The sequence below is a fragment of the Protopterus annectens genome, chromosome 9.part0 (genome assembly GCF_019279795.1).
Source record: "Protopterus annectens isolate FY-2018-M chromosome 9.part0, PAN1.0, whole genome shotgun sequence".
NCBI classification, from domain to species: Eukaryota; Metazoa; Chordata; order Ceratodontiformes; family Protopteridae; genus Protopterus; species Protopterus annectens.
In genome coordinates, this window is record NC_056743.1 from 1,211,019,645 (window position 1) to 1,211,308,002 (window position 288,358).

The window sequence follows — 288,358 nt, forward strand, 5'->3', positions numbered from 1 at the left end:
GTAATGCAGAAATTTGTTGATAGTTAAAGTGCTGTGCATCTTAAGTTTAGAGTTGTAATTCCAATTTGACATTATGTCAGATGTAGCAATGCTGATTGTTAATTTGAATAGTGTCTATAAGGTTGGGTTACTCAAAATTAAAGAGAAAAGGTAAGTACTTTTTAAAATATTTCCCTTTTCTCTGAGTTTGTGTGAACTTGGATGCAGTATATTTAGAGATTAGGGTTGTCTTAGGGTTGTCAGTTTAGAGTGTCAGCAGTGAAGATTACAGATCCCACATTGCTTGCAAAAACAAAGTAAAGCTTTTGGCTTCAATATAGGAAAAGTACCTTAGGCCTCCAAATAAAGGAAAAAAACCCATAATGATGCCCGATACAAAAATAGAAAGATAACCTCTCCAAGCATTGTTGGACGAGTTAAAGAGTTCCCTTAATACAGGATTCTTCAACTATTAGCTTGGAGTCAAATATGTATAATAATTAACTTTTGTCCTTTTATATTTAGCCAAATCTTGTTTAAAATTAATACATATTAGCTATTTTTTAAAGTGGGTCAGGCCTTCCCAAGGAGGTTAGTGTCACCCTTTGAGAACCATTGGTATACACAGTTTATTGGTTAAATGAATTTTAAATATTACTTATTTATTTGATGATGTTTTTGAGTCCTGATAAAAAAGACCTTAATGTTATATTATGAATCCAGTTGCAGTCAGAAGATGAAAACTGACACTCATCCGGAATTTGAGTTTTATGCAGAAGTAAGGCCTCATATCGCCATGTATGTGTAGCTGTGCAATAACACCTGCTGCTGCATAGTACAGCTGCATCATATAATCACCTCCAAGGTCACAATTAATCAGAGAGAAGACAACAGTTCGTTTATGGAGAAAAAAATCAAGTGTGCGCCTTTCTCCTTTCTCTTTTCTTCAATAAATTTGGAGAACCAAAGTACCACAAACATATAAAAATTATAACAATAAATCAAACTGACTGCCACCGTCTGGCAAGTAGTTTGAGATATAAATAGTAAAACGTGACAGTCTGATGTTAAGTAGCATGTAATACAGCAACACAGCTGGAATCCCCATTAAGCATGGTGATATGATATCCTCCAACAAGTTAGCAACAGCAGCTTCAAAAGACCATTATGTTAATTAACTTATCCATATAGGCAGAATAAAGTACACAATTTTAACACATTAATATTTTGACATGTATAGTTAGTTGTTTATACCAAAACTCGTCTGCAGAAAAAATGGTCATGAAACATTCTATTGGAAAAAAATGATAAAATGTACCATCAAAACCAACAACAAAAAATGAAGAAAGCAAGTATTTTTCTAGCCCCCTTGCACCTACATGTAGGGGGCTGCATCCTCCACATTCCTGTAACTTTGTATACACCAACTCTAAGACTGAACAACACTGGAGGAACGGATAAGCCTCTTCTTGAGTTTGTGTGAACTTGGAGGTTGGCTATTTAGAGATTAGTGCTCTGAATACAGAGTTTCCAGAATTGAGTGCAGACTCCTCCCACTACATAAACAGTAAAAAGTGACAGTCAGATATCAAGCAGGCACATTATGTAAACAACACAGCTGAAATGTCCATAAATCATTCATGGTGATATGATGAATGCTGCACTTCCTGACAAAACAGCATTCAATGAAAGAAGATAATTTGCTCCACAAAAGAAAAATAAAACAGTGCACAGCCAACTATTTGGTAACCAGTTAGCTACAGTAGGTTTCCAAAATCAGTATTTAAATAAACAGATCTTATGAAGTAAGGTGACATTTTTATACCAATGGCTGTGCAAAGAGCAGAATCTGTAGATACAGAAATATGGGTCTATATCAGAACATTGTTTATTTATTTATTTATTTATTTAAATTTGTTGACCGGGAGTTTGTTGAGTTTTAAAACTTCAAATGTTCTAATATCAACCCTTTTTGAGCGAACGCTAAAAATAGCGAAGCTGCAGAAGACCGAATTCTTTCCTAGGGAAAGAACTCGGTTGGCTGGTTCTGTGGTTTCGCTATTTTCAGCGCTGTGGTGGAAATTTACGGGTCAGGTTCAGGTAAGTGTGTGACTGTGTGGTTGTTAGGATTAGGGCACGGATTAGGAGAGTTAGGGTTAGGGTGCGGGTTAGGTGAGTTAGGGTTAGGGTGCGGGTTAGGTGAATTAGGGTTGGGGCGGATTAAGTGAGTTAGGGTTAGGGCACGGGTTAAGTGAGTGTGCGATAGTGACCGACCTTAGGGTTAGGGTTTGGGTTAAGGTAAGTGGATAGATAGTAGTGTATGTACAGTTTAGTGTAGGGTTAAAAAATAAATCCAGAAGCACAAACGCAATCAAGCGGACAGTCGGAATAATGGATATTTGGTAAAATCTATTGGTAAGCGCTTTCGGCTGTGAACTCCAGCCTTCATCAGACAATTTTAAAACTCAGATTAGAATCCTTATATACCATTTACATAATGACCAATTACCTAATACATTTCATTCAATAAATGTTAATTGAGAACTTGCTTAAATACATATTATACGTATATTAAATAGGCTAGATATTCTTTAAACACCTATAAAAATAACATAACAACACAAGAGTGCTCAAAAAATATACTTACTACATAATATAATATTGCACATCATCCCATTACATATGATAAATATGTGAAATATATGAAATATATGAAATATGTAAATTAATAAATCAAATTTATATTTTAAAAACAACTATCATCTATTAAAAGCTTTTAATTTTAAAATGCTAGTAATGGAAATGGAATCATTAAGACCTGGAAATTGCGTGGCGTTTAAGTATACCTGCTACCAATATTCTTTTGATTCTAATATAATTTTCCAAGGTCCTCTTCTCGGAGATGGGGCAACTTGATCCAACACTATAAATTGAAATTTATGCAGAGGGTTTTGTTCTACATGTCTATACAAGGCATTATTAAGTGAGTGCCTATTAATATCATAGACATGCTCATAAATATGCTGTTTTAATTTTCGTTCAGTTTTTCCTATATAGTAAGCTGAACATTGTGAACATGTTGCAGCATAGACCACCCCAGAAGTATTACAATTATATCTTCCTTTTATTGTTATCAGGGTGCCATTAATAAATGTTTGTTCAGTTTCCAAAATATAAGAACAATAATTACACATATTACATTTCCTCATTATACCCTTAGTAGTACTCATTGTATTGGAACAAGTATTACACCAATCCTTCAAATTCCTATCTCTTTTGTATATGATGGATGGTTGTGCGCCTAAAAGGCTGACCAGTTTCAAATCTCCCTTAATGAAAATCCAATTTTTCATCACCAGATTTTTGATATACTCAGAATCCTGTGTAAAAGTAGTAATAAATGCTATATTGCCCTTGCTACAATAGCGTGTTCTGACAATATTAGAATTAAAATCATTTTGTTCAACTGATGATGGTTGTTGCCCTAAATCTTGTTGCTCAAATTGCTGTATAACAGAGAATTCGGAACTTCCCAATAATGGTTTATAAAACCCATTTTTCCTTTTGTTGAAAACTTCATGAAATATACCATCAACAAACTGCTTGGGATATTCCCTATTTATAAACATATTCACAATGTGATGACATTCTTCAACAAATTAATCAAATTGAGAAACCATACGTGTTGCCCGAACCAGCTGTCCTTTTAAGACTGCCTTTTTAACATATTGAGGATGATTACTACAGAAATGCAAACATTTATTAGAATAAGTTTTCTTTCGATAAATAATAGCTTTCAGATTGTTATGTATTAAGTCTTTTGATAGAGAAATATCTAAATATGCAATACTATCCATTCCTATCTCGTGGGTGAAAGTCAAAAATTCAGTAGTGGCATTTATGTATTTCATAAATTCATCTATCAGTTCTATAGGGCCATTCCAAATAAAAAACAGATCATCCAAAAATCGACTATACAAATCTATATATTGCATGAATTCTGATTGAAACAAATACCTATACTCCCAAACTGCCATAATTACATTGGCATATAATGTACCTATGGGGGAGCCCATTGCTACCCCCTTGATTTGTTTGAAATAATGTCCATCATGATAGATGTAATTGTTTGTCAAAACTAACTCTAATAAATGTTCCATTGAGTTTAGTTCATCCTGAGGTATAGGTACTAATTCTGAAAAAAAGTCAGTAAACCAAGTTAAACCTAACTGCTGTGGTATGCAAGTGAATAAATCTTTCACATCCACTGTAATGAATATAATTTGATGTTCATTATTTATATGTAAGTTATTAACCTTAGTGAGAAAATCCCAAGAATCACGACAAATATATTGTAAGCTTTTCATTTTTTCTTTTAACCTCATATCAATATATTTGGCTATAAAATACATTTTTGAGCCACCAGCATCTACAATGGGACGCAGTGGGGGATTTTGTAAATCCTTATGCAGTTTTGGTGCACCAAAAATAATAGGAATCTTGGGATTTTTCACTTGCATATATGCAACGGCTTCATTGGTTATTTGCCCCTGCCATAGCATATCCTCCAAAAAATAATCAATTCTGGAATAAGAAATGTTAATTTCATTAATAGAAACTTCAATAATATGCATCATCATATAAAATATGCAATAATTGCTGGTTATAATTAAAAGCATTCATTATGACTAGTCCACCCCCCTTGTCAGGTTGCATGATACGGACATCGCCATTTGATTTTAATTCATTTAATGTCTCATATTGTGCTTTAGTAAAGTTGTTATATTGGCATTATCTATTTTGCTGCTGAAGATGATGTCTGAAATCAAGTTTGCAAATTTCCTCAAACAGCCTGATTTTTGGATGTAAAGGGGGGGTTTGTTAGACTAGGAATGTTTAAAGAATATCTAGCCTATTTAATATACGCATAATATGTATTTAAGCAAGTTCTCAATTAACATTTATTGAATGAAATGCATTAGGTAATTGGTCATTATGTAAATGGTATATAAGGATTCTAATCTGAGTTTTAAAATTGTCTGATGAAGGCTGGAGTTCGCAGCCGAAAACGCTTACCAATAAATTTTACCAAATATCCATTATTCCGGTTGTCCGCTTGATTGCTTTTGTGCTTCTGGATTTATTTTATAAGTTTGTGGTTCGTGATACCAGTTTAGTGTAGGGTTAGTTGTAGGATTATAAGTGTATGTGTGTGGATTGATGTTTTTTAGGTGTGCTTGTGTTGTGTGTATGTGTTTCAGAATAGCAAATTTTTTCCCCAAGGAAAAAATTTGCTGTTCTGAATGTTCGATATTATGTGGTTTAGATATTTTAGGTTCGATTAAATAGCATTCGCTATTTTCATCTTTCGATAGTGTGATATAAACGCCAGAAATACTACTACCTCTCAGGCACTCCATATCCTGGACCTCTAGATCCATCCATTACCCTTTGTTACCAAACAAAAATACCTATGTGTTTTAATGAATCCAACCTTTTCATCTGCTCAACACATTCAAACCTAACCACAATAGATACTATCTCATCTCAAAGTAGCATATAAAAATCTCTAATCTCCTGACAGTGGAAGCTAGGCAAGCCATTGACCTTAATGTTTAACTATTAAATGACAGCTTATGTCCCTGCCCCCAATTAAAATCTTTTATTTCATAGGACTGAGTCTAACTCTCACAGAAACTCAGATATAAACCTCCTTATTAGATCAGCATGCACACTAGCTACCACTGAGGGAGCATTCCCCCAAATTGCTTCAGAATACTGGAACAAAATCCCATAGGTCATTGATGCACTACCTCCCTCAAAGATTGTAGGACAGCACTAAAGTGACCATAGAGTCCTTCCAATGTCATTGTTTTGCTTGTCATGGATCTCTGCCAAGCACTAACCTTTACTATTGTAACGGGTTTATTACTTATTTACCTCTGTGCCCCTCTCCATTCTGTGTACTTTTTGACCCATAAACTTTCCACTGTTCCTACAACTATTCCTTAGCACTTTATTCTATCTCCTCTCAGTTCCACATTAATGCTTATTCTACCCTTATTTTATTTTCTCCATTTCTTGTCATCGTTTACATCCATTGCTCTCATTCAGCTCTGTCTTCACTCTCTCTCCCATTCTTATTCAAACCTGACCTCTATCTATGCACTTCTAAGTGCAATCTCTGCACTTCTAAGTGCAATGCACTTCTAAGTGCAATCTACTCTTACCTTACATAACACATTCTCACCTCATGCCTTATATCTCTTCTCTTTATCCAGCCAATAGCCTACCTTAAAAGCTCAATTAATTTCTCCTGGATGAACATTTTATTTCACCAAAGTAAATTGTAATTCTATTATTATTTTATTACTTATTTGTTAACTTTATATTACAGTGTTGCCTTTTTTGCCAACTGGCACAGGTCATATCTGAAAAGCATCTCTTGACCAGCATACTTACTCTGTTAACAAAGTTATATCTTAATATACATATAAATCATGTGCACATATGGTCAACTCCGCTGGAATAAATAAGACAATAAAACGTATGTTTTAAATAGGCCTATGGTGGTTAATTTAGCAAGCAGCAAAGCTGTATTCTTGAATGAGTTTTACAGAGTTTCTATGTGTGAAAAGGTGATATTTCTTAACAGCATTTCATTTTTATTAGTTTATTTTTCTTTGTTTTTCAAGCACATACAAGGTAGACTACAAAACTTTATATTCTCAGTTGACAAAAAGGGTACATGACTATTGATTATTCTGAACTTCTGTCATACCTATCATCTCTTCTGCATTTTTCAGTTGCTTTTATTGTTCAAATAAATTAAACACCAGGCAGATATAATGACTAACTTTAGGATGAGTGGTCACACGGTCATTTTGTAATAATACACTTCTCAAAAAGATGCGGCACCTAGTTATGCTTTGTATTGAAATGTTGTAAAAAGTAAGCACTATTTATCTTACTATGGTGCTCATTACAAAAATGATTTCAGTTTCATTTTTTCTCATGGAGAAACTTGTAGTGTAATGAAACGGTATGTGTAGGGTTTATATTAGCCCTGCATGTGGCCTGGATTCAACCATTGGATGAGATTAGCTTCACCAAGGGCTTCAAGAGTATGAGGGGTTTATTTGTTCACACATACCATGGGATTCAGATTCATAGGTTCATCAGTTTATACTAGGCTAATGGCCACCAGCGTCTTTATAAACCTAGTCATGCAAACCAAACCAACCCAGTTTTGTCCCCGAATACTTTGGATGCCTATATAGTGGGGTACACTAGTAAGGAGGTAGTTAAGGGTATGTGTGGGGGGCATGTTAGTAATTAATTTATTTACTGTTGCCCTCTTTCCATCAGAGACATGGGGGCCAGACAAGAGGTGAATTTGCAATTTTCCATCCAATGATCAAGGTTTTGTTTGAATAGGGTGAGGGATGAACTTTCCTTCAAGTGGGTAGGGAGCTTATTTCATAGTGTGGGGATCCGTTGAGACACATATTGGTCTCTCCAGCATGTTCTATTTATGTCACAGGCAACGTTCAGGTTCTTGAATCTAGTTTTTCTTGTGCGGTTTGTTTGGCAGATGTACAAGAGATTCATCAGAGCTGGATATGAATATGCCTTATATGCCTGGCATAAATCGCCTAACTTGTTAGAGACTGAGTACAGAGATAGGGCCTTAAGGCAATCTATGTATGACAGTATAGTCATAACCTGGATTTTCCTGATGAGAAACCTTTGAGGGCATTCTAACTCTTGCAAGTGTTTTGTTACGTACATGCCAAAGAGGACATTGTACTCAGTGATGGGTCTATAACCCTTGCTTATGAGTTGACTGACACAAAATGATTTTCTTACTATCGTGGCTACATATTGGTCGAAGGCCAGATTACTGTTTGCATATGCTCCCAGTTCCTTAACTACCTGATCAACTTTTAAGGGTGTTTTATTGATTAAGTAATTAGCTTGGGTGGACAATTTCCCAAAGGACAGGAGTTTTAATTTGTGTCCTTGGCACCAGTCATTTGTTTGTGTTAGACCCTCATGCAGGATGCTGGTGTCATGGGGGAATCTATGTTAGCTCCCAGCTTACAATCATCTGTGAACTTGGTGAGCCAGAGGCCTTTGACATTAGTCTTGACTAGATGTCAGATGGGAGCAGGCCCAACATAAATCCCCGGTTGCTGGTTTCCCAGTGGAGCTGGTCTCACAGATCCTGACTTCTTGAGTTCTGCCTGTGAGCCAGTCAGCAATTCAGTGAGTTATGCAGGGATTTATGCCTAGTTCTGAGAGTTTGTCAATAATACCTGAGTGGGGTAGTGTATCAAATGCCTTAGCCAGGTCAAGGTAGGCAGTATGCACCCTTTTCCTTTCATCCATAGCCTTGGTGACCATCTCAAAGAAGTCTACCAGGCTGAGTAAGCAAGAACGTCCCTTAACAAAGGCAAACCGGGATGGGTCCAGCATCTGTAGGATGCCAATGCCCTTGTTGATAATTTCTATGATAATGTTTCCATGGCTTTGCATATTAGGCTTGTCAAACTGATGGGTCTGTAATTGCCATTGCCAGTTCATGGTTCACCCTTATGAAAAGGAATGACCATTGTGGTCCTCCATTTACCTGGTGTGTAACCTGTTCTGAGGCTGTAGTTAAAAAGTGCCTGAAGTGGGCCTGCTAGGTCATTTTTCAGGCTGTTAGGAGGAAACTATGGATACTGTTGGGGCCCACTGACACAGTATTTTTGGCCTTAGTGAGTACCCACAGGACCTGCTCCCTGTTGATAGCTGGAGGGATATGCTAGAAGGGATTTCACAGGGGGTAGTGGGGGGTGTAGGATGAAGTTAGCGCTAAATTTATCAGCCAGTTGACTCACTATGTCACCCTGGTCAGTGAAGGTTGTGCCATTTACAAACAGTTCTACACACTGCTGAGTGTTACCTTTAAGGTGCCTGATAAAGCTGAAGAAGACCTTGTGATTGTCTTTAGCCTGAGAGGCTATCCTGACCTTGTAATTGGTCTTGTTGGACTTCATTGGACCTCTTAAGTTTCTTGTTTATTTGAATCAGAGAGCTGTTGTCATTGTTAGAGTTGGTCTGATTTTGGCTGTGACCTTTTTTCATGCACATTAGGAGAATGAACAGTACACACACAGTAAAGTACAATTTTCCCTAAGAGCACACAGAGATCACAGTCAGTCTGGGGCTTTTTTCTCTCTCTCTGTCCAGATACTCAATAAGACACCCCACTGGCACAGTTATAGGGTTAAGATCTCAGCCGAGTGGTCAAGCCAAAACCTTCAGCACCCTCTCTGTCCAACCATTGTGTCCCTGCTCAAGTAGCTGACCCAAACACGCTTTGAGAATTGATTTATATACAAACACATAGAGACTCCTGGGGAAGGCTGGCACAGGTTCTCCAAATATGCCCCCTTCTGCCCAGACTATACAGTAGTACCATCTGGCACCAACCACCCTTATCAGCTACTATAAAGGCCATTATCAAAGGGGGTCCAGTTCTACTGTGCAATGTTACTATTATCCAAATGATAAGTGTGTCCAAGGCTAAGGCTATTTAGGAGTGGCCTGTACAGTGTCACCAAACACATGCAAGTACTCTAATAGCTGAAATATCTCTAGACAAAGCAGCCACGATTAAAAGGTTTAAATATATTTAATAAATAATAAAAGCACAAGACAATACTCATTAACTCAACACAGTGACAATAGAGAGTTCACAATCACTGGCAATACTTTAAAACAACATTGTAGGACAGTCTCACATTTATTTTTTATTTTTATTTTACATTTGTTGTCCGGGCTAGTCTAACTGGATATATGTCCATTTTCAGTAGAGGCCCGGGGAGAAAAGCTCCACTACAGCAATTATACAAATATACAGAACTAAAAGAAAGTGACATAAAAGAATAATATTTAAAAACTAGTACATCATAGTTACTACTTTAAGTAGATAACCAATAGGAAACAGAGTGACTTGAAAAAGTAAGTACATATATGTAACGTATGGGAAACTTAGACAACAGTAGAAAGAAGGAAACATTTATACATGTAAAAATTGATCATATTAGAAAAACAAAATTTTAAAAATATAATGAAAAAATAATGAAAAAATTATTATTTTTTTTATCAGAGAATGAATGTTATGGTCATGTGAAGGTGATGAGAAAGAGACGGAAATATCAGTCAGGATTAATACATGGGCATAGCCATTGTGAAGTAAGAAAGTTTCTAAGTTGCTTCTTAAAAAGAGGTGTGGATGTTAGGGATGTTAGTTTAATAGGAAGCTTGTTCCAAGAGTTTCCAATGGTATTAGCAAATAGTCTCCAGATTTGTTATTAGGTTTATGGGTGGCTCCTAGTACCTTATTAGCTGAGCGTAGGGTTGACAGATTTTTGTATGAGTTAATGAGGCTACAGAGGATGGGAGTATTTGTAGGATGATACAGGATTTTCTGAGTTATAGTTAGTTGTTGAAAAAGAAGTTGGTTTTGCAGTTCCAACCATCCTAACTTTTTCAGATTTTGGCAATGGTGGGTCCGGAATGGGGAACCAGTAGCAAATCTGGCAATGTTATAAGCGGTGGCCCCTTATTTAGATTATTTCTGGATAGGTTAGTGTAAATTGGTGATGCATAGATAAGGGTTGAAATTAGGTGTGTTTGGGTGATAGTAATCCTGGCAGAAGGTGTAAGGAAGGTTTTAAGCCTATAAAGGAAACCAAGTTCCCTATTGACTGATTTAATGGTTAAGTTTATATGAGTGTCAAAACTAAGATTGTTATCGACTGTAACGCCTAAAAGTTTAGTTGTTGTTTCAGGTACTATTTCAGTGCCATTATTTGATACTACTGAGAAATTGATGGGGGAGACTTTAGGGTGGGGGTAAATAATAGGAGTTTTGTTTTTTTAGGGTTTAGTAGGAGACTGTGTTTGAAGAACCAGTTTTCCACTATGGTAAATGCTTTTTGGGTGCTAGACTGCAGTTCAGCTTGAGATGTTGCAACACAGATTAATGTAGAGTCATTGGCATATTGTATGCAGGTGGTTTGAGGAAGGGATGTTTTCAGGTCATTGATGAAAATGGAAAAAATGAGGGGTCCCAGAATAGAGCCTTGTGGGACTCCTAGAGAGATAGGGAGCTGGGTCGATAGGTTATTTTCACAGAGGACTGCTTGTTGTCTGTTTTCTAGGTAGGACTTAAACCATTTGATTGTCTGAGTGTCTATTGAAAGTGTTGTAAGTGTCTCTAATATTAGGTGATGATTCACCATGTCAAAAGCTTTGGAGAGGTCTAAAAAGAGAGCTGAGGAGAGTAGGTTGTTATTACGATTTTTATTAATACAGTCTGAAAAGAATAGGAGTGCAGTTGTAGTGCATGAACAAGAGAAAGAAGAGCTCACAGAAACAATCAGAGAACCAGTCAGAATACTGCTAGAATCTTAGTAGTTCCAGGTAAGAGGAGAGTGCTAGTAAAAGTATTCAATAGCAAGGATAAATGACTGCAGTAAGGGAATTAAGGAAAGGAAAGGGGTTCTGATAGTTAACAGTTGCAAACACAAGAAAAAAGGATTACAGAGTGGACAATTATTATTCCAAGAAATAAAGGTAAATAGCCTTTGGAAGCCTATAAAAGCCAAGTTAAGGGAGCCCCCAACTGGACAGCTAGAATAATTACAGTTAGCTATAAGGGAAAGGCAGAAAACTGAGGGCCAGCTAGTAGAACCGAAATTAGGAAGGAGCAAAATTCCTAAAGGCCAAATAGGGGGTATGGCTGCTGGGTACTGGGCTCAGGTGGGAGATTTAGTACAAATATATTAATCTAAACAATATGGTTTAATTATTCTTAATAGAAAATAACAATTTAGCTTCACAGCCTGGATGGGAGGTCAAACATACTTTCTCAGATTCTTTGGCTGGAGGAGAGTTAGTATAGGAAAGCAACTTCCTTTAGGAGATAGCTGAGATGTAAATATAAATATAGAAAACAGCTAGACTAATCTTACTGTATTTCTGTTTATCTCTAAGAGAAATCACTGTACCTAAATAACTTTCTTACACAGCAAGACAAGTGCTGGTGAGTGGAATGTTTTCAGATCCAGGACAAGATACAAAATGTACTCTTTCTCACTGACATAGTGCTTAAGTTAATAATACACATTACTGCTGGGTTAGCTAGATGACATCAATGTAGGACACCTGCATCTAGTTCCCAGGCTAAACAGATGCCAACAAAATTTAACATGTCTCTATGAAAAATACTTATCTCTTAGAAGCTGACAATTCTCTCTTAGTAGCTTGCCAGAAACTGGAAGTCGTAAAACAATTACCTTGGAAACCTGTAATTACCTCTGTTTCAAACAATAGAAAGAATTTCCAGCTGCAGACATTCTGTCTTCTAGTTCTGGTAAATACACTCATAAAATTATTTATTTATCAACTATTTTCTCAGAGTTTGCAAGTTAACTCTGTATGTCCCAATTTCTACCATGAAAACATACATTTGCATTGGCATATAGTTTATACACATTTCTGCTGTTTTCCAGCAGGGTGCACTGTTGTTACAATCTTGAAGCTCAGTACAGAACATATAGTTTAATCATAACATATAGTTCTCTTACATTTGTAAAACAAGTCTACAAATCCTATTAGTATTTACAAATGACATAGGATTATTTACAAATTCTATCTAGCTGGGCTGGCAGCCTTCACAGAAGCCATGAATTTTGACAAACTATTACTTAATAGAATGCAATTTGCTTTAGAATAGTTCTTTACTTTTATGGGTTTAGTTGGGTTTCTTGGTTGATTTTATTTCAAAGAAAACAGCTTTGTGCTCCTACCTCACCAATGAGGATGTGTCATAACGGAGGGTGCAATGCTCTCTCATATTGGCAAGAACTAGATGCAGCATGCTTGATCCTCTGGTTAGAGTGCACACTATCTTGTCCACAGTGTTTGTGCTGATAAAGTCCAGGACACACAATAGCTGTGAGTCAAGGCAGTGTACATTTCCCGGTCAATAGAAGGGTAGTTAACGTGGCATCCACAGTCTCACTGAGTTAGCCATTGTTTACCTGTCAGATAACATGGTAACACAGAGAAAAAGTAGGGCCTAGAGTGTGACCACTTATTTCCCCAGTGACAGCTAAGTAATATGATAATGAAATCTTGGGAACATTATGCGCATGTATGTGTGTCAATGTAGATCAGTGATAATTTGGGAAAGGAAGCAACCAGTCTTAAAGGGGTCACTGCACTTACTTAAATCTATTTTTTGATCAGAATAAAGGGTGGAAATGAGAATATAGGATAGCGTAAAAAGGGGGATAGCAAGCAAGGGGAAGCACATAAGAGAAATTGCTAAGAAATGAATAGAATGGGGAAGAGAAAGGTAGGCTAATTTTTTTTTCAGGACAGGTGCCCATTCTCTGAATAGCAAGAAGGTAATGTGGGGAAAGAAGTAAGAAAAGTTGAAGGAATGGCAAGAGGTTTAGGATAGGTAGCAGGAGGTACACACAAACACAGGAGACAGATGCGACTGAAGGAGGAAGTCATCAGACACTGAGTACTAGTGGGATGTGTAGAATGAGCAGTTTGGAAATATTCATGAGCCCTCATTTGCATAATCATCCCATTCCGAGGCCCAGATCAGCACAATATAACCCTGGAAGCTGCAGAGATTCATCGTACTACAGAAGAAATTGTAGATCTCTCATGGGAAAGGAATTTGACCGGCAGAAGCTAATTAACCCAGAGGAAAACAAAAGTAGTACTTGGTGAAGATATGTGTAACATTTGGCTTACACTTCCATCTCTGTAGTTGTTATCTAATCCTTCTTTGTAGAAATAATTGATGTAGGGGACTGTGCAGTGATTGTTTACTGTTTTAGCAAGAGAGACATCAGACAAACAGAGGGAAGATAATGGTGATGGGAAGAAATTGACAACAAACAACAGAAAGCATGACACAAATGGGAGGGGAACACCAGGGTGGGGAATATGGAGATCATGACCCCCATTACCACCCAGCACATGTCAGACCGAGTTGAAGTCTAGGCACCACCTTATGCACCCTCATCACTAGGTTTTGGCTGTGATGAAGTGGCCAGCAGTGGACAGGGACACAATTCTGCAAAAGGAGTCTTTCCAGGTGGCCAGTGTAAGCATCAGTCCACCAGCTTCTCCACCCCCCCCCCTCCCTAGCAGCTGCCTCTGGGTGACATATTCATTATTTCACAAACAAGAACAACAGTGCTGCCAGCTAGAAAATCCCTACCATGGGCAGGGCTTGATGGCCTGTCAGCCTCTGCTGATGCTGGTACTAGGGAGGTAGCCCTTACAGGCAGAGCTGCAGATGTCTTTGGTGGTACTGGATGGTGGAGGCTAATTATCTCTGGCATTGCCACAGGCACTGCTGTGGATTCTGAGGTAAAAATGAAAAATAAATGGACAAAAACAGCATAACAACTCAAAACGTATTTTAGAGAAAGGACAGCAACAAAGAGAGTGAGGGAGAATAATGCAAACATACTGTGAAATGTTGTACCACATAAATAGGATAATTTATTAGGTCAATTACAACTGCAATAGTCACTTGAGAAAATATCAGTGAAAATAACAAGGGTCTAATAGAAATACAGACATATGTAGTCTGGAAAAAATGCCTCTATGCCCTATACCGGTTGTATGTGCAATTGTATATTAACTGCACTAACTGTGATTGTCCTGGGGAGTTGTGTGCTGTAAGTAGGACTGAATACAGCAATGACTTTGTGCATGAATATTTAGGTATATCTTCGTGCATGCACCTACATAAGTTATTCTGCCCCTTTTTTGCATATATTTATGTATGTATGCATGTATGTATGTACCTGTTGCTGATTGTGCAAGTTCCATTAGGCCAGTGGGGTCCTTTTAAGGGAGACTCATGTAGAATTTGTATGGACTATGAGAAATTTGTCAGGGCACTTGTGTAGTTACCTGACTGATTTTAATGATTTTAATTTTAATTGATTTTAATTAATGATTTTGTCCGATAGGTATGCATCTGCAGTCCTTACATATGGGTTGTCCTGCCTCAGGCAGCCCTTCGGTCGGCCGGATTCCAAAGTCTGGGTCCGGCGCCGGCTGATGTCGCCCCTTCCCCGACGTCAGAGCGCCTGGGGTATAAAAGTGTCAGCCGACGCCATCTTCCTCAGTTTTTCTTGCCGCATGGTGCCCGAAGCAGAAGCAGTTCGCAAGTGCCGGTCGGCCAGCTCCTGTAACTTCAGCTACCGAAGACTTCAAAAAGCTAAGTACCCCGTTGGGGACTCTTTCTTGCCTCAGCTGATGTCAGATCTAACGCTTAAAGTTAATAATTGCTTGACTTGTGGGAAACAAATACCTCATAAGGATTTCCATTCCTACTGCCTCCCCTGCCTAGGCCCAGACCACGACGTCTCGGCCTGTACTGCCTGTGCCTCCTTTAATCGACGCACTCTTAGGCGTCGGTCGGAGTTTGCAGAGGAATTTTTTGGGGCTAGTTTCTCTTATAAAATGCCATTGGAGACTCCGACTTCTCTTTTAACCAAGAAATGGAAGGACAAGGACCGACACACGCGGACCGTGGTTTCGGCTGAAACCACTCCTAGGCCTGCCGCGAGTGTCTCGGTCTCGGCTGAAACCGAGTCCTTGGTACTTCCGTCCGTAGAAACCGCTCAACCGACAGCCTCGGTCCCGGAGGCCTTTTCTGAGTCGGTTATAGAATTACCCTCGGAAACCAGTGTTCAGGAACCTACCGACACCATTCCCCTAGACAAAACTACTCCAGCACGTGGGGCAGCCAGGCCCCCTGCATCCATGTCCATAAAAGCTTTCACTAGGGCTAAAGCTGCTAAGCAACAAAAAACTCTGCCTCCCAAGTCTATTTCTCAGGGATCCACTACAGGTTCTCAGATACTAAGTTTGGCTGAGGACCTTATTTCCTTAATTAGGGGCTTTCAGCCTCATCCGGACAGGGGTTCTCAACCCCCACTAGACAAAAGGCCCAGGGTTGAGTCTGCTGAACCTCAGTCCTCTGATGAGGCCTCTGATGGCCCTGCTCTATCAGACTACCAGGAGGAGGCCTTCACGGCCTACGAGGATTCTGATGCAGAGAGGAATCTATTCCCTCTGCCTCCCCTCCTGAAGAGCTGTCCTTTGGGGAGACCCTTCACTCCATGAGAGAGCATTTCCAATGGCAGGGCCAGGAATTCTCCGATTCCACACTCAGAATTGTTCCCCATCTTTTGTTGAACTGTAGTTTCTTTAATGTTAAAAAAAGTGAGAACAGAATCACTATTCTTCTGAGCATGCAACTTGAAAAGTGAATGAGCTACTTGGTCTGACAACACTACTACTACAGCCAAACACAAGGCTCCCTATTGAAATGTCGTCAGTCGAAATGCCGACAGCCGAAAAGTGAAAATAAATAAATAAATAAAATAAGAACAAAACCCAGAGAACAGCGAATCTTGAAAATCTTCTTTTTGCGGGGGCCACATCCCCTGAACTTATATATACCAATTCCTAGATCGCCATACCTCAGAGAAAAGGGAATATTCTGAGAAATGGTATTCTGGGCTTGGTATATACAAGTTGAATCTTTTGGCCATTCATTCTACTCATTTTGGGACTCACTGTAGCGAGTCCCAACATTTCAAATGGTTACCCATATACACAGCAATGAATAAGCACACATACATTACTGCAGTCATCTAACTGACTTAAACAATTGACAGACTATGCACAGGCTATATAGTGCTCTGATGGGGAAAAGGAATTTTACCTGTGGAAGCTAACAAGGAGAAAAGCAGAAGCAGTACTTGCTGAAGGTATGTACAACAGCTGTCTTACATGTCCATATATGTAGCTGTTATCTAATGTTTCATTGTAGAAATACTTGATGTAGGGAACCATGCAGTTATTGTTGTGTTTTAACAAGGTTAAAGTAGTCAGTGAAACAAAGAGAGGTCATACACAGCTACTGTGAAGGTTAATGGGTGGATCACCCCAAAGCAATTGTGAAATGCAACACTTAAAGGTGTTAGGCCAGCACTGCCTTGTGATATGCTGGGATGCATAAGCTTGTTTATAGCATTACCTTGGGATACACATAGCTGTGTATAAGAACCTGGCACCATAATAGTAACAACAAACTACTACAGCTTCAGCCTACATCCTGTAGTGAGTGTGGGTGGCTGTGTCTCTGTGGAATGGGACCATGGTGGGTATAACCCAAGAGTGTACCTATGGAAGGGGGCATGTTGCAGAATGTATTCCTGAGTGTAATCTGGCATTGGGAGGGGCATTACAAGAGATAGTGGGATTAATTCAGTGGATTAGGGTTGAGTGTGTATGGGTTTGGGGTGGTGGTGGTAGTGTTTTTGTGCCTGTTATTGGGGAAGGTGATACAGCTTATCCCTATGTCCACATATTAGCATTCCCAACTGAGTGTACAGGAAGGATGTTTCACTATAGATAGCTTAGCTGAACAAACAGTCCCTAATGGCATACTCATTTGATGTATTCTTTCTCCACACAGCAATATGCATGACAAGAGGAAGTCAAGGAAGAGCAAGTTCTCCAACATGAAGAATGACTTCTTGCTGTAGGATCTCCATCTCCATAGTTGACAGCTACTTGTGGAGGAGACTGCTGACCAAGCGTATTCTGACCATGCTTGGCAGGATCTTGTCATAGGCATTAATTATGTTTGTGATAAGGATTACACTTACAAGCAAGTCAGATGTAGGTCCACCAACATTATATGTGATGTGGAAAAACATGCTGTCTGTCTTGCATGGCAAGGTAAGGCAACAGGAGGCAGGCAATCAGTTAGGCCACCACTGACAGAGGCAGAGGAGTTTCTGGCATTTCTTCTTGGGGATCAGACTCACCACAGCCACACAGTGGAGAGTTAGACCTTAGAGCCAAGCTGTAGAATACCTGAGGATATCTACTGGTGATGCCCCAGGTATGTCTTCCTATTCCTCTATTAAATGAATATGAGTAATTTTGATTGATGCCTTTGTTAGTGAGCATAACAGTAACATTGTGTGCTTCCTATACTTTAGGGACATCAGGATTGCAAGCTGTAAGGATACCTGCACATAGTAAGTTTTTATTACTTATTATTACCACTATTCATAATCCTATTATGTCTCCAGTGGGAGTAAAGTAGATGCGTTGACTTATATGATACCTATAATGGGACTTCTCCTTTGGTGTCTTCACAGGTGATTTATCCAGCTTCATCACAAAGGGAATCCCACCACCTGCTGTTGGAGAGATGTCTCACTCTGACAGGGATAGCACTGAACAGCTGGCACAGTCAAGGAGTGTAGTGTAAGTGTTGGACATAACAGTGTGCAGGCATATCCTACCCAAACCATCGACACAGTCTCTGTGCCTTTGGACACCATCCAAGACATATACACATCACACATATATGACAGACTGGCGTGGACACATCCAGTCAAGTCAGTGTGTTACCCCCTATGGGTCAGACATCATTGTCTGCCACAAGCTCCATAAGGCAGGGAGGTGATCACATGGGTGTGCATAGTGTGTGGCACAAGATGGCATGGGTACCACTCTTCCACAGAACTAGCTCTGTTCTTGCATGCAACTCAGCAAATGTGCAGGACCATCATGGAGGCACAGGCTAGCAACATTTCAGCCTTTACAGAGATGATACAGGTATTGCATGTTGTGTGAGATGACCTGTGGAAGTGCACATATCCTATGTTTGATATTTTTGAATGAATGCATCTTTTACAGTACAAAACATGTTGTTCCATGCTTGCATGCTGCATGCCAGGAGTGGTTACCAGAACCATTTCATGTCTGTCTCTATGGAAGGTAGTTATCATGGATGAAGAAGGCCAAGGTCATGGTCATGCAGTGCCAAGACTTCAACAGCAGCATCAGGTGTGGAGGTATGCACAGTCTGGACAAGGTATACCTGGGGTAATGGCACAATTACCACTGGTATCTCTGATAAAAAAGTTATGCACTCACTATAACATTCCATCTGTGTTGTCCATTTTATTCATCCTCAACTGATGGGTTTGGATTTGACATTCAGATCTGACTTGGTCGCATCTGCCAAATCATCAGATCCTAGAACTCTTGAGAGCCTCCCTTTACCCATAATGCCCTACCAACTTAATGTACCTCAGATCGAGTTTGCTGTCCCTGCATATAAAGGGACAACCCATCACAGAAATTACCAAAAGCAGAAAAGAAAAAGGAAGCTGGAGCTCAAACAGGGAACAGAGGTTCTGTACAACTCTTAGATCTATCCAGAAGCAAAGGAAGGGGGAAAGTTGGCAGGAAGTTGAAGAAGAATGAAAACTGACAACATGGATAGAACATGGTCAGTACATAACTTTTTTATATTGTGTTGTCCTTTTCATTCATTCCTGAACTGATGGGACAGAGTCCTCAGCTGGTGTGACCTTGGGAGGCCCTCATAAAAGGATATTCCTGAGCACTGCTGAGTCAAAGGCCACTCTGTTCCTGGAAATTAAATCCAACTTGTAATGAGGAATGAAAGTGTGAGGATTAGCCCAAGTTGCAGTTGCACAAATATCATCTAAAGAGGTTCTTGACCAAAAAGCTGAAGAAACAACCATTGACCAAGTGGAATGGGCTCAAGGAGGTTTAGGTAAAGATAATTTTAATTTACCATATACAAAGGTTATACAATCCGTCAACCATTTGGCCAGCGTAACATTAGATGCTGGTTTGCCTAATCTGGTATGAGATAAGAAAACAACTGGTCAGATTTCCCAAAGTTTTTGGTTCTATGAAGGTAACAACAAAGTTGTCTAAGGGCATACAAAAGTGTAACATATACTCCCCTTTGTCTGAAAAGTTGATAAAGAAAACTGGGAAACTAATGACCTAGTTTATATTTGAATCAGAAGCTGCCTTAAGTACAAAGGATGGGTTTATTCACGACAACCTGTTTTTGTGAAAAATCAGGTAAGCAGGCTTTGAGGATAGAGCCTGAAGTTCAGATACTCTTCTAGCTGATGTAATATTTATTTTACACTTGTTTACCAGGAAAGCCCAACTGGGCAGGACCCATTTTCAGCAGAGGCCTGAGGAGCAAAGCTCCAACATAGCAACAATACATAAAACACAGACATAGTGAGAGTTTTTATACAATGGTAAAACACATGATAGGAATGTTGTAAGCTTCACTACTAATAATTGCATAGCACTGGCAGAGTTTTATATGGTTGTACAACAATACATTTGTTTATTATTTAGTAAAAGGCTAATCTACTGCTACTTAATGTTGCACGTGGCTTACACTGGACAGAAGAATGCGAAAAAAGAAAAAAAATGATTATAAAGTTATATTTGCAGTTAAAAATAAGAAATTAGAGAGGCAGAATTGCACTTTGATCACTTTCTGTTTGATTATATTAAAGAAGAGGAGTGTAAAGGTAAAGTGAGGGAGAGGAGATAAAATGTAAAAGTGATGAAGATAAGAGGTCAGGAATAGGGAATTTAAGGGGAGAGAGGAGTTTTGATAGAGATGGTTAGTAGCGAATAAAATGCTTCTGTTTGGTTAAGTGAGATAATGGATAGGTGTCTGTGTAAGAGTGAGATAGGTTATAGTTATCCAAAGAACAGGAAGAAGAAGGTATGTGTGGGATAAGATTAGTATGATGATTTTATGAGTAAGGGCATGGGAGGTTATTGCTGTTCAACGTAAGCCTGGACTATTACATTAGCAGAGCCACGAGTCACATAAATACATTTTGAGTATTTTTTTTAAATTGAGCTATGTTGCTAGTGGTTCTAATAGAGTGAGGACGTATATTCTAGGTTTTTGATACATGGCTTGAATTTAGGGAATCCCCTGCAGTGTTTGTAGATTTGGTAACTTGTAATAATGATTTATTTGTTGAGGGAACCATACATTCAAATAAGTTTGAATTAAATTTAGGAGAGCAGGGATTTTCTCAGGCTGATAGAGTAATTTATGAACCATGGTTAGCTGGTTATAAGCAACGAGTTGTGGAAGTTCTAGCCAGGAGAGTTTTTTAGAGTGAGGGAATGGTATGTCCTATGTGTAGAATCAATGGCAAATTTTGCTATTTTGTTATAGCATGTTTCTAGTTTGTCTATGTCTGTCTTTTTTAGGTTGGTAATAATGGGTGAGGTATAGAGGAGAGTTGACAGAAGGTGGGTTCTGGCAATGGCTACTCTACAACTTGTTGTGTCTTTCGGCTTATCCCGGTTAGGGGTCGCCACAGCGGAACTCTGGTCCGCTAATGATTGGCAGTAGATTTGTACGTGCCGAGTTGCCAGCTCTGATGCACAACCTTCAACGAAGGTACGCCCATTCACACATGTCTCCACACAGAAGACGCTCTAGCTGAGAATCGAACAGGACAACATCTTACTGTGAGGTGACAACGCTACCGCAGCACCACCACCGCAGAATGGCTACTCTACAACTATATGGTAGAAATTGTTTGTTTCTGTATAGGGTTCCCATCTTTTTATGTATTTTTTAATTGTTTGTGTTATGTGTAAGTCAAATTTCAGTTTATTATCAACTAGAATAGCTAGTAGTTTAGTTTGTGGTTCAGGAGTAATTTTTGTATTGTCACTAGCAGTGATACAGAAGGTGGGAGGGGGTCTGGTGGGCTGAAAGATAATGAGTTTGGTTTTGTTGGGATTGAGTACGAGCTGTGAGTTAGACAACCATGATTCAATTTCAGTGAAGGATTTTTGTGTTATGTCTTGAAGTTGTTGGATGGTAGACGCTGCACATATAAGTGTAGACTCATCTACATATTGGATTATAAAAGCTAGTGGACTGGTAGTACTAAAGTTGCTAGTAAAAATACTGAAAAGAAGAAGACCAAGAATAGAACCCTGTGGGACACCAAGTGTGACTGGGAGTAGGGGGAAGAGGTCTTGTAGCCACGTTACTGCCTGCTGTTGGCCTTTTAGATAACTTTGGAACCAGGAGAGGCTGGAGGGACTGAGTTTTAAGCTTGTGAACACAATCAATAACTTGCAATGGGAAACTTTGTTGAAGGCCTTGGGCATATCATGAAAAACTGATGAGACTATTTTCCCTTTGTTTCTGCATTGATTTATGGTATTGGTAAAGCCGAGAAGTGCAGTAGTGATACTATGATAGGGTCTGAAACCATGCTGGGATTTGGCTAGTAGATTACTTGTTGTGAGGTAATGGAGAAGTTGAGACTGTATGCACCTTTCTAAGAGTTCATAGTGGGGATAGGATGGCGATGGGTCTGTGAATTCTGTGGACTGCCCATCTTTGTGGAGAGGGATAATATGCGAAATTTCCCAGATTGATGGGATATGTTGTTCAGTAACAGGCCGATTAATCAGTATTGATAAGGGATATAAAATGGCTTCAGCTGCTATTTTTAGAAATTCAGCTGGCAGGTTATCGGCAGCAATTGTGGTAGGTTTAAGTTTTCTTAGAAGTTTTTTTATGGTTTAATGTAGATGAGTTGAAATCAGAAGGTATTGTTGTTATTGCTGGATGGCTTAGGTATAAACTTTTGAGAGTGGTGATTGTTTTTGGTGGGTTCCTATTACATAATCGAAGACGCAATCCTTTGAATGTGTCTTGATCGAACTTGAAAGCAAGAAACAGCAAAAGAGCGAAATGGGATATAAGCGATTTCTTTCCCTGGGAAAGAAATTGCTTGGCTGCCTCCGTTACTTTGCCATTTTCATCACTGTAGTGTGATCTCGGAGTTGGTATATTTAAGTAGGGGGGTGTGGGGGGTGAAGTCCCCCATTTTATGTAATGTTTTGAAGTTTTTATTTTTATTTTGTGTTCGGGATTGTAAGCTTTCGCTTACATGGGGTCGATAAATCAGTGTTCGCTTTTTTAAGCATTCACTGATTTAATATACCTGTTTTTGGTTAAACATAGAATACTTTCAGTGAAATATTTATTTAATTTTTCAGCAGTGTTCTCTGAACTGTTTGGTATATGGGGGGGGGGGGGTGTAGCTTGTCCTGGATGGAGGATTTTTTGTTGGTGGCCCAACATTTTTGTGGATTTCTTTGGTGTTTCAGTTGTAAATTGGTGCAGTAATTTTTTTTATCTAGTTTAATTTGGTGTTTGACCTTATTCCTGATTTGTTGATATGCTAAGCGATTAGACTGAGTTTTGTTAGAATACCATAAGGCCCAAGTTTTGTCTCTTAGCTTAAAGAGGGTTCTTGTTTCATTAGACAGCCAAGGAGTATAGTTTGCTTTTACTTTGCTTGCCTGCAGAAGTTGATGCTTTGTTGGGGCAGTGAGTAGCCAGTTGTCTAGATATGGAAATACCCAAAATCCCAGCATTCTCAAGTGAGTTGCTAACACTGACATGCATTTGGTTAACACCTTGGGGACTGTGTTTAGACCAAAGGGTAGTGCTCTGAACTGGTAATGACTGGCTCCTAGCTGGAAGTGCAGGAATCTCCTGGAGAGCCTGTTCATTTCCAACCAGTCACCACTTCACTTATCCGTACCTTGATCAAAAAATTAAAACCTACTACACTTTCTGCTGATCAACTCCCTGCCGAGTACCTACAAAAATCAGCTGATGCTATTGCTTACCCCGTCTCAATACTAATCAATCGAACCATAGTAGAAGCTAAAATTCCCATCATCTGGAAAATATCCTATGTAATCCCACTTCACAAAGGAGGCAGCTCTACTGAATTCTCCAATTATAGGCCAATAGCTATACTCTCTCCACTTGCAAAGATTATGGAAAAATGTATTCATAGACAACTCATGCACCACCTAATCCAGAATCGCCTTATGGCAGACACTCAGCATGGCTTCCATCCTCATCACAGCACTACTTCAGCCCTCCTAGCCTTTACCAACACCATAAACCATAATCGCAACAATAATTATATATCCTCAGCCCTCTTTTTGGATCTTTCCAAGGCATTCGATATGGTTGATCACCAACTTTTAATCCACACCCTGCAAACATTCTGTCTAGATACTGGAACCCTCCAATGGTTTCAATCTTACCTGGATGGTCGACAGCAGGCTGTCCTCTGGCAGAACAAACTCTCTAACCTTCTACCTAACACCCTTGGAGTACCACAAGGCTCTATACTAGGGCCCTTGCTGTTCTCCATCTTCATTAATGACCTTTATACTGTCATCCCAAAAGTCAGCTGTATCCAATATGCTGATGACTCTACTCTGATTTGCTCAGCCACATCTCCAGTAGAGATATGGTCAGCTACCCAGACCACCTTTAATACAATAGAAAACTGGCTTTCTAAACATCGTCTGATCCTAAATCCCAAAAAAACTAAAATGCTGTTATTTTCACCAGTGCTTAGATCTACCGCTTTCACCTTTACCATAAAATCAAATGATGGCACAATAATCTCCCCTGACCCATCTACAAAACTATTAGGTGTCATCATAGACAATAATCTAAAATTTGACCTACATGTTAACCAAACTATCAAAACCATCAATAAAAAACTAGGGTCACTTTACAGAATAAAAGCCTTCCTAACCCCTCCAGCTAAAATTGCCATAGCTCGCTCTCACCTTCTTTCAACCCTTCTGTATGCATCCCCTCTACTCTCGAATTTAAACAACTGTCCTTAACAAACTCTCAATTTGCTACCACCACATTGCCAGGTTTGCCACTGGGCTGCCTTTTAGGACACATCATTGCATCAATCTAAATCAGCTTGGGTGGCTTGAACTACCCAGCCTAATCCAGTATAACCAACTGATTATGGCCTATAAAATCCTCTATAATCCGGACAATACTCCTGCACTTAAAAATATTATCACCCCCTATAACAATCCTAGATCGCTTCGATCCTCTAACAAACTACTAATTCAGACTAGCAAAATTAATAACACAGCCGGTGATTCTCTCTTTGCAAACTCTGTAAGTAGATCCTGGAACTCTCTTCCAGCTGATATTACCTTACTTTCCACCTTAGGTCAATTTAAAACTAGACTCAAACAACATTTGTCACTTAACTGGCTATGTCAATGTATCAAGCCTGGCTAACTCTCTCTAGAATGTGTAAAAATATGTTAACCAGTTTACTGTGTAATTTAATTTAATCCTGTCTTGTGCTCAGGATTAACTGTAACCTGTGGAACTTGTTTAACTTGCTTACTTATGTTTGTTTGTTTGTGTCTTTCGGCTTTTCCCGGTTAGGGGTCGCCACAGCGGAACTCCAGTCTGCTAATGATTGGCAGTAGAGTTTTACGTGCTGGCTTGCCAGGCCTAACGCACAACCTTCAATGAAGGAACACCCGTTCATGCATGTCGCCACACAGAAGACGCTCTAACTGAGAATCGAACGGGCAATGTCTAACTGTGAGGCGACAATGCTACCGCAGCACCACTCTGTAAATAGTCTGTTTTTATTTTTATTTATTTTATTTAAATTTGTTGACCGAGAGTGTCCGACTGGACGTGGGTCCATTTTCAGCGGAGGCCCGGGGAGAAAAGCTCCACAGTAAAATAAACAGACAGTAGATACATTGGATTACATAGCGATTAACAATTTAACATAGAAATTACTTACAACATATTTACAGGTGAAGAACATAGTACATCAGTAGACAACTAGAATCTTTATCTGTGAAGTACATAACAGGCATTAACAAATGTAACAATGAGAAGTTCCTGCTGTATAATAAGTACTAGGCTTATGAGCATCTGAGCTTGCTATCATCAAGGTAGTTAGTGGAGGTGAAAGAAAGCTAGTAGTTGGATGGGGTGGATGATATTAGAGTGGAAGTTGCAAGGGCATAGCCAGCATGTTTTTAGGTGCGCTTTTAATAAAGTTTTGAAGTTGGTGCATGATGGTACGGAGGTAATTGTGGGTGGGAGTGAGTTCCATAATTTGGCTATGGCGCAAGAGAATAGTGCTTCACCAGCAGAGTTATTGGCTTTAGTGATCTGCAAGTGATTTTTGTTGCTGGATCTTAGTGGTCTGGTGGTGCAATAGGGTTGGAGTAGATTCTGGAGGGATGGGACATTTAGTGGATGGTTTACTAGTTTGTGGGCGAGTGAGAGTTGATACCACTGAAGGAGGTGAGGGAGTTCAAGCCAGCCCAGTTCAGCAAGTGAGAGACAGTAGTGACTACGGTAGGATGCCCCTGTGGCGAATTTGGCGATTTTGTTGTAGCAGGTCTCTAGCTTGTTTAGATCACATTGCCTTAGGCTGGTATATACTGGAGAGGCATAAAGTAGGGTGGAGATAAGGTGGGAATTTGCTATTGAAATCTTTGCTGCTTTGGTGAGAAATTGTTTATTTCTGTATAATGCTCCTAGTTTTTGTGGACTTTTTATGGTCATGGATAAGTGAATGGCAAATTTTAGTTTATTGTCTATTTACACTCGTAGCAATTTGGTGTGTTCACTTGGGTATATAGTGGTGTTGTCTTTGCTGTGATGTTAAAGTGAGAGTTGTTTTGAGTATGTTTGGTGGGTTGGAAGATGAGTAGTTTAGTTTTGTTTGGGTTGAGTATTAATTGGGCATCGGATAACCATGTTTCAACAGAGGAAAAGGCTTCCTGAGTGACTTTTTGCAGTTTGGGTAGGGACTGGGCTGAGCAGATGATGGTTGAGTCATCTGCATATTGGATGAGTGTGCCATGTTTGGTGGCAGAGGCTAGATTATTGGTGTAAACAGAGAAAAGTAGGGGTTCAAGGATGGATCCTTGGGGAACCCCTATGGAGACAGGTAGTTGGGGAGATATGTCATTCTGCCATACAACGGATTGTTGGCGGTCAGACAGGTAACTCTGAAACCAGTTGGTGACTGATTGTGAGAAGGATAGGTTATTGAGGACAGAGATAAGTTGTTTGTGTGGGACCATGTCAAATGCTTTAGATAGGTCTAGGAAAGTAGCAGAGGAGAGATAGCCATTGGTTTTATGCTGAAGGATAGTGTTAGTAAAGGAGAGTAAGGCAGTGGTGGTGCTATGGTTTGGTCGGAAACCATGCTGAGTACTGGAAAGGAGGTTGTTAGTAAGGAGGTAGTGTGAGACTGAGAGTGTATGCATCTCTCTAGTATTTTGGAGAGTGGAGAGAGAATAGCTATGGGGCGGTAATTAACTTAACGGTAATTATGGGGCTGTTTTTAATATGTAATGCTGGTATTATGTAATGCTGTATCTGCTTACCCTTGGAGCATTTCTCCCCGGGCCACTGCTGAAAATGGACATGCATCCAGTCAGACTATCCCGGTCAACAAATGTAAAATAAAAATAAAATAAATAAATATGATAGTACACATCCGGAAGATATATTGAGAACATCCAATCGTCCTTTTGCAGCAGAGGCGAAATTGACTGAACCATGACCATCTGAAACTTTGTGTACTGAACAAACGGGTTCAACTTGCTGAGATCCAGAATTGGTCTCATGTCACCTGTCTTTTTTGGCACTAAGAAGAATTTTGAATAAGTACTGGACCCTTTCTGTTCTGGGGGTACATCTTGGATGATTTGTTTTTCTAGCAGCTGTTTTATTTTTAGAGATGCTGCTTCCCTTTGACTGGGTGGAATATCAGGGATTTTCTTCGCAACTGTGGGACAGGTTAAGGAAAATGGTATGGTATAATCTCTGGATATGATCCTCTGCACCCACAAATCGTTGGTGATAGATAGCCAGGCTCTCTGGTGTAGAGATAAATGACCCCTGACTGCCTCTAGAGGGGAACATTTGGACCTCCTTTCAGGAGCACTGATAGGGTTTATCTGACAAAGAATCTCTAAAGCCCTGGTTCTGTAGACCACCTCTGCCATGTGGGCAATGTCTTCCATTCGAGGTTCCCCCCTGCCCCTGGGGGAACTATCTCCATGTGAATCCGGGAAAGGATCCTGGGATTTCTTAAACCACATTTTTCTACCACCTTGCTGATTCCTAGAGAAGGGTCTTTGAGGGTTAGAAAAGTGTACACCCACAGCAGACAGGGTATTTTCCTCTTGTTCGCACCTGGAGAGAGTGTCTTTAATCTTGGTGCTAAACAGAGAAGATCCATCAAAAGGCACATTGATGAATGTAGGCTTAAATGGTAATGCAAAATCACATAAGCACATCTAGGCATGTCTTCTGATAGTTATGTCTGAACCTGCTGCCTGTATGGTACCTTATGGAACATGGGAGATCAACCTCATGGATGCATTCAAGAGGGATTGGAGGGTGACCAGTTATGAAGAGGTTCTTTTTTCATCCACGGATGACATGAACCCAGAAAGAGATTTGGTAAGCTCCATGTTCAAATGTGTTAGCAGTCTCATAAAATGTGCCAAGTAATAAGGTAGCTGAAACATACACCCGCTTCCCAAATCTGCCCAATGCCCTAGACTCTCTATTAGGGGGATGGACCAAAAAACTCTGTTCTACCAGTTCATTCTTTGTGGCTGCAGCCACAATCATGGTGTCAACTGATTCTCCCTTGGTCCAGTTTGTGTGGTGTTTAGGGAGGGCTAGAATTTTATCCTGTTGTTTTGGTACTGTCTCAACAGTGTCTGGCTCCTTCCAAGACTGCCAAGACACTTGGTCAATGAGCTTATCGACTGGGGGGGGGGTCACCCTAGAAGTAGATGGGCCAGATCTGAAAGCCTCCAGGAACACTGATTCCTCCTGAGAGGGGGTGTTGGAAGACCAACCACCTTTTTGTTTCAGGAGCTGCAGGATGTCGCCAAAGGAGACATCATTAGATGGTGATCTGGGGGACACCCCCCCATCAAATTCAGTGTCCTCAATGAGAAATTCCTGGGATCTAAGTGCTTCCTCTTACATGTCCTCTTCCGAGGGACTTCCTCAGTGGGGTGTTCTGGGGAAGTGTGGAAAGAGATATCAGTGTCCTGATGGACCAGCTGGAGACTCATTTGGGTTGGCTGTCCGAGTGGAAGGGATGACTGAAGCTCAGAGAAAAGAGCAGCATGAGGCAAGGTTTTCTGATCTGAGGGGGGCAGGGATGTCTCTTCTCTAGCCAAGGAGAAAACCCTTTCCATAACCTCAAAGGCAGAACATCTAGGGGAAACAGAAGTTGACAGCTCAGAAGCTGGAACATCTTGGATCATTGGGTCCTGCAACCTATCAGCACACTGCCTAAGGAGAGAGTCAGACATGAGTGATCCAATGCCAAAGCTCTCAGGGTGAGAGACAGCTTTGAAAGATTTGGAGTCAATTGCAAACTTCCAGATACAGCATTGATGCTACCTACAGCTACGAGAGTCCTCAGGCTCAGAGATACTCAGAGCCAGCTGGATCAGGGGAACCATTGGAGTTAATGAGCAAGTAGTCTTTGAATCTGAATTTGACACCCCCAGGGATCTTGGATCTGAAGGCTCCAAAATAGAAGGCTGGATTGGAGAAGGAGATACTACAGGGGAGGTGGACAGATGTCAGGTCACAGGCCCGGTTGGGGTCAGAGCTAGTAGAATCCCCATCTGCATCCATGCTCTGAAGAACTTGTTCATCATCCTGTCCACATTTTCTTCAGAAACTTCTGAAGGATCTAAGTGAAGATGTAGTGGAAAGAGGCCTAGAATGTCTTTGAAGTGATCCCCCTAGGAAGGGAGAAGGAAGCTTGGATGGAATTGGATCCGACAGAAGCATCTGAGATTGGATCCACAGGGACCTTGTTTTTTGAAAAGTCAGATCCAAAAAACGATGGCTCTGACTTTTTATGAAGTTTAGCAAGACGCTTCTGCTGAAGGAGCCGATGTTGATGCCAAAGATTGGTCTGTAGACCTTCTTTGGGACTCCTTTTCTTTGGACAAAGTATCAGCCTTACTTTTGTCTGACTTTCTTGAGGGGGTTTGAGCCCCAGCAACTGAAGGAATAAAAGAAAAAGGCAATAGACCACACAGAACTAATTTATTCCTGCATTCTGTTAAGGCCCTGGTGTTAAAACTGGAGCAGACCACACAGTCCACTTCAAGGTGTGCAGGACCCAGACAGTAAATGCATACCCTGTTGGCATTTGAGTTGAGAAGCTTGTACCAAGAGGAAACACAGTTTTTGAACCCAGAGTGTTGTTCCAACATTTTAGCAAAAAAAAAAAAAACTCCACACACAGCAAAGCACAGAGAAGCAACAACTAATTTTGCTAGGCTGGTGAAAAGCAAAACTACTCTAAAAGTCTAGAAGGAATTTTTTTACTGAATAAAGAAGAAAGAAATAAGAAAGAAAGAAAAAAGAGAAAAACTACCAACAATGTTAGAGTACTCAAAGGAGTACAGAGAGATACCAACAATAGTACCAAGAGAAGTATCAAAAATGGTAGCTAAAAACAGGAAAGAATAAACTAATTCAGTAGATTATGGGTGGGAGGAAGAAGAAACGTACAAGGAGCTTAAACTAACTCACAACACAGGTGGAAGATGGACAATAGCCAAACAATACTCAAGTGCTAAGGAATCCACATCTGATACTTAATGGCAGCAAACAAGATCTGTGGTATGTTAGGTTGGTGCGGCATTATGGGTAAAAGCAGCTCTAAGATCCAATGATCTGGTAGAAGCAGCCGAGTCAGATCTGAATGTCGGGTCTGAACCCATCAGTTGAGGAATGAATGAAAAGGACAACATCAGATCAGGCACTGATTATTTATTTATTTTGTTTAACATTCCTTATTAAATAAATAAATAAATTGTGGCCACATGGCACAGTTATGTCTGGCCAGAACCATGTTACTACACATGGAACTCCTGACAGAAGCACCTCCCAAGCAAGGGTGTAAATAGGGAATTCTGTTTTGCTTATTGCTACCATCACTCAAGCTGTTTCCTCCAGCACTTAATATGTGTAACATTTCAGCTGCTCATTCAAAAACTAATATTTAGAGATATTATAACAAATGTAAAATAAAATAAAATAAATAAATAAATTATCTTTAGATTTGTAGTCTTCTCAGTAAGCAAATATATTGCTAGAGGCATCAATTTAGACTGTTACATACACAATATAACTTGATAAAACCTCAATGTTTCTAAATGGTGTTCAGTAAAAAATGTACTCTATACACTACAATCTTGCTCCCAAGGGTGGGGGCATGCACTGGATACCAGTACAAATTCCTTGCATGCCCTAGACATGTCTGTTAGATTGAAATGCAGTGCAGTAAGTACTGCTGAATGTGTGTCCCATCATACCCAGATACACAGCACTACAGTCTCCAATAGCTCGCACACACAGACAACAACTGACAGTGTCCTCTTCCAAAGCATTATGTAGTAATCCCCTTCATACTCACCTCAGATACACACACACACACACACACACACACACACACACACACCAAAGTTTTCATTTTGTACAGCACTCACACATGTCCCTCTATCAGTGTTTTCTCATGCTCCCTCCCTTACCTGTGCAAATGATAATAATTGTGCTCTGCCAGTTGCACTTTGCTACTTGAGTAGCCTATGTCTGATGTACAGTGTGGCACTGAATTTGCATGCATCACTTTCTTACTGTATCTTACTGATGCTTTGTTATGGGCTGAAGCCATATGCAAGCATTTGTCTCTTTAACAGTACCACAGCATAGTGCGTCTGCCTCCATCTAGAATAGTTAAATAGTTTCTTGCAAGGCTACTGACCCTGAATTATCTTTAGAAGCCTACCCAAGCATTCCCATTGAGTTTTATTGCCTTTATAATTTAAATATGAATAACCCAGAGCAGGCAGAATATTTCCACGTTACCCCATTTCCATAAAGGACAATGGTGCTACACCAGGGTTGAATTTGTGGTTTCCCATCCATTCCTCTTAACATAAAACAAAGTACTTATCTTACTCTATTCAAATGCAACCTAGATGAGTGTTTGGACAGGTACATGACAAATGGGGCATTATACTCAGTGACTGGTCTAATTAGTGATGAATGCAGTGGAGTGATAACTATGGACTTGATTACTCTGCCCTAACTAATAAGATGTGCAATGAAAAATGACTTTCGTACAATAGTGGATACATTGTGATTGAAGGCCAATTCATTGTGTATATAGGTCCATAACTACTGGATTGATTTTCTGGGGTGAGTTCTCAATGTGATAACTGCAGGGGATGCCTTGCTTGCCAAAGAATGCTATTATACATTGTTTGGCATTTAGTTTTAGTGCATGGTTTTGACATCAGCTATTTGTATGGGAAAGTCGCTCTTGGAGGATCATGGCGTCCTCTAGAGTGATGGCACCTAGTTTACAGTCATCAGCAAACTTGGAGAACTATGACCCCTTAACATTGGCTTTGATCTCCAAGAAATAAATGCCAAAAAGGAATGGCTCAAGGACAAAGGCCTGTTGTACACAACTGGTGACAGGTATTTTGGGGGAGATGGAAGCACCCAAACTAATCACATGGGTTCTATTTGTGAGGCAATTTGTTATCCATCAAGATATATAGGGATTGACAATTTAGCTGGGAGAATTTAATAGCAATACTTGAATGTGGAAAGGTGTCAAATGCTATAGTGTGATCTAGCTACATGGTAAGTAATGATTTTCTCTCATCCACTGCTTCAGAAATCTTTTCAAAAAAGTCAACCAGGTTTATTAGGCAGGATATGCTCTTGAAAAAACAAACTGGCTTGGGCCAAGGGTTTGTAGGTTGCCTGTATCCTTGTTTGTTAATTTCATTATGATCCTTTCCATAGCCTTACAGATGAGGCCTTATGGATCTATAATTACCCGGGTCAGCTGACACACTACCCTTATGCAGGAGGATGACTGCTGCAGTTCTCCATTCATCTGGCATACAGCCTGATTGGAGGCTGATACTGAATAATCTCTCTGGAGGGGGGTTGACATGTCCTATTTCAGGCTAGCCAGTAGGCATCTTAGTCTGTTATCTGGCTCCATAGAAGCAGTGTTCCTTGAAAGATTTTTTTTGAGGGGGGCAGGAAGCATAGTTATAGGGATGTGATCTGGGAATGTTGGTGGGGCAGAGGGAATAAAACCTGAGCTAAATTTGTCTTCTAGTAGATTAGCTTTATCCTCTATGTCTGAGTGGATGAAATAATTTGTTATTAGCTATGTGCAACACTGGGCATTGTTTTTGTGGTTTCTAACACTGCTAGAAAAAAAGCTTTGTGGCTGTCTTTAGTCAGGGTGGCTGTTTTTACCTCATATCTGTTTTTGGTTCCCTGCTAAGTTTAGCAAGAGCATTTTGGCATGCTCCAAGTTATATTTATTTTACATGCAATATTTTTTTCTGTTGTAGAGCCTGCTTATATTTGGGGTCCAGCATAAGGATTTTATTTTTACATTTGGCATTGTATTAATTTAGAGGGGGACAGATGCCCTTATGCAGCTATTTACATGAGCACAGAACCTGACAGTAAAGGATTCAGCATATGCAATGGGGTCATCAGGTTTGGACAGGATATTAAATTTAGTGAGGTTATCACTCCGCTTAATTAGATTAGCCTTAGCGTGATCTCTGAATACTAAGCAAATGGATTCAGTCTTATAGTGAATGTGACTGATTATGATCAGATTTGACTAGGGTGAGAGTTACAACTGCTATGTAACAGAGCTATCCCATATTGGTAAGAACCAAGTCCATGATTTTGTCACCACTAGTTAAGCTATGGGCTAACTGGTCCAGGGAGTTTGTATTTATGAAGTGAAGAAATTTCTGGGCATACATGTTAGGGTATTTATAAGTCTCCTAATTTATAAAGAGGTAGTTTAAGTCCCCTAGAAGAATGGTGTTTGGCATGATGCCTCTAGATTTGGCATGATGCATAGGGAGTCTATCCTTGTCAGGTAGGAGGTAAAGGCCAGAATGGACATAGAGTGTGGTCTTATAGTTGGTTACGCCATCATGCAGGGTTTTACTACTAATAAGTTGGACATTGTGGAGTTCCAGATCAGTATCCTGTCTAATGAGTTGGGAGGTGGTACTTTATTTACTGAATATAGAGATGCCCCTGCCTTTAGTGTTCTTGTCTAGTGCATTGGATTTGAATGCATAGTAAGCACTGACGCTTTGCACTGATGGGTTGCTCCCTATGAAAACTGAACCAGATCTCCATGATGATGCACATATCAATGCATTCCAGGATAAGCAGTACCTGTGGGGATGGAGTTTTCTGTTAAGACTTCTAGCACTGGGTAGCAAAACCTTTATGTTATCAAGATTCTGTTTTGTTATTTTGGATGGTTTTGGAGACTGACATTACTTAAAAAAGGACTGTGGGGGTGGATAAAGTTTTTGGCCAATATACAAAAGCCTTGGTGGCAGAGGTGCAGGTCATCACTGGTCAAGCAGTTTCGATTGTCAGCTAGCGTCTCCCTGGCTGATATATATTGGAACCCCTTTGAAGGATACCAGAAGCTAAGCCAATTGTTGAAATCCATAATCTTTTGTTTGTATTGCGGTCTCCTTCTTGGTGATGGTAAAATGCTGTTCAAGGTTAAGTTCATACCTGACTCTGATGTATATCCCAAGAGCTTCATCATGTCTCTCTTCATACAGTCCAGGGAGGTATGTCTCAAGTCATTTACTCCCACATGTACTATGACTGTGTCATGTGTATACTTGTGGTGTAAAGACTTAAGTGCATGTGTGATGTGGCGAATCCTGGCTTCTGATATGACAATTTCCTTGCACAGCCTAGTGAGTGGTGCAACAGTGTGTCTCACTATGGAGTCACTTATGACTAAGATGTTGGATGCTGTTAAGGTTTGTCTTACGGGCTTTGGAGGTGAGATACTGTGAGTCATAAGTGCATGTTTCATGATAGGTGTTGCCTGAATTGAGTGTTTGCAAGGTTCCTGAGGGTACTTGTTTCTTTGGCTACATTTAAGAGGCCTTTGTAGTTCAGGCAGGTTACTTTTAAGAGCCTTAATATAAGTAGGTCTATGTGTTTGGTCTATACTGGGTGAGACAGGTACAGTGTGGTGTTGTGTGTAACTGATGATCTGTTTTCTAAATGTGGTGGTTTATGGAGGAGCTTTGCCACCACAGTCACTAAACAACTACACCTCTTTCACACTTGTGTTGGTGCAGTTAAGTAGTAGGTGATTGTCAGTAAGCAGTTGTCAGTAAACATGAGACAGCCCATACATTGTCTCATGATGTCCATTTCAATCAAACTGACTAGAGTCGGTTGAAAAGTACACGTCCGTGGTTCAGGTGCTAACTGTCATGGGCTGCAGTGGGAGTAGTCTCAGTGAGATTTAGAGCAGGTTTACTAAAGTGCCATCTGAGTAAAAACAACGTTAGTCTACACACCAAGGAAAATTTAAAATAATCTTAGTCTGCACACCAAGGGCAATTACAAACAACGATGTTAGCCTGTACACCAAGGGCAATTAAAAACAACAATCTTAGTTTTCACATGAAGGGCAATTAAAAACAATAATCTTAGTCTGCACACCAAGGGCAATTAAAAACAATCTTAGTCTGCACATGAAGGGCAATTAAAAACAACAATAATAGTCTGCACATGAAGGGCAATTAAAAACAACAATCATAGTCTGCACATGAAGGGCAATTAACAATATTAGTCTGCACATGAAGGGCAATTTGCCTGTTTGAGCTAACTAATGGCTTGTTGAGCAACTGAGTACTAAGTACTGAAGGAGTTTCGACTTTATAGGGAAAGTGAAGTTTCTATGTTTTTACTTCTATCCAGGGCACAACTAATCACCACTGCACGATAGACAGTACTGAGCAAATGTGGTTAACGTATAGTGCCAGAGAAATTCAAAAACATTCAGAAGGGCCCTCTGGGTAACAGTAGAACAACACACTTTAAGGCACTTTTGTGATTACAAGCCTTGAAATGACTCAGTCTGTCTCTCTCTCACTATAGAGCAAATCAAAGCTTTCTTAAGTACTTTTGTCTAGATGCCAACTGCTTCCAAATTATCATGTTTTGTAACACTGCACACACTGAGGATATCTAAGCAGATGTAAAATAAAAAAAAAAAGAACAAAATCCACTGTATCATTCCTTCAAACCAACACTTTATTACACAGATGAAAACACTCACTCTGTGTGTAATAAATTGTTTGTTTAAAGGAATGACACAGCGGATTTCAAATTTTTTCTTGTTTTTTATTTTGTGTTTAAGGTCCTGTCTTGGGTGTTTGTCCATTCTGTTATTTATCTTAACAGATGTGCCAAGGGCATTCTGTGGAGCTCCACTAGAAACATCCAGGCAGCAAAAGCATGCCTTCAGTGAGCCAAACACATGTTCCACAATGACCTGGGTTTGTGACAGGGCATAGTTGTATCCATGGTCTGTCACACTCTTAGGAATTTGGATAGGTGTCATCAATCAGGGCTCCAGGGCATATCATACATCACCAATAAAATGTCCCTGGAGAAGTTACCCCTCACAACCCAATGATAAAGGTCAGACACATGCTATATATGTGGGAGTCATGGTAACTTCCTGGGTGGCCTGCAGACACATTGTACATGATATCTTGCTTATTACAGACCACTTGACAGTTGATGGAGTGATATCCTTTATGGTTCACATACCTTCTTTCCAGTTTACCAGGTGAAGTCTATATTTCAATGTGGTGAAGTTTATAGCCCTCAGTATGTCAGAGGAAACAGACTATATCATAGAAATCCCACATTGTGTTGGTTCTTTTCTCTGTGGTATGTTGGAAACATACGCTTCCCCACAAGCTGCAGCATGGCATTGAGAAATTGATGAAGTATCTCAAGGCAGATGTCTGACATACCCCCATTGTGTCCTTAGGTGGTCACTGAAAGGTCTATGTAACTATTATACTTAACATTACACATACAGTATCCATTGGGATAGACAATCCACAAGTCTGCAGATAAGGCTGACACATGTTCATCAGCTCCTGTATGGTGTCCCTAGCCACATGGTACTAGTCCACAAAGTGAGGTCAGATGACACTGCTCCTCCAAAGGCGATGATGCACACTAGTGGCAATAATAGCCTGTTGCATATTCACTAGAGCTTCATCAGTCCCTAACATATTTCTGATACTCCTCTGCATGCACACCCAGATTTTACTGCAGTCATTAACACTGGTGTCTTTGCATCACTTTGTGTCTATATATGTTTCTAGATAGCTCCACCACCTTGTTTTGTCTCATTTTTGTTTATTTATTCATTCAATGCATTTGTTAGCTGGGAACATCCAACTCTGCAAAAGCCCCTATTCAGCAGGGTCTGGGGAGAAAAGTTCCAGCAAGTTCCACTGTATACATTAATGAGTACATCTCAGTTATTCTTACAGAAGAATTTCCCAGTATTACACAGGATGTTCAGATGTACTTTGAAAAAATACAAATAATAGTATAAAAACATGCATTCAGTTAGAAAAGCATAGTGTATTCAGAAATAAAATCATAGCATAATATTCAGATTAGAAGACATACTGTGATATTACATAGAATATTTATGAAAAATGTAGATTCCATTACATAGGATATGATGCATAGTCAAGTGCAGCAGATCTTTAGTGTATAATGGTGGTGTAGTAGTTAAGCATTGTCACCTCACAGCAAGAGGTTTTCCGGTTCATTTCTTGGCTGGAGGGCTTACTGTGCAGAGTCTGTATGTCCTCCCTGCATTTGCTTTGGTTTCCTCCTGGTGCTTCGGTTTCCTCTCACATTTCAAAGACATGCATCTGGGGTTCCATTGAAAATGGGCTCTGTCCCAGACAGACTTTCCTGGTAAACAAATGTTAAATAATCTTAGCCAGGGGTTTCAGAAGAGCAAAGTCAAGTATGCATAAGATGATGCATCAGTTCAGTTTTGAATTAATTTAGGTTTTCAATTTGTCTTAATGAGAGTGGAAGAGAGTTTCAGTTCCCAGTGACACATTTTTAGACTTAGACATCATAAGTAGCACTTTGTCCCGAGAGTGAAAATTTCTCCTAGCGGTGTATGAGTGAACGAGTGATTCAAGGCTTAGGCATTGTTCTGGTTTACTGAGCAGTTTATAAATTATTTGTAGTTGTGTGTATATGTATATGTGAGAGCTCTAGCCAGTTTAAGGTATTTGAGTGCAGATCAGTGGCGTGCCAAATGAGGCAGATTAGTGGAACATTTCACAACTTTATTATAGCATTGTTGGAGTTTGTGGGTTATTGTGGAACTTAAGCTGGTCAGAACTGAGCTGGCACATACAATGGTTAGGAGTAGGTAGCTGGAGATGATGCTTTTCCAGGATGTATCTGACAGGAAAGGCTTAGCTCAGTACATATTGCTTAGTTTTTTACTACTTGCACGAAGTGATGGCTGAGTTTCAGTTGATTGTCTATAATATCATCTATTATTTTTTGTTTGTGTTACCTGTTCATTTTTTTTTTTTTTTGTTCCTTAGAGGTTATAGAGAATAGCTCTTTTTGTGTAGTGAACTGTTTTGGGGTGATTTAAATAAGTTTTGTTTTCTTGGCATTGAGAAGGAGTTGGGAGGTTTCCAGCTAGGTTTTGATTGTAGAGAAAAACTGATGTGTATGTTGTTGGAGAGTAAAAAGGTCTTTAGCAGTACTTATGACTGCAGAATGGTCAGCATATTGGACTATTGTGGCAAGCCTGGGTGAAGTCTGTAAGTTGTTTATAAATAGGCAGTAAGGGACCTACAATTGAACCCTGAGGCACACAAAGAGATATATGTAAAAAGGAGGAATAGTCGTTGTTCCATTTAGCATTATGTCACCTGTTTGATAAATAGCTGTGGAATCAGAGGGTGGAGTCAGTGGGGCCTGATGAAAGTTTGAGTAAGAGTTTTCAGTGACTGAAGGTGTTTGATAAGTCTTTGAAGAGGCTGGATTCAAGGTTATCAGAATTTAGATGCTGGTTAACTGTCTTGATGAAGCTGAGTAAGACTGCAGTGGAACTGTGATGGAGTCTGAAGCCATGTTGAGATGGAGAGAGGAGACTGTAAAGTAAAACAAATTAAAGAAGCTGGGAGTGGATACATTTTTCCATGATTTTTGAAAGAGATGTCAGAACAGTAATGGGTCTGTAGTTAGAGAGGTCAGTGGAAGGTCCACCCTTATATAAGGGTATGATGAAGGACTCTTTCCATAGTTATGGGATTTGGTTTTAATTTATTGAGTGGTTTGTTAGGGTGGATAAAATCATACTGGGTATGCTGTTGCAGTTGTGGCAGTCAATGTATTCTGGCAGAGATGCTCAGGGGCTACAGTGCTGGGTTTTAGTTTTTGAAGAAGTTTTTTGATAACAGTGGGGAGGCCTGACTTAAGGGAGAAAGAGGTGACTATGTTAGTTGTTTGGGTTGGTGGAGCTAGGTTGTTGGGTGTAGTAGTTTTGATTAGGGAAGCTATCATTTGAATAAAATGAGAGATGAAATCAATACTTTCATTTTGGTTTAGGGTGGTTGAGTAGGTTGTGTGATTTTGCCTGGTTTGAATAGGTTACTAACTGATGCCCAGAAAGTTTGTGGTTTTATGTTTGTCTTGGGATTTGATATGAATTGATTTTTTTGCCTCGTCTTATGCTATATTTAACCTGAATTGTATTTGCCTGAGTTCTTACAAGTGGAAGGTATTTTAATTTAAAGGTAACATTTCTAAACTGTGTCTCTTTCTTTCATTAACAGGTTTTTTTTTTGAAAACCAAGGAGCAGGGATAGTTTTGATTCTTTTTGTTCAGAATATAGCTGGTCCATTGAGTATGTTTCAGAATATCTTATTTAATTCAGAGCCAGTGTCATCCAAGGGAAGTTTTTTGACTATAGTTTAGTTGTAGTGCTACAGGCTATTGATAAAGGTTTCACTATGAAAGTTAATTACATTTCTAACCTCAATACACTGGTGTTTAAATAGTATATGGATTTGATGTCTAATTATATATGTGGGACGATTATTACTTAAAGAGTTAGGTAATGTCCCATAGGATGAATACTTTTCTGGTTGTGATGTTTGTTATACCTTGTAGGGGAATTAATTAATTGAAGAAAGCTGTGCAGTTGAATACTATCTGCAGGGTTGTCAGAGTTTAAGGTAATCCAATAAATTATAACACTGTCCAGGATTAGAGTTTCCTGATATATGTTGGTAGAGTTCCAGTATAGGATGTCCTACACAGTACATGTATTGTTTCCTGGGGAAATATACAGTGCATCCCTTATTTTAATACTGTTGCAATTAACATATTTCACAGCTCGCTCTCAGTGTATCTGAATGGCAAACATCCTGCACATGGTCACTAGTCACACATAACTGCCAGTCACACTGCAGTGAGTGTTTCTGAATCCCAGACATAGTCTGCCCTAAATAAAAATAAATAAATAAAAAATAAGTATAGCAAATAAATGCAATTAAAAGATAAATAAATTACTAAATGTTTGATATAAAACAATTGAAAGCAAACAAATCACTTCTTTCTAGATGATGTTTTTTAATCTGATTGGAAACGTGTAAACAGATTTGCCTTTACAGTTTGTTTATTGTTATGGTTTGAAAAATTAAACATAATAATGATAAAATTATAAAGTATTAGATGGTGCTAGTGAATTGTGTATATTACCAAAGTTATCACTTGATGCTGTTACAAAATGATGAGTGTCTCTGTTGGTGGCATCCAACACCCATGATTATGTTAAAATCCTTGCAACATAGATCACCCTGAGCTTTGTTTAGTTTTGAGTTTCTGCAACAAAACAGAGATCCTCCTTCAGAAAGCATCCATTCTGCTTGTTCTGCTGTGCTTCAAGCTACAGTCCTTTTTATGTCCCATTCTCTCTCTTACAGTTATGAAAGCCATGAGCTATTAGTGATATCACAAATGGAAGATTATGATAACATATACATAAATTGTCAGGGCAGGTGCAGTCAATGAGGCAACCCCTTGTTTCAGTGTGCATATGTGAACGATGTGCTATCAATACATACAAAACACTTATTTTACTGTTAGGCAGACAGACAAGACACACACACACACATCCACACAAACAGACAGACGCACACACACACACACACACACACACACACACACACACACACACACACACACACACACACACACTGTTGAAAACAGGTACATTGTATACACACAAGTGCACAAATCTGTTACGCATATGTAGTGATGAAATTGCACCATCCGAATACAGAAAGCAAAAACATGCTACATGTGTGTGCACAATGGAAATACACTCATTCTAAATGCATCCATGCAAAATAAAATTCATCATTAATATCACATTCCATATAATCTGTTTACAGATTAATTAAATGAAGCCAGAAGTAATTGCTACTCCAGAGTTCCAGCAGGAGAGGTTGCTATGGCAACTTCACAGCTGGAGGTCTCTCTTAAACTCAGGAAAGAAAGCAGCACAAAAGAAGGAAAGGAAGCTAAGTATCTTCGAGCTGCATATGGATAGGTAGCCACCCAGACAAAAACATAGCTATGATAATAAATAGCTAGAAAGAGGTAAATTCTGTATACAGATTGACAGATACATTGACACTCTCTTTAGTTCTGTGAGTAAAGGCAGTAAGCCGGCTAAATTCATTCTTCATTATCAGACATCTAGCTCATATCACTGGCATAGATTCTGTCAAAATGTCAAAAGGGCTCCATTTATTATATTATCAAGAAGTATGTCCAGATCCACAGACTACCAGTAATAACAAATAACAACGGGCATAATCCACCACTGTTTTCATTTCTTCACATACTGTATTTGTCCATCTCGAAAATGAGAGGGCTTGTCTCTAACTGCTGTCGTTCTTTCAACAGCACTGAGTTCATCACAATATGCAAACGTCTCTTGCTGTCTCACATGGTACATATGTCTGTACATAATCAGTTGAGTGCCCCTTGGCTCAAATCTGAAAATACTACATGTGACGAGCTGATGAATATCATTACTACAATAAACAGCATAAAACAAACAGAGGACTTCAGTCTCCAGTGATGACAGTTTTCTACCTTTCACTTCACTCAGTACCTTTTAGAGAGGTGCTGGAAAGCACTGTCCATTTAGGTAAACAGAGTGTTTCAGATATGCGTCTGGAAATCTCCTTTTAACCAGATCAAACTCTGCAAGTGCAGAGGGGAGCCTGTATTGCTCTTGCACAAGTCTGTACCTAGCCATACCGATGCAGTCTCTTGTAATGGCATGCCTTCAGCTTTTGCCACTATGTAATTCATCTCAGTGTGCAAAAGTCAGCACTGCTCCTACCCTGCTTTGTACCTGTCTCAACAGACATGGAAATAAATAATCTCCGGCACTCACCATTTAGCACCTCAAATCCTTCATAATGTGCAGAAGCCCAAACAGATGTACACCCTACCTGTTCTAGCAGATAAAGATGCAAGTCTGCGGTGCTTTTTGTCTCTCACAGTTCACTAGCACTAAATTTATCTTTCTTGTTTTAAATTTTTCTTTGTTCTGAACCATTTTATTCCTGACATTCATACAGACTACTTTCATTTAGGGCACTCCAACTGTGATATTCCTGACTTAGCATGATGCATGCAGAAAGTGGGGGAGGATGGAGAAAATGAAATAGAAAGCAAAGGATACAATGAAAGCATGAGAAGTGGGATGTAGATTTAAAGTCTGCAATCTAATGGAAATCCCCTTCAGTGTGTGCTGTTTTTTTTTATGGCTTTTTTGGGTTCATAGCGCCGTTTACTCTGGATTCTACTGCTGGTAAGAAGTGGAGGCTGTTGCTAGGAGACACTACAAACGTCAGGCTCTGACCTGAAGGGGAGCTTGAGCAAGTGAACAAGACAGAGACAGCATGAGAAAAGAGACTGACTGAAGCAGAGAAAACAGAGGGAGGGAGGGATTGTTTTTTTTTTTTACTCCTTTGCTACTTGCTGCTTGTACAACCGAAGCCCATTTTCCTGCAGACCAGAGACATAGAAGAATGACTCCTTGTCTAATTCATCAAGGGGCAGACACGGGCAACTACCATACAAAGAAAAAGAATAAAAGCAAATAAATCTTCCTTGAGTGCCTTTTCAAGAGGACAGCTCCTCCCCCATAAAACTTTGTGGTTGTGAGATCTATCTTGAACTATTGAAATATTTGGTCTGGAATGTCGTTAAAGGAAAGGGTGGTCCCATCAGATGTGAGTATATAATTGCAATTATTTAGATGCTTTGTATCTGCTGATGTATTAAATCTTCTTTCTATGTCTTTCTTCATTTGTTTGTTTCTTTGGTTCTCCCTTTGTATGCCTTTTATTTCTTACACATATTCAAATTTCCCTCCTCTGTTTTGCTTTCTTTCTCTCTCTTCTTATCAGTATCTTTCTCTTTTGTTTCTCCTGGCTTTTCCCGTCCTCATTTGCATTCTTTCTTCAGTGTAATTGCTTTGTATTTATTTTTTGTCTGTGTTTTTTACTCTCTCCTTGGTTTCTCATTTGCCCACATTGCACAGTCATTCTTACTTCCTTTAGCCTTTGCTAATCTCTTCCCTTAATCCCATCCCTTATATATATATATATATATATATATATATATATATATATATATATATATATATATTTGTTTTACTTTCATTGTGTCCTTTTCCTCAGTTTTTGATTCATGCATTATCCATTTTATTTCTTGCTGCCTTTCATTTTTTCCTGCCGTCATATTATTTCTCTTTGTTATTTTTTATCTTCATTTCTCCCATCCTGCATTGTACTGTATCAGCCTTGGTGTGTGCACATCTTTTGCTGTTCTTTTCCAGCAGGCTAAATCTGATGGTATTTGCCGTGCCTCTCACAGCCTCACTATTATAAACAAGATTATGTTTTATACAGAACTTGAATATTCTCCTTTTCATTCAAAGACATACTGAAAGTCAATTCATAATTGAAAAACGCACTGGTTGCACTTTTCCCAGGTATCTCACTTGGCTTCCATCTTGTACATGGCATAAGCAGATTTTTTTAAATAAAGTTTTTAGATTTTATGCAGATTGGCATGATAAGATCCTAGAATTCTTATTCCACAGAGACTGCAACAAAAAGAAATGTTAATCACAATTCATGTTGGCCTTTTCTCTAGGAGAATTCTCCCACTACAAAGAAAATAGATTGTTTTAGTTAGATGCTCTGCCTGCATTTAGACATTTCTGATTTTTCAGTAATTAAAATTTGCAGTCCAATGGTATACAAACACAGTCATCTCCTTTGAAAAAACTGTATTTTACGTAGAAAGGCAATGCAATCAGTTTTTGTGTAGTCTAGTTATTAAACAGTCTAGATGATAGATATTGGCATGGTAAGTGGAGTGGGGGTTATTTCTCCCTGATTATGGAGTAATATTAGTTTATGTTTTCTTGGCTAGTGTTTGAAAACTCCCTGGTATATTTGCATTCCTCACTTCTGACTGCAGACTGCCCAAAGTATCTACCACACTTGTAGAAAAACATGACTTCCTCTCATCTATCTGATCCTCTTTCCCTATGTTGATTCACCACGTTCCCACTTATCCTGATGCTTATTTCCTCTAAAATTCAATTACTGCCACTCTTCCCCAATTACTGTACTATGCTAGTATATTTAACAACAAAGCAGGTATTATTTATTTATTTGGTTGGTTGGTTGGTTACTAGGTTGTCCAGATGTATTGTAGTCCTTTATTAGTGGAGACCTGGGAAAAAAAACTCCATCAAACATCATCAGCTGAAGGAAGTTGACAAATTATAGTACATGCACATAACAGATTAACATTTTACAATGTAGGAGAAAATGCAAATAAACTAACGTCTCCAGTAATACATTCCTATATAGATAATGTGCAGCAAGCTATACTCAATATATCCATATGCACATCAGATTATTGCTGAGATTTCCTAAAATTAGCAGTTTTCGGGGCATGTATCAGAGCTGTGGGCCAGATGTTAGTGGTGGGAATTTTATCAGTTATATTTGATTTGGTTTAGGTAATAGGATCACTGCATTTTTTTTAATATAGCAAGGCTACTGAAGCTGGTGATTTCACAGGAAAGATCATTCCATTGCTTTAATATATAGTTGTAAACAGGAACTCTCCATATGAGTTGTGCAATCTGTACTTTTTGCAGTTACCTTTTTGGAAAGGCAGTATTGGGCAAAGCAGGCTGTACAGCATGATGTGCTGGGGTGAGATAAACAACATGTGTTTAAATGAAGAGCCAGGAGAGGCGTTTAAGAAGGGTGCAATGATGAGGTGTTTACACCAACCAAAGAGATTCCTGAGTGGACAACAGTGCTACAATAAAGCTTTGACTCTGAGTGGATGATTGCAGTCATTAAGTTTGCTCTCTTGCTCTGTTACTACTTACATCTGATGTTTTCATTTTATTAATACTATTTTTATCTGCTTGTCATTACTAAATATGTGTGGGCGAATGAATGCCTGTTTATTTTTTTCCAGTACAGATGATACTTGTTTGCTTAAAAAATGCACTGCATGGAAATTCAACAACAAAAAATAAAAATAAAAAATGGTTGTTTAAAAACTGCGCTAAAATTACAGACACTGATCACACCATTTCTTTTTTGCTTTTGCATTGTTAACATTTAAATTAACTATTTGCATGCAACCATTTTCTTCAAGGTTTATAATGTTTACTAGGCTGCAGTTCTTCCCATAGCACTGGGAGTGACAGCACTAAGAAGTAAAAAAGCCAGCCACCTGTTGTCTTATTCATTATATGAGTCATTAATTACCAGTCAGGCATCAGGGTCTGTACAGTAATGGAGTGCGATAACTTGCCGATGATATTAATGGAAGCATTCTATACTGTTAGATAACTATCCAGAAAACACATTAGGAAAAACTAACTGCCTCTGGGGACTGCTTAAAACTGAAATGCTGCGTCAAATACTATTATGCTAATTAATAACTTCCAAAACATGAAAAAATGCATGCTGAAACCACGGCTTTCTGTGCCTCATTATTTATGTTTATATTAGACTGAGTTGTGCAGACAGGCTGCCTAAGAAAAGAAGTTCAGTGTTAAGGAAGGGGCTCTTCATTTAATGAGTACCACCCTAAAAAATAATACATATAACTGGATTTTATAGGCAGAAACAGATTTAGATTATAAGGAACATAATTTGCCTTTTAACTAAAGTGACTCTGTTGAAAGAAGACAATTTTGAAGTATGTGTTTGACTGTCTGTGCCGTGATGGTCAAAAGATAAAACAATAGCTGTTAGTCCAGAAACTATTTCCCTCCTTTAAAAATTACTAGTCAAGAGTGATCGGATTATTTAAATGGAAGATGGTTTTTTGTTTAAAAAAACTTACACAAGTGGACATTTTGAGTGCAATTTTATATACATTCAGCTTCTGCTTCATGTACCTACTACAGATTTTCATTTATTTTGTTGTACCCATAACATGCGTGATCCTCTGCAGTGTTTGAACTACCTGAAATGTTAATACCATCATAGCCTACTGCTGGATATAGCATATGTGATGTCTCAAGCAAGATGTGATATTAGACATGGGGGTCTGCAGCTAAAGTGCCTAAGAAAAAGGATGTTAGAACAGGACAAAACTGTTTTCTTTCCTCAGCTTAAAGCAAATTTCTACAAATAATTATGATGATAAGCTAGTCAGAGAAACACAGAAGTAAGAGGGAGAATGCATATTCCGTGCTAGTATCACACAATGTACTGAAATGATGACAAGGCCACATTTAAATCTGCAATATGTAAGACTGAATCTGCAATATGTAAGACTGAATCAATACCAAAATGATGGGGGCTACAGGAGGATGTTCTGTGCCTGAGAATGTGTATGTGTGTGTGTGTGTATATACACTTATCTGCAGTGTATACATGTATGTGTGTATATGTGTATTTGTGTGTACTAGGCATATCAAATCTGGACAAAGCCAAAATTAATGGGGGGGGGGCAAAGGACAAAAATAGGGGCATATTTTAAATATTGCTCTTATAAATGTAGAAAGTTGCTAGAACAACAGGGTATGTATTAGGATACATTTTCTTAAGAATACAAAGTGTGAAACTCAGATATCTGCCGTTATTTAGTGACTTCAGTCCTCTATGATTTGCAAAAAAACTATAATTTTTTTGAAGAACAGACCGAAAACTATGAGGCAAAAATCTGGACAGTTGAGAGGTATGGTAGTGGGGAAAGCTCATCAAACATTTTAAGAAATGAACAAAGAAGCCACTCTTAAATTTGCTATATACAAAACTTAACAAGACACAATAGAGATTGGGGTTTATGGTAGTAAATGGACTATGATGTTTGCAGATGACATTGTGATCTGTAGTGAGAGTAGGGAACAGGTGGAGGAGACCCTGGAGAGGTGGAGATATGCTCTAGAGAGAAGAGGAATGAAGGTCAGCAGGACTAAGACAGAATATATGTGTGTGAATGAGAGGGAGGATAGAGGAATGGTGAGGATGCAGGGAGTAGAGGTGGTGAAGGTGGATGAGTTTAAGTACTTGGGATCAATAGTTCAGAGTAATGGTGAGTGTGGAAGAGAGGTGAAGAAGAGAGTACAGGCAGGGTGGAGTGGGTGGAGAAGTGTGTCAGGAGTGGTTTGTGACAGACGAGTACCAGTAAGAGTGAAAGGGAAGGTCTACAAGAGGGTAGTGAGACCAGCTATGTTATATGGGTTGGAGACAGTAGCATTGACAAAAAGGCAGGAGTCAGAGCTTGACGTGGCAGAGTTGAAGATGTTAAGATTTGCACTGGGTGTGACGAGGATGGACAGGATTAGGAATAAGTATATTAGAGGGTCAGCCCAGGTTGGAAGGTTTGGAGACAAAACCAGAGAGGCAAGATTACATTGGTTTGGACATGTGCTGAGGAGGGATGCAGAGTATATTGGGAAAAAGATGCTAAGGATGAAGCTGCCAGGTAACAGGAAAAGAGGGAGGCCTAAGATAAGGTTTATGGATGTGGTGAGAGAGGACATGCAGGTGGTTGGTGTGACAGAGCAAGATGCAGAGGACAGGAAGAAATGGAAACAGTTGATCTGCTGTGGTGACCCCTAATGGGAGCAGCTGAAAGAAGAAGAAGTTTATGGTAGTAAATGGCCCTCTATATCGTCAGGGCTGAGAGACCGATGGAGATATTAGCAGAAGGAGTGCATTTTGGACCCATCTGGACTGCAAGAAGGAATGCATGAAGTAAGTTAAAGAGGTGTACAAGCCTGTAATGTCACATTTAACTTCAGATCAGGGGCTTCAGAATGAAAACTACTTCAAGCAGTGAGAAGCTGCACTTATACAACCTGTAACTTAAAAACTGTGGACTGTGCACAAAACTCCGCTGAGCAGTGTGGTAAAGAACTGAGGAGAGTCTTTTACAGACATTAATATAATCAGATAACCTGGACTATACAACTGCATGCATTGCTAGAAGACTCCAGTCTGACATTTACTCAACAGAGAAACCAGAATGAGACAGCTTATACCCCTGTGGTGAGTGGAGAGTTTTAGTTTTGTGAAATTAAGTCCTCTTTTTAAACAAACTGTTCTTTAAAATTCAAGAATGCAAATATTTCTGTTTTGCATTTAAAACTGAAAAATATCAATATTTCATCTGAAGTTTTTCTTATCCTGTTTTGGGACATTAAAGCAATAGGTAGCAGCTTTTTGCTGTGTAGAGCCTCTTTTATCCTAGAAGACAGAGGGGTAACAGCAGTTTTGTGACATCTACCTCGAATAGACTGAAATATAAGCTGTACAGTAGGGTTTCACCCATTCAAGGAAACTCATCTCATCATAACTGTCCCCCTGCACGCCAGCATGTGTTATGAAACAGGTCATATGCATTTTACATAAAACAGTTTCTGCTTAGTTATACTATGTCAGGAAAAATATCCATTTGAAATCTGCATTTTACACATATAAACTCAGCACCATAATAATGACTTCCATATGAACAAAGTGAAAAGACTGAACAATGGAAAATGAACAAACTAAAGAATGATATTTATCAGGAGGACAAGTCCCTGTAGCCCCCATGCTGAAGATTGTGACTCCATAAACCTGCAGCCTAATTATTTTAACTCTTAAGACTTCACACACTTTGGTGGCAAAGGGCATTTCCTATTCCTTATGCAGTCTGTTGTGCTCTAATCCACTGTTGAACAGTCAAGTTCCAGAATTCTTACTTTTACTTTTACAATGTTTTGGGATCACTTTGCCCTAAATTAAAAACTATCATTTCCAGTTTATATTATACCCAACCAAGTACAAATCCATAAGAATTGGTGAGCCCATAAGATATCAGTTAATCAAGTTTATTGACATGATCAAAAACCTAGCATGGTTAAAGACAAACCGGCATAGATAAAGAAAGAAAAAAACATCTACTGTGGTCATATTTATAACCTCACATATAAATAGCAGTAAGGAAATTTCAAAACCTTAGCAAGGCATGCAGCCTTGCACTCATTTTTATGTCAGTCCATACTTTATTGTTTTTGACATGAGACATCTGATGTTTATATTTATTGGCAGCCCTACCCCACGTAGGTCCATAGGTTGGAATATACCTTCTTTGACATTCGGTTCTCCCTTTTTCGCTGTAAATGAAGAATCTTTATCTTGGTTTAGTCCTTACCAGTATTATGGCACCTGTTGCCTCTGCCTGAATCCTCCTTATATGGTGGAAGCTGAGTTTCCTGATAAGTTATTATACTCTGTTACTTATAACTGTTAAATGAAGCAGTGTCTAATTATTTAAAAAAAAGCATGTTGGTGAAGTCTGATACTTCAGGTGTCTTCCTCGTTACTTCTATTACTTATCTATTCCTGCACAAGGTCCCCTCTCATCCTTTCAGATGATTGCTTGAAGAAACCTGACATTTTTCATCTTCTTCCAGTTTCTGTCTGTTCACGAAAAGAGCCCTTTCCATTTATGCAAAGTACATGCTTCTGGTATACACACCTTCTTTCCCTCAATTTCCTTCTTGCATGACCCTGCAGAGTCCTCCTGTCTTACTTGAGATATGCAACTTCCTGTAACCCTCTAATTTTCTCTCTGCAGTATGCCTATCTGTGCATATACCCCTCTTATTTGAGTTGAGAGTAGTTTCATGAACTTTCTCAAATTTAGTCTGTCTCTGCTGAAACCCCCCAATAAATTGTAATGGATGGAGACTTTCTGGAGCTGTTTTGGGCGTGTCCCTTCCTGGGTGAGACCCTGGTATTGTGGAGCATAGTTTCCTGAGACTATGTCTCTTGTCACCTGCTCATAGGTTTGTGCCAGTCAGAATATCTCTGTCCACGTGGGAACTATGAAACCTGCTTCTAACACTTCTGGTTTGTTCCTAATAGAACTATATTAACTCAAAGTAAGAAGTAAACAGAACACAAAGCAGGTGATGGACACAGGACTTCTCTTAGATGATTTTGTATAAAGTCAAATGACTGTTAATATTTTGTTATTTAAAATATATAGCAGCTTAGTAGCAGTGACATAATATTCTATGTAAAGCAGAGAAGGATTTTTTTCTAATAGTTAAGTGGAGAGTCCAGCTGAGGGGACTTTGTCTCACATCTCATATTTTTAAAAAGTAAGAGGGAGTGGGGTGAGAGTCTCAAAGATTAGAAAGTTTAGAAAAATAAATAAGTACATACAAACAGTAAAAATATTCTGGTGATTGTGTATAAAGTTATGAAGTGAGATGACCTCTGTAGGTGTGAGAGGGTACAAAGACCCTACCATATAACTGGTGAATGTGAATGTTTTACTTTCATTCTCTTGGTGTCCTTCCTGGGCATGGAATGAATGTTTTTAAGCAGAAGCACCTGATGGCAGGACAAGATTATGCTACAAAATGATCCTTTTATGACATAACTGTCAACAGGCACTGAAGGTATGTGGCGAGATGATGAAACATTCAAGTGTAGACAGCAGCTGGAAGATGCTAGTGACACCCATTCACATGCCCGAGTCTTAGCATGACACGTGGATGCTTTTAAAGCTTAACAACTCTGCACCAATACTGTACAATTATGCCTTTTGAATATTTGTCATTTGTGGCCAAGGTAAGGAGGTCATGCAAATGACAGACTTGTTTAAGCATGGCACCAAGGTCTGTGTTAGAACAGACAATAAAAAAAAAAAAAAAAAAAAAAAAAAAAAAAAAATTTCTCCTTTCCTAAACTTTAACTTTTTTAGTGTTTCATTGATGATCATTTTTTTAGTCCTAGGCTTTATATTTTAGTTTCTGTGTTCCTCCATTTCTTGTGTGTGGAGGGGTTTCTTTACTTTGGGAGTGAGAGTAGGAGTACTGAGCTGTGTTTGTTTTGTTCAGAGGAGTTGGTTAAACAGTTTGTTGAACTTTGTTGGCCATTTTGGGTCATTTTTATTTTTCCCCCTTTTGCTAAGCACGCTTTTTTGGCGGACTTTTTTCTGAACATTGGTGCATAGCTCCCTCGTGGTCCCCTGCAGAGTGGAGAAGCCAGCAGAGAGCAGAAAAAGAAAAACTTGGTTCTTGCATTTTAAGTATTTTTTTTTTTTTTTTTTTTAGATCTTTTATTTTTTTTACTGTTTTTGTTTTTACTGTTTGTTTTTTACTGTTTTTTTTCCTTATTTTGTTGCTTAATTTTGTTGATTGCTTTGATTGCACTTGTGGGCTAAAAATTGCTTAAAAGTAACTAACGAAGCTTATTTACCAAGTTTTTCCACTGTTTAAAACAAAGCATTTAATTTAAACACTGCATTTTTCCTAAAAAAAAAAAAAAAAACCAAAAAAAAAAAAAAAAATTTCCCTCCTTTCCTAAACTTTACTTGCTGATTGTTCCAGTGATCAGATTTTGCTGTTGGTGTTCTTTACTTTCCATTTCTTGTGGTTTCTGTGTTGCTTTCTTTGTGTCTTTAGTTTCTTTTACTATCTGAGGCAGTGGGGGAGTTTTAAGAGCTGAGTTGTAATTTGAAGCAACTGGTTAATTTGTATATTTTTTGGATTGTTGCTTTTTTTTTGCCCCCTGCTATAATTTCAGCTTTTTCTGGCTTTTTTCTGGCTGGCGAGCTTTTTGGCATTAGAGAAAGGTCCACTTAGCTCGTGGTGCAGCTGCAGAGTTCCTAAGCCAGCGAACGAAAAAAGCAACTTTCTTGATCATAAGTATTTTAAAACTTTTTTTTTTTTTGTTACTGTTTTTACCTTATTTACTGTTTATTTGTTTGTTTTATGTGTTTGTGATTTTATATTGGTGATTGCACTTGTACTTTGAAGCTTTGATTGTTGTAAACTAAGCTTAAAAGTGTGAGTAAACAGCCTAAATTATTTAAAAGTTACCAGCCTTTGATAGCAATGCATTTTTAAAAAAAAGCAAAAAAAAAAATTTTTCCTGTCTTAAAAAAAAAAACAAAAAAAAAAAAAAAAAAAATCAGTTTTGCTTTTCTTGAAATTTGTACTTGTTCTTGTGTGATCAGATTTTGCTGATCCCTCCACTTTGGTTTCGAGTAGTTCCACCAGTCTTTAGTTGTCAGGAGTAGTGGTTTCTTTCCTCACAGAGGTTTGTCCCAGGGTATGAAAGTATGTGATGAACAGTGAATGGTGAAATACCACAACAGTGTTGTTAATTGTCATTTGAGCTGTGTGCACATTTTGTGTTTTACAACATTTACTAGTGAAGTATTTTTTATCCATCAGAAATGGTATCAAAAGAACTACGGTGAATGACAGGCTAGCCATTCTTCTGCTATTTACAAAGTAAAATCCTTACCAGTTCTGTGAGCAGGACTATGACCCCCTCCCTCCATGGTGCTTATTTGCTTTTTGAATATGTTTCTACATTACTAAACAATGGATCCTCTTACTATGTAACAGGAACCACCCTGTATTACTCTGCAGAAGAAGCCATCCTCTTCATGGAGAGGGAAAACTCCACATTGCTCTCACTGGGTAACTGTCTCTATGATACAACAGAAGCACTCTCTTACTCAACACGTCACCATGTTCTTTAAAAACAACATCACAAACAACCCAGTTTTGTCTGGAGAACTTCTTACCAACATAGAAAACACCCTTTTCCTAGTTTTGGGAACATTTGGAACTAGGACATCTGTCCCACTTTACACAGTGAAGTTCACATCCTCCATAGCCTAGATGACGGCAGTGAAAGTACAGTTCTGTAAGTAAATATACCATAGCAGTAGATGTTTGAATGATCACTGCTGCAGGAGCCTTATCTACATAGGTCAGCCAGCTTCCATAGCTTTATGCTGCCACACAGCCAAATCATCAGTCAGCTGAAGCTGAGCTGACTAAAAAGATAGATTTGGGCACCAAGCCCTTCAGAGCTTTCATGCCAACAGAGAGAGGGAGGCTGAACCCTAAAAGAACAATGTTAAGAAGAACAAAAAATAAGTGCCCACACCCTCGCATAAGCAACACACACAAAAAAAAGAGATGGAGAGAGGGGTGGCTACTGCAGCGGTGATCATTCAAACATCTACTGTTATGGTACAATTATTTACACAGCTGTTCTATTTTCATCATATTGTTTGCAGGAGCATTAGCTATATGAGTAGATTACCCTAGCTTACTACATTTTGGAGGTGGAAGAAGAAAGGGAAGGATCCAGCAGTCTGTGGAGAATGGTTCTAGCCTGATCTAGACCTCGAAAAAGAATCAAACTTGTAACACATTGTAAATGTATGTAGAGAGGACCAAGATGCTGCTTCTAGTATACATTTAGAATCAAATCCTTTCCAAAAAAACATAGTTAAAGCCAAGGCCCATGTAGATTGAGCTTGACCCTGCCTGGAATGGTTTTGTTGGTGAGTGTAATAAAAGATAAAAAGTATGTAGCAAAAGATAAAAAAAATAGACATTTGGAAATAGTCTGTCTTGACACAGGTTGTTCCTTCTTCTTACCTTTAAAAGAAGTTAACAATTGATCTAAAGAGCTGAAAGATTTATGTCTGTCAGGATAGTACCCAAGTTATATGTGACCATCCAAGGTATGGGGTATCCTTTCTCCCGTATTTTTCAGTTTAAGAAAGAAAATGGGGAGATGGATAGTTTGGCTTAAAGTAAACCACTTTAGGCATAAAAGAAGGATTAGTTCTCAATGAAACCCTGTCTCTGTGGAAAATAAGATAGGGTTTACTCACCATAAGAGCTTGCAACTCAGATACGCTTCTTGCAGAGGTCAGAGTAATCAGTAAAACAGTTTTCTCATGTTAAGAACCTCAAGTCAGCCAGATTAGTTGGTTCAAATGGAGCAAATGTTACCTTCCCTAATGCAAAATTAAGATCCCAAGGAGGGGCCACCAGTTTTCTTGGAGGCCTCTTCTGCAAAACCTCTTTCAAAAACATGCTAACATGAGAATGCATTGAAAGAGGAGAATCCATGGGCAGACATGCTAAAATGGCTGATAAATGCACCCCTGGCAGAGCAGTAAGAAAGGCCTTAGGATAGTAACTCATTGAAACACAAACTCCTAGATTAAAAACAACTTTCTTAAACAGAAAAATGCAATAAAACAGTTTTTATTGTGAAGGTTCTTCCCCAAAGGGAACTTATCTGCCCAGAAGAAGAACAGTACAGGCCAACTGTCAGTCCCCAAAAGCCTGCAAAGCAGCACTATCTTCAGTGCCAGGAAAGTTCTGAAGGGTTTGGCAACCAAACTTGTCTTTTTAGTTGGCTCAGCTTGTGCTGCCTGACAGTTTGTGCATGTGGAAGGTGCCCTGAAACTTTGGAAACGGGTTGGCTGTTACATACTTTGCAGGATATAACCCATATAGCTAAGGCAACACTGCAACAGTGATTAATGTAATTCACATCTAGCATTACTAATCAAGAAACTGCTCCACTGTCGTCATGGCTGAACTCAGCTTTCAGCCTAGTAAGTAGAACTTTGCTTTACTCTGCAATGGGAACTGCTTCTAGTTCCAAGCAGACTAAACCCACTAGTATAAGAACACCTCTTCCTTCTCCTGAGCAAAAAGACCTCTTCCCGTCCCAATTAATAAGGCAAGATACCTTATTCAACAACAGGGATTACTGTCCTTAAATGACCAGCATGGTAACCTGCCTCCCCCATTACAGAAAACTCCTGTGTCACCAAGCAGTGGGAAGTATTTTGATCAGATGTAGTCCTCTTTTCCAAAAAGGAACTGCCTCTGTACCCTGCATTGAATAATCCACTTTTCTGTAAACAGAATTCTTGCTTTAAGTAGTGCAGGAATGCCTTTTCTGTTACCAGTTAATGTCCAATGTTGTTCCAAACAGTAGGGAAACTTCTTCCAGCTAATAAATGTCAGTCAAAGCTCTGATCAACAGTGAATATACTTACTTGTTAAAACCGAATTTTAACTTTACCAGCCAGCAAAACTTAATTCTACCAAGAAGAAAGAATCACCCTTTCTCTGGTAGCATCAAGTGGTAACCACCGCTACACCCAAACAAAGGCTATCATATTCAGGAGGGGCATTTTAATTTTTGTCACAGTACAGAAGGCATTCTTTGCCCAGAAGTTGTAACTTCTCCATTCGGGCAATAAAGTAATAATTCCCTGACTGTCTCATACTGATAAAATCAGCCATACTGCCATGCTCAGAAGGAAGCCCAGAAAGGAAGACCCTCCCTCACAGTGGGGCAGTTAGCTTTACATTTAATTGCCCCACAATGTGAGGCACACAGCTATTACTATTACGCTCCTAATAATACTCTATAGTACCAGTACAGTAGTATGTATTATTGGTCTAGATGATATATGCAGTGGCATGTAGGAGTTGTAAAAAAATATTTTCTGTAAATGTGTGACCATTGTAACAATCCCTCTCACTATAAAAAAGCTTCACTTGTTTATAGTAACATGCCATCCTCTGCTCATTCTATGGTATCTTGCACTTGTTTCAAGGGTATAAATCTGTCATTACTCACCTGGGTTGTAGACTATATTATCATTTTTGGAGGTCTGTACAAAAATTCTTATAGAGAGAGAGGAAGAGGTAAAAGAACATCAAACATAAACAGCAAATAATTAAAATAAACATTTGTTTCAAGGCTAAATATATAATTGTCTTGTTATCAGCTATACTGTAATGTAGCCAAAGGTCTTGGATTTTAGTAGATGGCATTGGAATATTTTGTGCAGGTTTCATTTGTTTCTTTCCTGTGTATTGATAGGTAGGTAGTGAAGTCATTGCACTGTATGCACATAAGTAAAAGCAAGTCAAACTGGCATGCTCTTGTGGTACCAACAGTTCCACAGAAGTAGGAGTTATGATATGTGTGGCTATGCACCTGGGTATGTGATATGTATGCATATGACAAATTTCAGAATGAGGACCAGTAATTATTTCCATCAGCCAAGATACAACAGAACATACAGAACATTGAGATGAACATTTACAAAACCTTGTCAGCTTCATGTAAGTTGACAGGAATTAGTGGTAACAATACTGGCTGCACAGGTGAAGGAGGCATTATGGACAACTAACTAATGAGCCTTCTGGCCAATAAAATGACTATGCTATGAGCCCTTTTGTGTGTTTCCCAACTTAGGCACATCCTGCCACAAGATGAAAAAACCCAGTCCTCATATTGTAAAAACACAGCACCCACATATGCAATACTACCACAAACCAACTAGCTTGAAATCCTTTGCTGATGGCAATTCAAGACAGTCTTGCAACAGTAACAGTTAGGGGAACAGCAATTTTGTTTTACAAAAATAGGATAGTGACCTGTGTGATGATACTTTTTTGTACTTTTCTGCTTTTTTTCTTTGTTTTAGACAACAGAGTTATCTATTTGCATTTGTAGTTGGTTCTAGGACCTTATTCTTGTAGCTTAATTTGCAGTTGTTGGAGGACTGTGTTCTATATTATACTGCACTTCTATTTCCACAAGTAGAATTACATGTAAAAGCTAGCCATTTGTATTTTAAACACTACTGGGCCTTAGACTTGTAGTTTTATTCACAGTTGTGGCAGAATTGTATACTACTGCCTGATTTGAGCCTTATTCAGTCATTTATTAGTCTGTTTTTTTTCCATAAACAGTGTTACTGGTAATTTTAAGCATACTCTGGTGCCTTAAAATATATCAGAATTTCAATTGTGGGAGTATTGTTTTTTCTGCTCCAAGATTTGTGCTTCAGTGCTTTTACAGCTCCTGCAGTTTTATTCTCTGATTATCATGTACCTTCTTAAAGTGGCATTATACCATGAGCCCCCATTAATACTCCAAAACATGCACGCTGATTGGCCAGCGTGCACGTTGTAAATCGACTTATACTAATGGAAAAAGGTCCAGTCGCCCGGACATTTTCCATTAGTATAAGTCTCTTTTAAAACACTGTCTCGCTATGTTAAAAGAGTTTAACATAGCGACACAGGTTTAAAAAAAGCAACAGAGATCTCCGTTGCTTTTTTTAAAGCTGTCTCGCTATGTTAAACTCCTTTAACATAGTGACACAGTGTGTAAAAAGCAACTGAGATCTTGCTTTCTCCATTGTTTTTTTTTTAAACCTGTCTCGCTATGTTAAATGGGTTTAACATAGCGAGACAGCTTTAAAATAAGCAACGGACATCTCCGTTGCTTATTTTAAAGCTGTCTCACTATGTTAAACCCATTTAACATAGCGAAACAGTAAAAGCAATGGAGATCTTGCTTTCTCCGTTGCTTTTGGCCACAGCTCTGATGTACTGCGTAGGCATGCGCAGTACATCAGAACTGCCATTGATACCAGACATCTGCGAAAGGGCAGCAAAGAGGCATTATACAATGCCATTATTTAAGAAAAGTAATTATTTATTTTCTTAAATAATGTCATAGTATAATAGCAATAACCCACTTCTGGGTGTGGGTAATGCGGGATTTACCCACGGTTGTCTTTGTTTGGTCCCTCAGGCTTCGCCCTCGGGACCAAACCACGCCAACCGTGGGTAAATCCCGCATTACCCACACCCAGGCATGGGTTATTGCTTTATTCTAGTCTTGTTCTTTGTGTCTGCCCCATCCCCACTGAGACATTAAGCTAAAGTTTCTGAAAGACCTGCAATATTGGCGCTATTTGATTGGATCCCTGTCTAGCTAATCTGTTTCTCCCTTTAATTTTTCCAAATCCTCCCACGCTTTTCCTGTGGTGGTTTTATAAGGCTGTGTCTCTGGCCTCCGCCCCTTATTGTAATCTGATCTCCAAAGTCCCTTCCTTCTGCTTCTCTTTCATTGCTGTTGTCTGTTGTATAAGATATTTAAGTACTTCTCCCACCAATTGTTTTCCATAGATCCATGATACTGAGTGCCCACCATGTAAACCAGTATTGCTCCTGAGTAAACCTTCTTTACTACAGATTGTCTCCTGCTCATTTTCCCAGGGCTCAGCAAAGCTTGGCATCCTAGCCTTTGTTCTAGAAATGTTTTACTTGTATCCAGTGCCATGGCATCCTAGCCTTTGTTCTAGAAATGTTTTACTTGTATCCAGTGCCATGGCATCCTAGCCTTTGTTCTAGAAGTGTTTTACTTGTATCCAGTGCCATCCAGGCAAAGCCAAGTAATTCTGATGGTTAGATCATACTTACTTAAGTAATTTTGAGTGATTGCTACTGTTTCCTGCTTTTATTTACACATTTTACTGTATTTTTGTAAAAAAAAAAAATGCTCTTCCTCTCATTGTTACTGCTGTAAGACTGTTTTGAAATCACCTTCAGTGAGGGATTTCCAAGTAGTTGTTTGATTGGTTTGCTGGTAGCACTGCAGTTTTGGGTCTCTTCTGTGTTTTTACATTAGGAGGACTAGGTTGATTTATCTTGTGGCAGGTGTTTGCCTGCTCTGTGAGAGGTGGGAAACACACAAAAGGGCACACAGTGTAGTCATTTTATTGGCCATTGGGTGCATTAGTTAGTTTTTTTTTTTCCTGTGCTGCTATAAATTTAGAACATATGAGTGGAGATGCTCACTGCCCAGCCGCATGTAGCAGTGCCCTGTACAGTAACAAACACCTAGAAAGCAAATTTTCCCTGTAGAATGGTCTATAAAACTGTACACTGTAAAGCAATAAATAAAGAGCAAATGTCTTGCACACCGCCAAGCTAGTTGGAGGTCATCTGTATCTCCTAACATGGTTTTTTTTTCCATCATACCCTGATCTCTAAATTTATTAACTCCATGACTGCATCAAATCAAAGAAAAGAGAATAACTGCATTTTGTTTTTTCTCTGAGTTCATACAACCTTGGATGTAGAACATTTAGAGAAGGCTGTCTGTGTGGGGGTGTATACCCTGCATCAGGGCTGCTAAGGACAAAACTCCCCTTCAGAAACAGATGTAATATGTTCTTTTTTTTGTTTATTGGAGTGATGAAATGGGGCATAGAGACAGTGAGGTAGGAAAGTGGGCTGTGGGAAGTTCATCTCTGGGAAAACAAAGCAGAGCCATGAAAATTTAGACTACAATGCTGTGAAGTGGTTCATAAGACATGGTACAAGAAAAGCAAGAATGAAGTTGAGTGAGTAAAGGCAGAAGAGTTGGTGACATGCCTCTGCAAAATAAAAGAGTTTTATTACAGGTAACATGCATCCAACAGAATGATTTGGAGGTGATGTGATTGGAATCAGGCTACTCATTCCTGAGTAGTTTCTCTGAGTCCTTCCGGTTGCATTTAGTTTGGGTGAATGTTACAATGAATGAGAATTCAATTTGTAAGAAAGCTACATTGAAAGAAATTCCCTTTGGCTGAATGAGGTTGCTGCTGTACTTGTATAAATTAGTGACCTTAAGATAAAGACTGAGGTTTATCTGGCATCTAGGAATGTGGTTTTCCGCGGTGGTGCAGCGGTTAGCGTTGTCGCCTCACATCAAGAGGTTCTCCCGTTCGATTCTCGGCTGAAGCGCCTTCTGTATGGAGTCTGCATGTCCTCCCCATGGTTGAGTGATGCTAAAGACATGCAGGTAGATGCGAGCATGAATAGGCGTGCCTTCTTTGAAGGTTGGGCATTGGGCTGGCAACTTGGCACTGTAAAAATCCACTGCCAGTCATAAGTGACCGGAGTTCCACTGTGGCGACCCCTAATCAGGAAAAGCTGAAAGACTAGTTTTATGTGTTTTGTATTTTGTGCATGCAGTTTTTAGTCTACTTAATAGATACATACACACACACATTAACAAAGTGTATGTATGTATATGTATATATATATATATATATATATATATATATATATATATATATATATATATATGTATGTATGTATGCATATATATCCATCCATTCATCCACAACTGCTTTTTCCCATTTTATGCACTTGGGTACTGGGTGTCATTTCAACAGTAACAATCATCTAGTGCCAAGGTTTACACCACTGGGCATATATATATATATATATATATATATATATATATATATATATATATATATATATATATAAATTATATTTCTATCTAGCTATCTATCTATAGATGTATATGATTGCTATATGAAGTATTGCTGCACGCATTTTATTACATGGTGAAACGGTGGTGTTATCTGTGGCTGGTACAGTTTGTGGATTTATGTAATGGCTGAAGTTCATTATTATTATTATATCGACCATTACATAATTCAAGGGTCTTTGCCCTGTTTTCATGTTCGTGAGACATTGGAGTTAGTATAGTTAATTTCTGTGAGCGTGGAGGCAGATACCCATATCCTGGGGTGTGGGGGAGAAAAGCCCCCCCCCACAAAAAAGCTGTTTTTTGTTTTACTTTTCGTAATCGCAAATATAACATACTGATTTATATTTCTGATTACTTTTTTGTGATGAGTTTAGTGGGAATTAATAGTAATCGCAAGTGAGCAAACTCACCAGCAATTATTCATTATAAACTGATATACTTCATTACACCTTCCTTATTGTATCCTGTTTGCATACACCTTTCATTATTCCTCTCTGTATGAAAGGATTTTGTTCTCTCTATATATATGTATATCTTGCTCTTTCTGCTATAATTCTTAACACTGCTGGCATGTTGCAATGTTATAAAGTTTGTTCGCATTTACCTGTATTCTTTTGTTGTTTACATGTTTTATATTTGCATTGATGTGAGCCTGAAATTGCTCCCCATGGATCATTGTTCTTCACTGGTAAACCAATTAAAATATATACAAAATAAGTTGAAATGCTTTTTGGATTTTATTTTACTTTGTTTTTTCAATTATTTGGACTCACTTAAATTCCCTTTGATAAATTATTTTTGAAACACACATCCTAGATCCAGTTTGGCATGACACATTTCGCTGGCTGCCCCTTAATATTTTACTAATTACTATTAATTAGTCACATTGCTTTCTGTGGCAGATCATACGTACTCATAGTTAGAATTTAGCAGACATTCCAGATTTATGAATGTAGAACATCTGACAAAACATATGCAAAGGCAGGCATGCATTTGGCATTGTCATGAAACATGTACTACACACAAACAGAACTTTACAACACACAAGTTCAAACAATCTCCCGCATGCACACATTCAATCACATGTATATGTATATATATTAGATAGCGACTTGCACACTTAAAATGCTGCCAGAAACAGAAGAGTATTATTTCAAACACAAGCACATAATGCAATCTCTGATAAAAAAGCTTGCTCAAACACTGTTTCTTACGCACCATCTAAAAAGATATACACTTAAATATTGTTTAAATATGCATACATAACAAGGTAATCTTGTATAAACAGGTTTCTATAGACAGATTAATATTTAGATTAATGTAACATACAGACACACCCTGACAGACCAACCTATAGGAACATGTACATATATAGTACACATATATAAAACATATTTGTAAATAAAACAAATTTGTGTACACACATATGCACACAATTCTACATGTGTACATCCATATGTTTAATTATTAGAGATGTTATACAGAAGCTGAAAGATTCCTTCCTCCTCATTTTTTCTGTAATTTCAATTTCAGGTTCATCAAAGAAATCTGCAGCACAGAAACAGACTGATGGCTTGAATATGTCTGGAATTTGAACGGAGACATGTAGCAAACAAGTTACTTTGAAAAAGCAGCCCTTCTGGGTTTTTTATTAGCATCAACCAGAGTTGTCCAGTGGTAGTGCCTTAATCCTTTCTCAATGCCTCTTTTCTCCACCCACAAAAACAATAACAGAGGCTTGCCAGCAGAGATCTATTAAGGGTACCAGTTCTCCTGCTTTGGATTCTCTATTAAATGGCAACTACAAGTTGTCACTTCATTGACTGCAAATTTGGGAGTTCCATATCTTTATTTTACCCAAGATACAATGTCAAGGCAAGATTTAGGAGTAGCATTCCTTTGGATTTTCCAAACACAATGTGAGAAAACTGCATCCCCAGATGTCAGATCTGCATCCATAAAGCAATCTCCACTAAGGCGTAAGCAGTGACATGTTTCATGGATGTGCCATCTTAATTTCCAGGAAGAAATCTACATATTTCATCTAAAGGACACATCTCCAGGAATGTCTCATGTGGCTTGGCCTCTGATATCCCCAGTGGTGGAACAAATCTTTGACTTCCCTGGGCTAAGTCCATCTACTCAAAACACCATGGCAGTCAACAGCTATAGAGCAGTAACTCAACGGCCTCATATTTGTTTGCAGAACTCTTTTCATCAGATTCTACTTGCCTGGGGTATCAAAATGACTTTTGGGGTGCCTTTGTTACCCTTTCTTTTTCTGCTGTTCTCTGCCCCCTTAGCTAAAGGCTGCCCAGTTCTCTGCAGCTGCTGGGATAGAGTAGTAGACTGTAGTGGTAAGCACTTGTTCTCTGTTCCACTGGGCTTGCCATTAGATATCCATAATTTGACACTTGCCCATAACCGGCTGACATCCATACCATCTGGTTACCTCTCCTGTCACATGGAGCTCCGCTTCCTGGACCTGAGGAATAACTCCCTCTCTAGCCTGCCTGACGGACTGTTCCTTAATCTGAAAAAGTTGGTGTTGCTAGACCTCAGCCACAATAATCTCACACAGGTGACTGCTGCTATGATGCAGCCAGCCCACAGCCTAGTTCGCATCAATCTTAGTCACAACTATCACCTGACGAGGATTCACAGTTCCACACTCCGAGGAATGATGCAGCTTCAGGACCTGGACTTACGCTTCAGTGGCTTCTCCTCTCTGAGCTATGAGGTCCTGGAGGGCTTACCATCTCTTATCTCACTGCAACTGTCTGGAAACCCTTGGGTCTGTGGTTGTGCCATGGAACCCCTACTGAAGTGGTTGCGAAACAGCATCAAAGGATGCATCATTGGTAGGTCTGTCTGACATGGACTACTGTATAACTTCTTTTAGGCACATGGTGAGAGATTAATCTCTGTGTAGTAACACAATGTACATGTAATAAAAAAGGTTATATAAAATCTTGTAGTGAAGATTAATAACCCAGCTAACTGGCAGACAAAATGAGGTAGCATAAAATTTCAACAGTTTAATTTAGAATAGCCACCAAAATAAGAGCTATCAATCTGCTGAAATGTCGATAACCAGCATTAATTTATTTGGCCCCTTTATTGCTGCTTTTGTTAAATGGAGTATTTCATCTAGTGTTGAGAGTGCAGGGGTGCTGTCTTCTACAAGTGGAGAGCCCCTGTGGAAACATTTTCAAAAGTGTTGTTCACTTATATTGAGGTTGGTTAGCATTCAGTCATTTAGTACAGAACCTGTATGAATGTACAAAGGAATACTGTATACTGCTGCCTGCAACTGTGAGACTACAAAAGTATGGACACGGCAAGCTGTGCTTGTGCATTATTATATAATAACATCATTTCAAGAGGACTTTGAAGCTTGAAGAAAGATATGTTTGTCAACCTCTCCACCTCATAGTGCCTTACCACTACTGCATAATGATCCATTTCCATTAACAGTATTTGGGCTTCCTGTACCTTACTCCCAACACAATTATGTTATTTCATGGAGTCATCAGTGTGCTGGGGGTGGGGTTCAGTAACAAGTACATGAGCCAGCATCTGTATTTCTGACAGATAGCCAGCGCTGCATCTCTTAATTATGATATACTAAGATTCCAATGCCTTCACTGCCAGAAACACAAAGTGTGTGAACTAAACAATCTAAGTATTGATGTCAGGTTCCGGGATTTGCCAGATCACATAAGCACTCAGGTACTCAGATCACTTACCCCTAAGTACAAGTATGACTTAGTCATACTCCATGTGGGCATGAATGACTTGAGATGTACCTCCTTGGACTCTATGAAGAGAGACATAATTGAGCTCTCAGAATATATGTCACAGGCAGATATGAACCTGGCGGTGAGCAGCATTGTACTGTCTCCAAGAATGATGCCACAATACCAGCAGAAAATGATCAACTTTAACAACAGGCTTAGCTGCTGGTGTCATTCCAAAGGGGTCCAATACTTGTCACCCTGAGAGGACATGGTTGACAGGCCACACTGCTTTGACAGGGATGGTCGTCACCTGTCATCTCTAGGCTTCTGAATATTGGTCAAAACATTATCGGGTTCCTATTACGTTGTCAAATTCTTGAAACTTCAAACCTGCGTACATCAAACTAAGATGATATAAGTTTCAAGAATTCAAACGTAAAAAAAAAAAAATAAATAAAAAACCTAAAACCTACCTAACTGTTGCAAGCAGGGGGGCAAGATTTCCCTTTACCGCACTTTAGTGCGATCTCAGAGTTGGTATATTTAAAGAGCAGGGGTGTGGGTGGTGCATGGGGGCTTGTTCTCCTGCTTACAAGACTTTATTTGGTGTTTTTTGTTTTAATTTTTATTTTTTACCGTTATTGAAGTTCTGACACTTCGAACATAAGGGTTCGACCTTATGATGTTCGAAGTTTCAGAACTTTGATAGCGTAATAGGAACCCAACATTATCCACCCCTAGAGTGTCTTTTTGGGCAGACAAACCTTCCAACATAACAAAAGCTACTCAGGACAAGCTAAAGGTGTTACTGCTCAGTGCTACAAGTCTCAACAAGAAACTGCAGTCCCTGGAAGTGCTCCTCACCCTGGAGAATGCTGATGTCTGTGCAGTTACTGAAACATGGTTCAAAGAGACAGAAAGCACTCTGGCAGTGCATGGCTATAATGCCTTTCATACATTCCAACCACCCACTGAACATGAAAGAGCAAAAGGTGGAGGTGTATCTATATACATAAAGGATAAGCACACCTCAAGGCTGGTCAAACAATATGACATGCTTGAGCTACTCCATGTCCAATTAACCATGGGAAAAATCTATTACTATATTCTTGCTAACTAAAGGTCCCCCATGATGAACCAGGAAACCCATACATCACATCTAAAGTTACTAGAATTACTCATCATCCAGCCCAATCCCATACTCATGGGTGATTTTAACTACCCCTCCATTAACTGGGAGGCATACACTACCACTAACGAAAGATTTCTTTACTTTGTAAATTCAAATGCCCTGGAGCAGCTATTTTGAAATCCCAATAGGGGAACAAATATCCTAAGTCTGGTTGGTACTCACATATATGGGAGAGAGCTGCACCCTCCTACTGTGATATCCTCACTGGTAAGATCAGATCACAAAGTGGTCTCCCTTGAAAGAAAAGTAAAACTGGTCACCCCTACCCCCAAAGTTTAAGAACTTCTGTAAGGTAAACTGCCACCTATTAAGAGACAGTCTAGCTAGTTTCCAAGCTCCCCCAAATCAAGAAAACAGAAACTTTTGCAGACGCATACACAAAAGCCCTATATGGCCATATAAACAACTGTATAGAAATTGCAGTACCAGACCAAAATAAACTCAGGTCAAACTGCAAAAACAAGATACCCTGGCTGACCCCTGGTATTAATAGTTTGTACAATAAAAGAAAGAAATTCCTGTCAAGGAGTAAGAGGGAATATGCACAACAGAGCAAAAAGTCCATAATTAGTCTAAACAAGCAAATCAGGGAACTAGCCAAGTCTCTAAAAGCAGACTTTGAGGTAAAAATAGCTCTCAAAGCTAAGGATAGCCATAAGGCTTTTTTCAGTTATGTCTGCAGTTTTAAGGGCAATGCCCAACAATGTGCAGAATTAGTTGTAGATGGCATTACCTATACTCAACTGGAAGATATAGCAAATCTGCTGGATGACAAATTCATCTGAAATTTCCCCTCCCTATCAGCCGCAGTTCTCCCCCAAGAAAAACCCTCCACCACTTCACCGCCAATTATCACCAAAGAACAGGTTGCCACTGAGCTCTCTAAAGCTAAAATCATGGCTTCAATGGGGCCTGAAGATATACCAGGTTGCCTCTTAAACAGCTTAAATCAGGACATATCAGGCCCATCAGGATCTGTATTTAACTGTAGTCTCAAGACTGGCTTTGTCCAAATATTTATTTATTTTTTTATTTCGCATTTGTTAACCGGGTTGGTCCAGCTGGGTAAGAATTTACCCTTTTTCAATGGAGACCCGAGGGGAAAAGCCCCAAACAGACATACAAATACATATGAATAGAGACAAACTAACAATATTACAGAGCAAAACAATCTTATGGATACAATGAATAAGAAAAACATAATGTACTCAGTGGAATAGTACATAGCTATATATTCAAAAAGTGTAGTAATAGGTTGTAACAGGAGAAACAACAATAATAAATCCAGCAGGTAAGCAGGGGGGAAGTTAAGGTTGTAGGTAATATAATGAAAAGAAACAAGGTATAATTAGTTTAGTGGCTAGAAGAAGAATTGTGTAAGTGCAGGGGCTTCAGATTTGGGGGAAAGTAGAGTGGGAGTAAAAAGTAGAGAGGGGTGACTGCACAAGGGGCCGTAGGTCAGAAAAGGGAATGGTGGAAAAGATAGTAGAGGAGGGATGTAGTGATCTAGAGGGAGGGTACAGAAAGAAGAGCAGTTGGATAAAGTAAGTTATAGAAAGAGGAAAAAGGTTTTATAGAGTAGACTTAATGGTGAAGTGGGTATGTGGAGAGGGAGGGGTTAAGTAGGATGATAACAGGTACATAAAGGGTTGTTATGGAGGTACACTATCAGGTCATGTTTAAAGTTGGGAAGGGAGGTATGACTTCTAATATGGAGTGGAAGATTGTTCCAGGTAAGGGAGATGGAGTGTTTATAGAGTATTTTACCTATGTTCTTGTTGGGTTTATAGACTTGTAGTAAGAGTTTATCAGAGCTGCGCAGGGATCGGGGAGGGGTGTACCAGGAGATCAGGTTGGACAGAGATGGACAGTCAGAGTTTGAATTAAGAATTCTGAAAGCTTGAATCAGCTGACATTTGGTCAAAGGGTGTGGGAATTCGAGCCAGTGTAATTTTATGAGAGCAGAGCAGTGATGGGATTTATAGGGGCTGCTGGTGACAAATCTAGCAATTTTGTTATAGGTTTGGTCTAGTTTTGCCAGCAGGTTATTTTGTAGATTGGAAAATAGAGGGGAGCCATAGAGGAGGGCGGGGAGGAGATAGGATTGGGTTAGCAGTAGTTTTGAGTTGGCGGTCAGGAATTTGCTGTTTCTGTATAGCATGCCCAGTTTTTGGTGTGTTTTCTTTGTAGAATAAAGTATGTGGAGGTCTAGTTTGAGCTGGTCATCTATGATGACACCTATAAGTTTAGTGTGTAAGTCTGGTGTTATGCTGGTGCCATTTAGTGAGGATATGAGAAAGGTGGATTTGTGGTGGGCTAGAGTTTTAGGTAGGAATAGTAAGAGCTTAGTTTTAGAGGGGTTCAGGATAAGTTGATTGTTGGAGAGCCACTTCTCAACAGAGTGAAATGAAGACTGGGTGATATGGTGGAGGTTATTGACAGAGTCAGAAATGGAGATCAGAGTTGAATCATCTGCATACTGTATGATAGAGGAGAGGTTGCTGGTAGTGGGTAGGTCATTGGTGAAGAGGTTGAAAAGGAGGGGGTCGGGAATTGAACATTGAGGAACACCGGTCTGAAACGGCAGAAAGAGTGAGAAGGAATTTTGCCATTTAACTGCTTGCAGGCAACTGGACAGGTAACTTGAGAACCAATTTAGAGTGGGGATGGAAATGTTCAGCTGAGAAAGTTTATGAAGTAGAAGGTTGTGAGAGAAAGCCTTTGAGAGATCTAAGAAAAGGCAGGACACAAGTTTATTATTGTCTCTGGCCTTAGCTACAGTACGGGAGAAGGATAATAGTGCAGTGTTAGTACTGTGTTTGGGCCTGAAACTGTGCTGGGTGTTGGTTAAAAGATTGTTTTGAGTAAGGGGGGAAAGCAGTTGAGAATGGATACACTTTTCTAGAATTTTGGAGAGGGGAGAAAGAATAGCAATGGGACGGAAGTTAGATGGTTCTGTAGAGTTACCTCCTTTATGTAGTGGGATAGTGTAGTACTGCTTCCAAATAGAGGGGACAGTGGATTCTTGGATTGAGCAGTTGATTAGAATGGAGACGGGAAGGGCTACAGAGTTAGCAGCAAGTCTTAGGAATTGGGGAGGTAGGTTATCAGGGGCGGGGGAACAAGGTTTGAGTATACTGAGGAGAGTTTTAATATAACTAACAAATATAGGTTTGAGCAAGAAGGGGTCAGAGAGGTTAGAGTAGTCAGATTGGGGATGTGAAGAAGGTGTGGGTGTGGTAATTAAAGTGACAGAACTGCAAGTGGAATTAGAGGTGAGGTTGGGGTTATTAGAGGTGTTAGGTACTAGTTTAGAAATGGTATCAATGAAGTAGTGATTTAAATGGATGGCGGTATCTGAGGGAGATTGATTGGGAAAAGGGTTGGGGGTTGTGGGTGAGCCAGGGTTAAGAAGAATTTCTATGGTTGACCAGAAGTTCTGGGAGTTAGTAGTTTGCAGAGATTGGTCAGACAGGTAAAACTTTCTTTTGTCCTGGTTGACTCTTTTTTTTTTTTGTAAGGTTTCTAAGTTCCCTATAAGATTGTAGGAGGGCAGGAGATTTGCTTTTCTAATATTGTTTCCAAATGGCATGTCTTTTACGCATAAGGTGGAAGGTTTCTTTGGACAGCCAGGGGACGTGTTTAGCTTTTATTTTCCTGATGGGAGCCAGACAGTTGAGTATGCTTAGGAATGTCCGGTTGAAGTAGCTAACTGCATCATTTAAAGGTAGAGAGTATAGGCAGGACCAGTTAATATTTGAGAGAATTTTGTTGAATGAAGTGGTATTGAATTTTCTTTGGTTGCGGATGTATTTTAAGAGGTGAGTACTAGTGAGGTTGGGTGAGTACCTAGTAATGTGGATAGGTAGGTGGTCACTGATGGAGTCAGATAGTATACCTGGCTGGTGGTACAAATTAGGAGAATTTACGAGAATCCAGTCTAGGATAGAATTGGAGTGTTTTTTGCCAAGGCGGGTGGGGGAGGAGACAAGTTTAGTAAAACCATGTAGGTTGAGACTATGAGAAGGTGTAGTAGAATTAACTGAGTTCCAGTCTATATTTACATCTCCAAGTATGATAGCTTCAAAGGGGATGTGAAGAAAACACCAAGATAAGATGTCTTCAAGGATGGTGATATTATTCCCTGGTGGGATATAGATTGAGGCTATGGCCATTTTTTGGTAGTTATTGAGATGACAGGTTACTATGAGTAGCTCTGCAGGGTGGAAGGTGGGAGTGGTAATTGTAAGTGGTAAGATGTTGAAAGAGTCAGAAAAGAGAATGGAGACACCACCTCCCTTTTTGCCAGGTCTATCCAATCTGTAGATATTGAAACCGGGGGGGGGGGGGGGGAGCAGATCTCTGAGTTGAGGATGTGGAGTTTTAGCCAAGTTTCAGAGAGAGTTAAGATGTGGGGTGTATAGTGTTGTATGAGTGCATGGAGTTCAGGTACTTTGTTGCAGATGCTCTGGATGTTAAGGGAGAAGAAGTTTAGTCTTTTGGTTCTGTGTGTAGAAGTGAGAGTGGATGGGGAGGTACTAGTGAGATTGGGATTGCTAGAGGTGTGGGGGGGAGAAGTAGTAGTGATAGTAGATGGAGTGGAGGAGTTGGAAGATAAGAGTTGGTTATTAGGACCAGGGTTGGGGTGTATATCGCCTGAAAGGAGGAGTGTAGTCAGGATAGAGAGTAAAGAGTTAGGTTGAGGGAGTGGATACAGAAATTTGGATTTTAAGTTTGGGATTTGTTTTGATGAGGGGAGTAATTTAGTTTTAAAGAATAAATAGTGTGGTAGAGTGCAGTGAGTGTGGGCATAAAGGAGTTTGGTAGGACCTGGATAGATTTTGGGAGAGATGCAAGTTCTGAGTGGACAGTAAGGGGAGAATTGCAGGGGTGTGTGATAAGATGTGACATATGTCAGTGTAAATAGCAGAGTGGAGAGGAAAAGAAATGGCAACATCTTTAGTGTTAGGTGTAGGTAATGTTTACAACAATGCGGTATGTAAAGCAGTTTGAAATGTGACAGGTAATTTCTTGAAAAAATAAAGAGATATTAAAATATACCACAAAATATATATTCTTTATAAACCAAATATACTTGAAAGTTTAGCAACCACAAAAGGTCCCAGCGTAAGACTACAAACAAAGTTTGTCTTAATCGTAATACAAAGCACGGTCTCCTTAATTAGCAGACTGCAATCATCTGACCACCGAAAAACAAACTGCGACATATAAGTAAATACAGACAGATTAACAGAATGCAGATAATCTGCTGAACTGAATACAGCAGTGTATAGAGGGCTACTTTATCTTACAGTTTGTGATAACATGCGAGTACGCCCCCTCCAAATCTGAGAGTCTTAACAGCAGAACTGACGCCTCTGACTGCAAAAATGGCAAGAGCACCATCTGAGGATGGAGGCAATAAGAGAAAAAATGCTGACAGGATACATCCCAGGTTATCACCCCTACAAATTACATTTAGAATATACACCTTGTACAGCACTGGACTGCACACTGTTGTAGCCGTTCCAACGGCTTAGAGGGCCCATCCATTGTAAACAGTCATGTAAAAAAAAATAATCACCTCACATAGACTGACAGCAGTACGCAGAAGTATGGATTCCCAAAAAGGACAGTAGATGCAAGTTTGACTATAATAAGCTCTATAGCCACCGGTTTCTATAGCCTCATTTCCTCATCCAGTTGCAAGGACATATTCCGGGTACCACAGCACACACCAAGAGCCAAAAAAGAAGCCCTTGGCCACAGCGAGTCAATCACACCCCGAAAATCCAAACACCTTAAAGATACAGCCCGGCCACGTCCAAGGCAGGCCAAGCTGTGGAGAACAGCAACAATCATCTCCCTGCATAAAGGAGGACCATCTACTAATCCAGGAAATTACAGACCTATAAATTTGACTAGTCTTATATGTAAGGCCATGGAAAGAATAATCATGGACCTGATAAATAATGACACAGAAAACTTCCAAATACCGGACCCATCTCAATTTGTCTTTGTCAAGTGCAGGTAACACCTACTGAGTCTAGTGTAATTCTTTGAGAAAGTTACTAAGACCATGTATGATGGTAAAACAGTACATACCATCTACCTAGACCTGGCAAAGGGATTTGACCCAATTCTCCACTCAGGTATAAAAAACTCACAAAACTAGGCATAAATCCCTGCATCACCAAATGAATAGCCAATTGGCTCACAGACAAGACAAGATGCACTTGGTTAAAGTGGGTGAATCCAGATCCAGCAAGAGGTCAGTTACTACTGCTGTGCCACATGGCTCAGTGCTGGGACCACTCCTGTTCAGAATATAATTCTCTGAAGTCAAGGCAAGTGTGGAAGGCCTCTGGATGACAAAGTCTGGTGACAACTGCAAGCTGGGGTAATCATCAAATCCCCCAGTGATGTAGATATTTTTAGGAGAGTCCAGAACAGACAAATGAATAATGCCAGAACCATGGCCTAAAACTAAATGTGAAAAAAAAAAAACATTATCATACCCTTTGGGAAGTCAAATACCTTTGCAAATTACAACATCAATAACACACCCCTAAGAGTAGACTCAGAGGTGAGAGATCTAGGTACACAGATAGATAGCATCCTGAACTTTGACTACCATGTGTCCACAGTGGTGAGGAGGATCTTTTATGTGGCGCAACTTATAAGTAAAGGTATGGCCTCCAGATCCAAGGAAATTATAGTCCCTCTGTAATCAGCCCTCACTAGACCAATAGTCGAGTACAATGCACCATTTGGCATGTACTTGACTAAGCACTTATAACAGCTGGAGTGTCCTCAGAGGTTCCTCTCAAAGAAAATACTGGGTGTAAACAACATGAACTATGTGGATAGACTAAAAGCTCTATCAGTTTATTCTGTCTCCTACACTGTTAAGGGGTGACCTATGCCTGACCTACAAGGCACTCACAAATCCTGATGGAGCTGCTACACATCTGCAAGTCAAACAGCATGAGGGTCACCTGATCTAGTGATCAAAACATAGTTAGTGACTCAAATAAAACATGCTGGGGAGACAGATATGTGTCTCAGAGATCGCCCCTTCTTTGATATAGGCTTCTTATTCACATTAAGCAGAGCCCTTCACTGGTTGTCTTTAAAAGTAATTTTGATCACTGGATGGGGAATCGCAAATTCATACTTGGGGTAGTGCCTATGTCACTTATGGACAGGTCCAATCTGTAAGATAATGCACAGGCACAAATCCATGCCATCTTCTTGCCCCTAGGGGCCATATATTGGGTAAAATCAGGTTATATTGGGTAGGCTTGTAAGGGCCTTAAGCCGTTAGCCTAGTAATCTCCTATGAATTTCTGAAACTATGTTCCAGACAAAATAATAAATAGTATGAACTACTTTATTTATTTATTTGCCTTTGCTGACAGTGAAAGTCTGACTGGGCCCATTTTCAGTGGAGGCCCGTGGGGAAAAGCTCCACCAGAGTACATTACATTAACAATTAATTTTAGACTGTTCTCAGAAAAACAACAGTTACATTTCTTATGAAACAACAAACATAATTATAAAAGAGGCATATACAGCAAAGAATTTACATCAACAATTAATTATAAGTCTATACAGTTGCTTCATCTGTAAAATCCTGCAGAAGTAAATGGGCTGATACTGCAGAAAGGAAACATTATTGTAAAGAAGTTTAGTGTTCTTACATTTCAGTTAAAAAAGTTTGGAAGGAGTTCAAGATACGTAACAAAGTTAGTTGTAAAATTATGTAGGAAGGGATGGACGATATTAGTCGTGTATAGGAGGATAGTGGTAATGCATATGACAGAGAGTATGGTACAGGATTGTTTATATTTAGGGTGCATGTTCAAAGTTGGGGTATTATGAAGGTTTGTAACTTCGGTATACAGAAGATGCATGACAGGTGTAGAATGGTGGACGGGGCAGTTAGAAAAAGAACAACAGGAGTGTTGTTTAAGGAGGGTGAAAAGGGATGTATTAATTCAAGTGCAGGAGGGAAAGATGTTAGTGTTACTTGTTTTGTCTGATTTAAAACATTGAAAAATTTGATGTCAGGGTGTGAGCTATGCTTTGTGTCTTGTGTCAGGAACCCTGCTAGAGGCCACTACTCAAAACTCTGGTTAACTTTGTTCTATAACATGTTTTCCATTAGTTTTATTGCTATAGCATATACTAGTTAGACATCAGAGCTATTTATTTATGATGCTAGGGGCCCTGGAAAGTTGTACCATTATGGTCATAATGTATATTCAATAAAATCAGAAAAAAACATAATTGTACAAAGTGCCCAAGACTAGAGTTGCTGTTAAGATTTTCAGGGAGGCCTTGTTAGTTTAAATTGTGTTTGTCACATAGTAACACTTTATGCTTATTGTATCTGGCTTCAAGTTAATAAGTGACTTGTTAGCTAAAGAGAAAGTACTATATGCATAGGTGAGCAAATTATTTGTGTAGTTTGTGTTGTGCAGTTAGTGTGCAGCTTTACTTACATATAGCATTTATAGATTTTATTAATGTAGAGTGTGCTAGCCATAGGATTACCCAGTAAGCATTAGAGTATAACCTGAACCTTTTAGCATGTGATATACAGACTCCAAGGTAACGCCATATGTTGATGGTATTAAGAATAGAGTATGTGTTGAAACCAAGGTATTGCACATCATGTAATCCTGTATTGCAGTAGTATGTGGCATCCCTACTGTACTATTTTAAGCAACATTCCTCTGGGTAACCCTTTTGTAATAGTAGGAGGACTGGATGTGCCAATCTTATTGTCTTAAACTTGAGATGTACTTCTGTTAATAACCTGTTATTAACAGGTACAATCACATATTATTCTGTGTATACGGTGGGTTTAAAACAAAACCATATACGTGAGAGAATGAGTTTTAAAGTGAGGTCTGCCTTGCAATGACTAGTATCATAGCATTGTCACATGATACAAATTGACTGTTAGCCTTACTTACGTTCTAAAGTTTGTCATATAGTGAGTGATTTGCTATCTGTAGGGCAATCCTATACATTTATAATAACGAGCGCCTTCTTGTTACAAGATGTGCTCTTCTCATCATAGTCATTTATATTTTCTAGAGTCCTTATATAAAATATACAGGCCGTAGAGTAGTCTCTTAAGTTTATAACAGGGGACTCATTCAAATAACTGGCAGATGTGCCACAAAATAAATAATCCATAGCTTTATATAGGGGGGCTAGTCACTGTTTGGTATTTGTACAGAATGACTCAGTAGAAAACTGGATTACTGGAAAAGGCAAGGATTTCTGAGAATGCTGAACACCAGGCAGCTGGACTGAATTCTTCACCTTGGTATTCATGTTGTAGTTAAATACGGAGGAATGACAAGGCAGAGTGCCACCATGGGAAGGTACAGCAGTATGGATAGGAACAAACAGAATATGGCAAACTGATTATGAAGGAAGACTAGAAGGAACCATTACCAGTTGGTCTGTTACTAGGCCTGGATGAACTCTGTCTAGGAGTTCTAAAAGTGTCGGTAGTAGTATTAGACAGTCTCTTGTTAGAAAAGAGGGTAGTGCTGAAGGACTAGTAGATACCATCACAGGAAAGATTATAGAAAAAGTTCTGAGGAGTAAGCTGGAGGGCTTTCTGAATACTTTTCTTGCTGATGGGTAACAGAATGGTTTCATACTGCATTGGTACTGACATTCAACTTAATCTAATGTTGTGGCTGTGTCACCCTTATGGTAGACAAAAGAAGCCCTGTGAATGAGTTGCATCTGGAGTTTGGCAAAATCTTTGACATCATTGATTGTAACAGGTTGGTGGACAAATTCATGGGCATGAGAGTGGGACCTGAAATGGTGAGATGGCTAGGAAACTGCTTACATACCAGAGGTAAATGGTAACAATTACAAGGGGGCTCTTGGAGAAAAGCTGGCAATCACTGTTGTTCCATGGCTTCTTGCTGGGACCAGATCCATTAAAAAATGTATGCCATTTGCATTACTTGATATGCAAAGTATTTCCCCTACAAATCCTCAATTTCCAACCCCCAAAAGACCAGCTAATCATAACTGGTTAACTAGAAAATTGTTTGATATATACTCAAATCTTCCTGATATATATTTGCACAACAGTAAAGCAATTGCTTCAGCCATGGTGGAGGTGGGCACGCCTTCTTGAATCCCATTCACACCCCTCTCATTTATGCACACTAAATCTGTAGTCACATATTCATGGAGAAAACAGAAGCACCCAGCAAGGATGAAAGCAGTTGCAGCACAAGTCCCAGTCTAACTCTTCCATTCACAGAAAAGGAATAACAATCATGAATTTGTAACATTAATGAGTTGTAACTCAGCCAGTCATTACCTGTCCAGTTATAACTCAGCAACACTTTGGGCTGCTGTTTTAATACAAGATCGGCCTATTTACTGATTACATCCTAACTGATGTGGTGATCATAGTTGGAAGAACCAGTCCTTGATGAGGCTTCGTGCAGCCTGTAGAGCTGGCCAGATGGCAGCTAATGTAAAAATGTGTATCATTATGCACTATGATGGAGGAATCTACAAAACATGCACTTGCTTGGAAGGGTAGCCTTAGGGAGGACAGAGTAAATTGATCCAGTAGCCTTAGGAGGAAAATGATCTAGGGTAATAAGTGTCCCTATCCTTCATCAGGCAGCAGTGCATTATGAAAAAGGAGAATAATAAATGACTGTGTAAAACTGGACAAAGCAAGATTCTCTGAACCCATTTCCCTGAAAGTTTTAGACATTGAAAGAAATGCTAATACTAAATATAACATACTCCAGTGTACTACAGACTTGGATACCTCTCAACCACTTAGCCCAAGAAATATGGACAAAGCCAAAAATATTGGTGGGACAAAGGCACAAAAATAGGGACAGATTTTAACTATTGCTCTTATAAACTTAGAATGTTGCCAGAATAAAAGGTGTTGTGTTAACATACATTTTCTGAAGGATATAAAATCTGAGACTCAAATGTCTGTCATTATTTAATGAGTTGAACCCCCAATGATTTGCTAGAAAACCACACATTTTATGAGGAACAGACTTAAAATATGAGGCAAAAATCTGGGCATTCTGTGAAACTATGGACAGCTGAGAGGTATGCTTGGAGTATGTCAAATTTAGTTGGGATTACATAGAGCACTCTTCCTTCCACTCAGATACCTTTTGCTACTGAATGATTTAGTGAAAAGAATGATCTTATTCCCTTTTGCATTATTATGACTTTAGTAAGCCATACTAGACCAATATGAAACAGCATTTGCGAAAGGTAACTAGATGTTGTAGTTCTTAGGCAATGGAGTGTTTTCAAGAGAAGAAAATGTGATCTTTTCATTTATAAGGCTGCATCCAGGATACTGTGATAAGTGACGGGAACTAAAGAAAATGGAGGTTAAGTTGACAGAAAGCATACAACAGATAATCACCAGCATGAACTTATGGAATATACTGTGGTTAGTATTTGTCTTGAGTCAGGTGAGATGGGTAGAGATTAAGACTAATGGGAGAGAATGGGAAAAGGAGGGCAACTGTAAGGACAGTTCAAGAGTGACACAAGATGATACTGTTTCACAGATAGGGTGGTAGAGCTTTGGAATATATTACCCAGAGGCAGTGAGGGAAAATGTTCACCTCCGTGGCTGGAAGATGCATTGTATTTATGACAGAAAGTGAGTTAGGGCAGGGGAACAGGAGAAGCAGATGCAAACACCTACCTATACCATTTTGGTGGTCTTCGTACTGTGTTCTGTCAGAATCTTCATATGTCTGTAGTATTATATGACCTGCATAATGCTAGCTATAGAACTATACTGAATATTTTTAAAACTAGGGACTTATCTATTATGAGATCAATCATCCAAATAGTGGTTCTGCACATTTGTGACACTGAAACCACCCCCCCCATTAACCAATAGGACTTTTGCCTCAGATTAACATCATGAATTTATTGTATCAGGCATCACTTCAAGTGTATGAAGTGCTTGACATAACCCTAAATAGTAAAGGTGTCAGAGCGAGGGGCATCTACATACCTCTCAACCTCTAAGTGCAAGAAATCTGGACAAAGCCAAAAATAATGAGAAAGAAAAAGGATCAGAAATAGGGACAGATTTTAAGTATTGCTCTTACAAACTTAGAATGTTGCTCGAATAACAGTTTTTTTTCTGTTAGCATGCATTTTCTGAAGGATATTAAGTTTGTAACTCAAATGTATTTCAGTATTTAGCGACTTGAATCCTCAGTGATCTGACTGAAAACAACAAATTTTATGAAGAATACACCAAGAATGTGAGACAAAAATCATTCTGCAAAAATCTGGACAGCTGAGAGGTATGGACACCTATAATGTGTAATGTATTAGGCATAAGGTGATCTACATACTTACAGTATATGAAAGAGAGAGAGAGTAAGTAATTGCCAGCAAGAATATATCATCTGCCAGGACTGGCAAGGTTTGTGCAAAACAAAGAATAGTTATACTGTAACCATGAGAGTAAAAACCTTTTGATCTGGAGGAAATATGGAACTATGACCCACATTTTACAAAACTTTATTCAAGAAAATAAAAACATCATAAGGTATTTGAGCACTTTCATTCATTAGGTAGTGTCACATGGTCGAACTTCTTCAGAAATACAATTGTATTTTTGTTATGCTTCCACTCCTCCCCATTAGCCATCACCGAATTCCAGACACAAATCCTGAGTTTTGTCAGTCATTCAACTCAATATTGTATAAGTTAATGTACACCTATGTACTCCTCCAGAATAGAGCTACCTGCCGCATAAGGATATCAACTCGTAGTGTGCACAGGTATGTCTGCCACGAGTAAAAGTGCATTAAAAGTCTATAGATCAGCTTTGTAACAAATTGCCAACCCACAACATTCTAAAACCATATAAACAAAACTTCATTCCCCTGAAACATTAATTCACCCACAAAAAGCCAAACACTCTATGTATGGGAACTGCATCTCCCCCACCTCTTTAATTAACATACCAACTTCACGGTCACAGCATGTCAGATATGCTATGTTGGTTCAGGAAAATGCAATTTCAGTCTTTTGGATTCAGGATTTTGTAACTAATTATTTGGATTATTCCCAGTTTTGCGCTGGAGACAGTTGGGACTTTGTCTAATGACATTACAGAATCCATCACTTTTCTTGTGTTGATATGATCATCTACTATGGGGAGGTACCTCTCTCCTCCCTTCAAGGAAAAAAAAGGCTGTTTTGAGAGGTTCTGATCTTCTGAGTTCCCCAGCTGGCACTTCTTGATCATGAACTATGGTATCAGGGTTACAGACCTATGTGTTGCATGGTTGAACGGATAGAAACAGACTTGTAATCATGCAATCTACATGCTGCTGCTGTGGTGGAGATCTTGGTGAATGGGTGGAGTGTGTCTCCTTGTATTAGTGGATTTATCTGCTATTATTGTCTGTATTTCAACCTTGTTATTTACCTGCCATGTGTGTTTGTGATATTTAGGCTCATTTTCATAGGTTCATAGGTTCAGAGGTATTTACTAGGCTAACGACCACAAGGGCCTTTTTAAGCCTAGCCATACATCCCAAATCTCTGACTAGTTCTGATACCCTTGATAAGTGTAAGCATGGGCCTGGGAGGTGAGCCATTTACAGGTTACCTGTCTGTATGAGAGACATAGGTGCCAAACCAGGGATGAATTTCCGGTTTCCCATCCAAGTTGCACTTGAATTGGATTAGGGAGGAACTCTGCTTTACATGGATGGGTAGTCTCTGGTATATATACCTATCGCTCCAACAGGTCCTATTTATATCACGGGCAAGGTTTAAGTCTTTAGAATGGGTAATTCTGGTCTGTTTGTTTTGTGGATATGTAGGAGGTCCATCAGAGTGGGGTCCGACAATTCCCTGTATGCCAGGCATAGATCTCCTCTCAAAAGCCTGTAGGAGACAGAATACAGGGATAGGGCCTTGAGGCAGTCTGCATAGGATATATTACTTACACCCTATATTCTTCTAGTGAGGAACCTCTGTGGACGTTCCAGTTGTTGGATATGCCTGGTTAGGTACATACCAAAGGGGGCATTGTACTCAGTGATAGGTTTGATGAATGCCGAATACAGTGGAACAATGACTTCCTTGGACTTAGATGCCATACCTTTTGTTTTATAAGTTGTGCAACATATAATGATTTCCTCACCACTGAAGACACGTTCTTGTATGAAGTGTACTAACTACACAGTAGTCACATGGCATGCAGCATTAAAGAAGCAGTTTTCACATAAAAAAGAACAGATTCTTTTTTATTTATTTTTATTTGTCTTTGTTTACTGGGAAAGTCTGACTGGGTAATACACATTTTTAGCTGAGGCCCATGGACAAAAGCTCCATTTCTTTAGATTGCATTATACTTGACTCCAGTCAAACATGGAGTAGTTACATTTTTATTTACATTTGTACACATACAGTACTTACATTTATACATTCTAAGATTTTACAGAGGAAGAAGTTACTAAAGAGAAAGCCACATGCAACTTAGTGGATTGTACAGTCAGTAGTTGTGTATAAAAATGGTTTTGTCGTTTCAGTAAGAGATTGTGAGTATTCTGTGAGTATTTGGAGAGTTATTGTACAGTGAGTACAGTCTTAACCTGGTGACGAGCAGGTTATTTATTATTTAATATTTGTTTATCAGGATAGCCCAACTGGGTGATAAGCCCATTTTCAGTGGAGTCCCAGGGAAAAAAGCCCCACAGACAAAATGTACAATATTTAGAAAAGGTCAAAACAGAAATTATGAACACCCAAAGAACCATTACATCATAGGAAAACATATTGTAAACATCATGAAAATTATAAACATCACAGGTGGTTTACTAAAGATAGTAAAGAATTAGATATACATATTTAAAGCAATAGAATATGGTAAGAGAAAGTAGAGAGAGAGGAGGAAAAACACTAGAAAGAAATCAAGAAAGGAGGGTGGTAGAGGCTAGAGGAGAAAGAAGAGAGTGGACAGGAAAAGTGGAAAAGAAGGATGAAGATAGGCAGAGAGATTAGGTAAGGGAAATGGCAGGTAGAAAGAAGGGAAGGAGAGTGATATGACAGGGATAAGGAAAACTGTAAGGGAGTGAGAATAAGGAAACATCTGGATGGAGAGGAGGAGAAGAGGAAGAAAATAAGAAAGTGGGTAGATTATAGAGGAAGTAGAGAGCTAAATAGAGGGATGAAGAGATGTGCAGGACCAGGACTGGTTAAGATGTTGTTTAAGCAGTGTTTTAAAACTATTGAGTTTGTCAGAGTTTTATTTGTGTGGGGATACTATTCCAGAGTTTAGCAACGTATTGGGAGTAGAGTCTACTGCAACATTATTTGACTTATTTGTGAGTAGCAAGAATTTGTTACTAGATCGCTTGTCCCTTGCTGGACAGTAGGGCAGTAATACATTTTATAGTTCAGGGCATTTTTCTGGATGATGAATGAGTTTCTGTGCTGTAGTTAGTTGTGAATATGTTAGGTAGTTGTGCAGTTCAAGTCAGTTTAATTGCTTTACACTATATGAGGGAGACTGGTGGCAAATTTAGCTATTTTATTGTAACAGGAGGCAAGTTTCTTGCTTTGAGTATTGTTTAAGTTTGTTAGGATAGGAGCACTGTATAACAGAGTTGGTGGTAAGACGCTGATGCTTAGAGTTTTTCTTGCAGTATGCGTAAGGAATCAATTGATCCTATAAAGGGAGCCTAATTTTAATGGTGTGCAGTATATGCTGGTCATATTTGAGATTGACATCTATCACAGTATTATTTGTTGACTTTATGGTAAGATTACTTTTGATTTTGTCAACTTTTTGAAGTAAAAAGCATTAACTTTGTTTTCTTGTGGTTAAAGACAAGGTTTGATTCTTTGAGCCATGTTTCTACAGAGGAGAACATTTTTGGGTAACATCTTTGAGTTTATTTATTGTTGAGGCTGCACATATTAATGCTGAATCATCTGCATACTGAACTAAGCAAACATGGTGAGTGGAGGTGTGGAAGTTATTTTATATATATATATATATATATATATATATATATATATATATATATATATATATATATATAATAGGAGAGGAACCAGGATAGAGCCCTGATGGAGATGCACAATGCTTATGAATGCCGATGCATCCATAATGTATCTGCCCACTGCAGAGCAGCTGTATGCTGTCATGGTTTTAAAGAATTCAGGAGTATGATATTTATTTATTAGCATTTGGTTACCGGGAAAGTCATACTGAGTAGAAGCCCATTTTCAGCAGAGGCCTGGGGAGAAAAGCTCCACATTATTACAAAACGTTTTAAGAATAACAATTTTACAATTTTCAAAAATAAAAGAAAAACATCTGCAGTTTAAATAATTATAACAATTTAGACATAACATAGAAACATTGGCTAAGAATTGATACAAGTTAAATGACAATCATTTAATATTTAGAGAAATTTTAGACAGTTTGTAGAGCAATTAAAGGTAAGTAAGTCTAATACAAACAGGAACTGCAATATGAAGTGAGGGAAAAACTGGCTTATGGTATATTTAGAGAGAAAGTCAGGGAAGAGTATTTGATAGAAGTAAGGAATTAGGTGGAGAATGGTGAGTAAGGAAGCATAAGGAATGAAAATGTACTATGATATGCGTGTCTCAGGAGTGTGACATAATATGGTTGTTACAGGAGTGTGATGTGATATGCTTGTCTCAGGAGTGTGACATAATATGGTTGTTACAGGAGTGTGACATGATATACTTATCTCAGGAGTGAAATATGATATCCCTGTCCCATGAATTTGATATAATATGCTTGTCCCAGGAGTGTAACACAATATGTTTGTCCTAGCAGTGTAACATAATATGGTTGTTACAGGAGTGTTACAAAAAATGCTTGTCTGTGGAGTGTAATATGATATGCATATCTCAGGAGTGAAACATGATATGCTTGTCCCAAGACTGTGACAAAAAATGCTTGTCTGTGGAGTGTAATATGATATGTATATCTCAGGAGTGAAACACGATATGCTTGTACCAAGAGTGTGATACAATATGTTTTTTCCCAGGGGTGTGACACAGTATCCTTGTCCCAGGAGTGTGACACGAAATGCTTGTCCCAGGAGTGAGATGATATGCTTGTCCCAGGAGTGTGATATGATAATTCTGGTGTCAGCAGTGTAATATGACATGCTTTCCAGGAGGGTGATATGGTTGCTTGTTCCAGGACCATGATATGATATACTTGTGGCAAGACTGTGATATGGTATGTCTGTCTCTGCAGTGTGATTACCACAGTGCAGTCCTCTGATAGAATAAATAACATGTTTTGATAGTTTTGCATATTTTTTGTATGTGGGAATTCCACAGCCACAGTGAATCAAGTGAGGACTTATTTTTATCTTTTAGCTACAGTGATATGCAGGTAAGAAGGTATAAGGATACAGGAAAATCTCCTTAATTGGGAAGTTACGAAATGGCTGTCAACAACTGCCCCAATTTTGATGAAGTAATCACTGATACGTTCTGTTTGGTTAGGGAATTGTAGGGCCTATGGCTGTGCAAGGTAACTCAGCAAGTTTATGATACTGAGACCCAGCATATTATTTGATTTCTTCATATTGACAATAAATCTTAATGATGCTAGAGGCTTTGTGTGTGTTTGACTTTTTAACCATAAAGACAATTTGCACATTTTTGATATTGTGGGCATCCAAATTTTATGTGAGATGTCAGCCACAAGAACATGCTAGGTGATTTTGGTGCTTAAGTCTTTACTAGATTATGAGGTTGGGAAAAATACACAGGTTCTTATTTAATGCAGTAAAGCAAAATGACAAAAAATGAGATGGTAGTGTTTTCTGAAATAAGGTAGAGATCAAAGTAAATTAAAGTTTGATGTTCAGGAAATCTGGACAAACAGAATGCTAAACTCTGAACAGGTAAGGGAGGTCTCTGAAGTGTGAAAAAAGTTACAAACAGAAAAGGGTTTATTCCAATTAGTAATTAAATTATGTAAAATATGTTATCTGCACATAAATAAAAGAAAAAAAAAGGTAATTGTGAGAGTCTGTGAAGCTCAAAGGGGTGGAAAATGGAAGGGTGCAAGGAAAACAATGGATGATGCAGACAGAAATTCTACTGCACATTATTTGGTTTGAGATGGAATATCAAGGACAAAAGAATGATGTTGTTGAGTTGCAAATAAGTATGGATGTGTGTGTGTGTGTGTGTGTGTGTGTGTGTGTGTGTGTGTGTGTGTGTGTGTGTGTGTGTGTGTGTGTGTGCGCATGTGCAGGTATTTGCATCAGTGCATTTTGAAAGTTCTCCCAAAGTTGAAATTGGATAACACCATGTGACCAGGTGATTATTACCCGAGGGTACTATGACTGGAGCTAGCAGGAGTGCCTTTGTTGGGCCTGTTAAGAGTTATTTATTACTAATGTTGTTTCCAAGGACTGTACGAAAGCACATCTGGTCCTACCACATAAAAATGATAATAGAAAAAGTTGGAGTACTACAGATATCCATCCTTCCTTCCTTCCTTATTAGGTTATAGAGACACTGCAGGAAGAAAAGCTAGTGTAACATGTGCTGCTAATCAGAATCAAAGGCAAAGGCAATGAGGCTATTAACTGACATTGCAGAGGAGATAGTAATTGATGAAGATTATTTTTAGGTGGGGGGAATGAACAGGCATGAAGAAGTAATTAAACAGGACCAGTGCTGTGAAATTGTTGAGGGGCATTCTGAAAACTGTTTTTAGATGATAATAAAAGCAATAACAAAAATAGGTAGTGCACGGAGGTTCCTAAAACAAATGTTAACCTGGAGACTCAAGCAATGATCACAATTCTGGCAAATGGAACTGAATTGGAGGAAATCTAAACTAGTGGACATATGATTAGAAAGGCTGCAGGCTGGGGAAATCTATTTCAGTGGAGAAGAAAATACTATATTTGGGTTACCAGTTCCAGTGAGTTTAACACGCAAAAATAATGAACAAAGATGATAGGGGACAGTAATTCACATGCTTGTAGCCTTGGTTGTAACTAGTAGGTGATATTTTACCACTGTATAAAGTGCCTACATGTCCAGTTCTGTATAAGGAAAAAGTAGAAAACTCTTCAAGATGGATGACAGAGGTAGTGCAAAATTTACATTTCAGAACAGATAAGAACATTTTAATGACTCGCAACATAAACTCGCAGAAAGGGAAGAATCAACAATTTGCCATGCGCGGAGGGATGTTGGCTCATTTGGAATGCATGTATGCAAATTCTGAGAGCAGAAAGACGAATAAAACAACCCTTTTTACTGAGCAGCAATGGTAACATATATTGCAATAGATGATTATGCCAGTCTTTATTTATGTTCTTTCACTTTTTATTGTACAACTTTCTGCAGTACTTAGTCATACAGACACTTTAATAAACTTGTCTTGACTTATTTGTTAAAAACTTGATGCTCTTAGGTTAATCTTAACTAGATTTTTTTTTTTGTTTTCTGCATCTATGTCCTTGGTATTAGTCACTGAATTAATCATATTGCATCTGGCATACATTCTTACTCATTCTGAAACACAGGTTAGGTCCTTCTTCATCAATTTTCTAACTCAAATCACTTTTTTGCATCACATTACAGAAAATAATTTTATAAAATGGTCCTTTTTTCCAACATTAAGCATGGAAAAATGCATGTTCTGGGCTAGACAGACCCAAGTCACATGGTCCTTCCATAGTACTACAAAGTGATCATTTTTATATCTGGCAGGAAACCTTTGAATGCTCTATTTTTATTATCCACAGTCTTGTTTTTTTTTCTTATTGGATGTCTGTTGTTTTTATTTTTGGTGTGAACTCAGAAATCTTTTTAATATTTGACTGGAATGGTGGTGCATGTGACAAATTAGCTAGGCATGGTTGGCAGACAGATAGATAATACTGCCTGTAGCTGGAAATGCAGATTGAGGCTTTTCCATTGTTAGGTACATATGTAGCATGGTTCACTGATATACACATTGTGTTAGACAGATAAATGTTTAGACAAAAGGTAGGTATTGATAGGAAGATAGTCAGAGATAGATGGCTAAATCAGTAGACAAATAAGTATGCAAACAGATCAACAGAAATGTAGGTAGATAAAAAACTAATTTATAGATGGTAGAACAGTCAGTAGGTTGTTGGGGGGAGGCGGCAAGGCCAGATAAATGTACAGACTCACACACAATTAATTGTTGTCTGTACACATCTGAATACAAAAGACCAGATATCAGGCATGCCCTCAAATGTCTTATAGGCAGATGCACCATATAGGTCCACTTGTATCCCATTGTTTGAGCTTTACTGTTTGAAGGAGTAAACAGCACTCATGTTAAGTTGTTTGCTCAATATAGGAATGCTATGCTGTTCAAAGTGTGAGAAGGCCGCAGTGGTGCAGCGGTTAGTGTTGTTGCCTCACAGCAAGAGGTTCTCCTGTTTGATTCTCAGCTGGAGTGCCTTCTGTGTGGAGTCTGCATGTCCTCCCCGTGGTCGAGTGATGTTAAAGACATGCAGGTAGGTGCGTGCGTGAATGGGCGTGCCTTCTTTGAAGGTTGGGCATCGGGCCAGCAACTCAGCACCGTAAAAATCCACTGCCAATCATTAGCGGACGGGAGTTCCGCTGTGGTGACCCCTAACCAGGAAAAGACGAAAGACTTTTATGCTGTTCAAAGTGTGTGCTTTGTTTTCTTTTCTGAGCTTGCAGGCTCCCAAGACAAAGTCCAGTTTTTTGTCTATCAGTGATTATTCTTTCTCTGGGGTGCAATAACCATGGAGTGAGAATGGTACATCAAGGGCTTGGGTGCAGTGGGCCTATCCACTACAAAAAGTGGACTCAGTGGTTATTATTTGAGGTAGTGTTTGCCAGTAAACAATATTGTCCTGAATACATGTGTATCAGCATTTCTGTACTTGGGAAATCAATTACTGAAAGAAAATTGTGTGTAAGGTAATAGTCAAGGAGGAATAGTAGATCCTGTTCAGGTAAATATTTCTGCCTACATATTTCAATGAGCTTCCTATTTACAGGGAATTGGCCTTTTCTAATTCTGGGCACGGATCACAAACAACAGAAGATAATATTGTTGTGATTATTACAGCAGTCTTCATGCTGAGGGTGGAAAAGGACTGACATCGGAACAAGTTAAGTAATTTCTGTAAGATAAATACGGAGAGAGAGACAGAGAAGAAGAACAGTATAAAAAGGTAGAAGAAGAAACTGATAAATAATAGAGAGGAAAACAAAGGAAGGAATGAACAAAGATTAAAGTACAATAAAGTAAGCTGAGATATGGCACTTTGTGTTTCACAAAATGTCTTGGCCAGGTCAGTTCACTGCCTCCATTTGCACTAAGTTTCGTCAGTGTGAATGCAATAGTAAATGTAATCGCTTATCCTCCTTTACTCTTCTTGTCATTGTGATTTCATTGTGCCTGTCCAAAGTGCTGTTAGGTACTAGCCAAGAATACGTTCATACTCTAGCCTGTAACCATTCTCTGCATGTTTCCTCAAGTGCCTTTTTTCACGGTATTTAATGATCCATTGAATTTTGCTGAGTTACAGATATTGAGGTTGTTCATTTTCTTCTTCAAGTGTGTTTATGGAGATCTTTTGTTTGCTTTTGTCAGAATGCCTTTATTCTAATATGTCTCTGATTCAGGTGGGGTCTAACTAGCAATCTATTTAAATGTCTCCTTCCTCCTTTGGTTGGTGATACCCCTATATAGTGACGTCTTGATATGCTGCGGTATATTGCTTTTCTTGGTTCTCAGATACGATCTGCCTAGGCTTGTTGTCTGACTCTAAGCAATGGCACCTATATGGACCAGACCTCATGTATCCCCATCCCTGGGTACTGTTACCACCTGAATCTCACTGCTTCAGTCTTGACAGTTCTCGTATTCCTACTTCTTTGGGAGGTGCTTACCATTTTGCAGATGTGTCATCCACAGTGAAGCAGACTTTCCCTGCCCCTTCTCCCGTTATGTGTCTTACAGAGATGTTTAAGAAGGAGTGTCCTATCATCGATAGCTGAGGCATCTACTTATTTATGTTACTCTAAGGAGCATCACTTCCTTAATACCCTCAACTGCTTACTGCCTCCCAGCAGCCAACTTTATTCATACAGTCATGAGTGCTGCCAAGACACTCCATGAACAAGGATGACAAGTAGTTTCCTGTGCGAAATACTACTGAAATTGTTTTTAAATCGTGTTAGAGTATATACTCACCACCTTAACATGATGAAATTTCTTTATCTTTACACCTGCCTCTGTTCCTCCTGATACTTGCATCTGCTGTAACAGATCTTAGTGCCCATTCAAGCTGGCAAATTCTGAAGTTCTTCCTTTGGTGGCATTTCTCTAAATATTTTCACTAGCAGCATTATCATTAAGCTCTCTGACAATTAGTGTGCCCTTCTGTGTAATTAATAGCTCATGTAAAAGGTACTGCAAGTATTGCAACTGCTTGTCTCCAGTCCTTCAAAACCATGCCTAATCCAATGGGCTCATAAGAAGAACAGGGAAAATGAAGTCAGCAACTCCTTGGTGTCTCCATTACTTGTACTTACATTAGGGACCACTGCATTTCCTGCATTTGGAGAGGTATATGCATACCTAAAAGGCAGTAAAAAATAATTATGGCATGGCACAGAGAAATAAAGCCCTGGCTATGATCTAGATGAGGGCAAAATTGTTCACACTGCCTACTCTGACCTGGCCAAGGCATTTGACACAATACTCCACTCAGGCATTGTTGAAAAACTCAGGAAGTTAGGTATAAACCCTTATGTCAATCGGTGAATAGCTAGCTGGCTGACAGACAGGACCAGTGAAGTTAGAATTGGGGGAGTCCACCTCTACAAAAAGTCGTCACAAATGGAGTCCCTCAGGGACCGCTCCTCTTTGGCATTTACTTCTCAGAAGTCAAGGCCAATGTCAATGGTCCTTTGCTGACTAAATTTGCAGATGACTGCAAATTAGGAACAGTCATTGAATCCCCCACTGACACAAATGTTCTCCAAGAAGGGCTGAAACAGACAAATAACTGTTGTCAGAGCCATGGACTATAACTAAATGCCAAGAAATGCATAATAGTATCCTTCGGGAAGTTATTCACCTCTGATAATTATCATATTGACAACACTCCCGTAAGAGTTGTCCCAGTAGTCAGGAACACACATAGACAGTAATCTAGCCTTTACCATCAAGTGTCGTCAATATTGTGAAAAGTATTCTATGTTGCGTAACTTATAAACAAAGGTATGTCATCCAGGTCCAAGGAAGTCATTGTTCCACTGTATTTGGCATTCATCAGGCCTATCATTGAGTGCAATGCCCTCTTTGGTATGTACCTAACCAGACACATCCAACAATTGGAATGTCGACAGAGGGTTCTAGGTTTCTCAATAAAAAGTGTACAGGGAGTAAGTAACATGTCCTATGCAGACCACCACAAGGCCCTATCCCTGTATTCTGTTTCCTACAGGCTGTTGAGGGGAGATCTATTCCTGGCATACAAAGCATTGTCAGACCCTACCCTAATGAACCTCTTGTAAATCCACAAAACAAACAGCACCAGAATTACCCATTCTAAAGAATTAAACCTTGCCTGTGATATAAATAGGACCTGTTGGAGAAAAAGGTATGTAATCCAGAGACTACCCCTTCTATCGAACAGGCTCCCCATCCATATGAAGCAGAGCTCCTCCCTAATCCAATTCAAGTGTAACTTGTTCAATTGGATGGGGAACAGGAAATTCATCCCTGGTTTGGCACCTATGTCTAATGGATACAGACAGCCTGTAAATGGTCCATCTTGGCCCTGCTTATAAATGTTTAATTTCCCAGGCCCATGCTTACACTTTTCATGAGTACCAGACCTTTTCAGAGATTTGGGATGCATGGCTAAGCTTAAAAGGCCCTTGTGGCCATTAGCCAAGTAAACATGTTTGAATCTATGCACTTATGAGCCAAGACTGACTAGTGGCCTCAGCTCTTATAATTGGTTCATAGGTAGGTACTAGGCTATCGGCCCTACAAGCCTAGCCAAAAAATGTACCCTGGCTTTCGCCACCCAAGAAATTTATTTTCCTGTGCCCCTGTTGAGCAGAGCCACAGAAGTGATCCCTGGGGTGAATTTCCCATTTCCTTTCCAATCATCAAGATTTTTCTTGAAGAGTGCTAATGAGGAGCTCTGTTTGACATAGATAGGTAGTCTGTTCCAGAGTATGGGAAGTCTCTGGGACAGGAATCTATCCCTCAAGCATGTTCTGTTTATTGTGGTGACAAGGTTTAGGTCTCTAGAGCGTGTAGCTCGGAGGGATTGGGATTTCTTTAAGTGGAGCATGTCCAACAACTCTGGGTTTGACATAGCTTTGTATGTTAGGCAGAGATTGCCCCTGAGTAGGCGATACACGATGGAGTAAAGCTGTAGTTTTTTGAGACGGTCTGCATAGGGCATCTGTTTGAGGCCAGTAATCCTCTTTGTGAGGTATTTCTGCGGTCTTTCCAGTTGTTGTAGATGTCTTGTGAGGTACATACCAAAAGGGGTGTTGTACTCTATAATGGGTCTAATGAGTGATGAGTAGAGGGGAACAATGACCTCTTTTTTTCTGGATGAAAATCGTTTTGTGATGAGATGAGCCACATAGAAGGATTTCCTGACCACTGTGGCAATGTGATTATCAAAGGAGAGACTACTGTCCACCTGTGTCCCAAGGTATCTTATCACATTTTCGGCATTAAGTAGACTACCAGCTATGTGGTAGTTCATGGGTACAGAGTTTTTACCAAAGGGGATGACAATACACTTTTTGTCATTGAGCTTCAGGCCATAGCTTTGACACCAGGTATCTGTCTCAGTGAGGCCCTTTTGTAGTTTGTCCACATTGTTAGGAGTTTTGATTATGGCTCCTAGTTTGCAGTCATCTGCAAACTTTGTTAGCCAAAGACCTTCTGTGTTGGCCTGCACTTCAGAGAAGTAGATACCAAACAGGAGAGGACCCAGGACTGAACCCTGTGGTACTCCACTTGTCACTGGTCTGATGTCGGATTTGGAATCCACTACTTTTCACAGTGTGGGTTCTGTCCATTAGCCAGTTGGCAACCCATCTTGTGACATAGGGATTTATACCTAGTTTAGTGAGCTTATCTATAATTCCAGACTGGGGAATGGTGTCGAAAGCCTTGGCGAGATCTAGATAAGCTGTGTGAACCATTTTACCCTCATCTATGGCTTTGGTGACTGCTTCAAAGAAGTCAATCAGGTTTAGGAGACATGATCTGCCTTTTACAAATCCAAACTGGGTAGGGTCCAGAGTTTGGAGATTACCAATGTCTTTGTTTATGAGTTCCATTCATCAAGGACACCCACACCTCAAGATTGGTGGCAACGCACGATGCATCGGAAACCATCCAGGTGCAATTAACCATAGGCAAGACTGCTCTGCAATTTGTAGCATGTTACAGGCCACCCTCGCAAACTCAGGAACCTCATATGGCCTTCCTAAAAACACTGGAGGGGATAAATGTATCTCCGAACACCATCATACTAGGTGACTTCAACTACCCTAATATAGACTGGGAACACTACTCAAGCCCAAACACTCTAGCCCAAAAGTTCCTGGAATTCATAAACTCAAATGCCATGGAACAACTAGTCACCATCCCCACAAGAGGAGAAAACATACTTGATCTCATCATCACGAACATGGGAGCACAATGTTCAACACCGGAAGTATACCCCTCACTGGTGAGATCTGATCACAAACTAATCTCGCTGGAGGTCCTCATCCCGCCCCCACCCGAAATGAAAAAGACCACAGTAAAGAACTTCTTGAAAGCCGACTTCACACTTCTAAAGACTAGTGTGGTCTCCTTTAAGGCCCCTGAGCCGGCGGTTAACATTTCTCAAACCGCTGAATCACTTACAAATGCCTTCTACCAGCACCTGCAGGGCTGCATGGATCAGGCAATCCCAAGCAAAACAAAGACTCTTTGTACCAAAGGCAAGCATCCAGTCTGGTGGACCCCAGCCATAAACAAACTCTACAACAAAAGGAGAAAGCTACTACAAGATAGAGCAAAATCCTTAAAAGGTAAGACACCGCTGGTCACTATAAGTAAAAAGCTAAGAGCTCTCATAAAATCATCCAAAGCTAATTTTGAGAAAAAAATAGCTAAGGACTCTAAAGACAACCATAAGGCATTCTTTAGCTATGTCAGAAACCTAGGAGGAAACTCCCAGATATGCTCAGAATTAGTTCAAAATGATGCGAAGATTACTGATCCTACAGACATTGCCAACATACTGGCTGACAGGTTCAGTGCAAACTTCTCCCCCCCTTCCCCCTAAAGGAGAGATATCTATACCAAATGATTGTAGCCCCCCCAAACATCTCTAACGCCCAGGTGAGAACTGCTCTCTCCAAGGCAAAGAACACAGCATCCATGGGACCTGATGGTGTCCCCGGCTGTGTGCTCCACGAACTCAACGAGGAATTAAAACCACAGTTAGGACAGCTGTTTAATCTTAGTCTCAGCGACTGTGGTCCCACTCCACAAAGGAGGTGCCTCCACCGACCCTGGAAATTACCGTCCCATTAGCTTGACAAGCCTTATCTGCAAAGCCACGGAGAGGATCATAATGGATCTCATAAATAAAGACATAGGGAATTTGCAGACTTTGGATCCAACCCAGTTTGGCTTTGTCAAAGGCAGATCATGCCTTTTAAACTTGGTTGACTTTTTCGAAACAGTCACCAAGGCCATTGACGAGGGAAAGGCAGTCCATACAGCCTACCTAGACCTGGTGAAGGCTTTCAATACAATACCCTACTCAGGTATCATTGAAAAACTCATCAACTTAAATGTAAACCCATACATTACAAGATGGGTTGCAAACGGGCTGAGTGACAGAACCCACAGGGTCAGAGTTGCTGGCGCCATGTCAGACTCAAAGCCTGTCACAAGTGGTGTCCCACAGGGCTCAGTCCTGGGCCCACTCTTGTTTGGCATCTACTTTTCTGAAGTACAAGCAAACACAGGAGGTTTATGGCTAAAGTTTGCAGATGACTGCAAACTGGGCGCCGTAGTTGAAAACACATCCGACACAGATATCCTTCAGAAGGGTCTCACAAAAACGGATAACTGGTGCCAGAGCCATGGCCTAAAGTTAAATGCCAAGAAATGCATAGTCATACCCTTCAGGAAAAATAAGGTTACCCCTAGCTACCATATAGGTGGCAATCCCCTGAACACAGAAGAAGTTATCAGGGACCTGGGAACCCAGGTTGACAGTAGCCTTTCATTCGACACTCATATTGCTAAAGTAGTTAGGAAGACCTTCTACATTGCCCACCTTATCATGAAGGGATTCACATCTAGATCAAGGGAAGTCATAGTCTCCCTATACTCATCACTCATCAGACCAATGATCGAGCACAATGCCCCATTCTGAATATATCTGACCCGACACTTGCAGCAGCTGGAGAGGTCACAAAAGTTCCTCACCAAAAGGATAAAGGGTCTCAAAAATCTGTCTTATGCTGCCCGACTGAAAGAACTCCAGTTATATTCAGTTGTTTACCGCTTGCTCAGAGGTGACCTATGCCTGACATACAAGGCCATGTCAAACCCAGATTTGATGAACATGCTTCATCTCAAAAAATCTAGATCCCTCAGAGCCACAAGGGTGGGAGACTTAAACCTCAACACGGTTATTAATAGGACGTGCTGGAGGGATAGATTCATCACCCAAAGACTCCCTATGCTGTGGAACAAAATCCCAGTTTATGTGAGGCAGAGCACCTCGCTGGCCTTGTTCAAGAGGAATCTTGACCAATGGATGGGAGATCGCAGATACACCCCAGGGGTTACCTCAGTGTCACTGCTCGACAGAGGCACAGCAAAATAATGGGCATAGTTTCTCCAAACTAAAGGGGTGGCGTAAGCCACAAAACTATGGGCTAGGCTTATAAATGCCCTCGGGCAGATAGCCTAGTATGAACCTATGAACCTATGAACCTATACATTCCGTGGCCTTGCAGACCAGGCTTATCAGGCTAATGGGGCGGTAGTTCACAGGGTCCATCGTGGCTCCCCCTTTGTGGAGTGGGATAACCATCGCGGTGCGCCATTCAGTGGGTACAAAGCCTGAGGTGAGGCAATGATTGAACATGGTACTTAGGTAGGGTGCCAGTTCATTCTGTAGTTCGTGTAGAACGCAGCCTGGAATATTGTCAGGTCCCATGGATGCTGTGTTCTTGGCTTTGGAGAGTGTGTTTTTTACCTGTGCAGCCGTGATTATAGGAACTTTGCATTCTTCCAGTATAGAGATGGGCCCTCTAGGGGGTGAGAGGGGAGGTAAAGCTAGCACTGAACCTATCTGCTAAGATGTTGGCAATATCAGTTGGTTCTGTATATTTAGTGCCATTGTGCTGTAACTCAGAGCAGATCTGAGTGTTCCCATTTAGATTCTTGACATAGCTATAGAATGCTTTGTGGTTGTCTTTAGAGTCAGTGGCAATTTTGTTTTTGTAACTAGCTTTGGAGGATTTTATGAGGGATCTCAGCTTCTTACTGAGGTTGACCAGGGAGTTCCTCCAGTCATGGGATTTTACTCTTTTTTGCATCAGTTTCTTTCTTCTGTTGTAGAGTTTGTTTATGGCAGAGGACCACCAGATTGGCTTCCTTTTTTGGAGGATAACATCTTGGTTCTATTAGGGATAGCATGATCCATGCACTCGTGTAAGTGCTTATAAAGTGCATTTGTGTAGCCTTCGGCAGTCATACCTCTATTGTCCGTCAGCATGGGTGTTATGAAGTTTGCCACTTCTGTCTTAAGAAGTGTGAAGTTGGCTTTGAAGAAGTCTTTTACGATGGTTTCCCTGATTGGGGCTGGGGGTGGGATGTGGCTGTCTAGGCTAATTAGCTTGTGGTCGGATCTGACCAAAGAGGAATTGACCTCTGGTGTGGAACACCAGTTTCCCATGTTGGTAATGACCAGGTCTAGGATATTGCTGCCCCTGGTGTGGGGTGTGAATAAGTTGATCCAAGGCGTTGGAATTTATGAATTCTAGAAAACGTTGAGCAAAAGAGTTGGTACATGAGTAGTTTTCCCAGTTAATGGTGGGGTAGTTGAAATCGCCCATTATTAGGGTGTTGGGCTGTACCCTAATACTTTCCAGTGTATCAAGAAATGAGAAGTGTGAATCCTGGGGCATGGTGGGGGGTCTGTAGCAAGCTACAATTTGGATTGCGGTCTTGCCCAGAGTTAGTTGCACTTGGATAATCTCGGATGCATTATGCTGTGCAACTAGCCTGGAGGTGTGGATATCCTTAATGAATATGGACACGCCTCCACCTTTAGTGATTCTTTCTGGGTTAGGTGGCCGAAAGGTGTGGTATGAATTGAAGCCTGGTAATGCATTGTCATCTTGAAGACCAGGGAGGGGAGGATGGGACTAAGCAAATGACATTGCCTCATCCCATCTTGGGGGGAGGAAGAAGGTTTTTTTGGTTGGCTGATTGTTCCTGTGTAACAGGAGACTTGCACATTCACAGTAGTTGTAAGACCAGGGTACATGGATGTGGCAATCCCAAGCCAATGACAGTAGCTCTTAGGGAACATGCATATGGGAGCACACACATACACACACGCACACACACACACACACACACACACACACACACGCACACACACACACACACACACACACACACACACACACACACACACACACACACACACACACACACAAAACATAGGACTCCCAAGCAGTGATAAAGCTATTCCCATCAGCCACCGGGGGAGGATACAGCCATTAAAAAGAGAAACACTCCCAATGGCTGCATGCATGATGGTTCTGCTATCAGCTCTTACTGAGATTTTAATATTTACTGTGTAAGAGCAGAATGAACAATAGCAGGGGTGATGGTCAGCAAGCAATGGGGAGAGAAAACTAGTTAACGTGCTGGCCATAAAAGGTTCACAAAGGCCTTCATAAAGAACTATCTCACTGAAACATGTGCATTTGCTTATCTACTGCCAACACAAGCAAACATCTGAAAACCTAATCCGTATCTTTCCTAGATATTACAACTAAAACAACAAACTTTCCTATTGGTATATAGCAAGATTTTCTGTACACTTGTGGTCTCAGAAATGCTTACTTAATGTTTTTAACAAAACTTATCTTCCTTTCTGGTTTAACAGTTTTCTCATCATGATTAACTTGACAAATTTAAACAAGTCCTACTTACATACAAATGTGATTGCACATGGAATCAAAACCAAAATTTGTTGGCAGATAAGGACTATGTGATCAAACTAATCAACTCATTTCCTTGCTTAATGGATAAGGTACAAATCATTGTTAACCAGTATCCTGTTTCTTTCAGCATCCCATGAAAACTACTTTATCTAACTGTTAATGAGAAATCTGCATCATTTTCAGGATGCTTTATCTAGGGTTTATGTCCAGAAGATATATTCTTAAATATTAACCACTGTTTCTAATTACAAACTTCTCAGCAAGGCTAACCCATACATCTGCAATATGTTCTGGAAAAAGAAAAAAAAAACTCTTCACATCACTTCTGAACTGTCAGCCTGTTTTCAATTTGTGTCTCTTGTTCTTGGACATCTCTTCTGAAGGATGCTAGTACCACTGCAGGCCATTAAATGTTTCTGTCGTGCCCTTTTCTTCCAGGATATAAACAGTAAGGTCTTTTTGTCTGTTTTTAGGCCTTGGCGCAGGGGCGTGAATCCTCCCCTTTGTTTTTTCAAGCACCCTTACAGCATGGTATATAAAAAAATGCTTTTTAACTGTCTCAGTTGAAATCAGAAAATATACAGCAAAAGTGGTACACAGTTGAGAACGTACCTCATTTGCTTGTACATTTTCCGATTTCAAACCAGAGAAGCTTTATTTTCCTTCAAGTATTTATTTTTCCATCTTGCTTCACAAGTCATGATGGAACACTCAATTAGAGTATCCAGTCAGGTGACTTGATAACTCTAAGATCCTTAGTGTCTCTTCTAACGCGTCTCCCATCATGACTGCGAATCTACTGGACAGTGAGACAGAGAGAAGCTTGTCTGAGGAACAGTTGAAGAAAAAACAAAGAGCACAAGGTACTTGAAGGACCGCTACAGGCTACACAACATTCTGGACTATTTCTGAGGCATTAACCCTGTCACTTATGATGTCGTGTTAAACTATGTTATGGCACCTTGAAATCCCACTTTCTGTAAGTTTTTCGGTTGCCGTACTTAAAAATGCAGTAGCGCTATTCTCGCAGTTATTTGAAAATTTGGTCGGCGGTTGCACCTATTGTCATAGCTGTTTGTCATGGAAATACTCCCTTCCCAATGACATTTTGTTTATTTGTTCCACATTATGAAGGACATCAGTGTTTCTTATTTTGTAGATGGAAGGTTGAGAGTTATGATTGCTACTTGTATTTGTCTTCCAATTCTTTCTCTTCCTAGTGAGATGAAAAGATGGCCCAGTTTCTTAAGGAAAGTGTTAGCTTTTCCTTGACAATTTAAATGACTTTTCTACATGTTTCAGAGCCTTAATACTGGCAACACATATGAGATTGCTGGTATTCAATGTGGCTTGCAATTCCCATATTCATTCATTTAAACAGCTGCAGCTGTGCTGTGAGTCTGTATCTATGATTCTAACACTGGAGTGAAAGAACTGGGAATAGAAAAACAAGGACAGTTATAGCAAATTGAAAGATCTTTTTCTCTTCAAAGTGTAAGTAATGATGTGTACAGCTTGTGTAAGTTTTAAAGTGAGATATGGGGCAAGTGGAAAGTGAGCAAAAGTGTAATTTAGTTGTAAGGGACAACAGAAAAAATAACTTTGGTGGGAATACAAAAAAGGAGAGCAGAATATTTAATTCAGAAGTTAGAAACTGAGTTGACTGAAGGATTCTAGCATGTTGTGGCTAAATCTGGGGTAGCTGAGAAAATGAAACACAGGAAGTCGTAAGGAAAGTCATTAAAGTTAGCACAGAAGGCAGTAAATGTAACTCATAGGCTGGGAAAATAATTTTAACAGTAGAAGTAACATGTCATTTAACATTTCAGTGTTCTGTACCTCTGTTAGCACAGTATTGACTTTAATTAACTTGAGGTTGGGAGTTGGCATAATGGTTAAGTTATTTACCTCAAAAACACAAGGTTCAGGATTTCATAGGATCATAGGAGGTTACTAGGGTCTTTTACAAACAAACCTAGCCTAGCCATGGTTTACCCTTGTTCCTTCATAAGCCGAGAGAAATAACCTGTATTAGCATGAGAATTTATGGTCAGAACCAACTGCCCCTATTCAAGAGGGACATATATGAAACCCCCCAGGGATGAATTTATGGTTTCCTATCCAACTGTCCAAGTTACAATTAAATAGAGTCATTCAGGAGCTCTGTTTAACTTGCATTGGGAGTTTGTTCCAGAGGAGTGCTAGCCTGTGGGAGATGTATCTGTCTGTCCAGCAAGTCCTGTTTATGTTGCAGGCTAGGTTAAGGTCTCTAGAGTTAGTGACTCTTGTCCCATAAGATTTGCGGATGTGTAGCATTTCCATTAAGGCAGGATCCGAGAACACCCTGTAGGTCAGGCACAAATCGCCTCTAAGCAATCTATGCAATACAGAGTATAGTGACATAGCCTTCAGTCTGCCCATATAGGTCATGTGATGAAGGCCTTGAATTTTCTTGGTGAGAAACCATTGATGTCTCTCCAGCAGCAGCAGGTGTCTGATGAAGTACATATAGAAGGGAGGAACGAGTAGAGAGGAGTTATAAACCTCCTTCTTTTTGGATGCTGTTCCTTTGCTTATGAGATGGACAACATAGAAGGCCTTCCTTACCACTGTGGATACATGATGATCGAAGTTAAGGCTGCTATCAGCCTGCATTCCCAAGTGTCTCACCACTGGGTTTGAACTTAGGGGGGTATTTTTAATGTTGTAATTTGCCAGGACTTCACGGTTACTGAAGGAGATGATAATACATTTTTTGTGTTAAGTTTAACTCCGTGGCTTGGCACCAGTCATTTGTCTGCATAAGCCCTTTTTGTAGTACGGTGACATTGTTTTGGGATTCAATGATTGTACCCAGTTTGCAGTCATTAGCGAAGTTGGTAAGCCGCAGGCCATATATTTTCACCTGAACTTCTGAGAAATAGATTCCAAACAGAAGTGGACCCAGCACAGATCCTTGTGGAACACCACTAGTAACAGCTCTACTGGTAGAGGTGGAATCCCCTACTTTGACTTTATGAGTTTTGTGGGTGAGCTAGTTGGCTACCCCTCTAATGACATATGGGTTTATCCCCAGCTTCTGTCTTTTTTAATTTCTCTAAATCTTATGGGTTTCTAATACCATGATAGGAACGGACTCCATTCCTAAGTCAGTGTACGATTAAAGTTCATGAAATTAGCATAGTTTTAATCTTTGATGTCAGCCAGAAGTGCTCTTCATAGCGCCCGCAATGTGCCCAGTAATGACTCCAGCAATTCATATGGAGTTGCATGTATTGGTAACATATCTAAATACGATTGACGATTCTTTTTTATAAGACACATTGTTCCTATTACTACTGAGACTGTCTGGGTATCTTTCTTCCACATTGCTGTCATTTCCGTCTGCAAATCCTGATATTTTATGACTTTGTGTCTGTGTACAGAAGACACTGTAGTCACTGGGTGTGGTGATTTCAGTGATGAATGTTACTTTTGTCTTCTTATCATGGAGCAGTATATCCGGTTTTATGTGTATTTGGGTAAACAACCTTGAATACAAAATGAGATTACATTACTGCATTCTTGTTTCACAAACACAGTTAATTATTTTTATCCTAGAATGGCTAAACCAGGTATTGTAGATAAGCAGTGGGCATTGAGGCTGTATGTAGATGAAATGACTGATCCAACGTTTATTTTTTGTAATTCTGAATTTGCAAAACTAATGTGTGTTTGGGTGAGGCAAGTTAGAAGTGAAGATGTGACTTTTTCTTTGCAACAAAAATATATTAATGAAACTATTATTTTTAATCCTGTCAGGGTCAAAGTAGATACTTTAGGTAGAATATAGGTGTGGAGTTGGTCTGTGGATGAAATGATTGTCCCTTGTGTTTTGTTGTTTTAATTCCGGCTTTGAATTCTATCTTTTGAAGGAGTAAAGTGTACTTGGATAAAGCAAGCAGGAGTACAATCTGTCACTACTGTTTATGTGAAAATTACATTAATGTAAGCAGACACTGCAGGTAGGCATTGGGTATGGTTCATGGATTAAATGACTGGCCCCTGCTGTTTGGTGTTGTAATTCTAACTTTGAAGAACTGAGATGTATTTGAGTGAAACAACCTGGAAGACAAGTAATGATTACTGTTTCTGTGAAACAAAATTTACATTAATGCATTATTTTTTATACTAGAAGGGTCAAACCAGATACTTGAAGTAGGCAATGGGTATGGGGGCTATTTGTTGATAATAATGACTGGCCTTGAACTGTTAGATGACACTGCTGAGGAAAGCTTTTTGTGTTATCAAGTGATCTACATGTGGCCAAAAATTGAAGTCTTGAGCGTCAATTGCCCGAAGTTTAACACGCTGACAGTCGAATTCTTCCACTGGAAATCACTGTCTGTCAGTTCTAGCAGCAATGACCTTTTTGAGGGAATTTTACCCTTCTTTGAGTTAGAGTGATCATGACATTTAAAAAGTGTTTTCTTTGTTTTTTTTTTTTTTGGCAAATACAGTTTGGGGATTCCAATCCTTGGAGCATTCAATTTTTTCCTGTCATAGTGGAAGTGTTACTTTTTGCAGAAATTACATGGAATCTTTGTTGATTCAGCCCAAAGCATGTGCTTTTGGTTTATATTTGATACTGCATGACATTAAGGTTGATATTATGTTATATTTCTCTGTGATATTTTACAGTGATTTCATTTGTTTTCTTAACAGCATATAACTGAACTGAGGTATTCATAGATTCATAGACTGTTACTAGGCTAACGACTTGGGGGGGGGGGGGGCTTTATAAGCCTAGCCAAGTTTTCCTGAAATAATAATGATGTCCTGCATTCAAATAGGACATTGAGGATCAGACATTTATAAGCTACCTCTGTCTGTAAGGGACATGGATGCCAGGCCCCGTGCAGATTTCCTGTTCCCCCTCTACTTGTCTATGTTGTGCTTAAACTGGGTAATAGACAAACTCAGTTTCACAAGGATGTTCCATAGGAGGATCAGTCTCTGGGACACATATCTGTCTCTCCAACATGTACTGTTTAAATTACAGACAAAATTCAAGTTCCTAGACCTTGTATTTCTGGTACTCTTTGACTTACATGTATGTAGGAGAGTCATAAGTGTGGGGGTTGTGGATGCCTTGTAAGCCAGGCATAGATCATCTCTCAGCAATCTCTAGGAGACTGAGTAAAGTGAAAGGTCTTTAAGGTGCTCTGCCTGCTTTTTCAATTTTTTTCCCATAATATGTAGTTCCTTACATTTCTCTGTGTGTCTGTGTGTGTGTGTGTGTGTGTGTGTGTGTGTGTGTGTGTGTGTGTGTGTGTGTGTGTGTGTGTGTGTTTGCATAGTTATTCACTGGCTTTGCAGAAAGTCTTATTTACTTACTAAGTTGCTTGCATTTCCTATGGTACTTGCTGAGGTGGTATCACCTTTACTGGGACTCTTTGCTAGGCCATCATAATACATATGCAAACTGTGTCATTATGGGAGAGCTCTGTGACCTGCCATGAGGAACCAATAGCTGGTACTGTCTGTAAATTTACTGTATGCTAGGCAGGAGTCACCTACCTCCACTACCACAGCCAGAACACAATGCACAATGATGTGCAAAAGAATATATATATATATATATATATATATATATATATATATATATATATATATATATATATATATAGCTGTCTCTTCTTATGTGCTGTCAGAGCATCTTAAGGATCTTTCCACAGCCCCTCCACAGCCAGTGTTCCACCCACCTCCACCCCACACTGGTGTACTTTCCAGACTGCACCCTCCCTTCTGGAAATTTCTGGATCTGCCAATGGTAGTCAACTGACCGGACTGCGCCACCCCTTTTGCAGATTCCTAGATCCGCCACTGTGTCTTTCTGTTCCCTCTTTGTATACAGCTTTCATTCTGTGGATGTTTTCACAGAAGTGTGGGGCAATGACACGAAAATGGAGTATTGATAAATGTAAGCAGAACTCCAGGTGTGACTTCACCAACTATCTGAACATCGGAAGAATAACTAATCCTATCTACTGCTGGTACCTTTCCCTTTGTGTCCCAGAATCCCCTTTTACTTTTTAAATTAACTACTTACTTTTTATTTCTTTGCTATAACTTTGCAAAGGTCCTGATATTGCTGTTGTTAACTTGGGTCTCACCTCCCTTTCTGAAGTCATTCCTTGTGTTTTTACTTACCCACATGCATTTTGCTATACTCTTATTCTCTGAATCTAAGCAGCTGTGTACTGAATTATTCTGTTAATGTTGGAAACTCTTGTCTGATCTTACGTATTTCACCTTCTGTAACAACCCTTTTGCGTTAGCTGCAAATGGTCCTACTACTTTTCTCTCTTCTCCGCCTGCAGCATCACTTGTATTGGTATTAAAAAGGACTAGAATCAGAACTGAACCCTGTAGCACCCTACTTGTATATCTCTGTTCATCAAAGTAAATTATTTCCTCTTACCTTCTTTGGCCTTTGCTTTAGTCAACTATTAACCCAGCATACCACCCTGAGACTCACCTAAGATTATCTGACTATCAAGCAGTTAAGAGTTCTCTTGTTAAACATCAAGCAAAGTGTTGGAATCTTAAATGGGCAAGTGAAGGGAAGCAGTGTTGAGGGGCAGCACCTCTTCATTTCTCAAGTAAAACCAACACTCAGTTTCACTACACCTTTCATCCCTATTATACACATGCTGTTACTGTACCGGTACAATGCAACTAACAGCACATTCACTCCTACGTCTGTCCTCCTCTTTTAATTTAGAAGTTAGTTCAGAAAAAGTTGGATTGTGCCAGGTGTACGTATGACCTCACAACAGCAATGTAGAGAGGTGTGATGCAGTGAGTATTGTGAAACAGTTGGTGTATCCTGATGATGTGGCGTGCATATTACTCAGAAAGTGACAGCTATATGGCTATTGAAGAGGTGAACATCAAACTGAGCTGCTTTTGATCAAATAAGGTTTTTCTAATTAATAAGCCACTAGGAAGGTAAACCACAACTGTTTTTAAAACATTTTTGTTAAATAATTTCCATTACTTTTGCAGAAGACTTTTGCAAACGTTATACTTCGGTGTGTCAGTTACAGATCATGTGCACTTCCTCAGAAATAGTGCATGGTACAACATTATATGTTTATAATAAAATCACAACACTACTGGACAATAGTGATCCAGTTCACATGAGGTATTTCTGCAGATGAGAAAAATAACAGGAAGCACAATTTTATTACTTTTTTATTATTTTGTTAATCAGGTAAGCCCACTTTTCAGGGGTGAACTAGAAGTACTGTCTGGTCAAGTGATTTGCTCAGAGTCACACAGTAGGCAAATGCAGGTGGAAGGAATCAAACCCGGTACCCTTAACTATAGGAAGTGGTATGTTAACAAGTCATAACTTTAATCCAGAGTGCTACCAGACATTGGCAGATAATATACTTGCATGCCACTGCAAAATTACAATACATAGGTCAAAACTGTAACAGTGCAGACCACAGAAGGCATAAGTAAAAGATAAACTGTGGGGAAGAAATTTAGCACCGCTGTGAGCATTGCTATTTGTCACTGCAAAAAAAAAAAAAAAAAAAAAAGCAGTATTGCATACCTCCTATCCAAATGCTATACACAAATATGTGAACTGGTGCAGTTTCACTGTTAGAACTAATGTGCCACAGGCAAAATACCCTATTACTTTTGTACCTGTCACGTGTTTCCCAGGCATGTAAAATGTTACACCAAAACATAAGTTCAGCTGCACAATCCCCCAACCTCCCCAGAAAAAATGAAAATGGTAGTAGCATCCGAGAATATTGTGAATGTAGTATTATAATACACAGTAAGCTTTCTTCAGCTTGGATAGTGATAGAATGACTAATTCGGCTTATAAAAAAGCATTAAAATGAAAGGCATAGTGGTGATGCAATCTGGATAAGCAGTCTACTATTGCCTTAAGCAATTGTTGTGCTTTGAGACTCCAGATTTTATATCATCTCAGAAATTAATATTTTCTAACCTACACCTTGCATAGTTTTTCAAGAATATTACAATAAAACAAGGGAAAGGTACATCTAAAAAACTGTTAAATGTGCTACATGCAAAGCCACAGACCCCAGTTCAGATTAAAGACATGGCTGCCTGGTTTACATAGCTCTCAATTTTTTTCAAGGTTTTGGCATCGTAATTCACACTGTTTCTGAAATATGTGCATGTTTCTGTGTTTTGATCTCCCCATTACAGTCTGCAGAAGAACTGAAAAGAAACACATTGCATCACAAATGCTTTGTTTCATCTAAATTAAATTATTGTGAACGGCGTGGGATGGATATAGGAATGAAACAATTTGTAAACAATTATGTTATGACATCAATATTACAGTGAAAATAGACATGTGCACTGTATATTTAACAGTTCAAGTCAATGTGAGTCCACAAATCTGATACACAAAGCCAACAGCAATGCAAAGTAAACTTGCACAGCCGAATGCTAGCAGATACTGTTATCCATTCGAGCTAGTCTTGCTGTGAACGTTTCAAGGGAATACATCAAGTAATGTGAATATATAATCTGTTTGAAATCTCAGTGTTTTAGAGTCAAACTGCCAAACACTGGCACATGCTAATTTGGACTTGAAGCACTAATTTAGAATCTCTAGATACAACCGTGAACACAGCAGTTTCATTTTAATGATTGTGCGTTAAACTGAAATCTAAGTCATGCAGGGTGATTACAGGCAAGGTTTTAGTGCAATGAAGAGTCCCTCCTCCACATTTCTGTGTGCTTCTTCAGGTTTGTGTGCTGCATGCTTGACATCTGAAATACTAAAATGTTTAAAAACTGTCATATCATGGCACATCCTGTAACGATAACAGTTGTGACATCCTTTGTATTTCTTTCAGTCGGAGCTAACATACTTCCATAATGAATGGTCTGTTGCTATATAATAAAACAATATATTTTCTGAATCAGTGAATATTTTGATGATATTTCCATGATATTCTAATCTAACTAGACGCTTTTCATTACAAATGCAAGGAAATAATTTTCTCTGATTAAGGAAATTAGAGGAATTCCTTTGACATACTTTTTTCTTAGTTGCATAATTGTCACCAGTTTCAGCTTATTTCTTACTTAAAGTAACAATGCACAAGGTATCAGTTTTATACACATTGATCCATAGGTGCATATGATATTAGAGTTCAGAGGTTTGGCCTTAACACTGATCTCAGTGCTTAACCCTGGTGACAAACAGCTATTTATGTGTGTGTACTGTAGTTCTAAGGCTGAGGGATGTTGTCTGTTGCACTGAACTTGCATAACTGACTCAGCTACTACTGACAACCCCTAACTCATGTTTCCTGTAGTATAATACAATAAAATAGAATGATGTTACTTTTTTCTTTGCAGACATTTTGAGTAGCAACAGACTAAAGAATCTTCTAGCGATGTCCTTGATTATGTAGGTTGAGCTGAGGCAAATGGTTTATACCATATGGTGCATGCTATAGGGTTTATACCATATGGTGCATGCTATAGCCTGTACTGTCTTTCATCTGGTGGTTGCAGCCTTATCATTCCTTCTCACCTCTGTACGATCACAGATTGTATTTATCTAAGCAGGCAGAAAGGTTTAATAAGCCATAAAATCAGAATTATACCATGCCAGCAATTACGCAATCCCATTTATTTATCTATCTATTATTTATTTGTCTTTATCTACTGGAAAAATCCAACTGGGCAAGGCCTATTATCAGTGGAAGCCTGGGGAGAAAAGCTCCAGTAAATGACATTTATATTTACAGTTTCACTTGATATGATAAACAAGGAGTACATTCACAAGAGGAGAACTTGTACAGTATAGAAGTAATAATGCCAGAAGTGCATTGCCATGAAGAAGAGCTATTTTTGACAGCCATTCAGCAGACTGTGCATTTCCATTTACGGTATGCAATGTATACTGCATCACAGACAAATGTATGTAGAGCAGTCAGACAGCTGGACTAACCAATATATAGCCGAAAAAGTATTGCCAAGACCCAGGAGACTAATTGTGCATAACTCATAAGTCAGTCACATCCTTAGATGAAGCAACTCCTAATATATTTCTCATTAAAATAAATAAGATCCTCTCCCCACACAAACATAGATAAACCCTGTACAACTTACAGAACTACTGAAAAAAGTGATGATAACATTCAATCCAAATTAAACTATCCTTTCACAATTTTTTGATGCATGTGAATAAATATTTTTATTACTAGACCATATTGAAACTAATAGCAAACACAGTTTGAAAATTAAAAGTTTTGGCATTGTATAATAGATGTAATACCTGTCAGGCAGTTAGCACAGAGGAGTAGCACTCCAAGCTATTAGTAAACTGCTTCCTATAATTAAGAGGTCAGAGCCTGATTCTGTCCACCTCCATTGGCCTATTATGTGACTCACCCAACCAGACAGTATTCCCTGATTGCCTGAAAGGAAACACTTGGGTCCAGTGAGCTTATCTGGTTAACAAACAGCTAGAATAATAAAACAAAATAAAATAAAAAAGGTAGGTGTCATGCAGGATTTACTCTCTCCTGGCATGAGTGTTTTTATCATTGGGTTTTGCCTTGGGATCAGACCAAACCATTCAGCAGTAAATCCCTGAATTCCTCCTACCCCTGACAGGTGTTAACAGCTGTAACATACACGGCAGTTTGATGGGATTCTTACCATTTCCTCTTGTTCTGATATCACTTATGTATTATGGGAGTAGTGGGAGGGGTAGGAATTTATGCCTAAGCAACACAAAGTCTGATGCAGTTTATGATAAGAAAATAAGTAATGAATAAAACAGCCATTTTGGTGTCTACCAGGCTCATATGTGTATGAGTGAATGTGTGTTGGGGAGGGGAGGGAGGCAGAGTCCAACACAGAGATAGGAAAGTGGAAGCGAATTTTATTTAATTTATTTTATTTTACATTTGTTTACAGGGGAAGTCTGACTGGGTCAGTGGCCCATTTTCAGAAGAGGCCCGGAGAGAAAAGCTCTGAATATAGCTTGTTGCACATTTGTTTATTTGTCTGTTTTTTTTTTTTTATCATAGCCCAGTGAGTGGGCTAGTCAAAGTGACTCTTTTTAACCTTGACTCAGACTATATGGCATTTCTGTATGAAAATTTCTGATAGTAAAATTCTGCAAAAGATAAAGTAGCAGCATTAAGATGTTCCAGGGTAACCTAGGTTACCCTCTATGTTTAAATGTGTTCATAGTTAACACCCAAAAGCCAGCTATTCAGAGCATACAGGGATAAATCCTTGACTACAACCCTGATAACCCAACACTGATTACTGGTTCAGAGTCTGGATGAGCCAAATTGGGGGGGGTGAACATGAACAAAACCCACTGAAACACCTGTCCTGGGTATCAGAGGCTGTCCAGTCCCCTTCAGTGCCAACAAAGCCTAATGGACATTGAAGAAGGGGCATGGCATGCAACACCATGGGGCAGGGATTTGTTTGGGTCTACCAAACTATGTCCAAGTGTCAGCCTTCATGTGACATTGGAGAGAAAATATGACTCTGGAACAAAAGGCATAGCAGGCCTTCACACCATGGGAGGGTTAGGCCAGAAAATTAAATCAAATCAGCCAATGTGATGGTGGCACCATGAGAAACTCTTAACTGCTGCAATGAGAAACAAATGGGTGAGCAGAGGTAGCTAGATTGTCAATAGACACATGGTGGAGAATAGTACATGGAAAAACAAAAAAAGAAAAGGTACTTAACTTGCTGAAACAGAACCAACTTCAATTCATAAGTTTTTGGCATCCTTAGGACTCCATCAGGCATACTGTTGACAGCATTACTCAGTTGTATGCTGCTATAGGGTCCTGCTTGCCTAGACATGGCAGTATAATGCAAGAATAAGGTAGTGGGGCATCAACTCAGGTAAAAGTAGATAGGCTTATACATGAAAACAGCCAATGAGCAGTTTAATACTGAAATAAAGTTAAGCAGCTACCCCTTCTCCACTTTTTACAGTGAATGACACAGGGGAAGAATTTAGAACAGCAAGATAAAATCAAAGGGTACTAAGGGTCCTAGTAAAGGTAACTGTAGACTCACCAAAAGGAGACTGGTTTGTAAGTAGTGGTCGTTCTTATTCAAGACTTGGCTGTAATTTGATAACAAAAACAACATCTAAGGGAAAAAGTTTATATGCAAAGCAGTTCTCACATGCAGCATGCCTGCAGTTACTGGAGATGTCAGTTAAGTGAAAAAAGTGAAAGTCTTCATGCAGTTTCTGTAGTAAACAGAGCGTTCTCACTGTGGAATATTGGTATAATAAGGCAAATAATGCAAGCTTGACAGCAAAATGAGTACATGCTATCAGATATTTTTTTCTCAAATTTTTTTTTTATTTTTTCAAATACATTTGAATGAATTCCATAAAATTTATACATAACATCTTAAGCTATGTACACTATTTACATTAGCCTGACACTATAACAGATCTTAATGTATACAGTTACTTTATAAGTATGTCCAATCCATTATCAAAGTGTCTGATCAATTACTGTATAGTGTCAATCAACAATAAGAATTTTCCCCAAGGGCTGTTGATAAATCTATCAGATAGTTTTAATAGTCAGGCAATCCTGCCCTACACAGTTAGGTTATTGCAGACATGGACTTTCATTCTGGAACACAGCTGTATCATTTATAGGAACAATGCCAGGAAATGATCATCAGGACCATAAGATGCCTAGCCATATATAGCTTTACATAGACACAAAAAGTGTGTGCCCCCATTTTCAAGTACTTAATAATGCTTCCTCCTCAAAGCGAGCAGGGCTGTACATGACAGTCCTAATAAAGATTTCTGTCTGCCCATCCAATTATTAAGACTAGCTTTAAAGGTAGTCAAAGTAGTACTTTCTTTGCCCTGTAGTGGTATGTATCTGTATCGGGCAATATCTGCAAATGGTCAGTTGTTATCAATGTGTCCAGTAAAATATAACATGTTCGGTAGGCTGGGAATACATTGAATTAAGAAATTATCTCCCCAGCGAATCTTGCTTATTTGTTAGTGTAGAGCTAGGTCCCTGTTGTTTATGTTTACAGAGCTGGTGATTTTGCAAATGGAAGGCCAAATAGCATTTGATCTTTCATGGCTCGTAAAGCAAGACACAGGTTACCCTGGAGTATAATGACAGTTGTGCTAATCTCCTGGGATTGTTAAAAGATTTAAGACCTTTGATTTTCTTGGTAAGGTACAGTGGATATAAAAAGTTTACACACTCCTGTTAAAATGCCAGGTTTTTGTGATATAAAAAAATGAGACCACAATAAATCATTTCAAAACTTTTCCCACCTTTAATGTGACCTATAACCTGTGCAATTCAATTGAAAAACAAACAAATCTGTTAGGGGAAAAAACGTACAATAAGCTGGTTGCATAAGTGTGCACACCCTCAAACTAATAATTTGTTAAAACACCTTTTGATTTGATTACAATATTCAGTCTTCCTGGGTAGGAGTCTGTCAGTATGGCACATCTTGACTTGACAATATTTGCCCACTCTTCCTTGCAGAAGCGCTCCAAATCTGTCAGATTGCGAGGGCATCTTCAGGTCACCCCACAGATCTTCTATTGGATTTAGTTTTGGGCTCTGGCTGGGCCATTCCAAAACTTTAATTTTCTTCTGGTAAAGTCATTCTTTTGTTGATTTGGATGTATGCTTGGGGACATTGTCATGTTGGAAGGTGAAATTCCTGTTCATCTTCAGCTTTTGAGCAGATGCCTGAAGGTTTTGGGCCAAAAGTGACTGGTATTTGGAACTGTTCATAATTCCCTCCACCTTGACTAAAGCCCCAGTTCCATCTGAAGAAAAGCAACCCCAAAGCATGATGCTGCCACCACCATGCTTCACCATGGGGTGGTGTTCTTTGGGTGATGCGAAGTGTTGTTTTGTGCCAAATGTACCTTTTGGAATTGTGGCCAATAAGTTCAGCCTTGGTCTCATCAGACCATGACACATTTTCCCACATGTTTTTGGGAGACTTGATGTATTGTTTTGCAAATTTTAGCCGGGTCTGGATGTTTTTCTATGTAAGAAAAGGCTTCCGTCTTGCAACCCTAACCCATAGTCCAAACATATGGAGAAAACAAGAAATTGTTGTCACATGTAGTACACAACCAGTACTTGCCAGAAATTCCTGCAGCTCCTTCTGTGTTGCTGTAGGTCTCTTGGCAGCCTGTCTGACCAGTTTTCATCTTGTCTTTTCCTCAATTTTGGAGGGACGTCCAGTTCTTTGCAATTTCACTGTTGTCCCATATTTATTCCACTTTTTGATAACTGTCTTCCATGGTATATCCACTGCTGTGGAATTTTTTTTGTACCCTTCTCCTGACTGATACCTTTCAACAATGAGATCCCTCTGATGCTTTGTAAGCTCTCTGCGAACCATGGCTTTTGCTGTAGCAGGCAACTAAGTAAATGTCAGGAAAAGCCTACTAGGGCAGCTGAAGTTTTTTGTGGTTAATCAGAATCTCTTTAATTGATGGCAGGTGTGTACCCAAGAAAACTGAATGCTGTAATTAAATCAAAAGGTACTTCAACAAAGTATTAGGTTTAAGGGTGTGCACAATTATGCAACCAGCTTATTGTATGTTTTTATTTTTTATATTTTTCCTCTAACAGATTTGTTTATTTTACAATTGAATTGTACAGGTTATAGGTCACATTAAAGGTGGGAAAAGTTTTGAAATGATTTATTGTGGTCTCATTTTTTATATCACAAAACCTGGCATTTTAACAGGGGTGTGTAAACTTTTTATATCCATTGTATCTTTGAGGTCTTTCTAGTTGTGCAGCATGTTTCAATTTAAATTTACCAAAGGGGTATTGTGTTCAGTGATGGGTCTAATAAGAGAAGAATACAGTGGAAGGATGACTTCTTTGGATCTTGAAGACATTCCCTTGGACATTAACTAAATTACATAAAAGGATTTCCTGACTTTGGAAGAAACACTATGATCAAATGAGAGAAAGAACTATTTACTTAAGTACCCAGGACTCTTAGGGTCATGTCTGTCTGAAAGAGAGTACCATTTAAAACAAGAGGTGGAAATGTACAGTTGTTTAAGTCCTACTTACCTGTATCAGCAGAATTCCGAATTTCACACTGCCTCAGTGGCATATTGGCTGTGTGCATGCAGTAACACCCACAATGACAGTTTTCCAGAGCTCAGAAATCACCTCCTCTGACTCTCTGTGATGCCAGATTGACCAAGTGCCTCCCATCGGGGGAGCCTAACCCCTATCACAGAAAATCAGTTATTCAGGCTTTTGGTGCCAAGTAGTAAGAACTAAGAAGGACAAAATGATTGCCTGAAACCAGCCAACCAATTCATAGCCAAAATAAACAAACATAAATAACCAAAGCCAACCAACAACACAACAAATTTGAATACCATTGAACTGTATACAAAATAAGAGGACTGGTGTGTAGGTGTTGCCACTGTAGCATCATCTGTTACAGGTAAGTAGGACTTTGCAACTGTACAATGTTCCTCATTCACACTGCCTCAACGGCATATGAGTAGATTCCCAAAGCTTTCCTTACCTGGAAGGAAGGCCAGTCATCTAGGAGCCCTTGAAGTGTGGTCCTCAAAAAGCCTGCTCTGGAACTTAAGAAAGAATCCAGTTTTTAGTGCTTTGTAAAGGTATGAGCAGAGAACCAGGCTGCTGCTCTACAATGCTCCTAGATTCTAGTCCTTTTGAATATGCCACTGAGTGCCTCATCTTTGCCTGGAATAGATTTACTATGGTGGGAGTAACAAAAAACAAAAACAAAAAAAAATATCAGAGGACAACCAATGAGCAATCATTTGCTTAGAGACAGGATGACCCTGCCTATCCCCAGAACAGGAAATAAGTAACTGATAAGCTTTCCTGAAAAAATTTGTTCTGTCAAAGTAGTACCTGAGTTGCATGTGCACATCCAAGGTATGCAGAATCTTCTCTCCCTTGTTCTTAGATTCTAGAAAGAAAACTAGGAGATTGATGGCTTGATTCAAGGCAAATTCAGAAACAACCTTTGGCATGAAAGAAAGATTAATGTAGAAAACAACCCTGTCCTCATGGAAAACAAGATAAGGCTGGACCACCATTAGAGCTTGTAGCTCAGAGACTTGCCTTACAGATGTCAGAGCAATAAGCAAAGCAGTTTTCCAAGTGATGAACCTCAAATCAGCCTGAAAGGTGGGTTCAGAAGGAGATAAGGTCAGTTTTTCAAGAGCAAAGTTAAGATCCCAAGGAGAATGAATTTACTTTTGATGGGGTCTCAGATGCAGCACTCATTTCATAACTTGTTTGTCCACAAAAATACATGAATTAGGGGGATCCATGGGCAGGAAAGCAGAAATGGCCACAAGATGCACCCTAATAGATACATAAGATAAGCCATCATTGAGTAGCTCATGCAAATATTTTGAAAAGTGAGGCATAAACTTCATACCAGGCCCTCTGATATGGGGTTAGCTCCACCTAAAAACCCTCTTCTACTTGTAAACATAAGATTTTCTAGTTGCAGGTTTTCTTGCCTTCTTCAGTACCTGCTGCACATCCTCATGGAACAAGTGCCTAAAAGGTATCAAGATAGAATCATCTAGCTGGGATGCAGCAGTAAACCCCTGACACTGTGTGAGCAGGTCCAGAGTGTGAGGAGGCTTGTGGTAATTGCATTGGCCAAATCCATTAAGAGTGAAAACCTGCCTGGGCCAAAATGTAGTTCACCATAATAATCTTTTGTAATTTTTTTTTAAATCTTCAGAAGTACCTTGGGTATCCATGGAAAGAGTAGAAATCCATAAAGGAACATTCCTGTCCAAAGGTACTTCTGTCCTCAAAGCAAGGCTGCAAGAACGTCTCAAAAAAGAATTTTTCAAACCGTCTGTTTTGGAAAGAGGCAAAGAGAATTATTTGTAGTGTTTCTCACATCTGGACCAAATCCAGGCAGACATTTGTCTTCAGTTTCCACTCGTCAGGATCCACATAGGCTCTGCTTTGTCTAAATGCCATTTGGCTTTGCTATGATGGGATGTATGAGGCCTGAAGTATCAGAGAATGCTGTAAGACTAGCTCCCAGGCCATCTCTGTCAACTGGAAAAGCGGGTATGATCTTGCACCCCATTGTTTGTGGGTCTATATTGAAACCACAAAAGTACTAAATAGTGAATGTATGTACATCGACACATAAAGGTTGATGTACATACACAGCAAAACACATAAACGGTGAAAATCGAAACGCCAAACATGTTTCATCATCAGAATGCACCACACAGGTAAGTAAAATTCCAAATAAAAAACTACATTATTTTGCTTTTGCAGGGGGCAAGCCCCCCTGCACCCCCACACCCCCTACTTAAATATACCAACTCCGAGACTGCACTATAGTTGGGGAAAAGGATATATTTCCCTATCCCCACCACTGCACTGCTGGCTAAGAAACATGTTCGGCGTTCCGGTTTTCACCCTTTACATGTTTTGCTCTTTATGTACATCGACCTTTATGTGTTGATGTACATACATTTGCATTTCTGATCTTTCGGTCTAGTAATATAGACCCGTTGTTTGTTCAGGTACAACTGCGGAATTTCTGTGACCAAAAAAAGGGGACCTGGAGATCAAAATAACTTTTATGGTCTGAATCTCTGCTAAAGTTTCTTTGGCATTTATGTGCTTTGGACTGCCCAAAGGACCCCATTCACCTTGCACTAAAACTACCCCAGACATTGTTTCCAATCTAAATCTGACGAGTCTGTCTAGACTGACTGAACTGGGGTCTGGAGGGTGAAGGGCAAGTCTGGATTGAGAGGCATCTGATCCCTCCACTACTGTAACTCTCATTACACAAAATCCAGCACTGGTACCTGGAACTCCAAGGGAATAAGGTGTCCAATTTTTAAGTACTACTGAATCCTTTCTCATGTGCAGTCTGGCCAGTGGTGTCTTGAGAATCATTGATGCCATGGGGCCGAGAATTTTGAGTAGGTAGGTTCTTGAAGAGAGTAATCCCTGAAAATGTTCTGAATAGTCATGACTTTCTCTTCTGGTAGTAAGGCCATACTTTTTTGTGTCCATCACACCCAAGAAAGACAATTCTTGGTGAAAGTGTGAGACAAGAATTTTGTATATTCAACTTGAAGTTGGGAGCAATTAGACTGCAATGATAAGCATCCTTCAGATGTAAAGCCACCATGAAATAGCAGTCCTGAAGAAGGGCTAGGACCATCTGCAGGGTGTGCATTTTGAATTTGAGCACTTTCAGAATGACATTTAGGTACGACAAATCTTAACACTGGTCACCACGATAGGTCCTTTTTGGGTACCAAAACGATTCTGGTGTAAAATCCTTTTCCTTTTCGTAGTACAGGAAATATTTCTCTAACCCCTGCTTGTAACTTGTAAAAGAATACCAGACGGAACAGATGTGTCTGGTCTGGCAGTTGCTGAGGGATTTCCCTGAAGGGAAGAGGATTTTCTGTCAAATGCTAAAAGTATCTTCATTGAATTATTCTCAGCACCCAATTACCTGAGACTATTTATGACCAGGCTGTTGGGTTGAGCGAAAGCCTGAGGGAAGGGGGAAGGAGAGGAGAGCCAGTAGGAAGGGAGAGGATACCCAGCATCTTGGCACTGTCACTCTTTAGCAGGATAATGATCTTGTTTTGGAAAAGGAACCCCTTTTATTGATTTGGAAGCATTATCCCCCTGCCATTTGCTCTTGGTACCCTGACGCTTGTTAGGCTGAGACTGTTTTTTTTTGGCCCTTGAAGTTGGATGCCTTGTTAGGGAAATCCTGGGAATATGAAACATTCTAGATACCCCATGCATCAATTTACCTCTGTCATTCCATTGTTTGAGAATATGGGTAGCAGCAAGACTAAACACAAATTCAGAATTTAAGGGAACATTCAAAATCTCATTTTTTTAAATCCTCAGAAAAATTCTGGTTATGTAAGCAAGCATAAAAATTGACAAAAACGACGGTAGGTAAAACCCAGGTGCAAAAAATAACCAAGTAAAAAAGAAGAAAATAATGCATCAGGATCGCACACAACAGACGTTTATTCACAGAAAGTACAGAGATGGTAAGCGCTTTCGCAACTAGCGTTGCTTCATCAGACAATATTGAAAGACAACCAAATGCTTAAATAAGTAGATAAAAGACCAATCAATTAATTAATTAACATTGGCCAATAGTATGATGATATAAATAAGCATTAATTAAACTTTGAACTCTGACTACTAAGACAATATATAAAATAAGAATAAAACAAAATACATATAAGAAATGCATATAAAAGAAAAAATAAAAGAATAAAAGCATTAATATATAAACATTGTATCTACTTTATGCAAAAGTTACTATGTAACCTGAACAACTAAAACACCATCTTAAATCTAAATAACTAAAAGCCAACTATGGCTTAAATTAATGCTTAAGGTGTCTAGCTTTTAAAAAAAGGGATCAAAGAGGTAGTGGCATTCAGACCAGGATACTTTTCAGCATTAAGCTTCAAAATCCATTTTTGTTCATGTCCCTCTGCGATGTTTTCTATATCCCCACCTCTAAGATTCCTATGAATATGTTGCAAAACAAAAAAACTTAAAAGAATGAGAACGACCATTAGACATAACGTGGTTAGCTAGAGCATTAGATGGTTTACTATTGTTGATATCTCTTACATGCTCCAGGATACGATCTTTAAGCATTCTGTTAGTTTTTCCTACATAAAAAGCAGGACATTGTTGACAAAAACAGAAGTAAACCACATCCGTGGTTCTACAATCTGTATATTGGTTAGAATGTAATGAAAATTGTCTGGTAGGATGTATATATTTATTCTTACTATAAATAAACTGACATGCACTACAATTCCTGCATGGAAAAGTTCCACAACGAGTGGAACTACTAAGAATTTTGCGTGCTTCACCATGACAAAGATGCTGCTTGAGTGATTTATAATTTTTAAAACTAAAAATAGGAAACTGTCTGACCTTATCTGTAAGGCCAGGCACTTCTTGTAACAGATACCAATATTTCTTAACTATATCAATATATTGGTTAATATTACTAGAAAACTGAAACACCACTCTGAAATCATTACTAGTTGTGGCGGTCTGTCTTATATCAGAAATAGCATTCTCAGCATTAAAATAGGGTTTACACCTCGTACCACTTAACTTCCAGGCATCAGATATAGTCTGATCAATATCCAAAGCAATGTACCCCCTATCCAAGAACTCAGTCTTCAAATTCTTTAAGGCAACTACCGCATCCTCATCTCTGCTATGCAATCGTAACATTCTAAAGACCTGACCCTTCAGCACATTCCTAGAAACGTGTCTAGGGTGCATACTAGATTTGTGCAACAATGTATTTTTCCTAGTTGGTTTAAAATAAATATTACTACGAAGACAGTTCAGGTCAGATTTACTAACTTTAACATCAAGAAAACTGATGTATGTGGCAGAGCTGTGATATGTAAACCTCAAAAAATCAGTTGTTGAATGCAAATAATCAAGGAACTGAACTAAATCAAAGCCAGAGCCTCTCCACAACATGAAAATGCCATCTACAAAACGGACATACCAGAGTATTTGTCCAAAAAACGGATTATTAGTAGACAAAAATTTTGCTCTTCCCAGCTAACCAAAGCTAAGTTGGGAGTAGCTATTGGCACAAGAAACCAAGATTACTGACAGCTTTCCTTGTGACATCACTCTTAATAAAACGAGTCAACTACAAGACAATATTGTCGCCTGTGAGAAGAAATTACAAACTGTTAAGTTATCCAAACTTAACAGAGATAAAGCTGATTTTGCTAAAAATAATGTGTTTTCTTGGCCCAAAGAAGTTATAAACAGGTCGAATCAAAGTAATGGTCCCTTTCATGCCACTTCAAGCACTAATGCTTTGCAGGAACGTACTACTGGCTTTTCCGGACTTACTTCCGGTAGTACAGATGATCGGGGAGTTATGGCGCCTGTATCTATGAACGCTGAACAAGCGGATCCAAGTATGCAAGTTTCTTTTTCTGCTTCTAGCAGCAATACAGATGATCGGGGAGTTATGGCGCCCATATCTACGAATGCTGAACAAGCGGATCCAGGTATGCAAGCTTCTTTTTCTGCTTCTAGCAGTCTTTTAGCTCCTACTACCATCGATAAGCCTGTAAATATTATGTACCCCACATATGCATCAACAGTAATGCCATATAACTCTAGTACCTCTACAGGTACTGACACTCGAGGGCAAGAAGTTAAAAAAAAGATGCCAGTGTTTTTTTAGACAAGACAAAGAAGGGCGACTATGCGTTGAAAGCAGCCTTGCCCTACAGAACTCATTCCAAGAGTTTCACACACAACGGCAAGGCATTCAAAAACCAGTATATGGATGGAGTAGTTCATCAATCCAAGAAGAGATGTATGTAGCCTCAGGTTTAGTTATTAATATTTCCTCCTTTGAATTAAATGAGGAACAACTTAGTGTGTTAAATAAAGGGCTGTCTTTTATTCCTGCTAGGACAGCTGATCCTGCAGAGATGTTAAAAGACTTAAGACTACTGGGTAGAAGTCTTTCATTAAAATGTTTATTTCCCATAGACTCTACTAATCCAGGTAATCAGGCTTATATATACAAACAACCTAGTACCTTTATTCCAGCCATACCAACAGGCATTCAATGGTTTATTGATGCCTATGAAATTGCTTTTAGAGATTTGAATGCTTTAACTGATACTAGCTCGTCATTCTATAATTTGACTGTTGACGAACATAGAGCTTTGCAAGAGTTGAAGAATCTACATTCACTAATTATCAAACAAGCTGATAAAGGAGGCGGTATAGTTTTAATGGACAAGGATCTATATGTTACACAAATGGAGAAACTTTTATTAGACACTCAAACATATCAATGTATCTCTAAATCTACTGTCAATGCAATTATAGATAGAGTTTCTTTTTTGATATTTGATTTATTGATTACAAATTTAATTGATGACTCACTGTTCAAGTATTTTAATGTGCACGGTTTACCTAAAATTCATAAGGACTTGTTATCTCCACCCATGCGCCCTATCGTTTCAGGCACTGGGTTCTGTACTGAACCTCTCTCTATTTATGTAGAGGGGAGTTTACATGTTTTTTTGGAAAACTGTCACACAATTCTGAAGGATACAAAGATGTTTTTACAACAGTTACACGATACAATGGAAAGCATTGACATTAATGAGGACTTCGTCCTTGTTACTTTGGACATAGAATCCTTGTTCACTAGTATACCTAACTCTTGGGGTATTGATAGCATTAGGCATTTCCTCTCTGTGAATAAATGTCTGACTAACACAAAGATACAGTTAATTTGTAGTCTATTGGAGATAATTTTAGAGAACAACATTGTCATGTTCCAGGAGCAGTTTTTCAGAAAGTTCTATGGGCACTGCTTGTGCCAATAGCTGGGAAGAGCAAAATGTTTTGTCTACTAATAATCCGTTTTTTGGACAAATACTCTGGTATGTCCGTTTTGTAGATGACGTTTTCATGTTGTGGAGAGGCTCTGGCTTTGATTTAGTTCAGTTCCTTGATTATTTGCATTCAACAACTGATTTTTTGAGGTTTACATATCACAGCTCTGCCACAGACAGTTAGTAAATCTGACCTGAACTGTCTTTGTAGTAATATTTATTTTAAACCAACTAGGAAAAATACATTGTTGCACAAATCTAGTATGCACCCTAGACACGTTCCTAGGAATGTGCTGAAGGGTCAGGTCTTTAGAACGTTACGATTGCATAGCAGAGATGAGGATGCGGTAGTTGCCTTAAAGAATTTGAAGACTGAGTTCTTGTATAGGGGGTACAGTGCTTTGGATATTGATCAGACTATATCTGATGCCTGGAAGTTGAGAGGTACGAGGTGTAAACCCTATTTTAATGCTGAGAATGCTATTTCTGATATAAGGCAGACCGCCACAACTAGTAATGATTTCAGAGTGGTGTTTCAGTTTTCTAGTAATATTAACCAATATATTGATATAGTTAAGAAATATTGGTATCTGTTACAAGAAGTGCCTGGCCTTACAGATAAGGTCAGACAGTTTCCTATTTTTAGTGTTAAAAATAATAAATCACTCAAGCAGCATCTTTGTCATGGTGAAGCACGCAAAATTCTTAGTAGTTCCACTCATTGTGGAACTTTTCCATGCAGGAATTGTAGTGCATGTCAGTTTATTTATAGTAAAAATAAATATATACATTATACCAGACAATTTTCATTACATTCTAACCAATATACAGATTGTAGAACCACGGATGTGGTTTACTTCTGTTTTTGTCAACAATGTCCTGCTTTTTATGTAGGAAAAACTAACAGAATGCTTAAAGATCGTATCCTGGAGCATGTAAGATATATCAACAATAGTAAACCATCTAATGCTCAAGCTAACCACGTTATGTCTAATGGTCGTTCTCATTCTTTTAAGTTTTTTTGTTTTGCAACATATTCATAGGAATCTTAGAGGTGGGGATATAGAAAACATCGCAGAGGGACATGAACAAAAATGGATTTTGAAGCTTAATGCTGAAAAGTATCCTGGTCTGAATGCCACTACCTCTTTGATCCCTTTTTTTAAAAGCTAGACACCTTAAGCATTAATTTAAGCCATAGTTGGCTTTTAGTTATTTAGATTTAAGATGGTGTTTTAGTTGTTCAGGTTACATAGTAACTTTTGCATAAAGTAGATACAATGTTTATATATTAATGCTTTTATTCTTTTATTTTTTTCTTTTATATGTATTTCTTATATGCATTTTGTTTTATTCTTATTTTATATATTGTCTTAGTAGTCAGAGTTCGAAGTTTAATTAATGCTTATTTATATCATCATACTATTAGCCAATGTTAATTAATTAATTGATTGGTCTTTTATCTACTTATTTAAGCATTTGGTTGTCTTTCAATATTGTCTGATGGAAGCAATGCTAGTTGCGAAAGCGCTTACAATCTCTGTACTTTCTGTGAATAAACGTCTGTTGTGTGCTACCCTGATGTAAGCAAGCATACCTTCTCAATACAACAGAAGAGGATGCATTTCTTGAAACAGTGTCCGTACCTTCCAAGGTATTGTTTCAAAACCTGAATCATATTAGAAGCAATCTCATTCATGTAACACTTATGGTCAGCATTCAAAGATACAACAAAGTCATCTAAACTGTAAGCAACATTGCAAAATAAATGTCAACAAGAAGCCCTGATAATTTAAAATTCTGAAGAATAAATTACTAGACTGAGCCAATTATTTTCTCTGAAATTCTAACCACTTGCCAGTTTTATCCAACAGTGTAGGTTTAGAAGAAATCAAGGCTCTCTTTTTATAGTTGGCCTCTACAGAAACCACAATTGGGTCAGCTTACAACAGAGCAAGGACAGCTGCAGGATCAAAGTATACCTTGTATTTCCTCAAAGCCTTTTTAGGAACTGGTTCACTAGCCAAAAGGGGTTTACATGCAGTTTTATAGACATCCTCTAAGGTCAGTACGAGAGCAGGAACAACCAAAACATTTGGAATATCATCCTCAGTAAGATCATAAATTATTCCATTCTCCGGCATGGTTCTAAACTGCTTCCAGTCAAATACATCTCTAGATCTAGCTAGCATCTGTGGAAATGTGAACATTTGGTTAGGTTTTTGAATCTGTTCACCTTCTGAAGAATCAGGCTGGACAGAGTCACAGTGTTCAGTACTGTCTGCATCAGAGTCCCCATCAAAATTTGCAGAGTTAGTCACCTCTAGAGAAAGTAGCCCCATAATAATTCTGAATAAGAACACAGTCTCTCAGCTGACTGCAAAACACTCTTATCTAAGGAACCACATCAGCCCTATACATTGTAATATGCTGATGGTCTATCACATGGTGACGCTTCTGTCTCTGTTTCTTCTTATATGAACCATACTAAAGGACAAAATATCTGAGAATGGACTGTTATGTCTGGCATTGGGTCTCTTACCCAGGATCTCTCCTGTAACAAAGAGTTTGGTTCTTCTGTACTTGAAGCATGTACTGGAACAACCATGGAGGATGTGTCTTACCCCCGTACCATAGAGAGCTGTAGGCTCCCACTAGACGGTGACGGGGAAAAAGGTAAGTGGTCTGTGGGTCAGTTTAAGGCAATAACAGATTTATAAACCTTAGGCTGAAGCATATTTTTGTTGAGTTTTTTTTTTCTTTTTAGGTGCAACTGGATTTGATGAATGGGGGGGGGGCAGCCTTTTCAGGCTCCATCAAGTAAAAAAAGCACTAGCCATAAAGTACATTGACACTACTAAGGACAGTAATAATAGAAAATAGAAACTATGACCCCACACAGCAAATAGGGCTAAAGTGCATAAACTACAGTAGAAACAGTTTAAAGTATGCTAGGCCTTGTTATACAATCTGTCCAATGTAGTAAACAACAGCACACAGTCATAGTATCAAGTAAAATTCACTTGTCCAAACTGTGACAAAAAAAAAATATGCTCTTAAATCAAATAAAACAGCATACATAAGCATTTACTTAAATTTGTCAGAAATGAGAAAAAAAAATCACCCCAGAAAACGCAAATAAAGGAATTTACTGTAAAATTGAGCTTTCACAATTAAAACTGCTATAGCCATGTTAAATCAGTAGTAAACACATAAATGAGTAAAAAAGGAATAAATTGCAGTATTGTCCTGTCAGAACTTCCAAAATGAACCAAATAAACAACAGAAACAAGAGGCCTAGTGTTTAACTGACACCACAGAACGTCACTTTCCCAATACAAGTCATAGAACACTTTAGAAAAGCTCTATAACTGCTTATAAGCTGTATTAAGAATGCAAACAACACAGTAGCAAGTTAGAATTTCCAAAGGAATTAACAAAAGTAGTCAGTAGCAATAATATTAAAATAATATAACATCAAACATATACAATATTTAGAGGAAGGAAGGGATCTTGTCTGTGTGGAAGCTGATATTTATTAATGCAGGCTGATGAAGAGATTCAACTGTCAGAGTCCTGCAGCAGGAAGTAACAGTTAGGCTTTCACTGACAAGAGGGCCTTAGCCAATCCCCTATCATAGAGAATCAGAGGAGGGGATTCTGAGCTCTGGAAAGCTGTCCCTAAACATGTTTTTGCAGGTACAGAACCCATATGCCACTGAGGCAGCGTGAATGAACATCAGCTTTTTTACGGAATGCTAGTTGCATTTTTTGCATTTAATTTCAGACTGTTCTCCATATACAAGGTATGTACATTCTCCAGCTCTTGTTGGAGCAGTTTAGTATCAGCAGATGAGTGGATAACAGTTCCCAGCTTGCAATCATCAGCAAACTTGGTTAATCACACTTCTGGCATATTGGACTGGATGTCTGCAAAATAAATGCCAAACAGGTGAGGTTCCAGCACTGATTCTTGTGATACCCCATTAGTTACAATTTTATGTTCGGGGAAAGTACCAGCAACTTTTACAACCTGTGATTTGTTGGATAGCCAATCTGCAATCCGTGGATAACATAGGCGGGCACATTAAGTTTATCTACTTTTTTAACAATACCAGCATGGGGAATAGTGTTAAAAGACTTGGCCAGATCGTGATGAATGGTGTGCACTGAGTAACAACTGCCCACGGTCTGTGTAACCTTTTCAGAAAAGTTTAATAGGTTTAGGAGACAGGACTGCCTTTCACAAAAACAGACTGAATGGGATCAAGATCTGTCAAGTTGCCTGTGATTGCAAACATGAGTTCTGCTATTATACATATTAAGGCTTTACATATAAGGCTGGTGAGGTTGATGGGATTATAATTTCCTGGATCTGTATAGAGGTCATCCTTGTGTAAGTGTGTCACAGTGGCTGTTCTCCAGACATCAGGCACAAACCCTGTGGGTAGGCTGAGATTGGAAAGTTTAAGTAAAGACTCAGATAGTACATACTTGGCATTGATGAGAATGCAGCCTGGTATGTTGTCTTTGACATGTATTTTAAGACTTGATTTCAGATTAAATACATTTTCAGGGATACTGGGGGCTATAATGTAGGTGGATGGAATAAAGTTAGTACTAACTTTGCTAATATAGTGGTTATATCCTTAGGACTGGAATATGTGATATCCTTACAGATGAGCTCAATGCATTGTTAGACATTATTTCTTATTATACAATGACAGGTTGTTTGCATTCAAAAACATGCAACCTGATTGGCCAGCCCAACCAGCGTGTCCGCTGTAAATTGAGCATATACCAATGAAAAAAGTCAGATTGCCCAGACTTTCTTCTATTAATATATGCTGCGGAACTTTCCAGTTTTCTTGAGTTTTTAAAAATAAATAAATAAACTTTGAAATCCAGATAGTTCAGAAGTATGAGAGACAAGACAGAGAAAATACAAGGAAAATCAGGTACGTTATGCAAAAGTAAAGAAATTCTTTTTTGATTATTTTTACAGATTACTGTTTTTACAATTTAATATATATAAAGCACTTTGTCTATTCAGTACCTTCACAAATCCTTATCTGTTTAAAAACTTTCATTTGTCTCTCTAGTGCTTGCTGTCTGTAGGCTATACTTGGTGGCTTTGCAGTTGCCCGCCCCTACTGTGACACACCTCCCAGTCTAGTGTTATTAGCTCATTCTGCTTAATACAGAGAGAACATTTGATAAGGCCTTCTGTTCCTCCTTTTTCCCTTTCAAAAAGTAAAACAAAACTTTTTTTTTTTCTCTTTCTAAAAAAAATCAATTTTCGAACAACTGTGTAAGATGAAAAAAGGCACCAGCACTGTAGCACGAAGAATTTATTCCAACACCTCTCAGACTGTCTAAGTCTGAGAGGTGTTGGAATAAATTCTTCGTGCTACAGTGCTGGTGCCTTTTTTCATCTTACACAGTTGTTCGAAAATTGATTTTTTTTAGTTTGAATCTGCATTGGTTCATTTGGAGTGCTTTTTTTTCTCTTTCGCCTGAACCTTCTTGTGTTCTGACTGTCCTTCTCAAACATTTTGGAAATATACAGTATATTTCAGAGCATTTGTTATAACTGTATTTGCTATAACTGATTTAAGTATTTTTTTCTGGCTTTTTGATTATTTACTGCTTAGCGACTGCGTTTTAGCCTGTTTATACAGCTCTGCATTCTATTTAAACTGTTTTTGTGTTGATTAACTGTTTTGCACTTTTAAAAAGTTAGTTGTTGATTAATTTTACCTGTAGGCTAACACACTCAAGTGCGCTAGCCGCTTAAAAGCATTTATAGCATTTACTGTCTGTTTTTCCTCTGTTTTCTGCAAAAAAAAAAAAAAAAAAATCTTGTTTTCCCGCCTTACTGAACTAACATAGTCCAGTCTTCAGAGTTTGCTGATCTCTGGGCTTTGTCTTGGTTCCTGTGCTATTCCATATCCTTATTTGGATAAAAGGAAGCATCTTTGTTCACCAGTGGGAGTGGGGAGCACTGAGCGGCCTATTTGTCCCTAGAGGAGTGGTTCCAGCCAGAAACTTGCAGTCTATTGGCCATTTTGGGTCAATTCCTAGCTCTTTTCAGCCCCCTGTAATAAAGCCCGCTTTAGCGCGCTTTTTCACTTGTATTCAACTCAGCACAGCTCCTCGTGGTGTCCTGTAGAGTTCTACAAGCAGCAGAGAGCAAAAGAGTGACTTTTTCTTGATTTAAGTATTTTTTTCTGGCTTTTTGATTATTTACTGCTTAGCGACTGCATTTTTGTCTGTTTATACAGCTCTGCATTCTATTTAAACTGTTTTTGTGTTGATTAACTGTTTTGCACTTTTAAAAAATGTATTTGTTGCTTAATTTTACCTGTAGGCTAACACACTCAAGCCGCTTAAAAGCATTTATAGCATTTACTGTCTGTTTTTCCTCTGTTTTCTGCAAAAAAAAAAAAAAAATCTTGTTTTCCACCTTACTGAACTAGAATAGTCCAGTCTTCAGAGTTTGCTGATCTCTGGGCTTTGGCTTGGTTCCTGTGCTATTCCATATCCTTATTTGGATAAAGGGAAGCTTCTTTGTTCACCAGTGGGAGTGGGGAGCACTGAGCAGCCTATTTGTCCCTAGAGCAGTGGTTCCAGCCAGAAACTTGTAGTCTATTGGCCATTTTGGGTCAATTCCTAGCTCTTTTCAGCCCCCTGTAATAAAGCCCGCTTTAGCATGCTTTTGCATGATTTAGCGCGGAGTTGCCCATAGAGCACCATCGGGCAGCGATGGTTAAACAAGGTTAAACTATTTCTGGCTCCGTAAAGTCTGCTCTTCAATTTTTCCCTTAGAACTTCTCTACTTGCAATCTAAGCAGTCTATTCTCTATCTCAAAAGCTCAGCACTTGCTCCTAAAACATTTTTATATAGGTAAAGTACTTGTATACTAAACAAAGTACTACATTAGCCTAGAATCCCCTTGAGTACCCATTTCCCTATAGGTCCCTTCTGACTCAGTTACACAGCAAATTTTTCACTTTTTCTAGCATGTCGAAGGGTCAGTTGCTAGCGTCCTCTCCTGTTCAGCTGGTGAATCTGGGCATCTTGAGGCAATGTTACAATTGCTTCATGTACACAGACAACCCACTCCTTCTCCCACAAAACACAAATACATGTGAGAGATGCAACTATATAGCCAAACTGGAGGCTGAGCTCTCTCAACTCAGGACTGGCAAGACCAGACAGGAGGAGAAGGAAACCACGCACACCACAAACCCAGTTTCACATAGAACTATCACAACTGCAAAACAAACACATAAACACACAAAGACATACTCGGAGGCACTGATCAAAACTCTACCAAAACTACAGAGGCCTCCAAAGCAGACACCCAAGCAACTGCCACCTCAAGACATAAGACATGCAACACATAGTTCTCAAAGTCAGTGTGCTAAACAATCACAGGCCTTAAGGCCAAACACAATGCCAGATACACTTGTTATAGGTGACTCCATAGTCAGACACACTGACGTCCCACTCACCAGACTGAACAAGGAAAAGATCACAGTAAGCTGCCTGCCAGGCGCTAGAATCCGCCACATAACACAATCACTCAGGTCACTCCACAGCAAGTACAAGTATGACTCAGTCATTGTCCATGCTGGTGTGAACGACCTGAGACGTACCTCCCTGGACTACATGAAAAGAGACATAGAGGAGCTCTCAGATTATGTAGCCCAGGCCGGTATGACCCTGACCCTGAGCAGTATCCTACCCTCACCAAGAATGATGCCACAATACAGAGACAAAATGATCAGCTTTAATAATTGGCTTAATTACTGGTGTCATTCTAAGGGGATCCAATGTCTGTCTGCCTGGGATGACATGCTTGACAAGCCACGCTGCTTCGCAAGGGACGGCTTGCACCTGTCACCCCTGGGCTTCCGGATATTGGCAAAGGCTCTTGCCACCCCCATAGTGCCTTTTTTAGGCAAGGCTCAAATGATAAACCTACTGCCCTAGAAAACAAAAATGGAGAAAATACTGCTCAATGCCAGAAGTCTAAACCTCAAGATGCATGCCCTCGAAGCCCTCCTTAGTATGGAGAACATCAATGTCTGTGCTGCGACTGAAACCTGGTTCAAGGCTCCTGAGAGCACCCCAGCACTATCAGGTTATACCTCATATCATGCGTTCCGGCCCCAAAATCCAGACCAAACCACAAAAGGAGGGGGAGTATCCATATTCATAAAGGATACCCACACCTCCAGGTTAGTGGCAACGCACGAAACATCGGAGACCATCCAGGTGCAATTAACCATAGGTAAAACTGCCCTACAGTTTGTAACATGCTACAGACCACCTTCTCAAACTCAGGAAACCCACACAGCCTTCCTGAAGACACTGGAGAGTATGAATGTCTCTCCAAACACCATCATATTGGGTGACTTCAACTACCCAAACATAGACTGGGAACATTACTCAAGCCCCAACACCCTAGCCCAAAGGCTCCTGGAGTTCATAAACTCAAATGCTATGGAACAACTAGTCACCATTCCCACAAGAGGAGAAAATATACTAGACCTGATCATCACAAACATGGGGACAAAATGCTCCACACCAGAAGTATATCCCTCATTGGTGAGGTCAGACCATAAATTAATCTCACTGGAGATCCACATCCCGCCCCCACCCCCAGCAAAAAAGACCACAGTGAAGAACTTCTCAAAAGCAAACTTCATACTTCTTAAGACTGGAGTGGTATCCTTCAAGGCCCCCGAGCCAGTGGAAACCACAACCCACGCTGCTGAAACCCTTACAAATGCCTTCTACGAGCACCTCCAGGAATGTATGGATCAAGCAATCCCTAATAAAATCAAGACCCTTTCCACCAAAGGCAGGCGCCCGGTCTGGTGGACCCCAGCCATAAACAAACTCTACAACAAGAGGAGAAAGCTACTACATGACAGAGCAAAATCCCTAAAAGGGAAGGCATCTCTGATCAATGCTAGCAAAAAACTACGATCACTCATAAAATCATCCAAGGCCAACTTTGAGAGAAAAATTGCTAATGATACAAAAGACAATCATAAGGCCTTCTTTAGCTATGTTAGAAACCTGGGTGGAAACTCCCAGATATGCTCAGAATTAGTCCAAAATGATAAAAAAATCACTGAACCCACAGACATTGCCAACATACTGGCAGACAGGTTCAGTGCAAATTTCTCCCTCCTCCCCCAAAAGGAGAAATATCTATCCCACCAGAGTCTAGCCTCCCAAACATCTCAGATGCCCAGGTGAGAGCTGCTCTCTCTAAAGCAAAAAACACAGCATCAATGGGACCGGACGGTGTCCCAGGCTGTGTGCTACATGAACTCAATGAGGAACTAAACCCACACATATGGCTGCTGTTTAATCTTAGCCTTACTACAGGATACGTACCCAAAGAATGGCGTACGGCAACTGTGGTCCCACTCCACAAAGGCGGTGCTTCTACGGACCCTGGAAATTACCGCCCCATAAGCTTGATGAGCCTTGTCTGCAAAGCTATGGAGAGGATCATAATGGAACTCATAAATAAAGACATTGGGGACCTACAGACACTGGATCCTACCCAATTTGGCTTTGTCAAGGGCCGATCCTGCCCTTGAACTTGGTCGACATTTTCGAAGCAGTCACTAAGGCCATTGATGAGGGTAAGGCAGTTCACACAGCCTACCTTGACCTAGCAAAAGCATTCGACACAATACCCCACTCGGGCATCATAGAAAAGCTCACCAGCTTAGATGTAAACCCATATGTCACAAGATGGGTTGCAAACTGGCTCAAGGACAGAACACACAGGGCTAGAGTTGCTGGTGCCATGTCAGACTCTAAGCCGGTCACAGTGGTGTCCCACAGGGCTCAGTCCTGGGCCCCTCTTGTTCGGCATTTATTTTTCTGAAGTGCAGGCAAACATAGGGGATTGTGGCTGACAAAATTTGCAGATGACTGCAAACTGGGCACCATAATTGACACTCCATCAGATACAGACATCCTCCAGAGAGGTCTCATAGAAATGGATAACTGGTGCCAGAGCCATGGCCTTAAGCTAAATGCCAAAAAATGTATAGTCATACCCTTTGGGAAAAACAAGGTAACCCCTAATTACCACATAGGTGGTAATCCATTAAACACGGAAGAAGTTATCAGGGACCTGGGGACCCAAGTTGACAGTAACCTCTCTTTTGACACTCACATTGCCAAAGTGGTTAGGAAGACCTTCTACATTGCCCACCTGATCATGAAGGGATTCACATCCAGATCAGGAGAGGTCATTGTACCCCTGTACTCTTCACTTATCAGACCAATGATTGAGTACAACGCCCCATTCACAATGTACCTTACCCGACACCTGCAGCAGTTGGAAAGACCCCAAAAGTTCCTCACCAAAAGGATAAAGGGGCTCAAACATATGTCATACAATGCCCGACTGAAGAAACTCCAGCTCTATTCAGTCGCATACCATCTGCTCAGAGGTGATCTGTGCCTGACATACAAGGCCATGTCCAACCCGGAATTAATGGACATGCTCCACCTCAAAAAATCCAAATCCACCAGAGCCACGAGAGCAAGAGACTTAAACCTCAACACGGATATAAATAGGACATGCTGGAGGGACAGATTCATCACCCAGAGACTCCCTACACTATGGAACAGAATCCCAGTCCATGTGAGGCAGAGCCCCTCACTGACTCTGTTCAAGAGAAATCTTGACGAGTGGATGGCAGTTCGTAGGTTTACCCCGGGAATCATCTCTGTATCACTGCTGGACAGAGGCACAGCAAACTAATGGGTATAGTATTCTCATCCTAAGGGGTGGTGAAAGCCACACACACTCTGGCTAGGCTTATAAATGCCCTAGGGCAGATAGCCTAGTATGAACATATGAACCTATGAACCCATGTAACTGTTTATCCTTGTATTTCTGCCCTGTCTCTCCTGTACCTCTGAACTGTCTGGATTTCAAACGTTATATTTTTTTCATAAAAAAAAAAAAAAAAGCGAAAAAGCAACAGAGATCTCCAAAGCACTGATGTACTGTGTAAGCATGGGAACGTAAGCTCCATACACATTCGGAGTACATGAAGAAAGACCCAGGATACTGGAAAACAAAGTGGAAAAACACCACTGTGTGGTTATGCAGACATTATTTAAGAAAAGTAAGTATTTTTTTTCTTAAATAAAGTCATTGTGTAATAGCAATAACCAACCCTCCTGGGTGTGATATATTGAAGATTTACCCACAGTTGCCTTGGTTTAATTACTCAGGCTTTGCACTTGTGATTAAACCACACCAACTATGGGTAAATCCTCAATATACTCCACCCAGGAGAGATGGTTATTGCTATAATATCCTGACATAACTAAATAAAGAGTTGTAGCTTCCTTCTGATATCTGTAGCAAACAAGTTCATACCCTGCTTTATATTTTCTAATAGTAGTCTTTAAAATTCCTTGGTATGTTTCAGTGTTGTCCTATGATAACGAGATGGGGATTTCTTACAACTTTTCATCATTTTATCATTTTCTATCTTTTGATATACAGTTGATTAATACAGGAGTTCGTAACCCAAGCTCAGTGAGCAAAAGCCAAAGGAGCACTAAACCAAAACAACTTGCTCCGCAAACAATGAAGGTAGTCCTGAACCATATGATGTAAAATAAGCAGCCAAGGATGAACCAATACTGAAAAACTTTAATAAATCCAAGACAACTCCACAGTATACAGAATGTCGACTAAGCGCTTTCGTCTCCATTTGGAGACTTCTTCAGAGTCGATTAAAATAGACAAAAAACATCACTTATATGCAAAACCAAAAGTGGGCTGGCATAAATGCATTAATTGATTATTTAATTTATACGACCATTTCTTAAAAGGGCTACATTCCTTGGTAGCTATGTAAGTACTGACAATACTTACAATCAAATAGTAACAAAAACATATTATCAAACTAGGGCTCAGGATGATACTGGTTAAAAAATGTATACTTACTAACATTCCTTAACCTATTTTAGAAAACAAATATACTTATAAATATCAGTTTGTATATATTAATGAAAATATTAATAGTGTAAAAAAAAAAATATATATATATATATATATATATATATATATATTTATAAAAAATCACCTAATGTATAAATAAATAAAATATTCTTATATATTGAAATATATTAAAAATATATGTATGCACAAAAATGTGCTAAAAAGCATTCATAAATATATGCATAAAAAATACATATAAAAGCATTTCTAAAAATATATGTAAAAGCATTACTAAGAAAATATATTAATAAAACATACATAGAAAGACATGCATAAAAATGAACCATAGGCTTGTTATTTTTTCTTTTTTCTTATTGGTTCACTATTTTTCCTTTTCTATTTTTCTTAGGATCAGCAGCAAAAATTTTTAAAACTGGGGTAATGGATATGTGGTCGTTAAGACCTTTCCCTCCACATGCATCCCATTATACTCAAGTTTTGTTTCCCAATCTCCTCCTCCTCTATCTGGGTGTTTAACTTCCTCTATCACCCAAAATTTAAAATTTGCTTCTTTACAGGTCAATACATGTCTATATAAAGCATTATTTTCATTATGTTTATTGATGTCTCTAATGTGTTCATATATTCTTGCCCTCAGGTGTCTCTCAGTTTTCCCAATATAGTAACTCCAACATGCTTTACAAAAAACCAAATAAACAACTCCCTGGGTGTAACAACTACTATATCCTTTAGCTTTCAAAGTTATTCCTAAACTAGGCAATGCAATTTCCTTTTGTCCTACAATATAAGGACACTGAGCACATCTTCCACATTTAAAGGTTCCATGTTTTTTACTCGTACCATAAGTGTTATTAATTTTCTGTTGTTCAAGAATATTCTTAATATTTTTATTCCTCCTATAACTATATTTTATATTATCCTGGAAGATGTTTGTTTTTGCATACATTTCCCTAAACATACCCCATGTTTCATTTATACATTTCTTTAACCATCCCATTCCTTTATGATAAGTAAGTGTAAGATAGGGTAAGTTGTCAAAGTTATCAGTGCCTTTAGTATCTGGTTTATTTAAATAACCATTGGTTATATTGGAAGAAACTCCACTATTCATTTTCAAAAGAGGGACATAAATATTGTCAATTCTCCCTTTATATACATACTCCTTAACATTCCCAGTTAATTCCACTGGATATCCTCTTTCCTGAAACATCTTTTCTACATAATCAATTTCTTTATTAAAATTATTTTCATTCGGAATCATCCTCGCCATTCTAATCATCTGCCCCTTAACTATATTCTTTTTTAAAAAATATGGGTGGTCACTGTCATAATGGAGGTATGCATTAGAGAAATGTTCTTTCCTATAGATGTTAGATTTATAACATTTATTAATGCAATCCTTGCCCAATTTTACATCTAAAAAATGAATACTATTTTTGTCTATCTGGTAAGTAAATTTCAGAAAGGTAGTAGTGTGATTGATAAAATCCATAAATTGGTCTATTTTCTCTATAGATCTATCCCATACAACAAATATGTCATCCAAAAATCTAAAATATTTCTTGATATAATTGTTGTATACTGAAGTGAATACAAAATTCAATTCCCAATATAACATAATAATATTGGCGTATATCGGGGCACACGCTGACCCCATTGCAACACCCTCTTTTTGATGATAGTATTCACCCTGGAAGTATAGATAATTATATTTTAAGACAAGTTCCATATTCTCCAAAACCAACTTGAAATCATCACTTGTGAGGAAGTCCATTCCAATTATTATCTCTTCAAACCACCTCATCCCTTCCTCCTGGGGTATTACTGAGAACAGGTCCCTAACATCAATAGTTATAAATATATATTCATCATCGTATAGACAATTCCCCATTTTTTGAAGAAAATCCCATGAATCTATCAAGATATGGGTATACTTACTATGAAAATGTTTCAATTTGTGATCAACACATATGGCTAAAGGTTGAGTCTTAGAACCTTGGGATGAGACAATTGGTCTCATGGGGGGGGGGTTTGAATGGACTTATGTACCTTAGGTATACCAAAAATAACCGGTATTACCGGTTTTGGTACTTTAAGAAAATTGTATAGGTCCATATCTATCAACCCCTGTAGAAAATTGTCTTCCAGAATTAGATCAATCTTTTTATATGAAATATTTATCTCATTTCTAGATACAATACCATATTGGTTCTCATTGTCCAATATGTCCATCATTTTCCTGGTATAATCCCATTTGTTCATAAGTACCCCCACGTTTGTCCGGTTTCATCACCCGTATTTTATCATTTTCACTCATTTCTTTTAATGTATTATATTCAATAACTGTTAGATTACTTGTCCATTTTCTATCTTTTTGTCTACAATTTTGATCATATAACCTACGAATATTGCTTGTAACACATTTCTCAAAATTAAGAATCTCATGTTGAAGGGGAGGGTTGTAAACACTTGATCTTTTAAGCATATTCTCATAATTCCGGGTATTTCTATCTTTATAGTTATAAATAAAATTTAATTTTCATGTATAAATTCTAATATCTAATACAATATTTTCAATAGATGGAATATAGAACCTCACTGTAAACTATCTGTGTGACTTCCCCATATATTGAACTTTGTGGTTCTCTGTAATCTATGCATAGGTTGGTTGTTGGTTCCGATTCCTTCTATATTCCAATAATGAGGTTGGGACAATAAACCAGGATGTCAATAATCAAGGGACCATCATTAATTCATTTAACAATTTTAATATTTTTAATTATACGGACATCCAGATCATTCAGAACCATCTACTGAAAATATTTTATTAGATATTAGAATTTATACACGAAAATTAAATTTTATTTATAACTATAAAGATAGAAATATTCCGTAAGCGCTTTCGTAAGGACTAGTATCCAAACTTCCTCAGACCTCAAGTTTCAGAACTTACCACTATATTTAGGGCAGATAGGCATTAACTTTTCTATGTAGTTGTTTAGGTGTTGGTACAAATCAGAGGTAGATATACTAGCTCTATCAGTTGGGTCCACTAGCAGAGGATTGTTGAAAATTTTGCATAGGTCTTCTAAAGCTGAAGTCGGTTTGCCCTTGTGAATTCCCAACAGATGATTTCACTTGGTGTAAGGTTTGAACCATTAGGCCGGACAGAGAAGATGACAGACTTGTGTTCATATTTTACAAGGGATGAGGAAATACAGTGTGGAGTATAGAAAGGGCTAGGTTAGTAAGGCCCAGATCAAGGATATTAGAGTCTCTAATGGGAGGTGGGCATAATTCATACATAAAAGTTATGTATTTACCATAAATATAGTTTTGGATGAGGAGGTGAATCCTCAGTTAAAACAGGACTACTTCTGGTAGATGGTAAGCAGCTCAGTATCTAAAGTTTTGCCAGGCTACTAGTCCCTTCCTTTATACTTATAATATGTTGCATCAGGACATTTCTCTCTGGTTCCTGTAGTGCAGCACAAAATCACACAATGAAAGTAGACTGAGGCAGCAAGAAGAGGGGAAAGATGATAGGTATGTCACTGGAAATAGATCTGCTTATTCAGATCTATCACAACTTTTGTATCTGGTAAAATAAGATCCATCATCAGTAACTGCAGGACAGAGGCTTATACCCGTTGTTCTGGTTGGGTTCCTTCATGAGATCATATCTATTTCCACCATGGCCCCAAAGGCAGATCTGACCCAAGAGATCACAGTCTATCTTATAGTGCTTAGCAAAGGTTTTTGGACCACAAATGCCATCAACAATTGAGTTACAGAAAAAAAAGCCTAAAGAATAGCTACTGCACCATGCATTGTTCAACTCTGTTAGAGTAATCCAGAAGGAATACTGAAAAATGAATAGTCTGGTTGAGATTCAGCTCAGTGGCTACTTTAGTCATGAAAGATGGAATGAGGTGCTAGCTTTGTAGAAAACTAAGTAAAGAAGATGGACCAATAATGCCTGAAGTTCATAAATCTATCTAGCTGAGTTTACTGCAATAGGCTATAGGGTTGTGCAGGACAAGCACTGCGATTCTGGCAAAGAAGCTGACTCAGCCAGAAATGGACTCTGTTTCTTTAACACAAAATAAACATCTCCGGGAGAAACGGGATTTTTAGTCGATGGTCTAATGAGGAAAATACCATGCTAAAACATTTTTCATACTTTAATAAATGCAAAATATTTAGCATTAGATCCCAAGTGAAAATCTAAAGTAGCAACACTATGAACTTTAATAGTAGAGTAAATGAGCTTTGTATCAAATATCTGGGACAGGAAGTACAACACTGCAGGAACAGGTAGTAAAAGGATCAAGTTTGTTGAATAGAAGTACAGATGGCAAACCTTGCCTATTTACTTGTCCAGTTTTTCCTATTATTTTGTTTCGTTGTTGAAGTGAGTATCTGGACCACCAAATCCCTCATTAATAATGGAATTGGAGTAACCAAGCAGTTAGACATAAGCAGGACTGATCCAGAGAGGGACTGCCAGAAGGATGAAACAACCGATTCCTTGTGAGCTAAGGTTGGACTGGCTTTTCCCACAGATGAAACCTGTGCAGGAGGGACCATACTTTGACAAGGCCAAAAGACTTTGGCCTTCTGCTGCTTGGCTTTCTGAATAGGCCATAGAATCAAGCGGAAATGGAAGAAAGGTGTAAAAGTGACCTAGGTTCACTTCTGGACAAATGTTCTTAAGACATTCTAGGGTATTAGGGAAAAGATGTTGCTGCATTTGCTGTAGGTTAACATACCCCTCAACTCGTCATCCCTCAAAATCATAGCAAAAACAATAACAATCTTAGCAGGTGGTCCAAAATCATGCACTTAAAAGTTGGCCTATATCTAAATTTGCACTCCTTAAGGAGGATGATTAATGCATGAATCTGCACTCAGAAAGCATGCATATTTTGTGTGTTTGGGGGAGGGTGGGCAAATGTATACCCTGATGGTGGCGGTTTAGGAATGTTAAAGGATTATTATGTTATAAAATGAAGCTAATGGAGCCAAAAATAAACCTACTTGATGATCCAACAGATGAAATGAAAATTATGTACTTAGCATAACAATAGATCCATGTTGTCCTGCTTTTGTCTGGTCCAACATTTGGGTTATCGGAGCCGATTGGCTCCGACCTTGATACTTCTCAGAAACTGTGGATCAAGGGCTCTGACTCCTCCTAGCTATAATTCCCTCTCTTTCCCCCAAATATTTTTCACTATTCTAATGAAGTAGACTAGTTGTCCAGCTGGACAAAGAATTGAAGCTAAAGGAGGCACAGCCAGCTAAGGCTGTAGAATGACAAGGCCCCTGGTTAGGGGCCTTGTCATTGCACAGCCAGCTAAGGCTGTAGAATGACAAGGCCCCTGGTTAGGTCTATCCATACAAAGAGGAGCGCCAGCTAAGTTTGGAAGGGGGATGGAAGGAGGGTATAATGCGAGTTGAACTATTCATATTTGAACTTTGGGCCTAGGCTTCGTTTGTTTGGTAGAAATTTCTGGATAAAAGTAAATTTTTTGAAGAACTGTATGGTCTGTGCTGTAAAGAGAGATGGAAATATACTAAATTTAGAGTGATATATTAGGTAGCTGAACATCTGAGTAGTGATTTAATGAAACACAAACATGTCAACTGTGGGCCAAGTAGCCGCAGTCCAAATTTTTATCAGTAGGGACAATGCTCATAAAGACAGTAGAACTAGCTACAGACCTTATCAAGTGAGACTTTGATTTCTTGAGTAAATACAGTCCCAACCTTTTGTAGACAAAAATTATACAATCAAAAAGCCACCTAGACTGCATGACCTTAGAAACACTTTGGCCCCATTTTGCTTTAGACAAAGTAACAAACAACTGATCAGATTTCCTACTATCTTTAGTCCTTTGCAAAGAAAATCTGAGTTGGCTGTGAACATCTAGTAAATGTAAAAGTGTACTCTCTTTTATTATAAAATTTTGGAAAGAATACTGATAGGTTGATAGTTTGATTAAGATTAATTTTGGATGCCACCTTTAGGATGAAAGTGGGATTTGTTCTCAAAGAAACCCTGTTCTTATGGAAAATGAAATAAGGGTGGGACAAGAAAGTGCTTGCAGTTTGGAAATCCTTCTCATGGAATTAACTGCCACCAGAAAATTAGTTTTCCAAACAAGGAACTTCAAATCCACTGTAGCTGCAGGCTCAAAGGGAGTTTGAGTTAAGGCTTATAGCATGGTAGTTATATCCCACGGAGGAATTGGATCCACTTTTATGAGGCGTCAATAAAAAGATTCCTTTCAGAAAGACCATTGAAATCTTCAGTGAAGCTATGCCAGTTTGATTATGTCTGACTTGAAAAATGGAAATAACCACTAACATAACCTTGATTTTTGAAAAGACTGGAAATTTTTTGAAAAAGATCTGACTTGTATATGTGGATAAGAATATTTCTCAACCTCTTAGTGCAAGAAATCTGGATCAAGCCAAAAATAATGGGGGAACAAAGGCTCAAAATAGGGAAAGATTTTAAATATTGTTCTTATAAACTTAGAAAGATGCTAGAACAACAGGATTTGATTTAGCTTGCATCTTCTGAAGGAGATGCAGTCTGGAAACTCAAATGTATGTCATTATTTTGTGACTCTAGTCCTCGGTGATTTGCAGAAAATCACAAATTTTATGAGAAACAGACCAAAAATGGGCAAAAGTCTGGATATTCTGCAAAAACCTGGACAGTTGAGAGGGATGCTGTGAAACAGAAAATTTACCTCAGGATTGCCCCCTGTACTTCTATTGGACAGAGGTGGCTCCTAAATGCTTTATCCCATGCATGCGTCCCCTCAAATTATCTATGGTATGATCCCAGTTATTCTCATTAGGGGTGATATATAATTATCAACCACGGGATGGGTGAGGCCAGTCTCATCAAATGGGAATAGGTTGATTCAAGCACAAGAAGGGAAATTGGCTAGGCTTAAAATGGCCCTTGAGGGCAGCTAGCCTAGTACTTACCTATGAACTTATAAAAATCCCAGGATAGAGGGAAGTGGTGCTAAAAAAAGATCTATTCCTTTAGAATCTGCCCAAATAGAAAACGTTTTCCTCTTGAGGTCGTCTTTCCTGGTATTTCATTTCTGAAAAAGGAAAGATGTGCTCAACTTGTAGGATTGGTGATCTGGATTCTTGCCTGCTGCAATCAATAAAACTTTAAAATCCAAACTATGCTTATCAGCTTCTGGCAATATTCTTTTTGAAGCATAAATCTCAGGAAGAATACGTCTCTGGTGTAGTTTGTTTAAATAAAATCCTTTTTATTGCAATTGTATTGTTCTTGTTGCAGGCAGATGAGCTCTGCTTTTAACACACAACATTAACACAAAGCAGCTCTCACAAAAACACCCTCCATGATAAACAATACTGTCCTTGATTCTGTGTATTTAATCAAGCCCATTTGCAAGCAGCACAGTAGTACAGGAATCCCCCTTCCAAATATAGAAGGCAGCTAGTTGTATGGAGGTCTATGATCATGGTTGAGGAAGACAGCTAGTTGTATGGAGGTCTATGATCATGGCTGTGGAAGACAGCTAGTTGTATGGAGGTCTATGATAATTGCTGTGGAAGACAGCTAGTTGTATGGAGGTCTATGATCATAGCTGTGGAAGACAGCTGGCTGTATGGAGGTCTATGATCATGGCTGTAAATCTAGTACCATGGAAGGCACAGAAGGCCTAGTCCTAGTTGGATCAGCTAAGCCTGGTAGTTTCTGTTTTAAGATCCTAGCAGTATAATTACTTTGGCATCAGTTTGAAAGGGTTCCTCTATATTTTGCTAATATGGTATTACTAAAACTTTTGATTTTATGTAATATGTTAGCCAGCATTACATTTAATTGTGAACTATACCTTGCTGTTGTGCTGGTTGATAATTACTGGGAAATATTTCTTCTGTGTGTCAATTGTTGTCTGGTAATATGAGACACCCTGTAATACTTATTTGAAGTGTTAATGTTTGCATTAAAAAATCCTCTTTCCAAATATGCATTTAACCCTTATATATACAAAATTATTCCAAAAGACTAGAGTACAGTAAGGTAACATAAGTCATTGCAAAACTGTATAGCTGGCATCCAGTCCCAGAGTCTTCATCTAAAAATAGTTTCTCAAAACACATCTAATTGCACAGTGGCATAACATCACCACAGTACATGACACCCTTCACTAATCTAATTCCCTTGTAACCATCATGTTGCAACAGTTGTTAGGAAATATTTTTCCTGACACAGCTAATTGAAAAGTTATTTCATCTAGATCCAAGGAAGCTACTCCTCTATATTCTTCTTTTATAAGACCTATTATCAAATACAATACCCCTTTTGAGATGTATCTTACTAGGCATATTAAGCAACTCTAAAGACTCCAGAGGTACCTAACTAAAAGATGTTGGGCTTAAAAGACAAGCGCTACAAGAAAAGCCTGAAAGCACTGCCCCTTTATTCAACGTCATATAGACTTCTTAAGGGTGATCTGTGCCTTGCCTTTCAGGCCATTAGGCATTCACTAGTCCACAAATCACACAGCCCTAACACTCATAGAAAGCATAGTTGTGTAAATATACTCACCATAACAGTAGATCTTGTAATAGATTGCTATTGTAGTAGCATAAGCTATCTGGGTTATATTCTGCCTAGGATGTGACTGCTAACCAGCTGTGGGGCTCAAGGAGAGCCTCATAAAAGCAATGCTCAGGGAGGCAAATGAGTCAGAGTTTTCTTGCCTCAACAAAGGAGGTTACAGCTAGGAAAAGAAAAAAATGCTAGGAAAGTAAAATTCCAATATATAATACATACATACAAACATACATACAAACCTATATAGGTTTACTAACAAAATCTAGAAAGTTGATACAAAATCTGTTCGGAACCTCGAACAAAAAGGCCAAATCACAAATTTCACTTAGGTAAAATGTCAAATCTGCCGAAAGAATTCAGCAGATTCGACAACTTCACTGAATATAAAACATGATGTCCACAAAGGAGCTCAAGTAAATGGAACTCCTACACTTCATATCATGTCTTTGCAGGGTGGCAAGCCCCCCTGTACCCCCCAGACACCCCCTGCTAACTATATATTCCAACTCTGAGATTGCACTACAATGAGGAAAGGGATGAATATCCCAATCCACACTGTACCGCAATCTCTAGCCCATAGATCGAGTTAATATCAGCAAATGCACACACACACACACACACACACACACACACACATATATATATATATATATATATATATATATATATATATATATATATATATATATATATATATAAACAAATGAAAGTATGTACACAAGTGTATATACCGCCTCAGCCTGGCAATTACAACAAAAACAAAATAAGAGGGATGGTCGGAAGGAACAGCTACTAAAATAGTGATCTAAAAGAAGAACATCTACTGTTATGCGAAGTATATTTACAGAACTATACTATGATTCACCTTAGATCGCTGTTGCAGTAGCCTAAGCTGTTTAGGTAGACCACCATACCTTAGAAACAAAAGGGGAGGAGGAAGAAATTAAGAATCCAGGAGCCCCTAGAAAATAATCCTAACAAAGCTTGTTCTGGACCTTGAAATGGAATCCAGTTTATAGTGCTTAGTAAAAGTGCTTAGTAAAAGTATGTACAGTGGACCAAGATGCCCCCATCTAGAATACTTCTAGGGACCATAACTATCCAAAAAGGCAGAGAGGAAGTCAAAGCCATGCAGAGTAACTGCTGACCCTGTCTGTAAGTGACGTGTTATGGTGAGAACAGCAGAAAGCAGTAACATGAGACATGCTTTAAAGCCAAGGAGAGCACCCTGGCAGTGCAGGCCTATAATGTCTTCCACACATTTATACCAGCTACTGCACAGGAAAATGCAAAATGTGGTGGTGTCTCAATTTACATAAAAAACAAACACACTTCAATGCTGGTCAAACAGTACGACTGCTTGAGTTTATGACCAAATTACCATAGGCAAAGTCCAGCACCATATCCTTTGAAAGATGTACATCCCTCTCTATGACCTAGGAACCCCATAACACATATTTAAACATACTAGAGACACTCCCCATTCATCCTAACACCATATTCATTGGCAACTTTTACTACCCTGTTATAAACTGAAAATCATACATGACCCCAAACATGCATGCCCAGAGATTCATGGAATTTGTAAAGACAAACACCCTGGACCCCCTAGCCCATACTCCCATCAGTGGCACTTACATCCTTGATCTGGTCCTCACAAACATGGGATACACATTTCACTCTCCCAGTGTAATGCCCAGCAAGGAGAAAACTCTCTCATCAATCTAAACAAGCAACTCAGGGGGCTACTGAAGTCTACCAAAGCCAAATATGAGGTAAATATGTACTCTCAAGCCAATGACAATCACAAGGCATTCTTCAGCTATGTCTGCAACCTCAAAGGCAATGCAAAACAATGTACCAAACTAATTGTAAAAAGAGCCACATATATTGAACTGACAGATATAGCACATCTACTGGCTTACAAATTTAGCTCCAGTATTTCCCCCTTCATCCCAGATACCCTTCAGGAAATACCTTAACTCTCCCAACTATCACTAGGGGACAGGTCCTCAATGCACTCACCAAGACAACTGCATTAATGGGATACAGTAATTTCCCTGGAAGCTTCCTTAATATTATAAAACATGATTTATCAGGATTACTAAAATCACTATTTAACCATAGCTTCATACCATGCAAATGGAGGACTGCAATTGTCCTCCCTCTTCACAAGGTTTTGCCATTTATGAATACAGGTAATTACAGACCAATAAATGTGACTAGTCTCATGTGCAAACCCATGGAAAGAATTATCATGGAAATGATAAATAATGACTCAGGAAACCTTCAAACACTGGATCCAACCCAGGTGGGTTTTGTCAAAGGCAGATCATGTTTAGTCAACTTGGTGGACATAGGATCATAGTATCATAGGAAGTTACTAGGTTATTGGCCCTGAGGACCTTATAAGCCTATCCAAGAGTTTAGCCCATGTTTAGACAAGTCCGCGCCCAAAGCCCCTGTCCAGCAGGGACACAGGTGGAATCCCAGGGGTGTATTTTCTGTTACCCATCCAGTTATCCAGGTTGCACTTGAAAAGGGATAATGAAGTACTCCCCTTGACATGGAGAGGGAGTCTATTCCACAGATGAGGGAGTCTCTGGGACACAAATCTGTCCTGCCAACAAGTCCTATTGATGTCACAGACCAGGTTGAGGTCGCTCGTGCGGGTTACTCGTGTGGAGCTTGACTTGGATATGCAGCAGTCCTATCAAGGCGGGGTCTGAGATTGCCTTGTATGCCAGACAGAGGTTACCTCTGAGGAGTCTGTATGAAACAGAGTAGAGGGATAGGACGTTTAGCCTATCTGTGTACAGTAGATGTTTGAGGCCCTGGATTTTTCTGGTGAGGAACCTCTGTGGTATCTCCAGCTGCTGCATGTGCTTTGTGAGGTACATTCTGAAGAGGTCATTGTACTTAATAATTAGCCTTATAAGTGAAGAATACAGGGATGTTATGACCTCCTTGTCCCTGGATGAGATACCCTTACTAATGAGGTAGGCCATGTAGAAAGCTTTCTGTACAACGGAAGAAACATGGTGGTGAAAAGTCAGGTTGCTATCAACCTGGGTGCCCAAATCCCTCATGACTGATTGCGTGCTTAGGACTTTGCTATTAATGTGATAATATGTGGAAACGTCATTCTCCCCAAAGGGGATGATGATGCATTTTTTGGCATTCAGCTTGAGGCCATGTTTCTGACACCAGTCATTTGTTTGGGTGAGACCCTCTTGGAGGATGTCTATGTCACTTGGGGAATTGATGACAGTGCCCAGCTTGCAGTCATCTGCAAACTTGGTCAGCCATAGCCCACTGGTTTTGCCTGTACCTCAGAGAAGTATATCCTGAATAACAGAGGCCCCAAGACCTATCCCTGGGGTACACCACTCGTTACGGATCTACTGCTTGAGGTGGCTTCCCCTATTTTGATTAGGTAGGTTCTATCAGTGAGCTAGTTAGTTACCTATCTGATAACATATGGATTGATGTCTAGTTGAGAGAGTTTATCTATTATGCCTGAGTGGGGAATAGTGTCGAAGGCTTTGGCCAGGTCAAGATAGGCTGTGTGCACCATCTTCCCCTTGTCCATGGCTTTGGCGTCTGTCTCAAAGAAGTCGACCAGATTTAACAGACATGACCTCCCCTTGACAAAGCCAAACTGTGTGGGATCAAGTGTCTGGAGGTTGCCAATGTCCCTGTTAATGAGGTCCATGATAATCCGTTCCATGGTCTTGCAGATCAGGCTAGTTAGGCTGATGGGTCTATAATTTCCCGGAAGCTCCACCTTTGTATAAAAGGATGACAGTGGCTGTCCTCCACTCAGCTGGGACAAGGCTGGTACTCAGGCTTTGGTTGAATAGGGTGCCTAATGGCGCTGCAAGTTCAGGCTGTATTTTTTGCTTTGAGAGGGCAGTGATGACCTGTTCCCTAGAGATAATGGGAGGGGGGGCAGGTACTGGGGATGTCTTGATTTACTGATGGGGGGAGAGAGGGGTGAAGTTTTCACTGAATCCGTCAGCCAGTGGGTTGGCTATATCTACAACATTTGTGTATGTGGTGTCCCTGACCACCAGTTCTGAACAGATCTAGGTTCTTCCTTTGAGACTACAGACATATGTGAAGAAGGCCTTATGATTATCTCTAGTAGATTTGGCCAATTTAGACTCAAAGTTGGCTTTAGAGGATTTCACAAGTGCTCTTATTTTCTTGTTTGGGCTAAGGAAAGAGTCCTTCCAATTGGCACCTGCTCCTTCTTGGTCCTGGACAGCAATTTTTTTCCTTTTGTTATATAGTTTATTTATTGCAGATGTCCACCAGAAAGGTTTTCTCTTCCATGCTGAGGATGATTTTTGTCCTGTCGGGTATTCCTGATTCCATGCAGCTATATACATGCTCGTATAGTACTTTTTTAAAGATTTGGACATTGGTGCCAGTTTCTACAGAGGGGGAGGGAGCTGTGAAGCTGTTTATACCATCCCTCAGGAGGTTGTAGTCAGGTTTGGAGAAGTTATTTTGTTTGACCCTAGCTAGAGGGGGATCAGGAGAAATTTTGACTTCGAAAGTGACCGCTTTATGGTCGGCTCTTACCAGGGAGGATGATACTGTAGGGGTGCTGCAGTGGTTACTCATGTTGGTTAATACCAAGTCCAAGATATTATCACCTTTTGTGTGGATATTGACTAGCTGTTCCAAGGCATTTGCACTGATAAAATCTAGGAATCTCTGGGCAATTGTGTCCTGACATGAATACTTTTTCCAATCTATGGTTGGGTAGTTAGTCACTCAGGGTCAGGGTAAAGGGTTGAATCTTGATATATTCAAAAAGTGGGCATCTTGAGCCAAATTAGGGGGCCTGTAACTAGCTATGATTTGAATAGGGGTCTTGTCAATGGTTAACTGCACCTGGAGTGCCTCCTGTGCGTCAAATTGTTTGACTAGCCGGGAGGTGTGTGTGTCTTTAATATATATTTAAATTCCACCTCCTTTGGCTTTGCTGCCCACAGTTTGGGCTTTAATTGTATGATAGAATGAGTAACCAGGTAAAGCTGGGGTGCTCTCTGCAGCTTTGAACCAGGTTTTTGTAACTCCACAAATGTCAGCATCTACCAGGGTTAAGAATGCTTGCAATGAGTGCAGTTTCATGTTTAGACTCCCAGCGTTTAGCAGCATGACCTTTAATTTGCGTTTTGTTGAAACTTTATGTTGGTTTTAGTGACCTCAGGACTTTTCCTCAAAAAGGACTATGGGGGAGGCAAGGGCCTTTGCCAGAAGCCTAAAGCCCAAGTGAGACAGCTGCAGGCCATCTCTAGCAAAACATCGAGGTCTGTCGATCATATCTTCCTAGGTTGTCAGGTACTGGATCCCCCTGGAATGACACCAGAAACTAAGCCAATCTTTAAAGTCAATCATTTTCTGTTTGTATTGAGGCAACTTTCTCAGTGACAGTAGAATGCTACTTAAGGCTGGGGACATACCTGCCTGGGACACATATTTAGCGAGCTCAATTATGTCTCTCTTCATATAGTCCAGGGAGGTACGTCTCATATCATTCACCCCAACATGGACTATGACAGAGTCATAACAATACCTGTTGTTGAGAAACTTGAGTGCGTGTGTGATATGGCAGATTCTGGCACCTGACAGACAACTAACCGTGATTTTATCCTTATCCAGCCTGGTGAGAGGCACATCTGTGTGTCTCACAATGGAGTCTCTTATGACTAATATGTTGTGTTTATGGTTATGCCTTTGTGGTTGCGAGACACTGGTGTGTGGACTATGCATGGTATGTGGTGTGGAGGGTTATGGAGTTCGGATGTGTTTTTGCCTCTGATGTCTCCTTTGTTTGGGCATGTTTTTGTTGAGATCTTCCACATATGTGGATGTGTGTTGTGTAGTTGTGGGTGGTGTTTGAGGTGTAGTGATTGTGTTGATAACCTTCTCAGTATAGACTCTAGGTTCTTAATGTAATTGCATCTCTCACAAATTGTGTTCCTAGGTGGTACTAGTAGTTGGTTGTCCATGTACATGAGGCAGTTGCTATACTGTCTCAGGATGCCCATATCAACCAAGTTGGCAGGAGAAACCATAGGAAATTGTCCATCCATTGGACAGTTGGACTTCTTTGAGAAGGCCACCAAAGTAATGGACAAGGTTAAAGTGGTGCTTATTACCTAACTTGACATGGCCAGGCCAAAACTTTGGACACAATACCCCACTCAGGCATTGTAGACAAACTCATGAAATTAGGTATAAACTGCTATGTCACCCCGTGGATAGCCAACTTGCTCACAGATAATACCCAAGAAATTTGGATAGGGAAGCTTACCTCCACAAAGAGGCCAGTCACTAGCAGAGTCCCTCAAGGCTCAGTGCTGGGGCCACTACTGTTTGGGATCTATTTCTCTGAAGTCAAGGCCAACATGAAGGACCTCTGGCTGCCCAAGTTCACAGTTGATTGCAAACTAGACACAGTCATGTGTGACACCCCTGCACTGGCCCAGTAATCAAGGAGATTCAATCCTTATCACTAGCACCAGTGAGGGATGTGCACTTTTGGAGGATGAAAAGTACACACACAGTAAAGCACAATTTTCCTTAAGAGCACACAGAGATCACTGTCACTCTGGGGCTGGTTTCTGCCTCTTTCTCCAGATGCCCAATAAGACTAACCACTGGCACAGATATAGGGTTAAGATCTCAGCCGAATGGTCAAGCCAAAACCTCCAGCACCCTCTCTGTCCAACCAGTGCTTTGTGTCCATGCCCAAGTAGCTGAGACACACACACACACACACACACACACACACACACACACACACACACACACACACACACACACACACACACACACACACAGACTTTGAGATTTGATTTATATACTATCAAGCATTACTGCTGGGTTATCTCAGATTACATCATTCTTTCTCACCTCTGCCTTCAGTTCCCAGGCTAACAGGAACTTAAAATTTAGCACCGCTGTATCAAAAATACTTATCTCTCAGAAGTTTGCCTGGAACTGGAAGCTGTAAAACAGTTAAACACTTTTACCTTTGAAACATGCAATTATTTCTGTTCCAGACAATAGAAAGAATTTCTAGCTGCAGACATTCTGTCTTCTAGCTGAGATAAACACCATCATAAACAAGTCACTTATTTTCTTGGAGTTTGCAAATTAACTCTTGTTCTTTTCCAGTAGGGTACACTTTGGTTACGTTCTTGAAGCTCAGCACATAACATACAGTTTAACACATTGTTCTGCACCAGCAGTTTAATACACACATAACATATAGTTCTTTTATATTTGAAGACAAGCCTTTGGATCATATTAATATTCACAAATGACATAGAATTATTTACAAAATTCTAGCTAGCTGTGCTGGCAGCCTCACAGCATGGAAAAAGATTAAATGAGCAAAACAAATATAATAAGGGCAAAAAGGGCACATTAAGCATAAATAAAGCAAGGCAACTGCGTCGTTTGGGCAAATGTCTGTGTTTTGGCATAGCTACTATTTCGCATTGTATTCAGGGCATAACTAGAGTTATTCAAAGTATCTCAAAGTGTGTGAAAGTACTTACAGTGTGTGCTTATTACTGTGCATTTATTCCGGAGTTTATTTGTGTGCAAAGTGCAACTATTTTGTGAAGGACAGTCAAAATACAGCCATTTCGAAAAGTATCTTGTGCTGGGTGTATCTATTCACAAAGCACTGTCATTACAGAGTGTTTCTTGCACTGTGAAGAGTTATTTGGCAAAGTACAGCCATTCTGTGAAAGATTCAGTGTGATGTGTACTGTTTATTTGCAAAGTGCAGTTAATGTGAAATGTTTCTTACTCTGAGCTTCTTCTGCCCAGTTTATTCACACAGTGCAGTTGTTTTGTAATGTTTCTTACACTGATAAGAGGTGATTTCTTAATGTACAGTAATGTCAAGAGTATCACAGTCCCCGAAAGACTTATTTCACAAAGTTCAGTTATTCAGACACTTGTTGTGCTAGGGGGTATAGTTACAAATACTGGCATAAATTTCTGGCATATGTATATATTTGTGTGTGTTCATGCATACTTGCAAAAGCCTTCTTCTCTGGTATGTGCTATTATGGCAGATTGAGTTCGAAAAACATCAACATTAGTGTTTGATCAGAATATTGCAGAGAACTGTAGAATATTTGAGCAAGAGTACAATATTTTTATACAAGCAGCTTATTCTGACAAAGATACATGCACCAATGTATTCATTTTGCTAAACCTAGCTGGGTCAGAGGGCATTGAAAGGAAGCGTTCATTTGTGTATGCACCAGCAGTATAGGAGGGAGAAGGTGAAAATCGTCATATTGTTGTACAAGCTGAATCAAGGGAATACCCCTAGTGTTTAAAGTGTAAATTCAGGGAAATGTGTAACCCCCAGACAAATATGACATTAGAGAGGCATTTGTTTTACTCAAGAGATCAAAAACCAGGGGAAATATTTGCAGCTTACATTACTGACCTGAGAAACAAAGCTAAAATGTGTTGGTTTGGTGGCTTAAAAGACAAGTTAATAAAGGACAGACTTGTGTGTGGTATTAATAGTGCTGCAGTGAGAAAGATTTTGCTTTATGACAGTGATTTAATGCTGAGCAAAGCTATTAAGATTTGTCAAATCCATGAAGTTACAGAAAGGCACACAAGTATGCTTGCAAGTGATGAGAGCATGGTTTCAGCAGGCTCTAGAGCAAATGTAGACAGCATGCAACACATGGGTAGCAGAAGCAGGCCTATGCACATGGCATCTGCCACCCCTGCAGGCTCCCCAGGTAAAACCCATAGTTTTCCAGCAAGTTCTAAGGAAAGGACAAGCTCAGTGCAGTACAATGGTGAGTCAGCAAAACCCAAATCCAGCTTTGTTGTTAACTGTCACAACTGTGGTGCTAATCATGAGTCTAAAAGAGAAAAATGCTTAGCATTTGGTCAGCAATGCCACAAGTGTAAAAAATGGAACCATTTTCAAAAATTTTGCAAATCAAGTAAACCTCACACAATTATAAAGAAGGGTCACTTGAAAAAGCAATTTGATCATATAGACAGCTGCAGTTCTACTTTCTACATAGAAAGTGTATCAGCTACTGGTGAAAAGGTTGATGCAGTACATTTGTTGGCAACGAATGAAGTGTTTTGTACTGTCCAGATCAATGATAAATCCACTGAGCTTAAAGTAGATACTGGCATAAAGTGTAATGTTATGTCAGCAGACACATTTGCTAAGGTGAGAACTAATGAACAACTCAGTGTGGTTAGTTGTGTGAAACTTGTTGCTTATGGAGGTGAAGAAATTCAAACCAAAGGCTCAGTAGTGCTTTCATGTTATTTGGCTAGGAACTGCTATAGCTTGTTATTCTATGTAGTCTGAAGACCTGTACAGTCATTATTGGGTCTCAGATACAGTTTGAGAATGAATGTGCTTTCTTTTACCAAAGAAGTTCATCATATAAGCACATATCCGAGTTCCAGTTTTACTGAAGCTATTTTCTCAGTGTGCTGATGTTTTCGATGACAGTTCAGGAAAACTTCCAGTTGTGTATTCTATGAAGTTAGACCCAGAGGTCAGTCCAGTGGTCAGACCAGCAAGAAAAGTTCTGATAGCTATGCAGAATAAAGTTAAAGCTCAGTTGGATAAAATGATGCAGCAAGGTGTAATTTGTCCAGTTACAGAACCAACTGAATGGGTGTCAACCATGGTAGCAGCCCACAAAAAAGGCTCAGACAAAATCAGAACATGTATTGACCCAAAAGATTTGAACAAAGCATTAAAGAGACCACATCATTCAATGCGTACAGTCAAGGAAGTTGCAGCCCTAATACCAAATGCCACAGTTTTTTCTGTCTTGGATGCAAAAAGTTCATTTTGGCAAATGATGCTTGATCACAAATCCTCATTACTGACTACTTTCAGTACTCCATTTGGCAGATATAGATTCCACAGGATGCCATTTGAAATACATTCTGCAAGTGAAGTCTTTCAGCGTGCAATGGTGCAAATTTTTTCAGGTTATCCTTCTGCCATAATAGTAGATGATTTATTAGTTGGAGGCAATGGTGAAGCAGAGCATGACAAAAACCTTAAATTTCTAGACAGAGCACATAAAGTGAACTTAAAGCTCAATTCTCTGTAGTGCAAATTCAGACTACCAAAATTTATATATGTAGGTCATTTATTTACTGGCAGTGGCTTGCAACCAGATCTGTCCAAGCAAGCAGCCATTTTTGAGATGCCAGCACCAGATAATGTTCAGACTCTTCAATGTTTTCTTGGTATGGTCAACTATTTAGGCAAGTTTATACCAGATGTCAGTGTGTTGACAGCACCTTTGAGAGAATCGATGCACAAAAATGTTATATGGTCTTGGATGGAACAGCACCAGAAGGCATTTGAAGACCATAAGCAGAAAATTGCCACCCTACCTACATTAAGATATTATGATGTCAATAAACCAGTAACTCTTTCCTGTGATGCTTCAAATTTTTGAGATTGGTGCAGTTATTCTTCAAGAAGGCATACCAGTAGCCTATGCATCTAGAACTCTTACCCAAACTGAAATGTAAAATGCTCAGATTGAGAATGAACTTTTGGCAATAGTATCTGCACATTCAAAGTTTCATGATTATATTTGTGGTTGAGGTATTCAGATTGGAACTGATCACCAACCTCTGGTTATTATTCTGAAGAAGCCTATGCGTTCAGCTCCAGTTGAGATTACAAAGAATGATGCTCAAATTGCAAAAGTACAACTTCAAAATGGTCTATACAAAAGGCAAACTTCTTTATCTGGCTGATTCCTTATTCAGATCATCCAGAAATACAATGGAACAGCTTCATGCAGAGAAATTTGACTTTGACATCATGGACATGCATAATTTTTCTACCACAAGACTTAATGAGCTGAGAGATCATACAAAGGCCGATCCTATTTTGCAAAAACTCAATCACTACATTAGTGTTGGATGGCCGTCAAAGCAATCTAGTGTACCACCTGAAATGCAAACTTATATTCCTTACAGAGATTAGATGTTGATGGAAGATGGCATTATTTTTAAAGGTCATAGAATTATTGTTCCTGCTTCCTTACAACATGAATATATGCAAATTTTGCATTGTGGTCACCGGGGTCTGCATCTACCAAAAGAAGGGTGAGAGAACTAGTATTTTGGCCTTTTCTAGTAAAAGATATTGATAAAGTACTTTCTTCTTGTTCAGTATGTAATAGTGCTAAATCTCATTTGCAAAAAGAACCACTTCAGCTAAGTAAAGTTCCTGAACTGCCTTGGTCAACAGCCATGGATATATTCGAGTGGAACAATCAGCATTACTTAGTGTTGGTAGACTGTTATTCAAACTGATTTGAGATTGATTTACTACCTAATCTAACATCCACTGCTGTTATCACCAAGTTGAAGCATCATTTCTCAGTCCATGGTAGTCCACACAGTTATTTCTGACAATGGTACTCAATTTACCAGTCAGTTGTTTCAGAAATTTGCAAAAGAATGGGACTTTGTACATGTTACTTGTAGTCCAGAATATCCACAGTCAAATGGACTAGCTGAACGTGCAGTACAGAGTGCAAAGCAATTACTTGAGAGGTCAAACTGTGATAGTACCAATGTCTTTTTGAATTTACTTTATTACTTTAATCTCAAAACCATTCCCCATGATGATATACTTGGCTTGCCTGCTCAGCGACTTCTATTGCCTATTAGTTCCAGTTTGTTGAGGCCTAAAGCTAAGCACAACAGAACAATTAGAGCCCAATTATTCAGAAAGCATTCTTTCCAGAAGTCCAGCTATGATAAATCAAGCAGATTTCTTCGTCCATTGAAAGAAGGAGAGACAGTGAGGATACAAATTGTTTCGACCAGATTGGTCAAGTAACAGGTATATGTACCGAGACAAGATCCTACTTTGTAGAATCTGAGGGTGTGGAGTACAGGAGAAATCACAGACATATTCTTCCTGTACCAGAATCGATATCACAGCATTGTTCCTGTGATACAGACTCTAGATCTCACAGCAATCCAGACAATGCTCCTGTTCCAGAACGTGTCTTGACTTCTACTTCCATTCTTGATGATGTTCCTGATGTCCCTAAAGTTGACCTTTCAGCACAGACAGTCCCAGTTAATAGACCTAATTATAATTCCTATGTCACACTATTTGGTTGTATTTCTAGGCCTAGTGTGAAATACACAGCAGCCTGGACATAATTGTCTATATGTATTTAGTTCTGTATAACTGCATGACAAAGAATTATTTGTACTGATTGCATGTCAATTAATGTTGGCAATATTGCGTGATTTATTTCTCAAAGAGGGAGGATGTAGAATAGTGTGTGTGTGTGTGCTGTATTTTTAAGAAGCGTTTCAAGGTTGGCACGTGCATATAAATAGTAAGCACATGTTAGCTTCAGTGCCATTTTGAGAGAGTAGCCAGACAGTGAACATGTATGAGTGTAATAGCTAGTTTGTTTACAAGTTTATCTAAGTTAAAGTTATTAAGCCTCAATCCTGGTGTTTGTACATAATAAAGTTGCTTGAAGAGAACCCACAAAGACTTGTCTACTTTATCCTGACTGGACGAGCAACAATAGTGACAATCATCTACAACCAGACAACTAACCAGAAAATTGACTTCTTTGACACTGGTTGTCCTTTCTTTTTATCTTCATAGGAAACAAACAGCTGATCAGCCTTATGAAAGATTTAGTTCTGCCCAAGTAACATCTGAGCTGCCTGTAGACACCCGGAGTGTATAAATATTCTTTTTATTTTGTTGTTTTTAGCTTCTGGGAAGAATACAGGGAGATTAACGGACTTATTCAGAGTAAATTCTGAAACCACTTTAGGCAAAAAAAGGATTTATTTACAAAGAAACCCTGTCCTTGTGTAAACTGAGGTAGGGTTGATTGGATTTATATCATAAACTTGAAAGACTAAAACATCGAATGACATAACATCGAACTGCAAATGTCGAAAGCTGATAACCGCAAAAGCTTAAAACTATGAAAACGGAACCTCCGAATACCAAAGGTTGGCCATCTGTTCACCCATGCAACCTGAAACTTAACCCTAGCAAACACAACCACACATCTGTAATTGTCACAACACCACCCATTCACCAAATAACACTAAGCTGCAAGCATTTATGTGAACTAGTCTAATGTGCACAACTGAAAGTAAACTGTAAACGCAAAAGCAGCAAAGCAGCACACAATCATTCTTCCAGTACAAAACATGGAAGACACAAAAACACTACAAACTATTTCTTATGTTGGGGGCTTAACCCCCCACACCCCCGACACCCCCCTACTTAAATATACCAACTCCGAGATTGCACCGCAGTGAAGGTAATAGCGAAGCCGCGGAAATGGCCCACCGAATTCTTTCCCTGGGTAAGAATTCGATGTTCTGCGGCTTCAATAATCTCAGTCTCCAATATTTCAAGTTCAATGTTATGTCATTCGATGTTTTAGTCTTTCGAGTTTGTGATATAAACCTGGGTTGATCCACTATAAGAGTTTGCAATTCAGAAACCCTTCTTGCAAAAGTCAGAACAATGAGTTACACAATTTAACAAGTTGAGTCTCAATTTAGCCTGATAATTTGCTTCAAATGAAGAAGAGTTAGCTTTTCAAGCACAAAGTTAAGGTCCCAATGAGGAGCCACCTGTTTTCTAGGTGGATGAATATGTAAAACCCCTTTGAAGAAGACTTGAGGATAGGAAGGATGGGGATCTAATTTAGACAAGCAGAAATGGCAGAAAAATTAATTTTGAAAAAAGAGTAAAAACATTCAGAGGCTAATAACTCACACAAATGTTCTAGAACCAGATGCATTTGAGCCTTGAAAGAATATTTTTTCAGTATGGCACCAACTAGAAAATCTTAACTACTTACACATATCCTAGTAGCATTTTTTTATCCTCATTTAGTACTGATGCATGTCCTCAGAGAAAAGGTGAATACAAGATATCAAAACTCTATCATCCAAGAAGTCGGCTGAAATGTTTTCAAGCTGAAGTTTATCAAACTACCCCTGTCTCTTGTGAGTAAATCCAGTCAGAGGGGAAGTGTGTGGTAATCACCCTGGCTCATTTTCAAAACAAAGGAGAACCACTGTTGCCAGTGTCAAAAGGGAGTCACCACCATTTTAAAACAGTTCTTCTGAATCTATAGAACTTTGGATATCAATGAAATGGGTGGAAAGGCACGGAAGAACATTCCCATCAATAGGAATGAGGAAGTACCTGTCTTCCAGGCCTGTTTGCAAGCAATTCAAGAAAATAATTTAACTGTCAGTTTTGAAAGGATCAATTCCTGGAAGACCCCTGGGTTTTGTTTTCATTTATGAGTGTCTGTCCTGTTCTAGCACAGCTTGTCTGCTTTAATGTTCTACTCTGTCAGAATGTATGAACCGTGAAGAGTCAAAGATAGCTGAATTATCACCTCCCACGCCATCACAGCAAGTTTGCAAAGGAAATAAAATCTGGAACCACCATGTTTGTTTATATATCACAACACTGGTGTTGCCTGTAATGACTTACAAAGATCCTGGAGACCAGAGATGGTTTAAATCCTTTAGAGCATTGATTACTGCCAAAATCGCTCCGATATTTATGTGCTTTTGTCTATCCTGTTTGCTCCACAGACTTCTTAACTCCACTGGATACAACCCTCCTAGCAAAGTCTGAGGCATCTATTGTGACAGACTGAGAAGGAGGGGGAAGGGAAAAGGGGATACCGCGACTGAAAGAGAACTGGTTCACCCAGCACAGTAACTTCCTTCTGACAAATCCAGCACTGGAAATTGAAATGATAAACGGTGCTGATGCTGAGACCAGTGTGACTTGAGGTACCTTTGAATTTGTTTTGTGTAAAATCTGGCCGAAGGAATAATAATAATCATAGAAGCCATGAAACCCAGAATCCTGAGAAATTCCCTGGCAAATGTCAGAGACTTGTTGGAAAAGGTCAGAACATGTTCTCTGTACAGTTTGACTTTGACCTGAGGAAGAAAGGCCCTTCCTAAGGAAGTAATCAGAAGACATCCCAGAAAAACTATTCTGTAAGCCAGGATGAGACTAGAGTTCTGTAAATTCAGTCGAATACTAGGCATCCCAGACTGAGAAAGAGTTTCCTGACACATCTCAGAGAATCTTGACCATTGAAAAAACAGTTTGCAAATATAAGATAATAATTCAAATATGGAAAGGTGTGTATACCTTGACGTCTGCAGTAAGCATCTGCTGGAGACACTTTTTATAAATACCGTTGATGTAGTGGTAGACAAAGGAGAAGACAGGTAATTGTTAATGTGTGACAGAAAATCTTAAAAATATGTCTCATTTCCTTGCCAGTGGAATCTGACAGTACGAATCTTTTAAATCTAATGTTACCATGAAACTGAGGAGGGAATGGCAGGAAACAAGGTTTGGAGAGATAGTATTGTGATCTTCGGGTCTTTGTTACAGAGGTTTAGAAAGGAAAGGTCCACAACTAGTTTCCAATTTCCCTCTTTCTTTGGCATCAGAAAAATCCTTGAATAAAAACCTTTGCCTGTCTGATCTGAGGAACTAATTCTATGAACCTCTGAAACACATGTGATACAAACTGCAGGAAACAGAGATGACTGGCTTACAGGATGAGGAGGAATCGCATGAAAAGTAGGGAGATAATTCCATTGCCATCTGCGACTCTGTAGGATGATTCTCTGATCTTATTTGTCGAAGGTAATCTGATGCCACCAAGGAAGAGGCAGAGCTTGAGTAAGGGATAGCTTGGGGGGGGGGGGGGTAAGCTGGAAAGGCAGTCATTCTGAATTTTTTTTTTTGGCCCTTGGTTCTTGGAGGCTTTCCCTTTCTTTTTAGAGCCTCCTTGCCATTGCTTTTTAAAATCTTGTTTATTTGTCACATTGCTGCTTAAACTGTTTTTTGAAAAAAGGGTCTTGAGTTAGAAAGTTTTTATAGGTTCATTGGTAAGTACTAGGCTAGCTGCCCTTGTGAGTCATTTTAAGCCTAGTCAAGGTCCCCTTTGTGCTCATTTGGTTATAGACTAGCCTTACCAATCTCATGGTCGATAATGATATATTACCCCTAATGAGAATAACTGGGATCATACCATAGATAATGTGAGGGGACCCGCACATGGGATAAAACATCTAGAAGCTGCCTTTTTCCATTAGTAGTACAGGGGGCAGTCCTGGAATAAATTTTTTGTTTCCCATCTATAGCTCTAAGTTGCGTTTGAATATGTACAGGGATGAACTTTGATTTATGTGGATAGGGAGTCTGTTCCACAGCAGTAGTATCCTCTGTGAGATATACCTGTCCCTCCAGACTGTTCTGTTGATGTAGCAGAGGAGGTTTACATCTCTAAACTGAATATTTCTGATGCCATTTGACTTGCAGATGTGCAGTAAATTCATCGGTAATGGGTCAGAGGATGCCTTGTATGCCAGACACAGGTCAACTCTTAGCAGTCTGTAGGATACTAAGTATAGTGACAAGTCTTTGAGTCAGCCCATGTAGGACATGTTGTTTGGGCATAGTATCCTTTTAGTAAGTATCTACATAATGTATGTCTAGTAATTGAAATGTTTGCTATGCTTGCTCAGCTGGAGATAAGGTCTACACCTTTATTTGCCATTGTTAATTGCTGCTAGTTATTTATTAATATTAAGTAACAGTCAAAAATTATATTTAGCATTCCCTCTAGTCATTCTTTACATCCCTAGTTGATTCTTTTTCCACTTAATTTATCCTTCTTGGTCAAGCAGTTACTCTGGTAAAACTATATTTTCCTTACTTTCACCCTATTCTCCATAAACACTTTATTCTACCTTTTCAGCCTGTTAGTGGTCTATCCCGTTTTTATGTCTCCTAGGCAACTATTGCACATCTTGTTTTAGTCTTGCCCACTCTTTTTATTGCTTTATATTACACTTTAAATTCTCTTTTCACTCTGGAGACTTTGAACATGCTGAAGTCTCAGTTTTAATTTCTCCTAGTCTTTTGGGTTTCTAATACCATGACAGGAATGGACACCATTCTTAAGTCAAAGTATGATTAAAGCTCATGAAATTAGTATTGTTTTAATCTTTGATATTAGCCAGAAGTGCTCTTCGCAGCAACAACAATGTGTTCAGTAATGACTCTTTCTGCAAGCTGTATATAGTTACAAATATTGGTAATATCTAAGTACGACTGTAAAATGTTTTTTATAAGACCCATTGCTCCAACTATTATTGGAACTGTCTGAGTATCCTTCTTCCACATTGACACCTTAGTGGAATTTTTTTATTGAAAGAGGTTACCCAACTAGTATGGTATACTCCATTTGTGAGGGAGTAATGGATGAATGGGGTAAGAGATATAAACCACTCCTTGGTTCACCACTAAGTCCTTCTGAAACAATGAGTCCATCTAATAACAATAATAGATACACCCAAGCCTTGATGCTGACCTATGGTGAGCTAAGTAAACCCATTAGGTAGGTAGTGTGTAGGAATTGGGTAATGTTTAAGGGCACCAGTGAACTTTCGGACTTTCTAGGAAAGGAACCTTGTTTTGTTTACAAAACTAATTACACTTTAAAATTTCTACTAGAACACCCTATTAAAGAAGTAGGGCCACATAGAGGTACTAGGAAATGTGGCTCCTGTGGTTATTGTCAATATATCTTAGAAGCTGTTCAAGTGGAAATAGAGTCCCCCAAGAATAATATAACATTGATGGGGGGGGCTCATGTGGTTCTAAAGGATTAATATACCTATCCATCTTTCAATACTGTCAATATTTTTACATAAGTAAAACTGAGAGAGCCCTCCCAAGAAGGATATATGAACACATATACTCTATAAGATGGGAGGATGAGAACAATGCCCGTATAAGCACTTGAAGGAGAATGGCTCCTGTAAATCATTTTTATTTGGCATCTTGGAAATTGTTGGGAAGGATCCTAGAGGGGGGAAATGGAAGAATAGATTAGAGAGGGCAGAATTAAAGTGGCAGATTAGATTAAATTCCATGGTACCTCCAGGTATTAATAAAGCCTGTAGTATTATGCCTGTATTAAAATACCAGGCATTAGTACTTTAACTTGATAATATGTTTTAGGTTGGCATTCAATCCTTTGTTTGTTTTACACCTATATTGTTTTATCATTTTTCCTTAACATTTATTTTTTATTTGTTTTTATATTGATTTTACATATGGAGGGAATTTTATGGTCATAACTGTTGTCTGACTTGTTTACATACATGAGATTTTTATATTTTTTAATGGTCAACTAATAGAATTTAAGTAATTAGTGACAAGTCATTTTTATTAGTTAAAAGAAGTATTTAAAGAGGATGTGATGCAAATTTTATTTGTTCTGATGAAGTCTTAGACCTTAAGACCAAAGCGCTTGAGTGTCTGGATTTGTGAATAAAAACCTTCATCGTGCACTGCCGGATGTGGTTATTTTTATCTCCTGATACCGATTCCACGAGGGGCTGGTTATTGTGTCTTCATGTAAAGATGTTAATACTTTTAGCCAGAAGTTAGGTACTGTATCTGGGCCTGGGGTTTTCCAGTTAGGAGCTTTTCATAACTTTGTTTGAAGTTCTCTGGCTGTTACTTCATCACATTTCATATCCTGGACATTTGAACTTCTTATTCTTTCTTTTATTTCTTCTATCCATTTAGCATCTTTGTTATGTTCCACAGGATCTTCATAGATATTTCTCCAAACTGTATCTATTTCTTCTTTTTTTGGCGGTGTTTCAATTCTTTTTGATTTGTTTACCAATTCTCTATAAAACATTATTGCATCATCAATAAATTGCTTATTTTGTACTTTCCCTTTATATTTATCTCCATATCTTCTATGTTTTTCTGCCTATGCTGATATGTTTAGTTTATTATTTGGTACAGTGCACGATAGATCCTGATCTGTTCTGATACTGCTCATTGCTTTTATCAAGTCTAGCTTTCTGAGTATTTTAGTTGCTCTGTTCCCTGTTCTATACTCTTCTAACAGTGACACCTCTTGTCTTAATTGCTTTATAGTTTTCTCTGGTTAACAGTTCCATGGTGGCATTTGATTTCTCCCCTTACTTTCCCTTACTGCCCTGTGTTTTTCTGGAAAGACTTTATGTGTTATTAATTTAGCTGCACAGTAATCTGTTCTATTTACTTCTGTTATATCACATGAACCTGTATTAACAGACCTAATTACGGTGTTCATTTGTTTTATCAAACTTGTAACTTTTTGGGTTTTATTGACTTTCTGTAGTCAATTTCTTTCATCGATCTTAATATGTCTGTCCATCTCTATTAAATCAAGACCTTGTCCATACTGAAGTCTCAGCATTCAGTCCTAGCCCATGAGTTGGCAGACTTTAAAAATTCCCTACAAAGTAGTCTATTAGGAATTTTGGATGAGCAAATGAGCTTAACTAGGGCAATGATTTTTTGAGCTGGGACACAGGATCTGAATTGCCTAGACATAGAAAGGCCTTATTAAGTTGAATTCTGTTGGCTACCAAAAAGCAATTGCCAGAAAATAGAAATCAGATTCTAAACCAACTGCATTTGAACTATTTAATATCTAGATCTGTGGCTTCTCTAATTAATACCCCTACCCAAAAATAAATACACAAATAAATAAATAAGCATATATTATGAGGACTTTACCTTTGGACTGTTCTCTAAAAGTTCTTTAAGTCCTTTATTAACTTAGAAAAGGAGGGCTGGAAAATGTGGGTTACCGCTTGAATCACTTTTCCTCTTTCATCAAATCTTTTAAGTACCTCAGCAATAGAGTTGCTACTTTTTGTTGTGCCCAAAACTGGACCAAGGCCACACCCCTTGCACTTCCCATAACCCCACAAATCTCCTCCCCTCTCCTTGCCCACTTTCTCCCCATTCCGTGACATCATCGTCATGTCAGGTGAGGAGGACTTGCAATGCTTTTTTTCCTGCCAATTTACAATGCTTTTTTGTAAAAAAGCATAGTATATCTGACAATTTAACATACTCTGATAGTTGGCTCCTTTTTTCTAACAGAATACCAAAGTTTGTACAGTGTTTTCTGAACCAACAATTGCTTTAATTTCAGTCTGAAAAAAAAATGGATAGGTGGCAACACTACTCAGCAACATGTTAAGTTCTGTCAAAGCAGACAGTGAAAAGTAAACATGGGATTCTCTCTGTAAAGCATGGGTCTTATACATTTTGAGAATGTAACTAAGTAAATGTTCGCATAACTGATCCAGTAGCAGCAGCTCTGCAGACAGCATCTGCAGATTCATAGGAGCACTTTAGGGAGTGTTCAGTTACATGCGAAACAGATACAATTAAGGAATTCAATGAGCTTGTAACCTGTCTAGAGAGAAGATTAACAATTAACTTTGTCAGGTTATCAAACAAAGTCAGTAAAAGTGTCAACATGCAAGCCTGGCTGTTCAACATTCTGAAAGTTAAAGTAATAGAAGAATAAACTTTCCTTCCAAGTCTATCAAAAGGTTTTAAACTGTTGTCTGGGAATTGGGATAGCATTAGCAATCTGTTTAGCAGCAGAAGTTTTAGAAAAATAAATAATTGCAGAGTCTGCTTTAGGATTAGTAAACATATTTATGACTTTGAGATACTTTGTGCAACTTATCAGACTTCATACTCAGTCCTGGGCATTGAAGGCAGATCGGCTGAGGAAGCTGGAGGTGATGGAGATGAAGTGCTTGAGATGGGTGACATTTATTTTTATTTATTTATTTTATTTCCAGTTTGATAACCGGGGAAGTCCACTGGGCTCGAAAGCCCGTTTTCAGTGGAGGCCCGGGGAGAAAAGCTCCATATTAATAATGCATTACACACATAACACTCTGTGTTATAGCAGGATAACACCTTTAACAATTTCCAAAAACATAGTACATTTGGCAGTATACGTAAGAAATTAATATTTTTTATGCGACTGTATTGTTAGCATAGAAGAGAGATATAAGAAGAGATTATACATAGATCTTGAATGCAAGAAAAGTAAATCAGGGGAGAAGTGAAGGAGAAGCAAGGAATTTGAGTAGAAGAGATGCCAGGAGGAAGATAAACAAAAAAAGACCAGTTAGACTAAGATACATTTTAGGTTTGAGTCTAAAAGTACATCTTATGAAAAAGGCAAAAGATACAATAGTAAGTCTAGACATGTATGTAGGCAGGGGGGAGGAGAAGATATAAAATGAAGAAATAAGAGTTTAAGCAGGGGAGAGAGAGGAGATAAAGAAGTAGCGGGAGGGGAGCTGAGGAGAGAGTTTGAAGAAGAAGGGTCAGAGGGGGGAAAATGGAACAGAGATATATTAAGATCTAGGTAGGAAGTATACAATTACATTTCCAGTTTTGGGAGAGGTGAGAATAGAGAAGAGATTTGAATTGTTCATAGCTTGTAGTGAGTCTTAGAAGGGAAGGAAGCAAGTTCCATTTTTTTGCTATAGTATAAGAAAGTAGGAGGTGGCCAGGAAGTCATTTGGGTTTGTATACAGAAATAAGGTTTTGGTGACTAGATCTTAGGGGCCTGAGAGGAGTGTAGAAGGGCAAGATGTTAGATAATGCAGGGCAAGCAGTGGGTTTGAAAATTAGTTTGTGTGCAGTAGTAAGTTGGAGGTAATCCAGGTGATTAGGGAGTTCTAGCCATTGGAGACTATGGAGGCAGATGCAATGGTGTGTAGAATGGGTGGAGTTAGTAGCGAATTTGGCGATTTTGTAGTAGCAACTTTCAAGTTTTGAGGAGATAGAAGCAATGAGGTTGGTTTGAAGAGGAGCACCATACAATGGAGACGGGAGAAGGTAGGTAGTGGCGAGTGTTTGTCTTGTAGTTAAAGAAAGAAAGTTAGCATTTCTGTAAAGCATACCGAGCTTCTGATGGGTTTTTTTTATGTTTAGGTGAATATGAGTATTAAATGTCAGGTGTTCATCAATGGTAACTCCGAGTAATTTTGCATTATTAACAACGTCTATTTGTGACTGGGAGAGGCTGGAGATTTTGAAAGATGGCTTATCAAGAGGCAGAGCTTTTGAGGGGGAGAAGAGAATGATATGGGATTTATTGGCATTAAGGGAAAGATGGTTTTGAAGCATCCAATTTTCTATGGTTGTGAAGGCCAATTGGGTTTTGGCTTGGAGCTCGGGAAGGCTAGGGGCTGAGCAGATAACAGTGGAGTCGTCTGCATATTGCACAATTTGAGAATGAGGAATTGCAGAGTGGAGATTGTTGATAAAGACATTAAAGAGCAGATGTCCGAGAATAGAACCCCGAGGGACTCCGGTAGGGGTAGGTAAGAAGTTCGAGGTACCTGTATTCCATTTCACCGCTTGGGATCTATCTGGGAGATAACTTTTGAACCAAGAAAGGGAATTGTGGGAGAGATTGAGGTTAGAAAGGTGGTTGAGAAGGAGTGTGTGGGATATTGTGTCGAATGCCTTGGAAAGTTCAAGAAGAACAGTGGAGGCAATTTCTCCAGAGTCACGGGCATGGTTGACAATGTCTAGGAAAGAAAGGAGAGCAGTTATGGTACTGTGGCCAGGCCAAAACCCATGTTGAGTAGGAGTGAGGAGTTGGTTAGTGAGGAAGTGGGGCATGAGGTGCCGGTGGATACATTTTTCATGGACTTTCGAAATTGGGGAAAGAATGGCGATTGGGCGGAAGTTAGAAATGCTATTATTTTTGCCTCCTTTATGAAGGGGCAGAATGTGGGCAGCTCGCCAAAGTTTGGGAACATAAGATTCGTGGATGGATCTATTGATGAGAATGCTGATAGGTAGTGCTATGCCATCGGCTGCGAGCTTGAGAAAAAGTGATGGGATATTGTCGGGGGCATTGGAGCATGGTTTGAGTTTGGAAATAAGTTTTTTTATACTGGTGGTAGACATGGGTTGTAGAATGAAAGTGGGAGGGGGATTATGGGAGCAGGATTGAGGTGAGGATGGTGAAGAAGGCTTTGGGTTTGGGGTGGGGGTGGAAGAGGAGAAGGATTTAGTCAGATCAGCTATGGAGCTGGTAAAAAAGGAGTTGAAGAGAGTTGCAATTTCTGTGTCAGCCTTGTTGTCATCTGGAAAGGGATTGGATTTAGTACCTGGGTGTAGGAGGGAATTGATGGAATTCCAGAATTTTTTGGGATTGTTAGCGAGAGTAGACTGTAGTTTGGTATAGTATGATTTTTTTATCAGTTATGATAAGTTTTTTAGTGAGATTGCGTAGTTGCTTAAATTGAAGGAAGGAAGGAAGGAAGCTGGGTTTTTATTTTTATTGTATAGTTTCCAAGTTTTGTCTCTTTGTAGCATTAGAGTTTTAGTGTCCTTAGTTAGCCAAGGAGCAGAGTTGTGTTTTATTCGTTTTGTTCGAGAGGGGGCTTGGGAGTTTAGGATTTTAAGGAAGGTAGAATTGAAGACTGCTAGGGCTTCATCTAGGGGAAGAGTTTTTAGTGAATCCCAGTTTGTAAGTTTAAGGGTTTCAGAAAATACAGAAGGGTTAAAATTAGTTAGGTTACGCGAGTGGGCATATTGATGTTGGTGTGGGAGCTGTTGGGTAGTTCGGTTAATAAAGGCTGGGAGATGATCACTTATTGAGTCTGGTAATATACCAGAGTTGGATATATTGTTCGGGTGGCTGACTAGAATCCAGTCCAGGATGGAGCCTGGAGGGTTATTTTTGTTTGGTCTGGTAATGTTGTTTATTAGTTGAGTAAAGTTATAAAGATTGATAGACAGAGAGGAAGTTTTATTATTAATTGCATTCCAATCAATATTGACATCACCTAGAATGTAAGTCTCATGCTTGATATTGTTTGTGGCCCAACAGAGAATATCCTCAAGAGTGGAGGAGTTGTCCCCAGGGGGTATATAGATGGTTATGATACAGATACTTTTGAAGTTGTTTATTTTGAGGATTCCTATGACTAGTTCTGCATTATTAAAGTTAGGAATGGGATTTTGGTATGTGCTGAGATTTAGCAGGCAGTTGTAGACTAAGGCTACACCACCTCCTTTTTTGTTATTGCGATCGGACCTAAGTGCTTGGAAGCCAGGTGGTAAAATCTCAGAGTTAGTAGTTTGTGGTTTTAGCCAGGTTTCGGTTACTGCTACTATGTCAGGTGTAGTGAGATTTAGCCAAGCATGGAAAAGTGTTATTTTGTTATTAATACTCTGGGCATTAATGGTAATGAATTTAAGGTATTTATGGCTGTATCTATTAGAGGAGGTGGCGGGAGGGAGATTGTTAGTAGATGTAGGCCCAGGGTTGGGGTGGATATCTCCTGCAAGAGCAAGCCAAGAGAAAGGAGAGAGGAGGTGAAACTTTGAATTGAGGCACAATGGAAGAGGGCGATGCAATTTAATTTTGATAGCGGGAGATTTTAGATGGACTGTAAGTAGTTTTAGTTTGAAATAATGAATTGGATATGGTTGAACTAGGGAGGGGGATATTAAATAAAAGTGGGGTGTTGAAGGGTGGGGAAAGGAGATAGTGGAGGGTGATGGGAGTGGGAAAGAGGAGGGTAGTGTGGTAGAGGAATAGGAAGTTGCATTATAGAGAGCAGTTAGAAAGAAAAGATAAGTAAATGAGGTGAGATAGTGTGGAAGAGACATGGATGAGTAGGGTAGGATAGATATTAGAAGAAGGTGTAGTGACTGTGTGGGGAGTTTGTAGGTATAATGAGGGGAAGTATGTGAGAGAGCAGTCAGGAGAAGGAATGGAGAGGGGAGGGGTGGTTTAAAGAGATGTATCAAGGAGGGAGAGGAGTAAGGAGATGAGATAGGTTGAGGGCAATAGGGGAGGAGACAGGATGTGACTATAAATGTAGATGCACTGGAGTGGGTGGGATTTGGGGGTAGGGTAGGGGAGCGGAGTGAGCCCGCAGGGCGAACAGAGCAGGTAGAGCCACTGAAGGAGAGAGGCGAGGGGAAAAACTATCAGTGGAGAGCTGAAATGTTAGGGCAAGTTTGGGGATGGGTAGAAGGTAAGGGCCTAATCAATAGTGTTAGAGGACAGAGAAACTTATGATATACATATCTTCAAGGAGGGACTGTTGCACTGGGAGGTGGAGATAGAGAGTGAAATGTAGGTGAGGAGGAGTACAGTAGGAAGGGGACATGGCATACTGTAGAGCAAACGAAGAAATAAGGATATAATAGCAGGAACCAAAGCAACTCCAATTGCAGAGAAGGTCGAAGAGAACAGGTTACAGTGGTTCAGGCACATGTGCAGGAAAGCAGAAGATGATTTGAGAGAAATGGAAGAAGGCAGGAGGAAATGAGGACATCTAGCAAAGAGAGAGGGATTGTTTGAGAGAAGACAATCAGACATGACCATTGGAAAAGGCAGAAGAGTGGTACTGAACTGAAAGAGATGGTGACAGTTATCACGACACTCCAAACAATAAGGGGGTTGATGAAGATGATGATAATGACTGGGCAAAGACAGAGAAAGGAAGACTAATGTGTATCCCAGTTAGAGTAAAGGAAAAGGGATAAGGAGTCTGCTATGTTAGAATTTTTGAAGTACTTCAAAAAAATTAACCAGTTTTAGGTGGTATCATATTCCAAGAAACAGATGTGCAAAAAACAACATGGAACTGTTCAATAACTGCGTTATAGAATACATCAGGAGAGGGATAGGACTGAATAAGGGGTGATATGAAGAAATATTTCTAACTCTTAAGATGTAGTGCAGGGCTCAATGAACAGCTTTCTCAACAAGGCAACATGATCATTCAAGAGCCATTTAAGACTTTAAGGCATAGCTGTAGGGCAGCTAATTCTAAGATGAAAGTTGGAAGTGAGAGATTGTTAGTTACCTTATTCTGCTGGTGGGAAAAATGAGTACATTTGTGTTACTATAGGGCTCTTCTATGATACTATGGGTTCTTATTATAAGCTCAAACTTGTAAAAGTTCAAATGTCACATGGTCGACACCATATGATCGAACTTTTACAAGTTTGAAGGTTAAAACGAATTACTCTGTATGGCACAAAATGGGAAGATTTCCCATTTCTGTACTGAAGTATGATCGTGGCGTTGTATATTTAAGTAGGGGGGTGCAGGGGGGCTTGCCCCCCTGCTCAGAGCATTTAGGTAAGTTTTTCTTTTTTCTTTTTCTTTTTTATTATATATTTGATGTTTCAAACTTCGCTCATATGTTGTTGATCATATGAGGCTCGAAGTTTTGAAACTTCAAGTATATAATATAGACCTGATACTATAGCCTATATTTACCAACAAGGACCACTTCTTGTTCTTGCTCCTATAATTACAATACTTTCTTTACATTACTATATAATTTATTCTACTTATCCCTTCATTGGATGGAACAGTGCTTTTTCACATTCTGTGATGAATGTCAAAGCTGCTCACTTTGTTTAACATAAGGGAGTAAGACTAACACCAATATTTTCTTTTCCAGGTTCTCAGGAAGCTGAATGTGCTGCACCTCCTGAGGTCAAAGGGGTCCCCCTGATGTCATTGACAGAGGAGAGCTTCAAGGCTTGCCAATTTTCACTTACACTTGATGACTATCTTTTCATTGCCTTTGTGGGTTTTGTGGTCTCCATTGCCTCTGTGGCAACTAACTTTCTACTTGGTATCACTGCCAACTGCTGCCACCGCTGGAGTAAAGCAAGTGAGGAGGAGGAAATTTAATTATTTTTTCAACCACCTACCACTGTTTCCAATTCAAGACAAGAAATATATCAGAACAGAATCAACTAAAACATAATGCCCTCTCCTCATTTTTTATTTATTTTTTTTTGTATGGGAGTTATCTGAATTAAAATACAAAATATGTAAACACAATTGGCTAGAACATATCACTTTGCCGTGCATTAAAAATGTATGATGCACATTCAACGAACTATGTTGTTTTATATGTAAAAATATTTTTGTATAGTGCAAGCCATTTTAATAGGTGAATGATATAGCCCAGAGTATTGATTTAAGGGGATTATCCACAAACCATGCTTGCTGCATCTTGAAAGTCTAAGAGAAGCTCTTTTAAATGAAGTACAATGATTACTTCTGCTTGACGGCAGTTCTTATGTATTCTACTTGCCCTACATTGCTATAGTTTTTACCTGTGATGATCAAGGTGTCACTGAGTACATTATTTGCAAAGATGCTGTTTCATCAAGAGTGATATAACAAGGTTTTAAAAATTGTAACAGTGTGTATCAGTAACAAACTTGACAATCTGTAGTTCTAGACCCCTCTTAGCTATACAACCATTTAACACTTTGCACAAAAGGCCTGATTCTAAGTTTCAAACTACAAATGGCATAGCTCAGAAGTGTTCCCTTTTGGTGCATTTTAATGCATTCATCAGTAGTTTAATGCACCATACTAATTTAATGTCTCAGATCCTAGGTTGAAAATTATGTTTCACTGTTAACTTAATAACTGCTTCTTTAATTTCTCTGACTTCACCATATGGGAGGTAATGTTAACATGTGTCACTGGTTCTTTCCATGTCTGTTTTTTTAGGACAATTTTTTTGTTTCCACCACAATAAAAAAGAAATGTAAAATCCCAATCCGTCACAGCTTTCAAACAACCAACTCTCCTGAAGTTTAGTTCAGGAAGACAGGGTGGTGGTGGTGGTGTGTGTGTGTGTCTGTGTGTGTGTGTGTGTGTGTGTGTGTGTGTGTGTGTGTGTGTGTGTGTGTGTGTGTGTGTGTGTGTGTGTGTGTATATATGTGTGTTGGGGGGAGGGGGGCAGCTGTGACAGTCCAGCATAGTAAATGGAAGCTAAAATGTAAAAAAATAAAGATTATTACGCAGTAGAAACTGAAGCCCTGCAGCAACAGATATGCCAGCCAGTTCCCATATGAGCTGGCTCTGTCCCAGTGGTAAGGAGTATTGTCTTCAGCTGTGACACAAATAAGGGCATGTAAACAGGACCTAGTTATATTTTTGTAGTAAAACGAGTTTCTTGGTTTGTGGTTTCTCAAGTTCAAAAAGAAGACCTGTCCCAGACCATGGACTGCTACAACTGTCTGCAAAAAACACAATATCACATCCCAAGGGTAAACCGGCAGTTCACTTTTCCTAAGGCAAGGAATACTATAGTATACCATAGCCTAGATAATAACAGACTACAGCATTTGAATGTTGTATGCCATACTGAAAAGGTTTCATTGCAAAATTAAAGGATCTGAAGTATAACCTTTGTGCAAAAGCATTAGTTTAGCAGCCATTAATTATTTTATATTTATTATAACAGCTTTATTTTGCTTTCTACTTGAGTGACAGCTTTTGCAACTACAAATCCCAGAATGTTCTACAGCTGTCTCTGCTGTACTACAAAAAATACATCTGTGTGATGTAATAAAATACAGCCTGCAGTTCATGCCTGAGTGTTTGTACTCACCATGCAGGACTTCTAAATTCTGCTTTTCTCTTGAGGTGAACTGCCATGTCCTGTTACAATAATTATGTTAGCCAGACCAGAAATTATCGTAACTTGTATCAGCCATATATACTTCATAAATTATTTGTTCTCTTTTGTTTTTTGCTGTTGTTATACCATTTATAGTATAAGCCAGAATTTTGGTAATGGAAAGATGATAGCTTTGAAGTAATAAGCATTTTTCGACTGAGTCCACTATACTACAATAAATGGAATAAGTAAACCAGTGTGCAACATAGAACAGGATCCATGGCATGGTGGCAGACGCACGGAACTCCATTCCTATGACAGTCATGGAACAGGGTGGGAGTACAATGATGTTTGGGACTAACATAAGGTAACTAGTGGGAAGGTGATAAAAGGATGGAGGGGTGTGTTATGATTTTAATACATATTCAGCATTAGTGCTGTTTACCTTTCAAGAAAAAAATTCTGTGAAAAATTTCAGAAAGGAAATTGTCTTCTATCTAAATTGTGATAGCAGGGCAAAGATTCCCTGAGGTCAATCTTTTTTTTCCACTCAGAGAAAGTAGTCCTTGGTACAAAATGAGGTAAGAGCTCCCTTTAGGATCAGTTTTAAATTTAATAGCTAAAATGATGTTCCCATGCTGAGACTTTTCCTACTTTCTTAAGTGTTTTACATTTGACATGTACTTCCTATGATGTAAGGATCTTCCCAATTCAAAGCACACATAGGTGACTCAGAAGAGTGCACTTGAAATGTGGGAGGAGAATAAATATCCCCGTTTGTCCAGCATGCAGTAAAATACTAACTGATATTCTAAGGAAAACAGAAAACTGAATTTTCTAACCTATCACAACTTTATTAAACATACTAGCCTTTTAAGACTTTTTGCTAGCCCGGGCTCTATCTTTTTTTATTTCACTTAAATGGCAAAGTTGGTTAATTCTTCAGCATATGAACTGAATCAGTACCAGTACACAAACATAGATAGAGATGAACTTTCAACTATGTTTATTCAAGAAAGGAAAAAAAATTGTGAAACAAAAATGACAGAGCTACTTCTTGATACGTGAAGTTAGTTTATGAGCTCTCCTGCATAGTACCTGGAAGTTACTATGAAACAAATATGCCAGACAGATGAACTGCATGAACGAGACATCTTTCTGCTGAAATGACGTAGCGCAGATGTCTCCAGCTGCATGATTGCCATATCAGTTGACAAAGAAGACAAGCTTGTTTTCATTTTGCTTGTAGTTGTGGTTGTGCACATTTAGGAGGATTACAATGTTTAGTACTGTATCACTTGAGAGGGTAGCTAAAGATTGAAGAGGAATCAATTTACACCATTTAGCAACCAGTATTTGAAACTGAAATTATATGAAACTGAAATTGTCTACGATGCTACTAAGCATAGATAATCACACATATATGTTTGTCTACTGCATTTTACAGGAAACTGATAGCTATTGCATCACACAAAAAAAAATGGGAATTTTCTTAAATAATGTGGCTGAATTATTTATTGGGAATTCTGAAACCTAGAAGGAATGTCCACTATCAGTGAAGGGCTTAAGGTACAGCTGAATGTTTTACCAACAGCAGTGACATATATGCATCCACTGGACTCTGATACCCTGAACTCCATTCAAAGTCTCCTATGTTACTACTTTTATATGAGTCTCCCCTGTAACACCCACTAATGATATAACAGCAGTGCCTTCTTCATTTGCAATACATTGATAACTTCTACCCCCCCAGAATGTAGTGTCCTTCCACTACTTGAAACTGTGACCTTAAAGGTAGCAGCTGGTATATACTATATGGCCACAATGTTCTTCATCTCATATATGCTGGGTCTCCCCACTGCACAGCCCCCATCACACATGCATTATTGCTACAATTCAGTTTGGTTTACATCATGTTCACAGCAACCTACAATCATTATCAGAAGTGCAGTTTTTATAACAGAAAGTGTTTAAACCACAAACCGTTGTGCCTGTGGCATGTATTCTTAATTTCAAACCTTAAAAGGATGTCCCCAATGGCAGGACAAAAACACACGTCTAGTAATTACACATTGTGTTTTATTGTATTGCTGCTGCGTTAGCAACAATTACAATAGAATGAAAACAGTGTACATTAAGTACCTACACAACCAATAGGTTAGCATGAAGACTTGCTCAGGCCTGCCTGTTTTACGTTTTTACCCAGCAATGGAGTCAGTACCACAATGAACATAATAACCGCTTCCACAAATGGCACTATTGCATCATCCTTGGTTTCATCCTCCATACATCCTTCCATTCTTACCAGAACTGAAGAAAAGGGATCCCTTTATACTAGCCCTCTGGTCATCAGGCAAGTGCTATCTAACAATTACACCTAACCATGGATTTATATAGCTTGAATGCCTTATCAGGTATAACTGAGAATACTCCATACAATCAATGGATTACATTTTTTTCTGAGCATTTCTCAGAAATATTACAGTTTGTGGAGGAAATACAGCATGTATAAATGCATAACTGATGTCTGCAACATAACTGCACAAAGTTAACTTAAAGCACAATCATTAAAACAACCTTTTTATGTTTGTAGGGGCAAAAGCTAATAATGGGGACAACATTTGGAGAAAGTACTTGTTTTAAATGAGAAAGACAGGGGCTGAGTTGTAACAAAACAAGGTTATGAATACAAAAGTCATAATGGAACATTCTTACTGCAGTACTCTCGTCTGTGTGTGTGTGTGTGTGTGTGTGTGTGTGTGTGTGTGTGTGTATATATATATATATATATATATATATATATATATATATATATATATACATACACACACACACACATATACAACTGTTTTCCCTTTAAAACGTTGCATCCCAGTTCATCAAGCCTGAAAATGGCGGACTCACGGAACTTCGTATTTCCTCTGTGGGAAAGTGACCAGTTAGCCACCAATGAAAACACAAATGTGAGCAAATTACATCCATCAAAGTAAGGGGCTTCACACCCCACACCCCCCTTGTGGGGGGCTTCAACTTCCCACCCCTCTCTAGTTGCGATCACACTACAGTAGAGAAAGGGCAAAGTTCACCATGATGGCAAGTGGTTACTTACCCAAAGAGGAAATATGATGTTCTGGAAGTTCACACTTACACTTAACGACGTTTTCAAACTCGACAGACTAGCCTGCAATGTTATAAAGGGGAATCATATAAACACAGAGAGACAGAGATACACATAGATATATACATGATTGTACTGCAGTGAATGATCAAAATGTCCAAAATCCCAAACTTATAAGGTTTGCAAAAACACTCTGAACAGTCACAACATCGAAACACAGAACCTAATAAAGATCGCAGAAGGAAAATAATTTCCTTTTGTAAACTTTAAACCAAAATCTTACCACAAAATGCACACCTAATTTGTCTGATGGGTGGTAGTGTTACAAAAAGATATTTTAAAGTAAGGTATAGGGTTATGGGCAAGGTTAGAGTTAGCACACATTACTAATTTGGGCAGTGGGTGCTGGTGGTTTGTTTGGACTGTTGTTTTCTGCATACATCAATACCCATATATCTATATGGGTCTACTGACTGTCAAATCTATTGTTGGTCAAAATGTATGTAGCCAACAAAATTGGGTCAGCTACACAGATAGTCGACAGTTGTGCAAGATTGCACATTTCTCAGGGTATGGAAATATTACCTTTCCCTAAGACTGTGTGATCTCGGAATTAGTATATATTATTAGCAGGTGGTGTGGGAGGTGCAGATAAGCTTGTCCCCCTGAAAAAAAAAACAACGTTCTATTTTATTTTTTTAAATTTAAATTTTGCTTACGTCAAGAGTGCTGCTCTGTGGATGCTTAGTAGAAGTGTCAACGTTTGCAAAGTTGACTTTTTGTGATCGACTTTGTAAACATTGTTATTTGGGTGTTTCGTTTAATTTCAGTTCACACTGGGTGGCCTAATAGGGTTGGGAGGGTGGCCTAATGGTTAAGGTGTTTGCCTTGCAAACACAAGGTGCAGGGTTTGAATCTCACAAGGGATAATTGGCTAAGCTTAAAATGGCTCGAAAGGGCAGTTAGCTTAGTATGAACCTATGAACCAACACTTATGCACACACACATATATATTTATATATGCATGACAACTTATTGAATAGTAATGTACTGAAAGTCATAATATTGAATGCAAAGTACTGAAATGTCAAAATGTTGAAACTTTACAATGTTAAATCAAAATACAAACTAGAAGCACACATATATAACTTGTGTACACTACTACAGTACACAACTGGTCAACAAACTATATCACTCCTCTGTTAATGAAAGCTCGGAAATGAGGGCTAACATGGGTCCTGCAAGGGGAGCGGCAAGTCTAGCTTTCTATACATGTAGAGAAGTAGTTTAATTTCAATATTTTAACATTTCAGCATTATACATTCAGTGTATTGATTTTCTGTGAGTTTACATGGACTCTAATATATTATATTATATTATATTATATTATATTATATTATATTATATTATATTATATTATATATTTCATTGTTACTCATGAAAATATTAGCAATATTTCCAGAGTGTACTTTGATGTTGCTGTGAGTAGTATTAACATATTTCATGTATGTGATGCTTTCTTACCGAGACATTATTGTTTGAATTCATAAAGCAGAGTGCACAAATTACATGCAGTAGTGAGAGAAGGCTAATGCATGAGACACCAAAGAATACCTCTCAAATGTCCCTGGTTTCTAGAGGGCTTCTTATTTATGTCCAGTATTATGATCTCTCTCCCCTAACTTGATTTTTTTTGAGGAACAGTGGTGCACTACTTTAAACACATATTGATAATAATAATAATAATAATCATAGTTACAGGCTTCTTTTACATCACAAAATGGAAGTGAGTTCACACCCTGTATTCTGTCAGCTTTCCAAGTCAACACTAACACAATTTAAAGTATCTCTGATTTGTAACCTTTGTACCTAATTATGTATGGCTTTGTCCCAGATTTTGGAAGTAAATTTTGCAACACAGTCCAGTAACCTCACAGCACCCAGAGTTCATTTATTACTTTGGTCTTGATCTACTTGCAAACTTTAAATGTAGACAGCATGTCTTAAGTACTTTTCTGTGTGGCTAATGGATCTGTTTTGAGAATAAACATAATAGTTTTCGTCACAGTCATCTAGAAATATTATATACATATGCTTATACATACATACACACACACACACACACACACACACACACACACACACACACGTATCATATTTTGTTGTGTGGGAAGTATGTGTAGTTGTTTCAGTCCTTCATTTACTTTTCACATCAATAGAAAATGCAATACAATATTTGTTACATATGCAACTATTTCCTGATTCATTTATTTATGTTTGCATTAAATGCCTTCATTCTCTAAGACAAAGCACAAAAGCTCTACTTATTTCACTAAACACTGCAGTTGCTAAGTCAGTGTTCTTACTACTGTCTCAAATACATTTTTATTTTCTTTATGTTCTCATGTTCTGTTTTGTTGTTTTACTCCAGCCTACTTAGGCATAAATATTTTCTAAAATATACACCATTCTAAAGCTTGCCATTTGGCTCCTGTATTTCTTAAAAGGGGAAAATACATTTGTCAGGTAGATGTGATGGAGCAAATTTTATTCCCCTCTTTTCACAGGTTCCCTAGAATGTGACATCCTTGTATTACTCTGGTAAGTCATTCTAATCTTTTTCTTTCACACACATTTCTTTCTGGACTGCCTCATCTGATCCTTATCCCACCCTAAAGGTTTATATGATGTTCTGTCTTACTGAACTTATTTATGTGTATATATATATATATATATATATATATCAGTTACTCCAGTGCTGCAATGGCATGCTATTATTAATGAGGGAAACACTCAATTAACTACATTCCTCCCTCAGTATTGGAATCAGTAATAATTACTTTAGTTTGGGGTCAGTTTTAGAGTTTCGAAGCCCCCAGACTCTCAGGGACGGATAAAATTTAGATGATAGGTAGATAGTGCAGAGGTAGAATGTCTACCCTTACCATTAGTTTAATGGATTCAGCTAGCATCATGAGTAAAGAACCAGTTTAAACCAGATCACTTACTCTGGGGAAATGTGATCAAGAATGATCTGTCATGGATGCCTTCACATACAGTAATTGGGTTGCCACGTTTTCAAATGCCCAGAGTGCGATATTGTAGAAACGTGAGATTTTACAGGACAAAACATAACCCCAGTGGATTATGCTGTTTTATATAATATATAGGTGTTTCAGATACAAAATAACTATTTTATGCAACTATTAAAGAAAACGTATGAAATATTATTTGCCTTAAAATCTCTGGACATTTGGCATTTTTTAGTTTTATTCACAGGTCACAACTGCCCATAGAAGGAGTGTCCCTCTGCAGTAATTATGTAAGTGAGTGACTAGTGTCATGCTGTGGCTGCATGTGTATGAATGTATGCAGTTATGACCCAGTAGTGTCAGTGCCTATGAAGTGAGTAGGACAGAGACAAAAAAAGATATATACACACAGTCTGTCATGGTCACCCCTAGGCTGTGGAATCTTCTCCTCAGCTCTTACCTCAAGAGGGATGAACATGTAGCCAAAGACCAGAGGCTGGACTGCAGTTCAGCTGGAAGAATCAAAAGGTTAGAAAGAATTTCTTACAAAAGTCACATACTCAAGGAGTCTTAAAGGGTTACTAAAGTCAAAGATTTTTCCAGAAAGATTAAATATGAATGGCAATGAGAACAACAGATCAAATAAAATCAGAATAGCCTTTAGGACTTAAGAAATATCGATCCTATGGAAGTTTACAGGTTTCAGAAGCCCTGAACCAAAATTAACAGGCACGGTGCCTCAGTGGGATTTACATAGCAGGGGGGCATAGTTAAACAATTCAAGGAACACACAGCAAGATTACAGGAATCAGATGACTTCTTGTAGGACTTTTACAATCAAGGGGCTCCCTCCAGAACCAACATAATTATGGGACACAACACAATTAATTTTAGCAAGGGACGAACATCAGGATTGAAGGAGCCCAACATTTCCATTATGATTAGAAAATTCAAGGGCCGGCAAAAGATTTAGTCCATCGTGAAGCACTTCTTAATAACTCACCTTCAAAATTGAGTTAAGTTTATTTACTTTGATTCCATTATTTAACATAAAAATGCATTTGAATTTGAAGGGAGTAGCCGCCATGTTTCCACTTGAATTCTGTATTGCATTCAATGACTGCCTAAGTTGTTAAATGTAGTGATGCACTAACTTTTGCTAAAACTAATGTCTTTTCCTGGTTAGGGATCGCCACAGCAGAACTCTGGTCTGCTAATGATTGGAAGTGGATTTTTATGGTGTCGAGGTGCCAGCCTGATGCTCAACTTTCAAAGAAGGCACACCCATTCATGTACACACCTACCTGCATTTATTTAAACATCACTCAACTGCAGGGAGGACATACAGACTCCACACAGAAGGCACTCCAGCCTAGAATCAAACCGGAGAATCTCTTGCTGTGAGGTGACAATGCTAACCGCTGTACCACAGCAGCCTTGCTGCTTTAGACAAAATTTAAACAAAATTTTCAGAAAAATCTCCATCAGGAGTGGAAGTGGGTGGAGGTGGGCAGCAATCATAGGGATTGCTGATACCTAAACCTGTTATGCTCAAACTTCAAGCTAGGGGCATATGAGTGTGTGTGTGTGTGTGTGTGTGTGTGTGTGTGTGTGTGTGTGTGTGTGTGTGTGTGTGTGTGTGTGTGTGTGTGTGGGGGGGTGCAGTGATAAACAGGCATGTATATGTTTCTGTTCTCCACAAATACTTACCCAACATTGTTCTACCCACTTTTCAAACTTAGCTGTAACCAAATTCCATTGTGCTGAGGTTTTAGTATGTAAGAGTTATAAGAAGTTTACCACTTTTAATAATGGTTAGTACAATGTTATCTTATGTCACTGGAACTTCTGAAAAGGGAGTATGATTTTAATTTCTTACAAAACAGTTTTTAAGTGTTACTTCATTGCTGATCCCATGACTTTACTTTGTTACATGGCAGTTTGCAAGTATTGAGGGGGCAGTAGAAAAGAAATACAAGGTCATTCAATATAGCAGCCTTCCCTTACCCCATCTGCAGTTCAGGTAAAGGTGTTTCATTATTGGTGCAATAACTTGGGAAACAACATTGTATTACATATTTTTTCCCATTTATATACTATTATATACTATACTATATTAACAGCTAGGAAATTGTAAGCCGTGGTGGTGCAGCGGTAGCATTGTTGCCTCACAGCAAGAGGTTCTCCCATTCGATTCTTGGCTGGAGTGCCTTCTGTGTGGAGTCTGCATGTCCTCCCCACAGTCAAGTGGTATTCAAAAGAAATGTGTAAAATGGGCGTGCCTTCGTTGAAAGTTGTTTGTCGAGCTGGCACCTTATACACCCGTAAAAAAAATCTACTGCCAATCATTAGCGGATCGGAGTTCTGCTAGAACAGCTAGGAAATTGTGGATGTCATCAGAGAAAAACTGATATTTATTAGGTAGTGACACTAACATTTAAAAATTGGTAGAAAATCAGGCCAGCTTTATATACAGAAGTACAAACAGCAAGGAGTATGTCAGCCACAGTGCTGTGAAGCCATGAAATAAAATGCGGCAGCAGCAGCTAAGTAAAGGTATATTTTAGAGTGAAGGTTTTCAGTCTGGTCAGTATATTCTGCGTACAGTGTTTTGAACATCTGATCAGCAGAAATGCACATCAGTCTTCTACTTACAGTTTAACTTGTCTTCAGGTCCTCAACGGTCACCATGTTACGTGTATGGTTCAAAATACAGACATTTTCCCCAAAACATGAATACCCCAAAATATTTCAAGCACTGAATTTTAAGAATGCTGTTTCCCCTTTTCAAATTTTCAAAGCAAGAGATTAAGGAAAACATCTGTGTTTTACCAGAACCCAAGTATTTCTTTTCCCCTTTGTGTGGCATCAGCCTTGCAGTTATATTATTCAGCAGTGGTGTGAATGTACAATGGGCTTGAACACCCCCGCCCCTCAAAAAACAAAACACATTTTAACACTTTACTTTGCAGTCTTTGATTGCTATGTTTGATTTGAAGAGGAAGTCTTTAGATTTTGTCCATAACTCATATGTTACCTAAACATGCCCTGAAGTCTGGACATAACAAACAACAGTTCCGTGTTTCTAGTCTTTGAACAAGTTAATGACTGCAGAGAAATTCTGACAACATTGCCTTAATGTTTCTGAAACCAAGAAGCTTTTATTTAACCTTAGATCAGTACAAAGTGAATAACTGAAGCTTTGGCCGGCAGTATTTTGCTTTATATATACATTTATATATTTCAGCTGTATATATGTGTATAAAAGTGTGCTATGTTTTTGTTCCTATTGATATGATGAAGGGAAAAGAGATACCTGAGAGCTTAAAAAAAACTGCTTGCCTTATTTAAGGTGTCATTGATTTATTTCTTTATTTTTTGCATTTCTTTAAGCCCCTAAAAAGTTCTTATGACATACTTTTTTTGTTTATTTATTTATTGCCTTTCCTTTGCCCCAAATGGTATTCATAACATTAATTTTTCTCACTTCAAAAGCCTTAAATATATTAGACTTCTTCCATTGCTCAGTCACATCATAGTACCGTTTTCACTCCATTTTTATTTCTCTGCTTTTGCCATTTTGAGATTAACTTAAGAAGGTTACTACTGCTCACTAAGTTATTGAATAAACATTCAGTGAATACATTATAAATGAACACTGTAGAGTGATGGATGCAATATCCAAAACAGAAAAATGAACAAAACATTAGTATGTTGGGGAGGGCGGGCTAAAAGCAATTTTCTTCATCAGTTATTTGGTCTCCATCTTTATTCTATGTTTGGATTACAGTCATCCACACCGGAGTTTACTACTAGGGTCTCTTATACAAGTGTTGTAAACTGTTCCATGAAGATGTTTCTCTCTTCATATTGTTGAATTAAACCTGCTCTGCACAGATGATGATGCATTCTTTTTTTCCCCAATGTCCATCTTTGGTGATAGAAGTATGTAATTTCTGGTAGAACCTTCTCCTGAATACTGACTTTCTCAGACTAAGTCAGCAGTTCCTCCACCATGGGTAAAAGCCACGTCTACTACCCCCTCCCCCAAGTACCGAACATACAAGCTATGTTTTTGCTGGATGAAAGACCTACCATGCATTCTTCATGCACTTTTTACAATCATCCAAATAAATATATATATTGACTTGACTTTTGCAATTATTTCAAACCCTCCCCATTTCCTTTTTGTTGGATTTTTTTTTCCTCTGCCATTATTCCAGATTTTCCACATTTATATCAGCTACTCCAGTTCTCAGGGAAGTGGGAATAGAAATATTGTTGGAATTTATATGGATGGTAAACCTTCTGTTTTATAACCTGGCACTGTGATCTACTGAATCATAACATCAACAATCTTTTGTGTTAATTTTTTCAGTCCCTCTTGTCTGCCAGTGAATGGATTTTATTTTTGTTGAAATGGCCACCAGTTGTTAAGACTTTATGCAGTCATATGCTACCCCAGCATACCCAACTACATTTTAGTTTTTCAGCTTCTTTGGTCATTAAGTCTATCTTTTGAAGGACTGTCAAACGTCTGCCCTATCTTTTCAATACTGCCACAGTTACGAGGGTCACACAGCTTTCACACGTATTTAAGGGACTGACAACCTCAGTTTGTCTCATGCCTTCCATTTCCATTTTTCATGACTTGACTGCAAATTTCTCTCATTTGAAGGATTTGCATTTCTCCACTGACAGCCAGTATTTAATCATTCTAGTTATGTTGTTTTATTTTCCATACCTTAACTCATTTAAAAAAGTAGATTTTTTTTGTTATGAGTGTTGGATGCAGCAGGCCCCAACATGTTTTTTATCAGCACTTAACACAAATAAAATTATGCATAACATAATTTCTGGCAAAAGGAAAAGAAAATTAAATTAAACCTATATAATTTTTCTGTTTTGTTATTACTAACAAAACCAAAACAAAACAAAAATGAGAGAGAAGTTCATTAGCACTGCAGTTCATTTAAGTACTAATGTAGTTACTTCACATACTCCAGGATCAGTACCTAACAAACACCTATTGCCAGCCAAAATAAGGGCTATATGTGCCCTTGTACTTACACAAACTGAAAGTGTGAGAACTAAAGGTAGCAGAGTATCAATATTCAAAGATAGGTACATGTCTAGATTGGTTAAACAAAATGATTCCCTTGAACTAATTCAAGGCCTAGTGACTGCAGGCAAGAACCCTTTCCAAGTTATTGCCAGTTATCAGACCCCCTCCATGAACCAGGATACCTACACTGTATACTTGGATCTACTTGAATCATTCAAGATACAACCAAACAACCTGGTTTTAGGTGACTTTAATTACCCATCCATAGATTAGGTAAATTATGTACTAACACACTTGCCCAAAGATTTTTGGACTTCATCAACTCCACTGCCCTGGACCAGTTGGTTGACACCCCTACAAGGGGCCAAAACATTCTGGATCTGGTGCTGACTAATATGGGTGAATGTTGCACCACCCTATTTGTGCGGCTCTCCTTAGTGAGGTCTGATCATAAATTAGTCTCTTTAAAAGCAACAATAACATCTGACCGCCCCTCACCCCCATTAGCAACAACTACACTAAAAAACTTCTGCAAAGCCAATTACAGCCCAATATGTAACGGCATTAATAGCTTCAAGGCCCCTGCCCTCAGTGATGGCATGGATACCTATACTGGCGTTTACACCAATGCCTTGTATAAGCATCTATACAAATGTATTGACTCAACTGTACCTGATAGGATCAAAACAAGATCCTCAAGAAAGAACAAGTCTGTCTGGTGGACATCAGCCATTAACCAGTTATATAATAAGAGAAAGAAATTGCTGTCCAAGAGCAAGAAGGAACGGTCTCTAAATTGGAAGTATTCCATCCTCAGCTTAAACAAGCAAACAAGACACCTTGTAAGGCATTCTAAAGCTAACTATGAATCCAAATTAGCCTCTTTTGTGAAGGATAACCATAAGGCCTTCTTTATCTACATCAGAAACCTTAAAGGAAAAACCCAGATCTGTGCAGAACTGGTTGTTAATGGCACCACATATACTGAACCTGCAGAAATAGCCATCCTACTAGCTGACAGGTTCAGTGAAAACTTGTCCCCACCACAGATTTCCAAAAGATACCTACCACCTGCCCTCCACCTAGTATCCCCAAGGAGCAGGTCGCAAATGCTCCCTCCAAAGCCAAAAACAGAGCCTCTATGGACCTAATAATATCCCAGGCTACATTTTAATGGATTTAAACAGGAACTACCTGCACTGCTAGGGTTGGGAGGGTGGCCTAATGGTTAAGGTGTTTGCCTTACAAACACAAAGTACAAGGTTTGAATCTCACAGGGGATAATTGGCTAGGTTTAAATAAAATGGCTCAAGAAGTATAGTTAGTATCTATCTATGAATCTATGAATCTATGAATCTTTTTAACCACAGTCTAAACACTGGCTTGTACCTACTGAATGGAAAACAGCAACTGTCATCCCGTTACATAAAGGAAGCACCTCCAGACCCTGGGAACTACAGACCCATAAGCCTGACCAGCCTAATCTGCATGGCTATGGAAAGAATAATCATGGGCCTTATCAACAAAGATATAGGAGCCACTAAACGCTCGACCTGACCCAGTTTGGCTTCATTAAAGGGAAATCCTGCCTCTTGAACTTGATGGACTTCTTTGAAACAGTCGCCAAAGCCATGTACGAAGACAAATCCATGCATACAGCCTACCTGGACCTGGCCAAGGCCTTTGACACTATTCCCCACTCAGGCATCATTGATAAACTCACCCAGCTGGAGATCAACCTGTATATTATTAGGTGGGTTGCAAACTGGCTCACAGCTAGAACACACACAGTCAAAATAGGTGACTCTACCTCCACCAGCAGACCCATAACCAGTACTGGGGCCCCTGCTGTTTGGAATCTACTTCTCGGATGTATATGCTAAAACAAAAGGCCGATGGCTGACAAAGCTTGTTTCAGTCATCGAGTCTCCAAACGATGTCAACAGCCTACAAGAGGGACTTACAAAGACAAATGACTGGTGCCAAAGTCATGGGCTAAAACAAAAAAAAAAGCATTATCATCCCCTTTGGCAAGGGCGACATCGCTGCACATTACCACATTAATAACAACACTCTAAGTATGCAATCAGTAGTGAGAGATTTGGGCACAGAGGTTGACAGCAACCTTTCCTTTGACCACCATATCTCCACGGTGGTAAGAAAGGCTTTCTATGTTGCCCACCTCATAAGCAAGGGCATTGCATCCAGAACCAAAGAGGCTATAACTCCACTGTACTCCTCACTCATCAGGCCAATAATAGAGTACAATGCTACCTTTGGTATGTACCTTACCAGGCACCTGTAGCAACTGGAAAGGCCTCAAAGGTTTCTTACAAAGAAATTTCAGGGCCTTCAGCATATGTCATATGTTGAGAGACTGAAATCACTGTCACTATACTCTGTGTCTTACAGACTACTAGTGGTGACCTCTGTCTTGCATATAAAGTAATCTCAGATCCTGCTCTAATGGGAGTGCTGCACATTCGTAAATCAAATGGTATAAGATGCACTCGCTCTAAGGAACTCAACCTACTATGTGACATTAACAGAACTTGCTGGAGGGACAGATATGTCTCACAGAGGTTACCTCTCTATTGGAAAAAACTTCCAATTCAGGTGAAGCAGAGCCCCTCGCTGATCCTATTTAAGTGTAATTTGGATGATTCAATGGGAAACTGCAAATTCACCCTGGCAGTTTCATCTGTGTCCCTCTCGGACAGAGGCAGTAGTTGTTGACTCAGTTCCACTTAATACCTTCATATTCCTGGGAACAGGGGTTGTACTTAACTAGGGCCATTAGCCTAGTAACCTCCTGTGATCCTATGGTCCTATGATCTTTCCAACACTAATGCTTGTAACAGTCCTACTTACGGAAAAGAATAGAAAAGCAGTACACAGCATTATCATGATCACCTCATCTGCCTTTAATGCAGCTCTAATTTTATCTGTTTTTTACTTTTCTCTGTGTAAAAGGAAATAATTCTTATGACGAGATTACAGCCAGTAATTAAACAATGATATCACTAGGCATGTCAGAAATGTCCCTGTTATACAACGTCTACCTAAGTCCAGGAAAGACAGAAAGAAAATAAGAAGAGAAGAGAAGAGAAGTGTAAACATTTAGCTTCTACTGAAAAACGACATTGGAAAGAGAAAATCACTTTTGCTAAGGCATGTGCTCTCTTTAGAATGCAAACTGTCTGGGTGCTTCTCCTTATTTTCCCCATAAAACAAGTTTATCATCAATGGCTCTGACTTAATTATTAACATGCTCAGTGTTGGCGATTCTTGCAGATTTTACAGAATTAGCGTTTTCTGCTAATCTTTCAATTTTATTTTCCTCATCTCACTGTTTCAGTTGAATGCACATTACCTGTTCTGTCCATTTCAGCTGTGCTAGCTCATCTAGTGAGAAGGTAAAATCATTCATTGCCGCCTCCTTTATATGGCTGGCCTGAGGGTAAAATCATTCATTACTGCCTCATTTATATGGCTGTCCTTTCTTTCTCTGCCTCACCATACACATGAGAAGAAGCTGTTCTTTGATTTCATGCTATAGTTAAGGCAGGTCCAGAGTAAATTCTGGGAAGTGAAGTAAGTCTGAGCCCCCTGCTCAGATCTAGAATGCATTATAACAATAGTTATTTTTATGTTTTGATCACCTGATCCCCACAATTTAAAACATTGAGTAATATGCTTCCTCAGAAGGTACTACTAAAACTAAAACAGATCTCTTCTTTTCCCCCTGTGATTTCCCCCCTTGAAAGCAAATTTCAATGCTTGAAAGGGAACTTTTATGCCTTAGCTAAGGGTTGATTCTACCAAAAACATTGAGCAGGGAATAACCAGGATTTGTGGAATTTTACATTGGTTCTCAGAATGCAGCCCCCTTTCCCCAACTGTAATGCTAGTTACAGAAAGTGCAGGCTTAAATAACATGTAGCCAACTAAGCATTATGAGAAAGTAACAAGATACACAAGGATAAACCATGATAAATATGTCATTCCTTTCATTTAAATTCTATTGCATTTCTTTAAAAATATTCCAGTGCCTGTACAATATGATAGCTGCTACTGATATTCGGGTGTCTTCTTCTCCTCCTGTTTATTTCTACTATGATGTGAGGCTGTCCTACAGCCTCAGCTGATAATATCACATCAGGGAAGGCTGCAGCACCTTCAACCTCTGTACCAACATACCACTTAAAAGAGACTTTCCTTGAGAGTTAAGTGCTTGGCTTTTTAAAGTTTAACTTTTAATGATTGTGTAAGCTGCTGTTTCGCTATAGTTTTAATGATCATTTATGTCGCTGCTAGTCAACATTTATCTCACTACTAATCCTTGCTAACTCCACTGCTGATTCATTACTGTCTACATCTTTTCCTGAAGGGCAACCTAACAGATGGAATTAGCCCTCAATGAGACATTAAGAATCAGACCACAGCTTCCTCAAGATCAAGGACTGCAGGTGAAAGAGCTTTCTAAAGGTGTTCATTGCTTGGTTCTCTGAAATACATATATAACTGTAGAAGAATTGTCATGGTTTTCCCTTGATTTGTTTCTGTCCTTTGTGCAGTTGACAGAATGCTCCGAAAATATGAGCTGTAAATGTTCCTTCTTCTCCTCTATTAAATTAAGACAAGAAGACAGAACTAAAATGAGAACTGATGAAGCACGGGGCCAAATGACCCTGTCTTATTCACAGAAGGTGACTTGCAGGCTTATGACATGGAAAACCAATAGTTACTCAGGTAGCCAAAGGCTGTCACAGATGGAGCTGCCTCTGGAAACAAATAACTGAGCTCTGCATCAGCTGAGAAAATTGCCTTGAGACTTATCAAGCTGTTTGTGATGTATCACATGAAGAAATGCTTAACAGTTTTCACACTTGAGTTATACAGCTGGTCACAAGCCGTAAAACAGAAAAGACGTGCATATGATGTATTCCCATGGCTTTTATTTTCAAAGTTGCTAATGCTGGAATAAAAGGGAAACATACCCAGTTCGTAGTAAGGTTATGAACAGTTGTGTGATCCCCACCTTTGCAAAATTCCATATGTCAGCTTTAGGATACGAAGCAGCTAATCGAACACACAAACACAGCCTGATTTTACTTTTAAATTGAAAGTCAGAGAGGGAGAGATGACAACCCTAACTTCCAGTTTTAAGTCAAATAATAATGTCTGGCTGAAACTATAACAGAAAGAAACAGGAGGGTCATTTACCTTTGATTCCAAAGAAATGTGCTGCCTTTCATTATTTCTTTTTGTTTTGTTTGTTTTCTCTCATGTCTTGTAATGTGCTACTTGGGGGACAAAGAGTTCACAGCATTTATACAGTTTTATAATGTGAATTTTGTACCTGTGTAGTTTTTTTCATACATGTAATAAAAGCATTAAACTCAATTAGTTTGTCGGTTTCTTGAGTCTCTGACTTTTGCAGATAATGTATATATATATATATATATATATATATATATATATATATATATATATATATATATATGTGTGTGTGTGTGTGCAGTAACTTATTTTAAGTGCCATTTGTGTTAAAAAATGAGGAGTACTGCAGTGTAAAACAATATCTTTTTTACCTCATTCCGTATTCCTTTCATTTTTGTCATATGATTTTCAATAACATTTTGCCATGTGTGCAATCACTTCCATAGAGGGGCACTGCCTTAGAATACTATAGGATAACTAGTTTGCACCATACTGCTGGGAGCTATACTATACTTAGTTCTCAAACTTGCTATAACATGTTAGCTTTATAGTTCTGGTCTGGATGGAGAAGGAATGAGACACCTGTTTCTGTGATGTTTTATCACAGTTTGGTCTTTTCTTATTTGTTTTACAAGGCAATTTCCCAAATAATAGCCTAAAATTGTATCTACTGAGATCCCTGGAAAGTAGGTAAGCCTCATCCTATGTTTTGACAACACCCCCCCCCCCCCCACCATGATCTGACCCCCTGTTCTAGACATTTAACTCCTTCCTGCCAGGCAAGAGGATTTCAGTCCAGGGGTAGCACAGACAAAGAATGTATTTCTTAATGGTCTCATAGAGGGCAATGATACATGAAGGTTTAATTCCTTCTTACTTAATGTCGGGTCATTGAGCTGGAAATCTGAGCTACATTTTGTTAAATAGCATCTGATGTCCTGGTTTTAGGGAACCAAACTACAAATCCTGATGGATAGCAATACTGGTTCATTTTTGCTACTCAAAAAAACATCTGACCTTCTCATTGATGCAGACATTGTCCATTGTCAGTTCACTGGTGTCTGTGTGTGTTGGAAGCTTGCTTCTTTTATTTATATCGGATATGACAATGTTTATTTAAAGGACTTCATTTTGTATGTGGCACATTTGCTTGAAAGGACAAAACAAACTGTCTGTCTCATGCTGTACTTGCAAAAATGTTTTGAAAACAGATTTTGTATAGCTCAAGCCCCCACCCCAAACCCACAACACAGGAAGCTGCAACTCCTGCACTCTTGCCCTTAATATAATCCACTCTGGAAGCAATTCATACAAATGACTGTTGCCCAGTTTGACTAAACCTATTTGCATTTAATTCAGTCAGTTAATATAGCTAACACTGTCTATCAGACTACCTTGTTTCTGAAAATGTGCAAGATAAACCAAAAGATGTCTCAGCATTTACACAGTGCACTGTACATGCCCTGTATTCTGTGAAGTATCTTAACAATGTTGACACAGATCTGGCAATAGGCATTGTGGCAGTTGTATTGCACTTAGCACACATCCTTACACAACAGCAGGGTACATGTTACACTGAAATGCAGCATTTGAGTCAGATACTGTAAAAAATACTTCTGAGAATAAGGAGAATAAACATCAATTGTTTTCCTGCCATGTTGCTACCCCCGCATAGCTCTCAACTGTCCAGATTTTCACAGAATGTCCAGATTTTTTACTCATATTTTTGATCCGTTTCTCATAAAATTGTTTTCTGGCAAATCTCTGAAAAATCATTGAGGACTGAAGTCAGAAAATAATGGCAGACATTTGATCTTCAGACATCATATCTTTCAGAAAATTAATGCTGATGCAAAGTCTGTTATTCTATCAACTTTCTAAGTTTGTAAGATCAATATTTAAAAAGTGTCCCTATTTTTGGACCTTTGTCCCCCATTATTTGTGGCTTTGTCCAGATTTCTTGCTTTGAGAAGCTTAGAGGTACTACCCAGAAGAAGACCACCAGAGATAATCCATCCCATTTTAGGTAACTTCTAAATCAACTCTAAAAGAACAGATTTTATTCATATATCCACCCTGGTTAACTTGCGAAAAAACGAACCACATATTCAGACAGTACAGGCCCAACACTACCAATAATGTTTGCCAAAGCCACACCCTAAGAGTCTGACAATCACCTACATTTAATAACAAATGTGCTTCACCCTGGGGTGAGGGAGGACCTGACCAGATATGAAAGACATAAACATCCAAAAAGAACTCTGTTCCACTAGTAAATAAATGTATACCCCTGCAGAAGCTCAGAAACTGCAGAGTTTGTATTGCAATTCAACTGAACAAATTGTATAAAGAATTTCACCCTTAAGAGGTTTGGTACAGAGTGATGATTTCTTCATGGAGGTAAAATACCAGCAGGACATCAATGTCAAAACCCTGAGTCTGAGCACCACTAGGGAAAAAATACTTTTGGAAAAAAATAGTCCCAGTTGCATAGCAGCTTCATTTACACCCCTCTTATCCACAAGCTTCTTTCTGGTGGCTGGGCATGCCTGACTAACTAGTTTTATAGGAATATCCCTAGATGAAGGAAATACTCCAAAAATGTAAAGCAATGAATTATAGAATCCGTTAAATGGGGAATGATACAGATTTGACAGCATAAAAGACACACCAATGTATTTAAATGTATCATCTGACCATTCAATAAGTTCCTGGACATGAATGCTTTATAAGAAATTTCCATCTTAGCAGCTTTGTGGCTACCAGGCTAAACAAAGGTAAAATATATTATGTGTTTCGTGGCAAGCTGGGCTGAAGCCCTGACAATAATTCAGATGGACCAGGACTGATTAATGATTCAATTGGAGAAGCTAGCATGACTGGTGAAAGTTAGCAGGCCATACAAACTCACCCATTTTGGGAAGGGGTAGGGAAATAAGTGGTGCAGTTTGCTGCTGTATTGCCTTCCAAGCAGTGCTCATGTACTATAAATGGATTTTAGCTCATGCAGGAGCATCCTGATATAACTCGGTCAGAATTGTATGCCCTGTCTAGGTGACATACTCAATAGTACCACAGAGAGTGATGACTAAAATCAATGAGAAACACACTTTATGGCTACCTGGATGGTAGTCCTTAACCAGGCAACTCTCACCTCTCAGAACTGCTCATCTTCAGTCATGGTGCATCAAAAGGTGAAACCTGAGGAGTAGGTTCCCCCCTCTATGGACTGATGTGGAGTGCAGGAATCAGTACAACATGGAAGACAATATGGTGCATGGGGACTGGAATGCACAGAGCTGATGATATGCAGGCAAAAGGGAGGAAAAAGGAAGAAAAAAGATGAAAACTTCTTTTCCATTTCATGGAAAAATGCTCTTTTATCAAAAACAAAATAGCTAATCAGGGTAGTGCATATATTTCATTAAAATAAAGTTTTTTTCTGACTTAATTCCAGAACACTTGGTCTGGATTTTCAGGTGTGTATAAGTTAGGGTTAACGTAGGTAATGAAAAATACCTGCTGTTTCCATTCAAATTAAAATATCTGCTGATGTTAACAGAGCAGGACGTGTGTATTTCATGTAGTGGACATAGACAACATGGCTTCCTGGACTGGAGCTGACACTCTGTACTCCCAGCTGATTCTTCCTCTCTTTTTATCACCGACTAAAGCTCTGAATTGAAACTCAGTAACTCCAGAAATACTGCCATTCAGAAGTAACTGGAAAGTGGGTCACACTGTAACAATTAGAATCTAATGTCCACCAGTACTGGGTATAGACCTGTTCCTTACAGACTCTGCAATAAGAAATCACGCTTTTCCAGCATGGACTTATAAATAGCAAAATAATGGTCTCCTTTACGCTTTCCAAGAGGAAACAAGTCTATGGTAGAATACATTTGGAGTGGATGCTAAGAAATCACAAAAGAAGAAAAAGTATGTATGGGTCAGGTAAAGCAACCAATGAAATCAATCAGCAAGAATAAAAAAAAAATTATTGAGTGAGTCATTCATAGCCATCAGTATTCACTGTGCATCCAGAGACATCAGAGAAATGTGTGGATGTGAAAGGGCCATAGTTTATATACCCACACATAAGTAGAGGAATTAATCTTGTTGTGTGTGTGTGTGTGTGTGTGTGTGTGTGTGTGTGTGTGTGTGTGTGTGTGTGTGTGTGTGCGTGTGTGTGTGTGTGCGTGTGTGTGTGCGTGTGTGTGTGTGTGTGTGTGTGTGTGTGTGTGTGTGTGTGTGTGTGTGTGTGTGTGTGTGTGTGTGTGTGTGTGTGTGTGTGTGTGTGTGTGTGTGTGTGTGTGTGTGTGTGTGTATACGTGTGTGTGTGTGTGTGTGTGTGTGTGTGTGTGTGTGTGTGTGTGTGTGTGTGTGTGTGTGTGTATGTGTGTGTGTGTGTGTGTGTGTGTGTGTGTGTGTGTGTGTGTGTGTGTGTGTGTGTCTGTGTGTGTGTATGTATGTGATGGTGAAAGATAATGACCCGACAGTGTTGTTTTCTCAACTCTTCTGTTTATCCACAGGTGCACAGACATCATGATATAGGTGAACTGCAGGCTTCTGTGCACTGTAATTTTACTAGTGAAAGGTGAGGGACTGAAACCATTGTTCTGGGACAGAGGCAGTGCAGGCCAGGAACAATACTGCTTCTACCCATTTTAAGCAAAAATAAAGCCAACAGGCATAAATGTTTTTCTCCTACGAAAATACAGAATATTTGATATGACTAAATGACTTGTTTTAAGTCATAGAGTATGCAACTAACAGTCGGTGAAGAAAACAGGAATATTGCTTGTCAGTATTTCAGAGAAATAACCTCTGAGCTGCAGTGGGAAGTACTAATGGATTTTATGCAAATAGTAAGTGAAGGGAATTATAGCATAAATGGTAGAAACTGTGTGTTTATTCATAGGAAGAGGGATACTGCAGGCTTCTCCACATTGATAGAGTTACTGCTAGTGAAAGCTTACAGGAATTACAAGAACACCTGAAACCATGTGTTTAACCATAGGGACAGGTATAGTATGAGGACAGAGCAGGGTAAGTTCTTGTCAAGGCACCTATACACAAAAACTTTCACTTCAAGAAATGCAGTAAAAACAAATAAACATATAACATTCTCATGCTATGACAAATTTAGTGCTAATAAAAGATAAAGGAGACGAAAGATCCTGAAACCCTGTATTTGTTTACAAGAATAGATATGCTACAAAGAAAGGAAATGGACGCTTCCTCAGACTGTTACTCAAGTAGTGTTGGTCAAATGTGAGGTATAAAGTCACCTGATAAAGAACAAATTACCTGAAGATGTGAGAAGAAATAAGTTTGTGTAATTTAGCAAAAATTTCTAGAAGTGGCTCCTTCCTTGTATTGATTACACAAGCCAATATGCCTGTTAATGCAGCATACCTCCATGTATGCACAAGCACTGACTGCACTTTTTATTTCACTTACTTGGAGCCAAGCATACCCTAGTGTCTCATGTTGTCAAAAAGGTAAGAATGTCGCATAGAACCTCTGTTTTCTTTATGTTACCTAGCATGCAGGTCGCGAGTGGGCTCAGAGTTACTTAAGCAGCAGTAAGCACTTTAAAAGTCCTGCACCACTGACCAGCTTAGTTTCATCTCCATAAGAAAACTAAATTCAGACAACCTTCCAGAAATGGCTGAAGATGCCCTGCAGGATTTATATTACAATTTATGCTGCCTTGCCTTTCAACAGGCTCTCTTTTATTCTACACTTGCTTAAAAAGCTGTGATTGGGTCTCTCAGGATCTGCAATAGCAAATATTTTGTTAGTTGCCTAATGACAGTGTTTGGAGCCCAGTAACTACAGAGTGCTTTATTGCTTAGTTGGGAAAGTGGGGCACATGTATATGGATAGCAGTGAAAAGTAGGTCTGCATCTTCTATTGATCACAAGATCGATGATACCTGCAGGAGTGGCCTGAATGGACAGAATACATAACTTATTATGTACAGCATGGGATAATGTCTGGTTTATGAGCAAATTTCTAAAGCCACAGCAATGAAGGATAAGCAACTACAATGAAAAATGCAACAGCCAGGCTTCTCCGCATCATGATTTAGTTCATAGGTAAATACTAGACAATCAGTCTAGAGTATTAGACACCTAGTCAATAACCATGCAGTGAACAAAGGTGAGAATCTAACCCTGTACCTTATGTCTGTGAGGCAAACACCTTTACCAGTATGCCAAACCCCAGCCCTGTGCAGCCAGAAAAATAAATAAAATAGCACCAGAAAGCACTATTTCTATATATCCTTAAAAGACAGTACTAAGTCATGTAGGTTTCCTTTCACAAATATATTTATCAATGAAAGGTGAGTGATTGACTGATAGCAATGGGGAATGAAGTCATATTTTACCTAGAAAGATGGTACTGTATAGCACAGAGAAACCTGCATGCTTCCCTTCACCATAATACTTGGTTGAGGTGAAAGATGGGGGAATGACAACACTGAAGAGTGAAGCTGTCTGCTTATCTACAAGAAATGGTGCAGCATGACGTCTTAGGCAGCGCAGGCTTCTCCAATTCACAATGGATGTTAAGAAAGTGATACGATGACGGTGTGGAAGATTGAACTTTTACTAACCCAACGAGTAGGGTGCAGCAGATAGGGCAATGCACTGTTCTTCATTCTATGAAGGATTTAGTGTTGATGAAAGATGAAATGCAGACCATAATGGAGACATAACCTGTTTCATTATCAACAGAGATAAGTACAGTTTGGGGCAACAATAGAAAAGGCACTGTAATATATCAACTATTTGTGAATAATAAAAGAAAGCAGTGTAAACTAAAGCCTTCTGTCCTCTGAAAGGAATAGTATAAAGTGATGCAAGAACAGTGCTGGCTATCCTATACTGTAATGATAATGATTTAATGCTATAATGATAATGATTGACAGCAATGCAACCAACAGGTCTCCTCTTACTAACAAATGGTACAGTACAGTGCTGGGGTACCACAGCCACCAATTACTGAGGGCATTTGTTACAATGTGGAAATAAAGCACAGCCATTCTTATGTTTCTAAGAATAGTTCCAACTCGCACTAGAATACATCTCAGACAAGGTGTCTTCAGCAAGAAGTACATGGTGCCAATGTCTCTTAAAGAAGACTTACATACAGTACCTAGGTATGAATGCACATATAAGTGTTACCACTCTCAGTCATCTGAGCACTGTGACGTGAGCCGACCATCTGCAGTCCACTGTCTGCTTATTCATTAGCACAGCTCAGTACCCTGCAGATTAATAGTGCAATTTACACCATCCCTTATCTGGTTTGACTTTCTTCCCATTGTCCACCTTTTTTCTGTTATTTGGAGAAGTATAACTGAACCCTGATCCCACCTCACTTAAGCTTTACACCCCTTCCATTACCAGCATCATAGAAGCTAATTTTCTAGTAAGTACTATTGGGCTTAAACTAGCACATAATAACCCTAGCTGTCAGGCCTTGGATTCTTTTATGGCTTTTTCAAACAGGCTGGATTTTAGGCATATTCTAGGAGCTGTGATATTAGCTGGGTTTATATCAGATGATCAAAAGCTGAGAATATCGAAGTGCCAAACCTCAAACTGTAAACCTTGAAACCGGAAAACATCAAAGCGTAAAGCGGAGATCGCCACAGAGTGCAGAAAGGGAAGATTTCTCTTTACTGCACTTTAGTGCGATCTTGGAGTTGGTATATTTAAGTAGCGGGGGGTGTGGGGGATGCAGCCCCTCAAGTGGGGTGTGCAGGGGTGGTTTTTGTGTTGTTTTGGGTGTGTACTGTTTTTTTTTCACCTTCAATGTTTTCCACTTTCGAGGTTTTCAGTTTGAGGTTTGGAGCTTTGATATTCTTAGCTTTCAGTCATCTGATATAAACCCATATTATTTGCTTGTATAGTAAAACTGATTCTAGCCATAACTGCATTCTGCTAAAAAATAAATAAATATCAAATAAAATAAAATAAAATAAAATAACTCTTTGTTCTCAACTTCCTTTTTAGATACGTATCAATGCTTCAGAAGAAACAGTCAAATAAGCAATTAGGTAGAAGGGATACTCATGTTTAGGAAACGTAGCTCATATATTGTTGATTTATGCATCATTGCTAACAGTGAAGAATATTGTCTTTCCACATTATTGGGAAGGTGATGGGTGGTAATACCAAGCTGAGAACCAATTATGTCTACCTTCTTCCTCCACATATGGCCCTCAGTATTATTACTCTCAGATGTTAGTAAATAAAAACTAATAATTTACCTAATTTGTATGATTGTTGTATTTAGTATCTGGAAGCATCTCTCCTCTAGTTTTTACCATGTGCTCTGTGTTCCTTTAAATGTCACCCTTGATTCACCGTGTATTATTCATCTGCACAAACTATTACATTTGGTTATCCCCTTCTCTGTGAAAAAAGTATTTCTTCATGTCTAAACTGAAGTTTGATCTATCAGTTTGGAGAATGTCTTCTCTCCTACCACATCTGTTTTTCTTCTAAAAAATAGCCTTTTGACCTTTCTTTTTTTCAATTTTATTAACTTAACAGTTTCTTGACTGCTTTGAGAAACTAAATCACGTGCTACTTGTCCTTTCTTTCCTCAAATGAATACATGTCCTCCTTCATTCTTTCATCATCCACTTATAAAAGGAAACACAAAAGACGTGGGTACTAACCAATAACATAGCAGGAAGTACAGCAACTGGCTCACAACCCAGGTCATACTCCATGTAACAAAGAGTTCTGCAAATGGTTTTAGACATAGTTATAGTAGTAATGAGTTTTTTTATTATTTATTTTTCATTAATATTACTTGGTAGAATGTTACAATTATTATTTATTCATTTATTGTCCTTATGTAATTGTTAAATTAATTTCTCATTTGGTGGCTGATGATTGGCTGAGGCCTCCTTTAAATTACGGCATTGTAGTGATTTGTACAACTCTGATGAAGTCCTTGTTTTATTTGGGATGAAAGTGCTTAGTTGTGGTATTATCTGTCGTTCAATGAAACATTTTTACATTTGCACAAGTTGGTTATTTGCTTAGGTGCTATTCTCCCAGTTATATTAAATTTGTGATTTGCAGAACTCTTTGTTATATCATTCACTTGTCTTCATTTTAACACTTAGTAACAAGTTTGTTTCCCTTTTCGTATATGCTGTCCACAACTACATACATTATTCATGTTGAAACCTTTATAATGATAAACAGTTTGTGAATATTACCTCCTTGTCTCTGGAGACAATGTCTCTGGAGATGTAGCCCAGCAACCTGTTAGCTTTATCTGCTGCTGTTTCAGTCTTTTCTTGGTGATTAATTCTAGCTGTAATGATCACATTTGTATCCTTTGCTTGAGCTGTTACCAGCCACACTGCACCTACATACAAATGTGAATTACTGACCCACAGAGCATGTCCTTTCAGATCACTCATTAGATTGTCTATCCCCAGTCATCGATGGCTGCTATCATCTTGGTGTTATCTGTAGTGAGGTTAATCCTGTTTTCCATGTTCACTTTTCTGTCTTTTATTTGTGCAGTGAAGATCACAGGGTATCAGGACTGATCCTTGTTGCTCACTGCCGGCATTCTCCTAAAAATAACTATCCGAGTCTTATGTTTTACTCACCTTTCCACAAATCCAGTCATTTATGATAAGCATGCCATATGAATCCATGAGCAACAATAAAATTTCCCACTTCACTGCAACTATTCCTAATAAGACCCATCAATGCATCACTCTAAAATAATTTAACTGTTAGAATTCTAACAGATCCAACACCTGTCAACATTAAAAATTGTGCATAACATTACATATAAGCTAGACATATGGCCTGCAATAAGTAACTTTATCCAAATCTACAACTCATCTAAACAAATGAGATCACAAGCACTAATTCTATTGGCAATAATCAAATTGAATGATCACTATGGAGACTCCTTATACTCAGTCTTCATCTGATATGAGAAACATTTCACATCTGAAACAATTCTTACAACACCTACAAAGTTTACCTCTTTGACAACTGGGTGTGCATCTGATCTCTAGTTACATGGACAACCCACCTAATCTAAACATAACACTCCTAATGAAATTCCATATCATAGGTTCATAGGTTCATAGGTTAGTACTAGGCTATCAGCCCTAGGGCCTATACAAGCCTAGCCATAAACAATTCCCTGAATATTTCTTCTCACATTATTTACTTTCCTGGACCACTGTCTTTCTCCCATCCAATAGGTTCCTCTTGAAGAGGTCCAAAGAGGCACTCTGCTTGACATGTATGGGCAATCTATTCCAGAGTCTCTCCAACCTGTTTTGTTTATTGTGATGATCTGAGGGATTGGGATTTCTTTAAGTGTAGCATGTCCAACAGCTCTGGGTTTGACATGGCCTTGTATGTTAAGCAGAGATCGCCTCTGAGTAGGGTATGATGCGCAGTATAGCTGGAGGGCATCTGCTTTAGGCCTGTGATTCTTTTAGTGAGGTATTTCTGAGGCCTTTCCAGTTGTTGCAGATATCTTGAGAGGTACATACCAAATGGGGCATTGTATTCTATAATGGGTTTAATGAGGGATGAGTACAGTGGGACAATGACCTCCTTTTTTTGGATGAAAAGCTCTTAGTGATGAGTTGTGCCACATAAAAGGATTTCCTGACTGTTGTGGCAAGACCACTGTCCACCTGTGTCCCTAAGTCTCTTATCACACTTTCTGTGTTTAGTGTACTACCACCTATGTGGTAATTCATGGATACATGTTTTTCCCAAAGGGGATAACAATACATTTCTTGGCATTGAGCTTGAGCCCATGGCTCTGGCACCAAGCATCTGTTTCTGTAAGGCCCTTTTCTAGAGTATCCACATCATTTGTGGATTCCCAGTTTGCAGTCATCTGCAAACTTTGTTAGCCAGAGTCCCTTAGTGTTGATCTGTACTTCAGAGAAGTAGATGCCAAACAAGAGCGGCCCCAGGACTGAACCCTGAGGTACTCCACTTGTCACTTGTCTGGAGCTGGATTTGGAGTCGGCTACTTTTACAGTGTGGGTTCTATCAGTAAGCCATTTAGCAACCCATTGGGTGACATAGGGATTAATGCCCAACTTGTTTATCTATGATTCCAGAGTGGGGGATGGTGTCAAAGGCCTTGGCAAGGTCTAGATAGGCTGTGTGGACCACCTTACCCTTGTCCATGGCTCTGGACTGATTCAAAGAAGTCAATCAGGTTCAGGAGACAAGATCGGCCCTTCACAAACCCAAACTGTGTGGGGTCCAGTGTTTGAAGGTTGCCAATGTCTTTGTTTATAAGTTCCATGATAATATGCTCCATGGCCTTGCAGATAAGGCTTGTCAGACTGATGGGACGGTAGTTTCCGGGATCCAAGGTGGATCCCCATTGGGATAACTATAGCAACCTGAGGTGAGGCTATGATTAAACATGACACTTAGGTGAGGTTCATATTGTAGTTCATGGATGTCATCTGGTCCCATGGATGCTGTATACTGGAATTTGGCAATCTTCCGTATTGAGATGGGCCATTTAGGGTGAAGTTGGCACTGAATCGATCTGCCAGGATATTGGCAATATCCTTCGGATCAGTATATTTAATGCCATTCTGTTTTAGCTCAGAGCAGATCTGAGCATTGCCATTTAGATTCTTGACATAATTATAGAATGCTTTGTGGTTGTCTTTGGAATCTTTGGCAATTTTATTGGAGGATTTTATGAGGCATCTCAGTTTCTTTTGCATCCTGGGATTTTCCTCTTTTCTGCAAAAGTTTCTTCCTTTTGTTGTAAAGTTTGTTTATGGCAGGGGACCACCAGATTGGCTTCCTTTTTGGATGAGAGCATTTTGGTTCTATTTGGGATTTCATGCATGAGTGGATGTGGATTCAGCAGTTGAACTTTCAGTTCTGCATGGGTGTCATGAAGTTTGTCACTTCTGACTTGAGTAGCATGAAGTTGGCTTTAGAGAAGTTTTTATGGTGGTTTCTTTACTGGGGGTGGGGTGGGATGTGGATATTAAGGGTGATTAGCTTATGGTCAGACCTGACTGACCAGGTCTAGGATATTGGAGCCCTGGTGGACTATGGATTAGTTGATAAGGTGTTGGGACATGAGTAGTTTTCCCAGTTAATGGCAGGGTAGTTAAAATCACCCAGTATTAGGGTGTTTGGTTCTATCTTAATATTTTCCAGTATGTTTAGAAAGGTGTAGTGAGAATCTTGGGGTATGGTGGGGATCTGTAGCAAGCTACAATTTGGATTGCAGTCTTACCTAGTGTTAGTTGCACTTGGAGAATTTCAGACACATTGTGTTGGCCAACTAGCCTGGTGGTGTGAATATCCCTCCACCTTTAGTGTTTCGGGTCCTGGTTTGGTGGAAAGTGTGGTAAGAGTTGTAGCCTGGTATTGCAGGGGTGCTCTCTGGAGCCTTGAACCAGGTCTCAGTTACTGCACAGATATCGATGTTCTCCATTTTTAGGAGTGCCTCGAGAGAGTGCATTTTGAGGTTTAGACTTCTAGCATTGAGTAGCATTACCTTCAGATTTTGCATGCTTGTACCTCTTATGGTGGTGGTTTTGTCCTTTGAAGTTTGCCTAAAAAAGGCACTATAGGGGGCAAGAACCTTAGCCAGTAACCTGACCAGGTGCAGACCATCTCTGGCAAAGCATCGTGGTCTGTCAATCATGTCATCCCAGGCAGACAGATACTGGATCCCCTTTGAATGACACCATAAGCTTAGTCAATTGTTGAAGTCAATCATTTTATCCTTATATTGTGGTATTATTCTAGGCAGGATGCTACTCAGGGTAGGGTCGTACCTGCCAGGGCCACATGATCCTCCATGTCTCTTTTCATGTAGTCCAGGGAGGTACATCTCAAGTTATTCACTCCAGCATGGACAATGACAGAGTCATATTTGTACTTGTTGTGGGCAGCTGACTGTAACTTTCTCCTTATTCAACCTACATAGCTTTTAGCCCTTCCATTATTCCTTTACCTATGATCTGGCTTTGCTCATATTTCTTGCCTCCATCTTCACCTTTCTTCTTCTTCTCTCTCCTCCCTTACTCTTAACCCCCACACTCTGTCACAGCTCCATTATACTGCAAACACCTCTACCTTCCTATATCTCATCTTCGACCATCTCACTGCTATATACAGAATACCTAAGCACATTATTTTCATTTCCCCCTGTAAGACAAATATACAAAACTTATTTTTAAGATACTTTTTTTCTACTTCTGACTTGTCCCTGCAAATAACACAATGACAAAAGAAAATACTATTATACTAATGTTTTTGATGATGCTGTGTGTTAATTTGAGCAATCTAACTCCAATTACTTCATGCTATCCTAACTCTAGTACTATGTTTTTAACACATACTATCTTATCTTATCTGGAATCCACCTAGATAGCATCTCTCCTCTACATCTCTGCAATGTCCTTTCAGCAGTCTAGTTCTTGTATATTTTGCCTTGCGAGGAACCAGTTTGTACAAAAGTGTATGTTACATTAGGTTTTGTAATATTTTGCTGTGTATGAATGCTGTTTTGGATAATAATATATGTTATGTTATATAATCTTTCTTTAGGACTCTGCTAAAAATGGTATATTTAGCTAATTTGGACTATCCCTGTCAACAAATGCAAGCAAATAAATAAGCAAATAAATGAATAAATAAATAAAATATTTTTTGTTTTCCACCACAAACCCTTTCAGTATGCTTAACAGTCACCTCTGTGTATGGCACTATTCCATTGTTAATCCAGAAGATTCTGCTGACCTTAAACATATATTAGCTGATATCCTGGAGGTGGTTGTCTTCCAAAAAATTTACCATCCCCTCTTTCAATATCATTTCCATGATTCTGCCCATGGCTGAAGTCCAACTTATTTATCTGTAAGTCCTTGGATTACACTATCTTCCTCTGCAAAGTGATACTACTAACATATACTTTCCATTGTTAACTTGCTTTCTGCTTGGGATCTGTTCGACAGCTATATAACAGGATCTTTCAGCATCCCTGCCAGAGTTTTTAGGCTCCAGTAGTGTAATAGATGTGGTCTCTGGGCGTTGTCTTTCCTCAGTGCTAATATCAACTTTTCTACTCTCCCCTGGTCTCTTTCTGTCTTTGTCTACTGCCTCCTTTCTTCTTCAGTTTATCCATCCAGAGATACTATGCTTTCTTTCTTCTCTAGACAAAAGTAAAAATTATGTACTCACCATAACTATGTGTCTGTGTTGTCCATTTTCAAGTCAAACAGGAGCAGTGGTTTCAATATTTTTATCAGGTCACTCCCAGATGAAAGGTTGGGAGTGAAGAATGAAAATGGACAACACAGATGCATACCTATGGTGAGTACATAATTTTAATATCTGATGTTGTCATTTTCATTCATTCCTCAACTGATGGGACAGAGTACACAGCTAGGAGAATATTGGGTGGCACTCATGGAAGGATATCATGTATATCAGTGTATATCAAGACTATATATTTCCCATTCTGAAGGACGTATGGGTCTCCTTAAAACTGATTACATGTATAGATCTGAAATCAAAGGACTGCATACATATCTGCTGACCTCACAAGACCCAAATGTAGTGAAAGTTTTGAAACATGAGGGGAATAAATCTAACATGACTTCCCTGCTTAGTTTATTAGAAGCATATTGGTGCCAAGCAGGAATGGAAATCAAACCAGAAGTAGATAAAAATCTAGCAGCAACTAAATGTGCCAAAAAAAACAAAAGAAAGAATATAAGATGATGGATCAGATGAAAAGGCATGAAATGTGGAAAATGCATAAATACAGTTGCAAGTATAGAAAACTCTTGGCACAACCTCATGTTGATCAGGATTGAATGCACAAATGGTTAAGGAGAGGTGAATTTAAACCAAAAGATGAAAGGTTAATATTGGTGGCCCAAGATAGTGGTCTCTGTACATGCTGGTTTACAAAGGCCATTGCACAAGTGGAAGAAACAGACAAATGCAGGTTTTTAAAACAGAATTGGAAACAGTCACACATCTTGTTGTTGGTTATGATATACTAATGGCAGAAGGACTGTACACTGAAGGCTTAATAATGTGCCAAGATTGTTGCACTGTGGATTGTGCAAACATAATATTGAAGTATCTGAAAAACATGGAAACATGAGCCACAAAGCATTATAGAAAATTATGAAGTTTATATCACATGGGATCATCCATTACCAACAGTTCAAAAAATAGATGCGAGATAAACAGATATAGTGTCCACGAAAAAAAGACAAAAGTAGCATTGATCATTGAAATTACTAAACCCAGTGACTATAGTGTCCTATGAGAAATGATAGCAATGTGGAAGAAGGATACCCAGACAGTTCCAATAGCAGTAGGAGCAACATGTCTTATACAAAAGAATTTACAATTGTACTTAGATACGTTATCAATACATGTAAATCCATATGAATTGCAGGAGTCAATAGTGGGTACATTGCGGATGCTGCGAAGAGCACTTCTGGGTAACATGAATGACTGAAACAATATTATTTTCTTGAACTTTAATCATACTTTGACTTAGGAATGGGGCCCATTCCTGTCATGGTATTAGAAACCCAAAAGACTTGGAGAAATAAAAATAAGATATTCCAGAGTGCTGCAAAACCAAAGGCAGATATGTTCCTGGAAATCAAATGCAACTTGTAATGAGCAATAAAAGTATGAGCACTGGACCAAGTGGTCGCAGCACAAATGTCATCAAAAGAAACTCTGGATCAAAAAGCAGAGAAAGCAGTCATGGATCTAGTGGAATGAGCTTTTGGAGGTCTGGGCAAAGAAAGACCTTGTTGACTATGAACAAACAATATGCAATTTGTTAACCAGTTTGCTAAGTAACCTTGGAAACCAGTTTTTCCAACCAGTTGGAGGCAAAGGAGATGAACAATTGATCTGTTTTTCTAAAATCCTTTGTCCTATGGAGATACAAAAAATGGAGCTGTCTATGCACATCTAAGAGATGAAGCATGTATTCACCTTTGTTAGAAAAATTGGGGAAGAAAACAGGTAAGTTGATGGCCTGATTGATGTCATCTTTGAGGTTACTTTGGACAGAAAAGAAGGGATAGTATGCAATGTAACATTTTGTGGAAAACCAAATATGAGGATTTTGAGGAGAGTGCTTGGAGTTCAAGAGACTCACCTCACTGAAGCAATGGCCCCTAGTAAGATTGTTTTCCAAGAAAGAAACTTGAGATCAAACTTGGCTGATGGCTGAAAAGAGGTCTTAGTTAAACCCTGCAGTAACAACATAAGATCTCAGGATGGAATAGGGTCCAAGTGAGGTCCTATAAACTCCAAGACTTGAACAGGTTGTAGATGCAACTTGGCATAATTGACTGTGATTCCTAACTGACATAATTGGAGTAAGTAGTTCCTGGCCTTCTCAAGGAGATGACTGGTTGGAGTGGTGAGGAGCCAGTCATCTAGGTAAGGAAACACTCTGAATCTGATTAACCCCAGGTGAGCTGCCACCACTGCCATACACTTGGTGAACACCCTAGAGACTGTGGTGAGATCAAAGGGTGGGGTGCTGAACTGATACTGACTGGCCCCCAGCTGAAAGTGCAGGTATCTCCAGGAGCATCTGTTCATTCTCATGTGATATTATACATTCTGGAGATTGATAGAGCATGTCCAATCATCCTTCCATAGAAAAGGTAGAATTAACTGAACTGTGACCATTCAGAACTTGGAGTTCTTTATAAACTGACTGAGACTGCTGAGGTCCAGAATGGGTCTCAGGTCCCATGTTTTCTCTGGCACTATGAAGAACCTTGAGTAAATTCTGAATCCTCTCTGGTCTGGTGTGACCTCTTAGATAACTCTTTTTTTCTAGCAATCTTTTGAATTTCTAGGGCTGCTCCCACTGACTGGATGGAACATTGGGGAGCTTTTTCCAATTGGTTGATGAGACTTGCAGAAAGTGAATGAAATAACCTATGGATATAATTTTTCACACCCATGTGTCATTTGTGATTGATGCCCAAGCTTCTGGTGCAGAGACAAGTGCCCCCCTGACTGCCTCCTGAGTACAGCAGTTGGGCAACCCTTCAGGAGCACTGGAAGGGTTTATCTGAGAAGGAATCTGAAAATCTTTGGTTTTGCAGACCTCCTCTGCTGACAGGGTGGTTGAGGAGGATTCTCCTCATGAGTTCTGGATAAGAGCTTGTGAGTTTTAGAACCACATCTTTTTATGTCTGCTCTGACTCCTGGAAGATGATCTCTGCAGGTTAGAAAAGCATATTCCCACAGCAGACAAGGTCTTCACATCTTGCTTACTATGGCAGATTGTTCCTTTCACTGATGGGCCAAACAAAGAAGATCCATCAAAGGGATCACTGAAAAATGAAAACTTGAAGGACTCAGCTAAATCCCGTAAGCGCATCCAGGCATGTCTCCTGATGCCCAAACATGCCACCCATGAGAAACCTTCAGCTGCATGAGAGATTAACCTCATGGACACATTGGAGATAGACTGATGGGTGACCAGTTGCAAATACAGCTGTTTGTGCTCCTCCACCAGCATGGGTCCAGGAAGAGATTTGGAGAGTTCTTTAATCAAGTCTCTCTACAATCTAGTGAAGTGTACCAAATAATTCAGTGAACAGAGAGCAAAGGTCACTGAAGCATAAATGTGCTTTCCAAATCTATCACCCTGGACTTTCTATTAGCAGAGTGGACAGAAGAGCTCTGTTTTGCCAGCTCTTTCTTAGTGGCTGTCACCACAACCATGGCAACCACAGTAACTACCTTACTCCAATGAGACCTGTCTTTGAGAGGGGCAAGAAGTTTATTGGGATGATGAGGGATAAGATCCACTGTGCTTGGCTCCTTCCATGGCCGGTGAGACACCAGATCTATAAGGTCATCAGCCGGGGGTAACCCAAGAAGTAGATGGGCCAGACCTGAAGGCTTCCAGGAACATTGACTTCTCTTGAAAAGGGAGATCAGAAGACCATCCACCTTTCTGACTAAGGATCTCTAGAGTGTCTCCAAAGGAGACTTCTTCTGGTGGAGACCTTGGAGACTCCTCCCCTTCACTGAAGTCAGTGTCTTCAGTTTAAGATTCTTAGTGGGAATATATGTGCCTCCTTTTGCACAACCTCTTCCAGGAGACCTCATCAGTAGTATGATCTGAGGAGGTATTGGAAGACAGGGGATTTTCCTGTAGGAGAGCTTCCTAGAAGCTTGAATGGACATGCTGTCCCTACAGAATAGAATGCTGAGGCTCTGAACTAGGATCTGATGGTGTTAGAAGTGTAGGCTTCAAAGAAATAAGAGTAGATTGAACTCTTGGATGACAGAAAGCCCTCTCCACCACCTCAAAGGCAGAAGGACTGGGAGAAAATGAAGCTGGCCTCACTGGAGCAGAAGCTCAAGGCACTGATGTGCCTTAACTCTGCCTGGGCTCCTGCTGTAAGAGAGGAGTTGGATCCAGGCTATCTAGAAATGAAGTGGCAAGGAGAAGGAACAGCTTCTACTTCCTTGGAGTTGAACCCATCCCCCCAGATCTGTCACAGAAGCTTTGGCTGCAAGACTCATCCTGTGCTAGGGGAATCAATGCCAAATGAGTCAGGTACACAGTCGGAGACCTAGCTGTCTTCAGATCTGTTGCATTGGGTCTTGGGATTCTGAGATACAAGGGCTCTGAAATCATCAGCCAGATTGGAGAAGGTGAAACAAGCAGGTGAGAAACAGATTGGAGGCTCATGGATCTGATGGAAGATAGAACCAACAATACCCCCATCTGAATCTGAGTCCTGAGAAACTTCCTCATCATCCTATCCACATCTGCTTCAGATAGGCTCTAGGAGGACATGACAGAAGGTGACGTGGAAGGTGGCCATGACATTCTGTTTGGTGCCTCCTGTAGGAAAGGAGATCACTGCCATGGGGAAATAGGTTCTGGTAAGAAATGAGGACTCCAGATTCTGGGTGATTTCAGAGTCCCACACAGTTGGATCTGAATGTGTCTGATCCAATCTTTTCACTATTTTAGCTGGTGGCTCCAAGGCTGGAGCAGGTTTCAGAGAATGGGCAGGACAGCCTTTTCTGTGCTCCCTGGATTCCGAAGAAGGTTTTTGTTTCTTGGTGGGGGGGTTGAGCCCCTGAAACAAAAGCAGCAGAGGGAGAAGCAGAAAGAGGAAGCAGCCCTTTTAAGACCATCTTGTTCTGGTGAGCACTCAAAGTTCAAGAGTTGAAGCCTGCACAAAATTGACAAGAAGTTTTAAGGATGGTCACTCCTAAACAGTATACACTCTCCTTGTGGGCATCAGAATTGGGTATCTTATACACACATGAAATACAATTTTTAAAACCCATAGATTTTTCAGACATGTCAACAGGCAAGAAAAAGAAACAAGATTTGTTTTTTTTTTTTTGGAAGGTTGAGAAATTACAGAAATGTTATACAAGAATTACCATGTGAGTGGGTAGGAAGAAAGAGAAGAAGAAAGAAAGGAGAAGAATAGCAACAATTGTATGCGGTAAGAAAGAGAAAACTAGAACACCTAATGCAGAAAACCTGAAAACTAGAAAGGGAGGAAGGATGAAAGACAGAAAAGCAGAAAAAAATGTTACAAATTTCTAATTTTACTGACAAATAAGTTATGTAATACACCACATAAGCTCAAAAGAGTGTGATCCATGTCTGAAGTGAAGAAGCAGCAAACAAGATGACATATTACAGGGTTCTGAGGCACTATGGGTAAAAGAAGGAGCTCAAGAGTTGGATCCGAGAGTCTAGTGGAATGCGTCTGAGCCAGATCCGAGGTTAGATCTGAAACCTATCAGTTGAGGAATGAATGAAAACGACAAAGTCTGATCCAAAGTACTAATTAAGAAACTCTGCCCTTTCAGCACCTTACTTATACCTTTTACTCTCCCGCAGTTTGTTAATTGCACTTTCTTTTCTACATATCAATTGAATAACATAATCTTCTCCTCAAAGATAGCCCATTCTTAAAATGGAAATTCAGACAAGCCCCTACAATCTTACCAATCCCTTCATCTATCATTAGAATGGGACAATTGCATTTGATTATATTGCAAACCAGACTTATATCATTGCTAAATGTAAGAATAATACTAACATCCTTATTATTAATATAGTGGTGACTATTCATTGACTGACTTCTTCGATCAGAAAAATATGGATTTCCAAAACTTTCCCTTAAAGTTTTAACCTCTCCAAGAACCTTATTTATTCCATAATGATTATAGCTTCTTGCCAGAAAATCAAAGATAGTAGTTTCAAAAACTTTGTTTAAGACAGAATCATCAGTATGAAATCTTGACATTCTAATAAATTGCCCCTTCAGCATGTCATGATAGATGTAACTGGGGTGCATACTTGTACAATGGAGAATATTATTTCTCCAGCATGACTTCCTATAATTACTGGTGTCAAAATTACCTTTATCATCTCCAGTCAACTTGATGTCTAAAAAATCAATTTCAGATGATGATCCTTCACTGTAAATTTTTAAAAAGTCAGTGCTTGAATTCAAATAATCTATAAAACAGCTAAATTCTAAGGGAGTACCAGGATAATATGCAGGTGTTTAGAACAATTGCTGTCAAACCACTGCACAATAATTTTTGGCACAATAAATTAGGAACAGAAAGTAGAAAGGGTTGTCTGCTAAACTTAGAGAAAGAGTCAGAGATCTTGTAGTGGTAGTAGATATATTTTGGAAATGTCATGAGGATTTGTATAATGCAGAGAAGTGGGGAAACCAAGAAAAAGCGTAAATGGAAATATTTATGGAAGATTTAAATATGCCAAGGTTAGAGGTAGATGTGGCTCAACAATTTACTGTTAATATAGGAGGAGATGAGATGAAAATGTTGATGTATAATCAATCTACAGGAAAGTCTCCAGGAATATATGGTATTCCACTGGAAGTTTGAAAGCTAGCAGGGAAGAAAGTGATATGGTCTGGAAGGGTTTGCTTAATAGTTTTTTAAAAGGAGCAGAGGCACCAATGCCTTGGAAAAATGCTGAAGTGGCTGTAAGAACTAAAGACAGCAATGACCCAGCAGATCCAGCTTCATATAGGCCTATTTCAATTTTAAATCATGAGATTGAAATTAACAGAAAGAAGACCAGCAACACAGAAATTAGTGCAGAAATATAAGACAGCAAACTATCAGCTGCATTTATGAAATATGGCTGTGTAAGAAAAAGTAGAAAGACTGGACGTCTGTTGACTTTGTTAAACTTGTGGGGAACTGAAAAGCATTTGCTTCACTTTATTTCATTAATGTTTGGAAGGACACTGAGCATACCTCTCAACTATACCAAATTCCTCAGTAAATATAGGTTTTGAGGGCAAAATATTGGGGTGTAACAAATTCCCACATGGCCCCTTTAATTTCTGAATTTCCTGTTTTTTTTTTTAATATACTGTTCCTGACATCATCACATACAGGGCATGCAAAATGACACCAGTATGAGGCAGATATATGCCAAGCTTAATTTAAATTTACCAGTCTGCGGGTTTTATCAATCTTCCCCCGGCTCTAACTTCTCACTACATTGAATATTTTATCTATGCATGTGCTGTGATATTATTGCAAGACAGGCTCTAGTTCTGCAAGGTAATTCCATTACAACTGTACTTTTAGACAATGTAAGTTCCGGACTGGTTGCAAGTGTAAGTGTACTCTCTTAACTGCTTTTGAATAAGTGTACTGCTCTATGCTCTCGCTTAAGGGCTCAACCCTGCAACTGCAAAGTACTTTGTTGGTTATTTGGTTTACACTTTTATTTGCTGGTTTACACTTTTATGCACACTCATTATTTGCTTTTTTGGTCTGCACAAGTGGCCCACTTTGAATGTTTAGACAATGCACTCAAAGTCTCAATCTTCCTCAAGTTCTTGTTCTTTTTGCTTTTCTTTCTTGCTCTGCACAAGTGCTTTTGTAATGTAACTGCATTTTACTCAAGTAAGTGTGAGTGCTCACTGCTGTGATGTTATTATAAGACGGGCTCTGGTTCTGCAAGGTGATTCTGTTTAGACAATGTAAGTTCTGGACTGGTTGCAAGTGTAAGTGTACTCTCAGTCTCAACTGCTTTTGAATAAGTGTACTGCTCTCTGCTCTCACTTAAGGGCTCGAAAATGCAACTTAAAAGTACTTTGCGTTCAAGTGTTGGTTATTTGGTTTACAATTTTATTTGCTTTTTTATGCTTTTATGTACACTGGCTATTTTTACACTTTTATGTACACTGGTTATTTTTAGACTTTTATGTACACTGGTTATTTTTGTATGTGTGTGGGGCTGGTGCATTTAGGCTACATGAATGCAAAACAAACTAAACATACAGAAAAGTGTCACATGGCCATTAGGAAGTAGAGAGATAAATGGCAAGACATAAAAGGGAAGAACTGCAGCCTTTGCAGGATAAGCTACTAGAACAGTCTCTATGGGACTGCAAGAAGTGAAGCTATCAGTGTTGTACTAGTGGAAGGCAATGAAGCAGGCTAACAAGATATATTCACCGATTAGGGTGCCAGAGCAAGCCAGAAAGCTTTCAAGAGGTATTAACAGAACTCTATGAACAAATGAGTGTGATGTTCAGCTACTTGTTCAATTCTCTTGGCATTCCAAAAACACTGCAGTATGGCCGAAAGACTATGGTGGGGTATAGGAAAAGCAGCCAAGGAAGTAAAGGCTTGTTGATCTGATCTCTAATCAGATTATTTTCCAAACTGACACAAGAACTTTTAAACTTATTGATCAGTGAATCGCCTACCTTATCATGCAACATTCTGGAAAATTACCATCAGGTCTCGTATACTGGTAAAAGACTTTGTCAGCTGAGAGGGTACCAATATAGCAACCAATTTCATTAATGCCCAGCAGTAAACATGGAATACACCTGCCCCTTGCTTGGCATGTAGTACAGATTTTGTAGTTGTCTAAGCCTTATTGTTGTAGGTGGCAAGACTGACTGGACTGTGACCTTGGCCAGTGCAGACCAAATACAGGCAGTGTTATGGTGTTATCAAACAACACAAGCCTGAAGCTCACTAGGTCAAGTGTCCCAGCCTGGGTCTAACACCAAAGGCCAGAATTTACTCCCTGCAATAAGCTATCACTTATTTCAAGACATAAAAACCTCAGAATGACTATGTTTAGCAGATCAAGGCACAGAAAAGACAGCCTACTAAAACACATTTTTATATTTTGTCTGGTTCACAGTGCTAGTTGATGTTGTTTGAGTACATGTTATGTAAACAGAATTACGTCCAGGAAAACAATTATTGTTTCCCCTGCTCAGAACTTGAACCCAGCCAGTGTAATTCATGTGTTGTTAAAAGACATTTAAAGCAAAAACCAGAAGAATGCTTTTGCAACCAGTATGTAGACTATTCTGATGGTGACTTATTTCAAGGACTGGGTTCACATAATTATTTTGCATACTTTACTGAATTGGTACATAAGACACACTATTTGGCATGCACCTTCCTAGTTTTTACTAGCCACAGCAGATTAAAATAAACATTGCATAAATACAGCATCAACTAAGATGTAAGGTGGGGCCATATGTTTGTTCTTCAGTTTGCATTTGAAAGTTGGTATCCAATTCCATTGGAGTGGGCAGGGTTATGTAATTATATATGCAAATTTTATGTTAATCAGAGTACAGATTTGTAGCTATTTTTCATGGGCCTTTGTCCAGATTTTTGATGTTTCTAGGTTGAGAGGTATGACACTGATGCATACCTTTCAACATCTTAGTGCAAGAAATCTGGGCAAAGCCTGACAAAATGTGTGTGTGTGTGTGTGGGGGGGGGGCAAAGGACCACAAATATAGACAGATTTTAAATATTGCTCTTATAATCTTAGAAAGTTGCTGGAATAACAGGGTGTGTGTTAACATTTATTTTCTGAAGGATTTGAAGTCTGAAACTTGAATGTATGTCATTATTTTGTGACTTCAATCCTCAGATCATCCCAGTGATTTTCCAGAAAGTCACAAATGTTATGAGGAACATACCAAAAATATGAGGCAAAAATCTGGATGTTCTGTGAAAATCTGGTCAGTTGAGAGGTATGAGGGAAGGGGAAGAAGAAGGAAAAAGGTAACTGTAAGGAAAACAATTTCTTGTCTTAACAGCATTTCTATGAAACTTTTTATACTAAAAATTGCATTTTTTATAGTAAAGTATTTTAGTTTTTCTTATATGTGATAAAGTTACTAAAGTAAACAGATGCCTTTTTTCTTCCTCTTTTCTTTCTTTCTTTCTTCTCTTTATTATTAAGAAATGCAGGCATTGCAATGCAAAAATGAAAAAAAGAAAGACTAGACAAAAGCATGTTTAAGTTAATAGTCTGTAATCTTATAGGTTCATAGGTTCATAGGTTTATACTAGGCTAACTGCCCTAGGGTATTTATAAGCCTAGCCCAAAGTTAAATACTGTGCCCATTAGTTTGTTGTGCCTCTGTCCAGTAGTGACACAGAGATGATTCCATCCACCGGTCAAGATTTCTCTTGAACAGAGTGCTCTGCCTCACATGGAGGGAGTCTCTGGGTGATAAATCTATCATCCTATTTATATCCGTACTAAGGTTTAAGTCTCTTGCTCTAGTGGTTTTGGTGGATTTGGATTTTTTGAGGTGGAGCATGTCCATTAATTCCGGGTTGGTCATGGCCTTGTATGTCAGGCACAGGTCACCTCTGAGCAGACGGTATGCAACTGAATAGAGTTGGAGTTTCTTCAGTCTGGCAGCATATGACAGGTTTTGGAGTCCCTTTATCCTTTTGGTGAGGAACTTTTGGGGCTCTCCAATTGCTGCAGGTGTCGGGTGAGATACATAATGAATGGGGCATTGTACTGGATCATTGGTCTGATAAGTGAAGAGTACAGGGGAACAACGACCTCACTTGATCTGGATGTGAATCCCTTCATGATCAGGTGGGCAATGTAGAAGGTCTTTCGAACCACTTTAGGAGGCCACTGTCAACCTGGGTCCCCAGGTCCCTGATAACCTCTTCTGTGCTTAGTGGGTTGCCATCTATATGGTAGCTTGGGGTTACCTTGTTTTTTTTTCGTTTAACTTCAGGCCATGGCTCTGCCACCAGCTATCAGTTTAGACCCCTCTGAAGGATGTCTGTGTCCGATGTACTATCCACTATGGCACCCAGTTTGCAGTCATCCGCAAACTTTGTCAGCCATAGTCCTCTTATGTTTGCCTGTACTTCTGAGAAGTAGATGCCGAACAATAGGGGGCCAAGGACTGAGCCCTGTGGGACTCCACTTGTAACCGGCTTGGAGTCTGACATGGCTCCAGCAACTCTAACCCTGTGGGTTCTGTCCTTTAGCCAGTTTGCAACCCATCTTGTGACATATGGGTTTACATTTAAGCTGGTAAGTTTCTCTATAATACCAGTGGGGTATTGTGTTGCAAGGTCAAGGTAGGCTGTATGGACTGCCTTTCCCTCATCAATGGCCTTGGTGACTGTTTGAAGAAGTCGACCAAGTTCAAAAGGCAAGATCTGCCCTTGACAAAGCCAAACTGGGTTGGGTCCAAGGTCTGCAAGTCCCCTATGTCCTTGTTTATGAGTTCCATTATGATCCTCTCCATAGCTTTGCAGACCAGGCTTGTTCCACTCCTTGGGCACATATCCTGTGGTGAGGCTAAGATTAAACAGCTGCCTGGTTTAGTTCTTCATTGAGTTCATGTAGCACACAGCCGGGGACCCCATCCAGTCCCATTGATGCTGTAGAGAGCAGCTTTCACCTGTGCATTTGAGATGTCTGGGAGGCTACTCTCAGTTGGGATAGTTATCTCTCCTTTTAGTTTAGCTGAACCTGTCTGCCAGTATGTTGGCAATGTCTGTGGGTTCAGTGATTTTTGTATCATTTTGGACTAATTCTGAGCATATCTGGGAGTTTTCACCCAGGTTTCTGACATAGCGGAAGAAGGCCTTATGATTCTCTTTTGAATCTATGGCAATTTTTCTCTCAAAGTTGGCCTTGGATGATTTTATGAGGATCGTAGTTTCTTGCTAGTGCTGATCAAAGATGCCTTCCCTTTTGGGATTTTGCTCTATCATGTAATAGCTTTCTCCTCTTATTGTAAAGTTTGTTTATGGCTGGGGTCCACCAGACTGGATGTTTGTGGAAAGAGTCTTGGTTTTATTTGGGATTGCCTGATCCATGCAGTCCTGAAGGTGTTCATAGAAGGCATTTGGGTTTCCATTGGCTTGGGGGCCTTGAAGGATACCACACCTGTCTTGAGTAGTGTGAAGTTTGCTTTAGAAGTTCTTCACAGTGGTCTTTTTTGTTTGGGGTGGGGGCAGGATGTGGATTTCTAGTGAGATTAGTTTATGATCTGATCTCACCAATGAGATATACTTCCGGTGTGGAGCATTTTGTCCCCATGTTCATGATGATGAGATCTAGTATATTTTCTCCTCTTGTGGGGACGGTCACTAGTTGTTCCATGGCATTTGAATTTATGAACTCCAGGAACTTTTGGGCTAGAAAGTTAGGGCTTGAGTAATGTTCCCAGTCTATATTAAGTCACCCAATATGATGGTGTTTGGTGATACATTTATACCCTCCAGTGTCTTCAGGAAGGCTGTGTGGGTTTCCAGAGTTTGAGAGGGTGGCCTGTAGCATGCTACAAATTGTTTTGCCTATGGTTAATTGCACCTGGATGGTTTCCGATGCTGTAGCCACCAACCTGGAGGTGTGGGTATCCTTGATGAATATGGATACACCCCTCCTTTGGGGCGGGCATGATATGAGATGAAACCTGATAGTGCCGGGTGCTCTCAGGAGCCTTGAACCAGGTTTCAGTCACAGCACAGACATCGATGTTCTCCATACTGAGAAGGGCATTTTGAGATTTAGACTTCTGGCATTGAGCAGCATTACCCTTAGTTTCCTCTTTTGTTTTCTAGGGTGGTAGGTTTAGAATTTGAGCCTTGCCTAAAAGGCACTATGGGGAGCCTTAGCCAATATCCACAGGTGCAAGCCGTCCCTTGCAAAGCAGCGTGGCTTGTCGAGCATGTCATCCCAGGCAGACAGGCACTGGATCCCCTTTGAATGACACCAGAAATTAAGCCAATTGTTAAAGCTGATCATCTTGTCACTATATTGTGGCATCATTCTTGGTGAAGGAAGGATACTGCTCAGGGTCAGGGTCATACCTGCCTGGGCTACATAATCAGAGAGCTCCTCTATGTCTCTTTTCATGTAGTCACCAGCATGGACAATGACTGTGTCATACTTGGTGACCTGAGTGCTTGTGTTATGTGGTGGATTCCTTCTCCTTGTTCAGCCTGGTGAGTGGGACGTCAGTGTGTCTGACTATGGAGTCACCTATGACAAGTATGTTTGCTGTTGTCACTGATTTTGTTGTTTATGTGTTGTTTGTGTGGTGTATTGAGTTTGCAGTTGCTTGGGTGTCTGCTGTGGAGGCCTCTGCTGTTTAGGTAAATTTTACTCAGAGCCTCCGAGTATGTCTTAGTGTGTTTATGTGTTTGATTCAGTGGTGTGGTTGAGTTATGTGAGACTGGTATTGTGGTGTGTGTAGTTGCCTTCTCCTCCTGCCTGGTCTTGCCAGTCCTGAGTTGACCAACTGGGCAGGAGAGGACGCCAGCATCTGACCCTTTAGAAAGATTTATGAGTTGGTATGAGACAGGGCACTCCTGGGGGTTTTGCTAGTGAGATTTGTATAATATAGGAGTGCTTGACCTGCAAAGAGAATGCTTATAAGACAAAGGATATGCTTATAAGACAAGTGCTGAGCTTTTAAAAGCTATTTGGAACAAGTGCTGCACTTTTTAGTGAAGGTGTAAACTGTTTAGGTTCCTAACAGAGCAGTTCTAAAAAATTGAAGAACAGACTTTCTGGAGCCAGAAGTGTGCTTGATAGCAGGGGCTGGAAAGAAGCAGGAATAGACCCAAAATGGACAATAAAACTACAGTTTCAAGTCAGTAACTACCTCTACGGGGGGCAGGGAAGCTGCTCGATGTTATTCACTGCCACTGATCAACAGAGAGACTTTCCTTTAGCCCAAGCAAAAATGGCCTCACAGAAACTTTCAAATAGTTCAGGAACAGCAGGCCTGTAACTGAACTTTTTTAACTCAGAAAAGTGGGAAAAAAGCAAGATTTTTATTTTGTTTTTTTCAGAGATAGCAGAGGTTCACAAGTAATATCAAGTTATAACAGTGCAGTAAATGACCCCCACACAAGAGTGCTAGGTCAAGGACAGAAAATATGCAAGTTTTAAGAAAAAAACGATTTAAAATTAAGTGCAAACAGGAAATTCAGCAAACAGCTGTTGGGTTGTTGAGGTGGGGGATGGGATGCAAAAGTACACAGATCATAATATATTGTAGTGCTGATATGTTATTATTAGAAGATGTACATAGTTATGTGTGTGTTTCTATTAATTAATTGCTTCTAGGGGCATTCTGGGGGTGTTTTTACTTTTGTTTGATGATTTTTATTAAAACAAAAAGTCTTGTAAAATGTAGCATAGGTTCCGATGTTGATGATAAAAATGAGTAAAGGGTTTCCCTGTCAAACATTAGTGGGTGCATTTATCAGAAAAGCTAGAAATAGACATTTTAAAAAAATCTGCCATATATAATAGGTTGGAATAATGACGTCTTACCATAATGGCGACACTTTCCATAACATCTTGGAATGTGAATGAGCTCACAGGTATAGACAGAAAGGAAAGCATATTTAATTATAGTAAGAAATGCAAAGTGCAAATATCAATGCTACAGGAGATGTATTTGGAAAGAAACAAGCATGTGAATTTGATAAAGAAAATATTTCAGGGTGGATAATCACAGAATATCAAGGATAAAAGAAATGATGAGTACTTATATTAATTGCTGAAGGAGCCCCAATACTGATAGAAGAGGAAAACGAGTAAGGAACTATTGGCAAATGATGAGGATTACACTGACATATATTTATATTCCACCTAAAGCTGTTATTAAGGAGCTTAAAAATCTGGGGAGAAATAATCAGCTTTCAGCAGAGAATATTACTTATAAGTGGGGACTGGGATTAGATTTGAAACTATGAGGATGTATATGGAGTCTTGGAAGGGAAAACATAACAAAAGAGGGGAGATTTCTGAGGAAATGTATGAAAATATTTGGTATGAAAGAGGTGAATTCAGTAGTAAGAATTCAAAGAGAATTTACATATTATTCCCTAAGGTACAATAACTGGGCTAGAGTAGAAAAAAAATTATATTTCACAGGAGCATGTGCATTTAATTGAGAATGTAGACCCACATCCAATAACTATTTTAGATCATGCAGCAATAATTAATAAAATAAAAATTCAGGGTAACAAAGTAAAGATTAAATAAAGCTATACTCTGTCGCATATCATCTACTCAGAGCCGATCTCTACCTAACATATAAGGCCATGTCTAACCCAGAGCTGTTGGACATGCTACACTTAAAGAAATCCCAATCACTCAGAGCCACATACTCCTGCGATCTAAACCTTATCATCACAATAAACAAAACATGCTGGAGGGATAGGGTCCTGACCCAGAGACTCCCCAGACTCTGGAATAGACTGCCCATACATGTCAAGCAGAGCGTCTCTTTGGCCTGCTTCAAAAGGAACCTTGATGATTGGATGGGAGATAGGAAATTCACCTCAGGGATCACATCAGTGACCCTGCTACACAGGGGTCCAGGGAAATAAAAATTGCAGGAAGAAATAGCCAGGGAATTGTTATGGCTAGGCTTGTATAGGCCCTAGGGCTGATAGCCTAGCACCAACATATGAACCTATAAATACTGGCTCTCCCGACCTGCCTGTTAAAAACGGAGAATTTAAGGAATGGCTAGTGGAAATTATTCAGGAGTTATTAGGGAAGCTAGAAAATACTCCTGTTATTATAGCTAGTGAGTGGGATAAAATGAAAGTGGAGTTTAAAAATAGGGTCGGAATTAAAGAAAAAGAGATCTGGTTAAGAAGTAACAAGAATTATTTAGAGGGGATGACAAATGTTAAAGTATTACAGAATAAGGGGAATCTCACAGAACAAGAAGAGACATGACTGCAAAGTGTTAAAGAGAAACCAATGGAGTACCTTGATTATATGCATGAGTTTAGAACGATTACTGTTAAGTGACTCTTTTTTGATAACTCCAACATACAATAACTTTTGGCACAGGCAACAGAAGGTAGAAAGGATTGTTTGCCAAAGTTAGAGAAATAGTCATAGGTCTTGTAGCAGTATTAGAAATATTTTGGAAATTTTATGAAAATTTGTATAATGCAGAGAAGTGGGGAAATAAAGAAAAAGCACAAATGGAAATATTTATGGAAGACTTAAATATGCCAAGGTCAGAGGTAGATGAGGCTGAATAACTAAGAGTTACTATAGGAGATGTGATGAAAATGGTGGTGTATAATCAATCCGCAGGAAAGTCTCTGGGAATAGATGGTATTCCAGTGGAAGTTTGGAAGCCAGGAGGGAAGAGAGTGATAAAGATCTGAAAGGCTTTGCTTAACAGAATTTTGAAAGGAGCAGAAACACCAACATCCTGGAAAAATGCTGAGGTGGCTGTTAAGACATAAAAACTGTAAAGACCCATCGGATCCAGCTTCATATAGGCCTATTTCAATTTTAAATCATGATTATAAAGTGTTTGTGTCTATAATGGCTAAAGGAATGGCAAATATGATGCCAAAATTGATAGATATGGATCAATGTGGTTTTGTGCAAGAGAGCAAACATTCGTCAGTAATAATAGAACAATGGTAATCTTGAAGGAAGCAGAATAAAGGAAAATGCTGCTGTTGTTGGTGGGTTTTGATGCAGAGAAAGCCTTTAACAGAATAATCTGGGATTATGAATAGGGCAATGGAATCATTTGCGTTTCTAATATCAATAATATGAGGGATTGGAGGCAAATGCTGGAAATGGAATGGAGAACAAAAGAGGTACCTGGGAACATATATTATTGGACTGTGATGAGCTGGCAGACTTTAAAAAATCCCTGTAGAGTACTCTGTCAGGAGTACTACGGGAGCAAATGAGTGTAACTAAGGAAATAATGTCTTTGAGCTGGGATACAGGATCTGAATTCTCTAGACATAGTAAGGTCTTGTTAGGTTTCATTCTGGTGGCTGCCAAAAAAGCAATTATTAGAAAAGGGAAATCAAAGCCACTAACTATACTTATATATACTTAGTATACTAACTAACTATACTTATATATACTTAGTATACTAACTAACTATACTTGAAGTAGTGAATATTGTAACAAGGACAAAAGAAAACAAATAGGATCTTCAGAAAAAGGTAGGAGTAAATTACATAGAAAAAAAGGAAATTATGGGAACAATACATGCAGAAAAATGTTTTGGAGGAAGAATGAGGTTTAAGAGAAGGCAGGAACTGAACAATTTATATAAAGTTGCTTTGATTATATGGTACAGAACAATATATGTTATGTATAATTTTGGAAATATAAACATATTAATATGGTTTGATTACTTTTATATAAATGTACGTTTGCCTATGTGACAAGTGATAATTCAATAAAGGTGGTAAAAAAGCATAATTCCTAATTCCATGAGCCAGTTATTTAGGTTCAGCATCATACCAAGCACATGGCTAGTGGATCTCAAGAGGTTTGACTACAGTTGTTCCATCAGGGAACTTATTCAAACCCATATATTTGTATTGTTCCTTCTTAAAGTTGGCCAGTGTCTGACTCCTTCATATGTAGGGAGGGAGTTTATTCTGAGGATGAAGGAGATACTGGGTAATTAATCAGTTCTACTTACTGCTGTTGTTAATAAAAATGTTAAGGACGATTATGTTTGCATGTAAGATGGCCTTCCCCTCATTACATTCCAGACACAATGTTTCAAAAAGAGTGGAGCCTTTTATGGCCCAGAATATAAGGTGCAGATCACCTACAGTAGGTGATTCTGGACCATAAACAAGCTAACTTGAACTTGAGTTTGTGCATGTATTTTCTTCAAACATAGTCCATATTAACATAACTTTATCTTCCTTCCCTTTAATTCTTAACTTCTCATTTTTCTTACTATACTGCACTGTCACTTAACCTGCACTCTCCTCTGAGCAACATTTTACTTCAGTCCTGCCCCACTTTCTAGACTTTTCAACTAAGTCTCAAAATGATTCTGAAATTTGACTCAGCCCTTAAGTACATTGTAATTTTATACCATTATTCTGTTTTCCAGTGGCAGATTAAGTATACCTTGGGCCCTGGGTTGTTATGCCTCCATGGGCCCTTCTGCTTCCAACCCCTTGCCCACAAAACTTTTTATTTCTGGGGCTCACATCTACATAAATAAACATGTTCCGGATTTACCTTCCTTATTGTTTTAAGCATATACCAACTTATGTAATTGTTTTAAAAGTACATCTATTTGATAAAGCAGAATCTGCTTGAGCATTTTTGTTTTAATTCTGAGTAGTCTTGAATATTTTCCCAGTGGGAAATGAAATAACATTAGTGACTATTATATAAAATTCATGATTCTAGAACATTTCAAAAATAAAAGCCCATTAGAGGACCATCAATCAGTTTTGTCTTACTAGGTGAGGGCATTTTCATTGACACAAAGAATTTCAGTAAGCCAAAATACATTTTAACACAATTATTGCAAGTTCAAAATATAAACTGCCTCACACAAAATAGAAATGGCATTAATTTTAGCAAGGAATGGATGGGAGATTAAGTCAGTTCTGATTAGTAAACATGGCAGACAGATTCTGCAACAAATTATGTTCATTTAGATTAGTAAACTGAGCCAAAGACCTGGAGATTGTTAAGTGAGCATCTTCATTGTTTTAACAATAAACTTATCACATGACTGGTTAAGGAGGAAAAGCTATGCAGCATTATTTTTAAAATACATCTCCAAAATTATTCAGAAAAGAGAAAGCCATTTTAAGATTAACTTCTGGATTACAAATATAAGAGAAGTTATTGTCAGAAAACCAAGATGAGCTGACCACATGTGCACCAGACACACAAACACCAACCTCACGTCTTCTGTCTCTTACAATCAAGTCAGGGTCTTAATAGGTAAAACAAATATGAGTAGCAATAACGGGCAACCTGATGTGCTCCAAATTAAATATTGCAGAAGGGATGCTGTTAGATATCGCATGCACTTGGGAGTTAGCATGCAACAGCTGACACATCTTCAGAAAGGGATCAGTAATAACAGGTTTTGACAGCTCAGTATAAAAAGTGTTATGATAAAGTATCAAATGCCTTCTGGAGTTTAGTGCTGGCAGCCCCATAAATAGGACACTTATTTGCACTTATGCAGCCATATTTAGCCAGACACAAAGAAGCTTTGGTCTTTATGTACATCCCTTAATGAACCCTTGCTGCAATCAATGGATGAGATTCATGCCTGAGCCTTATAATCTTTGAAAATATCTTAATTTCAATCTGCATCAGTGAAAAAGGCCAGTAGTTCACCAGGTCTTTTTGATCTTTATTTTCCTAGGGAAACAACACTATAGCTGCTAAATTACATAGTTGTGGAAAGCACCATGCCTGACTGAAGTTTGCATAAGAGACAAAACAGGGGGATACTATGTACTGAACCAGGAGCTCATCAGGGCCTAGTGCTTTACCAAATGGTTATACTCTAATGGTTTCAAGGACCCCCTACATCGATAGGTTTATTAAGGATACTGAGGTCCATCTCAGAAAGAATAGGTAGTTGCAGTTTTACAAAGAAACGCCTAAAGGTCAAGATTCTGGGTACTGGTGTCTTGTCCATTCAATGTTTTGTTGAAATCACTCATAACAGTGTTGATATAATAAGGATTCTACACCTGCAAACCCATACGGTTACTAAGACATATGATTACCATTTCATTCCTCCATTCTTTGAACCTCTGAGCAAGCAATTAATATCTTGTGCCTAAGAAAAGTGTCCTCCATATTTTTATGGATATGCAGAAAGTGCAGCAACACATTACTACCCTAATTTAACCTCTTCAGCTGCCACAACTTTTTATCTAAACAATTTTCTAGCACATGCTGCTCCTGAACAGACAATCTTATTGTTCAGTTCTCTAACCACAGAAGCCTTATCAGTACTGCAAACTGTCCACCTCACAGTAAGTTGGTTTCATCAGTGTAACTGAATATCCCCTTCATGTCTGCAATACCCTCTTAAAAAAGTTGCAACTTACTGCCCAGAAATGGCCTATGTGCTGGGAGCTGCAGCAATAAGGGCTTCAACTTCCATTGGATACAAAACCTCTGGTAACACAAGAGCAACATAACTGTGATCACACAAAAAGTGTGGGTAAATATCCATCAGGTCAATGTTTTGTAGTAATACAGAATTAATAATAATAATAATAATAATAATAAAATAATAATAATAATAATAATAATAACCAAGCAGGGTAGCCACAACACTGGCTGCAGAATAATATGAATAGTCTTTTTCAGCCAGCAGTCTAATCCTCCAAGAATCAGAAAAAGTGAAGTTTACAAGGAATGGATCAAAACCTATTGTGTAGTATGGAAGCTTAAATTTCCCAAGGGGCCTCTATCAAATAGTGGACTGGTGCTATGTTAGCCCTCCCTCCAAATGATTAAAGGGTATCAGTCTTCCAACTGTATTCACTACCACAGCTAACAAAGCGACAACTTGCTTGTCATCATTAGAGAGATTTAGGTTCATAGGTTCATAGATTAGTACTAAGCTAACTGCCCTTGTGAGCCATTTTAAGCCTAGCAAATTATGCCTTGTGAAACTCAAACCCTGCAACTTGTGCTTGTAAGGTAAATACTTTAACCATTAAGCCACCCTCCCAACCCTATATTACAGATATTACAGAGATATTACAGTTGTATAAGTAAACAAACCATAACAGTAGATCTTTAAATGATCACTGTTGCAGTAACCTTAGCCATATGGGTTATGTCCTGCCAAGGATGTAACAGCCAGTCAGCTTCCAAAGCTTCAAGGCACCATCCATGTGCCCAAACTGTCAGGCAGCTTGAACTGTGTTTACTAAAAGACAACTTTGGGTGCTGAGCCCTTCAGACCTTTTCTGCTAGCAGAGATAGGGAGGCTAAGCCCCGAAATGAATATACCAGGAAGAACAAAAAATAAACAACCACACTTTGGCATAAATAATGCATCAAAAATAAGGGGGATGGAGGGAGGAAGCACCTACTACAGCAGTGATCATTTCAACATCTTCTGTTATGGTAACTTCACTTATACAACCATACTGTGTTCATCATTTTGATCACTGCTGCAGTAGCCTTAGCTATATGAGTAGATTGCCCTAGCTTGCTACATCTGGGAGGTGGAAGGAAAAGGTTCCAGGAGCCCTTGGAGAATAGCCCTTGCAAAGCTTGATCTAGACCTAGAGAAAGAATCAAGCTTACAGTGCTTTGTAAAAGTAGCAACTTCTAGAATACTTCTAGAATTCAACCCTTTCCAAAAAGCCATAGATGAAGCCAGTGTCCTGGAAGAGCAGACCTTGGCTCTGTCTGGAAAAAATTGTGTTATAAAAATCAAAAAGGTAATAACCTTAGACAACAATTTGTAAATAGTCTGTATTGACATTTTGTCCCATCTTCTTACCTTCACAAGAAAGAATAGAACATCTGAATATCTGAAGGATTTAGTTCTGCCAAGATCTTACCTGAGTTGTTAGCGGACATCCAAGGTATGGTGTATCCTTTCTCCCACATTTTTAAGATCAATAAAGAAAATGGAGGAATAGATACTTTGGCTTAAAGAAAACTCAGATACCACTTTAGGTATAAAAGATAGATCAGTTCTCAAAGAAACACTGTTTCTGTGAAAAATGAGATAGGATTGACTCACCATAACAGCCTGCATCCCAGAAACCCTTTTTGTAGAGGATAGTGCAATCAGTAAAACTGTTTCCATTTTTTGGGTGAGGGGTGGCTAGCTGTGCTGTGGGAACTTATCATTTTCAGTCACTCAGCTTAAAGTCTGGTATTAAGGCAGGCTATTGTGCATTTGTGTGAAATAAACTGGAATATTTATTTTTCTTAGGAGAGAGTTGGCTAGCTGTGTTATGAATGAAATAACTGGTGTTCAGTTTAAAGTCGGGCATTACTGGCTAGTGTACATTTCTGTGGAATAAATTCAAATATTTTTGCATGAAACACATTAGAAACTGTCCCAGATTTTACAGAATATTCATGCCTTTGCCTAATATGTTTGGTCTGCAAGTTACCCTCTTATTGTTTATTCAGCTTACAGTCTGCCTTTACATAAAAATATCTGTAATAGAGGAGGTGGTGATAGAAAAAAAATTTATATGGGGGGGGGGGCTATTAAAATTTTTCAGCACCAGGTATCAAAATATGCTAGGCACACCACTGAAGCAAAGACCTGCTTAAGTGATCCAGACACACAGGCCTCAAGAAATGCTTGAAGTCTGGACGGAAAGGAATGAGATGAGAAGCCTCTTTTAAATGTAGAGTTATCAAGAAACTTGAATAAGGGAGGGAGAAGAGGTAACAGTCTGTGATAAAACATAATTTTGAAGTTAGGCTCTATCACAAACAGGTCTAAGAAGAAAGATCCAGAACTGGTTTCCAAGCATCTTCTTTCTTTGGCTCTAAAACATTCTTGAACAAAAACCTTTTCCAACTTGAGAAGAAGTGATTGGTTCTGTCACTCCCTGAACAGCATGTAATGAAGGACAGGTGGAAATAAAACAGTCTGGTCTGGTAAATAACCTCCTGGCAAGGAGGAATATCCTTTCACTGTCATCTATAACCTTGATGAATGATCTTTAGAACTTATTTGTCTGAAACTATTTGTTGCCAAAGAGAAAAATGGAGATTCAGACTTTCTGGGAGGGAAAAGGGGCTGCCAGAGTGGGAAGGGGGAACAAAATCCTTAAATAGTCAAACTGACTAGCTGGACTGTCCATGGTTTTGTGGGTTCCTGAATTCTTTTTGGACCACCCTTGCCATTTTGCCAAAGTTAGATGAGAAGTTAGAGAATCCCTAGAACATTAGAAAAAGGAGGGAAGAAAATCTTCAAGATTATCTGATTTAACTTAGCCCTTTCACAACACTATTTGATCACATCTTCAGAAAAAAGAACCAAAAATTGAATCTGTGTCCAAAAGAGAAAATAAAAATCTCATTATTCACATTCTCTTGGGTGGTTTGGAGAATGCAGCCTGGCAGCCCTCCGCAAAACAGTAGCAGAGGGCATAGTCCCAGATGAATTATCCACTAAGACATATGCACACTGCAAACAGAGAGCAGTGACTAGTGAAATAGAAGAAACTAATTTAAAGCAGATGTTTCCTCAGAAGAAGAAGCTGCACCAAACATTCCTCATACTTACACAATTAGACAGAATGAACATTATTATTTAAGCCTGACAATTTAAAATTCTGAAAATCAAAGTTGCAGAAGCATACACTACTTTATTGTGTACATCACTAATCTTTCCATCCTCATCACAGAGAGTGGTTAGGAATTAGCTAACTGCTTAGTAACAGTAGGAATAAGTAAAGCTATAGCTGCTGGGTCTGGTTTGGAAAGAATATATCAAAACTTAGAAAGACTAAGGACTTTATGCATTTTATCTGCCTTTTTAGGAACAGCAGGGTGGCTATCAAGAAAAATACAGGCAGAAGCACATGCATCCTCTAGAACTGGAGGAAATGGTGACCGTTAAGGAAATTCCGTCTGTAACAGCTCATAAAATATTCTGAAGGACTGACTGTACACCCCTGAAAAAACTTGAGCATTCTAAAAATAGTCTCAAAGAAAGAGGACCCCCAAAGGAGAATCAGAAACTCTGCTCTCCTCTGAATTTGAAGCAGAAAACTTTGAAGAAGTCCTGTATGTATCCCTTCATCTTACTGCCCAGATTTAGGATATTGAATGTCTTCAGGAAAAGGGGTGTCCTTTTTTTGTCAGAAAGCAATAAATAAGAAGGATCAAAAGCCAGAATAAAATCCTGAGCCAAACCCAGTAAACTACTCATGTCTAAGGAAACTTGAGGAAGAATAGATATATGTTTAGTTTCCTGTTTCTTTTTGACAGAAAAAATGGAGCCAACAGTGTTATAATATGGCAGTATTAGCTTCCACGGGGATGGGCACAACACGTCCGTGTTCCCTCTACCAGATCCAACAAGAGTGGCTCTTCTTTACGTGCTGAGGGGACCACAACAGCTGCAGAGGACATTGCTAACCCCTCCCTGGTCCATAATGGCTGAAGCTGCAATACCAGAAGGATCTGGGATAAAAGATGAGTGGACTGAGGTACAACAAATGGCCACAGCAGTCACCCACCTATGGCTGAGGCAAAGTACTAGACTGCTGTGGTGGTAAAGTTTACTTACTTAACTTTTTCTTTTTGTGGCTGGAAGAAGGACTGACCTTGGGACTGTCAGTTTGCTCTATGGTCAAGCCAAAAATGGTGACTCTTTCCCAGGGAAAACAAGCAACAGACGTTGATAAAAAAATTAAAGTCTTTATATGTCACTTTTTCACACAAAGACACAATAACACTCGTTTTAAAATATTTGCCAGCACCAAAAAGTAAAATAAACACAATTTCTCCAAAGAAAAAATGTTTTTAAATACTTTAAGCAACTTTTAAACTGACAGGAAAAAAAAAACAGCACACTCATTTAAATGTATAATACACTCATGACAATCTGTTAAACACAGACTTCTACCTTTAAAATAACTTTCATGAAGAAAAAATATTAACAATCAACCAAAATAATTGAATGGAAGTTTTTTCCGCAAATGGAAGTTATCTACCCATCAAAGTGACAGCACAAGATGACCAACAATTCTGAAAATCTTCAGAGGAGCACACTTCTTCAGAGGCATTAAAGCTCCGGAGGGCTTGGCACCCAACCTTGTCTTTTAGTCAGCTCAGCATGAGCTGTCTAACAGTTTGGGTACATGGAAGGTGCCCTAAAGCTTTGGGAACAGGCCGACTGTTATATTCTTGTCAGCATACAACCCATATAGCTAAGGCAACTGCTGCAGTGATCAAATGGTGAACATCAAGGGGAATGGAAGGAGGGGTCAGCTACTGCAGCAGTGATCATTCAAACATTTACTATTATGGTAGGTTTACTTACAGAACTGTACTATGTTCTTTATTTGATCTCTGCTGCAGTAGCCTAAGCTATATGGATAATCACCATAGCTTAGATAGACTGGGAGGAGAAAGGATGAGGGCCTAGGATTCCCAGGAGAATGGTCCTAGAAAAGCCTGTCTCAGACTTGGACAAGGAAAACAGTTTACACAGATTTGTAAAGGTTTACACAGGGACCTAAACCTTGTCCCCACAATAAACAAAACATGCTGGAGGGATAGATTCCTGCCCCAGAGACTTCCCATGCTTTGGAACGGGCTACCCATTCATGTCAAGCAGAGATCCTCATTTGCCCTCTTTAAGAGAAATCTTGACAATTGGAAGGGGAAACAGGGAATTCACCCCGGGGATCACTGCTGTGGCGCTGCTTGACAGGGGCACTGGAAAATACTTTTCTTAGGTGGTGAAAGCCAGGAAACCTCGTTTGGCTAGGCTTATATAGGCCCTAGGGCCGATAGCTAGTGCATACCTATGAACCTATGAACCTATACACAGAGGGGCAAGTTACTAGAATCTAACTCTTTCCAAAAAGCCACAGAAAAAGCCCAGGCCCTGGAAGAATGAGCCTTGACCATTCCTGGAATAGTTTAGTTGTGGTGAGAGTAGCAAAAGGTAATAGCATGAGACAATTGTTTGGAAATAGTCTGTTTTGACAAAGATTGTCCTTTCTTCTTACCTTCACAAGACTTGAACAGCTGATCAGGATTTTGGAAAGAGTGTTCTGTCAAGAAAGTACCTGAGTTGTTTGTGGACATTTAGGGTAAGAAGTAACCTTTCTTCCTCATTTTTATCATCTAGAAAGAAGACAGGGAGATTAATAGCTTGGCTTAAAGTAAACTTGAATGCCACTTTGGCATAAAAGGATTAGTTCTCAAAGTAACCCCTTATTTATGAAAAATTAGATAAGGTTGACCCACCATAAGGGACTGCAACTCAGATACTCTTCTTGCAGAGGTCAGAGCAATGAAAAGGACTGTTTTCCATGTTAAGAACCTCAAGTCAGTCTAATGAGCTGCTTCAAATGGAACAAGAGTTAGCTTTTCTAAAACCAAGTTAAGATCCCAAGAAGGAGCCCTGTATTTTCAAGGAGCTTTCTTGTGCAACACCCCTTTCAAAAATATTTTCACATTAGACTGCATTGAACTAGGGAGATCCATGGATAGCCATACTGAGATGGCCAGCAAATGAACCTTGACTTGAAGAATAAGACATGCCATGTTAGTAACTCACTTGAATAATGTAAAACCAGAGAAACACTAGCCCTGAATGGATTTTGGTTCTTTCATTGGCACCCACTAGAAAATCTTATCCATTTATTAATACATGATTTTCTAGTAAAAGGCTTTCTTGTCTACATTAATATCTGCTGGATGTCCTCAGAAAAAAGGTGCCTAAATGATATTAAGGTTCTATCATCCAGGCAGTCAGTTGCAGATGTTTGGGGCTGGGACGTATCAAACACTCGTGGTCTTGTGTGCATAAAACTGGTGTGTGAGGAAGCTTGTGGTAATTGCCCTTGGCCATTTTCAGAAGAAGGGAGAATCACTTCTGTCTGTGCCAGTAGGGAGTCACCACAATGATCTTTGGGGAATCCTTCTGAATCTTCAGAAGTATCCTTGATAACAGTGGAAAGGGTGGAAAAGCATGCATGAATATTCCTATTCAAGGAAAAGAAAATACATCTGTTTTCCAGGCTTTCTTGTGTGGAGTCCTGAAGAAGAATTTTGTCAATTGATTGTTTAGAAAGGAGGCAAAAATATCTATTTCAGGTGTTCTCCACAGATGGATCAAATCTTGGAAGACTCTCTGATTCAGCTTCTATTCATAAGGGTCTGTTCTGGACCTGCTCAGCTTGTCTTCTGCACAGTTTTGCTATAACAGAATGTAACATGCCTGTAGAGTAAGAGTGTGCTGAAAATATCCCAGATGTGATATCCAGATAATATTCCACCAGACTGCCAATTATAATGTGACATTCCCCAGTATCCTGGGTTATTAACTAAGGAGCTTCAGTCCGCACAACTAACTCCAACAGGAAACTGTAACTTAAACAGGAATAATATTTCACAATTTCCCCTAGGAGCACAACAAGGACACGCTCTATAACCTGGGACTGGACTGTATACTTCTGCTCACTTCTAATGTAACTCCTTATTACATACTCCAGAGCAATGTGTCCCAGTTTAAGACCTCTAATACACTCACACTTCAATAAATTAAATCTTACATATCCACACACTTCTGGGAAAGCCTGACACAGATTTCCAGCTGTGCCCCTTCCCCAAAATAATACGGTAGCATGCTGCCACCAATCAGAGAGCCGTCATGCCCTTTTAATTAGGTGTCCAATTATGAAAATTATATATTAAAACAAATGATAGCAAATGACCTAAAGTAGCCAGGCTTTCAGAGTGGCCCGGGAAGTTATCAAAGCAGGTATAAGCACTCTCAAATCACTAAAGGAAACACTGATTGACCAGCCACAATGTAAATCAATAAAAATATTTAATAATGAGCAAAATGATTAAAAAAAATACAAAACAGTAATTTCCAATAAGCAAACAGAACTCAAACACCAGGAAAATGAAATCAATATTGTAGTATAGAAATCCAACATTTAGAAAAACTCTAACTGATTATTTATAATTTTCCTATCTGACTAAAAAACATTGTCCCTGATCTAAACTAAATAATTACAAGAGAGCAAAGGTAGGTTCTTGGTGAGTCCCCTTTTGGGTATCCACTGTGCAGTACAACTGTGAACAACTGACAACTGCAGCTGGCTGTTAACTGACAACAACTGACTTCAACTGTCTTCAGCAGGCTCTTTTATAGACTAGGTTAACTCTCATAACTGTTCCAGTACTAATTTTCATTTCATATTTTGAAAATCAACCAACAGCTGCTTACTAAAGTTCACTCCTGTCTTTCAAACTCTGACAGCAACACATAGAAACTGTCAACATTCCGATGACATCATCTGCAGATCAGCTGATTCTGAGTTAGAAATGTAAAGGAACACTGTACAAGCTTTTAAAACATTCTGTACAGATTATAAATCAACATGTATTTCATTTATTTTTTATTTATTTTACATTTGTTGACCGGGCTAGTCTAGCTGGATACATTTCCATTTTCAGTAGAGGCCCGGGGAGAAAAGCTCCACACAAATTTTAACCAAAAAAGTTAAAATAAACAAGCAAATGGACAAATCATCATAGATGAAAAGACAAATAATAAAAAATATAGGACCCAATAACAGATATACACATGAAGAACTTATTTACAATATTACAGCTAGTCACATCTAATTTCTTCATATTTATCCCCACCTATGACTCAAGCATGGTTTTCAAGTGACCCTTGAAAAACGATGCTTGAGAAAAATGGGTCTGTCTGGGAATACCAACCCACTCCTCTCCTAGGCAATCCATTTGCATTGGCATTATTAAACCCATTGTGGTGTCCTTCTCCTTCTGAGGAAATTTGGCTGAGCACAGCCCCACCCCATAATTTGAAGTATTTACTTGCACAACAAATTCTTTACTATAATCTGGCTAGCTAACACAGAGAGGTCCTCCCAAAATCTTTTTAAGTTTTTGGAATGCCTGTTCACAATCTGTAGTCCACATTACCTTATCCGGTTTATTTTTCCTAGTTAGGTCAGTAAGGGCTGCAGCCACTGCACTATAATTGTGTACACATTTTCTATAGTATCCCTCTGTCCCTAGAAGTGCTCTCATTTGCTTTTTAGTAACAGGATCTGGCCATGCTTGAATAGCTTCCACTGACTGGTTCTGGCCTAATCTTACCACTCCCCACTCTGTATCCTAAGTAAGTGACCTCTGCCATACCCACCTGAGACTTACTGGGTTTAATGGTTGACTTTGCCCTTTTAACTGGTCTGCAAATGACCATAGTATAGTCTTTAATTTAGATGTTTAACTTCTTCACAAGACCATTAGTCTGGGGATGACAGGGGTTGGTCTTCAAATGTGTCAGCCCACAACACTTCCACAAACAAGTCAGCAGGTCTGACATGAGGTTGGAATTTCTTTCAGTCAGTATCTCCCTCAGAAGATCTACTCCGCTGGAAATTTCTAGCAAAGAATTTACCACCTTTTATACATCGATATCACTTGCAAAAGGAATATTAGGAACTATAGCTAGAAGTGGCAGACAGTAGGCTCTAGGCTTTAACAATTGCTGTACTACCTCACCTTCCAGCCCCACCTTAGGAGTCCACTTTCTATATAGCAAACCTTCTTTCTCTACCTCGACATCACCTGCACAAGGAATACTACTGACTATAGCTAGAAGTGGCAGATGGTAGGCTCTAGGCTCTACCAACTGCTGTACTACCTCACCTTCGAGCCCTCCCTTAGGAGTCCACTTTTTATACAACAAACCTTTGTTTTTGTATACAGACTCCCCTCTTCCTTGAGCCTCAGGTCCTTCCTTAACCATCTCCCTCAAGTTTTGTAATATAGGGTCTGTAGTCTGAGCCTGTCTCAACTCTACATTTGTGACCCTCCCAAGCTTCTCTTCCACAGGAAGCCTAGTAAACGTCTGACAGTTGTATCTCACTGTCAGTCTGTGTACTATCACTTCCCTCCATCCTTGCAGTCATTATGTCCAAGGGAACATCAGTACCTCCTAGCAGCTGTGGCTCACTTTCAGATGTACTGCTACAGGATAGCTCCTTCTGTGAAATAGCCAACACACCAGTCCCAGCTTCAGGTATAAGATCCATCTAGGTCTCCCCAAAGCTACCAGACCTACATGCCTGTTTCCGAACTTGACTGCATGTCACTGTATGTACACAAAGTACTTCATCATCAAAGTCATTCCCTATCAGGACATCTGTAGGAATATCCTCAAATACACCTACCTGCTTGCTTCCTTTCCCACCCTCCCAGTCAAGATAAACCCTAGTTAAAGGTTTTTGGAATGGAGTCCCTCCCAAAGCTCTGACTGCATTAGACTGTTGAAACAAGTACTGGTCTTCTCTAGCCACGCAGGCCTCACAATGGTTTTATAAGAAGCTATATCGCTCTTAACAGTAACCTATTTACCACCTACTAAGATAGGATATAAATTTTGGTAATAGATTGGCACCCCTGTTGTTTCCAAACAATTTATCACTGTCACTTTGTCATCCCCACTTGCTGGCTCCCTCACCTTTTGTTTCTCATCTTGCCTCAGTGGACATTTGACTGCTATGTGGGCCCTCTGGTTACATTTGAAACATCGAATTCCTAACCATGTACTTGGACTAGAAGTTTCCCCTGTTAATGGTAAACTCTGCTGGAGTGGTTGAGAATGCCCCCCATGGGTTCTCTTATGTCCAAGTAGAGATCCCTTTTTCTCCCTAACTCCTCCACAGAATTACACTCTCTGTCTGCTAACCAGATTATCATGTCATCAGGCAAAGTAATGAGGGTTTGTTCCCTCACCAAAAGATCTGCCAGTCCCTCAAAAGTGGTGACCTGGCACACACTCACCCATCTGTGAAAGTAAGTACTTAAGTCAGCAATATAATCACGTACACTTTCATCTGCCTTGTGTCTATGTTCACAAAACATTTTTCTATAAGCTTCAGGTGTTAGTTTAAAACAATCAAGAAGACAGTTCTCAACTTTATCATAATTCAATCTACATTAGACAATTTTGACATGGCCTTAACAGCTTTACCATGAGCCGAACCCAGAGCTCACGGTCAACATCATACTATTTACATACCCTCTCAAATATATGGATAACATTAGCAAAGTCATCCTCACCCCTGTATTGAGGAAAATGCTTACTGACCTTTACAGCTTCTGGGTTCATGTTATTCCCTTCTTCATTACCGCCATGACCCCCACAAAGAGTAAGAAGCTCCACTTCATACCAGTGCTGTCTCTCATTTTCCTTGGCTTCTAAATGTCTCTCTCTCTCCTCAGTCTCCAGACATTTGGCTTCCAGTTTATATTGATGCTGTTTCTCCTCAGCCTCTAGTTCATATCGGCACTGCCTCTCCCTTTCTTCAGCCACCAAATGCCACATTCTGTCCTTGGCCTCCAGTCACATTTGGCCTCCAGGTGAAGTCTCTCTAACTCCAGATTGATTTTCAGATCCTTTGAAGAAAAGGTGGACTGTCCTGTCTTGACAGGCTGCCCATCCCCAATACCAGACTGAATATCCTCTGAATGGCTGGTCTGAGCTGAAGCTGCAACTAAGGCTGAAATCATTGCTTCCTTAGTCAGGTTGGCATGCACCAGTCATCTGGCTTTACACTCCTTGGCCATCCGGTTCTTTGTCAGCTTACTATAGTTTTCTGCTGACATCTTGCCTGCTATCCCTGGCTAACTAACTAAAAATAAATAAAACTGTTTACTTTGTGGGTGTTGAGAGTACACACCCTAATGACAACTGCCCACAGTCCAATTAAAAATCTCACACAGCTGCCAGCAAATAAATGTCCGGATAATATCCCACCAGACTGCCAACAATAATGTGACATTCCTCACTATCCTGGGTCAGTAACTAAGGAGCTTCAGTCCTCATTACTAACTCCAACAGGAGATAATCACTTAAACTGGAATAATATTTCACAATTTCCCCTAAGAGCACAACAGGAACACACTCTATAACATGGGACTAGACTGTATACTTCTGTCCACCCCCAATGTAACTCCTTATTACACACTCACACTTAAATAAATTAAATCTTACACATCCAAACACTTTTGGGAAAGCCTGACACAGATTTCCAGCTGTGCCCCTTCCCCAAAATAATACGGTAATGCACTGTTACCAATCAGAGAGCCTTCATGCCCTTTTAAAGGGGTGTCCAATTATGAAAATTAGATATTAAAACAAATGATAGCAAATGGCCTAATGCAGCCAGGCTTTTGGAGTGGCCCAAGAAGTTATCAAAGCAGGAATAAACACTCTCAAATCACTAAATAAACACTGATTGACCAGCCATAATGTAAGTTAAGAAAAATATTTAATAATGAGAAAATTATTAAAAAATACAAACAGTAAATTTCAATAAACAAAAAACAGAACTTAATCATCAAGAAAGTAAAATTAATACTGTAGGACAGAAAACCAACATTTAGAAAACTCTAACTGATTAGTTATAATTTTCCTATCTGACTAAAGACCACTGTCTATAATCTAAACTAAATTATTACAACAGAACAAAGGCAGGCTTACAGTTCTTGGTGAGTCCCCTTTTGAGTATCCACTGCACAGTACAGCTGTGAACAACTTACAACTGCACCTGGCTATTAACTGACAACAAACTGACTTCAACTGTCTTCAGCAGGCTCTTTTATAGACTAGCTTAACTGTCATAACTATTCCAGTTCTAATTTTAATTTCATATTTTGAAAATCAACCAACAACTGCTTACTAAAGTTCCTTCCTGTCTTTCAGCCTCTGACAGGTTGGACCAGAGGTGACTCCTTCGTGAACAAGCCCCAGAATACATTGTATAGAAAGGGACAAACCTCCCTGCTGAAACTAGTGGAAGTCGCTGTCCTCTAAAGTATAAAACAAGGTGACTCCTTCGTGAACAAGCCCCAGAATACATTGTATAGAAAGGGACAAACCTCCCTGCTGAAACTAGTGGAAGTCGCTGCCCTCTAAAGTATAAAACAAGGTGACTCCTTCGTGAACAAGCCCCAGAATACATTGTATAGAAAGGGACAAACCTCCCTGCTGAAACTAGTGGAAGTCGCTGCCCTCTAAAGTATAAAACAAGGTGGTTAAAGTAGTACTTATTACCTTAGGCTGGAAGTTGCCATGTAGGATCCTCGGCTACCTTAGTTTCAGGTAATCCACCTGGATTTTACCCAATATTACTTCCCCAAGAAATACTGAACTTTCAGTGTCCTGCCTCCTAAAAACTCAGAATTATATTCAACATTTGGATAATTTCCTAAAAAATTGGATTAAAAATAAACCAAAAAGATAAGGAAAAAAAACAAAAAATCTTTACAATTAGGCTATATACCCAGCTGAGCTTTACTTCCTGGGTTATAGTAGTGGATCTGTTGTAGCCCGCTACGCTCAGGCTCACTTGAAATCTTTACAATTAGGCTATATACCCAGCTGAGCTTTACTTCCTGGGTTATAGTAGTGGGGGTTGTAGCCCCGCTATGGCCTAGCCGGAAAGATTGCTTAATATATTTACTCCTCCCCTCTAGCGAGGTTTTAAAAACCTGCAGGAACCCAATTTTTAAAACTGAGGTATACCTGGATCCTATAGGTAACATCCCCACCTAATTTGGTAAGTCGTAACTATGTTATAATAGAACTTATCACTGTTTATTATTGCTTACTTGTATATCCTTGTGTTAAACAAAACATTTTATCCCTTGATTTGTTGTGCTACCATATATCGCTGTACGATAAACAAGTTGTTAACTGTTACTTTCTGGGTAAAATTACGGCACCGCACTGAAGACTGTTACTCTGTAAAGTTTGTAATCAGCGTAAAGCTAGACTAGCTGAACTAATGTCTAGTAGTTGCCTTGCTCTAAGTGCTTTAAATGTAGAAGTTTATAACTCAGGCACAAACTTGGTCGCTATCGTAAGTTTATAACTCAGGCACAAACTTGGTCGCTAGTGTAACTATAAGGATATTCTATAACTAGCGATGTGTTTAGAGTGGATTTAAAGCAAAGTAAGATGACCCTATGTATATGTTGTGTATTTAAAGTCAGAGTATATCTACATGTTTAGGGTGGTTGCTAAAGATATTTGTTAACCTTTAAGTATTAGCGATTGCATTTCTGAGCTGGAAGTAGCCTCAGAAGTTTCATTTTGCGCTGGTTCCTGGTAAATAACAGTGTCTAATTTCTCAGTAATTATATACCTGCCCCATGCCATGGGGACATCATAGGACATTCTATTATATCTTTGTTTTCTAATTCTCCTTCTGGCCTCCCTCCTTTTTACCTAGGTGACTCCTTCATGAACAAGCCCCAGAATACATTGTATAGAAAGGGACAAACCTCCCTGCTGAAACTAGTGGAAGTCGCTGCCCTCTAAAGTATAAAACAAGGTGGTTAAAGTAGTACTTATTACCTTAGGCTGGAAGTTGCCGTGTAGGATCCTCGGCTACCTTAGTTTCAGGTAATCCACCTGGATTTTACCCAATATTACTTCCCCAAGAAATACTGAACTTTCAGTGTCCTGCCTCCTAAAAACTCAGAATTATACTCAACATTTGGATAATTTCCTAAAAAATTGGATTAAAAATAAACCAAAAGATAAGGAAAAAAAAATCTTTACAATTAGGCTATATACCCAGCTGAGCTTTACTTCCTGGGTTATAGTAGTGGGCAGTTGTAGCCCTTCGTTAAGCCTTACCTTCGCTCAGGCTCACTTCGCTCCCTCCCTGCCCCCATATCCCACCCTACTACCTCTACATTTATAACCATAAAACCACACCCTTCATCCCCAGGTCCAATCATATTAGCCTTCTATTCAATCACTCTCCCTATCACAGGAGATACATCTTATCCCACGCCCATCCACTACCGCCTCGTCCGCCTGCGTCTCCCTAACTTCTTACACATCCATTCCTTCAAAGGCACCTGTAAGTGCATCCTTGTGAACCATATCCCAAAAGTCCTTAAAGATGTGGTACCTTATGCTAATACCGCTCCTAATAACCTCCTATCTTACAACCTTATATGAAACCCAAACTTGTTTAGGGATCTCAGCTTCCAGGGCTGAGACCAACACTCCAGAAATTAATCTCCTGAACTTTTATCACACTCAAGGTACATGGGTGGACACTACTTCTTGCTCCATGCTTCCATACCCTCATACCTCAATAAATATCAACCTTAAACAGAAGCATACCTATAAAATTGTAAATAAATTCCTAAAGCTTATCTCCAAATTAAGACTAAATCTACTTAGACATGGGGACATACATCCTAACCCTGGTCCTGCCAATATTATCCAACAATCCCTCTCTTCACGGACCTCAAAAACAATCCCATTACCCCTACTAACTCACTTCTTACCTGCCATCTGAACATTAGAAGTATTAACAATAAGGTACATGAACTTCATGCAGTTATAGCTGACCTCTCCCCAGAGATCTTGTGCCTAACTGAAACATGGCTTAAACCATCCACTATGGACAATGAAATACTTATCCCTGGGTATAATATTTATAGGAAAGACCGAATCTCTAGAAAAGGAGGAGGGGTTGCCATACTCTATAAATCCAATCTAACCGTTTCTATCGATGTCAATCAACCACCTCAGATTAACAATGCTGAGATCCTTATTTCTAGGCTTCAAATCAATATTACTAAATTCATCTATATTATCTGTGTGTATATTCCCCCAGGTAAGAACGTAGATACTCTTGAAGCTACCTTACACTGGTTATCAAGTCACTTCCCTCAGGAAACCATAGTCCTTGGGGACTTTAATATAGACTGGACTTCCTGTTCCCCAAGCCCTCCACTTATATAAACCTACACTCCTTCGATAAACAAATCTAACCAAAAGAGAGTATACTTGATTGGGTGCTTATCAATAGTGATCCTAACCAATATACATCTGGTTCTCTCCTGATAGCCTAAGTGACCACCACCTTACCTACATTATTAAGCACAAAATAGCCATCCCAAAACATTCCACACTAAGATTAATTAGAAATAAAAAAAAATTTGACCCTACTAGATTTCAACTAGAATTAAACTCTTGCAACTGGACGATACTAAAATAGTTACCCCTAGATGAAGCAGTGCAGTATTTCAACAAAAAATTCCTGGAAATTCTTAATTTTCATGCTCCTATTCAGTCTAGGAAGACTAAGACAGGAGATGTCCCGGCTCCAAAGAGACCAGGCAGAAAATTAATCTTAGAAATAAAACATGGTCGGTATGGCGTAGCAATAAACTACCAGTTGATCAGATTAAATATAGACAACTTAGGAATGAAACCAAAGACTAATCTTACTTGATAAAAGACAATACTATTGGAAACTGCAAACTGAGCATACAAACTGTCCACAAAAGTTCTGGGCGGGCTAAATAATCTTCTACACCCAGGACGCTCCACTACCCCTGTCCCTGCTACACTCATAGATAAACCATCGGACATGATCTCAAATAGTTTCAATTGCTTCTTCACTGAGACAATCCAAACCCTGTCTAATCAACTGCCACTTAACTCTCAAAGCCTTGATACTCCCACCTATAAAAACATTCCCCAATTTACCTTTCAGCCTGTAGCAACTTCTTTCATCTGTAAATTAATCAAAAACTAAAACCTACCACACTCTCAGCTGATCAACTTCCAGCTGAATACTTGCAAAAATCAGCTGAAGCCATTGCCTACCCTGTGTCAATACTCATTAATCGGACCCTAACAGAGGCCAAAATCCCTGATATCTGGAAGGTATCCTATGTAATTCCTCTCCATAAAGGTGGCACTTCCACAGACCTCTCGAACTACAGGCCCATATCCATACTGTCCCTAGCAAAAATAATGGAAAAATGCGTGCAGAAACAGCTTATGCAACACTTACTTGACAATCACCTATTAGCTGACACTCAGCATGGTTTCCGACCTCTCCATAGCACTACCTCAGCCCTTCTTGTCTTCTCCAATACCATAAATACCTATCGTAATAACAATAATATCTCCTCAGCATTATTCTTGGATCTGTCCAAAGCCTTTGATATGGTGGACCATAAATTACTAATTGATACATTGCATTCATTTGGTCTGGACACTACTGCTATTCAATGGTTTAGATCCTACTTAAATGGTAGAAAACAAGCAGTTTTATGGCAGACCAAACTTTCTAACTTTCAACCCAATACTCTGGGAGTCCCACAAGGATCCATCCTAGGACCACTATTATTCTCAATCTTCATCAATGACCTGTACACAGTTGTATCAAATGCTAGTTGCATTCAATATGCAGATGATTCCACGCTGATTTGCTCTGGAACATCCCTATAGAGTTACAATCTTTGACCCAAACTACTTTCAGCAAAGTAGAAAACTGGCTCTCTAGTCGTCTGATACTTAATCCAAAAAACAAAATGTTACTGTTTTCACCGACACAAAGGTCAAGCCCCTCAACTTTACAATCCAAGCAAAGGACGGGACAATAATCTCTCCGGATCCCTCGACAAAATTATTAGGGGTAACTATAGATAACAACCTAAAATTTGATACTCATGTAAACCTAATGATTAAATCAATCAATAAGAAACTAGGTTTGCTATATAGAATAAAAAGCTTCTTGACCCCCCAAGCTAAATCTGCCATTGCCCAAACCCATCTCCTCTCTACCCTACTGTACTCATCCCCCTTACTACATAATATTAATAAAACGATCATGAACAAGCTCACTATCTGTTATAATCACATTGCTAGGTTTGTTACTGGGTTACCATATAGAACCCACCACTGTACCAACTTAACCCAGCTTAACTGGCTTGAGCTATCGAAACTAATTTCTTATAACCTACTAGTACTGACCCACAAAATTTTATATAACCCTGAATACCCTCCCTCACTCAAAAATTGATCTCCCTTGCAATAACCCTCGACCACTGAGGTCATCCAGTCGTCTCCTTATACAAACAAGTAAAACTAATAACGCAGCTGGTGACTCTCTCCTTACCAACTCCGAAAACTTGGAACAAACTCCTCCTGATATTACCTCACTCCCTCTTTAAACCAATTTAAAACTAAACTAAAAGGCTACCTGGGGTCTGATATTACCTGCCATTGCTTTAACCCTGGCTAGCTATCTCTCTGAATATACTACTCCTAGATCCTGGTTATCTGAGTAATCCTTATTATAATAATTTGCTGTCATCATGTATAATTATTAAGTAAACTAACTAAATTTAAGCTATTAATTTACATATCATGTAATGACTAACCTCACCTTGCTTTAAATGTTTATGTTTTTTGTTACTTCTGTAAATGTCTCATATTGTCTTGCTTGGAGCTTTTCTCCCCGGGCCTCCGCTGTAAATGGACATGTATCCAGTCGGACTATCCCGGTTAACAAATGTAAAATAAATAAATAAATAAATAAATAAATATTCCAGTGACATCAGCTGTAGATCAGCTGATTCTGAGAGAATCTGCATTTAGAATCTTCTTCATAAATATGCACAGAACACTGTTCAAGTCTTTAAAACATTCTGTACAAACAGATTATAAATCAACATGTAAGAACTTATTTACAATATCATAGCTAGTCATGCTGGCATATAATACACAGGTTAATCTGAAATTATGTACAAAAACTTCAGCCAGACATGATGTCACAGTTGACAGTGTCGAATTTCTTCACACCAGGCTACAATGGCTAGTGTCAACAGAGTGTAAGATCTGGTTCTCCCTTGCTTGTTTATGTGCCCCATCACTGTGGTGTTGTCTGTAAACACTTGTAGAGGTTCCAGGGACCAAAATGATTTAGAGAATTTTAAGCATTTATGAGAGCTAATGCCACTTTTATGCAGATGTATTTTGGTCTGTCTTTTTTGTTCCAAACTCTGCTCTTTTACCCCCATAGACATTGCTCCCCAAGCAAAGTCTGAAATGTCTGTGGTGACTAATTGTGCTGGAGCAGGAGGGGAGAATATGACTACATCACATGATCTCCCTTTTCACAAATAAAAGATTTGGAATTTGAAAGGTCAAGGGATGTTAGTGCCGGGACAATAAATATTTCAGGTACCATGTGAAGTCTCGCAAGTGGTTTGAGTATTCTTGATGATATGAGACTTGGAATTCTGAGAAATTCCCTCACTGAGATGGAAGTCTGAGTGGAAAACCACAGGAATAGATCTAAATACAGATCTATTTTTCCTGTGGATGTGAAGCTCTTTGAACTGATGCATTCAGGAGACACAACAGAGGAGTTAGAAAAAACTTTCAATATTCTCTTGGAATTCCAGCCTGTACTGAAGATCCCTTACCCAACTGAAGGATTCCTAACTCTCTGAAAAAGACTCTGCAAAGATAAGCAAGTAATCTAAATAAGGAAAAATGTGAAAATATTTAGGTCTGCAGTATGCCATCACAGGAGCTAGACACTTTCTGAACACGCTTGGAGCAGTAGATATCTCAAGGGGTAAGGCAGAGAGCTGATAATGTGATCCAGATACTCTAAACCTTAATAAATGCCTGCAATCTGGATCTATAGGAATGTGATTATATGATTTTTTTAATTTAAAATCACTAGAAAGCAGATGGTGAATAAGGGGTAACAAGTTGTGAAGTGACCAAAAAACAATCCAGAGGACTACAAAATGCTAAACCAGCAGGTAGATAAACAGGAGATCCAACGGTGTAAGCAAACAACCGACTTCACGGCAAAATAAACCACAAAAATAGTTTATTTCGATAACAGGTACAAACAACAAAGGAAGGATTGAGCGCTTTCATCTCCACCCTGGAGACCTCTTCAGAATCAATTAAGACAGGAAAAGATGCCATTTTTATATACATACTAATCCATATAAATTAATCATGATTCAATTAACCATAATTGGCCACAAACATTCTAAATTATTGACTATTGCAAATGAAACCTTTAAAGCTATAGCCAGTTGTGTGAATCAAAAAAATAAATAAAACCACTCATTTCTATTATTTTCTTAGGACTACAGTGTGTAAAAGCCATACACATAAAATGTACCACTTATTTAAATATTGATACATGAAAAACATTTTGTGAAATGTATAAAAATATCTATAAATGTGTAGACAATATATGTATTTATGTGATGTACAAAAAATGTATGTATACAGTAATCTGTAAAGTGTAATAAATATTAAATATTAGATATTAAATATTGAATTATTAAATATACACATTATAAGTTGATTGGATTGGTTAAAAAATGGTAAAATATAAGTATAAAATGAATATGAGTGTTGCGTAAGTACAAAATGTATATAAATATATGTATATATATATATATATATATATATATATATGTAAATAAATTATTGTTGTTAATTAAAATGTATATTGTATTTTACATGCTGAATGTACTAAAAAATATTTATTAAATGAAAACAAAAAATATAGAATAAGTAAAAACACAGTCAGATAAATGCAATTCAGGAGATACAATTGAGAATATATACACACACAGTGCAAGAGATGAGGAAAAAGTATACTCTTATTATAAACTTTTTATAGGGAATGGGTATGTTTCTTAGGGTCAGATGCCAGTAATTTCAATGCTGGTGTGATGGATATACAATCATTCAACCCTTTACCATTGCAAGCATCTAATCTAAGCTGCCATATCATTTCCCTGTATAACAATTTTGTAATAATAAATATTTTTTAGTACATTCAGCATGTAAAATACAATATACATTTTAATTAACAACAATAATTTATTTACATATATATATATATATGGATCCCCTACAATGTACCGAAACACCACAACGCCGAAACACAAATCACCGACACCAAAGGACCGACAACACAGATGACCGACAAGGTGAGAACCCGACGGACTCGGTAAGTGTGCAATAGAGTGAGGGATTTAGTGTTAGGGAGCGGACAGGTAAGTGTGCGATAGTGAGGGACTGTAGTTTTAGGGGCGGGTTAAGTGAGTTAGGGTTAGGGTGCGGGTAGGGTAAGTGTGCGATAGTGACGGAATATATGTTTAAGGGTGGGTTAAGTGAGTTAGGGTTAGGGTGCAGGTAGGGTGTGTGTGCGATAGTGACGAACTGTGGGTTTAGGGGTGGGTTAAGTGAGTTAGGGTTAGGGTGCGGGTAGGGTAAGTGTGCGGTTGTGTCGGACCTTAGGGTTAGGGTTTGGGTTAAGGTTAGTGCATGTATGGTTGTGTGTATTGTCGGTATTTTGTGTTGTCGGTCTTTTGGTGTCGGTGATTTGTGTTTTGGCGTTGTGGCGTTTCGGTAAATTGTAGGGGATCCATATATATACATATATTTATATACATTTTGTACTTACGCAACACTCATATTAATTTTATACTTATATTTTACCATTTTTTAACCAATCCAATCAACTTATAATGTGTATATTTAATAATTCAATATTTAATATCTAATATTTAATATTTATTACACTTTACAGATTACTGTATACATACATTTTTTATACATCACATAAATACATATATTGTCTACACATTTATAGATATTTTTATACATTTCACAAAATGTTTTTCATGTATCAATATTTAAATAAGTGGTACATTTTATGTGTATGGCTTTTACACACTGTAGTCCTAAGAAAATAATAGAAATGAGTGGTTTTATTTATTTTTTTGATTCACACAACTGGCTATAGCTTTAAAGGTTTCATTTGCAATAGTCAATAATTTATAATGTTTGTGGCCAATTATGGTTAATTGAATCATGATAAATTTATTTGGATTAGTATGTATATAAAAATGGCATCTTTTCCTGTCTTAATTGATTCTGAAGAGGTCTCCAGGGTGGAGACGAAAGCGCTCAATCCTTCCTTTGTTGTTTGTACCTGTTAAAGAAATAAACTATTTTTGTGGTTTATTTTGCCATGAAGTCGGTTGTTTGCTTACACTGTTGGATATCCTGTTTATCTACCTGCTGGTTTAGCAAGTTGTGAAGTGACAGCACTTTGAACGTGGGCACTATCACACACTGGTTCAGAAGGAAAGGCCTGGAACTGATCTCAAAGAGTCTTCTTTAGTTGGCACTATGACATCCCCACTGTGAGCCAGTAATCAAGAAGCTTGAATCCTTACCACTGACACTAGACAGTGATATTCACTTGCAATACAAATGGATACATTCAGTATTTCCAGATGCAGACCTCTGCATCGAGCACAATTTCTCTTAAGAGCACCCAAAGAACACAGTCAGCCCGGAGTCTGGAATTTTCTATATCTATTTCTTCCCAGGTCCCTAATAAGGCTCTCCACTGGGACAGCTGTGTTCAGCACCCTCTCTGTAAAATCAGTGCTTCATGTCCATGCTCCCTGTAGCTGACACACATACTCTTTGAAATTTAATTTTCACACATATACACATACACACCTGGGAAAGGCTGGCACAGAATACCTGCTCTACCAACTTTGCCCTGACTATAAGGCAGTTTCACTGCAACCAGTCAGTTACTATAAGGCTCTTAAAAGGGTATTATACCGAGTGAAGTTAATATTAATACAAATGGTAATGTTGACCAGAAAGCAAGGCCAGAGTTATCACCAAATAAACATGTGCAAATACTCTAAAACGTTAAATATTTCTATAAAGAACCACCCACAATAAGAAGTTTAAATATATTTAATAATAAATAATAAAAAACATGAAACTAATAAATATCTATTTACAGTAGACATCAGAGTTACACTCACAGGAAATATTAAAAATAACCCCAATGGATAGTTTCACACAGATACAGAAAAAGAGTGTTTAGCTAGTCTCACTATCTGTTCCTGAAAATAATTACTATTCCTACTTACTGAATAGAGCAAGGCAAGATGGGTAAGTGGTATTTGTTGTCAGATCCAAGACAGAATGCAGAATAGTGATAGAAATCTCCTACTAATATCTAAATATTATTTCTGGCTTTCAGAATGACATCACACACATCTGGTCATGTTACTCTGTTTCCCGCACTATCCTCCATCACCAGAAGCTGCCAGGGTTTTAGCACCTACATGTCAATAATGCAAACACATGAGCATCTGGAAGCCAAAAAACAACAAAACCATTCCACTCTTCCTACTGGAGCTACAAACTATTCACTAGTACAGATACTGAGTCTCTGGCTCCATTCAAAACTATCGGATAACATCTTTATGGCTTAACCCATAAAGTAATTTAATTTCAAGAAAAGTTTTTCAATGTCAGGTGGATTAACCTCTTGTCTTCCCGTATATGCTGTTACAATGTATACATTTAAACAGTTACAATAATGCATGTACATTTCTTTTCCTTCCAGCAGGGCACACTGTTGATACATTTAACACAATAAAACCTCACAAATACATTTTCAGCACAAGCATCTGTACAAATCAGTTTGATATACAAGTGACACATGATCTGTACAAAATTCCAGCTAGCTGTGCTGGCATATGTTACAAATATAATGCTCTATTTCTCATGGCATGGCTGGCAATATCTCCTATCATCACACATCTCCCCCCTTTGAAGATTTAAGCTAGTTATTCAAGTCCCCCTTGAGAAATGTTGCTTGAGAAGATTGATCCTATCTGGGAAAACATTATCCCATACACTGTCTTGACAGCCCATCTGCATTGGCATTGCTAACCCCACCACAGAGATGCACTGTCATATCATATGCCTGCAACCCTAGGCTCCAGCTTAGTAACTTGGCATTTTGCTGGATTGTGGTCTGTAACTACAGTAATTTTCCTTCCATACAGATAGGGCTGACATTGCTGCAGTGCCCATACTATTGCTAAACATTCTTTTTCTACTGCTGCATAAGATTCCTCTCTAGGCTGGAGTCTACAGCTGAGACATACCACTGGGTACTCTTCTCCCTCTGAGGAAACCTGGCTGAGTACAGCCCCCACCCCATGGTTAAAAGCATGCACCTGCACAACAAATGATTTACTGTAATCTGGACTGAGTAACACAGGGGGGTCCTACCAAAGCCCCTTTAAGCTTTTGGAATGTCTGCTTGTAGGCTAGGGTCCAAACTACCTTGTCTGGCCTGTTTTTCCTCATCGGGTCTATGAGGGGAGCAGCTATTGTACTATAATTGGGAGCAAACTTTCTATAGTAACCCACTGTCCCCAAGGATGCCCTCACCTGCAGGGGCAGACCACGCCTGAATGGTTTCTACTTTGGCAGTTTCTGACCTGATCTTGCCACTCCCTGCTCTGTGTCCCAGGTAGGAGACCTCTGCTTAATGGTCAACCCTGCCCTTTGCAGTCTGCCCAGGACCTCCCTGATACGCTGAAGGTGCTAATTCAAGGAATTAATGTAAATGGGAATATCATCCAGGTAAGCAAGGGCATAATCTCCTGCTCCTGCTAGGATATGATCTACCAGCCTATGGAAGGTCACTGGGGCATTTGTCATCCCAAGGGGCATCTGTGTGATCTGGTATAATCTTAAAGGAGTCAAAAAGGCTGACATCTCTCTAGCCATGGGAGTCTAGGGTACCTGCCAGTAGCCCTTGGTCAGATCAATAGTGGTCAGATACTTAGCCCCACCCAGCTGCTCTAAGGCTTCATCTGTTCTAGGCATGGGGTAAGCATCTGACTCTGTGTGGCTATTTAGTTTCCTGTAGTCCACACAGAACCTGGTCCTGCCATCTTTCTTTGGTACTGGCACCACTGGGGAGACCCAGGGACTGCTGGACTCCTGGATTATCCCCAGTTCCAACATTTCCTGTATCTCCTCTCTCAGAGTCTGTCTGACTCTCTAAGCCATCCTGTAAGGGGGCTGCTTGATAGGCCTTTGGGGTCTTTTATCCACATGATGCTGTACCAGGTGGGTGCACCCAGGTTTCCCAGTGAACATGCCACCAAACTCCTGTAACACTGCTTGGATTTCAAAAACTTGGTTAGTGGATAGCTGCTGGGACATTGCTAGCCCTTTCACATAGATTTCAGTCCGTGCCTCACTGAGGATATCAATCACCAGATACCCCTCAGACTCCATCTGCCATCCACTGCAAATACTCAGCACCAGGGCCTTCCTGTCATGGCAAGATTTCATCATGTTAACATGGTACAATCTGTGTCACTACCTCCCACTTAGCAGTTCTACCATGTAGTTAACATCACTGATCTTCCTTGTCACTTTGAGGGGTCCCTTCCAAGCTGCCTGCAGCTTATTTTGTCTGACAGGGATGAGAACCATCACCTGCTGCCCCACAACATACTCTCTGGCTCAAAAATGCCTGTCATACCAGACCTTTTTGTGCTGTTGGGCTACAGCCAGGTTCTCCTGGGCCAAGCCAATGAGCTCCCTGAGCCTTGTCCTGAGGTTTAGGGCATATGCCACAACAGACTCCTTGTGGGATTCACACTCACCCTCCCATTTATCACTAATCAAATCTATAGGAACCTTCACCCTATGCCCATACAGCAACTACAAGGGTGAAAAACCTGTGGATTCCTGGGGTACCTCTCTGTAAGCAAAGAGCAAATATTTGTCCACTCTCTCTTAAAATGGTCTGCAAATGCCTGTAGCATAGTCTTTGGTCTAGAGTTTAACCTCTCCACAAGACCATTAATCTGAGGATGGTAGTGGGTGGTCTTTAGATGTTTCACCCCACACTGCTTCCACAGACAAGTCAACAGGTCTGAAATGAAATTGGCACATCTGTCAGTCAATATTTCTCTCAGGAAACCTACCCTGCTAAAAAATCTCTAACAAAGCGTTTGCCACCTTCTCTGCCTCAATAGAGGACAGGGCCACTGCCGAAGGGTATCTAGTAGCATAATCTACTACTGCCAGGATATACGTCTTACCTGTGGAGCTTGGGGTAGTCAGAGGTCCCACAATATCCATAACTACTCTCTGAAATCACTCCTCAATTACAGGAAAAGGCATCAAAAGAGCTTTGACCTTGTCTCCTGCCTTGCCTACTTTTTGGCACTGGTCATAGGTCCTGCAGTACCCTGTTACATCCCTTGCAATTCCAGGTCCACAAAAGTTCTGCATAATACATCTCTTGGTATGCTTTATGCCCATATGACCTGCAAAAGGAATGTCATGAACTATGGCCAGAAGTACCAGACAGTAGACTCTAGGCACTACCAACTGCTGTATTCCCTCACCCTCTAGTCCTCCCTCAGGGGTCCAATCTCTATACAGTAACCCTTTGTTCCAGTATACAGACTCCCCTTTTCCTTGAGAATCAGGTGCCTCCGTAGCTACCTCCCTCTAGCCTCTTAGTGTAGGGTCTAGGAGCCTATCTCAGCTCTACTTTTGTGATTCTTCCCAGCTCCCCTTCCACAGGAAGTCTGGTATCCTCTGACAGCGGTGCCTCACTGTCAGCCTGTGTACTACCACTCACCTGTGCCTTTGCAGTCACTCTGTCCAAGGGAACATCAGTACCTACCAGCAGCTGTGGCTCACATTCATACTCACTGCTATAGGGTAGCTCCTTTCCTGAAATAGCCACCTCACCAGCCCTGGCCTCAGGTGTGGTGTCTGTGTGGGTCTTTCCCAGGCTACCAGACCCACGTGCCTGTCTCCAAGCCTGACTGCATGTAACTGCATGCACACAAGGTACTGCATTATCAAAATAATTCCTTATGAGGGCATCTGTAGGGATATCCTCAAACACACCTACTTGCTTGCTTCCTTTTTCACCTTCCTAGTCAAGGTGAACCATGGCCAAAGGCATTTGGAGTGGGGTCCCTCCTAAAGCTCTGACTAGAGTAGACTGCCCAAGCAAATGCTGTTCCTTTTTAACCACTGCAGGCTTTACAATGGTTATATGAGAGGCTGTCTCTCTCTTAGCAGTAGCCTGTTTCCATCCATTAAGATAGAATATAACCTCTTGCAATAGTTTGGTACCCCTGTTGTCTCCAGACAACTTGCCACTGGCATACTATTATTCCCACTTGCTGGCTCCCCCATCTTTTTTTCCTTACCTTGCCTTCATGTACATCTATATACTACATGGCCCCATTGGTTACATTTAAAACATTTAACCCTTGATTTTGGCCGTTTACCTGAACTAGTGGCTTCCCCTGTTACTGGCAGACTCTGTTGGGGTGGTTTAGGCTGCCCACCATGGGTTCCCTTAAATCCATGTGCAGCAATGGATATCCCTTTCCTGTACAGTGATGCCATGCTTGCTAAGAAGAGATCCCCTTTCTTCCCCAGCTCATCTGCAGAATTACATTCTTGGTCTGTCAACCAGATTTTCATGTCCTCAGGCAAAGTGCTAAGGGCTTGTTCCCTCACCTAAAGGTCTGCCAGCCCTTCAAAAGTGGTGACCTGACAGCCATTCACTCACCTATGAAAATAAGTGCTTAACTCAGTAATATAATCATACGCACTTTCATCTGCCTTGCATCTATGCTTACAAAACTTTTGTCTGCAAGCTTCAGGTGTTAAAGCATTCAAGCAAACATTTCTTGACTTTTTCATAATTTAAACAATCAATATCAGACAATGTAGAAAAAGCAGTTACAGGTTTACTCTGGGGTAAAGGGGTTAGGAACCATACCTAAACAGTATACTGTTCACATACTCTTTCAAATATATGAATAAAACTATCAAAAGTATTACCCTCTGTAAACTGTGGAATAAATTTACTGACCTTTGTTGCTTCTGGGGTTTGGTTATTCCATTCCCCATTACCTCCATGATGGAGGTTTAGAGTTTCTGGAAGAGTTAGACTGTCCTTTTTCTGGGGGATTCCTGCTTTGTTTTTGGAACCTCCCTGTCACAGTCTTTAAACCTTCTGCACACTAACAGGTTGTTAGGACTGTTTTGCTTTTTATTGAAACTGGACAAGGGAGTGTAAAATCCCTTGATAAGCCTGGAGAAGAAGGGCTGAAAAAATTGACGGATCTCTTGAATTAGCTTCCCCATCTCATCACGCTGTTTAATGATCTCTGCACCAAAACCTGATCATCTCCATCCAAGGGAGAATTCAAAATTCCATTTTTGACATCATCTGGGAGGTTTTGTGAATGCAGCCAGGCAAACCTCCTCATAGGAGTTCCAGTGACAGCAGACCTGAAAGTAGCATCAGTAGTCATATGCACATGTTAAATGATGGGTACTGAATTGAGAGACAGTAGAAGCCAGATTACACAAAACAGATTTTCCTACAAGAGGCAACTAATGCCAAAACCTGCCTCGTATTCTCACAAGTGGCCAGGATAAACTTCAACATATGAGGCTGACAACTGAGAATTCTAAAAACAAGATTTCCAGAAGCATATACTATTTTTCCCAAACTTATCAAAAGCCTTCCCATCCTTGTCAGAAGGAGAGGGATTAGTATTAACAAAATGCTTTGCATAAACTGTATTGACTAAACTATAGCTGCAGGGGGATATCTGGGATTAGTGTATAAAAACTTAAACAAAATAGAGGAACCCTATATAATATATCTTTTATTTTTAGGGGACAGCAGGCTGACTGTCAGGAGAAATTGCAAGCTGTGACAAAAATATCTTGCACAGAAGAAGGAACAGAAGAAATATATATAGGTTCAAGAAATTCCAGTTGTAATAAACAATATTGTCTGAAAGACTATGAAACATCATTGGCTTCCCAATGAAACAACTGATTCATTCAGGAAATAGTCTCAGAGACAAAGTCACACTCTCTTCAGAATCGGAATCAGAAATCTATGGTGATATTACATCATCTATCCCTTCACACTCATTTTGAGGTTCAAAGTCTTGAATCTCTTCAGGAAAAAAATCATGTTTTCTTTTAACCAAACCAGCCATATAAGAAGGATCAAAAGCCTGCCTAAACTCTTAGCTAAGCCAAATAAATTACTTCTGTCCATTGTCACTGAGACAAAAGAAGATATTTGTTTAGCTAATTTTGTTTCTTTAGACATGAAATCTTGAAGAAACCAACCCAGAATTGCTAGCAATTACCTCCCTAGAGATTTGCACAGCTTTCTGGCTAAGTAAAGAGGTGTTTTCTGCACCTTCTCCCAGGACTGACAAGATTGGTTCTCCCCTGCCAGACAAGGGCACACCAACAGCTACAGAAGACATGTCTAACTAGGACACACCATCAGCCACACAGGACATGTCTAATCAGGGCACACTAACAGTCACAGAGGACATGTTAAACCAGGGCACACCAACAGCCACAGAGGACATGTCTAACCAGGGCACACCAACAGCCACAGAGGACATGTCTAACCAGGACACACCAGCAGCCACAAAGGACATGTCTAACTCCCAGTCTATGATGGCTATATGGATTACATGAGTAGGATCCAATGAAAAAGATGAGTTATCCAAGGAATCGGCTTTGGCCATCGCAGAGTCACCTTACAACCACTCACTCCCCCAGTCAGTGGCACACTTTTCCTGAGTCCAGTGTAAGCATCTATGTGCCATTATTATCACACATGGCTGGCAGACTTGCATGAACTAGCTACAAACCACGCATTCCCCTAAGCACAAAATGTTATCATATTAGATTTGTTCGGCATTGATTCTTGTAAAAGAAAACTGATTAGCTACAGACCTGTACATGGATTTAAGGCATACATTTTGCTTCATCAAGACATTCAACCCCATGAATTCCATGTGAGACAAACTAAGCCTATGGTCTTATGATAGAGCTTACCTTACCCATAAGACCTACATCTAGCTTTTATAACCTGAAAACCATTAACATCACAGCCAGCATAGGTTTACCACACAAAGGCAGTAACACACAGTTCTGTACACCACTCGACTAGAGAAAAATTCAAGGACTGTTTATATAAACTCAGTTCCCAAAGTATACAATTTTAACCCTCATTGTAATAACAGAACATGTGGGGGTGGGTTTGACATACTGAGTTCACACCTACAAAAGAGAAAAAAGAGACTTGAGTAACATGGAGACTGCCCTGATAACAAAGGTGATGAAAGGGTCTTCCAGGATAGCAGTCATTAAATGGGGATATGGGACATTCATCTAGAAATAATGCAAAATTGCCTTCTACCTACCCACAGCAATAGCAGGACAGATCATCACAGAGGCAAAGCATCACATGTTCGATGACAGCCAAAACTACTGCAAGCATAATGACATATATCTCCTGTTAGTCATCCTACTATAAGTCACATGAAGCACTTTCATATGACACTCATATGTCCCAGAACTGTCAAAACATTATGTGGGGGAAGCAAGGTAAATACAGAAAAGTGCACCAAGAAACATCCCTCAATCCAATGGCGTCATGTGCAGGCAAAAAGCCTTCAGCTTTCCCTGCCAGTGAAGCCAATCTGCTCCAAGTCAGCTGTTTGTGGGATCAGATATTTTTTATTCAACATTAATCTATGTTATATCCACCAATGAGGGAAATGTGTTAGCCAAAGACAAGGGATGGAAATTAGTTCTGAGTTTTCCACTACCTTACAATAAGAAGTCAATGAGGTCTGTTTTCTAGCAGTTATTTATCTTGCTTTTTCCTGGTGTTACTTAATGGGGATACCCTTTCCAGCTGTTTAATGCCAGTTCTGCCATCTGCCCATAACCACAGCTCCCTGACCTCTGCAAATACTCAACCCTCCCCTTATCCACAAATGTCTCTGCTTCCTACAATGTATCCATTGAAACCTTCTACCTAGTATACAAAGAAGCAAAGAGTCAAAGCTGGCATCTGATGCACAAACCATGCAGCAACTGGAGAAGGGACACCATACACTTTCTCTTAAGAAATAAAGCATTGTTGTAATCTGGAGCCACATGTAACCCTACACCAGGCACTTCAAAAAGTACTCTCTAATTCATCTGCTTTCTACACAACTAACTCTATGTCAGCATAATTCAACAAAGTACATCATAAAGTGTCTAGGATTGCTTGCTGAATTCATGCTAGAGGTGATACTCTGCATCCCTTCTACTATGGAGACATGAACAAGTTGTAACACTGTGGCAAGTTCTGTTTGGATAAATAATGCAGGATTACTGCCCTACTTACAACACAGGAGCCCAATAATATGCATGTTTGCTCAGTAAAGGATTACTACCTTACACAATAGTATACAGGTTTGTTATAGTAGCTGTGATTCTCTAAGCTGTTGAGTTTTAACTTCTAGTCAGCATTCTGTAACTAAGAACGCTTCTGTTCATGCACCTTGATAGATCCTTGGTGCCATTGGCTCTCTTCTTGCTGCATAACAGTTTGTGTTACTTCTGCAAGTCTGGCATACTGTTTCTCTCCATTCAATTTAATCTTATAATTTTCTTGTGGAATTTAGAGAACCAGCTGCATAACAATGACCAACATTTCATATGAAGCATATCAGTCAATGTCACCTGCTGTGAGACAGCTGCTATCCCAAAGCAGTTATTGGGACATTACCTTCTTTAGAACAAATTAAAGAAGAAAACTATAGTCCAAATAGCCTTGAGTTGTGTCTGTCTACCAGCAGTTTACTCTTTGGGAGGCTGCACAAGCAGCATCTAGAGGTTAGCTCTGCTGCTAGTGTCTTGATTTCTGTAACTGTTCCATGGCTCTGCCTTTGTTCATCTTCATTCTCAGATGATGTGTGTGCTGGAAATGCTGCCATCTTGAGCCTGACACTGCTTGGTGGAAATGAGACTAACTTTGGACTTCTAAAGTCCTGAGTCCTAAGTCCTGATTCCAGATTTGTGTGCTCCTGCTCAATTGCAATTCTCCTGCTCAATTGCGGTTCCAGATGTAGTGATATCATCATATTGGTGATGCCATGGGAGTGAGCTAATAATTCGATTGGCTGGAGAGGGGATCTAACAAAGGTAAATATTGTAATTTAAAGGCCACTCATAATTTTGTGGCACCCTGTTAATTTACAGGTAAAATTGGTATTTTCTAGCAATGTTTCAAACATTTGAGGGGAATGGACTGCCTTTTCATAAAAATAATAGAAAATTAGTAGGATGAGCAGTTCTTTCAAACAAGATGGTGACCATGCACAAGTGTTTGCTCCTTGTTTAAGAAAAGAGCAATTCCTTGCACATGAAATAAGGCACTGCAATGTGGACAATGTTTATAAAAAGAAAATGCCCTTATCTTGCATGCTGGCTATCCCAATAAGGCTGCCTGAAGCCATAGGTACTGGGTGGCCACCTACAACTTCCCTATTGCAATCTGTCACTAGTAATATGTTAACAGAAATGTATCTTCTTTGTAGCTCAGACAATCACTTTACAGATACAAAGCAAATGAGCCACCCCATGTCACTAAATAGTAAGGCACGTTATTAGAAAGTGTCTAATAAAGCATCTTTCAGTTTAGTGATATGGTGTATCTCATTTGTACTGTAAAGGGGAATATGTTGTTGAAAGATTTTTTTTTTGTTATAAATTGCCACTGTGGCTAGTAACAGAAGCAATAAGGTATGACTGAGTAGCCAGGCCTCACTAAAAAAGCCTTTGATATTTTGTAGTAGAACTGATCTGTCACATAAAGATGTTCAGCCATTTTAGGACAAAAGGGATGTAACAAAAGTGTTTTAAGGTTGTATAACTACCAGCCTTGTCTATCATTTGCTATCATAACAGTCTTCACAAAATAAGAATCCTCCAGAGGAAAAATAGATTAAAAGGACCCATCATCTATGTCGACATTTGAAAGAACTACCTTCAGTTTTTTTTGTTCCTCTATATGACCCTGACCTGTGGCCCCCCTGTATGCAACCAGTCTGCTCATTCATTCTGTAGAGAAGAAGTCAGGCATTGCTAAACTAGGTGAGAGCCCAGTAGTTTATTCTTTCCTTAGTACACTAAGCTGCCCATCCATTCCTCTGTAGTAAGAATCAGGTGGAAGGTTGTAGGCCAGCTTGCTATCCTGTGCAACAGCCTATCCATCCACCTGTCAGCTTCCCCTCCTGTGTGATGACTTTTTGAGCTTCACTGTATATTGTCTGCTGTAGGAAGTATGCCTGCCTACACCTGCTGACTCCCCCAGCTTATGCACCTGCACAATGGTAGTGCATATGCTTAACAGGCCCAGACTCTGCTGGTGCAACACCTAGTGCTCCTTCTAGGTGCCATCCAAGTGATGAGTCAGAGCCATCTCCTCCACCAGGACGACAAGCTAACAGTGTCTTCTCTCCACCATCCATCTCTGACCAACACTTCCAACCCCAAGCCAGCAATCTAATTCAAGTCATTTGGGTCATATTTAGGGCTTTATCACATAATGACACACAGCCAGGTCTGTTTCTTTAGTTTGATTGTAGAATGAAGACTCAAACAGAATTCCTCTAAAATACCTTACACTCCCTGCCACTGGGGTGTTGGATGAGTGAAGACTGAGCAGTAAGGCATGTGTGACAGTGAGGGCATTGTGCTGAGTGTAGCAGTGGCACAGACAGAAGTAAAATCTGGGTTGGTCACTTGTAACTCTGGCACCGACACTACAACACACAGTTGGGAATCCTGTCTAACGTCTCTAATTACAGACTGAATAGTGATTTCATGTGATACACAAAGAGACATTGAGTACCTTACTGTCAAATACTACAATATCAAGAAGAAGATGTTCAGTAAAATGAAATAATGAACCTGGAATTCATTGCAGATAAACACTAAATATATATACAGCCATTAACAGTACATTTCACGTTGCATTAACTGCAATTCCCAAGGCACAATATCTGAGTTACTGCTGTAAGCTGATGAACATATTATAGAAAAACAATCAAAGCAATGCTATTTTGCCGTACTGCCAACAATTAAGAAATCTAATGTTTCTAATTACATGGATGCTTTAATGAATTGTTTTTATAGAATGAAAAGGAAAAATATATTTTTTTACAAACTTCACTTGCCTTATAATACACAGAAAATTAACAATGAACTATGAAGCCCCCTAAAGTAGACAAATTACTTCTGTACAAGGAGTGCAAACGATGCAAATGCAATGCAAATTGCTAATATATTCAAGAACAATACAAGGCTGACAAAAATATAACAAAAGTACGTAAATAAATGATTTTGCAGGGGGTCTTTGTTGCATTGCACTCAAAAGATAAAGTGAAGTGCCCTACAACCCTGTTGACTAAATATATGATCTCTGTGATTGTCTACACTGGAGTAAAAGGATATCTTGGTTTTGCTGGAAAAGTAAGCATTTCCTAGATCTCCTAAGCAGTGTACCACTTTGGAGGTAGTATATTTAGTTTGCAGTGGTGTAGGGGGTGCAGATCCGTATATCTAATGTGGAAGGGGATGAGGCTTTCTTGCAAAAGTTCATATATAACTGCTATTTTGATTTTATTATAATTTGCTGTAAAGCTGTAAAGAGGTGCACTTTATATTAATAAATATACTCCCTGCACACATAAGATCCATTCCCCACCCTAAACACTTCGAAAAGGAACTTATACTTCACCTACGTACCACCAAGTCTTGCCCCTGTCAGGATCCTACCTAATCCACTACACTACTGTATTTTTTCACTCCTACCACACAGACATCTTACTGTAACATCTCTTAGTTTTCTCCCTTTACACTTAGTCTTACTAAAAGGATACACCCTTAAACTTTACTTCTACAACACATGTACATTTGTATATAATGTTTGCGCATCTCTAAATACCTCTCTTTATTTAGTATTACATCTGTGGAGTCTTGGTCTTTCTCTTTGAAAATTCAGTTGCTGTATATATTTTCACTGTTTTTAAAAAGAAAACAATATTTCTTTTATCATGTGTATGTACTATACTTCTCTGTATTTAAGGCTTATGTATTGTAATTCTCTATATTGGAGCGTGGAGTTTATGTACTGTAACTGTCTGTATTGGAGCTTTTCTCCTCAGGTCTCCACTGAAAATGGGCTTCTAGTCCAGTTGGACTAACCTGGTCAACAAATGTAAAATAAAATAAAATAATAAATAAATAAATAAATATTTTTAATTTCATATGGCTAATATTTTCTGAATTGATGGAGGGACATAAATAGTTACCTTCCTCCACAAGGAAAAGAGGTTCTCAAAGCTGAAGACTGGTGGAATCACTCCTAATTACGTTATGATAGGCCTTAAATGCATAATAAATCCTCAGTTAGCCAGTTAATGTAGTTCCATCACTCAGACTTATGTATTCTGTAAAGAGAATTGCCATCGTCCTGTCTCTGTACCAAGGACACAGAATATGTATCTTGCAAATGTGAATCTTACACTTCACATCAACACAAACATAAAGACATAAATCTCAAATCAGTGATAAACACAGCCAGCCTGGTGGCACTTAGGAATAAAACCCTAACTATGATCTGGGTGACCCAAGCTCAGTTAGCAGCTCAGGCATCTGAAAGTTATGGAATGGAGGATGAGTGTGCTTATCACTGGGGAGGAAGATGCTGGAAGCCACTCAGCTGGACTCTGGTGGAGGCTGCACCACAGACAGATGACACCAGGCCAGTAGGGGCTGAAGAACAGAGAAGATGTGATTTCCCCCATTGGCCTGGGGTGTGGACATGTGCTTGAGCTACTCCCCATGGCCTGCCCAACCTAACAATAATATCAGCACATATTAGGAGGGACCTATGGCATAAGAATACACCACAGGCTGCAGTACAATGGTCCCTTTCTACCTCGTCTTACTCCACTTGATCTGGCATATCTCATATCCACATAGCCTGAGCATAGGGAAGGGAACCCATGCTCAAGTGTCTCCCCCAAAAAAATTGTGAAAAAAACCCCAGCATAGTTTTCTGACAGCAAGAAATAAAAAACTCCAGTGTAAGACAGGCACATGTTTGTTCAAGGAGATTGAGTCTCCTGTGGCCCCCACTTTGCCTTTCCCTACCCTAGATTTTTAACTATACTCACTCTGAGGTTGCTCTATCTCAGAGTAGGAAGAATATTTAAACCACTGCAAAGCCATGAGACATTTACACTTCAAGAAAGGCCAACCTCAGATTTAACACATTCCCTCCAGTGAAGCTAACTTCCAATGGTTGCATTCTGAGCCTTTTGACAAAATCTAGTTCCATCCTCGCAGTTCAAATAAATGCTCATATGTCTAGAAACATAACTGTTACTAAAGAAGCTTAAAGTTGTTCATTATAAATGAATATTTATACTTGTCCCGATCATTAGATTCTAGATTTTAAACTAGATTTTGCAAGTGCAACTCAAAGTAGAAAATGGAGACCAAGATATGTAAATATCGTCCCAAAATTTATTAAAAAATTAAGTGTTTTTGTTAACGTAATTATTTTCAAACTTCTTCAGACCTAGAACAATGATGTTTTTCATTCATTTAAATATGTACAATCATCAACAGTATTTCATTTAAAGTGGTATTAATGCAAACAAAAAAGCTGAACAAGTGTAAAAATACAACACATAAAATGTACGATGTAAAAAACTATGTATATAATTTATTTGTATATGTTATTTGACAAATAAACATACTATAAACATACAATAAATTCATTTAAAAGACATTATGAAAAACATACAATTGAAAAGTCTCAAGTACATTTTAAAGCACAATACACAATCTAAATATTAGTAAATTCATATCATAAATCACATTAAATATTGCAATTAAAGTTTAGCTGCCCTCATTTTTAAAACAGGATTCTAAATGTATTTCCAAACCCCCCACAGGTTTATTTTCAATACAGGAATTATGCTGTAAGTAGCATTGTCTTTTTAGTTAAATGCTCCAACTGCCCCTCATTTTTGTCAGTAAGACAGAGCACTCCCTCAAAAAGAAACTTTATAAACATGTGCATAATATAAGTAGGGCCAATGAAAGGAGTGCTTTATATAAGCTTATTTGTAAATAATTTTAAAAGTCTATTTGGTATATTAGAAAAAGTTGCACCCTACCTGAGGGTGGGGGTGGGGGGTGCTTAGGAAACACATTTAGAATACAAAGAGTTGTTGTGGCAGTTTTGACTTTATGCACATTGTACTGGGATCAGTTATACTTTGTAAATAAATCCTGTTTTAAAAATGAGGGAAGCCAAACTTTAATCAAGAGTGACCACTCTTCACTAGGTGGTTAAGAGTAAGGGGTACAGGTAGAATGGGTCCAGTATAAATAATTGTGTCTTCATTAATAGACACATGATTCTTTGAACTCAAGCCATCTAAAACCTTGGGAGGTCACTACTCAAAATAGTGACACTAGGTCACAAAACAGAATATTTTTGTAGAGAGGAAAAGCCTCCAGCACCCCTATGTAGCAGCAATCACCCACATCTCTGAACAACATACACATATACACACACACACACACACACACACACACACACACACACACATAGACATATGCATATATATATGGATTCATTTCAAAATCTCGAATTTCAGTATCTCGAGACCATGAAGCCAAAAATCCATAAAGCCGAAACCCCAGAAGCGTGAAATTTAAAATTGCGACTTCTATACAAAACATACCACACACACAGACACAATCATACACCTCCCTACACATACACAAACACAACCACCTACCCGACATACAAGCAGGGGGGCAAGCACCCCTGCACCCCCATGTGGGGGGCTGCACCCTCCACACACCCCCTATTTAAATATACTAACTCCGACGTTGCACTGCACAGACAAACACACAAAAACACCACTACACAAGCTACACTCTCCTCGCACACACACATCACACTAACAAAACACATGGACACACACTAAAGCCCAAAACCCGTAAAACACAAATACTTACCTACATTTCCAACCATCCACTCACACACCGCAACACCAGAACTGCTAATTCAAAATCTCTGAACTTCGGGATTTTGAATTTCGAGCTTCTGGGATTTCAGTATTCTGCACTTTCGCCTTTCTGGTCTTGGGCTACTGAAATTCAAGATTTCAGTAGTTTGAGATTCTGAAGGGAACCCATATATATATATATATATATATATATATATATATATATATATATATATATATATATATATATATATATATATATATATATATATATATATATATGTACACACACACACACACACACACACACACACACACACACACACACACACACACACACACACACACACACACATGCACACATATCTATAGGTTTACATTCATTTAGCAGAAATACATTTAGTCGGTTTTCATTTGATCGACTGCACTTAAATGAAAGTTCAAAATGTAGTACTGGGTATCACTGAACTGAATTTAAATGAACAAAGTGTGCCATTTGTTTATATGAATTCAACGTTTTATATATACAATTCATGTTTGGTGGGTTTTGGGTTTTGAGTGTGCGCAAAATACAAGATACAAAAAAAAAAAATGAAAATATTGAAATGCTGACTGTCGTGATTCCTTGAATTCGACATTGTGAATAACCAGCATTTCAAAATTCGTTTACTGCAGGTACTGTTTTTTTATAAACATGTTGTGTGATTCGCCTAAATGAATGTAAACTATTTATATATATATATATATATATATATATATGTACACACACACACACACACACACACACACACACACACACACACACACACACACACACACACACACATACACACACATCTATATCTAAAGATAGACTGCAGTATTTGGAGGCAGAAGAAAAGGAGAAGCAGCATCAACAAGAGAGGGAAATGCTGACCCTTCACCAGGGTCATGGAGGTAATGGGGAAGGGAATAACTGAACCCCAGAAGCAATAAAGGTCAGTAAATTTCTTCCACAGTTTACAGAGGGAGATAATTTTGATAGTTTTATTCATATATTTGAAAGAGTATGTAAACAGTATAATGCTGACCAAAGGTTCTGGGTACGATTCCTGACTCCATTACTCAGTGGTAATGCTGTAACTGCTGTTTCTAAATTGTTTGATACTGATTACTTAAATTATAATACAGTTAAAAATTGTTTATTGGTGTTAACACCTGAAGCTTATGAAAAAGTTTTGTGAGAAAAGAAGCAAGGCAGATGAAAGTGTGTATGAATATATTGCTGAACTATGCACTTATTTTCATAGGTGGGTGAGTGGGTGTCAGGTCACAACTTTTGAAGGGCTAGCATTTCTTTGGTGAGGAAACAAGCCCTTAGCACTTTGTCTGAGGACATGAGAATCTGGTTGGCTTATAGGGAATGCATTACTGTAAATGAGATGGGAAAAAGGGAGACCTGTACCTAGCAAGCAGCGAATCACTGCATAGGAATGGGATAACTAGTGCTGCACATGGGTCTAAGGGAACCTGTGGTGGGCAGCCTAAACTGCCCCAACAGAGTCTGCCAGTTACAGGGGAACTCACTAGTTCAGGTACATGGCCAGGATCAAGGGTTGCATGTTTTAAATGCAACCAGTGGGGCTTTGAAGCATATAAATGTCTACAGAGGCAAGCTGGGGAACAACAAGTGGGAGAGCCAGTGGGTGGGAATGACAGAATGCCAGTGGTAAGTTGTCTGCAGACAACAAGGGTAACAAACTACCACAAGAGGTTATATCCTATCTTAGTAGATGGGAAACAGGCCACTGCTAAGAGAGACACATCTCTGACCTAACCATTGTGAAGCCTGCAATGGTTAAAGGTCTGTTTGAGGATACCCCTGCAGATATCCTGACAGGGAGTGATTTTGATAATGCAGTATTTGTGTGCATGTAGTTACACACAGTCAGTCTTGGAGACAAGCATGTGGGTCTGGTAGCCTGGGGGGGACTCAGACAGACCGCACACTTGAACTCAGGACTGCTGAGGTGGCTACTTCAGGGAGGGAGCTACCCTGTAGCAGTGAGACTGAAGGTGAGCCACAGCTGCTTGTAGGTACTGATGTTTCCTTGGAAAGAGTGACTGCAAGGGCAGAGGTAAGTATTAGTACCCAGGCTGATAATGAGGCACCGCTGTCAGAGGTTACCATACTTCTCATGGAAGGGGAGCTGAGAAGGGTTACAAAGAGAGAGTTGAGACAGGGTCAGCTCTCAAACCCTACATTACTAGGCTTGAGGGAGGTAGCCAGAGAGGCACCTGATTCTCAAGGAAAGGGGAAATCTGTATACTGGGACAAAGGGTTACTGTATGGAGGGTGGATCCCTGAGGGAGGTCTAGAGGATGAGAGAATACAAGAGTTGGTAGTGCCCAGAGCCTACCATCTGGCACTTCTAGCCATAGCCCATGACATTCCCTTTGCAAGTCATATGGGCATAAATGTACAAAGAGAAGCATTATGCAGAACTTTTATTGGCCTGGGATTTCCAGGGATGTTATAGGGTACTGCAGGACCTGTGAGCAGTGCCAAAAAGGAGATAAGGGAGGAGACAAGGTCAAGGCTATTTTGATGCCCTTGCCTGTGATTGAGGAGCCATTTCAGAGGGTAGCTATGGATATTGTGGGGCCTCTGAGTACCCCAAGTTCCACAGGAAAGAAGTATATCCTAGTGGTAGTAGATTATGCTACCAGATACCCTGAGGCTGTGGCTCTGTTCTGCACTGAGGCAGAAAAGGTGGCAAATGCTTTGTTAGAGATTTTCAGCAGGGTAGGTTTCCCAAAAGAAATACTGATTAACGCAAATGCCAATTTCACGTCAGACCTGCTAGCTTGTCTGTGGAAGGACTGTGGGGTGAAGCACCTAAAGACCAGGTCTATATTAGTTTGCCAAAGGCACTCTTCAACGAACATACATTCATCAACCCATATTCAGGGAAAATCACTTCCATGATTTGCTGAATACTCCCAGGGCAAGGAAATACTTGCCCCGCAGCACAACTTTTCGCTTTTCTCCACTGTAGTGCGACCTCGGATGTGGTATATAGTTGGGGGGGTGTGGGGGCATAACCCGGGGAGCAAAGCCCCCCACTTGGGTTGGTTAGATTTTGCTAGATTTGGGCCTGTTGTGCTGTAGGGCAAGTATTTCTTTGCCCTGGATGTATTCAGTGAATTGCGGAAGTGATTTTCACTGAATATGGGTCGATGAATGTATGCTCGCTGAAGAGTGACTTTGGTGAACTAATATATACCTCCTAAAGCCCCCCACCACCACCATCCCCAGACTAATGGTCTTGTGGGGAAGTTAAATTCTGCACTAAAGCTGCACTAAAGACCATGCTATGGGCATTTGCAGACCAGGTTAAGAGGGAGTGGGACAAATATTTACCCCATCAGTTGTTTTCTTAGAGAGAGGTGCCCAGGAATCTACAGGTTTTTCACCCTTTGAGTTGCTGTGTGGGCATAGGGTGAGAGGACCTCTAGATTTGATTCACAATGAGTGGGAGGGTGAGTGTGAATCCAACAAGGAGTCTGCTGTGGCATATGTCCTAAACCTCAGGACAAGGCTCAGGGAAGTCATGATCCTGGCCCAGGAGAATTTTGCAGAAGCCCAACAGCAGAAAAAGGTCTGGTATGACAGGAATGCTCGAGCTAGAGAGTATGTTGTGGGGCAGCAGGTTATGGTTCTCACTCTTGTCAGACACAAAAAGCTGCAGGCAGCTTGGAAGGGACCCTTGAAAGTGGTAAGGAAGGAAGGCAGTGATGTTAACTACATGGTAGAACTGCTAGGCAGGAGGCAGGGGCACAGATTGTACCATGTTAACACCATGAAATCTTACCATGATAGGGAGGCCCTGGTGCTAAGCATTTGCAGTAGAAGGCAGGAGGAGTCTGAGGGGGATCTATGGCTACAGCCAGCCAGCCAGCAAAATCCCAAGTTACTATGGTGGACCTTAGGGTTGCAGGTATATGAAATCACAGTGGAACACTGTAATGGGGTCAACAATGCAAAGTCAGCTGGGATCTCAAGACAGGGAATGGGGTAATGTATTCCCAGATAGGCTCATCCCTATCAAGCAACATTTCTCAAGGGTCACTTGAAAAACTAGCTTGAGTTTTCAAGGAGGGAAGAAGTGTGACAAAAGGATATAATGGCAGCCCAGCTAGCTGGAATTTTGTAAATAATTATATGTCATTTGTAAATATCAGCATGATTTATATAAGATGCTTTTGTTACAAATGTATTAGAACTGTATGTATGTGTATATCAAGCTGCTGGTATAGAAGTGTATGTTGCAAAGGTTTTTGCAAAGTGCTGTTTGAACTGTAACTACAGTGTGCCCTACTGGAAAAGAACAGAAATGTACATGCCCTATTGTAACTGTTTAACTGCATATATTATAACAATGGAAAGTGGAATATAAGAGGTTTACTTCAGAAAAACAAGTGAAATTAAATTACTTTATGGCTATGCCATAAACGTTGGTATCTTTCAGTTTCAATGCAGCATGGAGACACAATGTCTAAAACTAGGGAACTTTCTGTATTGTCTCTAGGTTGAAATAATCACTAGTCTTGAAATGTGAAGGAATACAATTGTTTTCTGACTTCCAAAGATCTGAGGTCTATGTATTTTCACAGGTAGATACTAAATACTACCAGATTACAGCAATGGGAGTTTCACCTGGGATAGAATCAGATGACAAGAAATAATGTCATTCTGCAAGCTATCCCAGCAGTAATATTGGAGATATTAATTTAAAAAGTCTCTTAGAGAGACAGTGAATTTTGTTTTCTGTCTTGGACCTGACAAGAACCATTCACAACAACATCTGCCTTGCTCTGTAAGTACGTTTCTATGGTATAGTAACTCTCTTAGATACAGTCAGGAATATAGTAAAGCTTAGTTTAAATATTTTTCTTTATTTATTTCAGACTGTCCTGCAATGTTGTTTTAAATATTTCCTGTGATTTTGAACTCTGATGTCACTGTGAATGTATACCAAGTATTTTCTTGTTCTTTTATTATTTATTATTAACTATATTTAAACCTTTCATTGTGGCTGATCTGTATAGAGATATTTAAGTTTTGAGAGTACTTGTATATTTATTTGGAGTCACTGTGTGGGCCACTCATAATAGCCTTGCTCTTGGTCAAACTACCATTTGTATTAATATTAATATTACTCAATAAGATTGTACACCCTTTGTTAAGAGCCTTAAAGTAGCTGGTAAGGAGTTGGCTGGTGGCAGTGATAACTACCTTATAGTCTGGGAAAAAAGGGGACATAGTTATAAAACCTGTGCCAGCCTTTTACAAGTGTGTGTGTGTGTGTGTGTGTATGTGTGTGTGTGTGTGTGTGTGTGTGTGTGTGTGTAAATTAAACCTCAAAGAGTGTGTGTGTCAGCTCCTTGGGTAGGGATATAAAGCACTGGTTGGACAGAGATGGTGCTGGAGGTCTTGGCTTGGCAACTCAGCTGAGATCTCAATATCACAGTTGTGCCAGTGGGTAGCCTTACTGTGGATCTGGAGGAAGAGAGAGAAACCAGCCACAGACTGACTGTGGTCTCTGTGTGCTCTTAAAGGAAATTGCACTTGATGCTGAGAGCTGCATCGAGAAATTATGTGTGTGTACCTGTTATCCTCACAATGTACATCCCCACTGATGCCAGTGGTGAGGATTGATGCTCCTTGATTCCTGGTCCAGTGCTGGGACATCACAGGAATTAGCAAGAAAGAAAAAGGTTGGAACAGGAACTAGATAAACAGATTTAGATTCAAATGGTAGATTAATTGGAAAGGAGATGATTGTGCAGTGCAGTTCTGAAGTTAGAAGAGCTTTGTTGTACTTGGCTAAATGGAGGTAGGTTATTCCAAAATTCTGGCAATGTTCCAAGAGTATAATTGAGTATAGATTGACCCAAGAAAAACTCTGAAAGCACTTTAGGCATAAAAGAAGTATTTGTTCTTAATAAAAATATGTCCTTGTGGAAAATGAGGTATGATTGAGTCACTATAAAAGCTTGTAACTCAATTACTCTTTTTGCAGAAGTCAGAGCATTAAGTAACATATCTTTCCAAATTAAGAACCTCAAATCAGCTTGATGTGCTAGTTCAAATGGAAGAAGTGTTAGGTTTCAAGCATAAACTTAATATCCCAAGAAGAAGCCACCTGTTTTCGAGACAGAATGATATGTAAACCCCCTTTCAAAAACTGCTTGACTTGAGGAAAGGTAGAAAAGGGGTGATCTAAGGGAAGACAAGTAGACATGGCTGCAAGATGAATCTTGATAGAAGAGTAAGAAAAATATAGGATAATAATTCACTAAAATATTCTAGAACCGGATGCATCCAGGCCTTAAAAGGGTCCTCGTTCTTAGTATGGCACCTACTAAAAATCTTTTCTACTTGCTCACATATGATTTCCAAATAGCAGGTATTTTAGCCTCCTTTAGTACTTGCCGAACATCCTCAGAAAAAGGGCACATAAAAGTTATCAAAGCTCTATCATCCAGGCAGTCAAATGAACTGTTTTCAACATGGAGTTGTATCAAAACCGCCTGTCTGGTGAGTAAATCCAGCCTGTTGAAAAACCTGTGGTAATTGCACTTGGCCATTTTCAAAAGAAGGGTGAACAATTGCTACCTGGGCCAAAAGGGAGTCACCACAATTATCTTTGGGGAGTCATTCTGAATCTATATAAGAGCCCTAGTTATCAGTGGAAAGGATGGAAAAACACAGAGGAACATTCCATTCCATGGGCATGAGAAAGCATCTGTCTTCCAGAACTGATTGCAAGGAGTCTTGGAGCAGAATTTTTTAACTGTCTATTTTGAAAGGAGGCAAAAAGATATATTTGAGGTGTTCCCCACCACTGGATCAATTCCTGGAAGATCACTGAGTGTTGTTTGAATTTGTGAGGGTCTGTCATGGTCCTGCTCAGGTTATTTGCTATAATGTTTTGCTCTAACAGAATGTTAGATGCCTGGAGAGTCAAACTGAGCTAAGTTGCTACCTCCCCCACAATCATAGCAAGTCTGCAAAGGGGGTAAGATCTGCTACCCCCTTGTTTGCTTGTATATTACATCACTGTGGCATTGTCTGTGATAACTTACCAAGGTCCTGGAGAACACAGAGGATTTAAGGCTTTTACATATATTACTGCCATTTCTTTGACATTTATGTGCTTACTCTTTGACATTTATGTGCTTTTGCATGTCCTGCTTATTCCACAGACCTTGCACTTTCATTCATTTGATTAACAGCCCCTCGAGCAAAGTGTGAGGCATCTGTTGTGACAGATTGTAAAGGAGGCATAAGGGAGAAAGGGAGACCTGGGTTGAGAGATAACAGATCCACCCACCACAGTAATGTCCTTTTTACAATCCTCAAAACTGGAATCTGAAATAATAAAGGGTGTTGATGCTAAGATTTTTTTTTAATCAGTACATTCTAATGGGAAGACTTTTTTGCTCTAATTTGCATGAAGACTGTATTTTGTATTGTAGTCTCAAAGGCGGGGAGGGGGGGTCTGCAGTAACTGACTTTAGTCCTGCTTATTAGAAGTGCCCACTGTCCTACTAGCAGTCTTGCTGATATTGGAACACTACAGATTCAGACATTCATAGGACATGGCATCATTTAGCTCAGGAAATGTTTACCGGGTGGCATGCCAGGGTAATCCTATGAGCTAGACTTGTAAAGGCTCAGGGCCAGTAGCCTAGTACACATCTATGAACCTATGACTAGATTAACCAGAGCTGCCACTGAAAATTTTTCATGTGAATTCTGGCTGAAGGAATCATGACAATCATAGATGCCATGAAATCCAAAATTCTGAGAAATTCTCTGGCAGATGTGACAGACAGGTTGGAAAAGCTCAGGAAGTGTTCTTTGTACAGTTGTACTTTAAACAGAGAAAAAAAGCCCTTCTTAGGGAAATAACCAGAAGACTTCCCACAAATCTATTCTGTGGGAAGGCAAGATGGATGATTTCTGTAAGTTCACTTGAAACCACAGAATAAGAAGGAGTTTCTTGACATATTAGAGAATCTTGACAATTGGAAAAAGATTCTGCAAATATAAAACAGTTGCATAAATATAAAAAGATGTTAATGCCTGGAAGTTTACAGTAAGTAATTACTGGAGCCAGATACTTTGTAAATGCCCTTGGTACAGTGGATAGCACAAAGGGTAAGACAGAGAACTGAAAATTTTAATCCAGATACAGAAAATTTTTAAAAAGTCTTAACTCTGTGCAGCTTGGTATATAATGATTACCATTGCTTAAATCTAACATTACCATGAAACTGAGGGGGTGTATGAGTGCTAACAATGTTTGGAGGGATTAGTATTTTGAATTTTGGAATCTTGACATAGAAACTGAGAAAGGTCAGGTCTAGGGCTGGTCTTCAAGTTCACTTTTTCTTTGGCACCAGAAAGATCCTTTTTTTAAAAAAACAAGAAACATCCTTATTAAATTATCAATTATGGCATAAGCAATCATTACATTTTTGTAAATGAAAACAAACCATATTGACATCTTTTAAGTTACACACATTATACATCACTTATAATCTATCCAGTCATTATCAGTCAAAAATTTCATAGCTCATTCAAATCCTGCCTTCTTTTAAACTTCATTCCTCCTCTAAAACGTTTATTCTATACAACTCCCATTTTGTTCTATGTAATTTGCTACTACCTTTTTCTAAAGATCCTATTTCCAGTTCTTTTATCTCTGTTAAAATATTCACTACTTCTAGTACAGCTGATCCAGACTTTGATTTCCATTTTCTAGTAATTGCTTTTTGGGCAGCCACCACAGTTAGACTCAGTAAGGCCTTACTATGTCTAGATAATTCAGATTCTGTATCATAGCTCAAAAATAATTTCCTTAGTTATACTAATTTGCTCACTCAGTATTTGTGATAGAGTAGTCTGCATGACATTTCTAATGTCTGCCAACTCATTACATTGCCAGAAAACATGTTCCCATTTACCTCTTTCCTCCCCATCATACTTTCAACATTTGCTGTCTACCTGAGGAAAAATTCTTTGGAGTCTTCTTGAGGTATAAAAATACCTATGTGAGCACTTCCAAGCAAAGATATTAACTCTACTAGATTTTATTGCATATTTGGGAGACACAGATATATACCCCATTGTTTCTTTCTGAATTGCTTATCCAATCTCCCTTCCCAATCCTTTATAACCTCCTCTGATTGACTGTTATAGTTATCATGCAATATTTTATATGCTCTAATTATCCTATTTTTAACAGCAGCTTCTGCTCTAGATTCTACTAAAAGCTCTACCAGTGCTGGCCTTTCACTTAGGATTCCCCTGTTTCTTTCTCTTTGCCTATAGCCTAATATCAGTCCTTGTTAGGGAAGGCAATCTCTAGCCTACAGTCCAAATAAATTCTTAGCCTCTTCCCATTCTATTACCTTTCTCTCTCTGATTAATTGCTCGCAATATCTTGGTTCCTTTGCTAGTTTTCCTCCAAAAACTTCCATCCCACTTCTTGCCTATTGTCTGTATCCCTAATTGCAGTCATCCCTATGGACAGAATCTCCTTTCTCTATTCCCATGTTGGCTTAGTTCTTAGAATACTTTCTGCTACTTTATGCATATAATATGGTTATTGTTAAGTATCTGCAGCCAAAATCCCAGTCGCTCCTTGTTTATTGAGTTCATCTCCTGTTTTGTTATCATCCCTTTCCATTTTGTGTTATAGTTTTCAGCTTGTGCTATGTATACGAGACTTAACTGTGTAGCTCCGAAATACCCCTTCAAATCACATAATCCCAAACCACCTTGTTTTAGTAGAAGAATAAGCATATCCCACTTGATTCTTGTGTTTTCCCCTCCCAGATAGAATCCTTCAGCTCTTTATAAATTACTATCTACAATTTCATCTCTGGTTGATAGAAATATGCTTGACCTATGTATAAAAGTAAAGGGGCTAAACATTTAACTGCTTGTATCTTTCTATCCATGTGCATAAAACAGAGCTTTCAATTTCTTAGTTTTTGTATTATCTATTTTTAATCTCGTCCCACGTATCCTTAACTGCCACAACAGACTCCTTTTAATCCATAAAAAATAATAAAAAGCCAAATGACGATGAAGAGATACTCCACTTTAATGACGGATAAACATAAACAACTGAGCACTTCAAATAGTAGAAAAACACTGGAAGCAACACAGCAGACAATCCAAAGACAATATCCAATTTTATGAAAATAGTAAGTGCTTTCGAGGGTCCACCTCTTCATCAGACTAATAACGTAAACAACTGAGCACTTTCGCCAGATAATGTGGTTTCTTCAGAGTTGTTTAAGCACTGAAACACACTCAGTTAAATCTAGTAAACATCAAAGAGGCAACCAATCATGGCAGACTTCCCTTAATACCAAGTGTAATGTAGACCTATGCTTAAAGATACGCATGCACTAATAAAATCTAAAAATCCATCCCAACACTAAATAATGTAAAAAATACAAGAGTATATATGAATTCACTCCCATATGGATAAAACTTCTTAGGAAAAATTCACTTGTATATACAATATATTTCAAAATATATTATAAACTTTAAAAGAGTTCTTACAACATTCACCCTTTGTTTCAAGATAGGAGCTAATGAAATTCTGTCATTCAAACCAGATGGGCTCATGGCATTCAGTCTCAACTGCCACTTAAATTCTTTCACTTCAACCTACAGCTTTCCATCACCCCCTCTTTCGTTAGGGACAACCCTGTCAATGGCAAAAAAAAAAACTTTTTGAAGTTAGTACTATGCTGAAAAAGTGCATTATGTGTATTTTTGTTTTTGATTGCTCTTAGGTGCTATTCTGTTTTGGAGCCTATGAATAGTTTTGCTCACATAAAACCCTTGGCATGTAGTGCATGAGACAATGTAGACCAGCATAGTTGTGTTGCAACTGCATCTACCAGGACAAGCAAGAGCATATTCAAAATTCTGCAACAAAACATAAGGTCCATCATTAATGAACCTGCAATACTTACAGGTGCTACACTTGTACATCAAGGAATTATGAAATTAAAACAAAAACAACTGGCAGCTTCACTGAAGACTGAATTCACAACGTTTAAAGAAGTGCTTTTCTTCCAAATACTTCTTTGAACTTCATCAGATACTAACATTTACAAAAATCAAGTTTAAATAGTCATTTTAACCATGATTAAAATTAGCTGTCTCTCCATCTTAAAATTTAAAGGAACAGTAGTTACAATAGCAAGTATTGATTACATTTCTAAAATGTTTGAGATTTTGAATGACTCCTCCACCTACAATAGGGTTTCTAGAAACAAAGTTAACAGGTGCATGTCAGCATTGATTTCTATTTATCTGATGCCTTATTCCAGGGTTTGTTTAATCAGGTTGAATTTAAAATTCTCAAGGTGGATAACCCTGTTATTCCAGTTATTTTCAGCATCCCCAAGGTCCACAAAAATATAATCAATCTACCTTTTAGACCTATAGTGGCAGCTGGGGCTCCAAGACTGAACCCCTTGCTGCATTTATGGACCTACTGGCTAGTCCTGCCATTGGGGTTGCTGATCATAACCTGAAGGACTCATGGCACTGTCTTGATCGACTTAGACAAATGAGCTGTAATGAATCATTTTCCTTCCTCACCACTGATGTGATCAATCTATTTTCAGTCATTCCCCATGAACAAGGTTTGGGTTTTTTTTTTTGTGAAAGTCTTCTTAAAAGTAGTAAGATTGACAGGAGGAAGATTAATGTTCTGGTTGAACTTATGGAACTAGTGCTTAAAAATAATTTCCTCACCTTTGAAGGTGAGCTGTTCCACCAGATTGTAGGTGTGGCAATGGGGGCAAAATGTGCCCCATTTTTGCCCACCTGGTACTCCTTCATTTGGAGGAAACGTTCATTTTTCCCTTACTGTACATGTCCAAAATTAGGTTGTACAACAGCTTTTTGGATGATATACTTATTTTATGGAAGGGAAACGAACAGGACGCAAATGAATTTGTGGATAATTTGAACAGCACTACTTCATTTTTTAAGTTCACTAGTTACTGGAATGAGTCTGAGGTTGATTTTTTAGACATTCACTTGATATTCACAGGAAGGACACTTACTATAACTCTGTATTACATCTTGAAAGCTGTCATCCCTTACATCAAAGCATGAGTATTATAAAAGGACAGATGGTGAGACTATCATGGCTTGTAAGTGACAATGAGACTTTTAGAAGTGAGATCCACACTCTCATAGGGATGTTTTTAGAAAGAGGATATCCTCTAAAAATGTTACTCGATATTAAACATGAGATCATGAGAAAAGGAGAAACTACCTTTACCCCAATTTGAGAGTAGTGAATGGAGGGGTATTCTCCATTAAACCTACTAATTCTTCTGATGTGCTCATACTTAGATATAATGATTTGTTCCCCATGTTTATCTCTACTGTTAATAAATGTTGGACTTTATGTTTTGATGATGATATAAAAGCAAAATTGGGAATTTAACACAAGGTGGTTTACAGCAGGGATAGGAACATCAAAAACGTATTGGAGGGGCAACATTCTAATAATAATTACAAGGGATTACATAATTCCTGGATGTACAAGTGTGGCACCTGTAAGTATTGCAGGGTCAGTAATGATGGACCTTATGTTTTGGTGCAGAATTTTGAATATGTTCTTGCTTGTCCCGGTAGATGCAGTTGCAACATGACTATGTTGGTCTGCATTGCCTCATGCACTACATGTCAAGGGTTTTATGTGGACAAAACTATTCGTAGGCTCCGAGACAGAATAGCGGAGCACTTAAGAGCAATCAAAAACAAAAATACACATAATGCACTTTTTCAGCATAGTACTAGATGTACTGACTTCAAAAAGTTTATTTTTTTTTTTGTCACTGACAAGGTTGTCCCTAACGAAAGACGGGGTGATGGAAAGTTAGAGGTTGAAGTGAAAGAATTTAAGTGGCAATTGATACTGAATGCTATGAGCCCACGTGGTTTGAATGACAGCATTTCATTAGCTCCTATCTTAAAACAAAGGGCGAATGTTGTATGAACTGTTTTAAAGTTTATAATATATTTTGAAATATATTGTATATAAAAGTGAACTATTACTAAGCAGTTTTACCCATATGGGAGTGAATTCATATATACCTTGTATTTTTTACGTTATTTAGTGTTGGGATGGATTTTTAGATTTTATTAGTGCATGCGTATCTTTAAGCATAGGTCTACACTACACTTGGTATTAAGGGAAGTCTGCCATGATTGGTTGCCTCTTTGATGTCTACTAGATTTAACTGAGTGTGTTTCAGGGCTTAAACAACTCTAAATAAACCACACTATCTGGCAAAAGCGCTCAGTTGTTTATGTTTATCTGTCATTAAAGTGGAGTATCTCTTCATCGTCGTTTGGCTTTTTATTATTTTTTTATTGTATTTCCAGTTTTTTGTCCCTGTGGGACTAGTTTTTGTTTTCAGTTGTTTTCCTTTTAATCCATACTCCAAAGTACTTTATTTTATCATGTACCCATAAGTATTGATATTGCTGAACCAATTTGTGTGTGGATCCAATGTTTACATCTATTGCCTTTGTTTTAGCATCATTAATTTTGTATCCCAAAGAAAACTTGAAACTGTCTCAAAATGTTCCACAATACTGATATGTCCTTTTCTAGTTTTATCAAGTTTAAAATAATATCATCTACAAGTAAAGCCAGCTTTTCTTGACTACCATATCAATTATATCCTTGAATTTCTGAGTCCTTTATTGTCTTTGCCAATTGTTCTAAATATAATGCAGATAACAAAGGGGAAAGAGAACACCCCTGTCTGGTTTCTCTGCTTAAAAATAAATTATCAAATAGGAACCCACCCACTTTAATTTTTGCCTCTGATCCCTCATATATCCTCCTAATCAGCCATATAATTTTATCTGGGAATGCAAATGCTTCCATTGCCCTGCTCATAAAATCCCAGCTTACTCTGTTAAATACTTTCTCTGCATCAAGACCCACCAACAACAGTGGTATTTTCTTACCTTCTGCTTCCCTCTGAATCATCATCGTTCTGTTAATGTTGTCAAATGTTTGCCTCCACTCCAAAAAAGACAGTGATCTATATCTATCAATTTTGGCATCACCTTTGACATTCTTTTAGCCATTATAGACATAAACACTTTATAATCATGATTTAGAATTGAAATGGGCCTATATGAAGCTGAATCTGATGGTTCTTTACCATCTTTAGGTATTACAGCCATCACCACTTTTTTCCAGGATGTTGGTGCAACTCCTCCTCTTAAAATACTGTTAAACAAAAGCTACCAGATCTTTATCAGTTTTTCCGTCCTAGCTTATAGGATCATAGTAGGTTATATAGGATCATAGGAGGTTACTAGGCTATTGGCCCTGAGGCCCTTATAAGCCTAGCCAAGAGTTTACCCCAAATTTCCACAGGAATACCATCTCTTCCTGGGGACTTTCCTATAGACTGGTTATACATCACCATTTTTATCTCATCTCCTATCCTGTTAATTGAGCCTCATCTGCCTCTAAACTTGACATATGTAATCCTTCCTTAAAACTTCCATTTGTACCTTTTCTTGATTTCAGTATTTATCTGCTTTATATGGATTTTCATAAAATTTCCAAAATATTTCTAGTACCTCTGGAAGATCTCTTGTTATCTTCCTTGTTATAAGCTCTCTAAGCTTAGCAACAACCCTTTCTACTTTCTGTCTCCTGAGTCATTGTGTTAAAAGTTTTTGTGTACTGGAGTTATTATTAAAAAATGTTGCTTAACAGCAGTATTTCTAAACTCATGCATGCATATTATCAAGTTTGTCCCTTTTTTCTCTTTAGCATTCTACAATTACTCCTCTTCTTGTTCTGTGAGATTCCACCTGTTCTGCAATAATTTAATGTTTGTAAGTTTCTTTAAATAATTCTTGTTACTTCTTAATCATATCACTCCTTCTTTTATTTCCACTGTATTTTTAAACTCCACTTTAATTTTTCCTACTCCCTAAGTATATTTCAAAATAAATTTCTATCTTCTCTAATAACTCACTAATAATTTCTGCTACTAATTACTTAAATTTGCACTTGATCTGAAATAGTTACTGGATGGGTATCAAAACTTTCAATTAAATGCACATGTTCCTGTGAAATATAAGGTCTGTCTAGCCTAGCCCTGTTTCTTGGGGTACATAATACGGAATTCACATCTTCTGTGCCAAATATTGTCATACATTTCTTCAAAAATCTGCCCTCTTTGCTAATATTTCCTTTCTGGGCCCCCCAGATACATCCTCACTGCTGAAAATCAAATTCTAGTCCCCACCTATAAGTAGTATTCCCCACTGAAAGATGATTATTTCTCCCAGAATTTTTTTAAGCTCCAGCATAGCAGTTTCAGGTGGAATATAAATACATGCCAGTGTAATCCTCCTCCCTTGCCAATAACCCCTTAGTACTACAAATCTGCCATTATTATCTTTTGTATCCTTCTATCACTATTGGAGCTCCTCTTACAATTAATATAAGTGCTCCCGTTTTTCTTTGTCCCAGATATTCCTCTGAACAACCATCCTGAAAACTTTATCAAATTCACATGCTCATTTCTTCCCAAATGTGTCTCCTATAGCATAACTATTTGCACTCTACATTTTTAATATAGTTCACTAATCTTTCTTTTTTGTATATATTTGTAAGACAATTTACATTTAAAGATAATATAGAAAGTGTTGTTATTATCTTAAGAAGTTATTATTTTCATTAGTTCCAGGCTTCCAGCTTTTGTTTTACATGCATACACTAATGTTTGGCAGGTTGATTTTTTTTAATACAGTTGTTTCTTCTCATACCCATTTGAGTCTATATTACATCTTACAAAACTTTTAGTTTTAGTGAAAGCCTCCAAAAGAAAAAACACCCCCATAACTCTCTTAAATCTATCAACTTAATACTAACACACAAAACTATGTACATATTCAAATATTGAAGTTTAACCCTCCTAATAAGATCAATTGTCCCATACTGACATTCACACTCATTGACTTGGATAAACCTATAAGTAAGGTTATCCATGCTAAGATGCATGGTACAGCCTGTGCTTCTGCTAAGTGCTGTCTGCTTTTTGTCTTATCTTGATTCCTCTCCCAAATTGGGAAAACAGTTGAATGATTGCAGAAAACATTATCTCCTAGCCACTGAAAGAAAACAATTGAAAGAAGGAAATATTCTATTTTTATTGCTCCTTATCAGATTGTCTCCATGTAGACATGAGAACCAGATACACAGTTGCCTCTACAAACACTCATTTATTTTCTAGAGGAAAACTTTTTATTAGATCCAGTGTTCTTTTTTATGTATTTGCTGCCAAGCCAAGGGCCTTAATCCAGCCATTCCCACATGCAAGAGTAAAAAAATGCACATCAATTTTTTCTTGTATCATGCTTTTTGACCAGAATGTTTTTTTTTACATTGCAGTGCCTGCATTTCTTAAAATTGAACAAGGAAAAAGAAAGAAGTAGGAAAAAAAACAAGGGCACTTGTTTACTTTAGTATCCCTATTACACTCAAAATAAATGAGAAAGCTTTACTTTATAACATGCAGATAATGTCATGCATTAAGAAAAAAAATGTTGTTTTACTTACAGTTTACTCTTTCCTTCCTCTTCCCTCTCCAAATGTTATTCCAAACATTACTGACATAAAGTATGGTATATGCTTTGGAGTTCCCTACAAGTTTAACAAAGGCAAAAAGTCCAATATTTCCAGGTTTTCTTGTTCTGTCATGCTTCATAAATATAATTAATGCTTTGTAATCCCACATTTATTTCTGAGTTTCTGAGTTGTTGGTTTTCTTGCTGTTGATTTCACTCTTTCAGATCCAGTCTCTGCTTCATTTCCAGTGTACCCCCATTTCTTCTAGTTAACTCTTATACTTTTTTCTGTCTCTCAAACATTTTCCTTTGACATATCGGAAAGGGTTTTACTGACACAGTCTCTCTATGGGCTTTATTACTAGAAGAACAAGAGGCAGAATTTCCTTCTGTTTTATATCTCACTTTTTGTTGGGCAAACTTTTGTATTTCCTCCTTAGCATGTTTTGTGTCAAAACAATGTTTTTGACCTCCAGGAAAGAATATTCTGAAAATAGCTGGATACAGAAGCTTAAATCTCATGCCTGCTTCTTGACATTCCCTTGATTAGTAGAATAAATTTACCCCTCTTCTGCCTGGTGTACAGATAGTTATCATTTTCCACAAATGCTCTACTGTTTCCCACTTTTAGTACTTTGTCCTTCTGTTACAGTCTTACCAGAATCAGCTCTTTCTGTTGGTAGGATTGCATCTTTACTATTAAAGGTCTAGGCTGCTTTCTTTTTTTTTTCAAAACAGGTTTATTGTTTTAACATATAAGAGAAATATCATAACAATTTTATACAAGTAATTAAAAATAGGTATTATTATTATTATAATATTCAACAAAACAACTAAAGTATTTACAAAGACATCCACTACAATCAGATCAATTAATTAAACTAAAATACCATGCTATTGAAATTAAAATTTTTTTAACAAATTTTGTAAATTATCCCATACAATATAATAAGATGTTTTTCTATTTGTTCTTGTCCTAATTGTGTTTATTTCCATATGGCACACTATATTCATAACATTTTTAAATTCATTGAACGAAGGAGGTGTATCTGAAATCCAATTTCTAGTTATTATTTTCCTAGCCAATGCTAGAATAGACCATAACAAGGGAAGCTTAACCTTTTTAACACTTTGAAGTACAGGTGTGTTGAATAATATAAGAGATTTAGAAATAATGAAATTATCTGTAAAAAGAGCCTGCAAAAATTCATTAATTGACTTCCAGTATTCTTTCAATTTTATACAGTCATAAAACATATGAGCCCAGTCAGCATTAATTTCTACATTACATCTCTTACATAAATTATCTTTATTATTTATTTTATTCATCATAAAAGGTGTATAAAAAGATCTATGTAAAAATTTCCATGTATAAAGTCTCCAGACAATGAAAGACGTAGTTCTATAAGCAGATTCCAATATATATTGTTTATCTTGTTGATTTGGTGGATCCCCATTAATAGAAGTGAAATAATTCCAGTATGAATCTACACTGTAAAAAGTTTCTTGTCTGATAATTTTATGTATGTATGAAAGTTTACCTTTATCAGAAACTTTATGTTGTAAATTTAATATCAAGTAATCAATCAGTGTTGGAATAGATTCTTTAACTGTTATAGACATTAGATTTATTTTATTAATGAGATGTTGTCTAAAGGTCTGAACCTCTAACCAGCAAGTTTCTCTTAGATCAAATTCTTGTTTTAAGAAATCTAGATTTTTAACTTTATTATCAGATATCAACTGATACTAGTACTTTAGATCATTATCTATAGCTAAATGAGTTCCTTCAGAAGTAGATGACAAAAGCATACCCTGAGTATACATTATAGGGAATACAATAAAATTCCATTCCCTATACTTAGGGTGCATGAATATAAAGTTACAATAACTAATAATAATATTTAATGGGTAACAAACCATATGTTTAGGTGTAATAGGTGAAGTACAAAATTCCTTTAGTAACCATAACATGGAGTTATTTACAATCATATTTTTATGTGTTAAGGAGATTTTCATGAAGTGCATACTAATTAGCTCCCAATAATCTTTCCATTTTGTGACATATGACTGATCTATTAATAAAGTAATAACTTTTACAATAGAAGAGATAGTATATAAATTAAAGTCTGGAAAAGAAATACCCCTTGAGACCAGCTATTAGTATGTTTCTTTAATGCAATCCTAGGTCTATTAGGTGCCCATAGGAAATTTAACATTAGTGTATTCAGTTTCTTGATAATTATTTTTGTAGGTGGAAGTATTATTGATTGTATTAAGTATAAAATCTTGGGGAATATTATCATTTTAATAATTTTAAGTCTCTCCTCCATAGTAAAAAACATATTATTCCAGGTATTAAAAAGATTTTGTATATTAAGAAAACAGGTATTATAATTATTATATATAATAGATTTAATATCTTTAGATAGTATTATACCTAAATAAGTTATCTGACCTGAATTGGGTACATATTTAGTAAAATCACTAATGAGAATATTTTTTCGTGTATATTTAGGTAATATTTTAGTTTTTTCTTCATTGAATATTAAACCAGAAATACTTTTAAAATTCATCATGTTATCAAATAGAGACTGCATAGAAGAATTAGATCCTGCTGATGTAATTAGAACATCATCTGCAAAAAGTTGCATTTTGGATGTTGTATTTTCATCTATTTCAAAACCCTCTATGTCAGTACTGTTTCTGATCAAATTAGCCCAAGGCTCCATTACAAAATGAATAATAGTGGAGAAAGTGGACATCCTTGTTTTGTACCTTTAAGAATGGGTATTTTTTGTGAAACATATGTTCCTACCTTAATATAAGCCAACATTCCTTTGTATAAATGCTCAATTAGATTTACAAATGCAGCTGAGAAGTTTGTGCACTTCATTAAGGTAAACAGATAGTCCCAACTTACTGAATCAAATGCTGAACTTATATCAAGACTAATAAGTGTTAAATCTTTCTTTTTCCTATTTGCAAAATCTATTAATGTTAAAGTTCTTCTTATATTATCAAAAGTATTTCTATTTACAATGAAGCCTGTCTGATCTATATCTATAATGCCGGGAATGATTGTCTTCAATCTATCAGCAAAAATACTCATAAACATTTTATAATCAACATTAAGTAATGAGATGGGCCGATATGAAGAACATCTAGTTGGATCTTTATTAGGTTTTAAAATTGGCGAAATAAATGTATATTGCCAAGATGGGGGTTATTAACTCAGTTTGGGCCAAAATAAAACCTTATGTATTAATGAATATGTACTTTTAGAAAGGATTTTATATATCTCTGGTATAATACCATCATTACCCGGTGCTTTGTTTGATTTAAGCTTATTTATTTGTGTAATAACTTCTGTATATGGAATACTCTTGTCCAATAGTTTAATCTGTTGTTTATTAAGCTTTTTGTTCATGTTTGTGGTTATAAACTCCTTTATTTTATCTTTAGGTTCCATGTTAATGTTATTATGGTTAATTTTGTGAAAGTGATTTCTAAATTCATCTAGTATTTCTGGTATACTAGAAACATTCTTCTTTTTCCTTAGAGAAAATATTTCTTTGATATGGTTTTGTTTATTCAACCTTTTTGTTTTATTTTTAAGGCTATGTAAGTATTTGGGGCTTATTGAATAAGACAAAACTTGTATTTCTCTAAAGTTATTTTAACTTTATGAGTTAAAATTTCTTTGTATTTCTCATTTAGTTTGTTTATTTCTTCAATAACTTTCTTGTCCATAATATTTTCTTTATTATTATGTTTATAAGAGTCTAATTTACTTTGAATATCTAACAATTCCTTATCCCAAGATTTCCTTTTATTATTATACCATCTGATACTTTGTCCATATAGATATGATTTTAAGGCATCCCAAACATAAACAATGGAGACTTCAGGAGTATTATTTATGTCTAAAAATGTTTTACTTCTGAAAGTATATATTCTTTATAGTCTTTTAGTTGAGTTAAGTATGCTGGTATCCTTTTGATCTGAACATCATGAGTATTTTTTATCATGAATTCAAAAACAATTGAATTATGATCAGATATAGGACATGAAATGATTTTGGAATTAATTAAATCTGTTACCATCTGGTTAGAAATAAAGACCCTATCTATTTTTGAATAAGTTTTGTATCTGTTAGAAAAAAGGTGTATGGTAATGATTTTGAATCTATCTGATTATTAATATCATTCAAATGATAAGAATTAGCAAAATCATTTAAATGTTTTGCATTAGATGTAATTCTTCTTTTCCTATAGTGGTAGTATCACTTTCATGTAGTATACAATTAAAGTCACCAGCTAAAATAATATCTCCTATAGAGAATGATATGATCTTATCAAGATGATGTTTCACTGTATTAATACCAATTCCAGGTATCCAATATACATTAATTAAAGTGTAAGTCTTCCCATTAATTTGTATTGTAACCATACAAAACATTCCTTTGTCATCCTGATAAGACTTAATGGTTTTAGAAATGGGCATACTTTTATTCCATAAAATAGCCACTCCTCTTTTTTCTGAGTGTGCTCTGAACTAACCAATACTGTATATTTGTTTGTGGCTAGTTTATCAATATTTTTTTCAAGAGATGGGTTTCTTGCAGGAAGACTAAGTTGGCCTTATGTAAATTAATGTATCTTATTAGGCTTGCCCTTTTACATGGATTATTCAATCCATTAATGTTTAAAGAAATTCCTTTTAAAGATGTCATTTGGCATTTTTAAAACTTAAGAATCTTATGATCAAAATAACAAATAACAAGATAAGTAATGTTACATCTCCTCCTTTAGGTGTACCTTTAAATATAGCTGTATTTATTGACTCTCTTATGGGATTTCGTATAGGATTCAATTTTGTTTGCAGTGACAATGAATGTACAAAATATATTGTGGATGTCAGAACTATATACAAATAACAATGAACAAGTGAAAATAATGTAAGGATTAAACCTTGCATCCAGCCTGGAGTTATAAACTCCAACTTAGAGTAGTATTTACCACTCAAGTTAACCCCCTACCCTAAGCAGCAGTACCTCGGCTACCACCTTATCAATTTAATACTAGTTATATTTAACTGAGGTTAACAGTTTTCAATTCAATTATCTAGCAAGACAAGACTACACATTTGGTAAAACAGCATCATATAAACTAAAATAAACCTTTTTTTTTTTTTTTTTTAAACTGTTCATACTACTATATACATCCATGTAATATAAAACACTTATATTCAAATAGCATTCAAATAATCTTGATGTTAGAAATCAAGAGGAGAGAAAAATAAGTTCTAACATTCATTTAAATCAAAAACTTTGGCTAATATGATTCAGACATTACATATATTAAGATGCATCTATTTTCTGTCATGTAAATGCAATTAACAGCTTCCAAAAAAACCCTTGAATTGCTTGTATATGAGCATTTACTCAAACTCATTATTGTCAATAGAATAAAGTATTGTATTCATAGAAATTGTTATAAATCATACTGCATAGTTATGCAGATTCTCAGAAACACTTATATACATACACACACACACACACACACACACACACACACACACACACATATATATATATATATATATATATATATATACATACACACACACACACACACACACACACACACACACACACACACACACACATATATATATATATATATATATATATACACATACACACACACACACACACACACACACACACACACACACACACATACACACACACACACACACACACACATATATATATATATATATATATATATATATATATATATATATATATACATACATACACACACACACACATACACATAGGTTCATAGGTTCATAGGTTCATAGGTTCATACTAGGCTATCTGCCCAAGGGCATTTATAAGCCTAGCCCATAGTTATGTGGCTTTCGCCACCCCTTTAGTTTGAATAAAAACTATGCCTATCATTTTTCTGTGCCTCTGTCAAGCAGTGACACTGAAGTAATCCCTGGGGTATATCTGCGATCTCCCATTCATTGGTCAAGATTCCTCTTGAACAAGGCCAGCGAGGTGCTCTGCCTCACATGCACCGGGATTTTGTTCCACAGCATAGCGAGTCTCTGGGTGAGGAATCTGTCCCTCCAGCACGTTCTATTTACAACCGTGTCAAGGTTTAAGTCTCCGCCCTTGTGGTTCTGAGGATCTAGATTTTTGAGGTGAAGCATATTCATCAAATCTGGGTTTGACATGGCCTTATATGTCAGGCACAGGTCACCTCTGAGCAAGCAGTATGAGACTGAATAGAGCTGGAGTTCTTTCAGTCGGGCAGCATAAGACATATTTTTGAGACCCTTTATCCTTTTGGTGAGGAACTTTTGGGGCCTTTCAAGCTGCAGCAGGTGTCTGGTCAGATACATTCCGAACGGGGCATTTTACTCAATCATAGGTCTAATGAGTGATGAGTACAGGGGGACGATGACCTCCCTTGATCTAGATGTGAATCCCTTCATGATCAGGTGGGTGATATAGAAGGTTTTCCTAACTACTTTAGCAACATGAGTGTCAAACGAAAGGCTACTGTCAACTTGGGTCCCCAGATCCCTGATGACTTTTTCTGTGCTCAGTGGATTGCCACCTATATGGTAGCTAGGGGTAAACCTGTTTTTCCCAAAGGGTATGACTATGCATTTTTTGGCGTTTAACTTCAGGCCATGGCTCTGGCACCAGTTATCCGTTTCTGTGAGGCCCTTCTGGAGGATATCTGTGTCAGATGTGTTTTCGACTATGGCGCCCAGTTTGCAGTCATCTGCAAACTTTGTCAGCCATAACCCTCCTGTGTTTGCTTGTACTTCAGAAAAGTATACATATACATATATATATATATATATATATACATATGCATACACACACACACACACACACACACACACACACACACACACACACACACACACATATATATATATATATATCTGATCTCGATGAGTTGTGTCCTTGCCGAGCACTATCTTACTTGCTGTCCCTACAATAAATCTGCCTGCTTTATACAAAATAATGCACAGCAAACACATTTTAGTAACCAGATTTTACAACCGTGCTATACTACTGCTTTAAAATATATCACATGACAATTTCTTCCAGAATAGAGTTATACAATTATTTATGCTTGTCAATCAGATGAATTAAATGAGTTATAGTAATGTATATGTTTGGAACATAAGTTTTTAACACAGATTATTAGGCTGCTGTTAAGGAGATTTTCAAAAACACTTGAATAAATGCTTCATTTTCTATGCCTTCTAAAATAAGACATTTACTTACTACAAGAAACTGTATCATTTAAACTCATTATAACTGACATATTTTATGAATTATAACATAGATATTTAAGTAATTATATAAAATAACTCACATTTAGATGTTAAAGAGTTCATTTTCCTTCACATAGTCACATTTGTATCATTTCAATTTCCTGGTAGAGTGACATTTCTGAATCTGTGATGTGTCAGTGTGATATCTAGGTCAAAGGTGAGACTGGTTGCTTTCAGCTTCTCTGTGAGAATTCTGAGAGTTGAAGCTTTTGAAGTAGCTCATGGACACTGTGCATGAGACAGCCCACATCCCAGATTGTCTCTCTTAACATTTTGGCGGGAAACTTATTAAAAACTAGTGACAAAAATTCATTTAGCAGTGTAAATGCATCTAAACATGACAAAACCTTCACAATGTATTTTACAGGTTATTACAGCCTCTATGTAAGTGAAATTAAGCCCAAAATTATTAATAAGTAATAAAACTCAATATTTTTGTCCCAACTCAATTTTTATGCAAATCTTATTATTTACTGTGTCTATATGATCAAAAGCATTTCTATATATTAATAAAGAAAAAGAGAGTAGAAAGTAAAAGGGTGTAAGGCAGAAATAAAAAAATGTAAGAGAAAGCTATAAGAAGTATATACAATGGAATATTACTTACTGTTTATATTAATAGAGTTAAAAATAAAACATATTATTTACTATTATTTAGTTCTAATTATTATTAGTTAAAGCATGACAGATTATTTACAAACAAGCATAAGCAGTATAATCAAGAAAGTATAATTAGGAATAGCATTTGAAGAACATATAAACTTTTTACAAGGAATAAATATGTTATTATTCTATTAATCATATTTTCATTACTCTTCTCTCCCTGCCCCCCCCCCCCCCTTACCCCCCACATAATCTAAATAGAATGTCATTGTTTTAACAAAAAAAAGAAGAAAAAGAGAAGAAAAAAAAAGATAAAGAAAAAAATGTATCAAATTACTGACCTTACTTCTCCTTTTCAGAAAGAGAAACAAGTTGAATCACAGCTTGCCATTAAATCTCAGATATTTTGACTAGTTATGAAACAAAACATTTCTTTGCACACAGAGAATAACTTTGATTAAATCTTTTTCAAAATATTTGTGGCTTCTTGGAAATGCAGGAACTATATTTAAAAGATTAATAATGAAATAAAATGATGAGAGAAAAAAACATAGAACAAATCATTTGTTTTTAGTCTCTTCTTCTTCTCTGAAGTCTTCCACGAAGTTTCAGTTGCCAGACTCTTTAATGAAGGACTAGCCCATTCCATTTCCTCTATTTTATCCAAAATCTTATTTTTTGATAAACAGTAAAGCAGAGTCTAAGTCATCGAAAATTTTAGGACCATCAGGAAGGAAGATTTTAAGCTTGGCAGGAAACAGAAGGTATGTTTTAAACTGTGCTTTTTAAGATCCCTTATTAGTGGCAGAAAAACTTTTCTTTTAGCTATTACCATGGAAGAATAGTCATTGTCAAAGCACAGTTGTCTCATTAATCTTAACAGGAGCTTTAGCCCAAGCAGATTTAAGAACCATCTCTTTATCAAAAGATGATAGAAATCTAACTATAACTGATCTAGGATAGTTTTTGTTAGAGTTAGTATTAGCTATAGATCTATGTGCTCTTTCGATAACAAAAGAGAATGCTTTTGGTAAGTCTAAAGTTTTAGGGAGCCATGTTGTTAAAAAAGAAGTAATATTGTTACCTTCAATATTTTCTGGCAGTCCAAAAATCCTAATGTTATTGCGCCTAGATCTATTTTCCAGGTCATCCAGCTTTGTTTGTAAATGTGTATTTTGTTTCAGCAGAAACTCAATGTTGATTTCCCCTTCTTGTATTCTATTTTACATGTCATTCACAGCTTCTTCTATGCCTGTCATCTGGATCTTCTGTTGTTGCAGGTCTATATGTAACAAGTCTATTTGTTTTGTAGTTTTTTCTATGAAGGTGTCTATTTTAGTATCCATTTTATCCATCTTAGCAGTAAGTTGCTGGATTATAATTATCAGAGACTGAAGTTCTTTCTTGATGCTGGAGTCTTGAGAATTTGTCTTACTGGAACTCATTTCAGACTGATAAACTGACAGGAAAATTTCCAAAGTGATTTCTGACAAGAATATTGTGAAGATTTCCTTTCTTTTTTAGATATAGTTCAAGAACTATATAAAACAAACATATTTTGAAAGAAAATTACTTCAAAAATTATTTTTTTAAGTAATTAATTCCTGTCAGTGTAATGAAATTGGTGGAGCTGAAGAAATCTGCTGCTATCCTGTGTTCATCCTTGGCCACGCCCCGTCTAGGCTGCTTTCTCATGGCCTGGTTTGGAGCATAGACATGATGTGCCCTTTCAATTAACAATTCCTGCTGTGGAATACCAGTTCAGTTTCTTATTTGTGCTTTCATAAAATTAATATAGTCTGTTTCTTCTAGCTTCTCTGGTACAATGGAAAATTGTAGGGTTTCCTTAGGTGCTCTGTCTTCTAATTCTATTATTTTTTGAAATATCTCTTCTTGAACAGTCTGATATTCAGCCAGCCTTTTCTTCATTTCAACCTCTGATTTTTTTAAAAGTTTTATCACCTCATCTGAATATCTGTTTAAAGCTTCTTTATTTTTTTTTCCAGACTTTTGTTATTTGAGTTGATATACTCCTTCAGTGTTTCATTTACTTTAGTCAACACTGAGTAAATTTGACTTATTTTTTGTTTAGGTTACTGGAAGTTATATCTTGCACCATAGCTGGTGCTTGCACTACTTTTTACTTAACAGCTGCAGAATTCTTCCCAGTCAGTATTTTCTCCTCACCTTCTGTGATTGATTTTCTTTCATGTTCTCTGAATTTCTGTTTTGCTGGCATCCAGGCAGTACACTTACTAGCCAGTTACTGAAATTACCCCAAGAGACTAGCTCACTGGCTGTCTTTTCAGAGCTTCTGTTTTCACACTGGGAGAGCTGAAATGAAGCTGTTACTCAGTGTGCAGCCATCTGGAAAGTTCGGCATTAGAAAGATTCTTGAATAGAAACCTTTGCCTATATGATTTTAATGCACTAGTTTTGATCCCCTGGAACAAAATGTGCTCCAAAACTGGGCAAAACAGGCAAGGACTAGCTTACAGGATGAGAAGGAATTCCCTGAAAAGGAGGTTAAATCTCCTTTTGGCATCTGTACCCATGTTTGCTGATTCTCAAAACCCATTTTTCTGAGGTAACCTGATGCCACTGGGGAAGATGATGGTCTATACATATACACCAAGGAACATATTTAAGAGAATGCCAGTTTGGAAACAGGGAGAAGCTTGCACAGTTATGTAGCCATTCTGACTTTTTGGACTGCGTTGGCTCTAGAAGGGTTTCCATTTTTTTCTTTGAGCATCCTTGCCATTGCTTTTTTAAATCCTATTTCTTTGAACTTTGCTGTGACTGATTATTTTGCTTCTTGACAAAATATTTCTGAATTAGAAAGCTTATACTGAACTTAGAAATGGAGGATGGAAAGATTTGGGTAATCCTTAGAATTGACTTCCTTCTTTCATCAAATCCGCTTTTTAAGAGGAGAATTTAAATCTCATCTTTAACATCTTCTGATAAATTTTGAGAATGTAACCAATTAAATGTTTTCATAACCATACCAGTAGCAGTAGTTTTGTATACAGCACCAGTAAAATTATGAGAGCACTTTAAAGAGTGTTAAGTTACTTAAGAAACAGACATAATTAAGGAACTGAATGAAGTTTTTACCACTGAAGAAATTACGTAAACAGTTAACTTTCTCATGTTCTCAAAAGAAGCCACTAAACATTTTAACATGTGAGCCTGGTAGTCCAGAATTCTGAAAGTTAAAGTAGCAGAATAATAAACTTTCTTCCCAAATCTATCATATTCTTTCCCATCCTTGTAAGAGGGAATGAGGTGAGCATTCACAATATGTTTATCAGTAGAGTGGCTTGATGAGAAAATAACTACAGGATATGATTTAGGATTACAAATAAAGATATTTATGCTACTGAGGTAGTTTGTATAACTTCTCAGATGTTTTAGCATCAGCAGATTAACTGTTGGGCATGCAACAAGCTGTTAAGAAAACATCCTCTAAAGCTGATAAAAGAAGAGGGACAACTGCAGTTTGAGCAAACTCCAGCTGCAAAAAAATTCTCAATAACCTGGGTGTGGGACTCCCCTCAACTCACCTACCCTGTCCTCAATTCCCACTCACCCCACTTTATCTATATATATGTGTGTGTGTGTGTATATATATATATATATATATATATATATATATATATATATATATATATCCTCCCACCAACTCTCTCCACCCAATCTCCTTTAACCCATAGTCATCAATTAGTCTACTAAAACCTGATTAAACTTTCTCAAAACAAACCTCATTCCCCTGCATACCAACTCCAATTCCACCATCTCCTAGCACTCCAATATGCATATTACAATAAAATAATTCTAACTCACCACACCCTACTACAATCACCAAGCATAACCATTCTGCATTCCATTACTAATGTCTTCATGCTTATCTTAATATGCCTATTTCTTCCACATGCTCTTCCTCACTAGTAAAATCCTTACCTCTTTTCTCGACACTACCTCAATTTTCCAACTTCAATTAAACACTGATATACACACAGCTGCTCACAATGAATATTCTCATCTCACTCACACATATCACAAGCTTTTACGCATCCAAATACCCACATAACAACTTACCTACCACTCACAACTTATATACACACATAAACAAATCTCTTTGTCCCTCTTATCCCCTGAACTTTACTCATACTCACTACTGTACTTGCAAACACACAGATACATGAAAACCAACTATAACAGACCCCACCCAATACTAGCTAACATGACCAAACCCAAATATTACCACTAATTGCAGAATGCCACCATCCAAATGTAAAGTCAGTGGTGACATTCATCCCAACCCTGGCCCCAGCACTATCCCACAATCCATACCAACTACTTCTACCCCAGCAACCCAATCTCATACCCCTCTGCTCATCAAAGGCTCCAGTCTTCCCTTACTCAACATAAACTTCCAAAGCATGTACAATAAAGCTCTAGACCACCATGCATGCCTAGAACACTACAGCCCTGACATAATAGTAGCAACTAAAACCTGGCTAAAACCCAGAATCAGCAATAATGAAATCCTCCCCCAAGGATACAATATAATCAGACCTAATAGATAACAGAAACATGAAGGTGGAGCAGCAGTTACATTCAAAAACTCTAGGAAACACACATATGCTAATCAACTCCCACAGTTCAAAAATGCTGAAGTCCTAGTCACCTCTTTAAAAATCAACAAGAACAAATACATATATATTATAGGACTCTACATGTCCCAGGGTAATAACTCAGCCACAACTTAAAGACATTCTCTGCTGGATAAACAGCACAATAGCTCAGAAAACCATAATAATGGGAGATACAAACACTGACTGGAAACAAAACAGCATAACCTCTCCCAGCATAAACTTATTCAGCTTCTTGCAGTTGATAAACATCACCACCTGAGTACACAAAAACAAAGACAGAATCCACAATTGAGTAGACTCTCATAAATAAACTAGATGATGTAACCTCCAGCGGTCCATGCTAGATACTATTAATGACTGCTTCCCAACTTATATAATAAGACAGAGACAAAATATTCCTAGAAATAAATTTGCTACAAAAAAGAATTCAACATAGAATAATTTAATTTAATTCTATCTCAATACAACTGCAACCTACTAAAAACTCTATCTCTAGATGTAGCAGTCACCTACTTTAACCTGATATTTATAAAATTTCTAAAAAAAAAAAAAAAAAAAAAGGCACCTCTTAACACCAAGCAAGTTAGGTCAAACTCAGTCCCATGGTTAACATGCAAAATCAAAGATATAATGACTAATAGAGACCATGCCTGGAAAGAATGGTCCAAAGAGCCTTGCAGGAATAGACACTCTTATGAAACCTACCTAAGCAGCAAATAACCAATGCCAAAAAATCGTATTTGCCAAACCTCCAAAATTCACATCAAAACAGTGAATGCTTCTCTATTCTAGTCATACATTAAAAAATACTATGCCCAGGGCAAACCTCAACTCCTTCTCCTACAATCCGTAAGGACTCAGGCAGCATTCCATCTCAGTTTAACCACCACTTCATTAACTCAGTTCTAGCAATCACTAACCAGAACTCCAGCCTTTCATCCACCATGCTAGAAACCCATAATAACACCGTGCAGCAGTTCATGCCTGGCCTGTCCCTATCACAACAATAAAAAATATTTATTAAAATTAAAGTCAACAACCCTGGCAGCTGATGCCCTACCAACAGAATACCTAAAAGTTGTTGCTGCATCCATATTATTCCCCATTTCTATCCTAATTATCAGATCCATACATGAAAACTATGTCCCAACAATATGGAAAAAAATCATTCATAATCTCCTGCCATAAAGGTGGCAACTCAACATACCTGACTAACTACTGATCTATAGCAATGCTGTCACCTCTATCCAAAATTCTGTAAAGATGTACACACTCCCAATGAATCAAATTTCTCAATGATGACCATACTTAACTTTTTCCCACACAGTACGGGTACTGGCTAAATAACAGCATCACAACCACCCTCCTCAGCTTTATGAACACCCTCAAGCAATACAGAAACACTGGAGACCTAGTCTCATCTATTTTTCTCGACCTGTCAAAAGCCTTTGACACAGTGTCACATCAGAAACTATTACATTAAATAGCATCTCTTGCTCCAAACAAATCAACTTTAACCTGGTTCTATAGTTATCTGTCAAATAGACAACATTCAAGTGGAAGCAAGACCTCTCAACTTTCCTCTTTCTGCCAGTTACACTCAGGGTTCTACAAGGTTCATTACTTAGGCCTCTCCTTTCTGACATATTTATCAACAAACTCCATACCACTTTTTAACAAATGGCCCTCATTAAATATACATATGATGCAACACTCATCTGCTCTGCACAATCACTACATACTCTACAAGATACCACTCAAACAGGCTTTTCTATGTACACAGTCCTGGTTTGGCAATGCAAACATATTCCTCAACCCCAAAAAGACAAAACTAATGTTTTTTACCCCTCAAAATCTCATAGAACAAAAATACAAATTCCACATCCTGTCATCTGACAACACAAAAATGAATACATACCACAAACTAAGCTACTCAGAGTCTTTGGTGAGAAACTTAAATAGTGATGTCAACATCCCATCCAGCAAGGAGGTCTTAGACAGACTAATGACTGGTGCCAAATTCATGGTCTTAAACTTAATGCAAAAAAATGCATTATCATCCCCTTTGGCAAGGGTGATGTTACTACAAACTACCACTTCAATAGCAATACCCTAAGCACACAGTCAGAGGTAAGAGATCTGAGCACACAGGTTGACAGCGTCCTTAACTTTAATCACCCTGTCTCTGCAGTGGTAAGAAGGGCATTTTATATTGCTCGTCTCATAGGTAAGGGCATTGCATCCAGAAAAAAAGAGCTTGTAACCCCCTTGTACTCTTCCCTCATCAGGCCCATAATACAAAGTACAAAGCTCCCTTTGGTATGTTCTTTTCCAAACACTTGCAGCAACTGGAGAGACCACAAAGGTCTTTACAAAGAAAATTCAGGGTTTTCAAGAACTGTCTTATGTGGACAGACTGAAATCATTGTCCCTTTACTCTGTGTCATACAGACTGCTCAGAGGTGACCTGTGCCTTGCATATAGAGCAATCTCTGACCCAGCTTTAATGGAAATGATGCACATTTGCAAGTCAAATGGTACACGGGTCACACACTCAAAGGATCTTAAGCTGGTATGTGACCAACAGAACTTGCTGGTGAGACAGATTTGACTCACAGAGGTTGCCCCACCTTTGGAACAAGCTTCCTATTCATGTTAATCAAAGCCCCTCATTGGCCCTATTTAAGTATAAGTTGAAGGATTGGATGGGTAACTGAAAATTCACCCCAGGGGCTACACCTGTGTCCCTCTTGGACAGGGGCAATAGGTGCTGATTTTAGTGCCTGCTTGAACCAGACACCCTTGGGAATACGGGTTGAACTTGGCTAGGTTTGTAAGGAATCTGAGGCCATTAGCCTAGTAACCTCCAATGATCCTATGATCCTATGACCAACACCTGCTCCAGGCCATCAAAAAGATCCACTGGAAACTAGGATCATTCTACAGAGCAAAGTGCTTTCTCACAAAGACTGCTAGAAAATCCACAGCTACCACCTACCTCTTCCATCCCTGTTATATGCATCCCCAATCTTTACAAATCTCGATACTACCCTTAAAACTAAATTCAATGCATGCTACAATAAACTAGCCAAATTTGCAGCAAATACCCCACTACCCCCCCCCCCCCCAGCCATGTAGCCATTGGAGGTGAAGATTAGCTAAAACCCTCCTACTACCTTCCATACTCACAACTCAAAACAGTCCACAACTTAATTTCCCTGAAAAATGCCCATCACTAAAAATTATATTCCAAGCATACTCAAGTGCTAGACTACTAAGGTCAAATAACAAATCTCTCCTCTCTATGAATAAAACCAGTAACTTAACAGGGAATTCTCTATACTCCCACCAAGTCACTAAAATTGGAGCTCTATGCAGTTGCAAATAAAACAGATGCGACACATACATTCAAGTTACTGCTAAAACAATATCTACGCAAAAATGTGCTCTGCTACTGCTCTGCTCACAGCCAGAATAAAATTTGTAACCACTTCTGCTACCTTTTCTCCAAATACATGTCTTTTCCACTTCCCCTTTTTCTCCACTAGGCCTTAAAAATATTCACTAAACCACAAGGAGTAACTTTGTTTATATCAATTAGATCAATCAAGGCCTCTATGTGACAGCACTCTTTGTCTCTCTGATTAGATCAGCCACTCTCTCTCTCTCCCTCCTCAGTCCAAATTTCAACATTTTCTCTCCTCATCTATCCAAACCTAATACTCCTTATAATGGTCCATGCAGCCCCCAA

General features: G+C 38.8%; 1 protein-coding gene across 1 annotated transcript; it reads left to right on the forward strand.

Annotated features, from left to right (window-relative positions):
- Nucleotides 1-42,708: 42,708 nt before the first annotated feature.
- Nucleotides 42,709-165,718, forward strand: LRRC55 (leucine rich repeat containing 55). Its single transcript, XM_044084133.1, has 3 exons — nt 42,709-43,111; nt 61,883-63,210; nt 165,276-165,718. Exons 2-3 carry the CDS (start codon nt 62,352-62,354, stop codon nt 165,509-165,511), a joined length of 1,095 nt encoding a protein of 364 aa, XP_043940068.1. The 5' UTR covers nt 42,709-43,111; nt 61,883-62,351; the 3' UTR covers nt 165,512-165,718.
- The last annotated feature ends 122,640 nt before the right edge of the window (nt 165,719-288,358 follow it).

What these genes read in the sequence shown, in the direction of transcription:
- LRRC55 (XM_044084133.1), top strand. Translation starts at nt 62,352, where the DNA reads ATGTGCCATCTTAATTTCCAGGAAGAAATCTACATATTTCATCTAAAG. An exon ending in CATCAAAGGATGCATCATTG is followed by an intron (nt 63,211 to 165,275) that starts GTAGGTCTGTCT and finishes TTTCTTTTCCAG; the next exon opens with GTTCTCAGGAAGCTGAATGT.